The 288,358-nt window shown below is 44.6% G+C and overlaps 1 long non-coding RNA gene across 1 annotated transcript; it reads left to right on the top strand.

Annotated features, from left to right (window-relative positions):
- The first annotated feature begins 41,314 nt into the window (after positions 1-41,314).
- Positions 41,315-241,213, top strand: LOC142195077 (uncharacterized). The gene is made up of 3 exons (XR_012715062.1): positions 41,315-41,444; positions 138,985-139,083; positions 241,170-241,213. It is a non-coding gene; the product is annotated as an uncharacterized LOC142195077 (long non-coding RNA).
- The last annotated feature ends 47,145 nt before the right edge of the window (positions 241,214-288,358 follow it).

The raw sequence follows: 288,358 nt of genomic DNA on the forward strand, positions 1-288,358 counted from the left end.
TCCAATAACAGCGCAGGGTAGGTGGGACAGGAACTACGACACCGGTGACGTTGAAAAAAGTAGGCAAAACCCATTGGCTGCCGAAAACATGTGACCTCTAATTTAAAAGAACAGCGACGCCCAGCTTCGCGTCATTCTGAGCTTGCAATTCACCGGGGACGGAGGTTTCCGTCCAGTTAGCTAGGGGTTAGATTTTGGGTAGGCAGGGACAGGCTAGGATAGGAAGGAGAAGACAACCAACAGCTCTTATAAGAGCTAAATTCCAGGGAGAAGCTTGTCAGTGTAACGTGGCACTGACGGGCTCAATCGCCGCAACCCAGCTTTCCCAGGATCCTGATTGGAATACACTGTCAGTGTATTCCCGTATACCCGATATATACCCCCGATACCCGTTCCAACGGTGTGCCCCCCCACCTTCACCCCAGAAATACCCTGCAAGTCCCCTAGCAATAGAATTTGGGCTATATACACCCACTATTTTTGCTACTGCCATATAGTGCCATTGTCTCACTGGGAATTCAAAGAATATATTGGGCTTACATATAACTTCAATTCCAGGGAGAAGCTTGTCAGTGTAACGTGGCACTGACGGGCTCAATCGCCGCAACCCAGCTTTCCCAGGATCCTGAATGGAACACACTGACAGTGTATTCCCGTATACCCCATATATACACCCCAAATCCCCGTTCCAACGGTGTGCCCCCCCACCTTCACCTCAGAAATACCCTGCAAGTCCCCTAGCAATAGAATTGGGGCTATATACACCCACAATTTTTGCTACTGGTATATAGTGCCATTGTCTGACTGGGAATTCAAAGAATATATTGGGGTTACGTGCACCCACAATTTTTGCTACTGCTATACAGTGCCATTGTCTCACTGGGAATTCAAAGAATATATTGGGGTTATGTGCTCCCACAATTTTTACTACTGGTATACAGTGCCATTGTCTGACTGGGAATTCAAAGAATATATGGGGGTTACGTGCACCCACAATTTTTGCTACTGCTATACAGTGCCATTGTCTCACTGGGAATTCAAAGAATATATTGGGGTTATGTGCACCCCCAATTTTTACTACTGGTATATAGTGCCATTGTCTGACTGGGAATTCAAAGAATATATGGGGGTTACGTGCACCCACAATTTTTGCTACTGCTATACAGTGCCATTGTCTCACTGCGAATTCAAAGAATATATTGGGGTTATGTGCACCCACAATTTTTACTACTGGTATACAGTGCCATTGTCTGACTGGGAATTCAAAGAATATATGGGGGTTACGTGCACCCACAATTTTTGCTACTGCTATACAGTGCCATTGTCTCACTGGGAATTCAAAGATTATATTGGGGTTACGTGCACCCACAATTTTTGCTACTGCTATATAGTGCCAGTTTCTGACTGGTAATTCAAAGAATATATTGGGGTTACGTGCACCCACAATTTTTGCTACTGGTATATAGTGCCATTGTCTGACTGGGAATTCAAAGAATATATGGGGGTTACGTGCACCCACAATTTTTGCTACTGCTATACAGTGCCATTGTCTCACTGGGAATTCAAAGAATATATTGGGGTTATGTGTACCCACAATTTTTACTACTGGTATACAGTGCCATTGTCTGACTGGGAATTCAAAGAATATATGGGGGTTACGTGCACCCACAATTTTTGCTACTGCTATACAGTGCCATTGTCTCACTGGGAATTCAAAGAATATATTGGGGTTATGTGCACCCACAATTTTTACTACTGGTATACAGTGCCATTGTCTGACTGGGAATTCAAAGAATATATGGGGGTTACGTGCACCCACAATTTTTGCTACTGCTATACAGTGCCATTGTCTCACTGGGAATTCAAAGAATATATTGGGGTTATGTGCACCCACAATTTTTACTACTGGTATACAGTGCCATTGTCTGACTGGGAATTCAAAGACTATATGGGGGTTACATGCACCCACAATTTTTGCTACTGCTATACAGTGCCATTGTCTCACTGGGAATTCAAAGATTATATTGGGGTTATGTGCACCCACAATTTTTGCTACTGGTATATAGTGCCATTGTCTGACTGGGAATTCAAAGAATATATGGGGGTTACGTGCACCCACAATTTTTGCTACTGCTATACAGTGCCATTGTCTGACTGGGAATTCAAAGAATATATTGGGGTTATGTGCACCCACAATTTTTACTACTGGTATACAGTGCCATTGTCTGACTGGGAATTCAAAGACTATATGGGGGTTACATGCACCCACAATTTTTGCTACTGCTATACAGTGCCATTGTCTCACTGGGAATTCAAAGATTATATTGGGGTTATGTGCACCCACAATTTTTGCTACTGGTATATAGTGCCATTGTCTGACTGGGAATTCAAAGAATATATGGGGTTACGTGCACCCACAATTTTTGCTACTGCTATACAGTGCCATTGTCTGACTGGTAATTCAAAGAATATATTGGGGTTACGTGCACCCACAATTTTTGCTACTGGTATATAGTGCCATTGTCTGACTGGGAATTCAAAGAATATATGGGGGTTACGTGCACCCACAATTTTTGCTACTGCTATACAGTGCCATTGTCTGACTGGGAATTCAAAGAATATATTGGGGTTACAAATACCCTCATTTCTTGCTACTGCCATATAGTGCCAGTTTCTGACTGGTAATTCAAAGAATATATTGGGGTTACGTGCACCCACAATTTTTGCTACTGGTAGATAGTGCCATTGTCTCACTGGGAATTCCACAAATAATTTGGGGATTCATTCACCCTACATCTCAGGCTCTTGCCATATTCACCCAGGTTGTCAGTGCTGCACCAGCTCGTTCCCAGACAGCTCGGCCCGAAAAACACGTTACCTATATAGAGGATTTGGACAATGAAGACAACATGTTCTAAATCTAATGTCTGCACCTTCTCCAGAATTAAAATAAAGGCAGCGTTTAACTTTCAAATAGCACTGCACAAAGGAAGAGCTTATCAGCTTGTCTCATGACATGCTACTGAAAAGTGTCATTTGTGTATCTTAATGTAAATATAGTTGTATAAGCTTTTTGGGTTTTAGGCACTGCCAAGTTATTTATTACCACCCGCTCCCTTATAATGATGATGACGCCAAAGTCACTGTGGGTGTTCAGAGCTCACAGCTTTGGTTGACATTTGTCTTGCTCTCTGTCGGTACCAGCTGTCTTTTTGGATACCGTAAAGTTATGTTGACTTTATTAACAGCTATAGAAGCTTTAGCCAGGTTGTGACGGTGTGTAACCCTAACAACACTAAGTGGGATACACATTAATAGTCAGTCTATGTACGCTAAACGTATCACTGAAGTAATTTTTTTTCCCTCTCCCCTAATATAAGAAAGGAACAGACATTAGACCTAGATCGGGGTTCGAGGCTTGTAAAAATCCAGTATTATTTGTTCTTCATGATGTGAAATATGTTTTGAAAAGCAACCCAAGATGAAGTCAGCCATGTGTGCCAGTGTGTTACTTGGCATGCCTTTGCTGGCCCCAACTGTAAGGGTCACTCTCCATTTCCTCCATTTTCCACTCCCCTTCACACCATTTGTGGTGAAGCAATGGGATGCACTGAAGTGCACCCTCTAGCCTCGTGTGGGACAGGGACATCAGATGCCACTCCAACCCCCTCGTCTTCCTCCGCCAGCCAACGGTGCGAAGATGAGAGGAGTGTGCTCTGAATGTTTTCTGCCTAGCAGAGGCTAGTTCTCACTTACGAAAATGGCCCCACTTTGACCTGTATATCAGGCACAATGGTGTAGGTTTCAAAGAAACATGGCACCAACAAGTTGGAAAACGTGGGCCATGCGTGGACCGTGTTTGAGTCTGGCAAGCGCCAGATCTGCTACCAGGTTCCAGCCATTATCACAGGCGCAAAAATGCCAGGCCCCAGGTGTAGCAGGGAAAAAAAATGCCATCTCAGCCAGGATGGCATCCCTGACCTCGGAGGCACTGTGCTGTCTGTCCCCCAAGCTGATCAGTTTCAGCACGGCCTGCTGACATCTCCCCATGCCAGTGTTACAGTGTTTTCCGCTAGTAGCTGGGGTGGAGGTTGCAGCTTCGTAGGGTTTCAGTCTACTCCTGCCATGAATTTTGGCCTGGGAGAGGAGATAGGCCACCCCAGTTTGCACCCAGGGAACAGACTCCACCACATTCACCCTGCCTGTCATTAAAGATAAGCACTGCAGCATCCCTGACCACAGGCGCTTGTCCATGTGTCGGTGGTCAAGTGGACCTTGCAGCAAAGCGCAGAGCTCTGGGCCCGACTGATGTTATGGGACACATGCAGGCGCAAGGCAGGGACAGCACACCAAGAGAAGTAGTAACGGCTAGGCCCAGCATAGGGAGGTGCCCCAGCTGCCATCTGCTGACGGAAGGCCTGGGTCTCCAGAAGCATAAACAAACACCAACATCTCCAGGGCCAGCAGTTTATCGATGAGGCTGTTAAAGGCTTGGGCATGGGGGTGGGTTGTGTTGTACTTCTGCCTGCAATGAAAAGCTTGGGAAATGTGGAGTGGCTGGGAAGAGGCGCATGATGGTGCAGGCCAAAAGGGCGCATGAGGGTGAACTCCCCAATGTGTCAGAGATAGGTGTGTAGGTGTCCTTGCATCATATACTTGCACCATATTTGGCTTTGGAAGTTAATTTTGTGCCAAAAAGTGGTTAAGACAGCGATCCCTCAGCTACTCCCGTTACACTGTCTATTGAAGTTACCATCTGTGGAAGTGGACCACCATTTCTAAGATCCCAAAGGAAGCAGGCAAGAGATGTGCAGTTCAGAAAAAAAGATGAGAAAATAAGTGTAGGCTGTAGAGCACAGAGGGATCGGAGAGGACAGAGCTGGTGTCGGCCAGGTATTCCCACAACATGCGCCTATACTTGTCCCTCCTGGTGACACTAGGCCCCTGAGTGGCAGTAATTTGTCCAGGGGGGCCATTAACGTGTTCCAGACCTAGAAATAAGTCTTCCAACAGGGTAGAGTTTTGCATGCCTTTGCTTCTACCCACTGTTTTTGCTGCTTAGCTTCCCTCCACATCTACACTGCTTTCACCCCTAAACATCACCCCAGTTTATGCCTTTGTTTCTACCCTGTTTTTTTTGTTGAATTAGCTTCCCTCCACATCTACACTGCTTTAGCCCCTAAACATCACCCCAGTTTATGCCTTTGCTTCTACCCTGTTTTTTTTGTTGAATTAGCTTCCCTCCACATCTACACTGCTTTAGCCCCTAAACATCACCCCAGTTTATGCCTTTGCTTCTACCCAGGTTTTTTGTTAATTTAGCTTCCCTCTACATCTACACTGCTTTAGCCCCTAGACATCACCCCTGTCCATGTGGGGTCGGTGGCCTCGTCATCCACCAACTCCTCTTCCAATTGCGCACTGCCCCCTTACTGCAAACCGCACATGACCACAGCTTGCCTTGATGGCAACTGTGTCTCATGATCCCCACTTAGGTCCAGACAAGTCGGTGGCGGGTCCAAAACCCCAAAATTGGAAGGAAATGGCAGATGCTGCAGTATTTCTAACACCTGTTCCTGGTGCTCGGGCCTGGTCTGTGTTGTACCCTGCACCCTGCTTAACGCAGCTGCCATATCCGAAGTTGTGCTGAGCGCATGCTAATGTTTCGTGTCCAGTGCAATGGATGGGATGGGATTTCACATAAGTCTGCCACCCATGGCCACTCATGGTTGAGCAACTGAGGGAGTTGACTTTGACGAACCCGAGGGTTTTGGAGTTGGAACTACATCAAAGGTCTGTGCTGCTCACACACTCTGCTCAACACATGATATGTTTAGTGCCAGCAGTGTGGAGACGTCGCACAACAGCCGTTGTTCCAGCAGGTACAGGCGTTGTAGGAGTGCATAGAGGCTAGCAGCGGCAACTATAGACTTTAAAAACTATCCGCACAAGCGCCACACTTTCACCAGTAGCTCAGGAACAATGGAGTACCTTTTTCAAAAGATTAACAGCAATGAGTTAAAAACGTGGCCCAGGCATGGAATATGTTGCAGGCTGCCAAGCTACAGAGCCAATCCCAGGTTACGGCCATTATCACACATGACAACATGCCTGGGCCCAGGTGCAGTGGCAAAAACCACATTGCCGTCTCATCTAGGATGGCATGACTCACTTTGTAGGCAGTGTGCTGTCTGGCCCCCAAGCTGATGAGCTTCAGCACGGCCCGCTGACGTCTCCCCACACCAGTGTTGCAGCGTTTCCAGCTCGTAGCTGGGGTCAATTTAACAGCGGAGGTGGGTTGTGTTTCAGCCCTCCTCCCAGGAATGTTGTGTGGGGAGACAAGTCAGGCCACCACATTTTGCGACCCGGTCCACGCCTCAACTACATTCAACCACTGTGCCCAAATTGAAAGGTAGCGTCCCTGTCCGCATGCACTTGTCCATTCGTAACTGGTCACATGGAACTTTAGGGCTAAGCGCTGAATTTAGGGACCGCCTCATGTTTGGGGGAAAGTGCTGGTGTGGACGGCACAGTGCGGTGGCGCAGTAGACACTCTGCCCAAAAAGGGCAGAGTGTCCCCCAGCCGGGATTCCAACATCTCCTGGGCCAGATTTCTTGAGATGAGGCCGTTGAAGCCTTGGGCATGTGGGTGGGTTGCGCTGTAATTTAGCATGAAATGAAAGGCTTGGGAGATGGGGAGTTGCTGGGAAGAGGCGCATGATGGTGCGGGCAAAAGGAGAAATGGCAGGAAAAGGTGAGGATAAGGGTGAACTCCCCAAAGTGTCAGAGGCAGATGTGGAGGTGTCCTGGCTGCTGGTCTGGACTGCAGCGCCAGCCCTGTCAACAGTGGGAGAGGCAGTGGCCGCCAGGCCAAACGACGATTATCCTGCGCTTGCTCTCACCCACTGAGCCCAGGGCTTGCCTTCCAAATGATGGAACCCGCAAGAGGTGGTGAGATTCCTCTCCGCAGATCTCCAAACCATCTTGGACTTGCAAATTGCACTAAATTTGTCATGTAACTGACATGTATATGATGAGTCTATCCATTGTCTGTTCATTTTGGTGAAAGTCAGCCTGTCAGCTGACAGACAGCTGTGCTTGTCAGTGATGATGCCACCGGCTGCTTGTACCCCCAGTTTTTGCTGCTTAGCTTGCCTCCACATCCACACTGCTTTTGCCCCTACACATCACCCCTATCCATGCCTGTGCCTCTAGCCATAAGTCTGCCACCCATGGAAACTCATGGTGCAGAAAGTGAGGGAGCTGACTCTGACGAACCCTTGGGTTTTGTAGCTGGTACTCCATCAAAGGTCTCTGCTGCTCACACACCCTGCTGAACATACGGTATCTAGGGTTAGAGCGTGTGGTGACCTCGCACAACAGTAGGTGCTTCAGGCAGATGTAGGCCTTGCTGGAGTGTATTGCGGCTAGCTCCAGGTACTGTAGACTTGGGAAAGTGGGTGTCCAAGTGCCGCACTTTCACCCTTAGCTCAGCTAATTTGGGGTATGTTTTTAAAAATCATTGCACCACTACATTGAACACGTGGGCCAGGCATGGAACGTGTTGGAGGCTGGCAAGCTCCAGAGCCCTCCAACAAGGCAAAAAAGCCTGGCCCCAGGGGCAGCAGGGATAAACAAATTGCCATCTCATCCAGGATGGCATCCCTGACCTCAGAGGCAGTGTGCTGTCCGTCTCCCAAGCTGATGAGCTTCAGCCCAGCCTGCTGACGTCTCCCCACACCAGTGTTGCAGCGTTTTCAGCTCGTAGCTGGGGTCAATCTAACAGCGGAGGAGGAGGAGGGTGGTGTTTCAGCCCTCCTCCCAGGAATGTTTTGTGGGGAGACAAGTCAGGAAAATTCTTGAAACGGGAGAGTTTTGCATCTTTGCCCTTGCTGCCTATGGACATCCCTTTGCCTCTAGCCACCATTTTCCCTGCTTTGCTTGCCTCCACATCCACACTGCTTTTGCCCCTAGACATCACCCCAGTCCATGCCTTAGCTTGTACCCCCAGTTTTTCCTGCTTAGCTTGCCTCCACGTCCACACTGCTTTTGCCCCTAGACATCACCCCAGTCCATGCCTTAGCTTGTACCCCCAGTTTTTCCTGCTTAGCTTGCCTCCACATCCACACTGCTTTTGCCCCTAGACATCACCCCAGTCCATGCCTTAGCTTGTACCCCCAGTTTTTCCTGCTTAGCTTGCCTCCACATCCACACTGCTTTTGCCCCTAGACATCACCCCAGTCAATGCCTTAGCTTGTACCCCCAGTTTTTCCTGCTTAGCTTGCCTCCACATCCACACTGCTTTTGCCCCTAGACATCACCCCAGTCCATGCCTTAGCTTGTACCCCCAGTTTTTCCTGCTTAGCTTGCCTCCACATCCACACTGCTTTTGCCCCTAGACATCACCCCAGTCCATGCCTTAGCTTGTACCCCCAGTTTTTCCTGCTTAGCTTGCCTCCACATCCACACTGCTTTTGCCCCTAGACATCATCCCTATCCATGCCTCTGCCCCTAGCCATAACTCTGCCACCCCTGGAAACTCATGGTGCAGAAACTTTGGGAGCTGACTTTGAGGAACCCTTGGGTTTTGTAGATGGAACTCCATCAAAGGTCTGTGCAGCTCACACACCCTGCTCAAGATATGGTATTGTAGGGTTTCAGCGTGTGTGAATGACGGACAACAGCCTGTGTTTGGACAGATGTAGGCCTTGCTAGAGTGTTTTTAGGCTAGCAGCGACTCCTGTTCACTTGCAAAAGTGGGCGCACAAGCGCCGCATTTTCAACAGTAGCTTCGGTACATTTGGGTATGTTTTTAAAAAACTTTGCACCACTAGGTTAGACGTGGGCCAAACATGGAACGTGTTGGAGGCTGGCAAGCTCCAGAGCCGCTACCAGGTTCCAGCCATTATCACAGGCGTAAAAATGCCAGGCCCCAGGTGTAGCAGGGGAAAAAAAATGCCATCTCAGCCAGGATGGCATCCCTGACCTCGGAGGCACTGTGCTGTCTGTCCCCCAAGCTGATGAGCTTCAGCACCGCCTGCTGACGTCTCCCCACACCAGTGTTTTAGCGTTTGCCGCTAGTAGCTGTGGTGGAGGTTGCAGCGTCGTAGGGTTTCAGTCTACTCCTGCCATGAATTTTGGCCTGGGAGAGGAGATAGGCCACCCCAGTTTGCACCCGGGGAACAGACTCCGCCACATTCACCCTGCCTGTCATTAAAGATAAGCACTGCAGCATCCCTGACCACAGGCGCTTGTCCAAGTGTCGGTGGTCAAGTGGACCTTGCAGCAAAGCGCGGAACTAAGGGCCCACCTGATGTTGAGTGACACGTGCTGGTGCAAGGCGAGGACGCCACACCGGGAGAAGTTGAGACGGCTAGGGACGGCATAGTGAGGTGCCACAGTTGCCATCAGGTCCGGGAAGGCGGGAGTTTCAACAAGCCGGAACGCCAACCTCTCCTGGGCCAGCAGTTTAGCGATGTTGGCGTTCTAGGCTTGCGTGGGTGGGTGGTTAGCGGTGTATTTCTGCCGGCGCTCCAATGTCTGAGAGATGGTGGGTTGTTGTAAAGAAGCGCCTGATGGTGCCTTTGATGGTGCAGGAGAAGGAGATAAGACAGAAACAGGGGAGGATGAGGGAGAAGTCAACAAAGTGGCGGAGGCAGATGAAGTGATGTCCTGGCTCGTCCTCTGGAGTGCATCGCCAGCACTGTGAGAAGAGGCAGTGGCATGAACGGCGGGCGACGTTTGTCCTGCCGTTGCTGCCTGCCACTGATTCCATTGCTTGGATTCCAAATGACGGTGCATTGAAGTGGTGGACAGGTTGCTCTTCTCAGGGCCCCTACTCGATTTCGAGAGGCAAATTGTGTAGACGACACTATATCTGTCCTCGGCGCATTCCTTGAAAAAACTCTACACCTTCAAGAAACGTGCCCTCGATGGGGGAGTTTTTCCGGGCTGGGTACAAAAGGGAACATCTTCGGACATTCCGGGTCTGGCCTGGCTTCGGCAAAGCAGCTGACCTCTGCCTCTGGACATGTCTCTGCCTCTAGCTACCCTTTTTGGTGCTGCACCTGCCTCAACATCCACACTACTTTCCCAGCTTGACATCTGCCTTGTCCAGGTGGGGTCGGTGTCCTCGTTGTCCACCACCTCCTCTTCCAACTCCTGTCTCGCCTCCTCCTCCTGCACAATGCGCATGTCAACTGGCTGCCCTGACAGCAACTGCGTCTCATCGTCGTCGATGAGGGTGGGTTGCTGGTCATCCGCCACCAAATCGACCGGAGATGGAATGGAGGAGACTCTAGTGTTTGAGCATCTGGACACAGATACTCGTCTGTTAGGTCCGTGGAATCGCGAAATGGAGGGGCAGGTTGCGGTACAGTCAAAGAAGGGAGAACAGCTCTGGGGAGCAGGGACAGTTGGGGTTATTGTTCTGGGAAGATTGGGAATTTTGGGTGGAAGGAGGACAAGACTGTTGGGTAAGAGGAGGTAGAGGCTGCCTGGCTGGTGGACAATGTGCTTTAAGCGTTATCCGACAGCCATTGCAAGACCTGTTCCTGGTTCTCGGGCCTACTAATCTTTGTACCATTCAGCCTAGTTAATGTGGAACTTTTGTGCAAAGCGCAGAACTTAGGGCCCGCCTGATGTTAAGGGACACACGCTGGTACAAGGCTCAACTCACCCTAAGTGCCAAAAACACTGCTGGTGCAAGGCTCTACTCATGCCAAGGGCCTCAATCTCTGCTGGTAGCTCAGCTTAAGGTCCTGTAACTTTGTTTGGAAGGGCTCATGTTAAGGGCTAGAAAAGTGAATTTTGGAAGGTCTTACCACATCACACACACACACACACACACACACACACACACACACACACACACACACACTCAAAATGACAGTTAAGGGTGAGGGCTTTTGGAATTCCCATTGCCTATTCCATTTGTGGTTGTCATGGGGAACGTGATTTAAAGGGGTGGTTGTTAGTTTGTTGAGCTTAAATTGGGGTTTGTGTCCATCCATTTGGGGAGTAAAGAAGGTTTCCAGGTATTTTCCCACTTTGATAGAGGTTTTTTTGAATGTGGAAAGTGTGTAGTTGTTAGGCAGTGATGTTGGGGTAATAGAGGGTCTTTGGTGTGTTAGATGCCCCCAGACATGCTTCCCCTGCTGTCCCAGTGTCATTCCAGAGGTGTTGGCATCATTTCCTGGGGTGTCATAGTGGACATGGTGACCCTCCAGACACGGATTTGGGTTTCCCCCTTAACGAGTATCTGTTTCCCATAGATTATAATGGGGTTCGAAACCCGTTCGAACACACGAACATTGAGCGGCTGTTCGAATCGAATTTCGAACCTCGAACATTTTAGTGTTCGCTCATCTCTAATAAACACTAGAGATGAGCGAACACTAAAATGTTCGAGGTTCGAAATTCGATTCGAACAGCCGCTCAATGTTCGTGTGTTCAAACGGGTTTCGAACCCCATTATAGTCTATGGGGAACAGATACTCGTTAAGGGGGAAACCCAAATCCGTGTCTGGAGGGTCACCAAGTCCACTATGACACCCCAGGAAATGATGCCAACACCTCTGGAATGACACTGGGACAGCAGGGGAAGCATGTCTGGGGGCATCTAACACACCAAAGACCCTCTATTACCCCAACATCACAGCCTAACAACTACACACTTTACACACTCAATACCACCTCTCTGACAGTAGGAAAACACCTTGAAACATGTGTATTTGGCACTTGCAGTGAGGAGAGCTTGTCACCAGCAGTGAATTTGGCCCTTGTAGTAAGTTGAGGTTGGCACCAACATTTGTTTTGAAAATCAGGGTGGATTGAGCCTCTAACCAGCAGAGTTTGGGCAAATTCATGGTGGAGGGAGCCTCTAAACAGCCCAGTTTGGACCAATTCATGGTGGAGGGAGCCTCTAAAAAACCCAGTTTGGACCAATTCATGGTGGAGGGAGCCTCTAAACAGCCCAGTTTGGGCAAATTCATGGTGGAGGGAGCCTCTAACCAGCCCAGTTTGGACCAATTAATGGTGGAGGGAGCCTCTAAAAAACCCAGTTTGGACCAATTAATGGTGGAGGGAGCCTCTAACCAGCCCAGTTTGGACCAATTCATGGTGGAGGGAGCCTCTAACCAGCCCAGTTTGGGCAAATTCATGGTTGAGGGAGCCTCTAAAAAACCCAGTTTGGACCAATTCATGGTGGAGGGAGCCTCTAACCAGCCCAGTTTGGGCAAATTCATGGTGGAGGGAGCCTCTAAAAAACCCAGTTTGGACCAATTCATGGTGGAGGGAGCCTCTAACCAGCCCAGTTTGGGCAAATTCATGGTGGAGGGAGCCTCTAAACAGCCCAGTTTGGGCAAATTCATGGTGGAGGGAGCCTCTAAACAGCCCAGTTTGGACCAATTCATGGTGGAGGGAGCCTCTAAAAAACCCAGTTTGGACCAATTCATGGTGGAGGGAGCCTCTAAACAGCCCAGTTTGGGCAAATTCATGGTGGAGGGAGCCTCTAACCAGCCCAGTTTGGACCAATTAATGGTGGAGGGAGCCTCTAAACAGCCAAGTTTTGGGAAATTCATGGTGGAGGGAGCCCCTAAAAACCCCAGTTTGGACCAATTCATGGTGGAGGGAGCCTCTAAACAGCCCAGTTTGGGCAAATTCATGGTGGAGGGAGCCTCTAACCAGCCCAGTTTGGACCAATTAATGGTGGAGGGAGCCTCTAAACAGCCAAGTTTTGGGAAATTCATGGTGGAGGGAGCCTCTAACCAGCCCAGTTTGGACCAATTCATGGTGGAGGGAGCCTCTAACCAGCCCAGTTTGGACCAATTCATGGTGGAGGGAGCCTCTAAAAAACCCAGTTTGGACCAATTCATGGTGGAGGGAGCCTCTAACCAGCCCAGTTTGGGCAAATTCATGGTGGAGGGAGCCTCTAAACAGCCCAGTTTGGGCAAATTCATGGTGGAGGGAGCCTCTAAACAGCCCAGTGTGGACCAATTCATGGTGGAGGGAGCCTCTAAACAGCCCAGTTTGGACCAATTAATGGTGGAGGGAGCCTCTAAACAGCCAAGTTTTGGGAAATTCATGGTGAAGGGAGCCTCTAAACAGCCCAGTTTGGGCAAATTCATGGTGGAGGGAGCCTCTAACCAGCCCAGTTTGGACCAATTAATGGTGGAGGGAGCCTCTAAACAGCCAAGTTTTGGGAAATTCATGGTGGAGGGAGCCTCTAACCAGCCCAGTTTGGACCAATTCATGGTGGAGGGAGCCTCTAAAAAACCCAGTTTGGACCAATTCATGGTGGAGGGAGCCTCTAAACAGCCCAGTTTGGGCAAATTCATGGTGGAGGGAGCCTCTAACCAGCCCAGTTTGGACCAATTAATGGTGGAGGGAGCCTCTAAACAGCCAAGTTTTGGGAAATTCATGGTGGAGGGAGCCCCTAAAAACCCCAGTTTGGACCAATTCATGGTGGAGGGAGCCTCTAAACAGCCCAGTTTGGGCAAATTCATGGTGGAGGGAGCCTCTAACCAGCCCAGTTTGGACCAATTAATGGTGGAGGGAGCCTCTAAACAGCCAAGTTTTGGGAAATTCATGGTGGAGGGAGCCCCTAAAAACCCCAGTTTGGACCAATTCATGGTGGAGGGAGCCTCTAAACAGCCCAGTTTGGGCAAATTCATGGTGGAGGGAGCCTCTAACCAGCCCAGTTTGGACCAATTAATGGTGGAGGGAGCCTCTAAACAGCCAAGTTTTGGGAAATTCATGGTGGAGGGAGCCTCTAACCAGCCCAGTTTGGACCAATTCATGGTGGAGGGAGCCTCTAACCAGCCCAGTTTGGGCAAATTCATGGTGGAGGGAGCCTCTAAAAAACCCAGTTTGGACCAATTCATGGTGGAGGGAGCCTCTAACCAGCCCAGTTTGGACCAATTAATGGTGGAGGGAGCCTCTAAACAGCCAAGTTTGGACCAATTCATGGTGGAGGGAGCCTCTAAAAAACCCAGTTTGGACCAATTCATGGTGGAGGGAGCCTCTAACCAGCCCAGTTTGGGCAAATTCATGGTGGAGGGAGCCTCTAAACAGCCCAGTTTGGGCAAATTCATGGTGGAGGGTGCCTCTAACCAGCCCAGTTTGGACCAATTAATGGTGGAGGGAGCCTCTAAACAGCCAAGTTTGGGGAAACTCAAGGTGGAGGGAGCCTCTAACCAGCCCAGTTTGGACCAATTAATGGTGGAGGGAGCCTCTAACCAGCCCAGTTTGGGCAACTTCATGGTGGAGGGAGCCTCTAAAAAACCCAGTTTGGACCAATTCATGGTGGAGGGAGCCTCTAACCAGCCCAGTTTGGACCAATTAATGGTGGAGGGAGCCTCTAAACAGCCAAGTTTGGACCAATTCATGGTGGAGGGAGCCTCTAAAAAACCCAGTTTGGGCAAATTCATGGTGGAGGGAGCCTCTAACCAGCCCAGTTTGGACCAATTAATGGTGGAGGGAGCCTCTAAACAGCCAAGTTTTGGGAAATTCATGGTGGAGGGAGCCTCTAAACAGCCCAGTTTGGACCAATTCATGGTGGAGGGAGCCTCTAACCAGCCCAGTTTGGACCAATTCATGGTGGAGGGAGCCTCTAAAAAACCCAGTTTGGACCAATTCATGGTGGAGGGAGCCTCTAACCAGCCCAGTTTGGGCAAATTCATGGTGGAGGGAGCCTCTAAACAGCCCAGTTTGGGCAAATTCATGGTGGAGGGAGCCTCTAAACAGCCCAGTGTGGACCAATTCATGGTGGAGGGAGCCTCTAAACAGCCCAGTTTGGACCAATTAATGGTGGAGGGAGCCTCTAAACAGCCAAGTTTTGGGAAATTCATGGTGGAGGGAGCCTCTAAACAGCCCAGTTTGGGCAAATTCATGGTGGAGGGAGCCTCTAACCAGCCCAGTTTGGACCAATTAATGGTGGAGGGAGCCTCTAAACAGCCAAGTTTTGGGAAATTCATGGTGGAGGGAGCCTCTAACCAGCCCAGTTTGGACCAATTCATGGTGGAGGGAGCCTCTAAAAAACCCAGTTTGGACCAATTCATGGTGGAGGGAGCCTCTAAACAGCCCAGTTTGGGCAAATTCATGGTGGAGGGAGCCTCTAACCAGCCCAGTTTGGACCAATTAATGGTGGAGGGAGCCTCTAAACAGCCAAGTTTTGGGAAATTCATGGTGGAGGGAGCCCCTAAAAACCCCAGTTTGGACCAATTCATGGTGGAGGGAGCCTCTAAACAGCCCAGTTTGGGCAAATTCATGGTGGAGGGAGCCTCTAACCAGCCCAGTTTGGACCAATTAATGGTGGAGGGAGCCTCTAAACAGCCAAGTTTTGGGAAATTCATGGTGGAGGGAGCCCCTAAAAACCCCAGTTTGGACCAATTCATGGTGGAGGGAGCCTCTAAACAGCCCAGTTTGGGCAAATTCATGGTGGAGGGAGCCTCTAACCAGCCCAGTTTGGACCAATTAATGGTGGAGGGAGCCTCTAAACAGCCAAGTTTTGGGAAATTCATGGTGGAGGGAGACTCTAACCAGCCCAGTTTGGACCAATTCATGGTGGAGGGAGCCTCTAACCAGCCCAGTTTGGGCAAATTCATGGTGGAGGGAGCCTCTAAAAAACCCAGTTTGGACCAATTCATGGTGGAGGGAGCCTCTAACCAGCCCAGTTTGGACCAATTAATGGTGGAGGGAGCCTCTAAACAGCCAAGTTTGGACCAATTCATGGTGGAGGGAGCCTCTAAAAAACCCAGTTTGGACCAATTCATGGTGGAGGGAGCCTCTAACCAGCCCAGTTTGGGCAAATTCATGGTGGAGGGAGCCTCTAAACAGCCCAGTTTGGGCAAATTCATGGTGGAGGGTGCCTCTAACCAGCCCAGTTTGGACCAATTAATGGTGGAGGGAGCCTCTAAACAGCCAAGTTTTGGGAAACTCAAGGTGGAGGGAGCCTCTAACCAGCCCAGTTTGGACCAATTAATGGTGGAGGGAGCCTCTAACCAGCCCAGTTTGGGCAAATTCATGGTGGAGGGAGCCTCTAAAAAACCCAGTTTGGACCAATTCATGGTGGAGGGAGCCTCTAACCAGCCCAGTTTGGACCAATTAATGGTGGAGGGAGCCTCTAAACAGCCAAGTTTGGACCAATTCATGGTGGAGGGAGCCTCTAAAAAACCCAGTTTGGACCAATTCATGGTGGAGGGAGCCTCTAACCAACCCAGTTTGGGCAAATTCATGGTGGAGGGAGCCTCTAACCAGCCCAGTTTGGACCAATTAATGGTGGAGGGAGCCTCTAAACAGCCAAGTTTTGGGAAATTCATGGTGGAGGGAGCCCCTAAAAACCCCAGTTTGGACCAATTCATGGTGGAGGGAGCCTCTAAACAGCCCAGTTTGGGCAAATTCATGGTGGAGGGAGCCTCTAACCAGCCCAGTTTGGACCAATTAATGGTGGAGGGAGCCTCTAAACAGCCAAGTTTTGGGAAATTCATGGTGGAGGGAGCCTCTAACCAGCCCAGTTTGGACCAATTAATGGTGGAGGGAGCCTCTAAACAGCCAAGTTTGGACCAATTCATGGTGGAGGGAGCCTCTAAAAAACCCAGTTTGGACCAATTCATGGTGGAGGGAGCCTCTAACCAGCCCAGTTTGGGCAAATTCATGGTGGAGGGAGCCTCTAAACAGCCCAGTTTGGGCAAATTCATGGTGGAGGGAGCCTCTAACCAGCCCAGTTTGGACCAATTAATGGTGGAGGGAGCCTCTAACCAGCCCAGTTTGGGCAAATTCATGGTGGAGGGAGCCTCTAAAAAACCCAGTTTGGACCAATTCATGGTGGAGGGAGCCTCTAACCAGCCCAGTTTGAACCAATTAATGGTGGAGGGAGCCTCTAAACAGCCAAGTTTGGACCAATTCATGGTGGAGGGAGCCTCTAAAAAACCCAGTTTGGACCAATTCATGGTGGAGGGAGCCTCTAACCAGCCCAGTTTGGGCAAATTCATGGTGGAGGGAGCCTCTAAACAGCCCAGTTTGGGCAAATTCATGGTGGAGGGAGCCTCTAACCAGCCCAGTTTGGACCAATTAATGGTGGAGGGAGCCTCTAAACAGCCAAGTTTTGGGAAATTCATGGTGGAGGGAGCCCCTAAAAACCCCAGTTTGGACCAATTCATGGTGGAGGGAGCCTCTAAACAGCCCAGTTTGGGCAAATTCATGGTGAAGGGAGCCTCTAACCAGCCCAGTTTGGACCAATTAATGGTGGAGGGAGCCTCTAACCAGCCCAGTTTGGACCAATTAATGGTGGAGGGAGCCTCTAAACAGCCAAGTTTTGGGAAATTCATGGTGGAGGGAGCCTCTAACCAGCCCAGTTTGGACCAATTCATGGTGGAGGGAGCCTCTAAAAAACCCAGTTTGGACCAATTCATGGTGGAGGGAGCCTCTAAACAGCCCAGTTTGGGCAAATTCATGGTGGAGGGAGCCTCTAACCAGCCCAGTTTGGACCAATTAATGGTGGAGGGAGCCTCTAAACAGCCAAGTTTTGGGAAATTCATGGTGGAGGGAGCCCCTAAAAACCCCAGTTTGGACCAATTCATGGTGGAGGGAGCCTCTAAACAGCCCAGTTTGGGCAAATTCATGGTGGAGGGAGCCTCTAAAAACCCCCAGTTTGGACCAATTCATAGTGGAGGGAGCCTCTAAAAACCCCAGTTTGGACCAATTCATGGTGGAGGGAGCCTCTAAAAACCCCAGTTTGGACCAATTCATGGTGGAGGGAGCCGCTAAACAGCCCAGTTTGGACCAATTCATGGTGGAGGGAGCCTCTAACCAGCAGAGTTGGTGGAAATCAGGGTGGAGGGAGCCTCTAACCAGCAGAGTTGGGGGAAATCAGGGTGGAGGGAGCCTAGTATTAGCAGAATTGTGCAACGCTTATGGTGGATGAGTATGAGGATGCGGAGGAATTGGAGAGGTTGAGTACAGACATGGAGTTTCATGTTGGGGTGCTTTACACAGGTGGGCACAAAAATGACGGCTCTACCCAGTGGTGGTTCATTTTTATCAAAGTGAGCCGGTCGGCACTCTCAGCTGACAGACGGGTGCGCTTGTCAGTGATGATGCCACCGGCTGCACTGAACACCCTCTCAGATAGGACGCTGGCGGCAGGACAGGACAGCACCTCCAAGGCATATAGGGCAAGTTCAAGCCACAGGTCCAACTTCGACACCCAATACGTGTAGGGCGCAGAGGGGTCGGAGAGGACAGGGCTGTGGTCGGAAAGGTATTCCCGCAACATGCGCCTATACTTCTCACGCCTGGTGACACTAGGACCCTCCGTGGCGGCACTTTGGCGAGGGGGTGCCATCAAGGTGTCCCAGACCTTAGACAGTGTGCCCCTCGTTTGTGTGGACCGGTGAGAACTTGGTTGCCTACTGGAGGAACTGCCCTCCCTGCCGCCAAAGTCACATGCTGGAAACATCTCCATCATATTCTGCACCAATTGCCTGTGGCAAGCATTGATGCGATTGGCCCTCCCCTCTACCGGAATAAAAGACGAGATGTTGTTTTTATACCGGGGGTCAAGGATAGCAAAGATCCAGTACTGGTTGTCCTCCATGATTTTGACAATACGCTTGTCGGTTGTAAAGCACCCCAACATGAACTCAGCCATGTCTGCCACAGTGTTAGTTGGCATGACTCCTCTGGCCCCACCGGAAAGTTCAATCTCCATTTCCTCCTCATCCTCCATGTCTACCCATCCGCGCTGCAACAATGGGACGATTCGAAGTTGCCCGGAAGCCTCCTGTATCACCATCACATCATCGGACAACTCTTCTTCCTCCTCCTCCTCCTCCTCCTCCTCCTCCATTAAACGCAGTGAAGCGGACAGATGTGTGGACCTACTCTCCAGCTGTGACGGATCGGATGCTATCCCTAACTCCTCTGTGTGATCTGAGTTATCCCTGATGTCAATCAGGGATTCTCTCAGAACACACAAGAGCGGGATTGTAAGGCTCACCATCGCATCCTCAGAGCTCACCCTCCTTGTGGACTCCTCAAAGACCCGTAGGATGTCACAAAGGTCTCTCATCCATGGCCACTCATGGATGTGAAACTGAGGCAGCTGACTTTGTGGCACCCTAGGGTTTTGTAGCTGGTATTCCATCAAAGGTCTCTGCTGCTCAACCACTCTATTCAACATCTGAAACGTTGAGTTCCAGCGTGTGGGGACGTCGCACAAAAGCCGGTGTTGTGGCACATGCAGGCGTTGCTGGAGAGATTTTAAGCTAGCAGCGGGGCTACTGTCGACTTGCGAAAGTGGGCGCACATGCGCCGCACTTTCACCAGTAGCTCTGGAACATTGGGGTAGCTCTTTAGGAAACGTTGCACCACTAGGTTGAAGACGTGGGCCAGGCATGGAACATGTTGGAGTCCGGCAAGCTCCAGAGCTGCTACCAGGTTCCAGCCGTTATCACAAACGACCATGCCTGGGCCCAGGTGCAGCGGCTCAAACCATATTGCCGTCTCATCGAGGAGGGCATCCCTCACCTCGGAGGCAGTGTGCTGTCTGTCCCCCAAGCTGATCAGCTTCAGCACAGCCTGCTGACGTCTACCAACGCCAGTGCTGCAACGTTTCCAACTCGTAGCTGGGGTCAATCTAACAGCGGAGGAGGAGGCGGTGGCGGAGGAGGAGGCGGTGGCGGAGGAGGAGGCGGTAGAGGAGGAGGAGGAGGGGGGTGTTCTTCTCGTGTCCCTGCCAGGAATGTTAGGCGGGGAGACGAGGTACTCCGGGCCAGTTTGGGAAGCAGTCCCAGCCTCAACTACATTCACCCAGTGTGCCATCAGTGAAATGTAGCGTCCCTGTCCGCATGCACTTGTCCACGCGTCGGTGGTCAAGTGGACCTTTGTGCAAAGCGCGGAACTAAGGGCCCGCCTGATGTTGAGTGACACGTGCTGGTGCAAGGCGGGGACGGCACACCGGGAGAAGTAGTGACGGCTAGGGACGGCATAGCGAGGTGCCGCAGTTGCCATCAGGTCCAGGAAGGCGGGAGTTTCAACAAGCCGGAACGCCAACATCTCCTGGGCCAGCAGTTTAGCGATGTTGGCGTTCAAGGCTTGCGCGTGTGGGTGGTTAGCAGTGTATTTCTGCCGCCGCTCCAATGTCTGAGAGATGGTGGGTTGTTGTAAAGAAGCACCTGATGGTGCCTTTGATGGTGCAGGAGAAGGAGATAAGACAGGAACAGGGGAGGATGAGGGAGAAGTCAACAAAGTGGCGGAGGCAGATGAAGTGGTGTCCTGGCTCGTCCTCTGGAGTGCATCGCCAGCACAGTCAGCAGTGGCAGTGGCAGAGGCAGTGGCAGAGGCAGTGGCAGTGGCGTGAACGGCAGGCGGCCTTTGTCCTGCCGTTGCTGCCTGCCACTGATTCCAGTGCTTGGATTCCAAATGACGGCGCATTGAAGTGGTGGACAGGTTGCTCTTCTCAGAGCCCCTAATCAATTTCGAGAGGCAAATTGTGCAGACAACACTATATCTGTCCTCGGCGCATTCCTTGAAAAAACTCCACACCTTCGAGAAACGTGCCCTCGAGGTGGGAGTTTTTCGGGGCTGGGTACGAACTGGAACATCTTGGGAGATTCCGGGTGTGGCCTGGCTTCGCCTAAGCTGCTGACCTCTGCCTCTGCCTCTAGCTACCCTTTTTGGTGCTGCACCTGCCTCAACATCCACACTACTTTCCCCGCTTGACATCCCCCCTGTCCAGGTCGGGTCAGTGTCCTCATCATCCACCACTTCCTCTTCCAACTCCTGTCTCATCTCCTCCTCCCGCACAATGCGCCGGTCAACTGGATGCCCTGACGGCAACTGCGTCACATCATCGTCGATGAGGGTGGGTTGCTGGTCATCCACCACCAAATCGAACGGAGATGGAGGAGACTCTAGTGTTTGAGCATCTGGACACAGATGCTCCTCTGTTAGGTTCGTGGAATCGTGACGTGGAGAGGCAGGTTGAGGGACAATGAAAGGAGCGGAGAACAGCTCTGGGGAGCAGGGACAGTTTGGGTTATTGTTCTGTAAAGCTTCGGAATTTTGGGAGGAAGGAAGACAAGACTGTTGGGTAATAGGAGGAGAGGAGGCAGAGTCTGACTGGCTGCTGGACAATGTGCTGTAAGCGTTCTCTGACAGCCATTGCAAGACCTGTTCCAGGTTCTCGGGCCTACTAAGGTTTGTACCCTGCAGTTTAGTTAATGTGGCAAGCAACCCTGGCACTGTGGAGTGGCGCAATGCTTGCTGCCCCACAGGAGTAGGCACGGGACGCCCTGTGGCTTCACTGCTACCTTGCTCCCCAGAACCATTCCCCCGACCTCGCCCACGGCCTCGTCCACGTCCCTTTCCGGGAGCCTTGCGCATTTTGAATTCCTAGTTAGAAATTGGCACTGTATACCAGTAGTAAAAATTGTGGGTGCACGTAACCCCAATATATTCTTTGAATTACCAGTCAGAAACTGGCACTATATGGCAGTAGCAAGAAATGAGGGTATTTGTATTCCCAATATATTCTTTGAATTCCCAGTCAGACAATGGCACTGTATACCAGTAGTAAAAATTGTGGGTGCACGTAACCCCAATATATTCTTTGAATTACCAGTCAGAAACTGGCACTATATGGCAGTAGCAAGAAATGAGGGTATTTATAACCCCAATATATTCTTTGAATTCCCAGTCAGACAATGGCACTGTATACCAGTAGTAAAAATTGTGGGTGCACGTAACCCCAATATATTCTTTGAATTCCCAGTCAGACAATGGCACTATATACCAGTAGCAAGAAATGAGGGTATTTATAACCCCAATATATTCTTTGAATTCCCAGTCAGACAATGGCACTGTATACCAGTAGTAAAAATTGTGGGTGCACGTAACCCCAATATATTCTTTGAATTCCCAGTCAGACAATGGCACTATATACCAGTAGCAAGAAATGAGGGTATTTATAACCCCAATATATTCTTTGAATTCCCAGTCAGACAATGGCACTGTATACCAGTAGTAAAAATTGTGGGTGCACGTAACCCCAATATATTCTTTGAATTACCAGTCAGAAACTGGCACTATATGGCAGTAGCAAGAAATGAGGGTATTTATAACCCCAATATATTCTTTGAATTCCCAGTCAGACAATGGCACTGTATACCAGTAGTAAAAATTGTGGGTGCACGTAACCCCAATATATTCTTTGAATTCCCAGTCAGACAATGGCACTATATACCAGTAGCAAGAAATGAGGGTATTTATAACCCCAATATATTCTTTGAATTCCCAGTCAGACAATGGCACTGTATACCAGTAGTAAAAATTGTGGGTGCACGTAACCCCAATATATTCTTTGAATTACCAGTCAGAAACTGGCACTATATGGCAGTAGCAAGAAATGAGGGTATTTATAACCCCAATATATTCTTTGAATTCCCAGTCAGACAATGGCACTGTATACCAGTAGTAAAAATTGTGGGTGCATGTAACCCCAATATATTCTTTGAATTCCCAGTCAGACAATGGCACTATATACCAGTAGCAAGAAATGAGGGTATTTATAACCCCAATATATTCTTTGAATTCCCAGTCAGACAATGGCACTGTATACCAGTAGTAAAAATTGTGGGTGCACGTAACCCCAATATATTCTTTGAATTACCAGTCAGAAACTGGCACTATATGGCAGTAGCAAGAAATGAGGGTATTTATAACCCCAATATATTCTTTGAATTCCCAGTCAGACAATGGCACTGTATACCAGTAGTAAAAATTGTGGGTGCTCGTAACCCCAATATATTCTTTGAATTACCAGTCAGAAACTGGCACTATATGGCAGTAGCAAGAAATGAGGGTATTTGTATTCCCAATATATTCTTTGAATTCCCAGTCAGACAATGGCACTGTATACCAGTAGTAAAAATTGTGGGTGCACGTAACCCCAATATATTCTTTGAATTACCAGTCAGAAACTGGCACTATATGGCAGTAGCAAGAAATGAGGGTATTTGTATTCCCAATATATTCTTTGAATTCCCAGTCAGACAATGGCACTGTATACCAGTAGTAAAAATTGTGGGTGCACGTAACCCCAATATATTCTTTGAATTACCAGTCAGAAACTGGCACTATATGGCAGTAGCAAGAAATGAGGGTATTTGTATTCCCAATATATTCTTTGAATTCCCAGTCAGACAATGGCACTGTATACCAGTAGTAAAAATTGTGGGTGCACGTAACCCCAATATATTCTTTGAATTACCAGTCAGAAACTGGCACTATATGGCAGTAGCAAGAAATGAGGGTATTTGTATTCCCAATATATTCTTTGAATTCCCAGTCAGACAATGGCACTGTATACCAGTAGTAAAAATTGTGGGTGCACGTAACCCCAATATATTCTTTGAATTACCAGTCAGAAACTGGCACTATATGGCAGTAGCAAGAATTGAGGGTATTTATAACCCCAATATATTCTTTGAATTCCCAGTCAGACAATGGCACTGTATACCAGTAGTAAAAATTGTGGGTGCACGTAACCCCAATATATTCTTTGAATTACCAGTCAGAAACTGGCACTATATGGCAGTAGCAAGAAATGAGGGTATTTGTATTCCCAATATATTCTTTGAATTCCCAGTCAGACAATGGCACTGTATACCAGTAGTAAAAATTGTGGGTGCACGTAACCCCAATATATTCTTTGAATTACCAGTCAGAAACTGGCACTATATGGCAGTAGCAAGAAATGAGGGTATTTATAACCCCAATATATTCTTTGAATTCCCAGTTAGACAATGGCACTGTATACCAGTAGTAAAAATTGTGGGTGCACGTAACCCCAATATATTCTTTGAATTACCAGTCAGAAACTGGCACTATATGGCAGTAGCAAGAAATGAGGGTATTTGTATTCCCAATATATTCTTTGAATTCCCAGTCAGACAATGGCACTGTATACCAGTAGTAAAAATTGTGGGTGCACGTAACCCCAATATATTCTTTGAATTACCAGTCAGAAACTGGCACTATATGGCAGTAGTAAGAAATGAGGGTATTTATAACCCCAATATATTCTTTGAATTCCCAGTCAGACAATGGCACTGTATACCAGTAGTAAAAATTGTGGGTGCACGTAACCCCAATATATTCTTTGAATTACCAGTCAGAAACTGGCACTATATGGCAGAAGCAAGAAATGAGGGTATTTGTATTCCCAATATATTCTTTGAATTCCCAGTCAGACAATGGCACTGTATACCAGTAGTAAAAATTGTGGGTGCACGTAACCCCAATATATTCTTTGAATTACCAGTCAGAAACTGGCACTATATGGCAGTAGCAAGAAATGAGGGTATTTATAACCCCAATATATTCTTTGAATTCCCAGTCAGACAATGGCACTGTATACCAGTAGTAAAAATTGTGGGTGCACGTAACCCCAATATATTCTTTGAATTACCAGTCAGAAACTGGCACTATATGGCAGTAGCAAGAAATGAGGGTATTTATAACCCCAATATATTCTTTGAATTCCCAGTCAGACAATGGCACTGTATACCAGTAGTAAAAATTGTGGGTGCACGTAACCCCAATATATTCTTTGAATTACCAGTCAGAAACTGGCACTATATGGCAGTAGCAAGAAATGAGGGTATTTGTATTCCCAATATATTCTTTGAATTCCCAGTCAGACAATGGCACTGTATACCAGTAGTAAAAATTGTGGGTGCACGTAACCCCAATATATTCTTTGAATTACCAGTCAGAAACTGGCACTATATGGCAGTAGCAAGAAATGAGGGTATTTGTATTCCCAATATATTCTTTGAATTCCCAGTCAGACAATGGCACTGTATACCAGTAGTAAAAATTGTGGGTGCACGTAACCCCAATATATTCTTTGAATTCCCAGTCAGACAATGGCACTATATGGCAGTAGCAAGAAATGAGGGTATTTATAACCCCAATATATTCTTTGAATTCCCAGTCAGACAATGGCACTGTATACCAGTAGTAAAAATTGTGGGTGCACGTAACCCCAATATATTCTTTGAATTACCAGTCAGAAACTGGCACTATATGACAGTAGCAAGAAATGAGGGTATTTATAACCCCAATATATTCTTTGAATTCCCAGTCAGACAATGGCACTGTATACCAGTAGTAAAAATTGTGGGTGCACGTAACCCCAATATATTCTTTGAATTACCAGTCAGAAACTGGCACTATATGGCAGTAGCAAGAAATGAGGGTATTTGTATTCCCAATATATTCTTTGAATTCCCAGTCAGACAATGGCACTGTATACCAGTAGTAAAAATTGTGGGTGCACGTAACCCCAATATATTCTTTGAATTACCAGTCAGAAACTGGCACTATATGGCAGTAGTAAGAAATGAGGGTATTTATAACCCCAATATATTCTTTGAATTCCCAGTCAGACAATGGCACTGTATACCAGTAGTAAAAATTGTGGGTGCACGTAACCCCAATATATTCTTTGAATTACCAGTCAGAAACTGGCACTATATGGCAGAAGCAAGAAATGAGGGTATTTGTATTCCCAATATATTCTTTGAATTCCCAGTCAGACAATGGCACTGTATACCAGTAGTAAAAATTGTGGGTGCACGTAACCCCAATATATTCTTTGAATTACCAGTCAGAAACTGGCACTATATGGCAGTAGCAAGAAATGAGGGTATTTATAACCCCAATATATTCTTTGAATTCCCAGTCAGACAATGGCACTGTATACCAGTAGTAAAAATTGTGGGTGCACGTAACCCCAATATATTCTTTGAATTACCAGTCAGAAACTGGCACTATATGGCAGTAGCAAGAAATGACGGTATTTATAACCCCAATATATTCTTTGAATTCCCAGTCAGACAATGGCACTGTATACCAGTAGTAAAAATTGTGGGTGCACGTAACCCCAATATATTCTTTGAATTACCAGTCAGAAACTGGCACTATATGGCAGTAGCAAGAAATGAGGGTATTTGTATTCCCAATATATTCTTTGAATTCCCAGTCAGACAATGGCACTGTATACCAGTAGTAAAAATTGTGGGTGCACGTAACCCCAATATATTCTTTGAATTACCAGTCAGAAACTGGCACTATATGGCAGTAGCAAGAAATGAGGGTATTTGTATTCCCAATATATTCTTTGAATTCCCAGTCAGACAATGGCACTGTATACCAGTAGTAAAAATTGTGGGTGCACGTAACCCCAATATATTCTTTGAATTCCCAGTCAGACAATGGCACTATATACCAGTAGCAAGAAATGAGGGTATTTATAACCCCAATATATTCTTTGAATTACCAGTCAGAAACTGGCACTATATGGCAGTAGCAAAAATAGTGGGTGTATATAGCCCCAATTCTATTGCTAGGGGACTTGCAGGGTATTTCTGGGGTGAAGGTGGGGGGGCACACCGTTGGAACGGGTATCGGGGGTATATATCGGGTATACGGGAATACACTGACAGTGTATTCCATTCAGGATCCTGGGAAAGCTGGGTTGCGGCGATTGAGCCCGTCAGTGCCACGTTACACTGACAAGCTTCTCCCTGGAATTTAGCTCTTACAAGAGCTGTTGTGGTTGTCTTCTCCTTCCTATCCTAGCCTGTCCCTGCCTACCCAGAATCTAAGCCCTAGCTAGCTGGACGGAAACCTCCGTCCTCGGTGAATTGCAAGCTCAGAATGACGCGAACCTGGGCGGCGCTGTTCTTTTAAATTAGAGGTCACATGTTTTCGGCAGCCAATGGGTTTTGCCTACTTTTTTCAACGTCACCGGTGTCGTAGTTCCTGTCCCACCTACCCTGCGCTGTTATTGGAGCAAAAAAGGCGCCAGGGAAGGTGGGAGGGGAATCGAGTAATGGCGCACTTTACCAAGCGGTGTTCGATTCGATTCGAACATGCCGAACAGCCTAATATCCGATCGAACATGAGTTCGATAGAACACTGTTCGCTCATCTCTAATAAACACCTATTGGTTTTGAATTGCTTCACCAAATGCAAAATGCAGTCACGATGAGAAACACATTTGCCATTTTTTTTCCCTGAAAGTTTCACTGTACTATCAAAACAGAACCTGTTCTTGAAAATTCGATGAGAAAAGAGCTTTTTCTTGCATTAATGTCATTTCCAATGTATATCTCATGTTCAATGCAGAGAAACAAGGAATAAAAGAATTCGGTGTGTTGAAAGAAAAATGTTCTTGAGATCTTCAGATCAATGCTTCTTCCAGAATATTTGAGCACACCATCCCTTGTCCGTCTTTGGTTATATTATGTAATTGAGGAGTGAAAGACAAATATAGCCTAAGAAGATATACTAAAGAAAAAGCTAAAACAAGTACTGAGATATAAGCCATGAATAATCTATACATTCTCTTCATCGCCAAAGTGTACATCAAATATTCTGTTCTGTAAAGGCTTTTGAATGCAATTACAGGAAGTCTTGAAACATAGCAAATGCAGAATAAAAAGCCTTGAAAGTGTTGGTGATTCAGTATAAACCTATTATGTCATATGATAAGACACTATAGATTTTCATGAGTTTATTCTATAAAACTCACAAGTTCATTATAAAACTTATATTTACCAGTGCATTTGTGATATTTAGTAGTTAATGTTTGGTTTGTAGTTATTTTAATGATGTAAAATGCCTAAAAATGTATGTGGATTTTACAAGGCAAAATCTGCAACGTTTTCAATACATTACTTTGGTGACCTCCATAAGGCTAATTATAGTAAGCATGATTTATTATAGGTACAATAAAATTAATCAGACATTTGATGATTGATGATAGCATGGGCTTGTATGCTCAACTTTAGCATTATGTACCCAAAGGGAATCGTTCACTCCAGAAGCCCTTCCCCTTCCAACATACTGTAATAGCTGAATTGGTGAAACGGTTCTGATTCTGAATATGCAGTTTTTTTAGTCTGATACTCAGAGGCATTCTCCTGTAGTGAGCATACACTATTCAATAATGTATACTTGGACTCCTAAGCAGGACTGCAGGCTGACCGAATCGGTGAAGCGACATAAATTCTAAATTTGTCAATTATAATAATAATAGATTTTATTTATATACCATCAACATATTCCAAGTACAATTACAGACAAAAAAGATACATTACAAAAGAAATAGTCATGTCACACAATGGGACTGAGGGCCCTGCACGCAATGGCTTACAATCTATGAGGTAGAGGGGGTGAAACAAGAGATAGCAGGGGCGGCATCGGAGGTAGCGTGGCTTATACAATGGTCAGAAAATTTTGTAAGTGCACTTTGGTTAATCTGCACTTTGGTTAAGATGGATGCTGCATGAGAAAATTCCCCCCTGCAATTGTATTTTGGTACTCATTGACGTTCCTCTGCAGTCATTCAGGTTATTGTGAGGTTAAACCACAGTGGTAGATGCCTTTAACCCATTAGTGACTGACATGTAGTTGCACATCACTATTGAACCGTTTTCCAATTAAATTGACTTTCTATATCAATTGCATCAGAGCTCTATGGAATCTCTCTGTGTGAAGTGGTTGCCAAGCTGTGTACACAAAGTGAGGCACCTGCTCTAGCCAATCCTGGGTATTTAACTCTTTCTGGGGTAACCGGCAGAATAATATAGATTCTTTTATGGCTTCCTAGTACCGTTCTCATGGTCATTAAAATCCTTTCTATTTCAGAAGTTATTCTAGCTATTCTTCATACCTCCTGTGATGAATCGGACCCCAATCATGATTCTCAGCTATATATTTCATTATCCATGTATTGGATCAGTGTGAGGAATGGCCAAAACTAATTATCTGTGGCCAGTTGCCAAGATCAAAAGCCATTGTCTCACCCTAGGCATGTCATTAACATATCTGTGCTAACTTCCTTAATTCTTAGCAGGGGGCCATCCTGGGTCCATGCTCTGGAAGTTATACTAACATCTCTCCACAGACAGCCTGACTCCACCGGTAACTTCAAAGAGTTATAAGTTTTTGATAATAATCTCTCCGAGGGAAGATGCTACCATTATGACAATTATATCTTCCGGTGCGTAGTAGTGAAACGCACGTTTTTAACCGAAGAACTTTAAGCCTACGGGCCTGGGAAGAGCCCAGGCCCAGTTCTCGTTCCTCAAAGGGTATTGGGTTATCATGTTTGGTGTCAATGTATTGGAGAACTCGCGGTGAGCAAAGACATGCCACTTGTTTGACTGTATGATCATGTGATGAGGAATTATGACCATTTATAGTTATTTGATTTCTAAGATAGAGGGTGGTCCGAAAGCCCTGATGATGTCATTTCAGGGTGGAGCCAAGGGTCAATATAAGATTGACCTGGGGCGGAGCTTCTGGTCTTCTTCTTGTTCTTCTCCTCTGACACATCTGGACACATGTGAGCAAGTTGGCTCTGTGTGTGGCTCCCTCCCCCCTTGCTGGGGGGAAGGGCGGGGCAGAAGTGGCCATGTGCTGAGAGACAAAGAATGCCATGCGGCTGAGGGACTTTGAAAGAGAGCCATGTACTACTTTAACGCTAATGGACTTATGAGGAATATGATGTAACTCCCATCTGATCATGGATTTATGGACTATGGACTTTTTACATTGGTATGGAAAAACTCTCTTTATTGCTAAATGCTATGGGGGGGGGGGGGTGCTGCGGGTGCCCCCACCAGAGTCTTTAATGGACTGTATCTCCTGCCTTGTGGGTACAATGCGTTGGCTGCGGAATCACCGGGTGCCTAAGGACTGTTTCTGTTTCTAATCTCTTTAATCTGTTTTATCTCACTGCACTGTAACCTACCTTCTCTGTAACTATATACAGTTAGGGCCAGAAATATTTGGACAGTGACATAATTTTCGCGAGTTGGGCTCTGCATGCCACCACATTGGTTTTGAAATGAAATCTCTACAACAGAATTCAAGTGCAGATTGTAACGTTTAATTTGAAGGGTTGAACAAAAATATCTGATAGAAAATGTAGGAATTGTACACATTTCTTTACAAACACTCCACATTTTAGGAGCTCAAAAGTAATTGGACAAATAAACATAACCCAAACAAAATATTTTTATTTTCAATATTTTGTTGCGAATCCTTTGGAGGCAATCACTGCCTTAAGTCTGGAACCCATGGACATCACCAAACGCTGGGTTTCCTCCTTCTTAATGCTTTGCCAGGCCTTTACAGCCGCAGCCTTCAGGTCTTGCTTGTTTGTGGGTCTTTCCGCCTTAAGTCTGGATTTGAGCAAGTGAAATGCATGCTCAATTGGGTTAAGATCTGGTGATTGACTTGGCCATTGCAGAATGTTCCACTTTTTTGCACTCATGAACTCCTGGGTAGCTTTGGCTGTATGCTTGGGGTCATTGTCCATCTGTACTATGAAGCGCCGTCCGATCAACTTGGCAGCATTTGGCTGAATCTGGGCTGAAAGTATATCCTGGTACACTTCAGAATTCATCCGGCTACTCTTGTCTGCTGTTATGTCATCAATAAACACAAGTGACCCAGTGCCATTGAAAGCCATGCATGCCCATGCCATCACGTTGCCTCCACCATGTTTTACAGAGGATGTGGTGTGCCTTGGATCATGTGCCGTTCCCTTTCTTCTCCAAACTTTTTTCTTCCCATCATTCTGGTACAGGTTGATCTTTGTCTCATCTGTCCATAGAATACTTTTCCAGAACTGAGCTGGCTTCTTAAGGTGTTTTTCAGCAAATTTAACTCTGGCCTGTCTATTTTTGGAATTGATGAATGGTTTGCATCTAGATGTGAACCCTTTGTATTTACTTTCATGGAGTCTTCTCTTTACTGTTGACTTAGAGACAGATACACCTACTTCACTGAGAATGTTCTGGACTTCAGTTGATGTTGTGAACGGGTTCTTCTTGACCAAAGAAAGTATGCGGCGATCATCCACCACTGTTGTCATCCGTGGACGCCCAGGCCTTTTTGAGTTCCCAAGCTCACCAGTCAATTCCTTTTTTCTTAGAATGTACCCGACTGTTGATTTTGCTACTCCAAGCATGTCTGCTATCTCTCTGATGGATTTTTTCTTTTTTTTCAGCCTCAGGATGTTCTGCTTCACCTCAATTGAGGGTTCCTTTGACCGCATGTTGTCTGGTCACAGCAACAGCTTCCAAATGCAAAACCACACACCTGGAATCAACCCCAGACCTTTTAACTACTTCATTGATTACAGGTTTACGAGGGAGACGCCTTCAGAGTTAATTGCAGCCCTTAGAGTCCATTGTCCAATTACTTTTGGTCCCTTGAAAAAGAGGAGGCTATGCATTACAGAGCTATGATTCCTAAACCCTTTCTCCGATTTGGATGTGGAAACTCTCATATTGCAGCTGTATTTCTGAACATGTTTTAGTAAACAGCTAAAATAACAAAACTTGTGTCACTGTCCAAATATTTCTGGCCCTAACTGTAAGCTTGTGACCGCCAGGGTATATCTTTACATATATTTCTGGTTGACCTAGTATCGACCATCTTGGGTTAATAAAAAGTTAAAACTTTAGAAGGCTCTTCTTGTATTATCCTATAAGGCCCGGTCCTCTCTCTGGGTTTGTGGGAGCGGACAGTATAGTTAAGAAAGCGATCGCGGGTTCTGCCTGCGGCAAAGGCCGGGTGGGCCAGCGGCTGCAGCCGGGTGGCTGAGGTGGAGGCCGGAGTCCTCGCACCTTGGGGGCCAGAGGCCGGGCCGGAACGGCACGATACGTCACACCTCCACTGACTGAAAACGTTTTTGACTCGAGTCTCCTTTCGTCCCAGCCTTCTGCAATTGATGTGATTCACAATATTTTGTTGGCTTCTCAGAGAATTACCAACTCACAGTGTTTTCCGCATACTTCCTCCTTGGTAGATAACGCTGATAACTTCCAGGCACTGGACCTGATATTACAAATAGTTTTTTTGATGAATCCAAACAATTAGGGATTCGTTTTGGACAAAATAAAATTTCTGCCATAAAAATTGTTGGCAGTGGGTAAAAAATGTGAAAATCATAGCAGAGCTGAATCCGCTTTTGCTTTTTGTAGCCCCACAATGAATAGACTTAGAAAAGCACCTGCTCTGGTGCCAAATTCAAATCGGCCAATCACAGGAGAACCAGGTTTCTCTAGTAGCCATGAGAGTGCTCTACACTGTATTTTAAGCCAATTTAAGGTGTGATTCGTAACAAACTAGTAAGGCCGCAGCGCGCGGCGCAGCAGTCAGCGGAGGCCGCCATGACAGGGCCGGAGGACAAGGCTGCCGTTGCTAAGGGGCGGAGCCTAGCCAGTGCGAGTTGTCAGGGGAGGTGTTATTAGGCCAGGCGATGCCTCCCCGTGCTCAGTCGCCGCAGGGAAGGATCGCAGCCTGATTCCCCTCCATCTTCAGCGGACGTGGTTCCGGGGACCCCGCCTGGCGATGCTCCGGTCGGGGGGGTCCCTCTTCGCCAGGAGATAGACTCTTCTTCCTTGCCTGGTCCTGCACGCCGGCTTCAGAGTGTGGTCGGGCGTATGGTGGCGCCTGGCGGCCCCCAAGCTGATGCGGGTGGAAGATCATCTGACCGGTCCTCGTCTGGCATGTTCCATGCTCCTGGTCACGGCTGCCCCTCCTGTTCTGGGGGGCGCCCTGCTTCGCCATCGGTGGATTTCCTGCTCCATGGAGAAGACGTCCGTGTGGGTTCCCCGCGTCTGGACTCTGGATTGGCGGCTGGCGGAGACACAGCATCTGCGCAGCCAGGTGAGTGTTTGTCTTTGTCTCACTCTTTACCTGCCATTTTTCGTACCCAGGCGTCGGTTTCAGAGGAGGTTGTAGCGGGGCCTAGTGGGGTTAGGGACGGGGATGGAGAGAGGGGTTTAGGTCTTGAGTTGCGGGAGGTGTTAGGTAGTTTGCGTGATGTGTTGGCGCGAGTAGGTGGTCCCCCAGGGTCCGGCGGGTCTCCAGTTTCTGCTTGGGTTGGTTCCCCTCCCCCGCTGATCGTACTGCCGTCAGATAGTTTGGTACGTAAGGAGGCAGGAGTGGCGGTTTCTGTGCAGACCGACACTGAGGGTGGGGATGGTATTCGGTTGGACGACGGGGCGCGTAGAGAGGTTTATTTGTGTTATGAGTGTCCTTTGGGCGCTCACCTTAAGAAAGAGGTTAAAGAAAAGATCTGGCGTGATGAATACGTCGAGATTTTTTCTTTGCTTCCCCTCGCCAAATTTAATTTGGATAAGGGGAAGCGTGACGATAGCAAGAAGGAGGAGGAAGAAAAGCGTAGGTGGCGTCTCATTCCTCAGACATTTACTAATTAGTTGCAGGCTTTTTCAATTATGGCCAGTGTCATTGGTGAAAAGTCCCCGGAGCATTGCTCCGGGTTGTTTTGCTACCAAGACGCAATAGGTGAGGCCTATCGGGTGTATGGAGGGCAATCGTGGCTGCGGTATGACGAGCTTTTTCGTCAGTGCAGGGCGCTTCGCCCCTCTATTCGATGGGACCAGAAGGACATTGGACTCTGGTTGAGGGTGATGGCTCCTTCTCGTCTCTCCCAGTCCTTTCAGGGCGCAGCCGGCTCGTCCGGCTCCTTTGGTCAGGTCTCTTCAGGTCCCTCTGCCCATGAAAAATCCGGAGTCTGTTGGCGATACAATGATGGCCAATGTAAATTCGGCTCCTCTTGCAAGTTTAAGCACACCTGTACCATATGCGGTGGTGCGACCCACGGCGCCTCCCGCTGTTTTAGGAAAGGAAAGGGGAAACAGTCGGTGGGATCAGCTGGCCTTGGGTCGGACGCCGGTGAATCTTCTAGAGATGGTCCCCTATCTAAATAGATACCCGGATAGGGACGGGGCTCTTCTGTTAGAAAAGGGGTTTTCTGAAGGTTTTCGTATCCCGTCGTCGAGGGTGGGGGCGTCGTCGCGAGTTCAGAATTTGTTGTCGACCCGGCAGTATCCTGCCGTGGTGTCCGAAAAATTGGATAAGGAAGTATCTTTGGGGCGTATGGCGGGCCCCTTTCGCTCTCCGCCTGTTGCGGACTTAGTTGTTTCCCCGTTAGGTGTAATTCCCAAAAAGGAACCCAACAAATTTCGTTTAATACATCATTTGTCGTACCCTAAAGGGGGGTCGGTTAATGAGGGCATCCCCTCTGACCTCAGTTCGGTAGTTTATACTTCTTTTGATGCTGCGTTGGGTTGGGTTCGGAAGTATGGTCGGGGCACGCTTATGGCAAAAACTGATGTGGAGTCGGCTTTTCGCCTCCTTCCTGTACACCCCGAGAGCCAGCGGCTGTTGGGTTGTTCGTGGAATGGGGCTTTTTACGTTGATCGGTGCCTCCCGATGGGTTGCTCGATCTCTTGTGCATATTTTGAGGCCTTCAGCTCGTTCTTGGAGTGGGTGGTGCGAGATCTGACTGGAGTTAGATCCGTCATCCACTACTTGGACGATTTCCTGTTTTTGGGACCGGCCGACTCCCCTCTTTGTCTCAGTTTGCTGCGTACTTTTGAATGGATGGCTTCCCGTTTTGGGGTTCCGTTGGCGCAGGGTAAGACAGAGGGCCCTTCGCCCTGTATCAGATTTTTGGGTATCACCATTGATACCGAGCGCATGGAGTGTTGCTTGCCGGAGGATAAATTGGTGTCGCTCTGTCAGGAGGTCGGCAGGGCTCGCAAATTGCGTAAGATCACTCTTAGGGACCTGCAGTCGTTGTTGGGGAAGCTCAACTTCGCCTGCAGGATTATGCCCATGGGGCGAGTCTTCTGCCGGCGCCTGGCTGGGGCGACTGCCGGGGCGTCTTCTCCGCGTCACTTCATTCGCTTAACTAGTGAGCATCGGGATGACTTGGAGGTGTGGGCCAGTTTTCTTGAGCGCTACAACGGCCGCTCCTTGGTTATGTCATCTGCGGTTGAGAATGTGGATTGGGACTTGTTTACGGATGCGTCGGGTTCGGTGGGTTTTGGGGCTTATTTTGGGGGGGAATGGTGTGCGGAGTGGTGGCCGGCTGAATGGGTTGAGTTGGGTTGGGTGCGGAATCTTTGTTTGCTGGAACTTTTTCCCATTGTGGTGGCGGTCGAGGTTTGGGGGGAGCGTTTCCGGGACAAGAAAGTCCGCTTCCATTGTGACAATCAGTCTGTGGTGTCTGCTATTAATGCTCTGTCTGCTTCTTCTCCGCCTGTTGTTTGTTTGCTTTGGTACTTAGTTTTGCGGTGTTTGTCCTTGAATGCTTGGGTGGTGGCGGTTCATGTCCCCGGGGTTGCTAACGTTATTGCTGACTCTCTGTCTCGGTTTCAGTGGGAGCGATTTCAGTTGGTGGCCCCGGACGCGGACGTGGAGGGTCGGCCTTGCCCGAGTCATCTGTGGGACGTAGTCTTGAGGTGGCGTGCGTCTTGATTAGGCCCTCATTGGCTGAAGGTACTCGCTCAGCTTAGGAGTCCTCTTGGAGGGATTTTCTGAGGGTCTTGGGAGAATTAGGTGGGGGTTGGTCTGAAGAGGTTTGTAGAACGGCAGTGTTGGTGTTGGTAGGGCAGGGATCTTTGTGTGGGTGGTCGGCTTCGAAACTTTCCAAACTGTTGGCGGGTTTGGCGTTCGGTTTTCGGGCACGGGGTCTTCGGGATGTTATGAAGGATTTTTTGGTGGTGCAGGCGTTGAGGGGTTTCCGGAGGGGCGGATCCCGCCCTGATGGACGCAGGCCGGTGTCTTACCGGTTGTTGGTTAGTTTGGGGTCCATGTTGGAGGTCGTATGTTCTTCGTCTTTTGAATGTGCGTTGTTTCGGTTGGCTTTTTCTTGGGCCTTTTTTGGGGCGCTCCGGGTTGGGGAACTTGTGTCTCCGTGCGTAGATCGGGCTGGAGGGGTGTTGTGGGAAGATGTAGTGTCTTTCGATGGGGCAGTGGAGTTTACGATTCGTCGCTCTAAGACGGATCAGTCGGGTAGGGGGAGATTGGTGCAGCTCGGGCCCGTTGCCGGGTCTAACATGTATTCAGTTGTTTGTTGTGAAAACTTTAGGGGTTTGTGTGTATATGATTCTGGTCCGATGTTGCGTCACTGTGACGGGTCCTTTTTATCTCGTTACCAATTTACTGCGGTTTTCAGGCGGTGTTTGGAGCGTTTGGGGTTGGATGCTAGCCTTTTTGCCTCTCACTCTTTTCACATTGGTGCCGCAACTGAGGCGACCATCAGGGGATTGGGCGATGACGTGGTGCGTCGGATAGGGCGGTGGGAGTCGCGTCGTTACCTGTCTTATGTGCGCCCCCATTTGCTGTAAGGGGGGTTAGTCTGTTCTTGCGTGACAGTTATTTTCTGTGTGTTGGTGCCGTCGTTGTTTTTCTTGTGTAGGGCATTTTTTCTCTGTTTTTGTTTTTGCAGGTGCGGTTCCGCGGCTCGTATGGATCTTAGGGCACTCCTATGTGTACTGGGGGCCTGCGCGGGCTGATATGCGCCTGGACGGTCGCCTGCTCGGGTTCCAGAGAACGGAGGTGCTTGTGCGGTGGTTAGGATGTCGGGGTATGTTGTGGGGACGCATGCTGCATGAGTTTACGAGGTATGTGCATTTGGATCGTCCCCCGGAGGTGTTGGTGCTGCATTTGGGGGGGAATGATCTGGTTGCTCGGCCTTCCCGGGAGTTAATCCGGGATGTCAAACACGACTTGCTTCGCCTATGGGTAGCTTACCCGTCGGTGGTAGTGGTCTGGTCGGACATCGTCCCCAGGCTGGTATGGTGTGGCGCCCGCTCTGTGCCTCGGATCAACAAGGCCAGGTCCAAGGTCAATCGGGTGATTAGTGCTTTTGTTGTTCGTAATGGGGGGGTTTGCGTTCGGCATGCTGAATTGGAAGATGTAGGGGGAGGGTATTGGCTTGCTGACGGGGTCCACTTGAATGCTCTGGGTTTGAAGGGGGGTATTGAGTGTGCCATTAGTTTGGTGGGGGGTGAGCATACTTGAGGTCTTCAAGTGATGCTCACTGTGGCGGGGTTGGGGGTCCTTGGAGTTGCTGAAAAAATTGATGGGGGGGGTAAAAATTAGCTGGGGGGCAAGTTTCATTAGTTGAATTACTCGGTTAGTCTGGCGGTTTTTTGTAGACTCCTGCTGGGCTGGTGTCCCGAGGAGTCGTTTGTGTTATTAACTGCCATTCTGGGTTATATGGTGCCCCTGGGCCTGTCTCGCGGCTGGGGGTAAAAAAGCCTTGCTTGATTAGGGTAAACAGAATGGCGGCCAGACTGGTTGGAGCTCCAAGGGCCTCCCCCTCATTTGCTATTAAAATGATGGTTTAGGGTTGAAAAAGGTGTTAATTGGTTAATTTATACATTTCGTATTTATGTATTTTATTAAGGATAAATATTGGTTTATCGTTATGCCTTTTGTTTTGTATGTAATAAAATGGCTGCTGTGGCCAATTTAATCCAACCCTCTTTGTTCATGTCTTTATTTAATGGGTTGGGGGGTGTGAGGGAGGAGAGGGTGAGTTCTTTAGTTTAGAAAGGGGGGTCCAGCAGTTAGGTTGTCATTATGGTACGCGCCTCAGTTCCTCACGTGCCATTGTCATGTTTGTCCCAAAACGAATCAAGGACCCAAACCATCTGAACCCGAAACAAAACGAATCTTGAGGGGTTCACCAATCTCTAGTTACAGGAATTCGGGTTGGATCACATGATCATAGAATAAACTTAATTGCAGATGACGTTATTCTTACAGTGACAGAGCTGCCTTCATATTGTTTCCAAATGTGGCTGTATCTTATTCTATAAAATGAGTCCAAATCCCAAATATAGGTTTGACTAGGAACACCATTTATAGGAGTGGTGCCACAGACCTAGGAGTCTGAATTTTAGAGTCATTTACACTTATAAAACAAGGCAAGTGTAACGTCTCTGCCTGTTCGGGTCAATGCGACACCCTCTGCTCGCAGGAGGCATGTGCAGTTTGCTTCCTAGCTTAGAGTTTTTGGTTGCACTGTGTGAACACAGCTCTAGTTCTGTAACTGAATTTGCACCACACCGGTTTTCTGCCCTTGTTTGCCTCTGTTCATTAAGTGGTTAATTCTAGTCTTGCCGTGTGATTGACAGCCTGTCTACTAGGGCGGGTTCTTCCTCCCTATTTATTCTTGGCTCACATTCACATTGGTACCTGTTATTGTCTTGTATGTGCTGGCTTTTCTCTTGCTGTTTATTCTTGTATTCTGACTCTTGACCTCTGGCTTTCCCTATAGACTACTCTTTTGGATATCGATTTTGACACTGCATTGCTCAACTGTTACTGACCCCTGGCTAGCTGACCGCCCTTGTTGTCTTGTCCGTGTTTTGTGTCACGTATTTAGGAAGGGTTTTGTCGTTCAACTGTCGCCTATTACCTAGGATAGGACCGGCAAGCAGGAAGGGACAGTGGGGGGTTTCAGACCAGGGCTCACTGTCTCTTGTGCCCCTCGAGGTTCGAAATCCGATTCGAACAGCCACTCACTGTTCGACTGTTCGAACGGGTTTCGAACCCCATTATAGTCTATGGGGAACATATACTCGTTAAGGGGGAAACCCAAATCCGTCTCAGGAGGGTCACCAAGTCCACTATGACACCACAGCAAATGATGCCAACACCTCTGGAATAAAATTGGGACAGCAGGGGAAGCATGTCTGGGGGCATCTAACACACCCAAGTCCCTGTACTACCCCACTATCACAGCCTAACAACTACACCCTTTATACACTCAATACCACCTTTCAGACAGTGGAAAAACACCTTTAAACATTCTTTCTGTCTGGAAGTGAGTACAGCCAGTCACCCAGCAGTGTATTTGGCCATTGGGAGTGAGGAGAGCCTTGCACTAGCATTGTATTTGGTCCTTGGAGTGAGTAGAGCCTTGCACCAGCATTGTATTGGGCCCTTGGAGTGAGGAGAGCCTGTCACCAGCATTGTATTTGGGCCTTGGAGTGAGTAGAGCCTTGCACCAGCATTGTATTGGGCCCTTGGAGTGAGGAGAGCCTGTCACCAGCATTGTATTTGGGCCTTGGAGTCAGTAGAGCCTTGCACCAGCATTGTATTGGGCCTTAGGAGTGAGGACAGCCTTGCAGCAGCATTGTATTTGGCCGTTGGAGTGAGGAGAGCCTTGCAGCAGCAGTGTACTGGGCCCTTGCACTGAATAGAGCCTTGCACCAGCATTTTATTGGGCCCTTGGAGTAAGGAGAGCCTTGCACTAGCATTGTAAAAATGCACAAGTCACAGTATCAACCCACTAGTACAGCCTATCAACTACACACTTTACACACTCAACACCACCTCTATGGAAAGTGGAAAAATACCTGGAAACCTTCTTTCCTCCCCAATTGTATGGACAGAAACCCCAATTTTATGCTAAACAAAGATTAGCATGTGCTCCTCACAATTCCTGATAGGACAGAGGCATTAAGCAGGGTACAACGCAGACCAGGCCCTAGCACCAGGAACAGGTGTTACAATGGATGGTGGATAATGCTTCCACCACATTCTCCACCAGCCTGTCAGCCTCTACCTCAACTCCTCCTCCTACCCAACAGTCTGGTCCTCCTTCCTCCCAACATGCCCAATCTTCCCAGGAGAGTCATCCCACATTTCCCCCCTCCCAGGAGATGTTTTCAGGTCCTTTAACTGTCCCTCACTCTGTCCAACCACTTCACCAATCCCAGGAGCTACCAGACGACTTTGTGTGTCTTGATGGCCAAACACTGGAGCATTCGCCATTTCTGTTCAATTTTGTGGTTGTGCCCCCCTAACCAGCGTTTCTCTGCCTCAGTGTTGAGGATGAGACACAGTTGCCATCAGGGCAGGCTGTGGTTCTGTGTGGTTTGTAGTAAGAGGAGAGTGAGCAATTGGAAGAGGAGGTGGTGGCCGACGAGGCCACCAACCAGACATGGACAGGGGTGATGTCTAGCGGGGAAAACAGCGTTGATGTGGAGGCAAGCTAAGCAAGGAAAAAGGTGGCTAGAGGCAGAGGCATGTCCAGAGTCACAGGACAGCTGCTTGACAGAAGCTAGGCCTGAGCCAGCAAGGCCCAAGATGCTCTCTATTATAGCCTCCTTAGAAAAATTCCCCCATCGAGGCCATGTTCCTCGATGGGGGAGATAATTTGTAAATGTATAGGTGGAGGACAAACTGAGTGTGGGTTGCACACTTTGCAATGCTAAACTGAGTAGGGGCTTTAAAAAGAGCAACCTTACTACCTCTGTCATGTGCCGTCATTTGTAAAGCAAGCACTGGCTTCAGTGGCAGACAGCAAGCGCAGGATAATCGTCGTCTGGCGTTGTTGCCACTGCCTTTCCCACTGTTGACAGTGCTGGCGCTGCAGTCCAGACCACCATCCAGATCACCTCCAAATCTTCCTCTGACACTTGTGGGAGTTCACCCTCATCCTCCACTTTTCCTGCCACTGCTCCTTTTGCCTGTGCCATCATGCGCCTCTTCCCAGCAACTCCCCATCTCCCAGGACTTTCATTTCAGGCTAAAGTACAGCACAACCCACCCACATGCCAAAGGCTTCAACGGCCTCATCTTAAAACTTCTGGCCCAGGAGATGTTGGCGTCCTGACTTGTGGACACTCTGCCCTGTTTGGGCCTGCTGGCTACTGCGCCACCTCACTGTACCGTCCACACCTTTCACCAGCACTTTTCCTCAAACATGATGCGGTCCCTAAGTTCAGCGCTTTGCACAAAGTTCCACTTGACCACCTACGCATGGACAAGTGCATGCGGACAGGGACGCTACCTTTCAATCTTGCACACTGGTTGAATGTACTTGAGGCGGGGACCGGGTCGCAAACTGTGGTGGACTGACTTGTCTCCCCGCACAACATTCCTGGGAGGAGGGCTGAAACACCACCCTCCTCCTCTGCTGTTAAGTGGACCCCAGCTATGAGCTGGAAACGTTGCAACACTGGCGTGGGGAAATGTCAGCAGGCCCTGCTGAAGCTCATCAGCTTTGGTGCCAGACAGCATACTGCCTAGGAGGTGAGGCATGCCATCCTCGATGACACGGCAATGTGGTTTTTGCCACTGCACCTGGGCCCAGGCATGTTTTCGTGTGTGAATGGCCGGAACCTGGGATTGGCTCTGTAGCTTGGCAGCCTGCAACATGTTCCATGCCTGGGCCACGTTTTTAACTCAGTGCTGCAACGATTTTTAAAAAGTACCCCAATGTTGACGATCTAGTCGTGAAAGTGTGGAGCTTGGGGGACCACTTTCGCAAGTCTACATTAGCCGCTCCTAGCCTCAATTTACTCCTGCAACGCCTATATCTGTGTGAAGCTCTCAGGATGTTTTTTCAAGGTCACCACACGCTGAAACCCTATATAAAATGTGTTGAGCAGGGTGTGTGAGCAGCAGAGACCTTTGATGGAGTTACAACTCCAAATCATAGGTTTTGTCAAAGTCAGTCATGAGGGCAAGCAATGGTTATGTGCGGTTTGCAGAAAGAAGAGAGTGAGCAATTGGAATTGGTGGACGACGAGGCCAACGACTCGATATGGACAGGGGTGATGTCTAGGGGGGAAGCAGTGCAGATGTGGAGGGAAGTGCATCACCAAAGAGGGTGGCTAGAGGCAGAGGCATGTCCATAGGCACAGGACAGGTGAATCCCAGAAGCAAGGCCAGAGGCAGCAAGGCCCTAGATGTTCACTCTTTTAGCCACCCCAGAGAAACCATCAGCCTGGACACCTCAACATCTGCCTATGACACTTTGGGGAGTTCCCCCTCATCCTCCACTTTTCCTGTCACGGCTCCTTTTGCCTGGGCCATGATGCGCCTCTTCCGAGGAACTCCACATCTCCCAGGCCTTTAATCACAGGCAGAAGAACAGCGCAACCCACCCACATGCCCAAGGTTTCAACCACCTCATCTTAAAAGTGCTGGCCCAGGAGATTTAGCCGTCCAGGCTTGTGGAGACTCAGGCCTCCTGTGACCTGCTGGCGGGTTAAGCACCTCGCTATGATGGCCCTAGCCGACACTACCTCTGTTGGTGTGCCATCCCCGCCTTGCGCCACCACGTGTCCCCTAACATAAGTGGGGCCCTGAGTTCCGCACGTTACTGTAAGCTCAACTTGACCACAGACGCATGGTCAAGCGCCTGTGGTCAGGGACACTGCCTCTCAGCAATGACAGGCTGGAAGAATGGAGTTGTGGATGGGCCCAGGCTGCAAACTGGGGTGGCCTATCTCCTCTACCAGCCCAAAATTCATGGCAGGGGTTGACTGGAAAGCCTACTGTGCTGCAACCTTGACCACACCTGCGACCTGAACGTGCTTCAGCACTGGGGTGTGGAGACCACAGCAGGTCGTGCTAAAGCAACTCAGCTTGGCCGACAGAAAACACACTTCCCCCGAGGTTAGGGATGCCATCCTCGATGCGACGGCAATCTGGTTTCCGCCGCCGCACCTGGGCCCAGGCATTTTTGTTTTGTGATAATGGCAGGAACCTGGTATAAGATGTGTAGTTTTCCAGACTCAAACACGGTCCAGACATGGCCCACGTTTTAAAATAGTTGGTGCAATGGTTCTTTGAAACCTACACCATTGTGGCTGATATACTGGTGAAAGTGCGGCCTTTATCAAAAGTGAAAAGTAGGGTATGCTACGCTGAAAACATTCATAGCACACTCCTGTCATCTTCGCACCGTTGGCTAGCAGAGGAAGACGAGGGGGATGAAGTGGCATTTGATGATGGTTTGAAGGGGAGTGGGAAGTGGAGGAAATGGAGAGTGACCCTTCCAGTTGGGGCAGGAAAGTCATTCCAAGTAACACTCTGGAACACATGGCTGACTTGATGTCTTGATGTCTAATGTTATATTAGGGGAGAGGAAAAAAAAAATTGCAAAAATAATTGACACAAGCAACTGGTGCAGAATATGATGGTTTCCGTAAACCCTCTTGGGCGTCAGACAGGATATTTCCTCCATGAGGCTCACAATTTCCATCCTCTGCACAACCACCAGGGGAACACTTACAAGGTCTGGTACACGTTAATGTTCCCACCCCCCCTCCCTGCCCAAACTACTGCCAGTTAGGGGCCTAGTGTCATCATGAGAGAAAAGTATAGGCGCATGTTGCGTGAGTACCTGGCCAACCACAGACCTGTCCTCTCCGATCCCTCTACGAATTACACTAATTGGGTGTATAATTTGGACCTGTATCCCTTGGGTTGAGCGTACATAGCCTGACAATTGGTGTGTATCCCACTTAGGTTTTGTGTGGACACACCGTGGAATGCTGGGTTTAGCGTACATAGTCTGACAATTAATGTGTATCCCACTTAGTATTGGTGGGGTTACACACCGTCACAACCTGGCTAAAGCTTCTATAGCCTGACAATTAGAATGTATGTATGCCAAGGTTTTGGGGGGTTACACACTGTCACAACCTTAGTGAAGCTTCATTAGCCTGAGAATTAAAATGTATGTATCCCCAATTAATTTGGGGAATGAACACTGACAATCCAGGTGAATATGCCAATATCCTGAGATATAGGGTGCATGTATTCACAAATAATTTGGGGAATGAACACTGACAACCCAGGTGAATATGTAAATACCCAGAAATTTAGGGTGTATGTATCCCCAAATAATTTTGGGAATTAACACTGACAACCCAGCTGAATAAGCCAATACCCAGAAATTTTAAATGTATCCCCAAATAATTTGGGGAATTAACACTGACAACCCAGGTGAATATGCCAATAGCCAGAGATGTAGGGTGTATGTATCCCCAAATAATTTGGGGAATTAGCACTGACAACCCAGCTGAATATGCCAATAGCCAGAAATTTTAAATGTATGTATCCCCAAATAATTTGGGGAATTAACACTGAAAACCCAGATGAATATGTCAATACCCAGAAATTTTAAATGTATGTATCCCCAAATAATTTGGGGAATTAACACTGACAACCCAGGTGAATATGCCAATACCCAGAAATTTAGGGTGTATGTATCCCCAAATAATTTAGGGAATTAACACTGACAACCCAGGTGAATATGCCAATACTCAGAAATTTAGGGTGTATGTATCCCCAAATAATTTAGGGAATTAACACTGACAACCCAGGTGAATATGCCAATACCCATAAATTTAGAGTGTATGTATCCCCAAATAATTTGGGGAATTAACACTGACAACCCAGGTGAATATGTCAATACCCAGAAATTTAGAGTGTATGTATCCCCAAATAATTTGGGGAATTAACACTGACAACCCAGGTGAATATGCCAATACCCAGAAATTTAGGGTGTATGTATCCCCAACTAATTTAGGGAATTAACACAGACAACCCAGGTGAATATGCCAATACCCAGAAATTTAGAGTGTATGTATCCCCAAATAATTTGGGGAATTAACACTGACAACCCAGGTGGATATGCCAATACCCAGAAATTTAAGGGTGTATGTATCTCCAAATAATTTGGGGAATTAACACTGACAACCCAGGTGAATATGCCAATAGCCAGAGATGTAGGGTGTATGTATCCCCAAATAATTTAGGGAATTAACACTGACAACCCAGGTGAATATGCCAATACCCAGAAATTTAAGGGTGTATGTATCCCCAAATAATTTGGGGAATTAACACTGACAACCCAGGTGAATATGCCAATACCCAGAAATTTAGGGTGTATGTATCCCCAAATAATTTAGGGAATTAACACTGACAACCCAGGTGAATATGCCAATACCCAGAAATTTAGAGTGTATGTATCCCCAAATAATTTGGGGAATTAACACTGACAACCCAGGTGGATATGCCAATACCCAGAAATTTAAGGGTGTATGTATCTCCAAATAATTTAGGGAATTAACACTGACAACCCAGGTGAATATGCCAATAGCCAGAGATGTAGGGTGTATGTATCCCCAAATAATTTAGGGAATTAACACTGACAACCCAGGTGAATATGCCAATACCCAGAAATTTAGGGTGTATGTATCCCCAAATAATTTAGGGAATTAACACTGACAACCCAGGTGAATATGCCAATACCCAGAAATTTAGAGTGTATATATCCCCAAATAATTTGGGGAATTAACACTGACAACCCAGGTGAATATGTCAATACCCAGAAATTTAGAGTGTATGTATCCCCAAATAATTTGGGGAATTAACACTGACAACCCAGGTGAATATGCCAATACCCAGAAATTTAGGGTGTATGTATCCCCAAATAATTTAGGGAATTAACACTGACAACCCAGGTGAATATGCCAATACCCAGAAATTTAGAGTGTATGTATCCCCAAATAATTTGGGGAATTAACACTGACAACCCAGGTGGATATGCCAATACCCAGAAATTTAAGGGTGTATGTATCTCCAAATAATTTAGGGAATTAACACTGACAACCCAGGTGAATATGCCAATAGCCAGAGATGTAGGGTGTATGTATCCCCAAATAATTTAGGGAATTAACACTGACAACCCAGGTGAATATGCCAATACCCAGAAATTTAGGGTGTATGTATCCCCAAATAATTTAGGGAATTAACACTGACAACCCAGGTGAATATGCCAATACCCAGAAATTTAGAGTGTATATATCCCCAAATAATTTGGGGAATTAACACTGACAACCCAGGTGAATATGTCAATACCCAGAAATTTAGAGTGTATGTATCCCCAAATAATTTGGGGAATTAACACTGACAACCCAGGTGAATATGCCAATACCCAGAAATTTAGGGTGTATGTATCCCCAAATAATTTAGGGAATTAACACTGACAACCCAGGTGAATATGCCAATACCCAGAAATTTAGAGTGTATGTATCCCCAAATAATTTGGGGAATTAACACTGACAACCCAGGTGGATATGCCAATACCCAGAAATTTAAGGGTGTATGTATCTCCAAATAATTTGGGGAATTAACACTGACAACCCAGGTGAATATGCCAATAGCCAGAGATGTAGGGTGTATGTATCCCCAAATAATTTGGGGAATTAACACTGACAACCCAGGTGAATATGCCAATACCCAGAAATTTAAGGGTGTATGTATCCCCAAATAATTTGGGGAATTAACACTGACAACCCAGGTGAATATGCCAATACCCAGAAATTTAGGGTGTATGTATCCCCAAATAATTTAGGGAATTAACACTGACAACCCAGGTGAATATGCCAATACCCAGAAATTTAGAGTGTATGTATCCCCAAATAATTTGGGGAATTAACACTGACAACCCAGGTGGATATGCCAATACCCAGAAATTTAAGGGTGTATGTATCTCCAAATAATTTGGGGAATTAACACTGACAACCCAGGTGAATATGCCAATAGCCAGAGATGTAGGGTGTATGTATCCCCAAATAATTTAGGGAATTAACACTGACAACCCAGGTGAATATGCCAATACCCAGAAATTTAAGGGTGTATGTATCCCCAAATAATTTGGGGAATTAACACTGACAACCCAGGTGAATATGCCAATACCCAGAAATTTAGGGTGTATGTATCCCCAAATAATTTAGGGAATTAACACTGACAACCCAGGTGAATATGCCAATACCCAGAAATTTAGAGTGTATGTATCCCCAAATAATTTGGGGAATTAACACTGACAACCCAGGTGAATATGCCAATACTCAGAAATTTAGGGTGTATGTATCCCCAAATAATTTAGGGAATTAACACTGACAACCCAGGTGAATATGCCAATACCCATAAATTTAGAGTGTATGTATCCCCAAATAATTTGGGGAATTAACACTGACAACCCAGGTGAATATGTCAATACCCAGAAATTTAGAGTGTATATATCCCCAAATAATTTGGGGAATTAACACTGACAACCCAGGTGAATATGTCAATACCCAGAAATTTAGAGTGTATGTATCCCCAAATAATTTGGGGAATTAACACTGACAACCCAGGTGAATATGCCAATACCCAGAAATTTAGGGTGTATGTATCCCCAAATAATTTAGGGAATTAACACTGACAACCCAGGTGAATATGCCAATACCCAGAAATTTAGAGTGTATGTATCCCCAAATAATTTGGGGAATTAACACTGACAACCCAGGTGGATATGCCAATACCCAGAAATTTAAGGGTGTATGTATCCCCAAATAATTTGGGGAATTAACACTGACAACCCAGGTGAATATGCCAATAGCCAGAGATGTAGGGTGTATGTATCCCCAAATAATTTAGGGAATTAACACTGACAACCCAGGTGAATATGCCAATACCCAGAAATTTAAGGGTGTATGTATCCCCAAATAATTTGGGGAATTAACACTGACAACCCAGGTGAATATGCCAATACCCAGAAATTTAGGGTGTATGTATCCCCAAATAATTTAGGGAATTAACACTGACAACCCAGGTGAATATGCCAATACCCAGAAATTTAGAGTGTATGTATCCCCAAATAATTTGGGGAATTAACACTGACAACCCAGGTGGATATGCCAATACCCAGAAATTTAAGGGTGTATGTATCTCCAAATAATTTGGGGAATTAACACTGACAACCCAGGTGAATATGCCAATAGCCAGAGATGTAGGGTGTATGTATCCCCAAATAATTTAGGGAATTAACACTGACAACCCAGGTGAATATGCCAATACCCAGAAATTTAAGGGTGTATGTATCCCCAAATAATTTGGGGAATTAACACTGACAACCCAGGTGAATATGCCAATACCCAGAAATTTAGGGTGTATGTATCCCCAAATAATTTAGGGAATTAACACTGACAACCCAGGTGAATATGCCAATACCCAGAAATTTTGAGTGTATGTATCCCCAAATAATTTGGGGAATTAACACTGACAACCCAGGTGAATATGCCAATACTCAGAAATTTAGGGTGTATGTATCCCCAAATAATTTAGGGAATTAACACTGACAACCCAGGTGAATATGCCAATACCCATAAATTTAGAGTGTATGTATCCCCAAATAATTTGGGGAATTAACACTGACAACCCAGGTGAATATGTCAATACCCAGAAATTTAGAGTGTATGTATCCCCAAATAATTTGGGGAATTAACACTGACAACCCAGGTGAATATGCCAATACCCAGAAATTTAGGGTGTATGTATCCCCAAATAATTTAGGGAATTAACACTGACAACCCAGGTGAATATGCCAATACCCAGAAATTTAGAGTGTATGTATCCCCAAATAATTTGGGGAATTAACACTGACAACCCAGGTGGGTATGCCAATACCCAGAAATTTAAGGGTGTATGTATCTCCAAATAATTTGGGGAATTAACACTGACAACCCAGGTGAATATGCCAATAGCCAGAGATGTAGGGTGTATGTATCCCCAAATAATTTAGGGAATTAACACTGACAACCCAGGTGAATATGCCAATACCCAGAAATTTAAGGGTGTATGTATCCCCAAATAATTTGGGGAATTAACACTGACAACCCAGGTGAATATGCCAATACCCAGAAATTTAGGGTGTATGTATCCCCAAATAATTTAGAGAATTAACACTGACAACCCAGGTGAATATGCCAATATCCAGAAATTTAGGGTGTATGTATCCCCAAATAATTTAGGGAATTAACACTGACAACCCAGGTGAATATGCCAATACCCAGAAATTTAGAGTGTATATATCCCCAAATAATTTGGGGAATTAACACTGACAACCCAGGTGAATATGCCAATAGCCAGAGATGTGGGGTGTATGTATCCCCAAATAATTTAGGGAATTAACACTGACAACCCAGGTGAATATGCCAATACCCAGAAATTTAAGGGTGTATGTATCCCCAAATAATTTGGGGAATTAACACTGACAACCCAGGTGAATATGCCAATACCCAGAAATTTAGGGTGTATGTATCCCCAAATAATTTAGGGAATTAACACTGACAACCCAGGTGAATATGCCAATACCCAGAAATTTAGAGTGTATGTATCCCCAAATAATTTGGGGAAATAACACTGACAACCCAGGTGGATATGCCAATACCCAGAAATTTAAGGGTGTATGTATCTCCAAATAATTTGGGGAATTAACACTGACAACCCAGGTGAATATGCCAATAGCCAGAGATGTAGGGTGTATGTATCCCCAAATAATTTAGGGAATTAACACTGACAACCCAGGTGAATATGCCAATACCCAGAAATTTAAGGGTGTATGTATCCCCAAATAATTTGGGGAATTAACACTGACAACCCAGGTGAATATGCCAATAGCCAGAAATTTAGGGTGTATGTATCCCCAAATAATTTAGGGAATTAACACTGACAACCCAGGTGAATATGCCAATACCCAGAAATTTAGAGTGTATGTATCCCCAAATAATTTGGGGAATTAACACTGACAACCCAGGTGAATATGTCAATACCCTGAAATTTAGGGTGTATGTATCCCCAAATAATTTGGGGAATTAACACTGACAACCCAGGTGAATATGCCAATACCCAGAAATTTAGGGTGTATGTATCCCCAAATAATTTAGGGAATTAACACTGACAACCCAGGTGAATATGCCAATACCCAGAAATTTAGAGTGTATGTATCCCCAAATAATTTGGGGAATTAACACTGACAACCCAGGTGGATATGCCAATACCCAGAAATTTAAGGGTGTATGTATCCCAAAATAATTTGGGGAATTAACACTGACAACCCAGGTGAATATGCCAATAGCCAGAGATGTAGGGTGTATGTATCCCCAAATAATTTGGGGAATTAGAACTGACAACCCAGCTGAATATGCCAATAGCCAGAAATTTGAAATGTATGTATCCCCTAATAATTTGGGGAATGTACACTGACAACCTGGGTGTCTATGCCAATAGCAAGAAATTAAGGTGGTATGCAGGCCCCAATTTTTTGGGGGAATTAACACTCAGAACCTGGGTGAATATGGAAAGAGCCTGAGATGTAGGGTGTATGTATCCCCAAATAATTTGGGGAATTAACACTGACAACCCAGGTGAATATGCCAATACCCAGAAATTTTAAATGTATGTATTCCCAAATAATTTGGGGAATTAACACTGACTACCCAGGTGAATATGGCAATAGGCTAAGATTTCAGGTGTATGCATCCCCCCAAAATTTTGGGAATGAAAACAGTCACAGACCTGGGTGAAGCTTCATTATCCTGGGATTTTGAATGTATGTAGAGGAAATCTGCTTTAAGGGGATTACACAACGTGACAACCGTGATGCTGCATATACGCTCTGAATATTCCAGTGTATACAAGTTAGGTATGGGTATATGGGCTGAGCATTTCAGTGTATGCCAGTTAGTTCCGGGGGGTACACTGTTAGAACGTGGATTAAGGGTATATAGGGTATGTGGGAATACACTTTCTATGCTGTTACAGCAAGGGTATTGCTGAAGTAATGATTCTTGTTCATATTGTATCATTCATGCTTGATTGTTTGACTTTCATACAGTATTTTCATATCTTGTGCAATGCTAGTTCATAGACATTGATATTGTGTGCAGGGCTCTTTAAGTAGTTTTCTCCCATAACTCTCTGTTTCTGTTACTCCTCCCTTCTTGTTGCATCATCTTCCTGGTTAGTGTTATTCTGTCTGTAACCACTGAGCAACCATCTTGTATAGCTGAGAAAAGAATTGTGTTTTGACCGTATGGCATATCATCTCTCAAGGTAAAGACAAATAAACTACCTGAAGCAACTCCATTGCATCTCTCCACATGCAGCCTGGGAACGCTGGGAATGAAATGTCAGCGCGTTCTGCTATCTGCCATTAGCTTACACATGGGAATTACAATCTCACATCTTCAGAGATTTCTCTAACGTGCAACTGTGACAGAATAGTCAAAACACAGCTTTCTAGTTAAAACAAGCTATATCTGCAGCTCCTGCAGGATCTACAGACAGCCTGCAAGCAATCACAGTCAGAATACAGCATAATCTGCAGGACGCCACACAGCCTGCAGACGAGCTCAAAGCTGTCCTCCATCTTGAGCACATGTTCTCCTCACCACAGTGAAATAAGGGGCAGTGCCATCTTTATTGACATTTTCCACGCAAAGGCACCATGTCCACAAGGAGCTAAGTGGATTCCCCTGTCACTGCATCTGGGACAGTGCATCCTGCTATCAGGGACTCAGATGTGCAGGAAACAGACTCCATGTTTCAGGATGTACAAATTGAGCGATTAAAACGTGTCAGTAAACCCACGCAAAAGATTAGAGAGAACTTTGAAATAACTAAAGAAGAGTTCTGTGATAATCTTGATGAATTATGGCGAAGAACTGAACACTATATAGAAGCGCTCTCACGCCATGATAGTGACGCAGCAAAATTGATCACTGCACTAAACCGCTTATCTGCCGCCTATGAACGCTATCAGCTACTGTCTGCAAAATACGTCACATTTCTGAGTAACGCTGATTTTGATGATGCTATAGCAGAGCTAACTGAGAGGGAGAACCTATTCCAAATGAAAGATGCCGCAGTGAAAAACGCCAGAGATAAGGCAGAACTCCGCATCGCACACCTACAAGAAGTAAGGTCCCATCAGTCTACTTCAACCAAACATACGCTGTCATCCTCCAGATCCTCTCGTTCCAGAAGGTCAGCATTACATGACAAGCTTATTGAGATCCGTGCTGATGCAGAGGAGGCCAGTGTCAGACGGTCCTTTGCTGAGAAGGAAGCAGAAATGGCGCAAAGGCAAGCAGAGGCAAAAGCTGAAATGGCGAAGAAGGAAGCAGAGACAAGCTCAACTAAAAATTCTCCAAATGGAAAGGGAGGAAGCAGCTGCCTTAGCCAAGCTAAAGGTTCTTGAACAAGCATTAGATCAAGACGCCGACCTAGACTGCTCCATTCCTGCAGAAGTGGAAGACCCAGCTGACCGCACTGCCAATTATGTGCTGAAGCAATCATCTCCTGCACCGCCTACTAAGTTACATGCTGACCGCACTGCCAATTATGTGCTGAAGCAATCATCTCCTGCACGCTTACTAAGTTACATGCACCAGCACCACTCCAAATCGACTACATGGCTGTACTTGTCAAGCATCAGATGATGCCACCTATCCAGAGCAAGGTAATTTCCAGCATCACACATGCAGGTCCTCCAGAAACTAAACCACAGCTTAACCCTTATGCTACATCATTTCACCCCGATTCATCTCGGCCCCATATGCCAGAGAATTTATACGCCCCTGGGATATCACAAGGTAATCTGGTGACACGAGGTGGGAGATCAGACATGTCGGACTTTGCCAGATATATGATACGCAGGGAGCTGATAAACATTAGTCTCTCAAAGTTCGATGACCATGCTGAGAATTATAGAGCCTGGAAATCCACCTTTGAAGCAGTGATCAGTGATCTTAACCTCACTGCCAAAGAAGAACTTGACTTGCTCAGAACTCACATACCACGTTGCTAAATTCCAGCATCTCTCACCACAAGCCAGAGAAGGGAAGTCCACATATTCTCGGATGCATTGACTGAGGCCATCGCAGCTGTTGCCTACTTGAAGGTAATCGACAACCGCACTAAAGCTCACGTTGGATTTCTGTTTGGGAAAGCTAAACTAGCCCCTAAACCTGAACATACGATCCCGAGGCTTGAACTTTGTGGCGCTGTACTGGCTGTAGAGATCGCAGATTTTATACAGTATGAGCTAGACATTCATGTGGACGATGTTCAATTCTACACAGACAGCAAGGTTGTCCTGGGTTACATAAACAACCAGACAAAACGCTTCTACGTCTATGTTAGTAACCGCATTGAAAGGATTAGGAAATCCTCTAAACCTGAGCAGTGGCACTATGTTCCATCTCATCTCAACCCTGCAGATTGTGCCACCAGACCATCATCGGTCAGTGCCTTTGCTGAATCCTCTTGGTTAACAGGTCCAGAATTCTTGCTGAACGAAGGAAAAGAAACATCTGGTCAAGACGTCTTCAATCTTCAAGATCCTGACAACGATCCTGAGATTTGTCCTGAAGTGAGTACCCTCATCACCAGGTCTGTAAGGAGGTCCGGCCTGGACTTTCACCGCTTTGAACGATTTTCTAGATGGCTGAAGCTTGTACGCACCATCGCAAGGTTAGTTCACATTGCACAGTGTTTTCACACCAAGAACGATAACTCTGAATGTCATGGTTGGCACATCTGTCACAAGCCCCTCTCTGCAGAAGATATTACACTAAGTGAGAAGTTAGTGATGCGTAATGTACAGCAGAGTGCCTTTCACATGGAACTGAAATGTCTCCGTGACAAACTGGACATTCCTAAAAGCAGCCCTATTGTCAACTTGAAGCCAGTGATTGACGAACATGGTATGCTAAGGGTAGGTGGTCGCCTGAACAAGGCCGAGTTAGAGACATTTGAAAAGAATCCTCTCATTATTCCTGCCCACCACCATGTTACTACATTGCTCATACGGCATTATCATGAGAAAGTCAAGCATCAGGGCAGACATTTCACTGAGGGAGCTTTAAGAGCTGCAGGCCTGTGGATAGTAGGTGCAAAAAGGCAGATTGCTTGATTAATTCACTACTGTGTGCCATGTCGCAAGTCAAGAGGAAAATTGCAGCAACAGCAAATGTCTGACTTGCCAGCTGACAGGACCAGCACTGAGCCACCGTTTACCTACGTTGGTCTGGATGTTTTTGGGCCATGGACAGTCTTTGCTCATAGAACCAGAGGTGGTCATGCTGAAAGCAAACAATGGGCAGTGTTATTTACATGCATGAGTGTACGCACCATACACATTGAAGTTATAGAATCCATGGACACTTCGAGTTTTATCAATGCTTTAAGACGTTTTCTTGCCATCAGAGGACCAGTAAAGCAATTGAGATCCGACTGTGGAACCAACTTCACAGGAGCCTGCAGAGAACTGCAAATCAACTCTGAGCCAGTTCAGAACTACTTGGCCGACAACAGTTGTACATGGATCTTTAACCCTCCTCATGCATCTCATATGGGCGGATCATGGGAAAGGATGATAGGCATCACCCGTAAAATACTGGACTGTATGCTTATGGACTCAAACTTCTCTAGGCTCACCCATGAGACTTTAACTACCTTCCTAACCGAGGTCTCCGCTATTGTCAATTCTAGACCTCTTGTTCCCGTATCTGTGGACCCGGATTCTCCTGCTATTCTTACTCCAGCAACTCTCCTCACTCAGAAGCTCGGATCTGTCCCTAGTCCACCTGAAGAACTTTCATCTGGAAACATATATCGGAAACAGTGGAGACACGTTCAGCATCTGGCCAATTGCTTATGGAGCAGATGGAAAAAGGAGTATTTGGCTCTTCTTCAAGGACGAAAAAAGTGGCAGCAGGTTAAACCTAACTTACAGGTGGGAGATGTCGTTCTGATGAAGGACCAGAAAGTGGAAAGAAATGCATGGCCTATGGGACTCATCTCAAAAATCTTTCCCAGCGAGGATGGTAAAGTCCGTAAGGTGGAAGTAACCATCACACGACAAGGTGACTCCAAGACATTCATCAGACCTGTATCTGAGACTGTCCTCCTGTTACCAGTCGAGGAATGAGTCAAGCAAAGAATATTGCAAGTACATTGACTCAGTTGACTCGTCCACTTAGCATTGTTGAATTTACATAGAAAACTTTCTATCATCTACTTGCACATAGATGATCGCTAAGCACCTGATGGTCCAAAATGTCCGACAAAAACGCAGAAAATCCTATGCCGTTTTCCTCTGACATCAGATCAAACTTTTGGACCAAGAAAAGAAAAAGCATCACGCATTTTAATTCTCTGGGCTGAGGAGATGATGCCAGTGAAAAGACGTAAGACACCAAATGCAGAAACACAAGGCTGTGTGCTGCATCAGTGTATAAAATCATCACCACTGTGTTGGACGACAAATCATCACCACTGTGTTGGACGACAGGGGTGGAACAACTGCAAACTGGAGGTGACACGAGACGGAAACTGTATAAACTTTTGTAGGCCTCGATCTTGCTGGGTATGGGCCACTCATAAAGCATCTTACTTTAAAAGAAGTCCGGTATGCCCATCCCTACCTACTGTATGTCGACCCAGATTCCAACAGCTGAAGCGCACAACCCTCCTTCTTACCCATAGGAGGTACTTTCTTCTTGTAGAAAATAAATACACCATTTGACTTCTCCCTGACACAAAAATGTCCTTTCCTTTCCCAAAATGAGGGCAAGAACCTGTAACTTTAACGCTACAGCCAATCACAAGAAAGAAGTCCGACACTTCGACGCACAACAAAAGAGTCAATATTCTGAAACGTCAGGCACTTAATTGAATTTAACAACATGGATGCAGGATTTAGGGCCTGCAACCTTGGTGTTAAAAATGCAGCCACCTCCAACCCGAAAACGCTGCCCTATCCATCTCCAGAATTGTTGAATTTACATAGAAAACTTTCTATAAACTTTCTATCATCTACTTGCACATAGATGATCGCTAAGCACCTGATGGTCCAAAACGTCCGACAATCAAAAACGCAGAAAATCCTATGCCGTTTTCCTCTGACATCAGATCATCCTCTTGTACCAAGAAAAGAAAAAGCATCACGCATTTTAATTCTCTGGGCTGAGGAGATGATGCCAGTGAAAAGACAAAAGACGCTAAATACAGAAACACAAGGTTGTGTGCTGCATCAGTGTATAGAATCATCACCACTGTGTTGGACGACAGGGGTGAAACAACTGCAAACTGGAGGTGACACGAGACGGAAACTGTATAAACTTTTGTAGGCCTCGATCTTGCTGGGTATGGGCCACTCATAAAGCATCTTACTTTAAAAGAAGTCCGGTACGCCCATCCCTACCTACTGTATGTCGACCCAGATTCCAACAGCTGAAGCGCACAACCCTCCTTCTTACCCATAGGAGGTACTTTATTCTAGTAGAAAATAAATACACCATTTGACTTCTCCCTGACACAAAAAAGTCCTTTCCTTTCCCAAAATGAGGGCAAGAACCTGTAACTCAACGCTACAGCCAATCACAAGAAAGAAGTCCGACACTTCGACGCACAACAAAAGAGTCAATATTCTGAACCGTCAGGCACTTAATTGAATTTAACAACATGGATGCAGGATTTAGGGCCTGCAACCTTGGTGTTAAAAATGCAGCCACCTCCAACCCGAAAACGCTGCCCTATCCATCTCCAGAATTGTTGAATTTACATAGAAAACTTTCTATAAACTTTCTATCATCTACTTGCACATAGATGATCGCTAAGCATCTGATGGTCCAAAACGTCCGACAATCAAAAACGCAGAAAATCCTATGCCGTTTTCCTCTGACATCAGATCATCCTCTTGGACCAAGAAAAGAAAAAGCATCACGCATTTTAATTCTCTGGGCTTAGGAGATGATGCCAGTGAAAAGACATAAGACGCTAAATGCAGAAACACAAGGTTGTGTGCTGCATCAGTGTATAGAATCATCACCACTGTGTTGGACGACAGGGGTGGAACAACTGCAAATTGGAGGTGACACAAGACGGAAACTGTATAAACTTTTGTAGGCCTCAATTTTACTGGGTATGGGCCACTCATAAAGCATCTTACTTTAAAAGAAGTCCAGTACACCCATCCCTACCTACTGTATGTCGCCCCAGATTCCAACAGCTGAAGCGCACAACCCTCCTTCTTACCCATAGGAGGTACTTTCTTCTTGTAGAAATTAAATATACCATTTGACTTCTTCCTGACACAAAAAAGTCCTTTCCTTTCCCAAAATGAGGGCAAGAACCTGTAACTCAACGCTACAGCCAATCATAAGAAAGAAGTCCGACACTTCGACACACAACAAAAGATTCAATATTCTGAACCGTCAGGCACTTAATTGAATTTAACAACATGGATGCAGGATTTAGGGCCTGCAACCTTGGTGTTAAAAATGCAGCCACCTCCAACCCCAAAACGCTGCCCTATCCATCTCCAGAATTGATGAATTTACATAGAAAACTTTCTATTATCTATTTGCACATAGATGATCGCTAAGCACCTGATGGTCCAAAACGTCCGACAATCAAAAACGCAAAAAATCCTATGCCTTTTTTCTCTGACATCAGATCATCCTCTTGAACCAAGAAAAGAAAAAACATCACGCATTTTAATTCTCTGGGCTGAGGAGATGATGCCAGTGAAAAGACATAAGATGCTGAATGCAGAAAAACAAGGCTGTGTGCTGCATCAGTGTATAGAATCATCACCACTGTGTTGGACGACAGGGGTGGAACAACTGCAAATTGGAGGTGACACGAGACGGAAACTGTATAAACTTTTGTAGGCCTCGATCTTGCTGGGTATGGGCCACTCATAAAGCATCTTACTTTAAAAGAAGTCCGATACGCCCATCCCTACCTACTGTATGTCGACCCAGATTCCAACAGCTGAAGCGCACAACCCTCCTTCTTACCCATAGGAGGTACTTTATTCTAGTAGAAAATAAATACACCATTTGACTTCTCCCTGACACAAAAAAGTCCTTTCCTTTCCCAAAATGAGGGCAAGAACCTGTAACTCAACGCTACAGCCAATCACAAGAAAGAAGTCCGACACTTCGACGCACAACAAAAGAGTCAATATTCTGAACCGTCAGGCACTTAATTGAATTTAACAACATGGATGCAGGATTTAGGGCCTGCAACCTTGGTGTTAAAAATGCAGCCACCTCCAACCCCAAAACGCTGCCCTATCCATCTCCAGAATTGTTGAATTTACATAGAAAACTTTCTATCTACTTGCACATAGATGATCGCTAAGCACCTGATGGTCCAAAACGTCCGACAATCAAAAACGCAGAAAATCCTATGCCGTTTTCCTCTGACATCAGGTCATCCTCTTGGACCAAGAAAAGAAAAAGCATCACACATTTTAATTCTCTGGGCTGAGGAGATGATGCCAGTGAAAAGACGTAAGACACCAAATGCAGAAACACAAGGCTGTGTGCTGCATCAGTGTATAAAATCATCACCACTGTGTTTTACGACAGGGGTGGAACAACTGCAAACTGGAGGTGACACGAGACGGAAACTGTATAAACTTTTGTAGGCCTCGATCTTGCTGGGTATGGGCCACTCATAAAGCATCTTACTTTAAAAGAAGTCCGGTACGCCCATCCCTACCTACTGTATGTCGACCCAGATTCCAACAGCTGAAGCGCACAACCCTCCTTCTTACCCATAGGAGGTACTTTCTTCTTGTAGAAATTAAATACACCATTTGACTTCTTCCTGACAAAACAAAGTCCTTTCCTTTCCCAAAATGAGGGCAAGAACCTGTAACTCAACGATACAGCGAATCACAAGAAAGAAGTCCGACACTTCGACGCACAACAAAAGAGTCAATATTCTGAACCGTCAGGCACTTAATTGAATTTAACAACATGGATGCAGGATTTAGGGCCTGCAACCTTGGTGTTTAAAATGCAGCCACCTCCAACCCCAAAACGCTGCCCTATCCATCTCCAGAATTTTTTGAATTTACATAGAAAACTTTCTATCTACTTGCACATAGATGATCGCTAAGCACCTGATGGTCCAAAACGTCCGACAATCAAAAACGCAGAAAATCCTATGCCGTTTTCCTCTGACATCAGATCATCCTCTTGGACCAAGAAAAGAAAAAGCATCAAGCATCTTAATTCTCTGGGCTGAGTAGATGATGCCAGTGAAAAGATGTAAGACACCAAATACAGAAACACAAGGCTGTGTGCTGCATCAGTGTATAAAATCATCACCACTGTGTTGGACGACAGAGGTGGAACAACTGCAAACTGGAGGTGACACGAGACGGAAACTGTATAAACTTTCGTAGGCCTCGATCTTGCTGGGTATGGTCCACTCATAAAGCATCTTACTTTAAAAGAAGTCCGGTACGCCCATCCCTACCTACGGTATGTCGACCCAGATTCCAACAGCTGAAGCGCACAACCCTCCTTTTTACCCATAGGAGGTACTTTCTTCTAGTAGAAAATAAATACACCATTTGACTTCTCCCTGACACAAAAATGTCCTTTCCTTTCCCAAAATGAGGGCAAGAACCTGTAACTCAACGCTACAGCCAATCACAAGAAAGAAGTCCGACACTTCGACGCACAACAAAAGAGTCAATATTCTGAACCGTCAGGCACTTAATTGAATTTAACAACATGGATGCAGGATTTAGGGCCTGCAACCTTGGTGTTAAAAATGCAGCCACCTCCAACCCCAAAACGCTGCCCTATCCATCTCCAGAATTGTTGAATTTACATAGAAAACTTTCTATAAACTTTCTATCATCTACTTGCACATAGATGATCGCTAAGCACCTGATGGTCCAAAACGTCCGACAATCAAAAACGCAGAAAATCCTATGCCGTTTTCCTCTGACATCAGATCATCCTCTTGGACCAAGAAAAGAAAAAGCATCACGCATTTTAATTCTCTGGGCTGAGGAGATGATGCCAGTGAAAAGACGTAAGACACCAAATGCAGAAACACAAGGCTGTGTGCAGCATCAGTGTATAAAATCAAAACCACTGTGTTGGACGACAGGGGTGGAACAACTGCAAACTGGAGGTGACACGAGACGGAAACTGTATAAACTTTTGTAGGCCTCGATCTTGCTGGGTATGGGCCACTCATAAAGCATCTTACTTTAAAAGAAGCCCAGTACGCCCATCCCTACCTACTGTATGTCGACCCAGATTCCAACAGCTGAAGCGCACAACCCTCCTTCTTACCCACAGGAGGTACTTTTTTCTAGTAGAAAATAAATACACCATTTGACTTCTCCCTGACACAAAAATGTCCTTTCCTTTCCCAAAATGAGGGCAAGAACCTGTAACTCAACGCTACAGCCAATCACAAGAAAGAAGTCCGACACTTCAACGCACAACAAAAGAGTCAATATTCTGAACCATCAGGCACTTAATTGAATTTAACAACATGGATGCAGGATTTAGGGCCTGCAACCTTGGTGTTAAGAATGCAGCCACCTCCAACCTCAAAACGCTGCCCTATTCATCTCCAGAATTTTTTGAATTTACATAGAAAACTTTCTATCTACTTGCACATAGATGATCGCTAAGCACCTGATGGTCCAAAACGTCCGACAATCAAAAACGCAGAAAATCCTATGCCGTTTTCCTCTGACATCAGGTCATCCTCTTGGACCAAGAAAAGAAAAAGCATCACGCATTTTAATTCTCTGGGCTGAGGAGATGATGCCAGTGAAAAGACGTAAGACACCAAATGCAGAAACACAAGACTGTGTGCTGCATCAGTGTATAAAATCATCACCACTGTGTTTTACGACAGGGGTGGAACAACTGCAAACTGGAGGTGACATGAGACGGAAACTGTATAAACTTTTGTAGGCCTCGATCTTGCTGGGTATGGGCCACTCATAAAGCATCTTACTTTAAAAGAAGTCCGGTACGCCCATCCCTACCTACTGTATGTCGACCCAGATTCCAACAGCTGAAGCGCACAACCCTCCTTCTTACCCATAGGAGGTACTTTCTTCTTGTAGAAATTAAATACACCATTTGACTTCTTCCTGACACAACAAAGTCCTTTCCTTTCCCAAAATGAGGGCAAGAACCTGTAACTCAACGATACAGCGAATCACAAGAAAGAAGTCCGACACTTCGACGCACAACAAAAGAGTCAATATTTTGAACCGTCAGGCACTTAATTGAATTTAACAACATGGATGCAGGATTTAGGGCCTGCAACCTTGGTGTTAAAAATGCAGCCACCTCCAACCCCAAAACGCTGCCCTATCCATCTCCAGAATTGTTGAATTTACATAGAAAACTTTCTATAAACTTTCTATCATCTACTTGCACATAGATGATCGCTAAGCACCTGATGGTCCAAAACGTCCGACAATCAAAAACGCAGAAAATCCTATGCCGTTTTCCTCTGACATCAGATCATCCTCTTGGACCAAGAAAAGAAAAAGCATCACGCATTTTAATTCTCTGGGCTGAGGAGATGATGCCAGTGAAAAGACGTAAGACACCAAATGCAGAAACACAAGGCTGTGTGCAGCATCAGTGTATAAAATCAAAACCACTGTGTTGGACGACAGGGGTGGAACAACTGCAAACTGGAGGTGACACGAGACGGAAACTGTATAAACTTTTGTAGGCCTCGATCTTGCTGGGTATGGGCCACTCATAAAGCATCTTACTTTAAAAGAAGTCCGGTACGCCCATCCCTACCTACTGTATGTCGACCCAGATTCCAACAGCTGAAGCGCACAACCCTCCTTCTTACCCATAGGAGGTACTTTATTCTAGTAGAAAATAAATACACCATTTGACTTCTCCCTGACACAAAAAAGTCCTTTCCTTTCCCAAAATGAGGGCAAGAACCTGTAACTCAACGCTACAGCCAATCACAAGAAAGAAGTCCGACACTTCGACGCACAACAAAAGAGTCAATATTCTGAACCATCAGGCACTTAATTGAATTTAACAACATGGATGCAGAATTTAGGGCCTGCAACCTTGGTGTTAAGAATGCAGCCACCTCCAACATCAAAACGCTGCCCTATTCATCTCCAGAATTTTTTGAATTTACATAGAAAACTTTCTATCTACTTGCACATAGATGATCGCTAAGCACCTGATGGTCCAAAACGTCCGACAATCAAAAACGCAGAAAATCCTATGCCGTTTTCCTCTGACATCAGGTCATCCTCTTGGACCAAGAAAAGAAAAAGCATCACGCATTTTAATTCTCTGGGCTGAGGAGATGATGCTAGTGAAAAGACGTAAGACACCAAATGCAGAAACACAAGGCTGTGTGCTGCATCAGTGTATAAAATCATCACCACTGTGTTGGACGACAGGGGTGGAACAACTGCAAACTGGAGGTGACACGAGACGGAAACTGTATAAACTTTCGTAGGCCTCGATCTTGCTGGGTATGGGCCACTCATAAAGCATCTTACTTTAAAAGAAGTCCGATACGCCCATCCCTACCTACTGTATGTCGACCAAGATTCCAACAGCTGAAGCGCACAACCCTCCTTCTTACCCATAGGAGGTACTTTCTTCTAGTAGAATTTAAATATACCATTTGACTTCTTCCTGACACAACAAAGTCCTTTCCTTTCCCAAAATTAGGGCAAGAACCTGTAACTCAACGCTACAGCCAGTCACAAGAAAGAAGTCCGACACTTTGTCGCACAACAAAAGAGTCAATATTCTGAACCGTCAGGCACTTAATTTAATTTAACAACATGGATGCAGGATTAAGGGCCTGCAACCTTGGTGTTAAAAATGCAGCCACCTCCAACCCCAAAACGCTGCCCTATCCATCTCCAGAATTTTTTGAATTTACATAGAAAACTTTCTATCTACTTGCACATAGATGATCGCTAAGCACCTGATGGTCCAAAACGTCCGACAATCAAAAACGCAGAAAATCCTATGCCGTTTTCCTCTGACATCAGATCATCCTCTTGGACCAAGAAAAGAAAAAGCGTCACGCATTTTAATTCTCTGGGCTGAGGAGATGATGCCAGTGAAAAAACGTAAGACACCAAATGCAGAAACACAAGGCTGTGTGCTGCATTAGTGTATAAAATCATCACCACTGTGTTGGACGACAGGGGTGGAACAACTGCAAACTGGAGGTGACACGAGACGGAAACTGTATAAACTTTTGTAGGCCTCGATCTTGCTGGGTATGGGCCACTCATAAAGCATCTTACTTTAAAAGAAGTCCGGTACGCCCATCCCTACCTACTGTATGTCGACCCAGATTCCAACAGCTGAAGCGCACAACCCTCCTTCTTACCCATAGGAGGTACTTTCTTCTAGTAGAAAATAAATACAGCATTTGACTTCTTCCTGACACAAAAATGTCCTTTCCTTTCCCAAAATGAGGGCAAGAACCTGTAACTCAACGCTACAGCCAATCACAAGAAAGAAGTCCGACACTTCGACGCACAACAAAAGAGTCAATATTCTGAACCATCAGGCACTTAATTGAATTTAACAACATGGATGCAGGATTTAGGGCCTGCAACCTTGGTGTTAAAAATGCAGCCACCTGCAACCCCAAAACGCTGCCCTATCCATCTCTAGAATTGTTGAATTTACATAGAAAACTTTCTATAAACTTTCTATCATCTACTTGCACATAGATGATCGCTAAGCACCTGATGGTCCAAAACGTCCGACAATCAAAAACGCAGAAAATCCTATGCCGTTTTCCTCTGACATCAGATCATCCTCTTGGACCAAGAAAAGAAAAAGCATCACGCATTTTAATTCTCTGGGCTGAGGAGATGATGCCAGTGAAAAGACATAAAACACTAAATGCAGAAACACAAGGCTGTGTGCTGCATCAGTGTATAAAATCATCACCACTGTTTTGAACGACAGGGGTGGAAAAACTGCAAACTGGAGGTGACACGAGACGGAAACTGTATAAACTTTTGTAGGCCTCGATCTTACTGGGTATGGGCCACTCATAAAGCATCTTACTTTAAAAGAAGTCCGGTACGCCCATCCCTACCTACTGTATGTCGACCCAGATTCCAACAGCTGAAGCGCACAACCCTCCTTCTTACCCATAGGAGGTACTTTCTTCTAGTAGAAAATAAATACACCATTTGACTTCTCCCTGACACAAAAATGTCCTTTCCTTTCCCAAAATGAGGGCAAGAACCTGTAACTCAACGCTACAGCCAATCACAAGAAAGAAGTCCGACACTTTGACGCACAACAAAAGAGTCAATATTTTGAACCGTCAGGCACTTAATTGAATTTAACAACATGGATGCAGGATTTAGGGCCTGCAACCTTGGTGTTAAAAATGCAGCCACCTCCAACCCCAAAACGCTGCCCTATCCATCTCCAGAATTGTTGAATTCACATAGAAAACTTTCTATAAACTTTCTATCATCTACTTGCACATAGATGATCGCTAAGAACCTGATGGTCCAAAACGTCCGACAATTAAAAAACGCAGAAAATCCTATGCCGTTTTCCTCTGACATCAGATCATCCTCTTGGACCAAGAAAAGAAAAAGCATCACGCATTTTAATTCTCTGGGCTGAGGAGATGATGCCAGTGAAAAGACGTAAGACACCAAATGCAGAAACACAAGGCTGTGTGCGGCATCAGTGTATAAAATCATCACCACTGTGTTGGACGACAGGGGTGGAACAACTGCAAACTGGAGGTGACACGAGACGGAAACTGTATAAACTTTTGTAGGCCTCGATCTTACTGGGTATGGGCCACTCATAAAGCATCTTACTTTAAAAGAAGTCCGGTACGCCCATCCCTACCTACTGTATGTCGACCCAGATTCCAACAGCTGAAGCGCACAACCCTCCTTCTTACCCATAGGAGGTACTTTCTTCTAGTAGAAAATAAATACACCATTTGACTTCTCCCTGACACAAAAATGTCCTTTCCTTTCCCAAAATGAGGGCAAGAACCTGTAACTCAACGCTACAGCCAATCACAAGAAAGAAGTCCGACACTTCGACGCACAACAAAAGAGTCAATATTCTGAACCATCAGGCACTTAATTGAATTTAACAACATGGATGCAGGATTTAGGGCCTGCAACCTTGGTGTTAAAAATGCAGCCATCTCCAACGCCAAAACGCTGCCCTATCCATCTCCAGAATTGTTGAATTTACATAGAAAACTTTCTATAAACTTTCTATCTACTTGCACATAGATGATCGCTAAGCACCTGATGGTCCAAAACGTCCGACAATCAAAAACGCAGAAAATCCTATGCCGTTTTCCTCTGACATCAGATCATCCTCTTGGACCAAGAAAAGAAAAAGCATCACGCATTTTAATTCTCTGGGCTGAGGAGATGATGCCAGTGAAAAGACATAAGACATCAAATGCAGAAACACAAAGCTGTGTGCTGCATTAGTGTATAAAATCATCACCACTGTGTTGGACGACAGGGGTGGAACAACTGCAAACTGGAGGTGACACGAGACGGAAACTGTATAAACTTTTGTAGGCCTCGATCTTGCTGGGTATGGGCCACTCATAAAGCATCTTACTTTAAAAGAAGTCCGGTACGCCCATCCCTACCTACTGTATGTCGACCCAGATTCCAACAGCTGAAGCGCACAACCCTCCTTCTTACCCATAGGAGGTACTTTCTTCTAGTAGAAAATAAATACACCATTTGACTTCTCCCTGACACAAAAATGTCCTTTCCTTTCCCAAAATGAGGGCAAGAACCTGTAACTCAACGCTACAGCCAATCACAAGAAAGAAGTCCGACACTTCGACGCACAACAAAAGAGTCAATATTCTGAACCATCAGGCACTTAATTGAATTTAACAACATGGATGCAGAATTTAGGGCCTGCAACCTTGGTGTTAAGAATGCAGCCACCTCCAACCTCAAAACGCTGCCCTATTCATCTCCAGAATTTTTTGAATTTACATAGAAAACTTTCTATCTACTTGCACATAGATGATCGCTAAGCACCTGATGGTCCAAAACGTCCGACAATCAAAAACGCAGAAAATCCTATGCCGTTTTCCTCTGACATCAGGTCATCCTCTTGGACCAAGAAAAGAAAAAGCATCACGCATTTTAATTCTCTGGGCTGAGGAGATGATGCTAGTGAAAAGACGTAAGACACCAAATGCAGAAACACAAGGCTGTGTGCTGCATCAGTGTATAAAATCATCACCACTGTGTTGGACGACAGGGGTGGAACAACTGCAAACTGGAGGTGACACGAGACGGAAACTGTATAAACTTTCGTAGGCCTCGATCTTGCTGGGTATGGGCCACTCATAAAGCATCTTACTTTAAAAGAAGTCCGATACGCCCATCCCTACCTACTGTATGTCGACCAAGTTTCCAACAGCTGAAGCGCACAACCCTCCTTCTTACCCATAGGAGGTACTTTCTTCTAGTAGAATTTAAATATACCATTTGACTTCTTCCTGACACAACAAAGTCCTTTCCTTTCCCAAAATTAGGGCAAGAACCTGTAACTCAACGCTACAGCCAGTCACAAGAAAGAAGTCCGACACTTTGTCGCACAACAAAAGAGTCAATATTCTGAACCGTCAGGCACTTAATTTAATTTAACAACATGGATGCAGGATTAAGGGCCTGCAACCTTGGTGTTAAAAATGCAGCCACCTCCAACCCCAAAACGCTGCCCTATCCATCTCCAGAATTTTTTGAATTTACATAGAAAACTTTCTATCTACTTGCACATAGATGATCGCTAAGCACCTGATGGTTCAAAACGTCCGACAATCAAAAACGCAGAAAATCCTATGCCGTTTTCCTCTGACATCAGATCATCCTCTTGGACCAAGAAAAGAAAAAGCATCACGCATTTTAATTCTCTGGGCTGAGGAGATGATGCCAGTGAAAAGACGTAAGACACCAAATGCAGAAACACAAGGCTGTGTGCGGCATCAGTGTATAAAATCATCACCACTGTGTTGGACGACAGGGGTGGAACAACTGCAAACTGGAGGTGACACGAGACGGAAACTGTATAAACTTTTGTAGGCCTCGATCTTACTGGGTATGGGCCACTCATAAAGCATCTTACTTTAAAAGAAGTCCGGTACGCCCATCCCTACCTACTGTATGTCGACCCAGATTCCAACAGCTGAAGCGCACAACCCTCCTTCTTACCCATAGGAGGTACTTTCTTCTAGTAGAAAATAAATACACCATTTGACTTCTCCCTGACACAAAAATGTCCTTTCCTTTCCCAAAATGAGGGCAAGAACCTGTAACTCAACGCTACAGCCAATCACAAGAAAGAAGTCCGACACTTCGACGCACAACAAAAGAGTCAATATTCTGAACCATCAGGCACTTAATTGAATTTAACAACATGGATGCAGGATTTAGGGCCTGCAACCTTGGTGTTAAAAATGCAGCCATCTCCAACGCCAAAACGCTGCCCTATCCATCTCCAGAATTGTTGAATTTACATAGAAAACTTTCTATAAACTTTCTATCTACTTGCACATAGATGATCGCTAAGCACCTGATGGTCCAAAACGTCCGACAATCAAAAACGCAGAAAATCCTATGCCGTTTTCCTCTGACATCAGATCATCCTCTTGGACCAAGAAAAGAAAAAGCATCACGCATTTTAATTCTCTGGGCTGAGGAGATGATGCCAGTGAAAAGACATAAGACATCAAATGCAGAAACACAAAGCTGTGTGCTGCATTAGTGTATAAAATCATCACCACTGTGTTGGACGACAGGGGTGGAACAACTGCAAACTGGAGGTGACACGAGACGGAAACTGTATAAACTTTTGTAGGCCTCGATCTTGCTGGGTATGGGCCACTCATAAAGCATCTTACTTTAAAAGAAGTCCGGTACGCCCATCCCTACCTACTGTATGTCGACCCAGATTCCAACAGCTGAAGCGCACAACCCTCCTTCTTACCCATAGGAGGTACTTTCTTCTAGTAGAAAATAAATACACCATTTGACTTCTCCCTGACACAAAAATGTCCTTTCCTTTCCCAAAATGAGGGCAAGAACCTGTAACTCAACGCTACAGCCAATCACAAGAAAGAAGTCCGACACTTCGACGCACAACAAAAGAGTCAATATTCTGAACCATCAGGCACTTAATTGAATTTAACAACATGGATGCAGAATTTAGGGCCTGCAACCTTGGTGTTAAGAATGCAGCCACCTCCAACCTCAAAACGCTGCCCTATTCATCTCCAGAATTTTTTGAATTTACATAGAAAACTTTCTATCTACTTGCACATAGATGATCGCTAAGCACCTGATGGTCCAAAACGTCCGACAATCAAAAACGCAGAAAATCCTATGCCGTTTTCCTCTGACATCAGGTCATCCTCTTGGACCAAGAAAAGAAAAAGCATCACGCATTTTAATTCTCTGGGCTGAGGAGATGATGCTAGTGAAAAGACGTAAGACACCAAATGCAGAAACACAAGGCTGTGTGCTGCATCAGTGTATAAAATCATCACCACTGTGTTGGACGACAGGGGTGGAACAACTGCAAACTGGAGGTGACACGAGACGGAAACTGTATAAACTTTCGTAGGCCTCGATCTTGCTGGGTATGGGCCACTCATAAAGCATCTTACTTTAAAAGAAGTCCGATACGCCCATCCCTACCTACTGTATGTCGACCAAGTTTCCAACAGCTGAAGCGCACAACCCTCCTTCTTACCCATAGGAGGTACTTTCTTCTAGTAGAATTTAAATATACCATTTGACTTCTTCCTGACACAACAAAGTCCTTTCCTTTCCCAAAATTAGGGCAAGAACCTGTAACTCAACGCTACAGCCAGTCACAAGAAAGAAGTCCGACACTTTGTCGCACAACAAAAGAGTCAATATTCTGAACCGTCAGGCACTTAATTTAATTTAACAACATGGATGCAGGATTAAGGGCCTGCAACCTTGGTGTTAAAAATGCAGCCACCTCCAACCCCAAAACGCTGCCCTATCCATCTCCAGAATTTTTTGAATTTACATAGAAAACTTTCTATCTACTTGCACATAGATGATCGCTAAGCACCTGATGGTCCAAAACGTCCGACAATCAAAAACGCAGAAAATCCTATGCCGTTTTCCTCTGACATCAGATCATCCTCTTGGACCAAGAAAAGAAAAAGCGTCACGCATTTTAATTCTCTGGGCTGAGGAGATGATGCCAGTGAAAAAACGTAAGACACCAAATGCAGAAACACAAGGCTGTGTGCGGCATTAGTGTATAAAATCATCACCACTGTGTTGGACGACAGGGGTGGAACAACTGCAAACTGGAGGTGACACGAGACGGAAACTGTATAAACTTTTGTAGGCCTCGATCTTGCTGGGAATGGGCCACTCATAAAGCATCTTACTTTAAAAGAAGTCCGGTACGCGCATCCCTACCTACTGTATGTCGACCCAGATTCCAACAGCTGAAGCGCACAACCCTCCTTCTTACCCATAGGAGGTACTTTCTTCTAGTAGAAAATAAATACACCATTTGACTTCTTCCTGACACAAAAATGTCCTTTCCTTTCCCAAAATGAGGGCAAGAACCTGTAACTCAACGCTACAGCCAATCACAAGAAAGAAGTCCGACACTTCGACGCACAACAAAAGAGTCAATATTCTGAACCATCAGGCACTTAATTGAATTTAACAACATGGATGCAGGATTTAGGGCCTGCAACCTTGGTGTTAAAAATGCAGCCACCTGCAACCCCAAAACGCTGCCCTATCCATCTCTAGAATTGTTGAATTTACATAGAAAACTTTCTATAAACTTTCTATCATCTACTTGCACATAGATGATCGCTAAACACCTGATGGTCCAAAACGTCCGACAATCAAAAACGCAGAAAATCCTATGCCGTTTTCCTCTGACATCAGATCATCCTCTTGGACCAAGAAAAGAAAAAGCATCACGCATTTTAATTCTCTGGGCTGAGGAGATAATGCCAGTAAAAAGACGTAAGACACCAAATGCAGAAACACAAGGCTGTGTGCGGCATCAGTGTATAAAATCATCACCACTGTGTTGGACGACAGGGGTGGAACAACTGCAAACTGGAGGTGACACGAGACGGAAACTGTATAAACTTTTGTAGGCCTCGATCTTGCTGGGTATGGGCCACTCATAAAGCATCTTACTTTAAAAGAAGTCCGGTACGCCCATCCCTACCTACTGTATGTCGACCCAGATTCCAACAGCTGAAGCGCACAACCCTCCTTCTTACCCATAGGAGGTACTTTCTTCTAGTAGAAAATAAATACACCATTTGACTTCTCCCTGACACAAAAATGTCCTTTCCTTTCCCAAAATGAGGGCAAGAACCTTTAACTCAACGCTACAGCCAATCACAAGAAAGAAGTCCGACACTTCGACGCACAACAAAAGAGTCAATATTCTGAACCATCAGGCACTTAACTGAATTTAACAACATGGATGCAGGATTTAGGGCCTGCAACCTTGGTGTTAAAAATGCAGCCACCTCCAACGCCAAAACGCTGCCCTATCCATCTCCAGAATTGTTGAATTTACATAGAAAACTTTCTATAAACTTTCTATCATCTACTTGCACATAGATGATCGCTAAGCACCTGATGGTCCAAAACGTCCGACAATCAAAAACGCAGAAAATCCTATGCCGTTTTCCTCTGACATCAGATCATCCTCTTGGACCAAGAAAAGAAAAAGCATCACGCATTTTAATTCTCTGGGCTGAGGAGATGATGCCAGTAAAAAGACGTAAGACACCAAATGCAGAAACACAAGGCTGTGTGCGGCATCAGTGTATAAAATCATCACCACTGTGTTGGACGACAGGGGTGGAACAACTGCAAACTGGAGGTGACACGAGACGGAAACTGTATAAACTTTTGTAGGCCTCGATCTTGCTGGGTATGGGCCACTCATAAAGCATCTTACTTTAAAAGAAGTCCGGTACGCCCATCCCTACCTACTGTATGTCGACCCAGATTCCAACAGCTGAAGCGCACAACCCTCCTTCTTACCCATAGGAGGTACTTTATTCTAGTAGAAAATAAATACACCATTTGACTTCTCCCTGACACAAAAATGTCCTTTCCTTTCCCAAAATGAGGGCAAGAACCTGTAACTCAACGCTACAGCCAATCACAAGAAAGAAGTCCGACACTTCGACGCACAACAAAAGAGTCAATATTCTGAACCATCAGGCACTTAATTGAATTTAACAACATGGATGCAGGATTTAGGGCCTGCAACCTTGGTGTTAAAAATGCAGCCATCTCCAACGCCAAAACGCTGCCCTATCCATCTCCAGAATTGTTGAATTTACATAGAAAACTTTCTATAAACTTTCTATCTACTTGCACATAGATGATCGCTAAGCACCTGATGGTCCAAAACGTCCGACAATCAAAAACGCAGAAAATCCTATGCCGTTTTCCTCTGACATCAGATCATCCTCTTGGACCAAGAAAAGAAAAAGCATCACGCATTTTAATTCTCTGGGCTGAGGAGATGATGCCAGTGAAAAGACGTAAGACACCAAATGCAGAAACACAAAGCTGTGTGCTGCATTAGTGTATAAAATCATCACCACTGTGTTGGACGACAGGGGTGGAACAACTGCAAACTGGAGGTGACACGAGACGGAAACTGTATAAACTTTTGTAGGCCTCGATCTTGCTGGGTATGGGCCACTCATAAAGCATCTTACTTTAAAAGAAGTCCGGTACGCCCATCCCTACCTACTGTATGTCGACCCAGATTCCAACAGCTGAAGCGCACAACCCTCCTTCTTACCCATAGGAGGTACTTTCTTCTAGTAGAAAATAAATGCACCATTTGACTTCTCCCTGACACAAAAATGTCCTTTCCTTTCCCAAAATGAGGGCAAGAACCTGTAACTCAACGCTACAGCCAATCACAAGAAAGAAGTCCGACACTTCGACGCACAACAAAAGAGTCAATATTCTGAACCATCAGGCACTTAATTGAATTTAACAACATGGATGCAGGATTTAGGGCCTGCAACCTTGGTGTTAAAAATGCAGCCATCTCCAACGCCAAAACGCTGCCCTATCCATCTCCAGAATTGTTGAATTTACATAGAAAACTTTCTATAAACTTTCTATCTACTTGCACATAGATGATCGCTAAGCACCTGATGGTCCAAAACGTCCGACAATCAAAAACGCAGAAAATCCTATGCCGTTTTCCTCTGACATCAGATCATCCTCTTGGACCAAGAAAAGAAAAAGCATCACGCATTTTAATTCTCTGGGCTGAGGAGATGATGCCAGTGAAAAGACGTAAGACACCAAATGCAGAAACACAAAGCTGTGTGCTGCATTAGTGTATAAAATCATCACCACTGTGTTGGACGACAGGGGTGGAACAACTGCAAACTGGAGGTGACACGAGACGGAAACTGTATAAACTTTTGTAGGCCTCGATCTTGCTGGGTATGGGCCACTCATAAAGCATCTTACTTTAAAAGAAGTCCGGTACGCCCATCCCTACCTACTGTATGTCGACCCAGATTCCAACAGCTGAAGCGCACAACCCTCCTTCTTACCCATAGGAGGTACTTTCTTCTAGTAGAAAATAAATGCACCATTTGACTTCTCCCTGACACAAAAATGTCCTTTCCTTTCCCAAAATGAGGGCAAGAACCTGTAACTCAACGCTACAGCCAATCACAAGAAAGAAGTCCGACACTTCGACGCACAACAAAAGAGTCAATATTCTGAACCATCAGGCACTTAATTGAATTTAACAACATGGATGCAGGATTTAGGGCCTGCAACCTTGGTGTTAAAAATGCAGCCACCTCCAACCCCAAAACGCTGCCCTATCCATCTCCAGAATTGTTGAATTTACATAGAAAACTTTCTATAAACTTTCTATCATCTACTTGCACATAGATGATCGCTAAGCACCTGATGGTCCAAAACGTCCGACAATCAAAAACGCAGAAAATCCTATGCCGTTTTCCTCTGACATCAGATCATCCTCTTGGACCAAGAAAAGAAAAAGCATCACGCATTTTAATTCTCTGGGCTGAGGAGATGATGCCAGTAAAAAGACGTAAGACACCAAATGCAGAAACACAAGGCTGTGTGCGGCACCAGTGTATAAAATCATCACCACTGTGTTGGACGACAGGGGTGGAACAACTGCAAACTGGAGGTGACACGAGACGGAAACTGTATAAACTTTTGTAGGCCTCGATCTTGCTGGGTATGGACCACTCATAAAGCATCTTACTTTAAAAGAAGTCCGGTACGCCCATCCCTACCTACTGTATGTCGACCCAGATTCCAACAGCTGAAGCGCACAACCCTCCTTCTTACCCATAGGAGGTACTTTCTTCTAGTAGAAAATAAATACACCATTTGACTTCTCCCTGACACAAAAATGTCCTTTCCTTTCCCAAAATGAGGGCAAGAACCTGTAACTCAACGCTACAGCCAATCACAAGAAAGAAGTCCGACACTTCGACGCACAACAAAAGAGTCAATATTTTGAACCGTCAGGCACTTAATTGAATTTAACAACATGGATGCAGGATTTAGGGCCTGCAACCTTGGTGTTAAAAATGCAGCCACCTCCAACGCCAAAACGCTACCCTATCCATCTCCAGAATTGTTGAATTTACATAGAAAACTTTCTATAAACTTTCTATCTACTTGCACATAGATGATCGCTAAGCACCTGATGGTCCAAAACGTCCGTCAATCAAAAACGCAGAAAATCCTATGCCGTTTTCCTCTGACATCAGATCATCCTCTTGGACCAAGAAAAGAAAAAGCATCACGCATTTTAATTCTCTGGGCTGAGGAGATGATGCCAGTGAAAAGACGTAAGACACCAAATGCAGAAACACAAAGCTGTGTGCTGCATTAGTGTATAAAATCATCACCACTGTGTTGGACGACAGGGGTGGAACAACTGCAAACTGGAGGTGACACGAGACGGAAACTGTATAAACTTTTGTAGGCCTCGATCTTGCTGGGTATGGGCCACTCATAAAGCATCTTACTTTAAAAGAAGTCCGGTACGCCCATCCCTACCTACTGTATGTCGACCCAGATTCCAACAGCTGAAGCGCACAACCCTCCTTCTTACCCATAGGAGGTACTTTCTTCTAGTAGAAAATAAATACACCATTTGACTTCTCCCTGACACAAAAATGTCCTTTCCTTTCCCAAAATGAGGGCAAGAACCTGTAACTCAACGCTACAGCCAATCACAAGAAAGAAGTCCGACACTTCGACGCACAACAAAAGAGTCAATATTCTGAACCATCAGGCACTTAATTGAATTTAACAACATGGATGCAGGATTTAGGGCCTGCAACCTTGGTGTTAAAAATGCAGCCACGTCCAACCCCAAAACGCTGCCCTATCCATCTCCAGAATTGTTGAATTTACATAGAAAACTTTCTATAAACTTTCTATCATCTACTTGCACATAGATGATCGCTAAGCACCTGATGGTCCAAAACGTCCGACAATCAAAAACGCAGAAAATCCTATGCCGTTTTCCTCTGACATCAAATCATCCTCTTGGACCAAGAAAAGAAAAAGCATCACGCATTTTAATTCCCTGGGCTGAGGAGATGATGCCAGTGAAAAGACATACGACACCAAATGCAGAAACACAAGGCTGTGTGCGGCATCAGTGTATAAAATCATCACCACTGTGTTGGACGACAGGGGTGGAACAACTGCAAACTGGAGGTGACACGAGACGGAAACTGTATAAACTTTTGTAGGCCTCGATCTTGCTGGGTATGGGCCACTCATAAAGCATCTTACTTTAAAAGAAGTCCGGTACGCCCATCCCTACCTACTGTATGTCGACCCAGATTCCAACAGCTGAAGCGCACAACCCTCCTTCTTACCCATAGGAGGTACTTTCTTCTAGTAGAAAATAAATACACCATTTGACTTCTCCCTGACACAAAAATGTCCTTTCCTTTCCCAAAATGAGGGCAAGAACCTGTAACTCAACGCTACAGCCAATCACAAGAAAGAAGTCCGACACTTCGACGCACAACAAAAGAGTCAATATTTTGAACCGTCAGGCACTTAATTGCATTTAACAACATGGATGCAGGATTTAGGGCCTGCAACCTTGGTGTTAAAAATGCAGCCACCTCCAACCCCAAAACGCTGCCCTATCCATCTCCAGAATTGTTGAATTTACATAGAAAACTTTCTATAAACTTTCTATCATCTACTTGCACATAGATGATCGCTAAGCACCTGATGGTCCAAAACGTCCGACAATCAAAAACGCAGAAAATCCTATGCCGTTTTCCTCTGACATCAGATCATCCTCTTGGACCAAGAAAAGAAAAAGCATCACGCATTTTAATTCTCTGGGCTGAGGAGATGATGCCAGTGAAAAGACATAAGACACCAAATGCAGAAACACAAGGCTGTGTGCGGCATCAGTGTATAAAATCATCACCACTGTGTTGGACGACAGGGGTGGAACAACTGCAAACTGGAGGTGACACGAGACGGAAACTGTATAAACTTTTGTAGGCCTCGATCTTGCTGGGTATGGGCCACTCATAAAGCATCTTACTTTAAAAGAAGTCCGGTACGCCCATCCCTACCTACTGTATGTCGACCCAGATTCCAACAGCTGAAGCGCACAACCCTCCTTCTTACCCATAGGAGGTACTTTCTTCTAGTAGAAAATAAATACACCATTTGACTTCTCCCTGACACAAAAATGTCCTTTCCTTTCCCAAAATGAGGGCAAGAACCTGTAACTCAATGCTACAGCCAATCACAAGAAAGAAGTCCGACACTTCGACGCACAACAAAAGAGTCAATATTTTGAACCGTCAGGCACTTAATTGAATTTAACAACATGGATGCAGGATTTAGGGCCTGCAACCTTGGTGTTAAAAATGCAGCCACCTCCAACCCCAAAACGCTGCCCTATCCATCTCCAGAATTGTTGAATTTACATAGAAAACTTTCTATAAACTTTCTATCATCTACTTGCACATAGATGATCGCTAAGCACCTGATGGTCCAAAACGTCCGACAATCAAAAACGCAGAAAATCCTATGCCGTTTTCCTCTGACATCAGATCATCCTCTTGGACCAAGAAAAGAAAAAGCATCACGCATTTTAATTCTCTGGGCTGAGGAGATGATGCCAGTGAAAAGACATAAGATGCTAAATGCAGAAACACAAGGTTGTGTGCTGCATCAGTGTATAAAATCATCACCACTGTTTTGAACGACAGGGGTGGAAAAACTGCAAACTGGAGGTGACACGAGACGGAAACTGTATAAACTTTTGTAGGCCTCGATCTTACTGGGTATGGGCCACTCATAAAGCATCTTACTTTAAAAGAAGTCCGGTACGCCCATCCCTACCTACTGTATGTCGACCCAGATTCCAACAGCTGAAGCGCACAACCCTCCTTCTTACCCATAGGAGGTACTTTCTTCTAGTAGAAAATAAATACACCATTTGACTTCTCCCTGACACAAAAATGTCCTTTCCTTTCCCAAAATGAGGGCAAGAACCTGTAACTCAACGCTACAGCCAATCACAAGAAAGAAGTCCGACACTTCGACGCACAACAAAAGAGTCAATATTCTGAACCATCAGGCACTTAATTGAATTTAACAACATGGATGCAGGATTTAGGGCCTGCAACCTTGGTGTTAAAAATGCAGTCACCTCCAACCCCAAAACGCTGCCCTATCCATCTCCAGAATTGTTGAATTTACATAGAAAACTTTCTATAAACTTTCTATCATCTACTTGCACATAGATGATCGCTAAGCACCTGATGGTCCAAAACGTCCGACAATCAAAAACGCAGAAAATCCTATGCCGTTTTCCTCTGACATCAGATCATCCTCTTGGACCAAGAAAAGAAAAAGCATCACGCATTTTAATTCTCTGGGCTGAGGAGATGATGCCAGTGAAAAGACATAAAACACTAAATGCAGAAACACAAGGCTGTTTGCTGCATCAGTGTATAAAATCATCACCAATGTTTTGAACGACAGGGGTGGAACAACTGCAAACTGGAGGTGACACGAGACGGAAACTGTATAAACTTTTGTAGGCCTCGATCTTGCTGGGTATGGGCCACTCATAAAGCATCTTACTTTAAAAGAAGTCCGGTACGCCCATCCCTACCTACTGTATGTCGACCCAGATTCCAACAGCTAAAGCGCACAACCCTCCTTCTTACCCATAGGAGGTACTTTCTTCTAGTAGAAAATAAATACACCATTTGACTTCTCCCTGACACAAAAATGTCCTTTCCTTTCCCAAAATGAGGGCAAGAACCTGTAACTCAACGCTACAGCCAATCACAAGAAAGAAGTCCGACACTTCGACGCACAACAAAAGAGTCAATATTCTGAACCATCAGGCACTTAATTGAATTTAACAACATGGATGCAGGATTTAGGGCCTGCAACCTTGGTGTTAAAAATGCAGCCACCTCCAACCCCAAAACGCTGCCCTATCCATCTCCAGAATTGTTGAATTTACATAGAAAACTTTCTATAAACTTTCTATCATCTACTTGCACATAGATCATCGCTAAGCACCTGATGGTCCAAAACGTCCGACAATCAAAAACGCAGAAAATCCTATGCCGTTTTCCTCTGACATCAGATCATCCTCTTGGACCAAGAAAAGAAAAAGCATCACGCATTTTAATTCTCTGGGCTGAGGAGATGATGCCAGTGAAAAGACGTAAGACGCCAAATGCAGAAACACAAGGCTGTGTGCTGCATCAGTGTATAAAATCATCACCACTGTGTTGGACGACAGGGGTGGAACAACTGCAAACTGGAGGTGACACGAGACGGAAACTGTATAAACTTTTGTAGGCCTCGATCTTGCTGGGTATGGGCCACTCATAAAGCATCTTACTTTAAAAGAAGTCCGGTACGCCCATCCCTACCTACTGTATGTCGACCCAGATTCCAACAGCTGAAGCGCACAACCCTCCTTCTTACCCATAGGAGGTACTTTCTTCTAGTAGAAAATAAATACACCATTTGACTTCTCCCTGACACAAAAATGTCCTTTCCTTTCCCAAAATGAGGGCAAGAACCTGTAACTCAACGCTACAGCCAATCACAAGAAAGAAGTCCGACACTTCGACGAACAACAAAAGAGTCAATATTCTGAACCGTCAGGCACTTAATTGAATTTAACAACATGGATGCAGGATTTAGGGCCTGCAACCTTGGTGTTAAAAATGCAGCCACCTCCAACCCCAAAACGCTGCCCTATCCATCTCCAGAATTGTTGAATTTACATAGAAAACTTTCTATAAACTTTCTATCATCTACTTGCACATAGATGATCGCTAAGCACCTGATGGTCCAAAACGTCCGACAATCAAAAACGCAAAAAATCCTATGCCGTTTTCCTCTGACATCAGATCATCCTCTTGGACCAAGAAAAGAAAAAGCATCACGCATTTTAATTCTCTGGGCTGAGGAGATGATGCCAGTGAAAAGACGTAAGACACCAAATGCAGAAACACAAGGCTGTGTGCGGCATCAGTGTATAAAATCATCACCACTGTGTTGGACGACAGGGGTGGAACAACTGCAAACTGGAGGTGACACGAGACGGAAACTGTATAAACTTTTGTAGGCCTCGATCTTAATGGGTATGGGCCACTCATAAAGCATCTTACTTTAAAAGAAGTCCGGTACGCCCATCCCTACCTACTGTATGTCGACCCAGATTCCAACTGCTGAAGCGCACAACCCTCCTTCTTACCCATAGGAGGTACTTTCTTCTAGTAGAAAATAAATACACCATTTGACTTCTCCCTGACACAAAAATGTCCTTTCCTTTCCCAAAATGAGGGCAAGAACCTGTAACTCAACGCTACAGCCAATCACAAGAAAGAAGTCCGACACTTCGACGCACAACAAAAGAGTCAATATTTTGAACCGTCAGGCACTTAATTGAATTTAACAACATGGATGCAGGATTTAGGGCCTGCAACCTTGGTGTTAAAAATGCAGCCACCTCCAACCCCAAAACGCTGCCCTATCCATCTCCAGAATTGTTGAATTTACATAGAAAACTTTCTATAAACTTTCTATCTACTTGCACATAGATGATCGCTAAGCACCTGATGGTCCAAAACGTCCGATAATCAAAAACGCAGAAAATCCTATGCCGTTTTCCTCTGACATCAGATCATCCTCTTGGACCAAGAAAAGAAAAAGCATCACGCATTTTAATTCTCTGGGCTGAGGAGATGATGCCAGTGAAAAGACGTAAGACACCAAATGCAGAAACACAAGGCTGTGTGCTGCATTAGTGTATAAAATCATCACCACTGTGTTGGACGACAGGGGTGGAACAACTGCAAACTGGAGGTGACACGAGACGGAAACTGTATAAACTTTTGTAGGTCTCGATCTTGCTGGGTATGGGCCACTCATAAAGCATCTTACTTTAAAAGAAGTCCGGTACGCCCATCCCTACCTACTGTATGTCGACCCAGATTCCAACAGCTGAAGCGCACAACCCTCCTTCTTACCCATAGGAGGTACTTTCTTCTAGTAGAAAATAAATACACCATTTGACTTCTCCCTGACACAAAAATGTCCTTTCCTTTCCCAAAATGAGGGCAAGAACCTGTAACTCAACGCTACAGCCAATCACAAGAAAGAAGTCTGACACTTTGACGCACAACAAAAGAGTCAATATTCTGAACCATCAGGCACTTAATTGAATTTAACAACATGGATGCAGGATTTAGGGCCTGCAACCTTGGTGTTAAAAATGCAGCCACCTCCAACCCCAAAACGCTGCCCTATCCATCTCCAGAATTGTTGAATTTACATAGAAAACTTTCTATAAACTTTCTATCTACTTGCACATAGATGATCGCTAAGCACCTGATGGTCCAAAACGTCCGATAATCAAAAACGCAGAAAATCCTATGCCGTTTTCCTCTGACATCAGATCATCCTCTTGGACCAAGAAAAGAAAAAGCATCACGCATTTTAATTCTCTGGGCTGAGGAGATGATGCCAGTGAAAAGACGTAAGACACCAAATGCAGAAACACAAGGCTGTGTGCTGCATTAGTGTATAAAATCATCACCACTGTGTTGGACGACAGGGGTGGAACAACTGCAAACTGGAGGTGACACGAGACGGAAACTGTATAAACTTTTGTAGGCCTCGATCTTACTGGGTATGGGCCACTCATAAAGCATCTTACTTTAAAAGAAGTCCGGTACGCCCATCCCTACCTACTGTATGTCGACCCAGATTCCAACAGCTGAAGCGCACAACCCTCCTTCTTACCCATAGGAGGTACTTTCTTCTAGTAGAAAATAAATACACCATTTGACTTCTCCCTGACACAAAAATGTCCTTTCCTTTCCCAAAATGAGGGCAAGAACCTGTAACTCAACGCTACAGCCAATCACAAGAAAGAAGTCCGACACTTCAACGCACAACAAAAGAGTCAATATTTTGAACCGTCAGGCACTTAATTGAATTTAACAACATGGATGCAGGATTTAGGGCCTGCAACCTTGGTGTTAAAAATGCAGCCACCTCCAACCCCAAAACGCTGCCCTATCCATCTCCAGAATTGTTGAATTTACATAGAAAACTTTCTATAAACTTTCTATCTACTTGCACATAGATGATCGCTAAGCACCTGATGGTCCAAAACGTCCGACAATCAAAAACGCAGAAAATCCTATGCCGTTTTCCTCTGACATCAGATCATCCTCTTGGACCAAGAAAAGAAAAAGCATCACGCATTTTAATTCTCTGGGCTGAGGAGATGATGCCAGTGAAAAGACATAAAACACTAAATGCAGAAACACAAGGCTGTGTGCTGCATCAGTGTATAAAATCATCACCACTGTTTTGAACGACAGGGGTGGAAAAACTGCAAACTGGAGGTGACACGAGACGGAAACTGTATAAACTTTTGTAGGCCTCGATCTTACTGGGTATGGGCCACTCATAAAGCATCTTACTTTAAAAGAAGTCCGGTACGCCCATCCCTACCTACTGTATGTCGACCCAGATTCCAACAGCTGAAGCGCACAACCCTCCTTCTTACCCATAGGAGGTACTTTCTTCTAGTAGAAAATAAATACACCATTTGACTTCTCCCTGACACAAAAATGTCCTTTCCTTTCCCAAAATGAGGGCAAGAACCTGTAACTCAACGCTACAGCCAATCACAAGAAAGAAGTCCGACACTTCGACGCACAACAAAAGAGTCAATATTCTGAACCATCAGGCACTTAATTGAATTTAACAACATGGATGCAGGATTTAGGGCCTGCAACCTTGGTGTTAAAAATGCAGCCACCTCCAACCCCAAAACGCTGCCCTATCCATCTCCAGAATTGTTGAATTTACATAGAAAACTTTCTATAAACTTTCTATCATCTACTTGCACATAGATCATCGCTAAGCACCTGATGGTCCAAAACGTCCGACAATCAAAAACGCAGAAAATCCTATGCCGTTTTCCTCTGACATCAGATCATCCTCTTGGACCAAGAAAAGAAAAAGCATCACGCATTTTAATTCTCTGGGCTGAGGAGATGATGCCAGTGAAAAGACGTAAGACGCCAAATGCAGAAACACAAGGCTGTGTGCGGCATCAGTGTATAAAATCATCACCACTGTGTTGGACGACAGGGGTGGAACAACTGCAAACTGGAGGTGACACGAGACGGAAACTGTATAAACTTTTGTAGGCCTCGATCTTGCTGGGTATGGGCCACTTATAAAGCATCTTACTTTAAAAGAAGTCCGGTACGCCCATCCCTACCTACTGTATGTCGACCCAGATTCCAACAGCTGAAGCGCACAACCCTCCTGCTTACCCATAGGAGGTACTTTCTTCTAGTAGAAAATAAATACACCATTTGACTTTTCCCTGACACAAAAATGTCCTTTCCTTTCCCAAAATGAGGGCAAGAACCTGTAACTCAACGCTACAGCCAATCACAAGAAAGAAGTCCGACACTTCGACGAACAACAAAAGAGTCAATATTCTGAACCGTCAGGCACTTAATTGAATTTAACAACATGGATGCAGGATTTAGGGCCTGCAACCTTGGTGTTAAAAATGCAGCCACCTCCAACCCCAAAACGCTGCCCTATCCATCTCCAGAATTGTTGAATTTACATAGAAAACTTTCTATAAACTTTCTATCATCTACTTGCACATAGATGATCGCTAAGCACCTGATGGTCCAAAACGTCCGACAATCAAAAACGCAAAAAATCCTATGCCGTTTTCCTCTGACATCAGATCATCCTCTTGGACCAAGAAAAGAAAAAGCATCACGCATTTTAATTCTCTGGGCTGAGGAGATGATGCCAGTGAAAAGACGTAAGACACCAAATGCAGAAACACAAGGCTGTGTGCGGCATCAGTGTATAAAATCATCACCACTGTGTTGGACGACAGGGGTGGAACAACTGCAAACTGGAGGTGACACGAGACGGAAACTGTATAAACTTTTGTAGGCCTCGATCTTAATGGGTGTGGGCCACTCATAAAGCATCTTACTTTAAAAGAAGTCCGGTACGCCCATCCCTACCTACTGTATGTCGACCCAGATTCCAACTGCTGAAGCGCACAACCCTCCTTCTTACCCATAGGAGGTACTTTCTTCTAGTAGAAAATAAATACACCATTTGACTTCTCCCTGACACAAAAATGTCCTTTCCTTTCCCAAAATGAGGGCAAGAACCTGTAACTCAACGCTACAGCCAATCACAAGAAAGAAGTCCGACACTTCGACGCACAACAAAAGAGTCAATATTTTGAACCGTCAGGCACTTAATTGAATTTAACAACATGGATGCAGGATTTAGGGCCTGCAACCTTGGTGTTAAAAATGCAGCCACCTCCAACCCCAAAACGCTGCCCTATCCATCTCCAGAATTGTTGAATTTACATAGAAAACTTTCTATAAACTTTCTATCTACTTGCACATCCAGAATTGTTGAATTTACATAGAAAACTTTCTATAAACTTTCTATCTACTTGCACATAGATGATCGCTAAGCACCTGATGGTCCAAAACGTCCGATAATCAAAAACGCAGAAAATCCTATGCCGTTTTCCTCTGACATCAGATCATCCTCTTGGACCAAGAAAAGAAAAAGCATCACGCATTTTAATTCTCTGGGCTGAGGAGATGATGCCAGTGAAAAGACGTAAGACACCAAATGCAGAAACACAAGGCTGTGTGCTGCATTAGTGTATAAAATCATCACCACTGTGTTGGACGACAGGGGTGGAACAACTGCAAACTGGAGGTGACACGAGACGGAAACTGTATAAACTTTTGTAGGCCTCGATCTTGCTGGGTATGGGCTACTCATAAAGCATCTTACTTTAAAAGAAGTCCGGTACGCCCATCCCTACCTACTGTATGTCGACCCAGATTCCAACAGCTGAAGCGCACAACCCTCCTTCTTACCCATAGGAGGTACTTTCTTCTAGTAGAAAATAAATACACCATTTGACTTCTCCCTGACACAAAAATGTCCTTTCCTTTCCCAAAATGAGGGCAAGAACCTGTAACTCAACGCTACAGCCAATCACAAGAAAGAAGTCCGACACTTTGACGCACAACAAAAGAGTCAATATTCTGAACCATCAGGCACTTAATTGAATTTAACAACATGGATGCAGGATTTAGGGCCTGCAACCTTGGTGTTAAAAATGCAGCCACCTCCAACCCCAAAACGCTGCCCTATCCATCTCCAGAATTGTTGAATTTACATAGAAAACTTTCTATAAACTTTCTATCTACTTGCACATAGATGATCGCTAAGCACCTGATGGTCCAAAACGTCCGATAATCAAAAACGCAGAAAATCCTATGCCGTTTTCCTCTGACATCAGATCATCCTCTTGGACCAAGAAAAGAAAAAGCATCACGCATTTTAATTCTCTGGGCTGAGGAGATGATGCCAGTGAAAAGACGTAAGACACCAAATGCAGAAACACAAGGCTGTGTGCTGCATTAGTGTATAAAATCATCACCACTGTGTTGGACGACAGGGGTGGAACAACTGCAAACTGGAGGTGACACGAGACGGAAACTGTATAAACTTTTGTAGGCCTCGATCTTGCTGGGTATGGGCCACTCATAAAGCATCTTACTTTAAAAGAAGTCCGGTACGCCCATCCCTACCTACTGTATGTCGACCCAGATTCCAACAGCTGAAGCGCACAACCCTCCTTCTTACCCATAGGAGGTACTTTCTTCTAGTAGAAAATAAATACACCATTTGACTTCTCCCTGACACAAAAATGTCCTTTCCTTTCCCAAAATGAGGGCAAGAACCTGTAACTCAACGCTACAGCCAATCACAAGAAAGAAGTCCGACACTTCGACGCACAACAAAAGAGTCAATATTCTGAACCATCAGGCACTTAATTTAATTTAACAACATGGATGCAGGATTTAGGGCCTGCAACCTTGGTGTTAAAAATGCAGTCACCTCCAACCCCAAAACGCTGCCCTATCCATCTCCAGAATTGTTGAATTTACATAGAAAACTTTCTATAAACTTTCTATCATCTACTTGCACATAGATGATCGCTAAGCACCTGATGGTCCAAAACGTCCGACAATCAAAAACGCAGAAAATCCTATGCCGTTTTCCTCTGACATCAGATCATCCTCTTGGACCAAGAAAAGAAAAAGCATCACGCATTTTAATTCTCTGGGCTGAGGAGATGATGCCAGTGAAAAGACGTAAGACGCCAAATGCAGAAACACAAGGCTGTGTGCGGCATCAGTGTATAAAATCATCACCACTGTGTTGGACGACAGGGGTGGAACAACTGCAAACTGGAGGTGACACGAGACGGAAACTGTATAAACTTTTGTAGGCCTCGATCTTGCTGGGTATGGGCCACTCATAAAGCATCTTACTTTAAAAGAAGTCCGGTACGCCCATCCCTACCTACTGTATGTCGACCCAGATTCCAACAGCTGAAGCGCACAACCCTCCTTCTTACCCATAGGAGGTACTTTCTTCTAGTAGAAAATAAATACACCATTTGACTTCTCCCTGACACAAAAATGTCCTTTCCTTTCCCAAAATGAGGGCAAGAACCTGTAACTCAACGCTACAGCCAATCACAAGAAAGAAGTCCGACACTTCGACGCACAACAAAAGAGTCAATATTTTGAACCGTCAGGCACTTAATTGAATTTAACAACATGGATGCAGGATTTAGGGCCTGCAACCTTGGTGTTAAAAATGCAGCCACCTCCAACCCCAAAACGCTGCCCTATCCATCTCCAGAATTGTTGAATTTACATAGAAAACTTTCTATAAACTTTCTATCTACTTGCACATAGATGATCGCTAAGCACCTGATGGTCCAAAACGTCCGATAATCAAAAACGCAGAAAATCCTATGCCGTTTTCCTCTGACATCAGATCATCCTCTTGGACCAAGAAAAGAAAAAGCATCACGCATTTTAATTCTCTGGGCTGAGGAGATGATGCCAGTGAAAAGACGTAAGACACCAAAAGCAGAAACACAAGGCTGTGTGTTGCATTAGTGTATAAAATCATCACCACTGTGTTGGACGACAGGGGTGGAACAACTGCAAACTGGAGGTGACACGAGACGGAAACTGTATAAACTTTTGTAGGCCTCGATCTTGCTGGGTATGGGCCACTTATAAAGCATCTTACTTTAAAAGAAGTCCGGTACGCCCATCCCTACCTACTGTATGTCGACCCAGATTCCAACAGCTGAAGCGCACAACCCTCCTGCTTACCCATAGGAGGTACTTTCTTCTAGTAGAAAATAAATACACCATTTGACTTTTCCCTGACACAAAAATGTCCTTTCCTTTCCCAAAATGAGGGCAAGAACCTGTAACTCAACGCTACAGCCAATCACAAGAAAGAAGTCCGACACTTCGACGAACAACAAAAGAGTCAATATTCTGAACCGTCAGGCACTTAATTGAATTTAACAACATGGATGCAGGATTTAGGGCCTGCAACCTTGGTGTTAAAAATGCAGCCACCTCCAACCCCAAAACGCTGCCCTATCCATCTCCAGAATTGTTGAATTTACATAGAAAACTTTCTATAAACTTTCTATCATCTACTTGCACATAGATGATCGCTAAGCACCTGATGGTCCAAAACGTCCGACAATCAAAAACGCAAAAAATCCTATGCCGTTTTCCTCTGACATCAGATCATCCTCTTGGACCAAGAAAAGAAAAAGCATCACGCATTTTAATTCTCTGGGCTGAGGAGATGATGCCAGTGAAAAGACGTAAGACACCAAATGCAGAAACACAAGGCTGTGTGCGGCATCAGTGTATAAAATCATCACCACTGTGTTGGACGACAGGGGTGGAACAACTGCAAACTGGAGGTGACACGAGACGGAAACTGTATAAACTTTTGTAGGCCTCGATCTTAATGGGTGTGGGCCACTCATAAAGCATCTTACTTTAAAAGAAGTCCGGTACGCCCATCCCTACCTACTGTATGTCGACCCAGATTCCAACTGCTGAAGCGCACAACCCTCCTTCTTACCCATAGGAGGTACTTTCTTCTAGTAGAAAATAAATACACCATTTGACTTCTCCCTGACACAAAAATGTCCTTTCCGTTCCCAAAATGAGGGCAAGAACCTGTAACTCAACGCTACAGCCAATCACAAGAAAGAAGTCCGACACTTCGACGCACAACAAAAGAGTCAATATTTTGAACCGTCAGGCACTTAATTGAATTTAACAACATGGATGCAGGATTTAGGGCCTGCAACCTTGGTGTTAAAAATGCAGCCACCTCCAACCCCAAAACGCTGCCCTATCCATCTCCAGAATTGTTGAATTTACATAGAAAACTTTCTATATACTTTCTATCTACTTGCACATCCAGAATTGTTGAATTTACATAGAAAACTTTCTATAAACTTTCTATCTACTTGCACATAGATGATCGCTAAGCACCTGATGGTCCAAAACGTCCGATAATCAAAAACGCAGAAAATCCTATGCCGTTTTCCTCTGACATCAGATCATCCTCTTGGACCAAGAAAAGAAAAAGCATCACGCATTTTAATTCTCTGGGCTGAGGAGATGATGCCAGTGAAAAGACGTAAGACACCAAATGCAGAAACACAAGGCTGTGTGCTGCATTAGTGTATAAAATCATCACCACTGTGTTGGACGACAGGGGTGGAACAACTGCAAACTGGAGGTGACACGAGACGGAAACTGTATAAACTTTTGTAGGCCTCGATCTTGCTGGGTATGGGCCACTCATAAAGCATCTTACTTTAAAAGAAGTCCGGTACGCCCATCCCTACCTACTGTATGTCGACCCAGATTCCAACAGCTGAAGCGCACAACCCTCCTTCTTACCCATAGGAGGTACTTTCTTCTAGTAGAAAATAAATACACCATTTGACTTCTCCCTGACACAAAAATGTCCTTTCCTTTCCCAAAATGAGGGCAAGAACCTGTAACTCAACGCTACAGCCAATCACAAGAAAGAAGTCCGACACTTTGACGCACAACAAAAGAGTCAATATTCTGAACCATCAGGCACTTAATTGAATTTAACAACATGGATGCAGGATTTAGGGCCTGCAACCTTGGTGTTAAAAATGCAGCCACCTCCAACCCCAAAACGCTGCCCTATCCATCTCCAGAATTGTTGAATTTACATAGAAAACTTTCTATAAACTTTCTATCTACTTGCACATAGATGATCGCTAAGCACCTGATGGTCCAAAACGTCCGATAATCAAAAATGCAGAAAATCCTATGCCGTTTTCCTCTGACATCAGATCATCCTCTTGGACCAAGAAAAGAAAAAGCATCACGCATTTTAATTCTCTGGGCTGAGGAGATGATGCCAGTGAAAAGACGTAAGACACCAAATGCAGAAACACAAGGCTGTGTGCTGCATTAGTGTATAAAATCATCACCACTGTGTTGGACGACAGGGGTGGAACAACTGCAAACTGGAGGTGACACGAGACGGAAACTGTATAAACTTTTGTAGGCCTCGATCTTGCTGGGTATGGGCCACTCATAAAGCATCTTACTTTAAAAGAAGTCCGGTACGCCCATCCCTACCTACTGTATGTCGACCCAGATTCCAACAGCTGAAGCGCACAACCCTCCTTCTTACCCATAGGAGGTACTTTCTTCTAGTAGAAAATAAATACACCATTTGACTTCTCCCTGACACAAAAATGTCCTTTCCTTTCCCAAAATGAGGGCAAGAACCTGTAACTCAACGCTACAGCCAATCACAAGAAAGAAGTCCGACACTTCGACGCACAACAAAAGAGTCAATATTCTGAACCATCAGGCACTTAATTTAATTTAACAACATGGATGCAGGATTTAGGGCCTGCAACCTTGGTGTTAAAAATGCAGTCACCTCCAACCCCAAAACGCTGCCCTATCCATCTCCAGAATTGTTGAATTTACATAGAAAACTTTCTATAAACTTTCTATCATCTACTTGCACATAGATGATCGCTAAGCACCTGATGGTCCAAAACGTCCGACAATCAAAAACGCAGAAAATCCTATGCCGTTTTCCTCTGACATCAGATCATCCTCTTGGACCAAGAAAAGAAAAAGCATCACGCATTTTAATTCTCTGGGCTGAGGAGATGATGCCAGTGAAAAGACATAAAACACTAAATGCAGAAACACAAGGCTGTTTGCTGCATCAGTGTATAAAATCATCACCAATGTTTTGAACGACAGGGGTGGAAAACTGCAAACTGGAGGTGACACGAGACGGAAACTGTATAAACTTTTGTAGGCCTCGATCTTGCTGGGTATGGGCCACTCATAAAGCATCTTACTTTAAAAGAAGTCCGGTACGCCCATCCCTACCTACTGTATGTCGACCCAGATTCCAACAGCTGAAGCGCACAACCCTCCTTCTTACCCATAGGAGGTACTTTCTTCTAGTAGAAAATAAATACACCATTTGACTTCTCCCTGACACAAAAATGTCCTTTCCTTTCCCAAAATGAGGGCAAGAACCTGTAACTCAACGCTACAGCCAATCACAAGAAAGAAGTCCGACACTTCGACGCACAACAAAAGAGTCAATATTCTGAACCGTCAGGCACTTAATTGAATTTAACAACATGGATGCAGGATTTAGGGCCTGCAACCTTGGTGTTAAAAATGCAGCCACCTCCAACCCCAAAACGCTGCCCTATCCATCTCCAGAATTGTTGAATTTACATAGAAAACTTTCTATAAACTTTCTATCATCTACTTGCACATAGATGATCGCTAAGCACCTGATGGTCCAAAACGTCCGACAATCAAAAACGCAGAAAATCCTATGCCGTTTTCCTCTGACATCAGATCATCCTCTTGGACCAAGAAAAGAAAAAGCATCACGCATTTTAATTCTCTGGGCTGAGGAGATGATGCCAGTGAAAAGACGTAAGACACCAAATGCAGAAACACAAGGCTGTGTGCGGCATCAGTGTATAAAATCATCACCACTGTGTTGGACGACAGGGGTGGAACAACTGCAAACTGGAGGTGACACGAGACGGAAACTGTATAAACTTTTGTAGGCCTCGATCTTAATGGGTATGGGCCACTCATAAAGCATCTTACTTTAAAAGAAGTCCGGTACGCCCATCCCTACCTACTGTATGTCGACCTAGATTCCAACTGCTGAAGCGCACAACCCTCCTTCTTACCCATAGGAGGTACTTTCTTCTAGTAGAAAATAAATACACCATTTGACTTCTCCCTGACACAAAAATGTTCTTTCCTTTCCCAAAATGAGGGCAAGAACCTGTAACTCAACGCTACAGCCAATCACAAGAAAGAAGTCCGTCACTTCGACGCACAACAAAAGAGTCAATATTTTGAACCGTCAGGCACTTAATTGAATTTAACAACATGGATGCAGGATATAGGGCCTGCAACCTTGGTGTTAAAAATGCAGCCACCTCCAACCCCAAAACGCTGCCCTATCCATCTCCAGAATTGTTGAATTTACATAGAAAACTTTCTATAAACTTTCTATCTACTTGCACATAGATGATCGCTAAGCACCTGATGGTCCAAAACGTCCGATAATCAAAAACGCAGAAAATCCTATGCCGTTTTCCTCTGACATCAGATCATCCTCTTGGACCAAGAAAAGAAAAAGCATCACGCATTTTAATTCTCTGGGCTGAGGAGATGATGCCAGTGAAAAGACGTAAGACACCAAATGCAGAAACACAAGGCTGTGTGCTGCATTAGTGTATAAAATCATCACCACTGTGTTGGACGACAGGGGTGGAACAACTGCAAACTGGAGGTGACACGAGACGGAAACTGTATAAACTTTTGTAGGCCTCGATCTTGCTGGGTATGGGCCACTCATAAAGCATCTTACTTTAAAAGAAGTCCGGTACGCCCATCCCTACCTACTGTATGTCGACCCAGATTCCAACAGCTGAAGCGCACAACCCTCCTTCTTACCCATAGGAGGTACTTTCTTCTAGTAGAAAATAAATACACCATTTGACTTCTCCCTGACACAAAAATGTCCTTTCCTTTCCCAAAATGAGGGCAAGAACCTGTAACTCAACGCTACAGCCAATCACAAGAAAGAAGTCCGACACTTTGACGCACAACAAAAGAGTCAATATTCTGAACCATCAGGCACTTAATTGAATTTAACAACATGGATGCAGGATTTAGGGCCTGCAACCTTGGTGTTAAAAATGCAGCCACCTCCAACCCCAAAACGCTGCCCTATCCATCTCCAGAATTGTTGAATTTACATAGAAAACTTTCTATAAACTTTCTATCTACTTGCACATAGATGATCGCTAAGCACCTGATGGTCCAAAACGTCCGATAATCAAAAACGCAGAAAATCCTATGCCGTTTTCCTCTGACATCAGATCATCCTCTTGGACCAAGAAAAGAAAAAGCATCACGCATTTTAATTCTCTGGGCTGAGGAGATGATGCCAGTGAAAAGACGTAAGACACCAAATGCAGAAACACAAGGCTGTGTGCTGCATTAGTGTATAAAATCATCACCACTGTGTTGGACGACAGGGGTGGAACAACTGCAAACTGGAGGTGACACGAGACGGAAACTGTATAAACTTTTGTAGGCCTCGATCTTGCTGGGTATGGGCCACTCATAAAGCATCTTACTTTAAAAGAAGTCCGGTACGCCCATCCCTACCTACTGTATGTCGACCCAGATTCCAACAGCTGAAGCGCACAACCCTCCTTCTTACCCATAGGAGGTACTTTCTTCTAGTAGAAAATAAATACACCATTTGACTTCTCCCTGACACAAAAATGTCCTTTCCTTTCCCAAAATGAGGGCAAGAACCTGTAACTCAACGCTACAGCCAATCACAAGAAAGAAGTCCGACACTTTGACGCACAACAAAAGAGTCAATATTCTGAACCATCAGGCACTTAATTGAATTTAACAACATGGATGCAGGATTTAGGGCCTGCAACCTTGGTGTTAAAAATGCAGCCACCTCCAACCCCAAAACGCTGCCCTATCCATCTCCAGAATTGTTGAATTTACATAGAAAACTTTCTATAAACTTTCTATCATCTACTTGCACATAGATGATCGCTAAGCACCTGATGGTCCAAAACGTCCGACAATCAAAAACGCAGAAAATCCTATGCCGTTTTCCTCTGACATCAGATCATCCTCTTGGACCAAGAAAAGAAAAAGCATCACGCATTTTAATTCTCTGGGCTGAGGAGATGATGCCAGTGAAAAGACGTAAGACACCAAATGCAGAAACACAAGGCTGTGTGCGGCATCAGTGTATAAAATCATCACCACTGTGTTGGACGACAGGGGTGGAACAACTGCAAACTGGAGGTGACACGAGACGGAAACTGTATAAACTTTTGTAGGCCTCGATCTTGCTGGGTATGGGCCACTCATAAAGCATCTTACTTTAAAAGAAGTCCGGTACGCCCATCCCTACCTACTGTATGTCGACCCAGATTCCAACAGCTGAAGCGCACAACCCTCCTTCTTACCCATAGGAGGTACTTTCTTCTAGTAGAAAATAAATACACCATTTGACTTCTCCCTGACACAAAAATGTCCTTTCCTTTCCCAAAATGAGGGCAAGAACCTGTAACTCAACGCTACAGCCAATCACAAGAAAGAAGTCCGACACTTTGACGCACAACAAAAGAGTCAATATTCTGAACCATCAGGCACTTAATTGAATTTAACAACATGGATGCAGGATTTAGGGCCTGCAACCTTGGTGTTAAAAATGCAGCCACCTCCAACCCCAAAACGCTGCCCTATCCATCTCCAGAATTGTTGAATTTACATAGAAAACTTTCTATAAACTTTCTATCTACTTGCACATAGATGATCGCTAAGCACCTGATGGTCCAAAACGTCCGATAATCAAAAACGCAGAAAATCCTATGCCGTTTTCCTCTGACATCAGATCATCCTCTTGGACCAAGAAAAGAAAAAGCATCACGCATTTTAATTCTCTGGGCTGAGGAGATGATGCCAGTGAAAAGACGTAAGACACCAAATGCAGAAACACAAGGCTGTGTGCTGCATTAGTGTATAAAATCATCACCACTGTGTTGGACGACAGGGGTGGAACAACTGCAAACTGGAGGTGACACGAGACGGAAACTGTATAAACTTTTGTAGGCCTCGATCTTGCTGGGTATGGGCCACTCATAAAGCATCTTACTTTAAAAGAAGTCCGGTACGCCCATCCCTACCTACTGTATGTCGACCCAGATTCCAACAGCTGAAGCGCACAACCCTCCTTCTTACCCATAGGAGGTACTTTCTTCTAGTAGAAAATAAATACACCATTTGACTTCTCCCTGACACAAAAATGTCCTTTCCTTTCCCAAAATGAGGGCAAGAACCTGTAACTCAACGCTACAGCCAATCACAAGAAAGAAGTCCGACACTTTGACGCACAACAAAAGAGTCAATATTCTGAACCATCAGGCACTTAATTGAATTTAACAACATGGATGCAGGATTTAGGGCCTGCAACCTTGGTGTTAAAAATGCAGCCACCTCCAACCCCAAAACGCTGCCCTATCCATCTCCAGAATTGTTGAATTTACATAGAAAACTTTCTATAAACTTTCTATCATCTACTTGCACATAGATGATCGCTAAGCACCTGATGGTCCAAAACGTCCGACAATCAAAAACGCAGAAAATCCTATGCCGTTTTCCTCTGACATCAGATCATCCTCTTGGACCAAGAAAAGAAAAAGCATCACGCATTTTAATTCTCTGGGCTGAGGAGATGATGCCAGTGAAAAGACGTAAGACACCAAATGCAGAAACACAAGGCTGTGTGCGGCATCAGTGTATAAAATCATCACCACTGTGTTGGACGACAGGGGTGGAACAACTGCAAACTGGAGGTGACACGAGACGGAAACTGTATAAACTTTTGTAGGCCTCGATCTTGCTGGGTATGGGCCACTCATAAAGCATCTTACTTTAAAAGAAGTCCGGTACGCCCATCCCTACCTACTGTATGTCGACCCAGATTCCAACAGCTGAAGCGCACAACCCTCCTTCTTACCCATAGGAGGTACTTTCTTCTAGTAGAAAATAAATACACCATTTGACTTCTCCCTGACACAAAAATGTCCTTTCCTTTCCCAAAATGAGGGCAAGAACCTGTAACTCAACGCTACAGCCAATCACAAGAAAGAAGTCCGACACTTCGACGCACAACAAAAGAGTCAATATTTTGAACCGTCAGGCACTTAATTGAATTTAACAACATGGATGCAGGATTTAGGGCCTGCAACCTTGGTGTTAAAAATGCAGCCACCTCCAACCCCAAAACGCTGCCCTATCCATCTCCAGAATTGTTGAATTTACATAGAAAACTTTCTATAAACTTTCTATCTACTTGCACATAGATGATCGCTAAGCACCTGATGGTCCAAAACGTCCGATAATCAAAAACGCAGAAAATCCTATGCCGTTTTCCTCTGACATCAGATCATCCTCTTGGACCAAGAAAAGAAAAAGCATCACGCATTTTAATTCTCTGGGCTGAGGAGATGATGCCAGTGAAAAGACGTAAGACACCAAAAGCAGAAACACAAGGCTGTGTGCTGCATTAGTGTATAAAATCATCACCACTGTGTTGGACGACAGGGGTGGAACAACTGCAAACTGGAGGTGACACGAGACGGAAACTGTATAAACTTTTGTAGGCCTCGATCTTGCTGGGTATGGGCCACTCATAAAGCATCTTACTTTAAAAGAAGTCCGGTACGCCCATCCCTACCTACTGTATGTCGACCCAGATTCCAACAGCTGAAGCGCACAACCCTCCTTCTTACCCATAGAAGGTACTTTCTTCTAGTAGAAAATAAATACACCATTTGACTTCTCCCTGACACAAAAATGTCCTTTCCTTTCCCAAAATGAGGGCAAGAACCTGTAACTCAACGCTACAGCCAATCACAAGAAAGAAGTCCGACACTTTGACGCACAACAAAAGAGTCAATATTCTGAACCATCAGGCACTTAATTGAATTTAACAACATGGATGCAGGATTTAGGGCCTGCAACCTTGGTGTTAAAAATGCAGCCACCTCCAACCCCAAAACGCTGCCCTATCCATCTCCAGAATTGTTGAATTTACATAGAAAACTTTCTATAAACTTTCTATCATCTACTTGCACATAGATGATCGCTAAGCACCTGATGGTCCAAAACGTCCGACAATCAAAAACGCAGAAAATCCTATGCCGTTTTCCTCTGACATCAGATCATCCTCTTGGACCAAGAAAAGAAAAAGCATCACGCATTTTAATTCTCTGGGCTGAGGAGATGATGCCAGTGAAAAGACGTAAGACACCAAATGCAGAAACACAAGGCTGTGTGCGGCATCAGTGTATAAAATCATCACCACTGTGTTGGACGACAGGGGTGGAACAACTGCAAACTGGAGGTGACACGAGACGGAAACTGTATAAACTTTTGTAGGCCTCGATCTTGCTGGGTATGGGCCACTCATAAAGCATCTTACTTTAAAAGAAGTCCGGTACGCCCATCCCTACCTACTGTATGTCGACACAGATTCCAACAGCTGAAGCGCACAACCCTCCTTCTTACCCATAGGAGGTACTTTCTTCTAGTAGAAAATAAATACACCATTTGACTTCTCCCTGACACAAAAATGTCCTTTCCTTTCCCAAAATGAGGGCAAGAACCTGTAACTCAACGCTACAGCCAATCACAAGAAAGAAGTCCGACACTTCGACGTACAACAAAAGAGTCAATATTCTGAACCATCAGGCACTTAATTGAATTTAACAACATGGATGCAGGATTTAGGGCCTGCAACCTTGGTGTTAAAAATGCAGCCACCTCCAACCCCAAAACGCTGCCCTATCCATCTCCAGAATTGTTGAATTTACATAGAAAACTTTCTATAAACTTTCTATCTACTTGCACATAGATGATCGCTAAGCACCTGATGGTCCAAAACGTCCGATAATCAAAAACGCAGAAAATCCTATGCCGTTTTCCTCTGACATCAGATCATCCTCTTGGACCAAGAAAAGAAAAAGCATCACGCATTTTAATTCTCTGGGCTGAGGAGATGATGCCAGTGAAAAGACGTAAGACACCAAAAGCAGAAACACAAGGCTGTGTGCTGCATCAGTGTATAAAATCATCACCACTGTGTTGGACGACAGGGGTGGAATAACTGCAAACTGGAGGTGACACGAGACGGAAACTGTATAAACTTTTGTAGGCCTCGATCTTGCTGGGTATGGGCCACTCATAAAGCATCTTACTTTAAAAGAAGTCCGGTACGCCCATCCCTACCTACTGTATGTCGACCCAGATTCCAACAGCTGAAGCGCACAACCCTCCTTCTTACCCATAGGAGGTACTTTCTTCTAGTAGAAAATAAATACACCATTTGACTTCTCCCTGACACAAAAATGTCCTTTCCTTTCCCAAAATGAGGGCAAGAACCTGTAACTCAACGCTACAGCCAATCACAAGAAAGAAGTCCGACACTTTGACGCACAACAAAAGAGTCAATATTCTGAACCATCAGGCACTTAATTGAATTTAACAACATGGATGCAGGATTTAGGGCCTGCAACCTTGGTGTTAAAAATGCAGCCACCTCCAACCCCAAAACGCTGCCCTATCCATCTCCAGAATTGTTGAATTTACATAGAAAACTTTCTATAAACTTTCTATCATCTACTTGCACATAGATGATCGCTAAGCACCTGATGGTCCAAAACGTCCGACAATCAAAAACGCAGAAAATCCTATGCCGTTTTCCTCTGACATCAGATCATCCTCTTGGACCAAGAAAAGAAAAAGCATCACGCATTTTAATTCTCTGGGCTGAGGAGATGATGCCAGTGAAAAGACGTAAGACACCAAATGCAGAAACACAAGGCTGTGTGCTGCATTAGTGTATAAAATCATCACCACTGTGTTGGACGACAGGGGTGGAACAACTGCAAACTGGAGGTGACACGAGACGGAAACTGTATAAACTTTTGTAGGCCTCGATCTTGCTGGGTATGGGCCACTCATAAAGCATCTTACTTTAAAAGAAGTCCGGTACGCCCATCCCTACCTACTGTATGTCGACCCAGATTCCAACAGCTGAAGCGCACAACCCTCCTTCTTACCCATAGGAGGTACTTTCTTCTAGTAGAAAATAAATACACCATTTGACTTCTCCCTGACACAAAAATGTCCTTTCCTTTCCCAAAATGAGAGCAAGAACCTGTAACTCAACGCTACAGCCAATCACAAGAAAGAAGTCCGACACTTCGACGCACAACAAAAGAGTCAATATTCTGAACCATCAGGCACTTAATTGAATTTAACAACATGGATGCAGGATTTAGGGCCTGCAACCTTGGTGTTAAAAATGCAGCCACCTCCAACCCCAAAACGCTGCCCTATCCATCTCCAGAATTGTTGAATTTACATAGAAAACTTTCTATGAACTTTCTATCATCTACTTGCACATAGATGATCGCTAAGCACCTGATGGTCCAAAACGTCCAACAATCAAAAACGCAGAAAATCCTATGCCGTTTTCCTCTGACATCAGATCATCCTCTTGGACCAAGAAAAGAAAAAGCATCACGCATTTTAGTTCAAAATGAGGGCAAGAACCTGTAACTCAACGCTACAGCCAATCACAAGAAAGAAGTCCGACACTTCGACGCACAACAAAAGAGTCAATATTCTGAACCGTCAGGCACTTAATTGAATTTAACAACATGGATGCAGGATTTAGGGCCTGCAACCTTGGTGTTAAAAATGCAGCCACCTCCAACCCCAAAACGCTGCCCTATCCATCTCCAGAATTTTTTGAATTTACATAGAAAACTTTCTATCTACTTGCACATAGATGATCGCTAAGCACCTGATGGTCCAAAACATCCAACAATCAAAAACGCAGAAAATCCTATGCCATTTTCCTTTGAAATCAGATCATCCTCTTGGACCAAGAAAAGAAAAAGCATCACGCATTTTAATTCTCTGGGCTGAGGAGATGATGCCAGTGAAAAGACGTAAGACACCAAATGCAGAAACACAAGGCTGTGTGCTGCATTAGTGTATAAAATCATCACCACTGTGTTGGACGACAGGGGTGGAACAACTGCAAACTGGAGGTGACACGAGACGGAAACTGTATAAACTTTTGTAGGCCTCGATCTTGCTGGGTATGGGCCACTCATAAAGCATCTTACTTTAAAAGAAGTCCGGTACGCCCATCCCTACCTACTGTATGTCGACCCAGATTCCAACAGCTGAAGCGCACAACCCTCCTTCTTACCCATAGGAGGTACTTTCTTCTAGTAGAAAATAAATACACCATTTGACTTCTCCCTGACACAAAAATGTCCTTTCCTTTCCCAAAATGAGGGCAAGAACCTGTAACTCAACGCTACAGCCAATCACAAGAAAGAAGTCCGACACTTTGACGCACAACAAAAGAGTCAATATTCTGAACCATCAGGCACTTAATTGAATTTAACAACATGGATGCAGGATTTAGGGCCTGCAACCTTGGTGTTAAAAATGCAGCCACCTCCAACCCCAAAACGCTGCCCTATCCATCTCCAGAATTGTTGAATTTACATAGAAAACTTTCTATAATCTTTCTATCTACTTGCACATAGATGATCGCTAAGCACCTGATGGTCCAAAACGTCCGATAATCAAAAACGCAGAAAATCCTATGCCGTTTTCCTCTGACATCAGATCATCCTCTTGGACCAAGAAAAGAAAAAGCATCACGCATTTTAATTCTCTGGGCTGAGGAGATGATGCCAGTGAAAAGACGTAAGACACCAAATGCAGAAACACAAGGCTGTGTGCTGCATTAGTGTATAAAATCATCACCACTGTGTTGGACGACAGGGGTGGAACAACTGCAAACTGGAGGTGACACGAGACGGAAACTGTATAAACTTTTGTAGGCCTCGATCTTGCTGGGTATGGGCCACTCATAAAGCATCTTACTTTAAAAGAAGTCCGGTACGCCCATCCCTACCTACTGTATGTCGACCCAGATTCCAACAGCTGAAGCGCACAACCCTCCTTCTTACCCATAGGAGGTACTTTCTTCTAGTAGAAAATAAATACACCATTTGACTTCTCCCTGACACAAAAATGTCCTTTCCTTTCCCAAAATGAGGGCAAGAACCTGTAACTCAACGCTACAGCCAATGACAAGAAAGAAGTCCGACACTTCGACGAACAACAAAAGAGTCAATATTCTGAACCGTCAGGCACTTAATTGAATTTAACAACATGGATGCAGGATTTAGGGCCTGCAACCTTGGTGTTAAAAATGCAGCCACCTCCAACCCCAAAACGCTGCCCTATCCATCTCCAGAATTGTTGAATTTACATAGAAAACTTTCTATAAACTTTCTATCATCTACTTGCACATAGATGATCGCTAAGCACCTGATGGTCCAAAACGTCCGACAATCAAAAACGCAAAAAATCCTATGCCGTTTTCCTCTGACATCAGATCATCCTCTTGGACCAAGAAAAGAAAAAGCATCACGCATTTTAATTCTCTGGGCTGAGGAGATGATGCCAGTGAAAAGACGTAAGACACCAAATGCAGAAACACAAGGCTGTGTGCGGCATCAGTGTATAAAATCATCACCACTGTGTTGGACGACAGGGGTGGAACAACTGCAAACTGGAGGTGACACGAGACGGAAACTGTATAAACTTTTGTAGGCCTCGATCTTAATGGGTATGGGCCACTCATAAAGCATCTTACTTTAAAAGAAGTCCGGTACGCCCATCCCTACCTACTGTAAGTCGACCCAGATTCCAACTGCTGAAGCGCACAACCCTCCTTCTTACCCATAGGAGGTACTTTCTTCTAGTAGAAAATAAATACACCATTTGACTTCTCCCTGACACAAAAATGTCCTTTCCTTTCCCAAAATGAGGGCAAGAACCTGTAACTCAACGCTACAGCCAATCACAAGAAAGAAGTCCGACACTTCGACGCACAACAAAAGAGTCAATATTTTGAACCGTCAGGCACTTAATTGAATTTAACAACATGGATGCAGGATTTAGGGCCTGCAACCTTGGTGTTAAAAATGCAGCCACCTCCAACCCCAAAACGCTGCCCTATCCATCTCCAGAATTGTTGAATTTACATAGAAAACTTTCTATAAACTTTCTATCATCTACTTGCACATAGATGATCGCTAAGCACCTGATGGTCCAAAACGTCCGACAATCAAAAACGCAGAAAATCCTATGCCGTTTTCCTCTGACATCAGATCATCCTCTTGGACCAAGAAAAGAAAAAGCATCACGCATTTTAATTCTCTGGGCTGAGGAGATGATGCCAGTGAAAAGACATAAAACACTAAATGCAGAAACACAAGGCTGTTTGCTGCATCAGTGTATAAAATCATCACCAATGTTTTGAACGACAGGGGTGGAACAACTGCAAACTGGAGGTGACACGAGACGGAAACTGTATACACTTTTGTAGACCTCGATCTTGCTGGGTATGGGCCACTCATAAAGCATCTTACTTTAAAAGAAGTCCGGTACGCCCATCCCTACCTACTGTATGTCGACCCAGATTCCAACTGCTGAAGCGCACAACCCTCCTTCTTACCCATAGGAGGTACTTTCTTCTAGTAGAAAATAAATACACCATTTGACTTCTCCCTGACACAAAAATGTCCTTTCCTTTCCCAAAATGAGGGCAAGAACCTGTAACTCAACGCTACAGCCAATCACAAGAAAGAAGTCCGACACTTCGACGCACAACAAAAGAGTCAATATTCTGAACCATCAGGCACTTAATTGAATTTAACAACATGGATGCAGGATTTAGGGCCTGCAACCTTGGTGTTAAAAATGCAGCCACCTCCAACCCCAAAACGCTGCCCTATCCATCTCCAGAATTGTTGAATTTACATAGAAAACTTTCTATAAACTTTCTATCATCTACTTGCACATAGATGATCGCTAAGCACCTGATGGTCCAAAACGTCCGACAATCAAAAACGCAGAAAATCCTATGCCGTTTTCCTCTGACATCAGATCATCCTCTTGGACCAAGAAAAGAAAAAGCATCACGCATTTTAATTCTCTGGGCTGAGGAGATGATGCCAGTGAAAAGACATAAAACACTAAATGCAGAAACACAAGGCTGTTTGCTGCATCAGTGTATAAAATCATCACCAATGTTTTGAACGACAGGGGTGGAACAACTGCAAACTGGAGGTGACACGAGACGGAAACTGTATAAACTTTTGTAGGCCTCGATCTTGCTGGGTATGGGCCACTCATAAAGCATCTTACTTTAAAAGAAGTCCGGTACGCCCATCCCTACCTACTGTATGTCGACCCAGATTCCAACAGCTGAAGCGCACAACCCTCCTTCTTACCCATAGGAGGTACTTTCTTCTAGTAGAAAATAAATACACCATTTGACTTCTCCCTGACACAAAAATGTCCTTTCCTTTCCCAAAATGAGGGCAAGAACCTGTAACTCAACGCTACAGCCAATCACAAGAAAGAAGTCCGACACTTCGACGCACAACAAAAGAGTCAATATTCTGAACCGTCAGGCACTTAATTGAATTTAACAACATGGATGCAGGATTTAGGGCCTGCAACCTTGGTGTTAAAAATGCAGCCACCTCCAACCCCAAAACGCTGCCCTATCCATCTCCAGAATTGTTGAATTTACATAGAAAACTTTCTATAAACTTTCTATCATCTACTTGCACATAGATGATCGCTAAGCACCTGATGGTCCAAAACGTCCGACAATCAAAAACGCAGAAAATCCTATGCCGTTTTCCTCTGACATCAGATCATCCTCTTGGACCAAGAAAAGAAAAAGCATCACGCATTTTAATTCTCTGGGCTGAGGAGATGATGCCAGTGAAAAGACGTAAGACACCAAATGCAGAAACACAAGGCTGTGTGCGGCATCAGTGTATAAAATCATCAACACTGTGTTGGACGACAGGGGTGGAACAACTGCAAACTGGAGGTGACACGAGACGGAAACTGTATAAACTTTTGTAGGCCTCGATCTTAATGGGTATGGGCCACTCATAAAGCATCTTACTTTAAAAGAAGTCCGGTACGCCCATTCCTACCTACTGTATGTCGACCCAGATTCCAACTGCTGAAGCGCACAACCCTCCTTCTTACCCATAGGAGGTACTTTCTTCTAGTAGAAAATAAATACACCATTTGACTTCTCCCTGACACAAAAATGTCCTTTCCTTTCCCAAAATGAGGGCAAGAACCTGTAACTCAACGCTACAGCCAATCACAAGAAAGAAGTCCGACACTTTGACGCACAACAAAAGAGTCAATATTCTGAACCATCAGGCACTTAATTGAATTTAACAACATGGATGCAGGATTTAGGGCCTGCAACCTTGGTGTTAAAAATGCAGCCACCTCCAACCCCAAAACGCTGCCCTATCCATCTCCAGAATTGTTGAATTTACATAGAAAACTTTCTATAAACTTTCTATCATCTACTTGCACATAGATGATCGCTAAGCACCTGATGGTCCAAAACGTCCGACAATCAAAAACGCAGAAAATCCTATGCCGTTTTCCTCTGACATCAGATCATCCTCTTGGACCAAGAAAAGAAAAAGCATCACGCATTTTAATTCTCTGGGCTGAGGAGATGATGCCAGTGAAAAGACGTAAGACACCAAATGCAGAAACACAAGGCTGTGTGCGGCATCAGTGTATAAAATCATCACCACTGTGTTGGACGACAGGGGTGGAACAACTGCAAACTGGAGGTGACACGAGACGGAAACTGTATAAACTTTTGTAGGCCTCGATCTTAATGGGTATGGGCCACTCATAAAGCATCTTACTTTAAAAGAAGTCCGGTACGCCCATCCCTACCTACTGTATGTCGACCCAGATTCCAACTGCTGAAGCGCACAACCCTCCTTCTTACCCATAGGAGGTACTTTCTTCTAGTAGAAAATAAATACACCATTTGACTTCTCCCTGACACAAAAATGTCCTTTCCTTTCCCAAAATGAGGGCAAGAACCTGTAACTCAACGCTACAGCCAATCACAAGAAAGAAGTCCGACACTTCGACGCACAACAAAAGAGTCAATATTTTGAACCGTCAGGCACTTAATTAAATTTAACAACATGGATGCAGGATTTAGGGCCTGCAACCTTGGTGTTAAAAATGCAGCCACCTCCAACCCCAAAACACTGCCCTATCCATCTCCAGAATTGTTGAATTTACATAGAAAACTTTCTATAAACTTTCTATCTACTTGCACATAGATGATCGCTAAGCACCTGATGGTCCAAAACGTCCGATAATCAAAAACGCAGAAAATCCTATGCCGTTTTCCTCTGACATCAGATCATCCTCTTGGACCAAGAAAAGAAAAAGCATCACGCATTTTAATTCTCTGGGCTGAGGAGATGATGCCAGTGAAAAGACGTAAGACACCAAATGCAGAAACACAAGGCTGTGTGCTGCATTAGTGTATAAAATCATCACCACTGTGTTGGACGACAGGGGTGGAACAACTGCAAACTGGAGGTGACACGAGACGGAAACTGTATAAACTTTTGTAGGCCTCGATCTTGCTGGGTATGGGCCACTCATAAAGCATCTTACTTTAAAAGAAGTCCGGTACGCCCATCCCTACCTACTGTATGTCGACCCAGATTCCAACAGCTGAAGCGCACAACCCTCCTTCTTACCCATAGGAGGTACTTTCTTCTAGTAGAAAATAAATACACCATTTGACTTCTCCCTGACACAAAAATGTCCTTTCCTTTCCCAAAATGAGGGCAAGAACCTGTAACTCAACGCTACAGCCAATCACAAGAAAGAAGTCCGACACTTCGACGCACAACAAAAGAGTCAATATTCTGAACCGTCAGGCACTTAATTGAATTTAACAACATGGATGCAGGATTTAGGGCCTGCAACCTTGGTGTTAAAAATGCAGCCACCTCCAACCCCAAAACGCTGCCCTATCCATCTCCAGAATTGTTTAATTTACATAGAAAACTTTCTATAAACTTTCTATCATCTACTTGCACATAGATGATCGCTAAGCACCTGATGGTCCAAAACGTCCGACAATCAAAAACGCAGAAAATCCTATGCCGTTTTCCTCTGACATCAGATCATCCTCTTGGACCAAGAAAAGAAAAAGCATCACGCATTTTAATTCCCTGGGCTGAGGAGATGATGCCAGTGAAAAGACGTAAGACACCAAATGCAGAAACACAAGGCTGTGTGCGCCATCAGTGTATAAAATCATCACCACTGTGTTGGACGACAGGGGTGGAACAACTGCAAACTGGAGGTGACACGAGACGGAAACTGTATAAACTTTTGTAGGCCTCGATCTTAATGGGTATGGGCCACTCATAAAGCATCTTACTTTAAAAGAAGTCCGGTACGCCCATCCCTACCTACTGTATGTCGACCCAGATTCCAACTGCTGAAGCGCACAACCCTCCTTCTTACCCATAGGAGGTACTTTCTTCTAGTAGAAAATAAATACACCATTTGACTTCTCCCTGACACAAAAATGTCCTTTCCTTTCCCAAAATGAGGGCAAGAACCTGTAACTCAACGCTACAGCCAATCACAAGAAAGAAGTCCGACACTTCGACGCACAACAAAAGAGTCAATATTTTGAACCGTCAGGCACTTAATTGAATTTAACAACATGGATGCAGGATTTAGGGCCTGCAACCTTGGTGTTAAAAATGCAGCCACCTCCAACCCCAAAACACTGCCCTATCCATCTCCAGAATTGTTGAATTTACATAGAAAACTTTCTATAAACTTTCTATCTACTTGCACATAGATGATCGCTAAGCACCTGATGGTCCAAAACGTCCGATAATCAAAAACGCAGAAAATCCTATGCCGTTTTCCTCTGACATCAGATCATCCTCTTGGACCAAGAAAAGAAAAAGCATCACGCATTTTAATTCTCTGGGCTGAGGAGATGATGCCAGTGAAAAGACGTAAGACACCAAATGCAGAAACACAAGGCTGTGTGCTGCATTAGTGTATAAAATCATCACCACTGTGTTGGACGACAGGGGTGGAACAACTGCAAACTGTAGGTGACACGAAACGGAAACTGTATAAACTTTTGTAGGCCTCGATCTTGCTGGGTATGGGCCACTCATAAAGCATCTTACTTTAAAAGAAGTCCGGTACGCCCATCCCTACCTACTGTATGTCGACCCAGATTCCAACAGCTGAAGCGCACAACCCTCCTTCTTACCCATAGGAGGTACTTTCTTCTAGTAGAAAATAAATACACCATTTGACTTCTCCCTGACACAAAAATGTCCTTTCCTTTCCCAAAATGAGGGCAAGAACCTGTAACTCAACGCTACAGCCAATCACAAGAAAGAAGTCCGACACTTTGACGCACAACAAAAGAGTCAATATTCTGAACCATCAGGCACTTAATTGAATTTAACAACATGGATGCAGGATTTAGGGCCTGCAACCTTGGTGTTAAAAATGCAGCCACCTCCAACCCCAAAACGCTGCCCTATCCATCTCCAGAATTGTTGAATTTACATAGAAAACTTTCTATAAACTTTCTATCATCTACTTGCACATAGATGATCGCTAAGCACCTGATGGTCCAAAACGTCCGACAATCAAAAACGCAGAAAATCCTATGCCGTTTTCCTCTGACATCAGATCATCCTCTTGGACCAAGAAAAGAAAAAGCATCACGCATTTTAATTCTCTGGGCTGAGGAGATGATGCCAGTGAAAAGACGTAAGACACCAAATGCAGAAACACAAGGCTGTGTGCGGCATCAGTGTATAAAATCATCACCACTGTGTTGGACGACAGGGGTGGAACAACTGCAAACTGGAGGTGACACGAGACGGAAACTGTATAAACTTTTGTAGGCCTCGATCTTGCTGGGTATGGGCCACTCATAAAGCATCTTACTTTAAAAGAAGTCCGGTACGCCCATCCCTACCTACTGTATGTCGACCCAGATTCCAACAGCTGAAGCGCACAACCCTCCTTCTTACCCATAGGAGGTACTTTCTTCTAGTAGAAAATAAATACACCATTTGACTTCTCCCTGACACAAAAATGTCCTTTCCTTTCCCAAAATGAGGGCAAGAACCTGTAACTCAACGCTACAGCCAATCACAAGAAAGAAGTCCGACACTTTGACGCACAACAAAAGAGTCAATATTCTGAACCATCAGGCACTTAATTGAATTTAACAACATGGATGCAGGATTTAGGGCCTGCAACCTTGGTGTTAAAAATGCAGCCACCTCCAACCCCAAAACGCTGCCCTATCCATATCCAGAATTGTTGAATTTACATAGAAAACTTTCTATAAACTTTCTATCATCTACTTGCACATAGATGATCGCTAAGCACCTGATGGTCCAAAACGTCCGACAATCAAAAACGCAGAAAATCCTATGCCGTTTTCCTCTGACATCAGATCATCCTCTTGGACCAAGAAAAGAAAAAGCATCACGCATTTTAATTCTCTGGGCTGAGGAGATGATGCCAGTGAAAAGACGTAAGACACCAAATGCAGAAACACAAGGCTGTGTGCGGCATCAGTGTATAAAATCATCACCACATCATCACAACTGCAAACTGGAGGTGACACGAGACGGAAACTGTATAAACTTTTGTAGGCCTCGATCTTGCTGGGTATGGGCCACTCATAAAGCATCTTACTTTAAAAGAAGTCCGGTACGCCCATCCCTACCTACTGTATGTCGACCCAGATTCCAACAGCTGAAGCGCACAACCCTCCTTCTTACCCATAGGAGGTACTTTCTTCTAGTAGAAAATAAATACACCATTTGACTTCTCCCTGACACAAAAATGTCCTTTCCTTTCCCAAAATGAGGGCAAGAACCTGTAACTCAACGCTACAGCCAATCACAAGAAAGAAGTCCGACACTTCGACGCACAACAAAAGAGTCAATATTCTGAACCGTCAGGCACTTAATTGAATTTAACAACATGGATGCAGGATTTAGGGCCTGCAACCTTGGTGTTAAAAATGCAGCCACCTCCAACCCCAAAACGCTGCCCTATCCATCTCCAGAATTGTTGAATTTACATAGAAAACTTTCTATAAACTTTCTATCATCTACTTGCACATAGATGATCGCTAAGCACCTGATGGTCCAAAACGTCCGACAATCAAAAACGCAGAAAATCCTATGCCGTTTTCCTCTGACATCAGATCATCCTCTTGGACCAAGAAAAGAAAAAGCATCACGCATTTTAATTCTCTGGGCTGAGGAGATGATGCCAGTGAAAAGACGTAAGACACCAAATGCAGAAACACAAGGCTGTGTGCGGCATCAGTGTATAAAATCATCACCACTGTGTTGGACGACAGGGGTGGAACAACTGCAAACTGGAGGTGACACGAGACGGAAACTGTATAAACTTTTGTAGGCCTCGATCTTGCTGGGTATGGGCCACTCATAAAGCATCTTACTTTAAAAGAAGTCCGGTACGCCCATCCCTACCTACTGTATGTCGACCCAGATTCCAACAGCTGAAGCGCACAACCCTCCTTCTTACCCATAGGAGGTACTTTCTTCTAGTAGAAAATAAATACACCATTTGACTTCTCCCTGACACAAAAATGTCCTTTCCTTTCCCAAAATGAGGGCAAGAACCTGTAACTCAACGCTACAGCCAATCACAAGAAAGAAGTCCGACACTTCGACGCACAACAAAAGAGTCAATATTCTGAACCATCAGGCACTTAATTGAATTTAACAACATGGATGCAGGATTTAGGGCCTGCAACCTTGGTGTTAAAAATGCAGCCACCTCCAACCCCAAAACGCTGCCCTATCCATCTCCAGAATTGTTGAATTTACATAGAAAACTTTCTATAAACTTTCTATCTACTTGCACATAGATGATCGCTAAGCACCTGATGGTCCAAAACGTCCGACAATCAAAAACGCAGAAAATCCTATGCCGTTTTCCTCTGACATCAGATCATCCTCTTGGACCAAGAAAAGAAAAAGCATCACGCATTTTAATTCTCTGGGCTGAGGAGATGATGCCAGTGAAAAGACGTAAGACACCAAATGCAGAAACACAAGGCTGTGTGCTGCATTAGTGTATAAAATCATCACCACTGTGTTGGACGACAGGGGTGGAACAACTGCAAACTGGAGGTGACACGAGACGGAAACTGTATAAACGTTTGTAGGCCTCGATCTTGCTGGGTATGGGCCACTCATAAAGCATCTTACTTTAAAAGAAGTCCGGTACGCCCATCCCTACCTACTGTATGTCGACCCAGATTCCAACAGCTGAAGCGCACAACCCTCCTTCTTACCCATAGGAGGTACTTTCTTCTAGTAGAAAATAAATACACCATTTGACTTCTCCCTGACACAAAAATGTCCTTTCCTTTCCCAAAATGAGAGCAAGAACCTGTAACTCAACGCTACAGCCAATCACAAGAAAGAAGTCCGACACTTCGACGCACAACAAAAGAGTCAATATTCTGAACCATCAGGCACTTAATTGAATTTAACAACATGGATGCAGGATTTAGGGCCTGCAACCTTGGTGTTAAAAATGCAGCCACCTCCAACCCCAAAACGCTGCCCTATCCATCTCCAGAATTGTTGAATTTACATAGAAAACTTTCTATGAACTTTCTATCATCTACTTGCACATAGATGATCGCTAAGCACCTGATGGTCCAAAACGTCCAACAATCAAAAACGCAGAAAATCCTATGCCGTTTTCCTCTGACAACAGATCATCCTCTTGGACCAAGAAAAGAAAAAGCATCACGCATTTTAGTTCAAAATGAGGGCAAGAACCTGTAACTCAACGCTACAGCCAATCACAAGAAAGAAGTCCGACACTTCGACGCACAACAAAAGAGTCAATATTCTGAACCGTCAGGCACTTAATTGAATTTAACAACATGGATGCAGGATTTAGGGCCTGCAACCTTGGTGTTAAAAATGCAGCCACCTCCAACCCCAAAACGCTGCCCTATCCATCTCCAGAATTTTTTGAATTTACATAGAAAACTTTCTATCTACTTGCACATAGATGATCGCTAAGCACCTGATGGTCCAAAACATCCGACAATCAAAAACGCAGAAAATCCTATGCCATTTTCCTCTGAAATCAGATCATCCTCTTGGACCAAGAAAAGAAAAAGCATCACGCATTTTAATTCTCTGGGCTGAGGAGATGATGCCAGTGAAAAGACGTAAGACACCAAATGCAGAAACACAAGGCTGTGTGCTGCATTAGTGTATAAAATCATCACCACTGTGTTGGACGACAGGGGTGGAACAACTGCAAACTGGAGGTGACACGAGACGGAAACTGTATAAACTTTTGTAGGCCTCGATCTTGCTGGGTATGGGCCACTCATAAAGCATCTTACTTTAAAAGAAGTCCGGTACGCCCATCCCTACCTACTGTATGTCGACCCAGATTCCAACAGCTGAAGCGCACAACCCTCCTTCTTACCCATAGGAGGTACTTTCTTCTAGTAGAAAATAAATGCACCATTTGACTTCTCCCTGACACAAAAATGTCCTTTCCTTTCCCAAAATGAGGGCAAGAACCTGTAACTCAACGCCAATCACAAGAAAGAAGTCCGACACTTCGACGCACAACAAAAGAGTCAATATTCTGAACCTTCAGGCACTTAATTGAATTTAACAACATGGATGCAGGATTTAGGGCCTGCAACCTTGGTGTTAAAAATGCAGCCACCTCCAACCCCAAAACGCTGCCCTATCCATCTCCAGAATTGTTGAATTTACATAGAAAACTTTCTATAAACTTTCTATCATCTACTTGCACATAGATGATCGCTAAGCACCTGATGGTCCAAAACGTCCGACAATCAAAAACGCAGAAAATCCTATGCCGTTTTCCTCTGACATCAAATCATCCTCTTGGACCAAGAAAAGAAAAAGCATCACGCATTTTAATTCTCTGGGCTGAGGAGATGATGCCAGTGAAAAGACATAAAACACTAAATACAGAAACACAAGGCTGTGTGCTGCATCAGTGTGTAAAATCATCACTATTGTGTTGGACGACAGGGGTGGAACAACTGCAAACTGGAGGTGACACGAGACGGAAACTGTATAAACTTTTGTAGGCCTCAATCTTGCTGGGTATGGGCCACTCATAAAGCATCTTACTTTAAAAGAAGTCCGGTACGCCCATCCCTACCTACTGTATGTCGACCCAGATTCCAACAGCTGAAGCGCACAACCCTCCTTCTTACCCATAGGAGGTACTTTCTTCTAGTAGAAAATAAATACACCATTTGACTTCTCCCTGACACAAAAATGTCCTTTCCTTTCCCAAAATGAGGGCAAGAACCTGTAACTCAACGCTACAGCCAATCACAAGAAAGAAGTCCGACACTTCGAAGCACAACAAAAGAGTCAATATTCTGAACCATCAGGTACTTAATTGAATTTAACAACATGGATGCAGGATTTAGGGCCTGCAACCTTGGTGTTAAAAATGCAGCCACCTCCAACCCCAAAACGCTGCCCTATAAATCTCCAGAATTGTTGAATTTACATAGAAAACTTTCTATAAACTTTCTATCATCTACTTGCACATAGATGATCGCTAAGCACCTGATGGTCCAAAACGTCCGACAATCAAAAACGCAGAAAATCCTATGCCGTTTTCCTCTGACATCAGATCATCCTCTTGGACCAAGAAAAGAAAAAGCATCACGCATTTTAATTCTCTGGGCTGAGGAGATGATGCTAGTGAAAAGACGTAAGACACCAAATGCAGAAACACAAGGCTGTGTGCTGCATCAGTGTATAAAATCATCACCACTGTGTTGGACGACAGGGGTGGAACAACTGCAAACTGGAGGTGACACGAGACGGAAACTGTATAAACTTTTGTAGGCCTCGATCTTGCTGGGTATGGGCCACTCATAAAGCATCTTACTTTAAAAGAAGTCCGGTACGCCCATCCCTACCTACTGTATGTCGACCCAGATTCCAACAGCTGAAGCGCACAACCCTCCTTCTTACCCATAGGAGGTACTTTCTTCTAGTAGAAAATAAATACACCATTTGACTTCTCCCTGACACAAAAATGTCCTTTCCTTTCCCAAAATGAGGGCAAGAACCTGTAACTCAACGCTACAGCCAATCACAAGAAAGAAGTCCGACACTTCGAAGCACAACAAAAGAGTCAATATTCTGAACCATCAGGTACTTAATTGAATTTAACAACATGGATGCAGGATTTAGGGCCTGCAACCTTGGTGTTAAAAATGCAGCCACCTCCAACCCCAAAACGCTGCCCTATAAATCTCCAGAATTGTTGAATTTACATAGAAAACTTTCTATAAACTTTCTATCATCTACTTGCACATAGATGATCGCTAAGCACCTGATGGTCCAAAACGTCCGACAATCAAAAACGCAGAAAATCCTATGCCGTTTTCCTCTGACATCAGATCATCCTCTTGGACCAAGAAAAGAAAAAGCATCACGCATTTTAATTCTCTGGGCTGAGGAGATGATGCCAGTGAAAAGACGTAAGACACCAAATGCAGAAACACAAGGCTGTGTGCGGCATCAGTGTATAAAATCATCACCACTGTGTTGGACGACAGGGGTGGAACAACTGCAAACTGGAGGTGACACGAGACGGAAACTGTATAAACTTTTGTAGGCCTCGATCTTACTGGGTATGGGCCACTCATAAAGCATCTTACTTTAAAAGAAGTCCGGTACGCCCATCCCTACCTACTGTATGTCGACCCAGATTCCAACAGCTGAAGCGCACAACCCTCCTTCCTACCCATAGGAGGTACTTTCTTCTAGTAGAAAATAAATACACCATTTGACTTCTCCCTGACACAAAAATGTCCTTTCCTTTCCCAAAATGAGGGCAAGAACCTGTAACTCAACGCTACAGCCAATCACAAGAAAGAAGTCCGACACTTCGACGCACAACAAAAGAGTCAATATTTTGAACCGTCAGGCACTTAATTGAATTTAACAACATGGATGCAGGATTTAGGGCCTGCAACCTTGGTGTTAAAAATGCAGCCACCTCCAACCCCAAAACGCTGCCCTATCCATCTCCAGAATTGTTGAATTTACATAGAAAACTTTCTATAAACTTTCTATCATCTACTTGCACATAGATGATCGCTAAGCACCTGATGGTCCAAAACGTCCGACAATCAAAAACGCAGAAAATCCTATGCCGTTTTCCTCTGACATCAGATCATCCTCTTGGACCAAGAAAAGAAAAAGCATCACGCATTTTAATTCTCTGGGCTGAGGAGATGATGCCAGTGAAAAGACGTAAGACACCAAATGCAGAAAAACAAGGCTGTGTGCTGCATCAGTGTATAAAATCATCACCACTGTGTTGGACGACAGGGGTGGAACAACTGCAAACTGGAGGTGACACGAGACGGAAACTGTATAAACTTTTGTAGGCCTCGATCTTGCTGGGTATGGGCCACTCATAAAGCATCTTACTTTAAAAGAAGTCCGGTACGCCCATCCCTACCTACTGTATGTCGACCCAGATTCCAACAGCTGAAGCGCACAACCCTCCTTCTTACCCATAGGAGGTACTTTCTTCTAGTAGAAAATAAATACACCATTTGACTTCTCCCTGACACAAAAATGTCCTTTCCTTTCCCAAAATGAGGGCAAGAACCTGTAACTCAACGCTACAGCCAATCACAAGAAAGAAGTCCGACACTTCGACACACAACAAAAGAGTCAATATTCTGAACCATCAGGCACTTAATTGAATTTAACAACATGGATGCAGGATTTAGGGCCTGCAACCTTGGTGTTAAAAATGCAGCCACCTCCAACCCCAAAACGCTGCCCTATCCATCTCCAGAATTGTTGAATTTACATAGAAAACTTTCTATAAACTTTCTATCATCTACTTGCACATAGATGATCGCTAAGCACCTGATGGTCCAAAACGTCCGACAATCAAAAACGCAGAAAATCCTATGCCGTTTTCCTCTGACATCAGATCATCCTCTTGGACCAAGAAAAGAAAAAGCATCACGCATTTTAATTCTCTGGGCTGAGGAGATGATGCCAGTGAAAAGACGTAAGACAACAAATGCAGAAACACAAGGCTGTGTGCTGCATCAGTGTATAAAATCATCACCACTGTGTTGGACGACAGGGGTGGAACAACTGCAAACTGGAGGTGACACGAGACGGAAACTGTATAAACTTTTGTAGGCCTCGATCTTGCTGGGTATGGGCCACTCATAAAGCATCTTACTTTAAAAGAAGTCCGGTACGCCCATCCCTACCTACTGTATGTCGCCCCAGATTCCAACAGCTGAAGCGCACAACCCTCCTTCTTACCCATAGGAGGTAATTTCTTCTAGTAGAAAATAAATACACCATTTGACTTCTCCCTGACACAAAAATGTCCTTTCCTTTCCCAAAATGAGGGCAAGAACCTGTAACTCAACGCTACAGCCAATCACAAGAAAGAAGTCCGACACTTCGAAGCACAACAAAAGAGTCAATATTCTGAACCATCAGGTACTTAATTGAATTTAACAACATGGATGCAGGATTTAGGGCCTGCAACCTTGGTGTTAAAAATGCAGCCACCTCCAACCCCAAAACGCTGCCCTATCCATCTCCAGAATTGTTGAATTTACATAGAAAACTTTCTATAAACTTTCTATCATCTACTTGCACATAGATGATCGCTAAGCACCTGATGGTCCAAATTGTCCGACAATCAAAAACGCAGAAAATCCTATGCCGTTTTCCTCTGACATCAGATCATCCTCTTGGACCAAGAAAAGAAAAAGCATCACGCATTTTAATTCTCTGGGCTGAGGAGATGATGCCAGTGAAAAGACGTAAGACACCAAATGCAGAAACACAAGGCTGTGTGCTGCATTAGTGTATAAAATCATCACCACTGTGTTGGACGACAGGGGTGGAACAACTGCAAACTGGAGGTGACACGAGACGGAAACTGTATAAACTTTTGTAGGCCTCGATCTTACTGGGTCTGGGCCACTCATAAAGCATCTTACTTTAAAAGAAGTCCGGTACGCCCATCCCTACCTACTGTATGTCGCCCCAGATTCCAACAGCTGAAACGCACAACCCTCCTTCTTACCCATAGGAGGTACTTTCTTCTAGTAGAAAATAAATACACCATTTGACTTCTCCCTGACACAAAAATGTCCTTTCCTTTCCCAAAATGAGGGCAAGAACCTGTAACTCAACGCTACAGCCAATCACAAGAAAGAAGTCCGACACTTCGACGCACAACAAAAGAGTCAATATTTTGAACCGTCAGGCACTTAATTGAATTTAACAACATGGATGCAGGATTTAGGGCCTGCAACCTTGGTGTTAAAAATGCAGCCACCTCCAACCCCAAAACGCTGCCCTATCCATCTCCAGAATTGTTGAATTTACATAGAAAACTTTCTATAAACTTTCTATCATCTACTTGCACATAGATGATCGCTAAGCACCTGATGGTCCAAAACGTCCGACAATCAAAAACGCAGAAAATCCTATGCCGTTTTCCTCTGACATCAGATCATCCTCTTGGACCAAGAAAAGAAAAAGCATCACGCATTTTAATTCTCTGGGCTGAGGAGATTATGCCAGTGAAAAGACGTAAGACACCAAATGCAGAAACACAAGGCTGTGTGCGGCATCAGTGTATAAAATCATCACCACTGTGTTGGACGACAGGGGTGGAACAACTGCAAACTGGAGGTGACACCAGACGGAAACTGTATAAACTTTTGTAGGCCTCGATCTTGCTGGGTATGGGCCACTCATAAAGCATCTTACTTTAAAAGAAGTCCGGTACGCCCATCCCTACCTACTGTATGTCGACCCAGATTCCAACAGCTGAAGCGCACAACCCTCCTTCTTACCCATAGGAGGTACTTTCTTCTAGTAGAAAATAAATACACCATTTGACTTCTCCCTGACACAAAAATGTCCTTTCCTTTCCCAAAATGAGGGCAAGAACCTGTAACTCAACGCTACAGCCAATCACAAGAAAGAAGTCCGACACTTCGACGCACAACAAAAGAGTCAATATTCTGAACCTTCAGGCACTTAATTGAATTTAACAACATGGATGCAGGATTTAGGGCCTGCAACCTTGGTGTTAAAAATGCAGCCACCTCCAACCCCAAAACGCTGCCCTATCCATCTCCAGAATTGTTGAATTTACCTAGAGAAAACTTTCTATAAACTTTCTATCATCTACTTGCACATAGATGATCGCTAAACACCTGATGGTCCAAAACGTCCGACAATCAAAAACGCAGAAAATCCTATGCCGTTTTCCTCTGACATCAGATCATCCTCTTGGACCAAGAAAAGAAAAAGCATCACGCATTTTAATTCTCTGGGCTGAGGAGATGATGCCAGTGAAAAGACGTAAGACACCAAATGCAGAAACACAAGGCTGTGTGCGGCATCATTGTATAAAATCATCACCACTGTGTTGGACGACAGGGGTGGAACAACTGCAAACTGGAGGTGACACGAGACGGAAACTGTATAAACTTTTGTAGGCCTCGATCTTGCTGGGTATGGGCCACTCATAAAGCATCTTACTTTAAAAGAAGTCCGGTACGCCCATCCCTACCTACTGTATGTCGACCCAGATTCCAACAGCTGAAGCGCACAACCCTCCTTCTTACCCATAGGAGGTACTTTCTTCTAGTAGAAAATAAATACACCATTTGACTTCTCCCTGACACAAAAATGTCCTTTCCTTTCCCAAAATGAGGGCAAGAACCTGTAACTCAACGCTACAGCCAATCACAAGAAAGAAGTCCAACACTTCGACGCACAACAAAAGAGTCAATATTCTGAACCATCAGGCACTTAATTGAATTTAACAACATGGATGCAGGATTTAGGGCCTGCAACCTTGGTGTTAAAAATACAGCCACCTCCAACCCCAAAACGCTGCCCTATCCATCTCCAGAATTGTTGAATTTACATAGAAAACTTTCTATAAACTTTCTATCATCTACTTGCACATAGATGATCGCTAAGCACCTGATGGTCCAAAACGTCCGACAATCAAAAACGCAGAAAATCCTATGCCGTTTTCCTCTGACATCAGATCATCCTCTTGGACCAAGAAAAGAAAAAGCATCACGCATTTTAATTCTCTGGGCTGAGGAGATGATGCCAGTGAAAAGACGTAAGACACCAAATGCAGAAACACAAGGCTGTGTGCGGCATCAGTGTATAAAATCATCACCACTGTGTTGGACGACAGGGGTGGAACAACTGCAAACTGGAGGTGACACGAGACGGAAACTGTATAAACTTTTGTAGGCCTCGATCTTGCTGGGTATGGGCCACTCATAAAGCATCTTACTTTAAAAGAAGTCCGGTACGCCCATCCTTACCTACTGTATGTCGACCCAGATTCCAACAGCTGAAGCGCACAACCCTCCTTCTTACCCATAGGAGGTACTTTCTTCTAGTAGAAAATAAATACACCATTTGACTTCTCCCTGACACAAAAATGTCCTTTCCTTTCCCAAAATGAGGGCAAGAACCTGTAACTCAACGCTACAGCCAATCACAAGAAAGAAGTCCGACACTTCGACGCACAACAAAAGAGTCAATATTCCGAACCATCAGGCACTTAATTGAATTTAACAACATGGATGCAGGATTTAGGGCCTGCAACCTTGGTGTTAAAAATGCAGCCACCTCCAACCCCAAAACGCTGCCCTATCCATCTCCAGAATTGTTGAATTTACATAGAAAACTTTCTATAAACTTTCTATCATCTACTTGCACATAGATGATCGCTAAGCACCTGATGGTCCAAAACGTCCGACAATCAAAAACGCAGAAAATCCTATGCCGTTTTCCTCTGACATCAGATCATCCTCTTGGACCAAGAAAAGAAAAAGCATCACGCATTTTAATTCTCTGGGCTGAGGAGATTATGCCAGTGAAAAGACGTAAGACACCAAATGCAGAAACACAAGGCTGTGTGCGGCATCAGTGTATAAAATCATCACCACTGTGTTGGACGACAGGGGTGGAACAACTGCAAACTGGAGGTGACACCAGACGGAAACTGTATAAACTTTTGTAGGCCTCGATCTTGCTGGGTATGGGCCACTCATAAAGCATCTTACTTTAAAAGAAGTCCGGTACGCCCATCCCTACCTACTGTATGTCGACCCAGATTCCAACAGCTGAAGCGCACAACCCTCCTTCTTACCCATAGGAGGTACTTTCTTCTAGTAGAAAATAAATACACCATTTGACTTCTCCCTGACACAAAAATGTCCTTTCCTTTCCCAAAATGAGGGCAAGAACCTGTAACTCAACGCTACAGCCAATCACAAGAAAGAAGTCCGACACTTCGACGCACAACAAAAGAGTCAATATTCTGAACCTTCAGGCACTTAATTGAATTTAACAACATGGATGCAGGATTTAGGGCCTGCAACCTTGGTGTTAAAAATGCAGCCACCTCCAACCCCAAAATGCTGCCCTATCCATCTCCAGAATTGTTGAATTTACCTAGAGAAAACTTTCTATAAACTTTCTATCATCTACTTGCACATAGATGATCGCTAAACACCTGATGGTCCAAAACGTCCGACAATCAAAAACGCAGAAAATCCTATGCCGTTTTCCTCTGACATCAGATCATCCTCTTGGACCAAGAAAAGAAAAAGCATCACGCATTTTAATTCTCTGGGCTGAGGAGATGATGCCAGTGAAAAGACGTAAGACACCAAATGCAGAAACACAAGGCTGTGTGCGGCATCATTGTATAAAATCATCACCACTGTGTTGGACGACAGGGGTGGAACAACTGCAAACTGGAGGTGACACGAGACGGAAACTGTATAAACTTTTGTAGGCCTCGATCTTGCTGGGTATGGGCCACTCATAAAGCATCTTACTTTAAAAGAAGTCCGGTACGCCCATCCCTACCTACTGTATGTCGACCCAGATTCCAACAGCTGAAGCGCACAACCCTCCTTCTTACCCATAGGAGGTACTTTCTTCTAGTAGAAAATAAATACACCATTTGACTTCTCCCTGACACAAAAATGTCCTTTCCTTTCCCAAAATGAGGGCAAGAACCTGTAACTCAACGCTACAGCCAATCACAAAAAAGAAGTCCAACACTTCGACGCACAACAAAAGAGTCAATATTCTGAACCATCAGGCACTTAATTGAATTTAACAACATGGATGCAGGATTTAGGGCCTGCAACCTTGGTGTTAAAAATACAGCCACCTCCAACCCCAAAACGCTGCCCTATCCATCTCCAGAATTGTTGAATTTACATAGAAAACTTTCTATAAACTTTCTATCATCTACTTGCACATAGATGATCGCTAAGCACCTGATGGTCCAAAACGTCCGACAATCAAAAACGCAGAAAATCCTATGCCGTTTTCCTCTGACATCAGATCATCCTCTTGGACCAAGAAAAGAAAAAGCATCACGCATTTTAATTCTCTGGGCTGAGGAGATGATGCCAGTGAAAAGACGTAAGACACCAAATGCAGAAACACAAGGCTGTGTGCGGCATCAGTGTATAAAATCATCACCACTGTGTTGGACGACAGGGGTGGAACAACTGCAAACTGGAGGTGACACGAGACGGAAACTGTATAAACTTTTGTAGGCCTCGATCTTGCTGGGTATGGGCCACTCATAAAGCATCTTACTTTAAAAGAAGTCCGGTACGCCCATCCTTACCTACTGTATGTCGACCCAGATTCCAACAGCTGAAGCGCACAACCCTCCTTCTTACCCATAGGAGGTACTTTCTTCTAGTAGAAAATAAATACACCATTTGACTTCTCCCTGACACAAAAATGTCCTTTCCTTTCCCAAAATGAGGGCAAGAACCTGTAACTCAACGCTACAGCCAATCACAAGAAAGAAGTCCGACACTTCGACGCACAACAAAAGAGTCAATATTCCGAACCATCAGGCACTTAATTGAATTTAACAACATGGATGCAGGATTTAGGGCCTGCAACCTTGGTGTTAAAAATGCAGCCACCTCCAACCCCAAAACGCTGCCCTATCCATCTCCAGAATTGTTAAATTTACATAGAAAACTTTCTATAAACTTTCTATCATCTACTTGCACATAGATGATCGCTAAGCACCTGATGGTCCAAAACGTCCGACAATCAAAAACGCAAAAAATCCTATGCCGTTTTCCTCTGACATCAGATCATCCTCTTGGACCAAGAAAAGAAAAAGCATCACGCATTTTAATTCTCTGGGCTGAGGAGATGATGCCAGTGAAAAGACATAAAACACTAAATACAGAAACACAAGGCTGTGTGCGGCATCAGTGTGTAAAATCATCACTATTGTGTTGGACGACAGGGGTGGAACAACTGCAAACTGGAGGTGACACGAGACGGAAACTGTATAAACTTTTGTAGGCCTCGATCTTGCTGGGTATGGGCCACTCATAAAGCATCTTACTTTAAAAGAAGTCCGGTACGCCCATCCCTACCTACTGTATGTCGACCCAGATTCCAACAGCTGAAGCGCACAACCCTCCTTCTTACCCATAGGAGGTACTTTCTTCTAGTAGAAAATAAATACACCATTTGACTTCTCCCTGACACAAAAATGTCCTTTCCTTTCCCAAAATGAGGGCAAGAACCTGTAACTCAACGCTACAGCCAATCACAAGAAAGAAGTCCGACACTTCGAAGCACAACAAAAGAGTCAATATTCTGAACCATCAGGTACTTAATTGAATTTAACAACATGGATGCAGGATTTAGGGCCTGCAACCTTGGTGTTAAAAATGCAGCCACCTCCAACCCCAAAACGCTGCCCTATAAATCTCCAGAATTGTTGAATTTACATAGAAAACTTTCTATAAACTTTCTATCTACTTGCACATAGATGATCGCTAAGCACCTGATGGTCCAAAACGTCCGACAATCAAAAACGCAGAAAATCCTATGCCGTTTTCCTCTGACATCAGATCATCCTCTTGGACCAAGAAAAGAAAAAGCATCACGCATTTTAATTCTCTGGGCTGAGGAGATGATGCCAGTGAAAAGACGTAAGACACCAAATGCAGAAACACAAGGCTGTGTGCGGCATCAGTGTATAAAATCATCACCACTGTGTTGGACGACAGGGGTGGAACAACTGCAAACTGGAGGTGACACGAGACGGAAACTGTATAAACTTTTGTAGGCCTCGATCTTGCTGGGTATGGGCCACTCATAAAGCATCTTACTTTAAAAGAAGTCCGGTACGCCCATCCCTACCTACTGTATGTCGACCCAGATTCCAACAGCTGAAGCGCACAACCCTCCTTCTTACCCATAGGAGGTACTTTCTTCTAGTAGAAAATAAATACACCATTTGACTTCTCCCTGACACAAAAATGTCCTTTCCTTTCCCAAAATGAGGGCAAGAACCTGTAACTCAACGCTACAGCCAATCACAAGAAAGAAGTCCGACACTTCGAAGCACAACAAAAGAATCAATATTCTGAACCATCAGGTACTTAATTGAATTTAACAACATGGATGCAGGATTTAGGGCCTGCAACCTTGGTGTTAAAAATGCAGCCACCTCCAACCCCAAAACGCTGCCCTATCCATCTCCAGAATTGTTGAATTTACATAGAAAACTTTCTATAAACTTTCTATCATCTACTTGCACATAGATGATCGCTAAGCACCTGATGGTCCAAAACGTCCGACACTCAAAAACGCAGAAAATCCTATGCCGTTTTCCTCTGACATCAGATCATCCTCTTGGACCAAGAAAAGAAAAAGCATCACGCATTTTAATTCCCTGGGCTGAGGAGATGATGCCAGTGAAAAGACATAAAACACTAAATACAGAAACACAAGGCTGTGTGCTGCATTAGTGTATAAAATCATCACCACTGTGTTGGACGACAGGGGTAGAACAACTGCAAACTGGAGGTGACACGAGACGGAAACTGTATAAACTCTTGTAGGCAGGGGCCACACGGTGGCTCAGTGGTTAGCACTGTAGCTTTGCAGCGCTGGAGTCCTGGTGTTCAAATCCCGCCAAGGGCATAAAACCATCTGCAAGCATTTTGTATGTTCTCCCCGTGTTTGCATGGATTTCCATCCCATATTCCAAAAAAGACATACTGATAGGGAAAAATGCACATTGAGATCTCTATGTGGGGCTCACAATCTACATTTAAAAAAGAAAAAAAAAAAAAACTTTTGTAGGCCTCAATCTTGCTGGGTATGGGCCACTCATAAAGCATCTTACTTTAAAAGAAGTCCGGTACGCCCATCCCTACCTACTGTATGTCGACCCAGATTCCAACAGCTGAAGCGCACAACCCTCCTTCTAACCCATAGGAGCTACTTTCTTCTAGTAGAAATTAAATATACCATTTGACTTGTTCTTGACACAAAAAAGTCCTTTCCTTTCCCAAAATGAGGGCAAGAACCTGTAACTCAACGCTACAGCCAATCACAAGAAAGAAGTCTGACACTTCGACGCACAACAAAAGAGTCAATATTCTGAACCGTCAGGCGCTCAATTGAATTTAACAACATGGATGCAGGATTTAGGGCCTGCAACCTTGGTGTTAAAAATGCAGCCACCTCCAACCCCAAAACGCTGCCCTATCCATCTCCAGAATTGTTGAATTTACATAGAAAACTTTCTATAAACTTTCTATCATCTACTTGCACATAGATGATCGCTAAGCACCTGATGGTCCAAAACGTCCGACAATCAAAAACGCAGAAAATCCTATGCCGTTTTCCTCTGACATCAGATCATCCTCTTGGACCAAGAAAAGAAAAAGCATCACGCATTTTAATTCTCTGGGCTGAGGAGATGATGCCAGTGAAAAGACGTAAGACACCAAATGCAGAAACACAAGGCTGTGTGCGGCATCAGTGTATAAAATCATCACCACTGTGTTGGACGACAGGGGTGGAACAACTGCAAACTGGAGGTGACACGAGACGGAAACTGTATAAACTTTTGTAGGCCTCGATCTTGCTGGGTATGGGCCACTCATAAAGCATCTTACTTTAAAAGAAGTCCGGTACGCCCATCCCTACCTACTGTATGTCGACCCAGATTCCAACAGCTGAAGCGCACAACCCTCCTTCTTACCCATAGGAGGTACTTTCTTCTAGTAGAAAATAAATACACCATTTGACTTCTCCCTGACACAAAAATGTCCTTTCCTTTCCCAAAATGAGGGCAAGAACCTGTAACTCAACGCTACAGCCAATCACAAGAAAGAAGTCCGACACTTCGAAGCACAACAAAAGAATCAATATTCTGAACCATCAGGTACTTAATTGAATTTAACAACATGGATGCAGGATTTAGGGCCTGCAACCTTGGTGTTAAAAATGCAGCCACCTCCAACCCCAAAACGCTGCCCTATCCATCTCCAGAATTGTTGAATTTACATAGAAAACTTTCTATAAACTTTCTATCATCTACTTGCACATAGATGATCGCTAAGCACCTGATGGTCCAAAACGTCCGACACTCAAAAACGCAGAAAATCCTATGCCGTTTTCCTCTGACATCAGATCATCCTCTTGGACCAAGAAAAGAAAAAGCATCACGCATTTTAATTCCCTGGGCTGAGGAGATGATGCCAGTGAAAAGACATAAAACACTAAATACAGAAACACAAGGCTGTGTGCTGCATTAGTGTATAAAATCATCACCACTGTGTTGGACGACAGGGGTAGAACAACTGCAAACTGGAGGTGACACGAGACGGAAACTGTATAAACTCTTGTAGGCAGGGGCCACACGGTGGCTCAGTGGTTAGCACTGTAGCTTTGCAGCGCTGGAGTCCTGGTGTTCAAATCCCGCCAAGGGCATAAAACCATCTGCAAGCATTTTGTATGTTCTCCCCGTGTTTGCATGGATTTCCATCCCATATTCCAAAAAAGACATACTGATAGGGAAAAATGCACATTGAGATCTCTATGTGGGGCTCACAATCTACATTTAAAAAAGAAAAAAAAAAAAAACTTTTGTAGGCCTCAATCTTGCTGGGTATGGGCCACTCATAAAGCATCTTACTTTAAAAGAAGTCCGGTACGCCCATCCCTACCTACTGTATGTCGACCCAGATTCCAACAGCTGAAGCGCACAACCCTCCTTCTAACCCATAGGAGCTACTTTCTTCTAGTAGAAAATAAATACACCATTTGACTTGTTCTTGACACAAAAAAGTCCTTTCCTTTCCCAAAATGAGGGCAAGAACCTGTAACTCAACGCTACAGCCAATCACAAGAAAGAAGTCTGACACTTCGACGCACAACAAAAGAGTCAATATTCTGAACCGTCAGGCGCTCAATTGAATTTAACAACATGGATGCAGGATTTAGGGCCTGCAACCTTGGTGTTAAAAATGCAGCCACCTCCAACCCCAAAACGCTGCCCTATCCATCTCCAGAATTGTTGAATTTACATAGAAAACTTTCTATAAACTTTCTATCATCTACTTGCACATAGATGATCGCTAAGCACCTGATGGTCCAAAACGTCCGACAATCAAAAACGCAGAAAATCCTATGCCGTTTTCCTCTGACATCAGATCATCCTCTTGGACCAAGAAAAGAAAAAGCATCACGCATTTTAATTCTCTGGGCTGAGGAGATGATGCCAGTGAAAAGACGTAAGACACCAAATGCAGAAACACAAGGCTGTGTGCGGCATCAGTGTATAAAATCATCACCACTGTGTTGGACGACAGGGGTGGAACAACTGCAAACTGGAGGTGACACGAGACGGAAACTGTATAAACTTTTGTAGGCCTCGATCTTGCTGGGTATGGGCCACTCATAAAGCATCTTACTTTAAAAGAAGTCCGGTACGCCCATCCCTACCTACTGTATGTCGACCCAGATTCCAACAGCTGAAGCGCACAACCCTCCTTCTTACCCATAGGAGGTACTTTCTTCTAGTAGAAAATAAATACACCATTTGACTTCTCCCTGACACAAAAATGTCCTTTCCTTTCCCAAAATGAGGGCAAGAACCTGTAACTCAACGCTACAGCCAATCACAAGAAAGAAGTCCGACACTTCGAAGCACAACAAAAGAATCAATATTCTGAACCATCAGGTACTTAATTGAATTTAACAACATGGATGCAGGATTTAGGGCCTGCAACCTTGGTGTTAAAAATGCAGCCACCTCCAACCCCAAAACGCTGCCCTATCCATCTCCAGAATTGTTGAATTTACATAGAAAACTTTCTATAAACTTTCTATCATCTACTTGCACATAGATGATCGCTAAGCACCTGATGGTCCAAAACGTCCGACACTCAAAAACGCAGAAAATCCTATGCCGTTTTCCTCTGACATCAGATCATCCTCTTGGACCAAGAAAAGAAAAAGCATCACGCATTTTAATTCCCTGGGCTGAGGAGATGATGCCAGTGAAAAGACATAAAACACTAAATACAGAAACACAAGGCTGTGTGCTGCATTAGTGTATAAAATCATCACCACTGTGTTGGACGACAGGGGTAGAACAACTGCAAACTGGAGGTGACACGAGACGGAAACTGTATAAACTCTTGTAGGCAGGGGCCACACGGTGGCTCAGTGGTTAGCACTGTAGCTTTGCAGCGCTGGAGTCCTGGTGTTCAAATCCCGCCAAGGGCATAAAACCATCTGCAAGCATTTTGTATGTTCTCCCCGTGTTTGCATGGATTTCCATCCCATATTCCAAAAAAGACATACTGATAGGGAAAAATGCACATTGAGATCTCTATGTGGGGCTCACAATCTACATTTAAAAAAGAAAAAAAAAAAAAACTTTTGTAGGCCTCAATCTTGCTGGGTATGGGCCACTCATAAAGCATCTTACTTTAAAAGAAGTCCGGTACGCCCATCCCTACCTACTGTATGTCGACCCAGATTCCAACAGCTGAAGCGCACAACCCTCCTTCTAACCCATAGGAGCTACTTTCTTCTAGTAGAAATTAAATATACCATTTGACTTGTTCTTGACACAAAAAAGTCCTTTCCTTTCCCAAAATGAGGGCAAGAACCTGTAACTCAACGCTACAGCCAATCACAAGAAAGAAGTCTGACACTTCGACGCACAACAAAAGAGTCAATATTCTGAACCGTCAGGCGCTCAATTGAATTTAACAACATGGATGCAGGATTTAGGGCCTGCAACCTTGGTGTTAAAAATGCAGCCACCTCCAACCCCAAAACGCTGCCCTATCCATCTCCAGAATTGTTGAATTTACATAGAAAACTTTCTATAAACTTTCTATCATCTACTTGCACATAGATGATCGCTAAGCACCTGATGGTCCAAAACGTCCGACAATCAAAAATGCAGAAAATCCAATGCCGTTTTCCTCTGACATCAGATCATCCTCTTGGACCAAGAAAAGAAAAAGCATCACGCATTTTAATTCTCTGGGCTGAACCGTCAGGCGCTCAATTGAATTTAACAACATGGATGCAGGATTTAGGGCCTGCAACCTTGGTGTTAAAAATGCAGCCACCTCCAACCCCAAAACGCTGCCCTATCCATCTCCAGAATTGTTGAATTTACATAGAAAACTTTCTATAAACTTTCTATCATCTACTTGCACATAGATGATCGCTAAGCACCTGATGGTCCAAAACGTCCGACAATCAAAAATGCAGAAAATCCAATGCCGTTTTCCTCTGACATCAGATCATCCTCTTGGACCAAGAAAAGAAAAAGCATCACGCATTTTAATTCTCTGGGCTGAGGAGATGATGCCAGTGAAAAGACGTAAGACACCAAATGCAGAAACACAAGGCTGTGTGCTGCATCAGTGTATAAAATCATCACCACTGTGTTGGACGACAGGGGTGGAACAACTGCAAACTGGAGGTGACACGAGACGGAAACTGTATAAACTTTTGTAGGCCTCGATCTTGCTGGGTATGGGCCACTCATAAAGCATCTTACTTTAAAAGAAGTCCGGTACGCCCATCCCTACCTACTGTATGTCGACCCAGATTCCAACAGCTGAAGCGCACAACCCTCCTTCTTACCCATAGGAGGTACTTTCTTCTAGTAGAAAATAAATACACCATTTGACTTCTCCCTGACACAAAAATGTCCTTTCCTTTCCCAAAATGAGGGCAAGAACCTGTAACTCAACGCTACAGCCAATCACAAGAAAGAAGTCCGACACTTCGACGCACAACAAAAGAGTCAATATTCTGAACCATCAGGCACTTAATTGAATTTAACAACATGGATGCAGGATTTAGGGCCTGCAACCTGGGTGTTAAAAATGCAGCCACCTCCAACCCCAAAACGCTGCCCTATCCATCTCCAGAATTGTTGAATTTACATAGAAAACTTTCTATAAACTTTCTATCATCTACTTGCACATAGATGATCGCTAAGCACCTGATGGTCCAAAACGTCCGACAATCAAAAACGCAGAAAATCCTATGCCGTTTTCCTCTGACATCAGATCATCCTCTTGGACCAAGAAAAGAAAAAGCATCACGCATTTTAATTCTCTGGGCTGAGGAGATGATGCCAGTGAAAAGACATAAAACACTAAATACAGAAACACAAGGCAGTGTGCGGCATCAGTGTATAAAATCATCACTACTGTGTTGGACGACAGGGGTGGAACAACTGCAAACTGGAGATGACACGAGACGGAAACTGTATAAACTCTTGTAGGCAGGGGCCACACGGTGGCTCAGTGGTTAGCACTGTAGCTTTGCAGCGCTGGAGTCCTGGTGTTCAAATCCTGCCAAGGGCATAAAACCATCTGCAAGGATTTTGTATGTTCTCCCCGTGTTTGCATGGATTTCCATCCCATATTCCAAAAAAGACATACTGATAGGGAAAAATGCACATTGAGATCTCTATGTGGGGCTCACAATCTACATTTAAAAAAGAAAAAAAAAAAAACTTTTGTAGGCCTCAATCTTGCTGGGTATGGGCCACTCATAAAGCATCTTACTTTAAAAGAAGTCCGGTACGCCCATCCCTATCTACTGTATGTCGACCCAGATTCCAACAGCTGAAGCGCACAACCCTCCTTCTTACCCATAGGAGCTACTTTCTTCTAGTAGAAATTAAATATACCATTTGACTTCTTCCTGACACAAAAAAGTCCTTTCCTTTCCCAAAATGAGGGCAAGAACCTGTAACTCAACGCTACAGCCAATCACAAGAAAGAAGTCCGACACTTCGACGCACAACAAAAGAGTCAATATTCTGAACCGTCAGGCACTTAATTGAATTTAACAACATGGATGCAGGATTTAGGGCCTGCAACCTTGGGTGTTAAAAATGCAGCCACCTCCAACCCCAAAACGCTGCCCTATCCATCTCCAGAATTTTTTGAATTTACATAGAAAACTTTCTATCTACTTGCACATAGATGATCGCTAAGCACCTGATGGTCCAAAACGTCCGACAATCAAAAACGCAGAAAATCCTATGCCGTTTTCCTCTGACATCAGATCATCCTCTTGGACCAAGAAAAGAAAAAGCATCACGCATTTTAATTCTCTGGGCTGAGGAGATGATGCCAGTGAAAAGACGTAAGACACCAAATGCAGAAACACAAGGCTGTGTGCTGCATTAGTGTATAAAATCATCACCAATGTGTTGGGCGACAGGGGTGGAACAACTGCAAACTGGAGGTGACACGAGACGGAAACTGTATAAACTTTTGTAGGCCTCGATCTTGCTGGGTATGGGCCACTCATAAAGCATCTTACTTTAAAAGAAGTCCGGTACGCCCATCCCTACCTACTGTATGTCGACCCAGATTCTAACAGCTGAAGCGCACAACCCTCCTTCTTACCCATAGGAGGTACTTTCTTCTAGTAGAAAATAAATACACCATTTGACTTCTCTCCCTGACACAAAAATGTCCTTTCCTTTCCCAAAATGAGGGCAAGAACCTGTAACTCAACGCTACAGCCAATCACAAGAAAGAAGTCCGACACTTCGACGCACAACAAAAGAGTCAATATTCTGAACCGTCAGGCACTTAATTAAATTTAACAACATGGATGCAGGATTTAGGGCCTGCAACCTTGGTGTTAAAAATGCAGCCACCTCCAACCCCAAAACGCTGCCCTATCCATCTCCAGAATTGTTGAATTTACCTAGAGAAAACTTTCTATAAACTTTCTATCATCTACTTGCACATAGATGATCGCTAAGCACCTGATGGTCCAAAACGTCCGACAATCAAAAACGCAGAAAATCCTATACCGTTTTCCTCTGACATCAGATCATCCTCTTGGACCAAGAAAAGAAAAAGCATCACGCATTTTAATTCTCTGGGCTGAGGAGATGATGCCAGTGAAAAGACGTAAGACACCAAATGCAGAAACACAAGGCTGTGTGCGGCATCAGTGTATAAAATCATCACCACTGTGTTGGACGACAGGGGTGGAACAACTGCAAACTGGAGGTGACACGAGACGGAAACTGTATAAACTTTCGTAGGCCTCGATCTTACTGGGTATGGGCCACTCATAAAGCATCTTACTTTAAAAGAAGTCCGGTACGCCCATCCCTACCTACTGTATGTCGACCCAGATTCCAACAGCTGAAGCGCACAACCCTCCTTCTTACACATAGGAGGTACTTTCTTCTAGTAGAAAATGAATACACCATGTGCATTCTCCCTGTCACAAAAAAGTCCATTCCTTGCCCACAATACGGGCAAGAACCTGTAACTCAACGCTTCTATTTTTTAAATCTTTTTTTACATTTTTTTATGTATATGTTATTTTGAAACAATAAATATTTCTTTTTCTCTATTTTAATGAGTAAGGGGCACATCACTATACATTCTCTATCTGTGACATTTTGTATATAGCCTTCTTTCAATAGTTTCTTGCTATATTTTGATATGACTCCTAAACTAGACATTGATTTGAATATATGCACCTTAAACTTGGGTCTCCCTTTTTCTAAGTTTCATTTTAGTAGTCCCCTAGGCTGGAGGAATATGTGTAGATTTCTGGTACCTGACCCTACGTGTGACCTGTTTCCAAATACCATATAGGTCCACATATGGCCTGGTCGACTCTAATTTAATGGATTCCATCTCTTGGCCATTTATATAGTGTTCAGAGCTATGTTTCCTAATTTATTTGATATATGGGATACACGCCCTTTTGTGGAGTATTTTAGGATTATCCCTTTAAGTGGCAAAAATGTAGTGAAAAAATGTCGAAAAAATACTAATATGTTTCCTGGGAGCCATTTAGCTAATTGTGATTTATGTTGGTTTACATTCACTTTAAGAGCAGTTTACATTTCTTTAAATAATATTCTATGGTGTGGCTATGCCTATATAAGTTTTTCTGAGAATTACGGAATGTCCCCATATTAAATATAGAAGTTACTACATTGTCTTTCCCTGGAAATTTTCTAAATAAAAAAGGAAGTTCTGGCTATCCTTAGTACCCTGTTTCCCCGAAAATAAGACACCCCCCTTCACCCCATGACTGCCGATTGACCATGCTCCAGCCGCTGCATAAGACATCCCCCGTAAAGAAGACAGGTCATATATTTCGGAAGAGAATTTAGTATAAGACACTGTCTTATTTTCGGGGGAACAGGGTAACAGTGGCATAACTAACAAAGACTGGGCCCCACAGCAAAGTTTTGTTTTGTCCACCCCATACACACACACTTAGCATAGCACCCCCGTTCCTGCCCTCACACAGTATAACACCCCATTTACACACGCTATAAAGTCCCAAAGTGGCCTTCAGACAGTATAATGTCCCATGATGGCCCCTGTATACACAGTACTATGCCCCATAGAGGCCTCTGCACACAGTATTATGTCCTATAGTGGCCCCTACACACGATATTATTCCCCATAATAGCCCCTGCACACAGTATTATTCCCCATAGTGGCCCCTACACACAGTATTATTCCCCATAGTGGTCCCTGCACACAGTATTATGCACCATAGAGTCCCCTGCACACAGTATTTTGTCCTATAGTGGCCCCTACACACAGTATTATGCCCAGGAGTCGCACCGCTCACTTGCCATACAGAGTGTAATAGTGGGTTTTAGGTAGTGCAGTGGTGCACATTGTATGGCAGGTGAGCAGTATGGCATTGTTATTCTATGTAGCTGCGTTCTCGGTACTGTTTATCTGCAGGGGTCCTGGTGATGGACTCCTAGAAGGGATTCTACTGATGGGCCATAGACATCCCAGGTGTAAAGCTGACATGATGTCCAGGAATGTCAAGGACAGGAATAATATGGAAAGTAATGATGTACAGAAGTCATAATGTACACAGAAAAATGGCCACATCTAATAGAACACACCCTCCTATATCTGTATGAGGGGAAATGGGCCCCATAGAAAAATATAGACTACATATAAAATGTCTAATATAATATGTGTTGGTATTTAATATATAAACTATATACAAAAATAGTCTATACAATTATAATGGGGTCTATAAAGATGCGCCATATGATAGATCCATCCCCCACTTACTTTGTATTTTTCTGTTTCTATAACAGGTGTGAACTCACCCTAAATGATAAATGACATATAACCGTGTATCTAGTGTATCTGGATTCCTGGTTTATGTGGTTCTACTTGTACAGTCAGCATGCAGGATTTACAAAACATTGTAGCAAAACTGTTGGTAATAACATGGTTACATTGCCCCCTATACATTTGTGCTGACAGATTAGAATACTCCATTCCTTCAACCTTAACATTACTTGGTAACTGGTTCACAAAGCTGTCATACTACAGAGCAGCCACTAGATGGCTGCCTAAATTTACTCTCTCCATACCTGCAATACCAGATCCTCCTACTGGCTGAGGGTTCTCCTATCTGCGGCGCTCTCCTCCTGGGTGTAGCTCCTCCTCCTGTTGGGCACTCTCCTCCTGGATATGGCTCCTCCTCCTGTTGGGCGCTCTCCTCCTGGATATGGCTCCTCATCCTGTTGGACGCTCTCCTCCTGGATATGACTCCTCCTCCTATTGGGCGCTCTCCTCCTTTTGGATGATCTTCCTCCTGGATATGGCTCCTCCTCCTGTTGGGCACTCTCCTCCTGGATATGGTTCCTCCTCCTATTGGGCGCTCTCCTCCTGTTGGACGCTCTTCTTCCTGGATATGGCTCCTCCACCTGTTGAATGCTCTCCCTCTGGCTGCTGCTCCTTCTTCTTCAGAGTAGACTGCTGTGTCCCGCATTTATAGTTGGTAAACATTCTACAGCTCAATTGTGACATCACAAACATTCTACAGCTCGATTTGTGGCCCCTAGACACAGTATTATTCCCCATAATAGCCCCTGCACACAGTATTATTCCCCATAGTGGCCCCTGCACACAGTATTATCCCCCATAGTGGCCCCTGCACACAGTATTATTCCCCATAGTGGCCCCTGCACACAGTATTATTCCCCATAGTGGCCCCTACACACAGTATTATTCCCCATAGTGGCCCCTGCACACAGTATTATTCCCCATAGTGGCCCCTGCACACAGTATTATGCACCATAGAGTCCCCTGCACACAGTATTTTGTCCTATAGTGGCCCCTACACACACAGTATTATGCCCAGGAGTCGCACCGCTCACTTGCCATACAGAGTGTAATAGTGGGTTTTAGGTCGTGCAGTGGTGCACATAGTATGGCGGGTGAGCAGTATGGCATTGTTATTCTATGTAGCTGCGTTCTCGGTACTGTTGATCTGCAGGGGTCCTGGTGATGGACTCCTAGAAGCGATTCTACTGATGGGCCATAGACATCCCAGGTATAAAGCTGACATGATGTCCAAGAATGTCAAGGACAGGAATAATATGGAAAGTAATGCTGTACAGAAGTCATAATGTACACAGAAAAATGGCCACATCTAATAGAACACACCCTCCTATATCTGTATGAGGGGAAATGGGCCCCATAGAAAAATATAGACTATATATAAAATGTCTAATATAATATATACAAAAATAGTCTATACAATTATAATGGGGTCTATAGAGATGCGCCTTATGATAGATCCATCCCCCGCTTACTTTGTATTTTTCTGTTTCTATAACAGGTGTGAACTCACCCTAAATGATAAATGACATATAACCGTGTATCTAGTGTATCTGGATTCCTGGTTTATGTGGTTCTACTTGTACAGTCAGCATGCAGGATTTACAAAACATTGTAGCAAAACTGTTGGTAATAACATGGTTACATTGCCCCCTATACATTTGTGCTGACAGATTAGAATACTCCATTCCTTCAACCTTAACATTACTTGGTAACTGGTTCACAAAGCTGTCATACTACAGAGCAGCCACTAGATGGCTGCCTAAATTTACTCTCTCCATACCTGCAATACCAGATCCTCCTACTGGCTGAGGGTTCTCCTATCTGCGGCGCTCTCCTCCTGGGTGTAGCTCCTCCTCCTGTTGGGCACTCTCCTCCTGGATATGGCTCCTCCTCCTGTTGGGCGCTCTCCTCCTGGATATGGCTCCTCCTCCTGTTGGGCGCTCTCCTCCTGGATATGACTCCTCCTCCTATTGGGCGCTCTCCTCCTTTTGGATGATCTTCCTCCTGGATATGGCTCCTCCTCCTGTTGGGCGCTCTCCTCCTGGATATGGTTCCTCCTCCTATTGGGCGCTCTCCTCCTGTTGGATGCTCTTCTTCCTGGATATGGCTCCTCCACCTGTTGAATGCTCTCCCTCTGGCTGCTGCTCCTTCTTCTTCAGAGTAGACTGCTGTGTCCCGCATTTATAGTTGGTAAACATTCTACAGCTCAATTGTGACATCACAAACATTCTACAGCTCGATTGGTGGCCCCTAGACACAGTATTATTCCCCATAATAGCCCCTGCACACAGTATTATTCCCCATAGTGGCCCCTGCACACAGTATTATTCCCCATAGTGGCCCCTGCACACAGTATTATCCCCCATAGTGGCCCCTGCACACAGTATTATCCCCCATAGTGGCCCCTGCACACAGTATTATTCCCCATAGTGGCCCCTGCACACAGTATTATGCACCACAGAGTCCTCTGCACACAGTATTTTGTCCTATAGTGGCCCCTACACACACAGTATTATGCCCAGGAGTCGCACCGCTCACTTGCCATACAGAGTGTAATAGTGGGTTTTAGGTAGTGCAGTGGTGCACATAGTATGGCGGGTGAGCAGTATGGCATTGTTATTCTATGTAGCTGCGTTCTCGGTACTGTTGATCTGCAGGGGTCCTGGTGATGGACTCCTAGAAGCGATTCTACTGATGGGCCATAGACATCCCAGGTATAAAGCTGACATGATGTCCAGGAATGTCAAGGACAGGAATAATATGGAAAGTAATGCTGTACAGAAGTCATAATGTACACAGAAAAATGGCCACATCTAATAGAACATACCCTCCTATATCTGTATGAGGGGAAATGGGCCCCATAGAAAAATATAGACTATATATAAAATGTCTAATATAATATATACAAAAATAGTCTATACAATTATAATGGGGTCTATAGAGATGCGCCTTATGATAGATCCATCCCCCGCTTACTTTGTATTTTTCTGTTTCTATAACAGGTGTGAACTCACCCTAAATGATAAATGACATATAACCGTGTATCTAGTGTATCTGGATTCCTGGTTTATGTGGTTCTACTTGTACTAAAAGAAGACAGTCAGCATGCAGGATTTACAAAACATTGTAGCAAAACTGTTGGTAATAACATGGTTACATTGCCCCCTATACATTTGTGCTGACAGATTAGAATACTCCATTCCTTCAACCTTAACATTACTTGGTAACTGGTTCACAAAGCTGTCATACTACAGAGCAGCCACTAGATGGCTGCCTAAATTTACTCTCTCCATACCTGCAATACCAGATCCTCCTACTGGCTGAGGGTTCTCCTATCTGCGGCGCTCTCCTCCTGGGTGTAGCTCCTCCTCCTGTTGGGCACTCTCCTCCTGGATATGGCTCCTCCTCCTGTTGGGCGCTCTCCTCCTGGATATGGCTCCTCCTCCTGTTGGGCGCTCTCCTCCTGGATATGACTCCTCCTCCTATTGGGCGCTCTCCTCCTTTTGGATGATCTTCCTCCTGGATATGGCTCCTCCTCCTGTTGGGCGCTCTCCTCCTGGATATGGTTCCTCCTCCTATTGGGCGCTCTCCTCCTGTTGGATGCTCTTCTTCCTGGATATGGCTCCTCCACCTGTTGAATGCTCTCCCTCTGGCTGCTGCTCCTTCTTCTTCAGAGTAGACTGCTGTGTCCCGCATTTATAGTTGGTAAACATTCTACAGCTCAATTGTGACATCACAAACATTCTACAGCTCGATTGGTGGCCCCTAGACACAGTATTATTCCCCATAATAGCCCCTGCACACAGTATTATTCCCCATAGTGGCCCCTGCACACAGTATTATTCCCCATAGTGGCCCCTGCACACAGTATTATCCCCCATAGTGGCCCCTGCACACAGTATTATCCCCCATAGTGGCCCCTGCACACAGTATTATTCCCCATAGTGGCCCCTGCACACAGTATTATGCACCACAGAGTCCTCTGCACACAGTATTTTGTCCTATAGTGGCCCCTACACACACAGTATTATGCCCAGGAGTCGCACCGCTCACTTGCCATACAGAGTGTAATAGTGGGTTTTAGGTAGTGCAGTGGTGCACATAGTATGGCGGGTGAGCAGTATGGCATTGTTATTCTATGTAGCTGCGTTCTCGGTACTGTTGATCTGCAGGGGTCCTGGTGATGGACTCCTAGAAGCGATTCTACTGATGGGCCATAGACATCCCAGGTATAAAGCTGACATGATGTCCAGGAATGTCAAGGACAGGAATAATATGGAAAGTAATGCTGTACAGAAGTCATAATGTACACAGAAAAATGGCCACATCTAATAGAACATACCCTCCTATATCTGTATGAGGGGAAATGGGCCCCATAGAAAAATATAGACTATATATAAAATGTCTAATATAATATATACAAAAATAGTCTATACAATTATAATGGGGTCTATAGAGATGCGCCTTATGATAGATCCATCCCCCGCTTACTTTGTATTTTTCTGTTTCTATAACAGGTGTGAACTCACCCTAAATGATAAATGACATATAACCGTGTATCTAGTGTATCTGGATTCCTGGTTTATGTGGTTCTACTTGTACTAAAAGAAGACAGTCAGCATGCAGGATTTACAAAACATTGTAGCAAAACTGTTGGTAATAACATGGTTACATTGCCCCCTATACATTTGTGCTGACAGATTAGAATACTCCATTCCTTCAACCTTAACATTACTTGGTAACTGGTTCACAAAGCTGTCATACTACAGAGCAGCCACTAGATGGCTGCCTAAATTTACTCTCTCCATACCTGCAATACCAGATCCTCCTACTGGCTGTGGGTTCTCCTATCTGCGGCACTCTCCTCCTGGGTGTAGCTCCTTCCCCCTGTTGGGCACTCTCCTCCTGGATATGGCTACTCCTCTGTTGGGCGCTCTCCTCCTGGATATGGCTCCTCCTGGATATGGCTCCTCCTTCTTCTTCAGAGTAGACTGCCGTATCCCGCATTTATAGCTGGTAAACATTCTACAGCTCAATTGTGACATCACAAACATTCTACAGCTCGATTATCACAGAGCATCGTGTGGGCGGAGAGCTGTCTCTATACACGTGACTGAGTAAAGGGGGCGGAGCCTATAGGCATGACAGCACTGGTCTATGTACTGAGTTGATACTGACACATGTTATGACCTGTATGCGCATCAGTCAGTGATGGTAACTATATGGCAGTATTAACGTGGCACTGTATTGCAGTATTAGAATAGCACTATAGGGCAGCATTAGCATAGTTCTGTAGGGCACCATTAGTATGGCATTTTATGGCATTCTACATCTGGACACCAGATATGTGGACATGTCTGGTACCATAAGTACAAGTAGTATTTATATAGGCATTGTATGACATAACACATTATATGGACAATTTATATGTCACTACTATATGACACTATTCCGATGGCACTGTATAATATTATTTATATGGCTGCTGTGTGACACTATTTCTGACACTGTGCTGTATAACTCATAGTACAGACTATACAAAGTTATTTATATGGACTTTGCGGGACTTTTTATATGGCATACATGTATATAGTGGATTCTATCACCTATATGGACATTATATGACTTTTTATATGACGTATATAGTGGATTCTATCACCTATATGGACATTATATGACTTTTTATATGATGTATATAGTGGATTCTATCACCTACTAGTGCATCTCAATAAATTAGAATATAATCAAAAAGTTATGGACTGTTGCTCAGTGGTCAAAGGTGTTTTCAGATGAAAGTAAATTTTACATTTCTTTAGGAAGGTCCCAGAGTCTGGAGGAAGAGTGGAAAGGCCGCTGTACACAATCCAAGCTGCTTGAGGTCTAGTGTGAAGTTTCCACAATCAGTGAGGGTTTGGGGAGCCATGTCATCTGCTGGTGCAGGTCCACTGAGCTTTATCAAGACCAAAGTCAGTGCAGCCGTCTGCCGCATTGATACCGTCATTCACGCAAAAGGAGCCCCCACCAAGTATTGAGTGCATTGAGTACATACTTTTCATTTGGCCAACATTTCTGTTAAATAACTTTTTTTTTAAAGTCGGTCTTATGTAATATTCTAATTTTCTGAGATAATGACTTTGGGTTTTCCTTGGCTGTAAGCCATAATCATCAACATTAACAGAAATAGACACTTGAAGACATTCACTCTCTTTGTAATGACTCAATATAATATGTGTTTCATTTTTTCAATCAAATTATTAAAAAAAAAATACTTTTTGATGATCTAATTTATTGAGATGCACTTATATATGTATATGGACATTGTATGAGTTTTGTATGGCCTACATGTGTATAGTGGATTCTATCACATATATATATACATTATATGGTGCACATGCATATCGTAGATTCTCTTACCTATATGGACACTATGTAACATTAGTTACGATGGTTGGTTTCCTCGTTTAGCTGGATTTCTTCTTCAGTCTTCTCCAGCAGCCATGATGAGATCTCATGGTGCCTTTTATTCTGTGACTACACCGTGTGTCTGAGTCTAGCTGTCTCCAACATACTGGATAGAACTGGATAGAATTGTAGACTTTATTATGATGTCATCATCACAGACTGTAAGCCCTTGCGGGCTTGGCCCTCTATCCCGCTGTGCCAGTCGGTCATTGTCAGTATTGTATTCATTTGTATATTTTGTGTACTGTATGTAAACCCTCAAATGTAAAGCACCATGGAATTAATGGTGCTATATATATAAATAAATAATATTCATCATCATCATGTGACATCACAACTCTGTATCATCAGAGAGAATCAGTGTGCACTGTGACATCAGCATGCAATTATTTTAACCCCTTAATGGCCTGGAAAGTCATTAGGAACAGCAGTTTTTGGTTTGACATCACTTCTTTATTCTTACCCTAAAACATTTTACCATATGTACAGGGTATTCAGTAAATGTCTGATATATGCATATCCCCTCACGGACGCTCACATAACAGAAAAATCATGTCTGACATCCACTCTCAGATTCCTGGTTGCCATAGTCTCCATAGTGTAGTTTATATAATGTACAGAAATCCAGCGGCCTGTAGCACCACCGCCAGTCATCTGTGCCAATAGGTCAGGTCATCATGTGGAAGCACTATATGGACATTGTATTACTTTCATATGGCACACATGTATAGAGTGGATTCTACCACCTATATGGAAATCAAATGACTTTTTATATGGCGTACATGTATATCGTAGATTCTCTTACTTATACGGACACTATGTAACATCTGGTTGGCTTCCTCAGTTTTATAGAATCCTTCCTCAGTCTTCTCCACAGTCAGCAGTCGTGTCTCATGAGATCTCATGGTGGCTTCTATCTGGATAGAACCGGATAGAATTCTAGTCTTTATTATGATGTCATCATCATGTGACAATACAACTCAGTATCCTCAGAAAGGATCAATGTGCCTTGTGACATCAGCATGCAATTATTTTAACCGCTTAATGGGCTGGGAATTCTTTAGGAACAGAAGTTTTTTGTTTGATGTCACTTCTTTATTCTCACCCTAAACATGTTTCCATATGTACAGACAGATATTCAGTAAATGTCTGATATATGCATATCCCCTCATGATCTTTCACGTAGAAGAATCATATCTGACATTTGTTCTCAGATTCCTGGCTGCCATAGTCTCCATATCGTAGGTAATATAATGTACAGAAATACAGCGGCTTGTTGCACTACCAGTTATCTGTGCCAATAGGTCAGGTCATCATGTGGAGGCACATATCAGCTACTGGCCCTCTGCTACTTCAAACTTCCCTTTAGTCTTCATTACTGAGAAGTACAGAGCCCCCTATATTGTATAGCAAGAATGGGGGGGGGGGGGCACTCACCCAAAGCTGGTTTCTTCTAAAACATAATCCTTTATTGCATGGATATGATAAAAACAACAGGGAAGGAGTGATGCATATACAGTGCCTTGCAAAAGTATTCGGCCCCCTTGAACTTTTCAACCTTTTGTCACATTTCAGGCTTCAAACATAAAGATATGAAATTTTAATTTTTTGGGGGAAGAATCAACAAATGGGACACAATTGTGAAGTGGAACAAAATTTATTGGATATTTTAAACTTTTTTAACAAAGGGAAACCTGAAAAGTTGGGCGTGCAATATTATTTGGCCCCCTTGCGTTAATACTTTGTAGCGCCACCATTTGCTGCGATTACAGCTGCAAGTCGCTTGTGGTATGTCTCTATCAGTTTTGCACATGGAGAGACTGAAATTCTTGCCCATTCTTTCTTGCAAAACAGCTGGAGCTCAATATGGTTGCAAACAGAAGGTGGAGGATGCAAGTGTAGCGCCCCGCAGAGTGGGTCACTACAAATGTCATCTTATGTGATCTATACTGTGTACTTTGAAGGTATAGTGAGATCCAGACAACCTGCCAGCATACACAAAGTTCCACAGCCATTATCCCTTTAAGAAAAGGGGTGGAGCTACAGACTGGAAGAGGGTCTTTCTTTCAGTTCCAGGTCAAGGAGTGCAAGAGAGTGCAGGAGAGAGGAGAGGTGTGTGGAGGTGAAGCCGCATGGTGTGATAGCACAGGAGGCCGGAGACCTGCAGAGGTGAGACAAGACCTTGCAGGGATGGATCTGCAGTCATAGGACCATCAATTCCTAGCTAGTGTGTGAAACACTAAGAACATTGAGAAACTCACTGGACTGAGGCCTAGTGAATGCAAGTTTCCTGGAGGCTCAGTAACATACAGAGTTGGGGTGAGTGTCTGCATCCAGCATCCCAAAGAACTCGCGTTACCTGCTGTCCAGAAGGGGTATCTACCCGGTTGTACTTAACCTCTGAGCTCCTGGAACCCAGGACCAGAGGAAATCTATTAGAGAGTTTGAGCAGCAGAGAAAGGCTGAATCATACTAGTGGTAAAAAGGAAGACTGGCATCTCACTATACTGGAGCAAGGTGAATCCTCCTGTAACATCTGTTATCCTTTAACTGTCCCTCACTCTGTCCAACCACTTCACCAATCCCAGGAGCTACCAGACGACTTTGTGTGTCTTGATGGCCAAACACTGGAGCATTTGCCATTTCTGTTTAATTTTGTGGGTGTGCCCCACCAACCAGCGTTTCTCTGCCTCAGTGTTGAGGACAAGACACAGTTGCAATCAGGGCAGGCTGTGGTTATGTGCGGTTTGTAGTAAAAGGAGAGTGAGCAATTGGAAGAGGAGGTGGTGGCCGACGAGGCCACCGACCAGACATGCACAGGGGTGATGTCTAGCGGGGAAAACAGCGTTGATGTGGAGGCAAGCTAAGCAGGGAAAAAGGTGGCTAGAGGCAGAGGCGTGTCCAGAGTCACAGGACAGCTGATTGACAGAAGCTAGGCCTGAGCCAGCCAGCCAGGCCTGAGCCAGCAAGGCCCAAGATGCTCTCTATTCTACCCTCCTTAGAAAAATTCCCCCATCGAGGCCATGTTCCTCGATGGGGGAGATAATTTGTAAATGTATAGGTGGAGGACAAACTGAGTGTGGGTTGCACACTTTGCAATGCTAAACTGAGTAGGGCCTTTAAAAAGAGCAACCTTACCACCTCTGTCATGTGCTGTCATTTGTAAAGCAAGCACTGGGCTCAGTGGGAGACAGCAAGCGCAGGATAATCGTCGTCTGGCGTTGCGGCCACTGCCTCTCCCACTGTTGACAGTGCTGGCGCTGCAGTCCAGACCACCATCCAGGTCACCTCCAAATCTAACTCTGACACTTTGGGGAGTTCACCCTCATCCTCCACTTTTCCTGCCACTGCTCCTTTCGCCTGCACCATCATGCGCCTCTTTCCAGCAACTCCCCATCTCCCAGGCCTTTCATTTCAGGCTAATGTACAGCGCAACCCACATGCCCAAGGCTTCAACGGCCTCATCTTAAAACTTCTGGCCCAGGAGATGTTGGCATCCCAGCTTGTGGACACTCTGCCCTTTTTAGGCCTGCTGGCTACTGCGCCACCTCACTGTGCCGTCCACACCTTTCAACAGCACTTTTCCCCAAACATGATGCAGTCCCTAAGTTCAGCGCTTTGCACAAAGTTCCACTTGACCACCTACGCATGGACAAGTGCATGCTGACAGGGACGCTACCTTTCAATCTTGGCACACTAGTTGAATGTAGTTGAGGCGGGGACCGGGTCGCAAATTGTGTTGGACTGCCTTGTCTCCTCACCCAACATTCCTGGCAGGAGCGCTGAAACACCACCCTCCTCTTCTTCCTCTGCCGTTAAGTGGACCCCAGCTACGAACTGGAAACGTTGCAACACTGGTGTGGGGAGACGTCAGCAGGCCCTGCAGAAGCTCATCAGCTTTGGTGCCAGACAGCACACTGCCTAGGAGGTGAGGCATGCCATCCTCGATGACACGGCAATGTGGTTTTTGCCACTGCACCTGGGCCCAGGCATGTTTTCGTGTGTGATAATGGCCGGAACCTGGGATCGGCTCTGTAGCTTGGCAGCCTGCAACATGTTCCATGCCTGGGCCACGTTTTTGACTCAGTGCTGCAACGGTTTTTAAAAAGTACCCCAATGTTGACGATCTAGTCGTGAAACTGTGGAGCTTGGGGGGCCACTTTCACAAGTCTACATTAGCTGCAGCTAGTGTCAATTCACTCCTGCAACTCCTATATCTGCGTGAAGCTCAGGATGTTTTTTCGAGGTCACCACACGCTGAAACCCTATATAACATGTGTTGAGCGGGGTGTGTGAGCAGCAGAGACCTTTGATGGAGTTACAACTCCAAAACCATAGGCTTCGTCAAAGTCAGTCATGAGGGCAAGCAATGGTTATGTGCGGTTTGCAGAAAGAAGAGAGTGAGCAATTGGAATTGGTGGACGACGAGGCCAACGACCCGACATGGACAGGGGTGATGTCTAGGGGGGAAAGCAGTGTAGATGTGGAGGGAAGTGCAGCACCAAAGAGGGTGGCTAGAGGCAGAGGCATGTCCATAGGCACAGGACAGGTGAATCCCTGAAGCAAGGCCAGAGGAAGCAAGGCCCTAGATGTTCACTCTTTTAGCCACCCCAGAGAAACCACCAGCCTGGACACCTTAACATCTGCCTATGACACTTTGGGGAGTTCCCCCTCATCCTGCCACTGCTCCTTTTGCCTGGGCCGTCATGCACCTCTTCCCATGAACTCCCCATCTCCCAGGCCTTTTATCGCAGACAGAAGAACAGGGCAACCTACCCACATGCCCAAGGTTTCAACCACCTCATCTTAAAAGTGCTGGCCCAGGAGATTTAGCCGTCCAGGCTTGTGGAGACTCAGGCCTCCTGTGACCTGCTGGCAGGTGCGGCACCTCGCTATGATGGCCCTAGCCGACACTACCTCTGTTGGTGTACCGTCCCCGCCTTTTGCCACCACGTGTCCCCTAACATAAGTGGGGCCCTGAATTCCGCACTTTACTGTAAGCTCAACTTGACCACAGATGCACGGTCAAGCGCCTGTGGTCAGGGACACTGCCTCTCAGTAATGACAGGCCGGCTGAATGGAGTTGTGGATGGGCCCAGGCTGCAAACTGGGGTGGCCTATCTCCTCTACCAGCCCAAAATTCATGGCAGGGGTTGACTGAAAGCCTACTGTGCTTCAACCTCGACCACACCTGCGACCTGAACGTGCTTCAGCACTGGGGTGTGGAGACCACAGCAGGTCGTGCTAAAGCAACTCAGCTTGGCCGACAGAAAACACTCTTCCCCCGAGGTTAGGGATGCCATCCTCGATGCGACAGCAATGTGGTTTCCGCTGCCGCACCTGGGCCCAGGCATTTTTTGTTTTGTGATAATGGCAGGAACCTGGTATAAGATATGTAGTTTTCCAGACTCAAACACGGTCCAGACATGGCCCACGTTTTAAAATAGTTGGTGCAATGGTTCTTTGAAACCTACACCATTGTGGCTGATATACTGGTGAAAGTGTGGCCTTTATCAAAAGTGAAAAGTAGGCTATGCTACGCTGAAAACATTCATAGCACACTCCTGTCATCTTCGCACTGTTGGCTGGCGGAGGAAGACGAGGGGGATGAAGTGGCATTTGATGATGGTTTGAAGGGGAGTGGGAAGTGGAGGAAATGGAGAGTGACTCTTCCAGTTGGGGGCAGGAAAGTCATGCCAAGTAACACTATGGCACACATGGCTGACTTGATGTCTGGTTGCTTTTCACGAGACAAACGCATACTTCACATCATGGAGAGAAAATAATGCTGGATTTTTGCAAGCCTCGACCCCCGGTATAGGTCAAATGTCTGTTCCTTTGTTATATTAGGGGAGAGGAAAAAAAATTGCAAAGATAATTGGCACAAGCAACTGGTGCAGAATATGATGGAAGTGTTTCCGTAAACCCTCTTGGGCGTCACAGAGGATATTTCCTCCATGAGGCTCACAACTTCCATCTGCTGCACAACCACCAGGGGAACACTGTACAAGATCTGGTACACGTTAATGTCCCCCCCCCCTCCCTGCCCAAACTACTGCCAGTTAGGGGCCTAGCGTCATCATGAGAGAAAAGTATAGGTGCATGTTGCGTGAGTACCTGGCGAACCACAGACCTGTCCTCTCCAATCCCTCTACGAATTACACTAATTGGGTGTATAATTTGGACCTGTATCCCTTGGGTTGAGCGTACATAGCCTGATAATTGGTGTGTATCCCACTTAGGTTTTGTGGGGACACACCGTTGAATGCTGGGTTTAGCGTACATAGTCTGACAATTAATGTGTATCCCAATTAGTGTTGGAGGGGTTACACACCATCACAACCTGGCTAAAGCTTCTATAGCCTGACAATTAGAATGTATGTATGCCAAGGTTTTGGGGGGTTACACACTGTCACAACCTTAGTGAAGCTTCATTAGCCTGAGAATTAAAATGTATGTATCCCCAAATAATTTGGGGAATGAACACTGACAATCCAGGTGAATATGCCAATATCCTGAGATATCGGGTGCATGTATCTCCAAATAATTTAGGGAATGAACACTGACAACCTGGTTGAATATGGCAATAGCCTGAGATTTATGGTGCATGTATCCTCAAATAATTTGGAGAATTAACACTCAAAACCTGGTTGAATATGGCAATAGCCTGAGATTAATGGTGCATGTATCCCAAAATAATTTGGGGAATTAACACTGACAACCCAGGTGAATATGCCAATACCCAGAAATTTAGGGTGTATGTATCCCCAAATAATTTGGGGAATTAACACTGACAACCCAGGTGAATATGCCAATACCCAGAAATTTAGGGTCCGTATTTTCCGGACTATAAGGCGCACATAAAAACCTACGATTTCCTCAGAAATCGTAAGTGCGGCTTATAGTCCAGTGCGCCTTATATATGGATGGAAGCGGCGGCAAAGTCTGCGTGCCGCTTCCATACATACATAAAAGGCACCGTAAGGGTGCATTCACACTACGGAACGCCGGCGTGTATCACAGCCGTACACGCCGGCGTTACAGCAGGGCTGCCGGACACTTCCTATTCATTTCTATGGGAGCCGGCATGCGAGCGCTCCCCATAGAAATGAATGGACAGACACTTCCCATTCATTTCTATGGGAGCCGGCATGCGAGCGCTCCCCATAGAAATGAATGGGAAGTGTCTGTCCATTCATTTCTATGGGGAGCGCTCGCATGCCAGCTCCCATAGAAATGAATAGGAAGTGTCCGGCAGCCCTGCTGTCACACCGGCCTGAAACAGAACATGAAACTTACCGAGCGGTGCAGGGCGGGCGGGCGGGCATTCAGGCCTCCTCTTCCTCCAATGTCCTGACCACTTCCTCCGGCGCTCGCTAACTGATAAAGGCCTGGGCGCATGCGCAATATCATACTACTGCGCATGCGCCCAGGCCATTATCAGTTAGCGAGCGCCGGAGGAGGAGGACGGAACATCGGAGGAAGAGGAGGCCTGAATGCCCGCCCGCCCTGCACCGCTCGGTAAGTTTCACATTCTGTTTCAGGCTTTTATTTTAAAACGGGGGGTAGTTTAATCTAACTTTTACGGTTGGGCTCTATCAGCATGATTTTGCTGATAGAGCCCCTCCTCGCCTGCCGAGCGCTTCCAATAGATGCAGCTGGCACGCGGGGGGTTAAGCGGCCGCTGGCAAAGTCTGCCTGCGCCGCTTCAATAACATATAATGCGCACCGGACTGCAGCTTATAGTCCGGTGCGCCTTATATATGAACCGAGACGGACTATAAGGCGCTCATGGGCAATGCGCCTTATAGTCCAGTGCGCCTTATAGTCCATAAAATACGGTATGTATCCCCAAGTAATTTGGGGAATTAACACTAACAACCCAGGTGAATATGCCAATACCCAGAAATTTTAAATGTATGTATCCCCAAATAATTTGGGGAATTAACACTGACAACCCAGGTGAATATGCCAATAGCCAGAGATGTAGGGTGTATGTATCCCCAAATAATTCGGGGAATTAACACTGACAACCCAGCTGAATATGCCAATAGCCAGAAATTTGAAATGTGTCTATCCCCTAATAATTTGGGGAATGTACACTGACAATCTGGGTGTATATGCCAATAGCAAGAAATTAAGGTGGTATGCAGGCCCCAATTTATTTGGGGAATTAACACTCAGAACCTGGTTGTATATGCCAATAGCAAGAAATTAAGGGTGTATGTATCCCCAATTTATTTGGGGAATTAACACTCAGAACCTGGGTGAATATGGCAAGATTCTGAGATGTAGGGTGTATGTATCCCCAAATTATTTGGGGAATTAACACTCAGAACCTGGGTGTCTATGCCAATAGCAAGAAATTAAGGTGGTATGCAGGCCCCAATTTATTTGGGGAATTAACACTCAGAACCTGGGTGAATATGGAAAGAGCCTGAGATGTAGGGTGTGTGTATCCCAAAATAATTTGGGGAATTAACACTGACAACCCAGGTGAATATGCCAATACCCAGAAATTTAGGGTGTATGTATCCCCAAATAATTTGGGGAATTAACACTGACAACCCAGGTGAATATGCCAATACCCAGAAATTTTAAATGTATGTATCCCCAAATAATTTGGGGAATTAACACTGACAACCCAGGTGAATATGGCAATAGGCTAAGATTTCAGGTGTATGCATCCCCAAAACATTTGGGGAATGAAAACAGTCACTACCTGGGTGAAGCTTCATTATCCTGGGATTTTGAATGTATGTAGAGGAAATCTGCTTTAAGGGGATTACACACCGTGACAACCGTGATGCCGCATATATGCTCTGAATATTCCAGTGTATACAAGTTAGGCGCGGGGGGTGTGTGTGGGACAACACTGTCATACCCTATATACCCTTAATCCAGCCCATCTGATATAGCAGAGCCGAGTGTGCACACTCGGCTCTGCTACATCAGATGTAGCAGAGCCGAGTGTGCACACTCGGCTCTGCTATATCAGATGGGCTGACCGGCACACGGTGTAGTTGAGCAGAACTGGCTCAGCACTGCTACCAATAGGAATGCATTGGCCAGCCTTCGGCCAATCAGCGCTGGCTCTGCCGGAGGAGGCGGAGTCTAAGGTCGGACCTGAATGGAGACTGGTGTGGAGCGATCTTAGACTCCGCCTCCTCCAGCAGAGCCAGCGCTGATTGGTCGAATTCCGTACTCTGGTCAATCAGCGCTGGCCAATGCATACCTATGGGAAAAAGTTTATGTCACAAAAATCACAATTACACACCCGATAGAGCCCCAAAAAGTTATTTTTAATAACATTCCTACCTAAATAAAGGTTATCCCTAGCTATCCCTGCCTGTACAGCTATCCCTGTCTCTTAGTCACAAAGTTCACATTCTCATATGACCCGGATTTGAAATCCACTATTCGTCTAAAATGGAGGTCACCTGATTTCGGCAGCCAATGACTTTTTCCGATTTTTTTCGACGCCTCCGGTGTCGTAGTTCCTGTCCCACCTCCCCTGCGCTGTTATTGGTGCAAAAAAGCGCCAGGGAAGGTGGGAGGGGAATCAAATTTTTTGGGAGTTTGCCACGTGATGTTCGATTCGAATCGAACACATCGAACAGCCTGATATCCGATCGAACATGTGTTCGATAGAACACTGTTCGCTCATCTCTACAAATGATACTTTCTTATACCAGGAAATCCTTATCCTTACACATTGGAAGTCTCCAGAGGGCCATAGATGATCTTATTTCTCCTTATAAATTTTTTGAAACATTTCTCAATATGGATAATATCTTTCAGTTTTAATATCCAAATTAGTGCCAGTAATTGATATAATAAATGTGTAAAGCTAACCATTTTATAAGCTGTACTCTCACAAATAATGTAATAGGATATTTATTTTTTGAATATTCTATGACGTTTCCTATGTATGCAAATTTATAACTGTTTCTTACTGTTTGTGACTGTTATTTCCAGATCTCAAAGCCAGTATCTAACCCTTGCTGTTCTCTAAAAAGAAAAATCTTACCTTTTGCTCTGCTGATCTTCTGGACTGAACAGGTACTGAAATCTTTGAATATACACTCACCGGCCACTTTATTAGGTACACCATGCTAGTAACGGGTTGGACCCCCTTTTGCCTTCAGAACTGCCTCAATTCTTCGTGGCATAGATTCAACAAGGTGCTGGAAGCATTCCTCAGAGATTTTGGTCCATATTGACATGATGGCATCACACAGTTGCCGCAGATTTGTCGGCTGCACATCCATGATGCGAATCTCCCGTTCCACCACATCCCAAAGATGCTCTATTGGATTGAGATCTGGTGACTGTGGAGGCCATTGGAGTACAGTGAACTCATTGTCATGTTCAAGAAACCAGTCTGAGATGATTCCAGCTTTATGACATGGCGCATTATCCTGCTGAAAGTAGCCATCAGATGTTGGGTACATTGTGGTCATAAAGGGATGGACATGGTCAGCAACAATACTCAGGTAGGCTTTGGCGTTGCAACGATGCTCAATTGGTACCAAGGGGCCCAAAGAGTGCCAAGAAAATATTCCCACACCATGACACCACCACCACCAGCCTGAACCGTTGATACAAGGCAGGATGGATCCATGCTTTCATGTTGTTGACGCCAAATTCTGACCCTACCATCCGAATGTCGCAGCAGAAATCGAGACTCATCAGACCAGGCAACGTTTTTCCAATCTTCAATTGTCCAATTTCGATGAGCTTGTGCAAATTGTAGCCTCAGTTTCCTGTTCTTAGCTGAAAGGAGTGGCACCCGGTGTGGTCTTCTGCTGCTGTAGCCCATCTGCCTCAAAGTTCGACGTACTGTGCGTTCAGAGATGCTCTTCTGGCTACCTTGGTTGTAACGGGTGGCTATTTGAGTCACTGTTGCCTTTCTATCAGCTCGAACCAGTCTGGCCATTCTCCTCTGACCTCTGGCATCAACAACGCATTTCCGCCCACAGAACTGCCGCTCACTGGATGTTTTTTCTTTTTCGGACCATTCTCTGTAAACCCTAGAGATGGTTGTGCGTGAAAATCCCAGTAGATCAGCAGTTTCTGAAATACTCAGACCAGCCCTTCTGGCACCAACAACCATGCCACGTTCAAAGGCACTCAAATCACCTTTCTTCCCCATACTGATGCTCGGTTTGAACTGAAGGAGATTGTCTTGACCATGTCTACATGCCTAAATGCACTGAGTTGCCGCCATGTGATTGGCTGATTAGAAATTAAGTGTTAACGAGCAGTTGGACAGGTGTACCTAATAAAGTGGCCGGTGAGTGTATACTAAATGTGTCTCAGTGAAAGACCTGTAACTTTGCTTAGCTGCATTAATAAAAATATTACACATGAAGTTATATGATAAGGGGAACCCAACAGAGCTTGAACATTTATTTACCCTGTGCCACTTATAATATTCATAAGATTGATTGATCTCACCTTATGTATCAGTGAGGCTTTAGACTGCCCTTGCTAAGAGTGTAGGGTGCAGAGTATTGACACCCTATTTTCTCAAATCCTCACAAGGCCAGACTTCAAACCATTATATTTAGGGTTGAGCCGATCTTGACTTTTCAGGATCGATTTTAAAATCCAATTTCCGATCATTTTTCATTCGAACCCGATCTCGATCCCAATTCCGATCCCAATGCAAGTCAATGGGATTTTTTTATTAATCAGAGATCGGATTTTAAAAACAATCCTATTCACTATACAGCATGGAATCTAACAATTGTTAGAATCCACACTGTGTAGTGAATCACTAAAGTAGCCAGAGGATTTTTTTTTAATCCTCTGGCTACTTAGTCCCCCCTGGTGTCCACTTACCTGCAGAGATGGCTGGTCCGGTGCTCGGTGTGTTCTCCTTCTTCCTCTCGCTGCTCCACGCTGTTCTTCTTGCTTCGCTGCCCCCTCCCTGCCAGGTTAGGAGAGTGTGGGCGGGTACTGGGAGGGGAGACGTCACGTCTCCCCGCCCCGTACCCGCCCACACTCTCCTAAGCCACAAGCCCCGCCTTCCTAGCTCTTTAAACACTAAGGAGGCGGGGCAGCGAGAAGACCAGCGTGGAGCGGCAGCATGAGGCAGAAGTAGAGCACACCGGGCACTGGACTAGCCATCTCTGGAGGTAAGTAGCTACTACAGATGTTTAGTTTAGTCTCCCATTAGAATGAATGGAGGCAGCTGGCATGCAGGGGGTTAAGGCTGTGTGTCGGCTGCTTCCATTCATTCCTATGGACTTGCAGCGGAGCCTTCACACTGAGTATACAGCGTATACTCAGTGTGAAGGCTAAGCAAAGCATTGTGGGAAAAGATCACCGATCTCGATCCCACCTCAAAAGATTGTGTTCGGAATTCCGATCACGATCGAGAAATTTTCTCGATCGCCGATCGGAATCCGATCTTTTCCAAACACTATCGCTCAACCCTAATTATATCGCATCTATTTTAAGCTGACTACACTAAACTATGGAGTAAAACTAAAAAATTGGCTAATGTTTCTACATATAGATTTCTGAGCATATATAGGCAAAAGAGGCTAAAAGCAATTTAATACCATCTCATTGTCACGAATGAGATTTTAAAGAAGAAACATTAAAGCTCCTCAATGTCTTTTATTACTGCTTTTCCACTTTATTCTGCTTATTTTACAGTTCACTGCATTTGTATTCACAATTTACCCGCACTGAGAAACTCAGTTGTATTTTAAGCTAACCCATTACAGAGCAATTGCATTTAGTTGTAAAGACTTGAAAAATTAATTTATTTCTTGGACTTAAGTGTGAGACTTATATAAATCAAATCTCATTAAAAATAATAAAATAGTGTATGTGTAATTCCGATTTTTGCCGACAGTGTATATTTGTGCTTATCATCCATTATGCAGGCAAAACGGATTACTTGCTCAATTATTGCTTCAAGTTAACTTGTTTTCATAAGCGATTTACACTTTATATGCTTTATGTGCTCTCAGATGTCACACCAGATACATTTGCCCCAGCACTAGATGCAATCTGAAAATTTGCCTTCCTAATATAGCTATGATGCAAAAGCACCAAGTTTAGAATTAACACGCAATTCATAACATCTAGGAAATTCCCTTTTTCAATATGGTGCGGGACTATTCTGTGCACCCCTAGTATCACCTGAGTGCTTGGGGATCAAATGAGAGGGACAAGTGATGAGTTTACCTGTTGTCTATGTCTATTGTAGTGAGAAATTTTCTGTCGTATGCAGTATGTGTTATGGGACATCGAAACCTCAGTCCTATGGGATATATTTTTGTTATAAGAGAATGAGTTAGGTCTGTGGTTTATTATGCCCTTTAAGGCTAAGGCTGGTTATGAAATGCAGCTAAAAACGCTACGGAAAAAAGCACAGTGGAAACACATTAGTTTTAATTATTTATGCTACGTTTTTGCAGCTTTTCTGCAGTGTTTTTTCCCCACAATGTGTGCATGGGATTAGCCACAAACTTTTTCACTTTGCTGGTCCTGTAAAACATTGTTTTTTTCTGCTCCGCTTCTACAAAAATGTGATAAAAATGCTGGTGCAAAAAAAAAAAAACATGATGCTGCTGTGTTTTTTTTCTTGTGTGTTTTAGCTGCAGTTCACTATGGGAGGTACCACATTGCAAAAAAAAGCTTTTTTTTGTTGCAGATTTTGCTGCATTTTTTGATCCAAAACCAGAAGTGGATTGAAAACAAGGAAGAAGAAGAGGAGCTTCTTAGATATTTCCTATTCCCTTTGTAGCCATTCTTGGTTCAATAAAATGCTGAAAAATCTGTACTGCAGTTTTTACACCATGTTTTATACCATTTTTACGATTCATAGATGATATAGATATTATAATGTATTTATGACTGTGGTATTATGCAATTTTTTAAATAGATTTAAAACGAATGAGATGTAATACATTTAATTGTACCAATTATTATGATATGGCTATTCTGTAAGTGACTCATAATATTTGCAAATGCCTTCAATGAAAAGGTGAAATATTGCGGCTGTCAACATTGGGTGAATAAATCTTTGTTTTTCTTTTGGAGTGTTGTTTCCTTGTCTGAATTTCTGTGAGGCCTGGTTCACAACTGTGTTCAGTATTCCTCTCGGGGTTTGCAGTTAGGACCCCCCAAGTGGAATACTGAACACATATAACGCATATGGACCTCATAGACTATAATGGGGTCCGTGTGTTTTCTGCATGAATCATGTGGAGAGAAAAGTGCTGCTTGAAGTGCGGACACCATGCGGACACCACGCAGAAAACACACCGACCTCAGTATAGTCTATGGGGTCCTTGTGCTTTCATTGTTCACCACTTTTTAATGCGTTCAGTATTCTGTTCGGGTGGGTCCCTAAGCAGACTTCCTAAACAGAATACCGAATGCAGATGTGGACTGGGCCTGAAATATGGTGAGGTGGTCCTTTACCTTGAAGCTGGGTGCCAACTTGACAAGCTTTTAAAGGGGCTCTATCAGCAAAATCATGCTGCTAGAGCCCCACATATGCGTGAATAGCCTTTAAAAAGGCTATTCAGGCACCGTAAATGTTATATTAAACTACCCCCCCGTTTTAAAATAAAACCCTAAAAAAGAATGTTATCTACTTACGCATCGTGCACGCTGGGCGGGCATTCAGGGTGCACCGTCTTCTTCATCCCCGCCTCTTCTTCCTCCGATGTCCTCCGGTCCCGTCCTCCTCCGGCGCTCGCGAGCGGACACTGATATAAAAAAATGGCCTGGGCGCCTGCGCAGTAGCCGTAGTAGAAGCCGCATGCTACTGCGCAGGCGCCCAGGCCATTTTTTTATATCAGTGTCTGCTCGCGAGCGCCGGAGGAAGACGGGACCGGAGGACATTGGAGGAAGAAGAGGCGGGGATGAAGAAGAATACACACCCTGAATGCCCGCCCACAGTGCACGATCCGTAAGTAGATAACATTCTTTTTTGGGGTATTATTTTAAAATGGGGGGGGGGCAGTTTAATATAACATTTACAGTGCCTGAATAGCCTTTTTAAAGACTATTCACGCATATCTGGGGCTCTATCAGCATGATTTTGCTGATAGAGCCCCTTTAATTATAATGCAGCCCTATGATATTGTTGTTCTAATAAAGTGGTAGAAATTTTTAGTGCAAATCGAGACAGAATTCTGGTATGGTTGGGGCAACACGGTGGCTCAGTGGTTAGCTCTGAAGTCCTGGGTTCGAATCCCGCCAGGAACAACTTCTGCAAGGAGTTTGTATGTTCTCCTCATATTTGCGTGGATTTCCTCCCATTCTACAAAAACATACTAATAGGACAAACAAAAAAAATGTACATTGTGGTCCCTATATGGGGTTCACAATCTACATTTAAAAAAAAAAAAAAAAAAGAATTCTGGTACGTTTGACATAGTACACCCTTGTTTTGACAATCATAACAATTTCATGTTAGAGATCATTTCATCATGAATGTAATGGATATGCCAGTAGTGGATAACAGCAAAAATGAATTACTGCCATGTGTATATTGTCAGTTCCTGAAATAAAGGCTATTAATAATAACTGATTCTCTAATATCAGACCATCTTTCACAGAATATTAGTTTGAACTGTTGGGTCTCATTGATCTTTCATACATTAGTAAGATCTAACAGATGAATTCTTAATAAGGTGGCCAGCTGACGTACAGAAGGGATCATTTACATGAGAAGAACTAGCAGATGTTCATTTCTGGACTTTTTACTAATGTCTTTGAATATATCCTTCAGAATATGTCATTATACAGATAGCCTTACAGACGTCCCGTTAATTAGAATGGTGAATCTTTGATCCAGCCAGCCTGTAATGATTAGAGTTAAGAGGAACATACAACATAGGGGCCCAATATACAGAATTAGCTGCAGAGAGAACCTATGGCCCTGAATTAACTGTCATTTGTAACCTGTTTCCATAACACTGACCCAGATGGCTGATACAGGCTTTCCTAGCATGCTACACAGATTTTTATGACATAGAATTAGTCTTATTGGAAAATTGTGGAAGCTGCATAAATTATCTATTACTTTTCCTTTGGCATCAGGAGCGATGCTTTGTTACATGCCAAATGCTGATTAATATAGTAATTAAATCGCTTTTAACACTAGAATGAAATGGAATGACTTTTATGAAAGCTTGAAAATATTGCTCAGTATTAAATGATGCAACTTAATTCACGCAAATCCATCTTCCAATTACTTGTTTATATCATACATATTGGTTTGCTTTGATGTCATGCTTTGCCTTACAGCTCTCGGTTCCATGCAATATCACAGCTAAATTGTCACTCATCTTCTCACTGCAACAATCACATTTGGGGATTTCAAGAGGCATTGAGAAAATGAAGAGCTGCATTTCTTCTGGCTTCTGGAAAACTGACTTCTTAAAGAAGCTATCTGACCTCAATCCGATATTTCATGGTCCATGGTCAGATGAGTGAGAATGAGTGTCCATATCACAGCACAACTTATAATGTTTTGTATATCTTCAAAAGCTATATAGCAAAACTTTTTTTAATGGTTTTGTTGTCCAAGTGCAATGGAGAAATGATTGTATGTGTTCTTATATGCTATGTGGTCTTATAGGTCTTATATTTATTTATTTATATTTATTCTAATAAGGCTCAAGCACTGTAAACTGTAGTTTTTGGGCTATAAGACGTCTCTAACTTTAAGATGCATTCCAAGTTTAAGTAAACAATAGTAGGAAAATTATTTCATACTGTTTAAGCCTTCCTTGGTGAGCAAAGCGAAGGAAGAGATCAGTGTCACTTACTTTGGTATCTAGGGTGTAGAAATTAGGTTATTAGCTAACAGTCTGCCTCAATTCCACATACAGCAGACATACTGTATACAAACAGCTCTGATGCATACACCCTACACATGCATACACGGTTCTGCTGCACACCCATTATATGTACACACAAAGTTCTGCTGAACACATACAGTGGTAGCAGAAATAATAGCAAAAAAAGGGGGAAGTCCACAGCCAACAGCAAATTGATAATATATTGTAGAATTTCCTGATGCACGGATAGAGGACAAAGACACAATGCGAAAAGGTAGGTATATCCAGCAACCAAGGAAAGTCCAGTAGTAAAATAAAACTTAACTTTTATTGATACATAGTACAGTCCATAAAAATCATTAGGAGATACTGTGTGTGGATATTTTTTTTTTTTTTTTTATAATCCACACACAGTATCTCATAATGTTTTTTATGGACTGTACTATGTATCAATAAAAGTTAAGTTTTATTTTTCTACTGGACTTTGGAAAGGTAGCAGAATTAACCCATCTTTCTGCAGTTGTATAAATTGCCAGGGGACGTCCAGTTCATGATTTTATTGCTTACTAGTGCTGCTACCAGGGATATAAACATAAAAGCACTCATCTGTCCTCAGGCCTCATCTGTTGGTTTGTATACAGGTCCCATTCTATTTTTATGAGGGGACCATTACAGCCAATAACAGGTTTGAGGTAACATCAGCCAAGTAACTTGTATACAATATAGAGTAATGTATGGAAGAAGTTCTGGTTTATTGTGTTTATCTTATCAATAGCAGCACTATTAAATCACATATTAACTGGGCAACCTCTTTCATTTCATTATTGATTGTACATCTCTGCATAGTTTAGATGATAATTTGCTGCTAAAATATCTTTACCTGGTCACATGCTGATCACAACATGAAAGGTCCATCAGATTATGCTCTTTCACTGCTGACTAAGCTGCTGAGTTTTTAGGACTTGCAAGATACAGAGGGCTGTGTCAAACAATTCTTTCCTTGTCAAAAACGATCATTCAGCCTTCTCACCTCTACTGATCTGACAGATAGGTGTTGGACAAGGAGACAGAGAAATGTCAGCTGAACATCTGTATCTGTGATCAAACAAAGCACTTTGTCAGTGCTTCTCCCAATTGTTAAAAAAATGCAGTTGGGTTCTAGCACTGCTGGAAGTAAGCACATTGTATGCAAGATTTTTTTCTTGCTAAAAAGTGCATTTTATTGCAGAGACAATATAGCAAATGAAAAGTTTTATATCTTTCTAATATTACATATGTATAAAGAACTCTATCGAGAGGGGTGGGAAGGAATGAGCAGTAGCTGAAAGAGAAAAAAGGAGAGGCAGAGGCTTAAACTTTATTCACAGGTCAGTTCTTCCCTATATATGTTGTCCATGATCCTCAGGATACTTCTGTGTGTGAGAGAGACAGTTGCAGTCTCTACTCACTAGTAGAGATGAGCGAACACTAAAATGTTCGAGGTTCGAAATTCGATTCGAACAGCCGCTCACTGTTCGAGTGTTCGAATGGGTTTCGAACCCCATTATAGTCTATGGGGAACATAAACTCGTTAAGGGGGAAACCCAAATTCGTGTCTGGAGGGTCACCAAGTCCACTATGACACCCCAGGAAATGATACCAACACCCTGGAATGACACTGGGACAGCAGGGGAAGCATGTCTGGGGGCATAAAAGTCACTTTATTTCATGGAAATCCCTGTCAGTTTGCGATTTTCGCAAGCTAACTTTTCCCCATAGAAATGCATTGGCCAGTGCTGATTGGCCAGAGTACGGAACTCGACCAATCAGCGCTGGCTCTGCTGGAGGAGGCGGAGTCTAAGATAGCTCCACACCAGTCTCCATTCAGGTCCGACCTTAGACTCCGCCTCCTCCGGCAGAGCCAGCGCTGATTGGCCGAAGGCTGGCCAATGCATTCCTATGCGAATGCAGACTTAGCAGTGCTGAGTCAGTTTTGCTCAACTACACATCTGATGCACACTCGGCACTGCTACATCAGATGTAGCAATCTGATGTAGCAGAGCCGAGGGTGCACTAGAACCCCTGTGCAAACTCAGTTCACGCTAATAGAATGCATTGGCCAGCGCTGATTGGCCAATGCATTCTATTAGCCCGATGAAGTAGAGCTGAATGTGTGTGCTAAGCACACACATTCAGCACTGCTTCATCAAGCCAATACAATGCATTAGCCAGTGCTGATTGGCCAGAGTACGGAATTCGGCCAATCAGCGCTGGCCAATGCATTCTATTAGCCCGATGAAGTAGAGCTGAATGTGTGTGCTAAGCACACACATTCAGCACTGCTTCATCAAGCCAATACAATGCATTAGCCAGTGCTGATTGGCCAGAGTACAGAATTCGGCCAATCAGCGCTGGCTCTGCTGGAGGAGGCGGAGTCTAAGATCGCTCCACACCAGTCTCCATTCAGGTCCGACCTTAGACTCCGCCTCCTCCGGCAGAGCCAGCGCTGATTGGCCGAAGGCTGGCCAATGCATTCCTATGCGAATGCAGACTTAGCAGTGCTGAGTCAGTTTTGCTCAACTACACATCTGATGCACACTCGGCACTGCTACATCAGATGTAGCAATCTGATGTAGCAGAGCCGAGGGTGCACTAGAACCCCTGTGCAAACTCAGTTCACGCTAATAGAATGCATTGGCCAGCGCTGATTGGCCAATGCATTCTATTAGCCCGATGAAGTAGAGCTGAATGTGTGTGCTAAGCACACACATTCAGCACTGCTTCATCAAGCCAATACAATGCATTAGCCAGTGCTGATTGGCCAGAGTACGGAATTCGGCCAATCAGCGCTGGCCAATGCATTCTATTAGCCCGATGAAGTAGAGCTGAATGTGTGTGCTAAGCACACACATTCAGCACTGCTTCATCAAGCCAATACAATGCATTAGCCAGTGCTGATTGGCCAGAGTACGGAATTCGGCCAATCAGCGCTGGCTCTGCTGGAGGAGGCGGAGTCTAAGATCGCTCCACACCAGTCTCCATTCAGGTCCGACCTTAGACTCCGCCTCCTCCGGCAGAGCCAGCGCTGATTGGCCGAAGGCTGGCCAATGCATTCCTATGCGAATGCAGACTTAGCAGTGCTGAGTCAGTTTTGCTCAACTACACATCTGATGCACACTCGGCACTGCTACATCAGATGTAGCAATCTGATGTAGCAGAGCCGAGGGTGCACTAGAACCCCTGTGCAAACTCAGTTCACGCTAATAGAATGCATTGGCCAGCGCTGATTGGCCAATGCATTCTATTAGCCCGATGAAGTAGAGCTGAATGTGTGTGCTAAGCACACACATTCAGCACTGCTTCATCAAGCCAATACAATGCATTAGCCAGTGCTGATTGGCCAGAGTACGGAATTCGGCCAATCAGCGCTGGCCAATGCATTCTATTAGCCCGATGAAGTAGAGCTGAATGTGTGTGCTAAGCACACACATTCAGCACTGCTTCATCAAGCCAATACAATGCATTAGCCAGTGCTGATTGGCCAGAGTACGGAATTCGGCCAATCAGCGCTGGCTCTGCTGGAGGAGGCGGAGTCTAAGATCGCTCCACACCAGTCTCCATTCAGGTCCGACCTTAGACTCCGCCTCCTCCGGCAGAGCCAGCGCTGATTGGCCGAAGGCTGGCCAATGCATTCCTATGCGAATGCAGACTTAGCAGTGCTGAGTCAGTTTTGCTCAACTACACATCTGATGCACACTCGGCACTGCTACATCAGATGTAGCAATCTGATGTAGCAGAGCCGAGGGTGCACTAGAACCCCTGTGCAAACTCAGTTCACGCTAATAGAATGCATTGGCCAGCGCTGATTGGCCAATGCATTCTATTAGCCCGATGAAGTAGAGCTGAATGTGTGTGCTAAGCACACACATTCAGCACTGCTTCATCAAGCCAATACAATGCATTAGCCAGTGCTGATTGGCCAGAGTACGGAATTCGGCCAATCAGCGCTGGCCAATGCATTCTATTAGCCCGATGAAGTAGAGCTGAATGTGTGTGCTAAGCACACACATTCAGCACTGCTTCATCAAGCCAATACAATGCATTAGCCAGTGCTGATTGGCCAGAGTACGGAATTCGGCCAATCAGCGCTGGCCAATGCATTCTATTAGCCCGATGAAGTAGAGCTGAATGTGTGTGCTAAGCATACACATTCAGCACTGCTTCATCAAGCCAATACAATGCATTAGCCAGTGCTGATTGGCCAGAGTACGGAATTCGGCCAATCAGCGCTGGCTCTGCCGGAGGAGGCGGAGTCTAAGGTCGGACCTGAATGGAGACTGGTGTGGAGCGATCTTAGACTCCGCCTCCTCCAGCAGAGCCAGCGCTGATTGGTCGAGTTCCGTACTCTGGCCAATCAGCGCTGGCCAATGCATTCTATTAGCCCGATGAAGTAGAGCTGAATGTGTGTGCTTAGCACACACATTCAGCTCTACTTCATCAGGCTAATAGAATACATTGGCCAATCAGCGCTGGCCAATGCATTCTATTAGCTTGATGAAGCAGAGTGTGCACAAGGGTTCAAGCGCACCCTCGGCTCTGATGTAGCAGAGCTGAGGGTGCACAAGGGTTCAAGTGCACCCTCGGCTCTCCTACATCAGAGCCGAGGGTGCGCTTGAACCCTTGTGCAGCCTCGGCTCTGCTACATCAGAGCCGAGGGTGCGCTTGAACCCTTGTGCACACTCTGCTTCATCAAGCTAATAGAATGCATTGGCCAGCACTGATTGGCCAGAGTACGGAATTCGGCCAATCAGCGCTGGCCAATGCATCCCTATGGGAAAAAGTTTATCTCACAAAAATCACAATTACACACCCGATAGAGCCCCAAAAAGTTATTTTTAATAACATTCCCCCCTAAATAAAGGTTATCCCTAGCTATCCCTGCCTGTACAGCTATCCCTGTCTCATAGTCACAAAGTTCACATTCTCATATGACCCGGATTTGAAATCCACTATTCGTCTAAAATGGAGGTCACCTGATTTCGGCAGCCAATGACTTTTTCCAATTTTTTTCAATGCCCCCAGTGTCGTAGTTCCTGTCCCACCTCCCCTGCGCTGTTATTGGTGCAAAAAAGGCGCCAGGGAAGGTGGGAGGGGAATCGAATTTTGGCGCACTTTACCACGTGGTGTTCAATTCGATTCGAACATGGCGAACACCCTGATATCCGATCGAACATGTGTTCGATAGAACACTGTTCGCTCATCTCTACTCACTAGCTCAGGGAGAAATGCAGTCTCTAGATAGAACCTACAGAGGGGTACACGACTAAATAATCCATCATGTAAATCATATAATGTCCGGAAATTACTGATACTGAGCAGCTTTTCCTGAAAAGTCACCTAAAACAACAAGTATGCCTTATCAAATTTGAGTTAAGGTAAGGATGGAAATATCTGTTATTTTAACACATTACCTGCTGTGGGGAAGGCAGCTCAGTAGTAGCAATGGTGTGGACCCAACCAGTCAGAGACAGGGACACAAAATCTTTAGCAAACAGGTTTATTTAGAAAAAAAACAGCAAAATAAATAAACATTCACTTCAGGCACAGGATAAGCAAAATAAAATACAATCTTAACTTCAGGCAAAACAAAACCCTGCTTGTCTGAGTTCTAACTAAACAGTACGTATTACTGTACGGGTGGCTTACTACCACCCACACTAATCAACAAAAAGAGAACAATAACATCCCACTAGACTCACAGTGTCAGGACAGACCCAGGCACCTCCTCTTGCTCCCAGGATCTGCCCTGAAGTTCAGGCTCTACGGCCCTCTATGGGCCAGTATGGATCTTCAGGACCCACACCTGGGCTGCAGCTTATTCAAGATCCACCTTGGATCACACATATGTAAGGAATCTGGGGTAGATATACCGGCACTTCAGCACCCTGCCTGTCACCTTCTCACACTGCCTTGACCCAATTTATCACATAAACAGTTTAGACAATCCCTTTAATATCTGAACATATTTTATGAATTAAAGGGGTTGTCCAAAATAAACTAAAAATTAACCCGTAAACTAAACTCCCTCCCCCACCTAACTTCTAATTTACCTCAATTAAAAAAATCTATAATTACTAGAGATGAGCGAACAGTTTTCTATCGAACACATGTTCGATCGGATATCAGGCTGTTCGATGTGTTCGATTCGAATCGAACATCACGTGGCAAACTCCAAAAAAATTCGATTCCCCTCCCACCTTCCCTGGCGCTTTTTTTGCACCAATAACAGCGCAGGGGAGGTGGGACAGGAACTACGACACCGGAGGCATCGAAAAAAATCGGAAAAAGTCATTGGCTGCCGAAATCAGGTGACCTCCATTTTAGACGAATAGTGGATTTCAAATCCGGGTCATATGAGAATGTGAACTTTGTGACTATGAGACAGGGATAGCTGTACAGGCAGGGATAGCTAGGGATAACCTTTATTTAGGTAGGAATGTTATTAAAAATAACTTTTTGGGGCTCTATCGGGTGTGTAATTGTGATTTTTGTGACATAAACATTTTCCCATAGGAATGCATTGGACAGCGCTGATTGGCCAGAGTACGGAATTCGACCAATCAGCGCTGGCTCTGCTGGAGGAGGCGGAGTCTAAGATCGCTCCACACCAGTCTCCATTCATGTCCGACCTTAGACTCCGCCTCCTCCGGCAGAGCCAGCGCTGATTGGCTGAAGGCTGGCCAATGCATTCCTATGGGAATGCAGAGACTTAGCAGTGCTGAGCCAGTTCTGCTCAACTACACCGTGTGCCGAGTGTGCACACTCGGCTCTGCTACATCTGATGTAGCAGAGCCTAGTGTGCACACTCGGCTCTGCTACATCTGATGTAGCAGAGCCTGCTACTGCAGAGACTTAGCAGTGCTGAGCCAGTTCTCCTCAACTACACCGTGTGCCGGTCAGCCCATCTGATATCAGCCCATCTGATATGTGCACACTCGGCTCTGCTACATCTGATGTAGCAGAGCCTGCTACTGCAGAGACTTAGCAGTGCTGAGCCACTTCTGCTCAACTACACTGTGTGCCGGTCAGCCCATCTGATATAGCAGAGCCGAGTGTGCATAAGGGGTCTAGTGCACCCTCGGCTCTGCTACATCTGATGTAGCAGAGCCGAGTGTGCACACTCGGCACACGGTGTAGTTGAGCAGAACTGGCTCAGCACTGCTAAGTCTCTGTATTCCCATAGGAATGCATTGGCCAGCCTTCGGCCATTCAGCGCTGGCTCTGCCGGAGGAGGCGGAGTCTAAGGTCGGACCTGAATGGAGACTGGTGTGGAGCGATCTTAGACTCCGCCTCCTCCAGTAGAGCCAGCGCTGATTGGTTGAATTCCGTACTCTGGCCAATCAGCGCTGTCCAATGCATTCCTATGGGGAAAAGTTAGCTTGCGAAAATCACAAGCTGACAGGGATTTCCATGAAATAAAGTGACTTTTATGCCCCCAGACATGCTTCCCCTGCTGTCCCAGTGTCATTCCAGGGTGTTGGTATCATTTCCTGGGGTGTCATAGTGGACTTGGTGACCCTCCAGACACGGATTTGGGTTTCCCCATTAATGAGTATATGTTCCCCATAGACTATAATGGGGTTCGAAACCCGTTCGAACACTCGAACAGTGAGCGGCTGTTCGAATTGAATTTCGAACCTCGAACATTTTAGTGTTCGCTCATCTCTAATAATTACCCATATCCCTGGAGTGGTCAAGTACCACTCCAAGGACACTTAATAATAATCTAGTAACAGAACATCACAATTATTCTTCCCCCTCCCCTATCCCCATCAATACTTAGCAAGCCTTCCGGTGTCCAGGGACAGCTCCTCCCCTCTTCTTGTCTTCTAGCAGTGGGTGGAATAAGTTAGCTAGGGAGAAGAGGGAGGGGCTAGTAATGGGCGGCATTGCTAGGCTTAGTGAAACAGTGGGTGGGAGGGGCTAGTAATGGGCTAGGATAGAGATACAGCAGCCATTATTAGCCCCTCCCACTCTCCCCATCTCTCTCTAATTCTGTCACATGCAGCGCTGCTCTCATATGTAGTACATTTGAGTGATATGAGGCATAGTTACAGTAGTTTGATGCATAGGCTTCATTTTACTTCTATGTTTTAAGTAGTGTTTCATTGGTTTGTGATAAAAGGGATGAGAATAGGTTTGGACATCAAACTTCTTCCTATAGAGCTGCTCAATAACAACTGTAAATTATTAGCTAGGTTAGTGAAACAGGGAGGGGGAGTGCAACGGAGTGAGAGAGGAGGAGGGAGCTAAATGAGAGGGAACTAGTGTAGAAGCTGCACAGCAGGAAGATAACAACAAGTAAATAAATGCAGAGGATGCCAGCAGCTGCCAGAGACACTCATAAATCACTCCAAACACTGCTAAAGGTATATGGGTGTACTTATTAACCCATCACTAGCACTAACACCTTTCTAAAAAAAAAAAAAAAAAAAAAAGCTTTTCTTCCTGGAAAAGTCCTTTATACCCACATATTATGTTCTTAAGTAAGTTCTCCTGGTTCCAAAATTGTCATGCATATGGGTGTACAGCAGGATGTAGATGTGAAGAAGCGCTGTGTGGCTTTTGAAGCATAGGTTTATATTGTTTGTCTGGTTTTTGGATGACATGCATAGACCATATAATGACCCCTGCAAAATGGAGTCACTTCTAAGTGAATTCCAACTTACTTTCAATTCTGGGACTCTGCAAACACAATATGGCATCCAGACATCAGTCCCTCTAAATCTTTACTCCAAGGGAAAACCCACTTTATATCAGCCCTTGGCTTGTCACGTCATGTATGGAAAGATTTTCAATGTACTACTGTGGGGTAGCTAAGTAGAATTATCAAGTGTTAAGTGGGGCTTCAATATTTTAGATATCAAGCGTGTGTACGATTCATCCAAGTTGTAAATTTCTCAAATCTAGGTTTCTGCTTAACTTTATTTCTTCACTGAGAGATGGTAGAAGGTGTAATTTGGGGCCAAAAGAGTGGAATCATGTGAGTATAAAACCAGCCAGGGGTCTTAAAGCCGAGCACAGGTAGAAAAACAATGTAAGTGGGACAACATCACTTTAAGTTTCTGATCGCTCAGGGAAATTTGGAACTTTTTCTCCCAGCTGGTGATGAAAAAGGGCTTCGTTGGGGACGTAGAATGAATGTGGCTGCGAAGTAGGTAAGAAGTTTGTCTTGTCAAGGCTGTTTTAGCTGCAATAAGTCTTTCACATTCTGTGTATGTTTATTCTATTGATATCTAGAAGAAAAGCTTAGTCTGCATTTATCATATTGAGCTACCTGTAGATACTTCAGTCCGGACAGTAGCACAATTTCCTGACAAAGCTGGTGTGCGGTGAAACAAGTGTTGGGTGTGATTTTGACATCCTCTTCATCTGAGTGTCCACTGAATTAACATTCCTTTGATCTACTGGTAACCATGATTACAGGTGTTACTTTTTTTTACTATCATATCTCATACTTGGTAGACCTTTGGTTCAGCTGAAGAACGAACCCTGTGGATTCCATTGTTGAAAAAGAAATACCAGGAGCGAATTCAATATGTGTTGGTTCATACTATAGAATGCATTCTCCCAAAAAATAATGCATGAGCCAATGCATTATATTCATAAATGAGTGCTAAATATTTGACATCTGCTCCAGTTATATTAGTTATACCTAACCTGATACCATCCTGGTGACTACAAAATATACTAGGTAATGGTATTAAATCTATCCACACGTGATGTAAGTATTGTAGGTCACCAATTGATAACACCAGTATGTTACTAGACTAAAATTGTGTGATAACTAGGTAAAAAGGCAACCCTTTAATCCTGTTGATAACTAAAGATAAAAAAAAATGGCCACACTAAACTTAGGACATAGTCTCTGGATATTAATAATAGAGTGACTGTTCCTCCTTGCTTCTTTGTCGGCTGGAGACAGAAGTACGGCATAAATCTAAGGTTCATTGACTGAGATCTTGTTTATATATGTAATTTGTCTAGCTGATACATCCCCCCCTCACTATATACAGAGAGGTTCATCAGAGGAAGTAAAGTGCATTAACCATTCACTCTGTTGAAGTAAACCTCTCCTCCTTGATAGTGAATAATGTGCCGCTACTAAAACAGCTGACAATGGAGGAGGTAAAGTCTAAAAATGCAGCAAAATTTGCAACCAAAAGAAGCTGTGTTTCCCCAACATGGGGGTCTTAGCTTTATTCTAGCGGCACACGACTAAGCTTCACCCATGAAACTCGGTCCATGAGTTAGCCAGATTTACTGGCTTGAACTTCATGTTGGAAGCGGGTCTTAGCAGTATAGTCATCCATGATGCTAGGAGTTCCTACCTCTGAGCAACATACTGTACCTACTGTAATTGGTATGGGACAGTATGTTGCTAAGAGGTAGGGACTTCTACCATCAAACATAACTAGGATGCTAGGAGTCCGCTCCCAGGTTGAAGTTCAAGCTGGTAAAGCTGGCTAGCACACGAACCAAGTTTCATGGGTGAAACTCGGTTATATGCTCTTAGCCTTAGGCTGAGGCAACACATTGTGGAAAAATGTGGCTTTTTTTCTTGTAGATTTTCTTGAATTTTTTGACCCAAAGTCAGGAATCAATTTAGGAGAAACAAGTATAAGAGCTTCCTTTACATTTTATAGTCACCTAAAAGACTATATATTTCATTTATCTTCACTTGACACAAAAAAATGCTGCAAAAACTGCGACAGTGTTCACAATCTGTAGCTTTATTCTTATGACCAGAGGTGCAACTTGACGGAGGCAGAGGGTGTAGTCACACCGGGGCCCAGGAGCCAAGGAGACCCGCAGATTACCCTAACCACACTAAGGTGATTAAACTCCTTAGCACCCTTAACCATCACTATGAAGAATTCACTGTAGGGATGAAGTAGAGGGCCCCGGACAAAAGATTGCATTGGGGCCCAAAAAAGATATAGTTATGCCACTGCATATGACAGTAACATTTTTGATGGATTTAACAGATGGATGCTGTTAAATCCATCAAAATCCAAAAATCAAGTGTGTTAGTCCAGCAACCAGTCTGGCCAGGCATAAATAAACTTAGCTTTTAATTTACGAGTATATCAGAGTTAAAAGAATATGGAGATAAATCAACTAAACTATGATTAGTTTTACATAGGAGGTTAGTAAAAATATGACGAGTCTGTCCTAAAGTTCATGTTCGCAGGATTCAGAGTCTAACATCTTCTCCTCTACGCATGCGTTGCTAGTCAAAAAAACCTACATGTGAAAGGACTCATTGAAATCGATGTAACAACGGCCATCACATGGCTGTTTTTCACTTTCATATGAATAAGCTGTTACTCTAATAAGTGCTGATCATATTACTGTATGGGTATATATTACAGCAGTTACCAGTGTAATTCATGCATGCACTTTTCCTTTCTGGGTATGTTTGCATGTGCAGATATATGTGCAAAATAAAACTTAGATGTGAGACAGCAAGTGACAATTTGTGAAACCTGATGCTTATAGGAGACATCACACATCTCTAAGGTATGATATTTCAATGATGCCATGACACAGTGTCAATACTTGTTAAAAGAGTATATATATACAGAATATTTCATAGTGAATGGAATCATTCTTCTGCTTCATTTCCCACTTGAAATGATTTCTTCCCCAACATCCACATAAGAGCCATCTGCTACTGCACGTATTTATATTATTTGCATATTTTGAGTACTACAGTTCTTTGAAGTGTTATAGTAGCTAAAAATATATTACTGTAGCAAATGTCTGGAGATGACTATTCCCAGCTACATTATTTAACCAAATTTACAAGGTTTCAACTAATGTCAAGAAAAACTATCTGGGGGTCGTGGCGTGGCGCTGACTGAGATGGAACTACGGAACACCGCAATAGTCAGCAGCTCACTGCTACGTTCATTCACCGCATCCGCCGACATCCTGCAAGTGGAGGATCGCCAGAGGCCACAAGTATGACGAAGAGGGGGAAGAAAGACCCTCCAAAGAGGCTAACAGACTTTTTCATGGCGCCGGCCTCTTCGCAAGATGAATCTGGCAAGGCCTACACATCACAGCGTCTGCAGCACATAGCAGGCAACGCCAGTGCTGGGACTGTTAATAATCCAGGAGAGGGATTCCAGCAGCCTTCCCCTATATATCAGGGGTCTCAAGGGGACAGTGATAGCTCTCTAGAGAGGCAGCAACAGTCTATGGCTCTCACCATCAACAAACCCTCTCAGACACCTAATAAAACCCCCACACAAAGCCCTGTAAAACAACGGATGTTGACACAGGTGTAACAGAGCTGTGCCCTCAACTCTGCTACATCTGAGATCGGACCACAATGGAGACTGCTGTGGACCGATCTTAGACTGCACCTCCTCCAGCAGAACCAGCGTTGATTGGCTGAATGCTGTACATTGTATTGCATTCGGCCAATCAACGCTGGTCAATAGAGATGAGCGAACACTGTTCGGATCAGCCGATCCGAACAGCATGCTCCCATAGAAATGAATGGAAGCACCTGTGACGCCGGACGCCGGCAAAGTCAGCGTCACAGGTGCTTCCATTCATTTCTATGGGTGCGTGCTGTGTTCGCTCATCTCTACTGGTCAATGCATTCCTATGAGAAAAAGTCAGATCCCGCATATCGCAAGGTGACAGGGATCCCGACTAGCGTACAATGGGTGGCCATGAGATAGAGCCCCAAAGAGCTGTTTGAGTAACATTCCTACCTAAATGAAGCTAATTCCTAGCTAACCCTGCCAGTACATCTATCCCTGTCTCACAGTCACATAGTTCACAGTCTCATATGAACCGAATCTGAAATCCACCATTCATATAAAGTGGATGTCACCTGATTTAGCCAGCCAATTACTTTTTCCGATTTTTTTTCGATGCCTACGTTGTCGTAGTTCCTGTCCCACTTCCCCTGCACAGTTATTGGTGCAAAAAAAGTTCCAAGGAAGGTGGGAGGGGATACGAATTTTTAGTGCGTTTGCCGCGCGGTATTCGATTGGAATTGGATACCTCGAACAGCCTGATATTTGATCGAATACCAATTCGATCGAATGCCATTCACTCATCTCTAATAAACGCCCTTGAGGACTAAATCCCCTAAGCTGAATCCTTTGTGGCAACCGCTACCTCTGCCAAGTGATTTGCACTTAAAGGACACATTGCGAGTTCCTTGTAGTGTGTTATACCCTTTCTGCTCTATGGCAAACTTCCCCCCAAGGTTGTGCAGTATCTCACTGCTCAGTCTTGTGACACTATAATGTTCTCCTGTCACTATTACACTATTATATGTTTTCCCTTGTTATTTACATGTTGCTTCCCTCTAGGCCTACCAGCATTACCTTTGGCATCACTTTCGGCCATAAGTCTACTTGCTGCTATCATGTATTATTGATCTTTTGTTATTCTTATTTATGGGTATCAAAATTATGTCTCTTAAAGTAAGGGGCCTAAATAGCGCTCATTGTTGTGGAAGGAGGCCATCAGATCTGCGGCAGATATGCTCTGCATACAAGAAACGCACTTCTGTGACCCCCGTCCACCGAAATTCTCTCATAGACTCTTTGCACATGTTTTTTGCTCAAATGCTTCAAAGAAGTTTGTCGGTGTTCTTATCGCAGTTAAATACACAGTGTCTTTACAGATGACTAAAGTTATCATAGACCCAAAAGGTTACTATAGTGAATGTATATTGTTCCAACAAATTTCAAATTTCGTTCTTAAAGTCAGTGATGAAGAAAATTAGAAAGAACGCACAGGGCTGGATGCTTTTGTGAGGCGATTTTAACCTTGTGCATGATGTTAACATTGATTCTACCTATGGCAAACATGTGTCACAGCAGTTGGACTCTTGGCTCAAGCAGGAGGAGCTGCACGATGTCTGGAGGTGTAATTAAAAATGGCACTTTTGTTTATTTTATTTGGGGTCTTATTATTATAATAGGGGTCTGAATATATGTACCATATATACTCGAGTATAAGCCGACTTTTTCAGCACAGTTTTTATGCTGAAAAAGCCCCCCTCAGTTTATACTGGAGTCACGCAGCACAGGACTGCAAGGACCTGCATAAATTAAGTGAAGGGAGAATGTCCTTCAGTGGTTGCTACAGTAATGATATAGGACACTCCCCCCTTCACTAGAAAGAGAGAAAGGCCAAGAGGCGGCAGGCCCCTGCCTCTACATCGATGAGAGCTCATACAGTAAAGTGAAAGTAAAATGCACAGGTACATACTTGGATTATAATTCCTATTAATGTCAGGCATTTGGAGTTATTAATTTAGTTTTAGTAACTCCATGTGCCTCACATTAATAACAGTTAACCCCATCATGTCCCCATATAAGGATTACTAATATGTGAGACATATGGAGGTAATAATAAAGTGTCTTAATAATGTTTAATGTAATAATTATTACCTCCATGTCTGTCACATATCAGAAACCCACTCAGTTAATGTAATTTTATTGGTATCTATTCAGTAGCGTAACTAGGAATGGCGGGGCCCCGTTTTCAGACCCCAGAGTATAATAATCGGAGACCCGGTGGGGGGGGGGGATACAAACATAAAAAAACAACAGTTACTTACCTATCTCCGGCTCCACTGCACTCTCCGCCGCTGTCGGCCATCTTCAATGACGGCTGGGACGACGCATAAGGAAGCAGGCCCGGTCATGTGACATCACGCAAGTAGGCCCCAAGCATACTCGGAGCGCGGAGAGGTAAGTAACACAGTTTTTTATGTTCTGTTAACTCTCCTGGGCTTCCGATCATTATGCTCGAGGGTCCGAAAAGACCCCTGAGTATAATAGTGCTTGCGGGGCCCGCGGTGTCACTTACCGATCCCGGCCCCTGCCAGGATCGGAAAGTAAATAGGGCCCGTTACCAGCTGGAGTAACTTCAGCCTATTAAAAAAAAACGCAGCGGTGCTACCGTGGTAGTTACGCCACTGTATTTTAATTTTTGAAATTTTTCAGCAGCTGCTGCATTTCCTCCCCTAGGCTTATACTCGAGTCAATAAGTTTTACCAGGTTTTTTGTGGTAAAATTAGGAGCCTTGGCTTATATTCGGATAGGTTTATACTCGAGTATATACAGTAACTAGCAACTTGAAAAGGCCACTTCCACTTTTTCCATAATCTGCCGTTAGCAAACCACCGTGTGAAGGGCTGTCCTAGGTTAACATCTCTGAAAATAGAAGGATATTCATTATGGTCTTTGTCTTTCACCTAAATATGATGCCCTATGCATATTATAAGAAAAGGCCCATTCTTATGCTTTCATACTAGACAAATGGTGCAATACTTTTTGTGCAGTTTTGGTAAATAGGAAAGGGCTGCATATTTAGAGTGGGAGATACACAAACTTTTAATAAGAGATGCTGACTACATATAACTATCTTCATATGAAAACTAAGGTAATGGCATTTCGATTAAGTTTTATTTTTTTATAAAAAGAATAATAAATACATCTGTGTTGTTTTAAAGAAACTTTAAATCGGTTATTTTAAGTTTGATAGTTTCTGATCACTTATAATTTGACAGTATAATGGATTTTAGCAGTTGAATAGTTTTACTATGTGGGAGTAAAATGTTTTATTATAGTGTCCTCATGCGATTATGGGTTTATATCAGAGATTATTAATTCACTGCGCATTGTACCCACTGTTACCTTAGTATGATGTGAATGATTTGTGGGGGGTTATTATTTACTTGGCATTAAAGTTAGGAAAAAATGATTTTAGCATAGAATACATTGTTCATTCCTGCAAAGACAATATTTTAGATGTAAAACTAGAATATTATTTGTCTTGTTAATTGATACTGTGTCTTTTTAGTCAGTTTCAGACTATTTGCCAGGAAAAAGCTGGAAGACATTTTGAAACATTTTTTCTCCTATTTCATTACTCGATCTGTGTGGATCAATTCTTACCTTCACATTTAGCGACTTTGCAAAAATCACAAATTGGTTGTGTGCGCTGAATAACAAGTATACACAATTTGCCATGATTTTTCTTTCTGTATACTAAAAGATTATCTAAAGGTCATTCTAAACAGAGTACAATAAATGGAGACACAGAAATATAGAAGAAAAATAAACGCAGTCCTTTCCTTCATCACTCTTAGGCTACCTCGTGATATCCACCACTCATTGGTGTCTTATATCCTCTTCCTTCCTCTTCTTTGTCCTGGGGCACCACATGTGACTGCTGAGGCCCAATCACAGGCCCCAGCAATCCCCCATGGCCGATGATCACCCAGGAAGCCAGAAAAGCCTAAAAAAGTACAGACTATACCCACAAAGTTGTGAATGCCATGAGAGAGCCCAGATAGGTGAGTATTGTACTGTATTTACACACCGTCTGGGCTTCCGCTTATTATACTCTGAGGTTGTTACAGTTGTTACTGTTTTCCATCAATGAAAATTTTAAAAAAAAGATTAAAATCATTTTAGTAGCCCATCAATTAAAAGGTTACGGTCATCTGCTAAAAATATTTCATTAAGGCCTTTTCAGGCCAGGTCATTAAGTGGTTAAAGAAAACCTGTCACCAAGTACAAAATGCTAAGTAACATACTATACCTGATTTGATTATTGCTGTTCCCCTGAACAATTTGGTGTTTTTTTTTCAAAATCCATCCACCCTTGGTAGCTTACCTTTGTAAAAAAAAATAAGGTTTCCATCCACTTGGAGAACACAAGATAATGTACATATAACCTACCAGGGGCCATATCTTTTTAAGGGGTGGACAGATTAGAAAAAATATAAATATATCACCAATTAGTTCATAGAGCACAGCAGCAATCAAATGATATATGTTTTTTAGCATTTTGTATTATTATACCTATAAAGAAAATGCCAGTATTTCCATAGGTATAATTAATAGAGATGAGCGAACACTTAAATGTCCGAGGTTCGAAATCCGATTCGAACAGCCGCACACTGTTTGACTGTTCGAATGGATTTCGAACCCCATTTTAGTCTATGGGGGGAAATGCTCGTTTCAGGGGTACGCTAAATTCGATAAAATTATACTTACCAAGTCCACGAGCGTAACCGCGTCTTCTTCCAGCTGGAATTCACTCTGCCTAGGCATCGGGGCCTAGGAAGAGCCGACTGCGCATGCGCGGTCGGCTCTGCCCAGCCCGACGCCTGAGCAGAGCTGACTGCGCATGCGAGGGCATGCCCGCACATGCGCAGTCGGCCCTGCCTAGGCCAAATGCCTAGGCAGAGTGAATTCCAGCCAGAAGACTCCACGGGGACGCTGCATGGAGAAGACTTCTAAAGGTAAGAGAAGAACCAGCGTTGATTGGCAGAATGTATAGCATTCTGCCAATCGACGCTGGTTCTGCACCGAACCTTAAACTTCGAACAGCTAGTAGTGTTCGATCGAGTACGAGTATTTCGAATACCGTAGTATTCGATCGAACACCTACTCGATCGAACACTACTCGCTTATCTCTAATAATTAACATACTTCCACAAATAGGCAAAAAGGATTTTTCCGGAAACTCTCCGTATTAAAATATAACTATATAGCCATATCTGTTTCCTAAATGTTATAATTAACATGCTGCAATTTACAAAAATGCAAGTGTAAGGAAAGGGCGGATTCTGGAGATAATTTTGAGGTGGACATGACATGCGAGTGTGAGTGACTGGATATGGAAGGGTGAAGCAAAAAGTCAAACCCAACCCCGAGGCAACGGGCAAACTGTCTTAGAGTTAGGGGTTAAGTCTGTTAGATGGTGGAAAACAGAAGTAGTCTTTGGTAGATTCAGTTTCAGATAAAGACATGCTATTTGGCACAGTAGAGAGACAGTGTTCTGTATTAGTGCAGGGGTGATGTCACGGGATGAGGTATATAGTTGGGAGTCATCAATATAATGATGGTACTGGAAGCTAAATCTGATGTTGTTTTGCCCAATGGGGCTGTGTAGAGAGAGACAGAGAGGAACAGGGGGGCCTAGAACCGAGCTCTGAGTAAACCCAAAGGCAAGGGGAAGAGACAGAACCCACAAATGATACATTGAAAGTGCGGTCTGAGAGATAGGAAGAGAACCGGGAGAGCGCAGTATCGTTGATGTCGACTGAGTGGAGCATAGTGAGGAGTTGTTGCAATTTTGGTAGTGATAGGCTATTTGAGAAACTATCAACATTCAGTAATAATTTGAAGTTTCAAATCCAAAGGAAATCAAATATTAACTATAACTAGGTGACATTTCAGAGCATGGTTGCTCTATTTTAAAAAATTGGCAGTGGAGTATCATCAGTCAGTACTGGGTGCCAACTGATATTTTGGGACTTGAGGCAAGTATTAATATGTATATTTACAAAAAAAAAAAACATATCTACTAACAATGCAGATAAAATAGTTTTACCATAACATACCGTATTTTTCGGACTATAAGACGCACTTTTTTCCCCCCAAATTTGGGGGGAAAAGAAGGGTGCGTCTTATAGTCCGAATGTGGCGCCTGGCACCCGCTGTACTAGAGAGGCGGAAGCCGGCAAGGGATAGACGCCGGGGCCTGAGACATCGCTGTGCTCCTCTGCCCTGCATGAAGCCAGCAGCGGGAGGAGTGATGCTATTCTGCTCCTCCGTCCCCCCACCGCTGGCTTCATGCAGGGCAGAGGAGCGCAGCGATGTCTCAGGCCCGGCACCTGTGCCAGCGTCTATCCCTCCCCGGCATCCACCTCTCTAGTACAGCGGATGCCGAGTCAGTATCGGTGGCCCCTTCTCCCCCGGGGCCGGTCCCCACCGGCCCCGTACCTGTAGAGTTGCAGGCCGGCTCCTGCGCGGCGATATCGCAGGAGCCGACCTGTTCGGGTGACAGCCGGGAGCCTAATGAGGCTCCCAGGCCTGTCACTGCTGTATTAGTATTGCGGCTGGTCTCTATGACCAGCCGTAATACTAATAGACAGAATGTCCCATAGACGGCAATACAGTTGTATTGCCGTCTATGGGACTTGCAATCAAGTGACCGCAGGTTCAAGCCCCCAGGGGGGAATAAAATAGTAAAAAAAAAAAAAAAAGCTTTAAAATTATAAATAAAAGTTCTAAATCACCTCCTGTCCCTAGAAAAAAAAAAATAATATATATATATATATATATATATATATATATATCATAAACCACCGGGGTTTTTTTCAATACAAGGTGATCTAAGCAATAGATGTTCCCCAAAATGGTATAACAAAAAAGTACAGCTGGCCCCACAAAAAAAAAACACTCTATGCATCCCTGTACAGCTGCAGGGTCACCTGTCAATGTGGCCTTGCAGCTGTTGCAAAACTACAATTCCCATATATTAAATATTTTACCATTTTTTGCTTCAAATTTTTTTTCCCCTATTTTCCTCCTCTAAAACCTAGGTGCGTCTTATAGTCCAAAAAATACGGTTTATATCACATCTCAATAGTTGTTTTTCATTTTACATAACAGTGAAATAAAACAAGATACATAAAATATAGATCCCAAAGTAATACAGCCTCAGGCACATAACTCATTTGGCTTTATGGTATATTAAAAGGAATTCTCAATTCTGTTAAAATATGGATAACATAGAAGAGATTGTCCAGAATTAGAAAAATATGACTAATTTCTTCCAATTATAATATCATGCCTGGTAGTGCAGCTCAGTCCCATTCACTTCAGTGCAGTTAATCTGCAATGCCACACAATGCATGGATAGTTTAATGCCATATTTAGTATTACGAAGGCCCGTTATTCTAATTCTGGGCAACAAATTAAATTAATACAGTATGCAAGAAAACAGAAATTTGAGTAGAATTTTTATTCCACTGATACTTGCCAATAATATTCTTATTTATCTGTTTGTGGTATTTTAATTAAACAGAATTATGCAAATTACACCAATTACATTTATTTATGCAATCTACTGTATAAGTCGTCAATTATCTGTGATTGCAGTCACAAATTGAGGTCACACAAAGACGAAAATGTGTGGTTAATTAATTTTACAGAGAAAAAACCTGAGATATCTGCCTCTGTTAAATGAAACAAAATTTTCTGAAATTCTGCACAAGCAGCTACATGTAAGAATACTGAACATTGCAGGCATAGAAAATGATACACGGTGTCAGAATGTAACCTATTGCTGCTAAAGCCAAAAATAAATCCACTTTTCTCAGCTTTTCTGTGACATGGAAGAGCGGAGTTTCAAAGAAAAGCAGGACACTTTCATTTTGCTGCTGAATGGATTGGGGTTAGAATAATGTGGGAAGATTTCACAGTACAGAGGTTTAGTTAATCGTGTTCCAATCTTAGGCAAAAATATCAGCTCAAATGTTCGACAACTTTAGAACTTTAGCACTTGTTAAAATGGTTATATCATATAATTTGATTTAATTTTTGAAAATGTGATTATTTCATGATTTTACTATATTTGTTTCATAAATTCAATAACAAGCTATGGATGACCCACTGATCTTATGAAGAGTGGCTGTAGTTCACTCAATATTCAATTCAGAAAGACGGCAAAAGTGAACATATTAAAACTTAACTTTTACTTAGAACCAATAATGTCTTAAACCAAATACATAATAAATATATACCGTATTTTTTGGACTAAAAGACGCACTTTTTTTCCCCTAAATCTTGGGGGGAAATGAGGGTGCTTCTTATAGTCCGAATGTGGAGCATCGCCATGTTCCTGCCGCTGCAGGCTTCCTGCAGTAACAGGAGCGTGCTGGCCCCGGCGTTTACAACCCTTCCCGGCATCCGCCGTTCTATTGCTGGGGAGGGAATTGATGCCGGGTCTGTAAGAATAATGGCGGCCGCTCTGCTGCAGAGTGGTCGCCATAGCAACTGAAGGCTCCCAGGCCTGTCATAGCTATATTACTATTGCGGTTGGTCTATGACCAGCCGTAATAGTAATGTAGAGAATCTCCCATAGATGGCAATACACTTGTATTGCCGTCTATGGTACTTGCAATCAAATGATTGCAGGTTCAAGCCACTTAGGGGGAAGGGGCAATAAAATAGTGAAAAAAAAAAGCTTTAAAAAAATAAAATAAATAAAACTTCTAAATCACTTCCTTTCCCTAGAATACATATAAAAGTAGAAAACTACTATGAAACACATTAGGAATCCCTGAGTCCGAAAATGCCGAGTCTACTGATATTTTTCAAACCGCCATGTTTTTTTTTTCACTGTTTCGCCTCTGATTTAAATAAAAGGTGATCTAAGCAATAGACATTCCCCGAAATGGTATAAACATATGGCCCCGCAAAAAAAAACGCTCTATGTATCTCCGTACAGCTGCAGGGTCACCTGTCAATTTGGCCTTGCAGCTGTTGCAAAACTACAACTCCCATATATTAAATATTTTACCACTTTTTTGCTTCAAATTTTTTTTTCCTATTTTCCTCCTCTAAAACCTAGGTGCGACTTATAGTACAGTGCGTCTTATAGTCCGAAATATACGGTATATTGGACCTGAAATTGAATTCACCATATGGTAAAGAGGAACCTGCCTCCTCAATGAATGCTATATAATGTGGTACACATACTGTCCTAATATTAACACATACATGATGCAGACAGTTCTCATTTTTGTGTTTTAGTTTTTTGCTTACTGCATTCCAAAAGCAATGACTTTCTAATTTTTCTGTTTGTGTGGTCATGTGAAAGCTTTATTTTTTGTGTGACAAGTTGTACTTCAAAATGGTACCATTTATTATTCTGTACAATGTACTGGGAGGCAGGAAAAAAATCTGATTGTGATGGAATTGGAAAAAAAAATGCATTACTGCCATTTTCTTATGGGTTCTCCTCTCCTCCCTCTTCCTCTTCCCCTTTTCCTTTCCCTTTCTTCCACTTCCTTTCTCCTTTCCCCTTTTCACAGATGTGGAATCCTGTGAAAAAACCCATGCAATTTGGTATGGTAATTCAAACAAAACAACCCCCCAAGGTTGCAAACCAGTATATTACATAATGCCTCAGAGCTTGGCAAAAAAAATCCTGTGGCAAATTGAGTGGGATATATGCTAATTCATGGTGTAAATGTAGTAGCACGTCAAGCTATACACAAAAAAACACACTTATGTTGATGAAACCCTCTACAAAAAAGAATGAGAAGATATCTCTTCATTCTAACTGAAAGGCTTCAGTGTCTTAAACCATCGTGATTCTCTTTGGAAAATTTTCTTGTCAAAATTTCCTCCCCTTGGGGATGGAGCCACTACCTCCAACACTTGGAATTTGACATTCATCGGGTTTCCTTGATGTACAAGATTGACATGATTAGCTACTGAAGTGTCTTCTTTTCTATTAATATCCCCTACATGCTTGAGGATCCGTCGTCTCAGCTCTCTGATGGTTTTTCCTATATATTGTTTGCCACACATACAGGATAAAAGATAAATAACCCCTTTTATGCGGCAGTTAGCTTTACATCTAAGGGTATGTGTGATACTCGTATAATTGTTAACATACGTTTTGCTGGTATCTATAAAATCACATGCCCTGCAGCCGCCACATCTCATAGTACCAATAATGTGCAAAGATCCCAGGTAAGCTCACTAGCCAATGAACTGTAATGGCTGTGCACCAGCTGGTCCCTCAAATTAAGTCCCCTCCTGAATTTAATACTGGGACGATCACCTATTAATGAACCAATACCTGGATTTGCCTGTAAGATCCCCCAATACATGCTGAATATATCTCTATACTAGCTTTTACCCGCGACTTCGTCTGCGGTGATTGGAGAATTGGGCGGACACAGACGTGTGAAACTGTAAAAGTGCTTTAAAAAGTTTGGTGGGCTAGCAAATGTGATGTGATGTGTTATATTGTGTATGTCGTGATACAGCCAATGTGATGCATTGTATTGTGTATGTCGTGATACAGCCAATGTGATGCGTTGTATTGTGTATGTCGTGATACAGACAATGTGATGCGTTGTATTGTGTATGTCGTGATACAGACAATGTGATGCGTTGTATTGTGTATGCCGTGATACAGACAATGTGATGCGTTGTATTGTGTATGTCGTGATACAGACAATGTGATGCGTTGTATTGTGTATGTCGTGATACAGACAATGTGATGCGTTGTATTGCGTATGTCGTGATACAGACAATGTGATGCGTTGTATTGTGTATGTCGTGATACAGACAATGTGATGCGTTGTATTGTGCATGTCGTGATACAGACAATGTGATGCGTTGTATTGTGTATGTCGTGATACAGACAATGTGATGCGTTGTATTGTGTATGTCGTGATACAGACAATGTGATGCGTTGTATTGTGTATGTCGTGATACAGACAATGTGATGCGTTGTATTGTGTATGTCGTGATACAGACAATGTGATGCGTTGTATTGTGTATGTCGTGATACAGACAATGTGATGTGTTGTATTGTGGCAGACAATGTGATGTGTTGTATTGTGTCAGACAATGTGATGTGTTGTATTGTGGCAGACAATGTGATGTGTTGTATTGTGTATGTCGTGATACAGACAATGTGATGTGTTATATTGTGTCAGACAATGTGATGTGTTGTATTGTGTCAGACAATGTGATGTGTTGTATTGTGTATGTCGTGATACAATGTGATGTGTTATATAGTGGAAAGCTATATGTAAATGTGAGTGAGTAGAGTGAGGGCTACTCCTGAGGTGACAGTAAGGAGTGTGCAGGCAGGTTGAGGCAGGAAATGCCAGGCAGTGTGTGTTAGTGTGTATGTAGTGATACAGACAATGTGATGTGTTATGTGAGTGAGTAGAGTGAGGGCTACTCCTCAGGTGACAGTAAGGAGTGTGCAGGCAGGTTGAGGCAGGAAATGCCAGGCAGTGTGTGTGAGTCTATAGCTGGGGCTAGGAGTCCTGCTTTTGTGAGTCTCCTGCTAGGAAGCCATGTTGTTTAGTGGCACCAAAAGTAGCCTGTGACTCAATCCTAAGGGAAAACTATGTTTGTGGAAAATTGCACGCAAATCCGTCCAGGCGTTTTAGCGTGATTGAGGAACAAACATCCAAACTCACAAACATCCAAACATCCAAACACACAAACTTTCACACTTATAATATTAGTAGGATCTCTAATTTCTTTGTTAGCACAGTCATAGGTGCCAATAATGCAACACTCAGATGATTCTTCTTTTTTTTTTTTTTTAAGAATCATCTGAGTGCCGCAGTATTGGCACATCTGTAGGGACACATATTATGTTTGGGTTATAATACCCTTAACATTCTTCAACTGTGTTTCATTTGGGGGTTGTGTCAATATCTAATAGTAATGATACGGTATGCATCACATGCATCATAGAACATTTGTTATTATGTTCGTATTTGATAAGAGACCTCACCACTAGAGATGAGCGAACACTAAAATGTTCGAGGTTCGAAATTCGATTCGAACAGCCGCTCAATGTTCGTGTGTTCGAACGGGTTTCGAACCCCATTATAGTCTATGGGGAACAGATACTCGTTAAGGGGGAAACCCAAATCCGTGTCTGGAGGGTCACCAAGTCCACTATGACACCCCAGGAAATGATGCCAACACCTCTGGAATGACACTGGGACAGCAGGGGAAGCATGTCTGGGGGCATCTAACACACCAAAGACCCTCTATTACCCCAACATCACAGCCTAACAACTACACACTTTACACACTCAATACCACCTCTCTGACAGTAGGAAAACACCTTGAAACATGTGTATTTGGCACTTGCAGTGAGGAGAGCTTGTCACCAGCAGTGAATTTGGCCCTTGTAGTAAGTTGAGGTTGGCACCAACATTTGTTTTGAAAATCAGGGTGGATTGAGCCTCTAACCAGCAGAGTTTGGGCAAATTCATGGTGGAGGGAGCCTCTAAAAACCCCAGTTTGGACCAATTCATGGTGGAGGGAGCCTCTAACCAGCCCAGTTTGGGCAAATTCATGGTGGAGGGAGCCTCTAAAAAACCCAGTTTGGACCAATTCATGGTGGAGGGAGCCTCTAACCAGCCCAGTTTGGGCAAATTCATGGTGGAGGGAGCCTCTAACCAGCCCAGTTTGGACCAATTAATGGTGGAGGGAGCCTCTAACCAGCCCAGTTTGGACCAATTAATGGTGGAGGGAGCCTCTAACCACCCCAGTTTGGACCAATTCATGGTGGAGGGAGCCTCTAAACAGCCCAGTTTGGGCAAATTCATGGTGGAGGGAGCCTCTAAAAAACCCAGTTTGGACCAATTCATGGTGGAGGGAGCCTCTAACCAGCCCAGTTTGGACCAATTAATGGTGGAGGGAGCCTCTAAACAGCCAAGTTTGGACCAATTCATGGTGGAGGGAGCCTCTAAAAACCCCAGTTTGGACCAATTCATGGTGGAGGGAGCCTCTAACCAGCCCAGTTTGGGCAAATTCATGGTGGAGGGAGCCTCTAAACAGCCCAGTTTGGGCAAATTCATGGTGGAGGGAGCCTCTAACCAGCCCAGTTTGGACCAATTAATGGTGGAGGGAGCCTCTAACCAGCCCAGTTTGGACCAATTAATGGTGGAGGGAGCCTCTAACCACCCCAGTTTGGACCAATTCATGGTGGAGGGAGCCTCTAACCAGCCCAGTTTGGACCAATTCATGGTGGAGGGAGCCTCTAAAAAACCCAGTTTGGACCAATTCATGGTGGAGGGAGCCTCTAAACAGCCCAGTTTGGGCAAATTCATGGTGGAGGGAGCCTCTAAAAACCCCAGTTTGGACCAATTCATGGTGGAGGGAGCCTCTAACCAGCCCAGTTTGGGCAAATTCATGGTGGAGGGAGCCTCTAAAAAACCCAGTTTGGACCAATTCATGGTGGAGGGAGCCTCTAACCAGCCCAGTTTGGGCAAATTCATGGTGGAGGGAGCCTCTAACCAGCCCAGTTTGGACCAATTAATGGTGGAGGGAGCCTCTAACCAGCCCAGTTTGGACCAATTAATGGTGGAGGGAGCCTCTAACCACCCCAGTTTGGACCAATTCATGGTGGAGGGAGCCTCTAAACAGCCCAGTTTGGGCAAATTCATGGTGGAGGGAGCCTCTAAAAAACCCAGTTTGGACCAATTCATGGTGGAGGGAGCCTCTAACCAGCCCAGTTTGGACCAATTAATGGTGGAGGGAGCCTCTAAACAGCCAAGTTTGGACCAATTCATGGTGGAGGGAGCCTCTAAAAACCCCAGTTTGGACCAATTCATGGTGGAGGGAGCCTCTAACCAGCCCAGTTTGGGCAAATTCATGGTGGAGGGAGCCTCTAAACAGCCCAGTTTGGGCAAATTCATGGTGGAGGGAGCCTCTAACCAGCCCAGTTTGGACCAATTAATGGTGGAGGGAGCCTCTAACCAGCCCAGTTTGGACCAATTAATGGTGGAGGGAGCCTCTAACCAGCCCAGTTTGGACCAATTAATGGTGGAGGGAGCCTCTAACCACCCCAGTTTGGATCAATTCATGGTGGAGGGAGCCTCTAACCAGCCCAGTTTGGACCAATTCATGGTGGAGGGAGCCTCTAAAAAACCCAGTTTGGACCAATTCATGGTGGAGGGAGCCTCTAAACAGCCCAGTTTGGGCAAATTCATGGTGGAGGGAGCCTCTAAACAGCCCAGTTTGGGCAAATTCATGGTGGAGGGAGCCTCTAACCAGCCCAGTTTGGACCAATTAATGGTGGAGGGAGCCTCTAACCAGCCCAGTTTGGACCAATTCATGGTGGAGGGAGCCTCTAAACAGCCCAGTTTTGGCAAATTCATGGTGGAAGGAGCCTCTAACCAGCAGAGTTGTGGGAAAGCAGGGTGGAGGGAGCCTCTAACCAGCAGAGTTGGTGGAAATCAGGGTGGAGGGAGCCTCTAACCAGCAGAGTTGGGGGAAATCATGTTGGAGGGAGCCTAGTATTAGCAGAATTGTGCAACGCTTATGGTGGATGAGTATGAGGATGCGGAGGAATTGGAGAGGTTGAGTACAGACATGGAGTTTCATGTTGGGGTGCTTTACACAGGTGGGCACAAAAATGAAGGCTCTATCCAGTGGTGGTTCATTTTTATCAAAGTGAGCCGGTCGGCACTCTCAGCTGACAGACGGGTGCGCTTGTCAGTGATGATGCCACCGGCTGCACTGAACACCCTCTCAGATAGGACGCTGGCGGCAGGACAGGACAGCACCTCCAAGGCATATAGGGCAAGTTCAAGCCACAGGTCCAACTTCGACACCCAATACGTGTAGGGCGCAGAGGGGTCGGAGAGGACAGGGCTGTGGTCGGAAAGGTATTCCCGCAACATGCGCCTATACTTCTCACGCCTGGTGACACTAGGACCCTCCGTGGCGGCACTTTGGCGAGGGGGTGCCATCAAGGTGTCCCAGACCTTAGACAGTGTGCCCCTCGTTTGTGTGGACCGGTGAGAACTTGGTTGCCTACTGGAGGAACTGCCCTCCCTGCCGCCAACGTCACATGCTGGAAACATCTCCATCATATTCTGCACCAATTGCCTGTGGCAAGCATTGATGCGATTGGCCCTCCCCTCTACCGGAATAAAAGACGAGATGTTGTTTTTATACCGGGGGTCAAGGATAGCAAAGATCCAGTACTGGTTGTCCTCCATGATTTTGACAATACGCTTGTCGGTTGTAAAGCACCCCAACATGAACTCAGCCATGTCTGCCACAGTGTTAGTTGGCATGACTCCTCTGGCCCCACCGGAAAGTTCAATCTCCATTTCCTCCTCATCCTCCATGTCTACCCATCCGCGCTGCAACAATGGGACGATTCGAAGTTGCCCGGAAGCCTCCTGTATCACCATCACATCATCGGACAACTCTTCTTCCTCCTCCTCCTCCTCCTCCTCCTCCATTAAACGCAGTGAAGCGGACAGATGTGTGGACCTACTCTCCAGCTGTGACGGATCGGATGCTATCCCTAACTCCTCTGTGTGATCTGAGTTATCCCTGATGTCAATCAGGGATTCTCTCAGAACACACAAGAGCGGGATTGTAAGGCTCACCATCGCATCCTCAGAGCTCACCCTCCTTGTGGACTCCTCAAAGACCCGTAGGATGTCACAAAGGTCTCTCATCCATGGCCACTCATGGATGTGAAACTGAGGCAGCTGACTTTGTGGCACCCTAGGGTTTTGTAGCTGGTATTCCATCAAAGGTCTCTGCTGCTCAACCACTCTATTCAACATCTGAAACGTTGAGTTCCAGCGTGTGGGGACGTCGCACAAAAGCCGGTGTTGTGGCACATGCAGGCGTTGCTGGAGAGATTTTAAGCTAGCAGCGGCTACTGTCGACTTGCGAAAGTGGGCGCACATGCGCTGCACTTTCACCAGTAGCTCTGGAACATTGGGGTAGCTCTTTAGGAAACGTTGCACCACTAGGTTGAAGACGTGGGCCAGGCATGGAACATGTTGGAGTCCGGCAAGCTCCAGAGCTGCTACCAGGTTCCGGCCGTTATCACAAACGACCATGCCTGGGCCCAGGTGCAGCGGCTCAAACCATATTGCCGTCTCATCGAGGAGGGCATCCCTCACCTCGGAGGCAGTGTGCTGTCTGTCCCCCAAGCTGATCAGCTTCAGCACAGCCTGCTGACGTCTACCAACGCCAGTGCTGCAACGTTTCCAACTCGTAGCTGGGGTCAATCTAACAGCGGAGGAGGAGGCGGTGGCGGAGGAGGAGGCGGTGGCGGAGGAGGAGGCGGTAGAGGAGGAGGAGGAGGGGGGTGTTCTTCTCGTGTCCCTGCCAGGAATGTTAGGCGGGGAGACGAGGTACACCGGGCCAGTTTGGGAAGCAGTCCCAGCCTCAACTACATTCACCCAGTGTGCCGTCAGTGAAATGTAGCGTCCCTGTCCGCATGCACTTGTCCACGCGTCGGTGGTCAAGTGGACCTTTGTGCAAAGCGCGGAACTAAGGGCCCGCCTGATGTTGAGTGACACGTGCTGGTGCAAGGCGGGGACGGCACACCGGGAGAAGTAGTGACGGCTAGGGACGGCATAGCGAGGTGCCGCAGTTGCCATCAGGTCCAGGAAGGCGGGAGTTTCAACAAGCCGGAACGCCAACATCTCCTGGGCCAGCAGTTTAGCGATGTTGGCGTTCAAGGCTTGCGCGTGTGGGTGGTTAGCAGTGTATTTCTGCCGCCGCTCCAATGTCTGAGAGATGGTGGGTTGTTGTAAAGAAACGCCTGATGGTGCCTTTGATGGTGCAGGAGAAGGAGATAAGACAGGACCAGGGGAGGATGAGGTAGAAGTCAACAAAGTGGCGGAGGCAGATGAAGTGGTGTCCTGGCTCGTCCTCTGGAGTGCATCGCCAGCACAGTCAGCAGTGGCAGTGGCAGAGGCAGAGGCAGTGGCAGAGGCAGTGGCAGTGGCGTGAACGGCAGGCGGCCTTTGTCCTGCCGTTGCTGCCTGCCACTGATTCCAGTGCTTGGATTCCAAATGACGGCGCATTGAAGTGGTGGACAGGTTGCTCTTCTCAGAGCCCCTAATCAATTTCGAGAGGCAAATTGTGCAGACAACACTATATCTGTCCTCGGCGCATTCCTTGAAAAAACTCCACACCTTCGAGAAACGTGCCCTCGAGGTGGGAGTTTTTCGGGGCTGGGTACGAACTGGAACATCTTGGGAGATTCCGGGTGTGGCCTGGCTTCACCTAAGCTGCTGACCTCTGCCTCTGCCTCTAGCTACCCTTTTTGGTGCTGCACCTGCCTCAACATCCACACTACTTTCCCCGCTTGACATCCCCCCTGTCCAGGTCGGGTCAGTGTCCTCATCATCCACCACTTCCTCTTCCAACTCCTGTCTCATCTCCTCCTCCCGCACAATGCGCCGGTCAACTGGATGCCCTGACGGCAACTGCGTCACATCATCGTCGATGAGGGTGGGTTGCTGGTCATCCACCACCAAATCGAACGGAGATGGAGGAGACTCTAGTGTTTGAGCATCTGGACACAGATGCTCCTCTGTTAGGTTCGTGGAATCGTGACGTGGAGAGGCAGGTTGAGGGACAATGAAAGGAGCGGAGAACAGCTCTGGGGAGCAGGGACAGTTTGGGTTATTGTTCTGTAAAGCTTCGGAATTTTGGGAGGAAGGAAGACAAGACTGTTGGGTAATAGGAGGAGAGGAGGCAGAGTCTGACTGGCTGCTGGACAATGTGCTGTAAGTGTTCTCTGACAGCCATTGCAAGACCTGTTCCTGGTTCTCGGGCCTACTAAGGTTTGTACCCTGCAGTTTAGTTAATGTGGCAAGCAACCCTGGCACTGTGGAGTGGCGCAATGCTTGCTGCCCCACAGGAGTAGGCACGGGACGCCCTGTGGCTTCACTGCTACCTTGCTCCCCAGAACCATTCCCCCGACCTCGCCCACGGCCTCGTCCACGTCCCTTTCCGGGAGCCTTGCGCATTTTGAATTCCTAGTTAGAAATTGGCACTGTATACCAGTAGTAAAAATTGTGGGTGCACGTAACCCCAATATATTCTTTGAATTCCCAATCAGACACTGGCACTATATGGCAGTAGCAAGAAATGAGGGTATTTGTATTCCCAATATACTCTTTAAATTCCCAGTCAGACAATGGCACTGTATACCAGTAGTAAAAATTGTGGGTGCACGTAACCCCAATATATTCTTTGAATTCCCAGTCAGAAACTGGCACTATATGGCAGTAGCAAGAAATGAGGGTATTTGTATTCCCAATATACTCTTTGAATTCCCAGTCAGACAATGGCACTGTATACCAGTAGTAAAAATTGTGGGTGCACGTAACCCCAATATATTCTTTGAATTACCAGTCAGAAACTGGCACTATATGGCAGTAGCAAGAAATGAGGGTATTTATAACCCCAATATATTCTTTGAATTCCCAGTCAGACAATGGCACTGTATACCAGTAGTAAAAATTGTGGGTGCACGTAACCCCAATATATTCTTTGAATTCCCAGTCAGAAACTGGCACTATATGGCAGTAGCAAGAAATGAGGGTATTTATAACCCCAATATATTCTTTGAATTCCCAGTCAGACAATGGCACTGTATACCAGTAGTAAAAATTGTGGGTGCACGTAACCCCAATATATTCTTTGAATTCCCAGTCAGAAACTGGCACTATATGGCAGTAGCAAGAAATGAGGGTATTTGTATTCCCAATATACTCTTTGAATTCCCAGTCAGACAATGGCACTGTATACCAGTAGTAAAAATTGTGGGTGCACGTAACCCCAATATATTCTTTGAATTACCAGTCAGAAACTGGCACTATATGGCAGTAGCAAGAAATGAGGGTATTTATAACCCCAATATATTCTTTGAATTCCCAGTCAGACAATGGCACTGTATACCAGTAGTAAAAATTGTGGGTGCACGTAACCCCAATATATTCTTTGAATTCCCAGTCAGAAACTGGCACTATATGGCAGTAGCAAGAAATGAGGGTATTTGTATTCCCAATATACTCTTTGAATTCCCAGTCAGACAATGGCACTGTATACCAGTAGTAAAAATTGTGGGTGCACGTAACCCCAATATATTCTTTGAATTACCAGTCAGAAACTGGCACTATATGGCAGTAGCAAGAAATGAGGGTATTTATAACCCCAATATATTCTTTGAATTCCCAGTCAGACAATGGCACTGTATACCAGTAGTAAAAATTGTGGGTGCACGTAACCCCAATATATTCTTTGAATTCCCAGTCAGAAACTGGCACTATATGGCAGTAGCAAGAAATGAGGGTATTTGTATTCCCAATATACTCTTTGAATTCCCAGTCAGACAATGGCACTGTATACCAGTAGTAAAAATTGTGGGTGCACGTAACCCCAATATATTCTTTGAATTACCAGTCAGAAACTGGCACTATATGGCAGTAGCAAGAAATGAGGGTATTTATAACCCCAATATATTCTTTGAATTCCCAGTCAGACAATGGCACTGTATACCAGTAGTAAAAATTGTGGGTGCACGTAACCCCAATATATTCTTTGAATTCCCAGTCAGAAACTGGCACTATATGGCAGTAGCAAGAAATGAGGGTATTTGTATTCCCAATATACTCTTTGAATTCCCAGTCAGACAATGGCACTGTATACCAGTAGTAAAAATTGTGGGTGCACGTAACCCCAATATATTCTTTGAATTACCAGTCAGAAACTGGCACTATATGGCAGTAGCAAGAAATGAGGGTATTTATAACCCCAATATATTCTTTGAATTCCCAGTCAGACAATGGCACTGTATACCAGTAGTAAAAATTGTGGGTGCACGTAACCCCAATATATTCTTTGAATTCCCAGTCAGACACTGGCACTATATGGCAGTAGCAAGAAATGAGGGTATTTGTATTCCCAATATACTCTTTGAATTCCCAGTCAGACAATGGCACTGTATACCAGTAGTAAAAATTGTGGGTGCACGTAACCCCAATATATTCTTTGAATTACCAGTCAGAAACTGGCACTATATGGCAGTAGCAAGAAATGAGGGTATTTATAACCCCAATATATTCTTTGAATTCCCAGTCAGACAATGGCACTGTATACCAGTAGTAAAAATTGTGGGTGCACGTAACCCCAATATATTCTTTGAATTCCCAGTCAGAAACTGGCACTATATGGCAGTAGCAAGAAATGAGGGTATTTGTATTCCCAATATACTCTTTGAATTCCCAGTCAGACAATGGCACTGTATACCAGTAGTAAAAATTGTGGGTGCACGTAACCCCAATATATTCTTTGAATTACCAGTCAGAAACTGGCACTATATGGCAGTAGCAAGAAATGAGGGTATTTATAACCCCAATATATTCTTTGAATTCCCAGTCAGACAATGGCACTGTATACCAGTAGTAAAAATTGTGGGTGCACGTAACCCCAATATATTCTTTGAATTCCCAGTCAGAAACTGGCACTATATGGCAGTAGCAAGAAATGAGGGTATTTGTATTCCCAATATACTCTTTGAATTCCCAGTCAGACAATGGCACTGTATACCAGTAGTAAAAATTGTGGGTGCACGTAACCCCAATATATTCTTTGAATTACCAGTCAGAAACTGGCACTATATGGCAGTAGCAAGAAATGAGGGTATTTGTATTCCCAATATACTCTTTGAATTCCCAGTCAAACAATGGCACTGTATACCAGTAGTAAAAATTGTGGGTGCACGTAACCCCAATATATTCTTTGAATTACCAGTCAGAAACTGGCACTATATGGCAGTAGCAAGAAATGAGGGTATTTATAACCCCAATATATTCTTTGAATTCCCAGTCAGACAATGGCACTGTATACCAGTAGTAAAAATTGTGGGTGCACGTAACCCCAATATATTCTTTGAATTACCAGTCAGAAACTGGCACTATATGGCAGTAGCAAGAAATGAGGGTATTTGTATTCCCAATATACTCTTTGAATTCCCAGTCAGACAATGGCACTGTATACCAGTAGTAAAAATTGTGGGTGCACGTAACCCCAATATATTCTTTGAATTACCAGTCAGAAACTGGCACTATATGGCAGTAGCAAGAAATGAGGGTATTTATAACCCCAATATATTCTTTGAATTCCCAGTCAGACAATGGCACTGTATACCAGTAGTAAAAATTGTGGGTGCACGTAACCCCAATATATTCTTTGAATTCCCAGTCAGACACTGGCACTATATGGCAGTAGCAAGAAATGAGGGTATTTGTATTCCCAATATATTCTTTGAATTCCCAGTCAGACAATGGCACTGTATACCAGTAGTAAAAATTGTGGGTGCACGTAACCCCAATATATTCTTTGAATTCCCAGTCAGACACTGGCACTATATGGCAGTAGCAAGAAATGAGGGTATTTGTATTCCCAATATATTCTTTGAATTCCCAGTCAGACAATGGCACTGTATACCAGTAGTAAAAATTGTGGGTGCACGTAACCCCAATATATTCTTTGAATTACCAGTCAGAAACTGGCACTATATGGCAGTAGCAAGAAATGAGGGTATTTGTATTCCCAATATATTCTTTGAATTCCCAGTCAGACAATGGCACTGTATACCAGTAGTAAAAATTGTGGGTGCACGTAACCCCAATATATTCTTTGAATTCCCAGTCAGACACTGGCACTATATGGCAGTAGCAAGAAATGAGGGTATTTGTATTCCCAATATATTCTTTAAATTCCCAGTCAGACAATGGCACTGTATACCAGTAGTAAAAATTGTGGGTGTATATAGCCCCAATTCTATTGCTAGGGGACTTGCAGGGTATTTCTGGGGTGAAGGTGGGGGGGCACACCGTTGGAACGGGTATCGGGGTATATATCGGGTATACGGGAATACACTGACAGTGTATTCCATTCAGGATCCTGGGAAAGCTGGGTTGCAGCGATTGAGCCCGTCAGTGCCACGTTACACTGACAAGCTTCTCCCTGGAATTTAGCTCTTACAAGAGCTGTTGGTTGTCTTCTCCTTCCTATCCTAGCCTGTCCCTGCCTACCCAGAATCTAAGCCCTAGCTAGCTGGACGGAAACCTCCGTCCTCGGTGAATTGCAAGCTCAGAATGACGCGAACCTGGGCGGCGCTGTTCTTTTAAATTAGAGGTCACATGTATTCGGCAGCCAATGGGTTTTGCCTACTTTTTTCAACGTCACCGGTGTCGTAGTTCCTGTCCCACCTACCCTGCGCTGTTATTGGAGCAAAAAAGGCGCCAGGGAAGGTGGGAGGGGAATCGAGTAATGGCGCACTTTTCCACGCGGTGTTCGATTCGATTCGAACATGCCGAACAGCCTAATATCCGATCGAACATGAGTTCGATAGAACACTGTTCGCTCATCTCTACTCACCACCATTGACCCCTATTTCCCCACCACCACCACACAGAGTAGCATGCGATAATTTTTACTCAACTACTCCATGTTACTGTCAGGCCGACCTCCCTTCGACCTCAAGGGTGTAGCCTAATGGCTGCCTTATGGAAGGTGCACCGTTTGTATGCCACTGTTCTAGAGGTTCACTGTGTGGTGCCAGGGGGCGCAGGTCTGGGTGGTCTAAGTATGTTGGTATCTCATCTAATGTAACTGGTGGGTAGTGTCACCTATTTTTGTGGATGCTGGGGTAACTTTCCTACTTAGTAGCCTTGTGTGAAAGTATGAAAATGAAGCAGAGTCCCCTTATTAAGGTCACATTCATGGTCACATGTACTTGTTTGGCTGTGGGCTTGTTCGGCCCCCTGACACTATTCATATCACACTTTCCCTGGCCTGACATGTATTGCAAGCATTCTGGTATCATCAGGAATATAGGCTTGTGACCCTGCTTTTGCATTAATAGGTTCCCTAATGTGAACAAAGCCTGATAGCAACCACCATTTACAAAAATCCTGTAAGTCTAATATGTCTTTTTCAAAATAAGAGGACTTTAATACCGTACCTGTCAAAAGTTTCAGTCAGTCAAAGAATACTTTTTGTTAAAAACAGCCTGCGTGTGGGCAGAATATGAATCATGAAACATTCTTGGTCGTATCTTGAACATTTAAGATAAAGTAATTCCTTTCGTTGTGGAAACAGATCACAAAGATAACAATTGCTATTGTATTCTGCACCCAAGTAATAGCTTCTCAGAGCTTCAGAACTCCTGTCTTTTTCGTTAAAAGTGTTTTTTTTTAACATCCAGTGGATATATGATTAATATTGTCTGACAAGAGATGATGCCTTTGTCATGCTTTAGTGATCATGATACCTATTATAGCAGTCTTATGATGTCACTTCTGTGAAAAAAGAAGATGTTTTGTCCTTTTTTGGTATGGAATAATGTCCTTTCTTAATACACACAATCAAAAATCATTCTAACTTCCATTGTCTTGTAACTTACTGTCAAGTAGTAAACAGAACAGTAAAGCTGTGGTTAGTCTGAACTATAGGAATGACCACAGGAAACGCTATCCTAATAATATCCCTTCTCAAACCACATAATGTTTGTAATGTCCAGCAGGTTTTTACTCTTATTTGTTAATCTACTTTAGAGAAGACTGAAAATCATGAATCATCGCAGCAATATCCCTTAAGAGGATTTCTGTCTGCATATATGAAAAAGCTTAAACCATTTAGAAACATCATTTGAAAGTCAACTTTGCATCTAATATATTCAGACTGATTTTGTATTTTCTGTATTCTGTGAAATGTGATGTAGTTTGGTTGGTGGTAACATAAAGGGTGTCAGGGTCTGGGGTTGCTAGGTGGGGTGGCATGGACACAAAAGTCCAGATTCTTTAGTCCAAAAACAAAGGTAGAGTTTATTTCCACTCAAAAAAAAGGTAGTGCAGGAACAAAAGGAAACAATACAGCTGCACGAGATCGTGTAGCTGCTGATACTAGGAGCCGGAGCTCGCAAAGAGAAGGCAGGAAAGGTTTATTACCTTCCCTGCCTTCTCAATTGCTGTGTATACAGCTCTCAATGTGTATACACAGCTATGTGCGCCGCCATGATGCGGCTGCCGTCTGGTCACATGATCCGTCGATGTCAGCATCTTACAAGAGCTGCTGGGTCCTACAGGACCCAGATCAGCTCTGTAAGTCTAAAGAACAGCATGCAGGAGACTGTATTCCTCCTGCAACTGGGGCTAAATGTAGCAGCCCAAGTTGCAGGGGAAATCAGCCTCCCTAACAAAGAAAAAAGTGATCAGATGTCCCCAAAGGGCTCTTATGACCTTATGTGGACACAATCTGAAAAAAAAAGAAGTAAAAAGAATTAATGAAAAAGTTTAAAAAAAAATGTAAATAAAACATTTTAAAAAATAAATAAAATAATACATCAATAAAACTCTGTTATTAAAGGTTATAGCCCCACCCCCAACAACACTATACAAAATAAAAATTACTGTAACAGAGAGGAAAAACTATTTTATAAAGTTTTTCAGTAGCACTTTGTGTTATTAAATAAAAAAAAAAGAAAAGTGAAAACCAGACAGAATTTCCTTCCTATTTTGTTTATATTATCCCAGATATAAAAAAAAATTAAAACACATTTTAAAATAAAAACAACTTAAAAATAAAGCACTATGTGTCCTCGAAAAAAGAGGCAAAAATTAGTTGAATGAGACATACGAGAAAAATGTTACAGCCCTCAAAACTGTACATACAAAAAAAACCTAAAATGTTTCTGGTCCTGGACCACAAATTGGCCTGGTTAATGTCCCAATAAGTTTAAATAGGGTGAATTGCATTTACCCCTCTGCTAGAGTGTTCTAACTATACTGAATTCTTGGAATTGCTATGTAAGATCCAATATTTATCAGTTCGAGGAGTATTAACTATGTGACTAAGTCAATTATTCATTGTCTCTGCTTAGCTATAAATTCTTCCATTTCTTTGAACATATTGGCATAAGCTCGCATTTCCTCTCATTTCTTTAAAAAACTCAATAAGCAGCATTGCAGTCAAGGCATATGTATCTGTCCTACTTACCTCTTTTCGATCTCCTTCGGCTACAAACAGGGATTTCAGGGTCCCATTACTGTACCTTATGATTTTCCCTGCCTACCCGTACTATGTCACTAAATGGGGCCTCCTCTGAATCAGCTGGAGGGGTGTGTCCGAATGACATAGATGGTTGGGATACCAATGAAGTCCAACCTACTTACACTGGCAGCTACATGGCAATTGGCGTCAGGACATCTGAGTATCACAGCTCACCATAAGGACCCCGGGAACTGCAAATCATCACAGCTATTTTTTATGTATCAGCCTGTAATGATTGGGCCGTTCTCCTGATGAACCCCTGAAGTGATTAGGAGTGAAACGTGTAGAGAAGGAATCAAGCGAGGGCTCTGGCTGTGTGACTGGGATTCATTATCCCACCTAACACCAAACTGTTAGAGGGAATATGTACTTGTAGTAATGAGTAATCAATGTAGACTCATCTATTGTTACAATCTGAATTCACAATATACATGAATTTAGTGCTAGAAATCAATAAAATAGGATCACAGGTCTGAGGGCATAGCAGTGCTGTTTCTGCGGTTACATTCCTGCTTTAAATATAGGGACACACACAAACAGTAGAGTTAACAATTTCATTTCTGATAATCTAATGTTTTCTGCCTGTTGTGCAATAGAGCAGCTTCATCTATGTACTCAGTCTTTAAACATATTTCTGACTGACAAGACAATCCTTTTAGTGAAAAATGGTTTGTTAAGGGCAAGAGTATACTTTTTTTTAAATTAAATACACACTTCTGGTCTAAAAACACAGTGCTGAGTCCATCCATCTGCACAAATCTAAAAAAAAAAAAAAAAAAAAGCTCTGTTGTTTATAAAGCAAAACCCCCCCCCCCCAAAAAAAAAAAAAAAAAAGGTCGCACAGTGTCTACTACATTCCACTATACCACACTTTCAGAGCCACAGTGTTTTGGATAAACAAAAACTAAGCAATTTTGATTTCACATCCGCTCCCATCACAGGATGGTTTTTGGTGCCTTTTTTTAAAAAGCCAATTTGTCTCCAAATAATGCACCTGCAGCACTTACAAACCATCAAAACAGGGAAGTTTGTCTACAAAACCATTGCTTTTTGTAATAAAACTGCCACCTGTGTCTAAAAACTACAGCAAGTATCTTTTTTAGAGATGAGCGAACACTAAAATGTTCGAGGTTCGAAATTCGATTCGAACAGCCGCTCAATGTTCGTGTGTTCGAACGGGTTTCGAACCCCATTATAGTCTATGGGGAACAGATACTCGTTAAGGGGGAAACCCAAATCCGTGTCTGGAGGGTCACCAAGTCCACTATGACACCCCAGGAAATGATGCCAACACCTCTGGAATGACACTGGGACAGCAGGGGAAGCATGTCTGGGGGCATCTAACACACCAAAGACCCTCTATTACCCCAACATCACAGCCTAACAACTACACACTTTACACACTCAATACCACCTCTCTGACAGTAGGAAAACACCTTGAAACATGTGTATTTGGCACTTGCAGTGAGGAGAGCTTGTCACCAGCAGTGAATTTGGCCCTTGTAGTAAGTTGAGGTTGGCACCAACATTTGTTTTGAAAATCAGGGTGGATTGAGCCTCTAACCAGCAGAGTTTGGGCAAATTCATGGTGGAGGGAGCCTCTAAAAACCCCAGTTTGGACCAATTCATGGTGGAGGGAGCCTCTAAAAACCCCAGTTTGGACCAATTCATGGTGGAGGGAGCCTCTAAAAACCCCAGTTTGGACCAATTCATGATGGAGGGAGCCTCTAAACAGCCCAGTTTGGGCAAATTCATGGTGGAGGGAGCCTCTAAAAACCCCAGTTTGGACCAATTCATGGTGGAGGGAGCCTCTAAAAACCCCAGTTTGGACTAATTCATGGTGGAGGGAGCCTCTAAACAGCCCAGTTTGGGCAAATTCATGGTGGAGGGAGCCTCTAAACAGCCCAGTTTGGGCAAATTCATGGTGGAGGGAGCCTCTAAAAACCCCCAGTTTGGACCAATTCATGGTGGAGGGAGCCTCTAAAAACCCCAGTTTGGACCAATTCATGGTGGAGGGAGCCTCTAAACAGCTCAGTTTGGGCAAATTCATGGTGGAGGGAGCCTCTAAACAGCCCAGTTTGGGCAAATTCATGGTGGAGGGAGCCTCTAAAAACCCCAGTTTGGACCAATTCATGGTGGAGGGAGCCTCTAAAAACCCCCAGTTTGGACCAATTCATGGTGGAGGGAGCCTCTAAAAACCCCAGTTTGGACCAATTCATGGTGGAGGGAGCCTCTAAAAACCCCAGTTTGGACCAATTCATGGTGGAGGGAGCCTCTAAACAGCCCAGTTTGGACCAATTCATGTTGGAGGGAGCCTCTAAAAACCCCAGTTTGGACCAATTCATGGTGGAGGGAGCCTCTAAACAGCCCAGTTTGGACCAATTCATGGTGGAGGGAGCCTCTAAAAACCCCAGTTTGGACCAATTCATGGTGGAGGGAGCCTCTAAACAGCCCAGTTTGGACCAATTCATGGTGGAGGGAGCCTCTAAACAGCCCAGTTTGGACCAATTCATGGTGGAGGGAGCCTCTAACCAGCAGAGTTGGTGGAAATCAGGGTGGAGGGAGCCTCTAACCAGCAGAGTTGGGGAAAATCAGGGTGGAGGGAGCCTAGTATTAGCAGAATTGTGCAACGCTTATGGTGGATGAGTATGAGGATGCGGAGGAATTGGAGAGGTTGAGTACAGACATGGAGTTTCATGTTGGGGTGCTTTACACAGGTGGGCACAAAAATGAAGGCTCTATCCAGTGGTGGTTCATTTTTATCAAAGTGAGCCGGTCGGCACTCTCAGCTGACAGACGGGTGCGCTTGTCAGTGATGATGCCACCGGCTGCACTGAACACCCTCTCAGATAGGACGCTGGCGGCAGGACAGGACAGCACCTCCAAGGCATATAGGGCAAGTTCAAGCCACAGGTCCAACTTCGACACCCAATACGTGTAGGGCGCAGAGGGGTCGGAGAGGACAGGGCTGTGGTCGGAAAGGTATTCCCGCAACATGCGCCTATACTTCTCACGCCTGGTGACACTAGGACCCTCCGTGGCGGCACTTTGGCGAGGGGGTGCCATCAAGGTGTCCCAGACCTTAGACAGTGTGCCCCTCGTTTGTGTGGACCGGTGAGAACTTGGTTGCCTACTGGAGGAACTGCCCTCCCTGCCGCCAACGTCACATGCTGGAAACATCTCCATCATATTCTGCACCAATTGCCTGTGGCAAGCATTGATGCGATTGGCCCTCCCCTCTACCGGAATAAAAGACGAGATGTTGTTTTTATACCGGGGGTCAAGGATAGCAAAGATCCAGTACTGGTTGTCCTCCATGATTTTGACAATACGCTTGTCGGTTGTAAAGCACCCCAACATGAACTCAGCCATGTCTGCCACAGTGTTGGCATGACTCCTCTGGCCCCACCGGAAAGTTCAATCTCCATTTCCTCCTCATCCTCCATGTCTACCCATCCGCGCTGCAACAATGGGACGATTCGAAGTTGCCCGGAAGCCTCCTGTATCACCATCACATCATCGGACAACTCTTCTTCCTCCTCCTCCTCCATTAAACGCAGTGAAGCAGACAGATGTGTGGACCTACTCTCCAGCTGTGACGGATCGGATGCTATCCCTAACTCCTCTGTGTGATCTGAGTTATCCCTGATGTCAATCAGGGATTCTCTCAGAACACACAAGAGAGGGATTGTAAGGCTCACCATCGCATCCTCAGAGCTCACCCTCCTTGTGGACTCCTCAAAGACCCGTAGGATGTCACAAAGGTCTCTCATCCATGGCCACTCATGGATGTGAAACTGAGGCAGCTGACTTTGTGGCACCCTAGGGTTTTGTAGCTGGTATTCCATCAAAGGTCTCTGCTGCTCAACCACTCTATTCAACATCTGAAATGTTGAGTTCCAGCGTGTGGGGACGTCGCACAAAAGCCGGTGTTGTGGCACATGCAGGCGTTGCTGGAGAGATTTTAAGCTAGCAGCGGCTACTGTCGACTTGCGAAAGTGGGCGCACATGCACCGCACTTTCACCAGTAGCTCTGGAACATTGGGGTAGCTCTTTAGGAAACGTTGCACCACTAGGTTGAAGACGTGGGCCAGGCATGGAACATGTTGGAGTCCGGCAAGCTCCAGAGCTGCTACCAGGTTCCGGCCGTTATCACAAACGACCATACCTGGGCCCAGGTGCAGCGGCTCAAACCATATTGCCGTCTCATCGAGGAGGGCATCCCTCACCTCGGAGGCAGTCTGCTGTCTGTCCCCCAAGCTGATCAGCTTCAGCACAGCCTGCTGACGTCTACCAACGCCAGTGCTGCAACGTTTCCAACTCGTAGCTGGGGTCAATCTAACAGCGGAGGAGGAGGCGGTGGCGGAGGAGGAGGCGGTGGCGGAGGAGGAGGCGGTAGAGGAGGAGGAGGAGGGGGGTGTTCTTCTCGTGTCCCTGCCAGGAATGTTAGGCGGGGAGACGAGGTACACCGGGCCAGTTTGGGAAGCAGTCCCAGCCTCAACTACATTCACCCAGTGTGCCGTCAGTGAAATGTAGCGTCCCTGTCCGCATGCACTTGTCCACGCGTCGGTGGTCAAGTGGACCTTTGTGCAAAGCGCGGAACTAAGGGCCCGCCTGATGTTGAGTGACACGTGCTGGTGCAAGGCGGGGACGGCACACCAGGAGAAGTAGTGACGGCTAGGGACGGCATAGCAAGGTGCCGCAGTTGCCATCAGGTCCAGGAAGGCGGGAGTTTCAACAAGCCGGAACGCCAACATCTCCTGGGCCAGCAGTTTAGCGATGTTGGCGTTCAAGGCTTGCGCGTGTGGGTGGTTAGCAGTGTATTTCTGCCGCCGCTCCAATGTCTGAGAGATGGTGGGTTGTTGTAAAGAAGCGCCTGATGGTGCCTTTGATGGTGCAGGAGAAGGAGATAAGACAGGAACAGGGGAGGATGAGGGAGAAGTCAACAAAGTGGCGGAGGCAGATGAAGTGGTGTCCTGGCTCGTCCTCTGGAGTGCATCGCCAGCACAGTCAGCAGTGGCAGAGGCAGTGGCAGAGGCAGTGGCAGTGGCGTGAACGGCAGGCGGCCTTTGTCCTGCCGTTGCTGCCTGCCACTGATTCCAGTGCTTGGATTCCAAATGACGGCTCATTGAAGTGGTGGACAGGTTGCTCTTCTCAGAGCCCCTAATCAATTTCGAGAGGCAAATTGTGCAGACAACACTATATCTGTCCTCGGCGCATTCCTTGAAAAAACTCCACACCTTCGAGAAACGTGCCCTCGAGGTGGGAGTTTTTCGGGGCTGGGTACGAACTGGAACATCTTGGGAGATTCCGGGTGTGGCCTGGCTTCGCCTAAGCTGCTGACCTCTGCCTCTAGCTACCCTTTTTGGTGCTGCACCTGCCTCAACATCCACACTACTTTCCCCGCTTGACATCCCCCCTGTCCAGGTCGGGTCAGTGTCCTCATCATCCACCACTTCCTCTTCCAACTCCTGTCTCATCTCCTCCTCCCGCACAATGCGCCAGTCAACTGGATGCCCTGACGGCAACTGCGTCACATCATCGTCGATGAGGGTGGGTTGCTGGTCATCCACCACCAAATCGAACGGAGATGGAGGAGACTCTAGTGTTTGAGCATCTGGACACAGATGCTCCTCTGTTAGGTTCGTGGAATCGTGACGTGGAGAGGCAGGTTGAGGGACAATGAAAGGAGCGGAGAACAGCTCTGGGGAGCAGGGACAGTTGGGGTTATTGTTCTGTGAAGCTTGGGAATTTTGGGAGGAAGGAGGACAAGACTGTTGGGTAATAGGAGGAGAGGAGGCAGAGTCTGACTGGCTGCTGGACAATGTGCTGTAAGCGTTCTCTGACAGCCATTGCAAGACCTGTTCCTGGTTCTCGGGCCTACTAAAGTTTGTACACTGCAGTTTAGTTAATGTGGCAAGCAACCCTGGCACTGTGGAGTGGCGCAATGCTTGCTGCCCCACAGGAGTAGGCACGGGACGCCCTGTGGCTTCACTGCTACCTTGCTCCCCAGAACCATTCCCCCGACCTCGCCCACGGCCTCGTCCACGTCCCTTTCCGGGAGCCTTGCGCATTTTGAATTCCCAGTTAGAAATTGGCACTATATACCAGTAGCAAAAATTGTGGGTGCACGTAACCCCAATATATTCTTTGAATTCCCAGTCAGACAATGGCACTATATACCAGTAGCAAGAAATGAGGGTATTTATAACCCCAATATATTCTTTGAATTACCAGTCAGAAACTGGCACTATATGGCAGTAGCAAGAAATGAGGGTATTTGTAACCCCAATATATTCTTTGAATTCCCAGTCAGACAATGGCACTATATTCCAGTAGCAAAAATTGTGGGTGCACGTAACCCCAATATATTCTTTGAATTACCAGTCAGAAACTGGCACTATATACCAGTAGCAAGAAATGAGGGTATTTATAACCCCAATATATTCTTTGAATTCCCAGTCAGACAATGGCACTATATACCAGTAGCAAGAAATGAGGGTATTTATAACCCCAATATATTCTTTGAATTACCAGTCAGAAACTGGCACTATATGGCAGTAGCAAGAAATGAGGGTATTTGTAACCCCAATATATTCTTTGAATTCCCATTCAGACAATGGCACTATATACCAGTAGCAAAAATTGTGGGTGCACGTAACCCCAATATATTCTTTGAATTACCAGTCAGAAACTGGCACTATATGGCAGTAGCAAGAAATGAGGGTATTTGTAACCCCAATATATTCTTTGAATTCCCAGTCAGACAATGGCACTATATACCAGTAGCAAGAAATGAGGGTATTTATAACCCCAATATATTCTTTGAATTCCCAGTCAGACAATGGCACTATATACCAGTAGCAAGAAATGAGGGTATTTATAACCCCAATATATTCTTTGAATTACCAGTCAGAAACTGGCACTATATGGCAGTAGCAAGAAATGAGGGTATTTGTAACCCCAATATATTCTTTGAATTCCCAGTCAGACAATGGCACTATATACCAGTAGCAAAAATTGTGGGTGCATGTAACCCCAATATATTCTTTGAATTACCAGTCAGAAACTGGCACTATATGGCAGTAGCAAGAAATGAGGGTATTTGTAACCCCAATATATTCTTTGAATTCCCAGTCAGACAATGGCACTATATACCAGTAGCAAGAAATGAGGGTATTTGTAACCCCAATATATTCTTTGAATTCCCAGTCAGACAATGGCACTATATACCAGTAGCAAAAATTGTGGGTGCACGTAACCCCAATATATTCTTTGAATTCCCAGTCAGACAATGGCACTATATACCAGTAGCAAAAATTGTGGGTGCACGTAACCCCAATATATTCTTTGAATTCCCAGTGAGACAATGGCACTATATACCAGTAGCAAAAATTGTGGGTGCACGTAACCCCAATATATTCTTTGAATTCCCAGTCAGACAATGGCACTATATACCAGTAGCAAAAATTGTGGGTGTATATAGCCCCAATTCTATTGCTAGGGGACTTGCAGGGTTTTTCTGAGGTGAAGGTGGGGGGGAACACCGTTGGAACGGGGATTTGGGGTGTATATATGGGGTATACGGGAATACACTGTCAGTGTGTTCCATTCAGGATCCTGGGAAAGCTGGGTTGCGGCGATTGAGCCCGCCAGTGCCACGTTACACTGACAAGCTTCTCCCTGGAATTGAAGTTATATGTAAGCCCAATATATTCTTTGAATTCCCAGTCAGACAATGGCACTATATGGCAGTAGCAAAAATAGTGGGTGTATATAGCCCCAATTCTATTGCTAGGGGACTTGCAGGGTATTTCTGGGGTGAAGGTGGGGGGGCACACCGTTGGAACGGGTATCGGGGGTATATATCGGGTATACGGTAATACACTGTCAGAGTATTCCATTCAGGATCCGCGGAAAGCTGGGTTGCGGCGATTGAGCCCGTCAGTGCCACGTTACACTGACAAGCTTCTCCCTGGAATTTAGCTCTTATAAGAGCTGTTGTGGTTGTCTTCTCCTTCCTATCCTAGCCTGTCCCTGCCTACCCAGAATCTAACCCCTAGCTAACTGGACGGAAACCTCCGTCCCCGGTGAATTGCAAGCTCAGAATGACGCGAACCTGGGCGGCGCTGTTCTTTTAAATTAGAGGTCACATGTTTTCGGCAGCCAATGGGTTTTGCCTACTTTTTTCAACGTCACCGGTGTCGTAGTTCCTGTCCCACCTACCCTGCGCTGTTATTGGAGCAAAAAAGGCGCCAGGGAAGGTGGGAGGGGAATCGAGTAATGGCGCACTTTACCACGCGGTGTTCGATTCGATTCGAACATGCCGAACAGCCTAATATCCGATCGAACATGAGTTCGATAGAACACTGTTCGCTCATCTCTAATCTTTTTCCCAAAAGAATAGTAATTTTTGGAGCTTTTTAAATGTTAAAATACATAGAGGTGAGTAATACAACAGTTTATGGTTAAACTTGGAGTTTGGATCCACTACTTACTATTTTTTTTTCATAGACATACATGCAGGACCAGTTTTAGACAAAGAGGGACCCTGGGAAAGTTTACAAGTACTTGGAAGTTGTCAGGTGAACCTTGGAAGAACTGTCTCGCAAAGGTTTGCCTGGCTGCTTTGCTCCATTATACATCTTTCCTGACCCCAGAGTATAATGTTCAGAAGTATGGGAATATAAAAAAAAAAAAAAAAAAACTTGATAGTCTTTAGTAGTTGATACCTTTTTAATGGCTAACTCATAATGATGACAAATTACTGACGTTTCCGAACCTCTTGGGTCCTTTATCAAAGTAAATTTAAAACATTTCTGAAGGATGCATATTTATATACAGAGAAGGCACAAAGGGTGTTAGAATTCCAGGAGGAAGGGGGGGGAGTTGTTAGTAATTGGCAGAGACAATGTAAACACTTACAGGTTCTTATCAGTTCACACGTTCCTGTAAAGAGACATGAAACTCTGTGTCAAATTCAATCCACACTCCAGTGTCTGAAGCAGTGTCATGAATTTACACTCATGAATGCGTCGTTCTCTCTTTGATCTGAAATTCCCTCTCAAAAACAAAATTTTCATGTGATCAGTGATAGTATGATCCTCATTGCAGAAATGTTTTGATACGGGAAGGTCCATTCTTCGTTCTTTAATTGTATGGCGATGTGAGTTCATCCGCATTCTAAGTTGCTGTCCGGTCTCTCCAACATGCAGATTATCAGTGGATCATTTGGTGCATATTATTAAATACACTATATTGGGTGTGCTGCAGGTGAACGTACCTGGGATTTTATATTCCTTGTTCGAGTTTGGTATCTTTATCCTGTCAGTCGTTAGTATGTGCGGGCAGGTTTTGCAACGTTGCTGACCGCATGGAAATTATCCTGTGTTAGTTGGGGGTGAAAGTGAGCTACTGACCACCATATTCCTGAGGTTTGTTGGCTGTCTGTAGCACAGGAGAGGGGGATCTGGAAATATGGATGTTAGACGGTTGTCTTTTTTCAGTAGTGGATGTATTTTGCGTGTGATACCTCTTAGTGTCTCCAGGTGTGGGTTATATGTGACAACCAGGGGCACCCGATTGTTTTCCTTTTTGGTATTGTATCTTAATAACTCCGATCTTGGTATTCTGGTGGCTCTGGTGATTTGGATATCAATTGTTCTTGGATGGTAACCCTGCCTCAAGAATGTGTTTCTGAGGCCTCCAAGGTGTTCGTCTCTATCTGCAGGGTTAGAACATATGCGATGGTATCTGATGGCCTGGCTGTATACAATAGAGTTCTTTATATGTTTCGGATGAAAGCTATCCCATCCTAGGTAGGTTGGTTGGTCAATCGGCTTCCGATACAGTGATGTCTCAATTTTGTTGTCTTGTATCTTGATGACTGCGTCCAGGAAGTTTATATCCGAGAAGGAGTGATTGAGCGTCAGTTTGATGGTGGGATGAAACTGGTTGAATTGTTCATGGAAGGTTATCAGCTGTTGTTCAGACCCAGTCCAAATGATTAGGATATCGTCAATGAAACGGTAGTAGGCCAGAGGCCTGGTGGTGCAGGTGGAGAGGAAGTCACTCTCCAGCTTGGTCATGAAGAGATTAGCGTACTGTGGCGCCATTCTGCTCCCCATTGCTGTGCCAGTTTGCTGTAGATAGATGCAATCACCAAAAGAAAAGTAATTGTGGGTGAGGATGAATTTCGTGAGTTTCACAACTGATTCAGCGTTCATACCTCGTTCACCTGCAGCACACCCAATGTAGTGTATTTAATAATATGCACCAAATGTTCTACTGATAATCTGTATGTTAGAGAGACCGGACTACTGAAGACTATCAAGTTTTTTTGTTTTTTTATATTTCCAACCCACTGGCTAACACGGTACAAGAACGAACATTTTCCTTATACAGAAGTATGGGGTAAGCGATACCATAGGGAATCTGTATTGCTACATTTACACACACACACAGCACGTACACACACAGACACAAGATGTACACACAGATACAGACACAAGACAGAATATGTACTCACAGACACAAGCCAGATCATGTACTCATTAGAGATGAGCGAACAGTGTTCTATCGAACTCATGTTCGATCGGATATTAGGCTGTTCGGCATGTTCGAATCGAATCGAACACCGCGTGGTAAAGTGCGCCATTACTCGATTCCCCTCCCACCTTCCCTGGCGCCTTTTTTGCTCCAATAACAGCGCTGGGTAGGTGGGACAGGAACTACGACACCGGTGACGTTGAAAAAAGTAGGCAAAACCCATTGGCTGCCGAAAACATGTGACCTCTAATTTAAAAGAACAGCGACGCCCAGCTTCGCGTCATTCTGAGCTTGCAATTCACCGAGGACGGAGGTTTCCGTCCAGCTAGCTAGGGCTTAGATTCTGGGTAGGCAGGGACAGGCTAGGATAGGAAGGAGAAGACAACCAACAGCTCTTGTAAGAGCTAAATTCCAGGGAGAAGCTTGTCAGTGTAACGTGGCACTGACGGGCTCAATCGCCGCAACCCAGCTTTCCCAGGATCCTGAATGGAATACACTGTCAGTGTATTCCCGTATACCCGATATATACCCCGATACCCGTTCCAACGGTGTGCCCCCCCACCTTCACCCCAGAAATACCCTGCAAGTCCCCTAGCAATAGAATTGGGGCTATATACACCCACAATTTTTACTACTGGTATACAGTGCCATTGTCTGACTGGGAATTCAAAGAATATATTGGGAATACAAATACCCTCATTTCTTGCTACTGCCATATAGTGCCAGTTTCTGACTGGTAATTCAAAGAATATATTGGGGTTACGTGCACCCACAATTTTTACTACTGGTATACAGTGCCATTGTCTGACTGGGAATTCAAAGAATATATTGGGAATACAAATACCCTCATTTCTTGCTACTGCCATATAGTGCCAGTGTCTGACTGGGAATTCAAAGAATATATTGGGGTTACGTGCACCCACAATTTTTACTACTGGTATACAGTGCCATTGTCTGACTGGGAATTCAAAGAGTATATTGGGAATACAAATACCCTCATTTCTTGCTACTGCCATATAGTGCCAGTTTCTGACTGGGAATTCAAAGAATATATTGGGGTTACGTGCACCCACAATTTTTACTACTGGTATAGAGTGCCATTGTCTGACTGGGAATTCAAAGAATATATTGGGAATACAAATACCCTCATTTCTTGCTACTGCCATATAGTGCCAGTTTCTGACTGGTAATTCAAAGAATATATTGGGGTTACGTGCACCCACAATTTTTACTACTGGTATACAGTGCCATTGTCTGACTGGGAATTCAAAGAGTATATTGGGAATACAAATACCCTCATTTCTTGCTACTGCCATATAGTGCCAGTTTCTGACTGGGAATTCAAAGAATATATTGGGGTTACGTGCACCCACAATTTTTACTACTGGTATACAGTGCCATTGTCTGACTGGGAATTCAAAGAATATATTGGGGTTATAAATACCCTCATTTCTTGCTACTGCCATATAGTGCCAGTTTCTGACTGGGAATTCAAAGAATATATTGGGGTTACGTGCACCCACAATTTTTACTACTGGTATACAGTGCCATTGTCTGACTGGGAATTCAAAGAATATATTGGGAATACAAATACCCTCATTTCTTGCTACTGCCATATAGTGCCAGTTTCTGACTGGGAATTCAAAGAATATATTGGGGTTACGTGCACCCACAATTTTTACTACTGGTATACAGTGCCATTGTCTGACTGGGAATTCAAAGAATATATTGGGGTTATAAATACCCTCATTTCTTGCTACTGCCATATAGTGCCAGTTTCTGACTGGTAATTCAAAGAATATATTGGGGTTACGTGCACCCACAATTTTTACTACTGGTATACAGTGCCATTGTCTGACTGGGAATTCAAAGAGTATATTGGGAATACAAATACCCTCATTTCTTGCTACTGCCATATAGTGCCAGTTTCTGACTGGGAATTCAAAAAATATATTGGGGTTACGTGCACCCACAATTTTTACTACTGGTATACAGTGCCATTGTCTGACTGGGAATTCAAAGAATATATTGGGAATACAAATACCCTCATTTCTTGCTACTGCCATATAGTGCCAGTTTCTGACTGGTAATTCAAAGAATATATTGGGGTTACGTGCACCCACAATTTTTACTACTGGTATACAGTGCCATTGTCTGACTGGGAATTCAAAGAGTATATTGGGAATACAAATACCCTCATTTCTTGCTACTGCCATATAGTGCCAGTTTCTGACTGGGAATTCAAAGAATATATTGGGGTTACGTGCACCCACAATTTTTACTACTGGTATACAGTGCCATTGTCTGACTGGGAATTCAAAGAATATATTGGGGTTATAAATACCCTCATTTCTTGCTACTGCCATATAGTGCCAGTTTCTGACTGGTAATTCAAAGAATATATTGGGGTTACGTGCACCCACAATTTTTACTACTGGTATACAGTGCCATTGTCTGACTGGGAATTCAAAGAGTATATTGGGAATACAAATACCCTCATTTCTTGCTACTGCCATATAGTGCCAGTTTCTGACTGGGAATTCAAAGAATATATTGGGGTTACGTGCACCCACAATTTTTACTACTGGTATACAGTGCCATTGTCTGACTGGGAATTCAAAGAATATATTGGGGTTATAAATACCCTCATTTCTTGCTACTGCCATATAGTGCCAGTTTCTGACTGGTAATTCAAAGAATATATTGGGGTTACGTGCACCCACAATTTTTACTACTGGTATACAGTGCCATTGTCTGACTGGGAATTCAAAGAGTATATTGGGAATACAAATACCCTCATTTCTTGCTACTGCCATATAGTGCCAGTTTCTGACTGGGAATTCAAAGAATATATTGGGGTTACGTGCACCCACAATTTTTACTACTGGTATACAGTGCCATTGTCTGACTGGGAATTCAAAGAATATATTGGGGTTATAAATACCCTCATTTCTTGCTACTGCCATATAGTGCCAGTTTCTGACTGGTAATTCAAAGAATATATTGGGGTTACGTGCACCCACAATTTTTACTACTGGTATACAGTGCCATTGTCTGACTGGGAATTCAAAGAGTATATTGGGAATACAAATACCCTCATTTCTTGCTACTGCCATATAGTGCCAGTTTCTGACTGGGAATTCAAAGAATATATTGGGGTTACGTGCACCCACAATTTTTACTACTGGTATACAGTGCCATTGTCTGACTGGGAATTCAAAGAATATATTGGGAATACAAATACCCTCATTTCTTGCTACTGCCATATAGTGCCAGTTTCTGACTGGTAATTCAAAGAATATATTGGGGTTACGTGCACCCACAATTTTTACTACTGGTATACAGTGCCATTGTCTGACTGGGAATTCAAAGAGTATATTGGGAATACAAATACCCTCATTTCTTGCTACTGCCATATAGTGCCAGTTTCTGACTGGGAATTCAAAGAATATATTGGGGTTACGTGCACCCACAATTTTTACTACTGGTATACAGTGCCATTGTCTGACTGGGAATTCAAAGAATATATTGGGAATACAAATACCCTCATTTCTTGCTACTGCCATATAGTGCCAGTTTCTGACTGGTAATTCAAAGAATATATTGGGGTTACGTGCACCCACAATTTTTACTACTGGTATACAGTACCATTGTCTGACTGGGAATTCAAAGAGTATATTGGGAATACAAATACCCTCATTTCTTGCTACTGCCATATAGTGCCAGTTTCTGACTGGGAATTCAAAGAATATATTGGGGTTACGTGCACCCACAATTTTTACTACTGGTATACAGTGCCAATTTCTAACTAGGAATTCAAAATGCGCAAGGCTCCCGGAAAGGGACGTGGACGAGGCCGTGGGCGAGGTCGGGGGAATGGTTCTGGGGAGCAAGGTAGCAGTGAAGCCACAGGGCGTCCCGTGCCTACTCCTGTGGGGCAGCAAGCATTGCGCCACTCCACAGTGCCAGGGTTGCTTGCCACATTAACTAAACTGCAGGGTACAAACCTTAGTAGGCCCGAGAACCAGGAACAGGTCTTGCAATGGCTGTCAGAGAACGCTTACAGCACATTGTCCAGCAGCCAGTCAGACTCTGCCTCCTCTCCTCCTATTACCCAACAGTCTTGTCTTCCTTCCTCCCAAAATTCCGAAGCTTTACAGAACAATAACCCAAACTGTCCCTGCTCCCCAGAGCTGTTCTCCGCTCCTTTCATTGTCCCTCAACCTGCCTCTCCACGTCACGATTCCACGAACCTAACAGAGGAGCATCTGTGTCCAGATGCTCAAACACTAGAGTCTCCTCCATCTCCGTTCGATTTGGTGGTGGATGACCAGCAACCCACCCTCATCGACGATGATGTGACGCAGTTGCCGTCAGGGCATCCAGTTGACCGGCGCATTGTGCGGGAGGAGGAGATGAGACAGGAGTTGGAAGAGGAAGTGGTGGATGATGAGGACACTGACCCGACCTGGACAGGGGGGATGTCAAGCGGGGAAAGTAGTGTGGATGTTGAGGCAGGTGCAGCACCAAAAAGGGTAGCTAGAGGCAGAGGCAGAGGTCAGCAGCTTAGGCGAAGCCAGGCCACACCCGGAATCTCCCAAGATGTTCCAGTTCGTACCCAGCCCCGAAAAACTCCCACCTCGAGGGCACGTTTCTCGAAGGTGTGGAGTTTTTTCAAGGAATGCGCCGAGGACAGATATAGTGTTGTCTGCACAATTTGCCTCTCGAAATTGATTAGGGGCTCTGAGAAGAGCAACCTGTCCACCACTTCAATGCGCCGTCATTTGGAATCCAAGCACTGGAATCAGTGGCAGGCAGCAACGGCAGGACAAAGGCCGCCTGCCGTTCACGCCACTGCCACTGCCTCTGCCTCTGCCTCTGCCACTGCCACTGCTGACTGTGCTGGCGATGCACTCCAGAGGACGAGCCAGGACACCACTTCATCTGCCTCCGCCACTTTGTTGACTTCTACCTCATCCTCCCCTGGTCCTGTCTTATCTCCTTCTCCTGCACCATCAAAGGCACCATCAGGCGTTTCTTTACAACAACCCACCATCTCTCAGACATTGGAGCGGCGGCAGAAATACACTGCTAACCACCCACACGCGCAAGCCTTGAACGCCAACATCGCTAAACTGCTGGCCCAGGAGATGTTGGCGTTCCGGCTTGTTGAAACTCCCGCCTTCCTGGACCTGATGGCAACTGCGGCACCTCGCTATGCCGTCCCTAGCCGTCACTACTTCTCCCGGTGTGCCGTCCCCGCCTTGCACCAGCACGTGTCACTCAACATCAGGCGGGCCCTTAGTTCCGCGCTTTGCACAAAGGTCCACTTGACCACCGACGCGTGGACAAGTGCATGCGGACAGGGACGCTACATTTCACTGACGGCACACTGGGTGAATGTAGTTGAGGCTGGGACTGCTTCCCAAACTGGCCCGGTGTACCTCGTCTCCCCGCCTAACATTCCTGGCAGGGACACGAGAAGAACACCCCCCTCCTCCTCCTCCTCTACCGCCTCCTCCTCCGCCACCGCCTCCTCCTCCGCCACCGCCTCCTCCTCCGCTGTTAGATTGACCCCAGCTACGAGTTGGAAACGTTGCAGCACTGGCGTTGGTAGACGTCAGCAGGCTGTGCTGAAGCTGATCAGCTTGGGGGACAGACAGCACACTGCCTCCGAGGTGAGGGATGCCCTCCTCGATGAGACGGCAATATGGTTTGAGCCGCTGCACCTGGGCCCAGGCATGGTCGTTTGTGATAACGGCCGGAACCTGGTAGCAGCTCTGGAGCTTGCCGGACTCCAACATGTTCCATGCCTGGCCCACGTCTTCAACCTAGTGGTGCAACGTTTCCTAAAGAGCTACCCCAATGTTCCAGAGCTACTGGTGAAAGTGCGGCGCATGTGCGCCCACTTTCGCAAGTCGACAGTAGCCGCTGCTAGCTTAAAATCTCTCCAGCAACGCCTGCATGTGCCACAACACCGGCTTTTGTGCGACGTCCCCACACGCTGGAACTCAACGTTTCAGATGTTGAATAGAGTGGTTGAGCAGCAGAGACCTTTGATGGAATACCAGCTACAAAACCCTAGGGTGCCACAAAGTCAGCTGCCTCAGTTTCACATCCATGAGTGGCCATGGATGAGAGACCTTTGTGACATCCTACGGGTCTTTGAGGAGTCCACAAGGAGGGTGAGCTCTGAGGATGCGATGGTGAGCCTTACAATCCCGCTCTTGTGTGTTCTGAGAGAATCCCTGATTGACATCAGGGATAACTCAGATCACACAGAGGAGTTAGGGATAGCATCCGATCCGTCACAGCTGGAGAGTAGGTCCACACATCTGTCCGCTTCACTGCGTTTAATGGAGGAGGAGGAGGAGGAGGAGGAGGAGGAAGAAGAGTTGTCCGATGATGTGATGGTGATACAGGAGGCTTCCGGGCAACTTCGAATCGTCCCATTGTTGCAGCGCGGATGGGTAGACATGGAGGATGAGGAGGAAATGGAGATTGAACTTTCCGGTGGGGCCAGAGGAGTCATGCCAACTAACACTGTGGCAGACATGGCTGAGTTCATGTTGGGGTGCTTTACAACCGACAAGCGTATTGTCAAAATCATGGAGGACAACCAGTACTGGATCTTTGCTATCCTTGACCCCCGGTATAAAAACAACATCTCGTCTTTTATTCCGGTAGAGGGGAGGGCCAATCGCATCAATGCTTGCCACAGGCAATTGGTGCAGAATATGATGGAGATGTTTCCAGCATGTGACGTTGGCGGCAGGGAGGGCAGTTCCTCCAGTAGGCAACCAAGTTCTCACCGGTCCACACAAACGAGGGGCACACTGTCTAAGGTCTGGGACACCTTGATGGCACCCCCTCGCCAAAGTGCCGCCACGGAGGGTCCTAGTGTCACCAGGCGTGAGAAGTATAGGCGCATGTTGCGGGAATACCTTTCCGACCACAGCCCTGTCCTCTCCGACCCCTCTGCGCCCTACACGTATTGGGTGTCGAAGTTGGACCTGTGGCTTGAACTTGCCCTATATGCCTTGGAGGTGCTGTCCTGTCCTGCCGCCAGCGTCCTATCTGAGAGGGTGTTCAGTGCAGCCGGTGGCATCATCACTGACAAGCGCACCCGTCTGTCAGCTGAGAGTGCCGACCGGCTCACTTTGATAAAAATGAACCACCACTGGGTAGAGCCGTCATTTTTGTGCCCACCTGTGTAAAGCACCCCAACATGAAACTCCATGTCTGTACTCAACCTCTCCAATTCCTCCGCATCCTCATACTCATCCACCATAAGCGTTGCACAATTCTGCTAATACTAGGCTCCCTCCACCCTGATTTCCCCCAACTCTGCTGGTTAGAGGCTCCCTCCACCCTGATTTCCACCAACTCTGCTGGTTAGAGGCTCCCTCCACCATGAATTTGCCCAAACTGGGCTGTTTAGAGGCTCCCTCCACCATGAATTGGTCCAAACTGGGGTTTTTAGAGGCTCCCTCCACCATGAATTGGTCCAAACTGGGCTGGTTAGAGGCTCCCTCCACCATGAATTTCCCAAAACTTGGCTGTTTAGAGGCTCCCTCCACCATTAATTGGTCCAAACTGGGCTGGTTAGAGGCTCCCTCCACCATGAATTTGCCCAAACTGGGGTGGTTAGAGGCTCCCTCCACCATTAATTGGTCCAAACTGGGCTGGTTAGAGGCTCCCTCCACAATTAATTGGTCCAAACTGGGCTAATTAGAGGCTCCCTCCACCATGAATTGGTCCAAACTGGGCTGGTTAGAGGCTCCCTCCACCATGAATTGGTCCAAACTGGGGTGGTTAGAGGCTCCCTCCATTAATTGGTCCAAACTGGGCAGGTTAGAGGCTCCCTCCACCATTAATTGGTCCAAACTGGGGTGGTTAGAGGCTCCCTCCACCATTAATTGGTCCAAACTGGGCTGGTTAGAGGCTCCCTCCACAATTAATTGGTCCAAACTGGGCTAATTAGAGGCTCCCTCCACCATGAATTGGTCCAAACTGGGTTTTTTAGAGGCTCCCTCCACCATGAATTTGCCCAAACTGGGCTGGTTAGAGGCTCCCTCCACCATGAATTGGTCCAAACTGGGGTTTTTAGAGGCTCCCTCCACCATGAATTGGTCCAAACTTGGCTGTTTAGAGGCTCCCTCCACCATGAATTGGTCCAAACTGGGGTGGTTAGAGGCTCCCTCCACCATTAATTGGTCCAAACTGGGCTGGTTAGAGGCTCCCTCCACCATGAATTTCCCAAAACTTGGCTGTTTAGAGGCTCCCTCCACCATTAATTGGTCCAAACTGGGCTGGTTAGAGGCTCCCTCCACCATGAATTTGCCCAAACTGGGCTGTTTAGAGGCTCCCTCCACCATGAATTTGCCCAAACTGGGCTGTTTAGAGGCTCCCTCCACCATGAATTGGTCCAAACTGGGCTGGTTAGAGGCTCCCTCCACCATGAATTTCCCAAAACTTGGCTGTTTAGAGGCTCCCTCCACCATTAATTGGTCCAAACTGGGCTGGTTAGAGGCTCCCTCCACCATGAATTTGCCCAAACTGGGGTGGTTAGAGGCTCCCTCCACCATTAATTGGTCCAAACTGGGGTGGTTAGAGGCTCCCTCCACCATTAATTGGTCCAAACTGGGCTGGTTAGAGGCTCCCTCCACAATTAATTGGTCCAAACTGGGCTAATTAGAGGCTCCCTCCACCATGAATTGGTCCAAACTGGGTTTTTTAGAGGCTCCCTCCACCATGAATTTGCCCAAACTGGGCTGTTTAGAGGCTCCCTCCACCATGAATTGGTCCAAACTGGGCTGGTTAGAGGCTCCCTCCACCATGAATTGGTCCAAACTGGGCTGGTTAGAGGCTCCCTCCACCATGAATTGGTCCAAACTGGGCTGGTTAGAGGCTCCCTCCACCATGAATTGGTCCAAACTGGGCTGGTTAGAGGCTCCCTCCACCATGAATTTGCCCAAACTGGGCTGTTTAGAGGCTCCCTCCACCATGAATTTGCCCAAACTGGGCTGGTTAGAGGCTCCCTCCACCATGAATTGGTCCAAACGGGTTTTTAGAGGCTCCCTTCACCATGAATTGGTCCAAACTTGGCTGTTTAGAGGCTCCCTCCACCATGAATTGGTCCAAACTGGGGTGGTTAGAGGCTCCCTCCACCATGAATTTGCCCAAACTGGGCTGTTTAGAGGCTCCCTCCACCATGAATTGGTCCAAACTGGGTTTTTTAGAGGCTCCCTCCACCATGAATTGGTCCAAACTGGGCTGGTTAGAGGCTCCCTCCACCATGAATTGGTCCAAACTGGGGTGGTTAGAGGCTCCCTCCACCATTAATTGGTCCAAACTGGGGTGGTTAGAGGCTCCCTCCACCATTAATTGGTCCAAACTGGGCTGGTTAGAGGCTCCCTCCACAATTAATTGGTCCAAACTGGGCTAATTAGAGGCTCCCTCCACCATGAATTGGTCCAAACTGGGTTTTTTAGAGGCTCCCTCCACCATGAATTTGCCCAAACTGGGCTGTTTAGAGGCTCCCTCCACCATGAATTGGTCCAAACTGGGCTGGTTAGAGGCTCCCTCCACCATGAATTGGTCCAAACTGGGCTGGTTAGAGGCTCCCTCCACCATGAATTGGTCCAAACTGGGCTGGTTAGAGGCTCCCTCCACCATGAATTGGTCCAAACTGGGCTGGTTAGAGGCTCCCTCCACCATGAATTTGCCCAAACTGGGCTGTTTAGAGGCTCCCTCCACCATGAATTTGCCCAAACTGGGCTGGTTAGAGGCTCCCTCCACCATGAATTTGCCCACACTGGGCTGGTTAGAGGCTCCCTCCACCATGAATTTCCCAAAACTTGGCTGTTTAGAGGCTCCCTCCACCATTAATTGGTCCAAATTGGGCTGGTTAGAGGCTCCCTCCACCATGAATTGGTCCAAACTTGGCTGTTTAGAGGCTCCCTCCACCATTAATTGGTCCAAACTGGGCTGGTTAGAGGCTCCCTCCACCATGAATTTCCCAAAACTTGGCTGTTTAGAGGCTCCCTCCACCATTAATTGGTCCAAACTGGGCTGGTTAGAGGCTCCCTCCACCATGAATTTGCCCAAACTGGGCTGTTTAGAGGCTCCCTCCACCATGAATTTGCCCAAACTGGGCTGGTTAGAGGCTCCCTCCACCATGAATTGGTCCAAACTGGGCTGGTTAGAGGCTCCCTCCACCATGAATTTGCCCAAACTGGGCTGTTTAGAGGCTCCCTCCACCATGAATTTGCCCAAACTGGGCTGGTTAGAGGCTCCCTCCACCATGAATTGGTCCAAACGGGTTTTTAGAGGCTCCCTTCACCATGAATTGGTCCAAACTTGGCTGTTTAGAGGCTCCCTCCACCATGAATTGGTCCAAACTGGGGTGGTTAGAGGCTCCCTCCACCATGAATTTGCCCAAACTGGGCTGTTTAGAGGCTCCCTCCACCATGAATTGGTCCAAACTGGGTTTTTTAGAGGCTCCCTCCACCATGAATTGGTCCAAACTGGGCTGGTTAGAGGCTCCCTCCACCATGAATTGGTCCAAACTGGGGTGGTTAGAGGCTCCCTCCACCATTAATTGGTCCAAACTGGGCTGGTTAGAGGCTCCCTCCACCATTAATTGGTCCAAACTGGGCTGGTTAGAGGCTCCCTCCACCATGAATTTGCCCAAACTGGGCTGGTTAGAGGCTCCCTCCACCATGAATTGGTCCAAACTGGGGTTTTTAGAGGCTCCCTCCACCATGAATTGGTCCAAACTGGGGTTTTTAGAGTCTCCCTCCACCATGAATTGGTCCAAACTGGGGTTTTTAGAGGCTCCCTCCACCATGAATTTGCCCAAACTCTGCTGGTTAGAGGCTCAATCCACCCTGATTTTCAAAACAAATGTTGGTGCCAACCTCAACTTACTACAAGGGCCAAATTCACTGCTGGTGACAAGCTCTCCTCACTGCAAGTGCCAAATACACATGTTTCAAGGTGTTTTCCTACTGTCAGAGAGGTGGTATTGAGTGTGTAAAGTGTGTAGTTGTTAGGCTGTGATGTTGGGGTAATAGAGGGTCTTTGGTGTGTTAGATGCCCCCAGACATGCTTCCCCTGCTGTCCCAGTGTCATTCCAGAGGTGTTGGCATCATTTCCTGGGGTGTCATAGTGGACTTGGTGACCCTCCAGACACGGATTTGGGTTTCCCCCTTAACGAGTATCTGTTCCCCATAGACTATAATGGGGTTCGAAACCCGTTCGAACACACGAACATTGAGCGGCTGTTCGAATCGAATTTCGAACCTCGAACATTTTAGTGTTCGCTCATCTCTAGTACTCATGCATGGACACAAGGAAGAACATGTACACACAAAGACATAAGATGCACACAGACATAAGAATATATACACACACAGACACAAGACAGAACATGTATACACACAGACACAAGACAAAACAAAACCTGTTGTGTATACAAATATACGCACACATAGACATACTGTATATAGAACATGTAAACATACACACAACACAGTACATACAGCACATACAGCCCAATGTAATCAATCACCCCCTGAAGTGCAAGACTTCGGTAGGAGGAGGAGGGAGCTAGAGAGGTAGTCAGCACCTGGCAGCCCAGTGGTCCCCCTCAGGAGCTTGGGGCCTGGAGTGCTGATTAAAAGCAAATGGAAGTCAGGGGGCCCCTTAAGTTTTAGGGGCCATGGGCGATTGGGCGATCTACTCCAGGCCGGTCCTTTGGATATTGTAGTGGCACATCTGGTGGAATTCTTAGTTTTGCAGCTGCCACCTCTTTCTTCCTCTGTATTGTTACACTGTCACACTGACTCAGTTGCCAGGTTTTATCTATCATTGACTCATCATTAGACTCTATCATGTCATCACCTTCCCCACTTTTTTATGACTTTTCATGGCAATGGCATTCCTGTATGGCCTCACAATTCCTTACACATTTAATCCTACTGTCCCTACCTGCCTTACTATCAGTAGCCTACCCCTGCATCTATTACCTTGATAGTCTTGGGGAATATCTCTGTTAGCAGATACCATTTGACTACTCAAGAATGGAATCTGTATCAGTGAAGAAGACAGGATGGTAAATTGCAAGTTACAAGTGAGAGGAAACTCAAGTAGCCATAGGATGAACGCATTGTGGGCCTGGAGAAGACAGCCTCTTGACTCAATAAAGGAATTAACTGCCACCACCCCTTGATGATGAGCAATAGAGGAGTAAAGGACTTCCATATTCTATACATGCTAGAACAAAGTTGTCACCCATATGGATTTCCTTCAATATTTTGAGGAGATCCATAGTTTCAAGTATAAAGGACGGTAGTGATTATACAAATGGGGCCAGAATTTTATCTAAATAGATGCCAATGTTCTGGCAGAGGGACCCTACCCTAGACACAATGGGTTGTATGCTTAGGTTCCCTTATGAATTTTAGATCCTCTGACAACCCATACAATAGGTACAAAACATCTGCTAGCATTTCAGCGCTTTCACATTTTTTTAACTTTTGCTTTTTTTATACAAAAAAATATTTTTTAAAAATGCTGTAACTGCATTTGGAAGAAATGTTTGTGCCAATGATGTTTTCAGATAAACAAGTAGCTTTAACCCAATTAAATAGGTTACATATATTGGTCAGCCCAGAAAGACCTTTCTTAAATAATGAAATCTGTGAATCTGTTAGTGGTCTGTTGGAAAGATACTCAACTGGAACCTCTATGGGTGCTGTTTCCTTGCATTCCGGTTGCGACAAGGGTAAGGAACCCCTCCAGCTAAAAATTCTCGGTCAATTTGGGATAAGAGGGATACATAAAGCATGTGTAACAATGCCCTGCTTGATGTAGTTTTCGTGGCTATGAACATGCTACCATGCACTAATCTGTTCCTTGTATAATGATGTCAGCTTCCTAAAGGCATCTAAAGTTCATTCAGCCAATGGCCAGTGTCAAGGCCAGTTTTAAGAAAACCCACCGTACCCCATGTGGCTAGATACAAATCCAATATTACTACATGTAAGCCAATGGCTAGTTAGATAATGGAGGGGGTGTACATCTCACCCAGACTACTAAGGTGGGTAAGATGATAAAACTCCAGAAAGAGCATTTCTCAGCAGATAACTATTGTCTGCTGAGGGTTATTTCAAAGTTCCAGTTACTGGGCTGGATTTTTAGGAATGACAGGTAGGATTGGTAGTGGGACCTGTCATTCCACCCCCCTCCAGTCCACACTTTGGGGATGTTTCGGCAGCGACTCAGCTATTGAGAGTCTCCTCATCAAGGAGGCTTAAGAAGCCAGCTCCAGCAGCAGACTTTTGGCAGAGCTTGGCTGGAGAGCTGATAGAGAGGTCATATTTTTGGAGCTGTGTCCTGAATGATTCCACTGGCTTTTTGGATTTCTGTTATTCTAGGTGCGGTAACCTATTCTATGTTTAGTTAGAGCCTAGCCGGGCAGGTATTTATTTTTGTATTGTTTCCTTTTGTTGCTGCACTACATTTTTTAGTGAAAATAAACTCTACCTTTGTTTTGGACTAAAAGAATCTGGACTTGTGTGTCTATGCCACCCCACCTAGCAACCCCAGACCCTGACATACAATACATGATAGAAAATCAAACTGCCAGTATCATGGTGATGTACTGAAAGATAATCCTTGTGCTTTGAGTAATTTTATAATCAGGAACGTTAATTCTTTTGGGCGCACGTTTACACGATTTAATGATCATATTTTATGGTTATGACTATTAAAAGTTAAGTTTTACAATTTGGATCATCTTTTGGAAATAGATAGGTTGGTGATTTTATTTATTTTCTATTTTATATTGTAATACTATTAGATTTGTGCACTCTCCTAGACAATATATCATTTAAATAAACACATTGAGATCTTTCCTATCATTAAAGGGGTAGTCTGGGATAACTGGAAATCAGATGCTGCCAATAAACCCGGCATTTGACAAATAATAATTAGAGATGAGCAAACACTAAAATGTTCGAGGTTCGAAATTCGATTCGAACAGCCGCTCACTGTTCGAGTGTTCGAACGGGTTTCGAACCCCATTATAGTCTATGGGGAACATATACTCGTTAAGGGGGAAACCCAAATCCATGTTTGGAGGGTCACCAAGTCCACTATGACACCCCAGGGAATGCAGAGACTTAGCAGTGCTGAGCCAGTTCTCCTCAACTACACCGTGTGCCGAGTGTGCACACTCGGCTCTGCTACATGCCAGTGTAGTTGAGCAGAACTGGCTCAGCACTGCTAAGTCTCTGCAGTAGCAGGCTCTGCTACATCAGATGTAGCAGAGCCGAGTGTGCACACTCGGCACACGGTGTAGTTAAGCAGAACTGGCTCAGCACTGCTAAGTCTCTGCATTCCCATAGGAATGCATTGGCCAGCCTTCGGCCAATCAGCGCTGGCTCTGCCGGAGGAGGCGGAGTCTAAGGTCGGACCTGAATGGAGACTGGTGTGGAGCGATCTTAGACTCCGCCTCCTCCAGCAGAGCCAGCGCTGATTGGTCGAATTCCGTACTCTGGCCAATCAGCGCTGTCCAATGCATTCCTATGGGAAAAAGTTTATGTCACAAAAATCACAATTACACACCCGATAGAGCCCCAAAAAGTTATTTTTAATAACATTCCTACCTAAATAAAGGTTATCCCTAGCTATCCCTGCCTGTACAGCTATCCCTGTCTCTTAGTCACAAAGTTCACATTCTCATATGACCCGGATTTGAAATCCACTATTCGTCTAAAATGGAGGTCACCTGATTTCGGCAGCCAATGACTTTTTCCGATTTTTTTCGATGCCTCCGGTGTCGTAGTTCCTGTCCCACCTCCCCTGCGCTGTTATTGGTGCAAAAAAAGCGCCAGGGAAGGTGGGAGGGGAATCAAATTTTTTTGGAGTTTGCCACGTGATGTTCGATTTGAATCGAACACATCAAACAGCCTGATATCCGATCGAACATGTGTTTGATAGAACACTTCGCTCATCTCTAATAATAATAATTTTTATAATCCTAATTAACCTAAAACAGGAAAGGTTTATTCTGATTTCATGTCAGATAGGGAGAAAAAGATGCGTATGTGTCTTTTTATATAGTGTATGTAAACTTCTGGTTTCAACTGTACTTACAACAAATAAAAACATTCAGATCAATTGTAATGGTGACACAATACAAAAACAAATAGTATGATGAAATAAAATGCAAACACTGAATAATTGCAATGGATCCGGGAATATGCACGTACAAACTGCAAAGACATGTCAGATGCGTTTACCACCACCAAATCCAAGGAGATAAATCTACAGAAAGAACAATAGAAATATAACTGAGTCAAATATGATTTATTTCCTTATATAACACAAATGTCATGAAAGCAAAGGAAGTACTCCGCACAGACCCTAACCACTTGAAAGATAGATGAACTCCTCATATGGATCATTCAGCAGCTGTTTATAAGGAGGTTTGTCAACACATCTCCTGTGATTACCATATTAGTGATTCCAGCATCTGCTCTGATTTTGCTTGTTGATTAATTACTTCTTATTTATATTCATCATGATTAAACATGAGCAATACTTCTGCCAGCTCAGTTTCAGGTTTAATACAAGATGATGGAAAACGAAAAGGCTTGATCTTCATTTTACACCTTAAATGGCTGTTTAAGAATTGTTAATCATTATTAAAAAATGCTACATGTTATGTAAATTGATTCAATTGTATAAAAATCGTACTCTGCCATTGATACAAAATTTACAATTGGTTAGCAATATGTAGAAAAACATCATTCTGGATTTGACTAGGTAATAGAATCCTATGCTGTTCTGCAACAAAAATATAGCTACAGTCATGGTCGTAATTCTTGGCACCCCTGAAATTTTTCCAGAAACTTATTGGAATTACACACGATTTGTAATATACATGTTTATTTCATTTGTGTATATTGGAAGAACACAAAAGAAAGAGAAAAAAAAAGTAAAAAATTATATAATTTCACGCAAAACTCCAAAAATGGGCCAGACAAAATTACTATTAATTATTAATATTTGGTTGTACACCCTTTGGAAAAAAATAGCTGAAATCAATCGCTTCCTATAACCATCAACAAGCTTCTGACACCTCTCAAATGACATTTTTGACCACTCTTCTTTAGTAAACTGGACCAGGTCTGTCGCTGACTTAATAGACCCGCTGACGTTGGTGCTCAGGCCCTTTGAGTATTTTGTGTCAGAACTACATCTACCCGCCACTGAATGGTTGCATTACCAGCAAATTGTCCATTTTGTTTTTACCCAGTACGGCTCTCTGAAGGTGTCCCCACCAACTGTCTTTTGAAAAACTGTGTTGTGCGGGCCCCTCTACTGCAGGCCTTATCTCTGGCATTTATGGTCTCCTCTCCTCCTCTGGACAGCAGGGTCCCATATCGCATAAATATATGGAGAGGTGGTCTGGGGCCTTGAACAGGCAGATCTCCCCGAACCAATGGCAAATTATCTGGTCCCGTGCAGCTAAATCCTAAACCTGTGTTACGTTCAGGGAGACTCAGTACAAGCTACTTATGCCTTGCTCCACTCCCTTAATCCTAACATTTCTTCCCAGTGTTGGCATTGCCGGGCAGGAGTGGGTACCCTCTATCATATTTTTTGGGACTGTCCAGGGATCCGTCCGTTCTGGCTGGAGGTCAAGTCCCTTACAGACGCTCTATTTATTCAAGGTGTCCCTTTAGATCCCCTCATCTATCTCCTCAATCTCCTCCCTGCTCATCTGGGTAAACAGACCTCTAAATTGTTTCTTTATCTCTGTACCGCAGCCAAAACTCTCATCGCTCTCTGATGGAAGAGTGCCTCTCCTCCCACTGGCTCTGATCTTGTAGCCCGAGTTAAGGATGTCCGTAGCATGGAGAACTTGACAGCCACACTTAACCATACTGTTGAGGCGTTCCAGGGTATATGGTCATCTTGGGACACATACTGTATTTTGAATGGTCTCTGACTCCTTCCGCTTCCCTTCCTCCCCCACCCCCTCATTTCTACTCTCCATACTGTTGAGGCGTTCCAGGGTATATGGTCATCTTGGGACACATACTGTATTTTGAATGGTCTCTGACTCCTTCCGCTTCCCTTCCTCCCCCACCCCCTCATTTCTACTCTCAGGTTTTTGTGATGTGTATACATTTCCAGTCTATTTGACAGTATATGCATTGCTTCATGTTCATGTTTTTTAGGTTTTCAACTCTTGTGTTGTGTTGTGTTGTATTGTATTTTACAAAAATTCTTTCAATAAAAATTACAGTTTAAAAAAAAAAACTGGTCCAGGTCTCTCATGTTTGAAGGCTGCCTTCACCCAACAGAAATTTTAAGATCTCTCCACAGGTGCTCAATGGGATTAGATCCGTACACATTGCTGGCCACTTCAGAACTCTATCGCTTTGTTTTTATCCATTTCTGGGTGCTTTTTGAAGTATGTTTGGAATCATTGTCCTGCTCGAAGATCCATGACCTAGGATGCAAACTCAGCTTTCTGACACTGGGCCCTACATTGCGACCCAAAATCCTTTGGCAATCTTCAGATTTCATGATGCCTTAGATAAATTCAAGACACCCAGTTGCAGGGACAGCAAAAGAACCTGAAAACATCTTTGAACCTTCACCATATTTTACTGTTGATACTGTATTCTTTTCTTTGTAGGCATCATCCCGTTTTCAGTAAGCAGTAGAAGGATGTGCTTTACTAAATGGGGACAGTGACTAACAATATCTGTAAAGTGCTGCGGAATATGATGGAGCTATATAAGTAAGCATAATAAATAATAATAATATGTTCCCTGTATCCTGTGGGTCAGTACAATTACTGCTATATAAATTCTAAAAACCCAAAATTTACTTTTAGTTTATACCATTTTGTGGAATGTCTATTGCCTGTTTTGATTGATTTTCATCCAAATATTTATGGAAGCCATAAAAAGTTTTAAAAAATGGCAGTTCAGCTGTTTTGTTTTTTTTCCCCGTTACAGCATTCACCACATGGTAAAAATATTTTTTTATGTTTGTAGACCAGGTGTTTCTGGAAACAGGAATATCCAATGTGCATGTGTTTCTCTGCACTTTTATTACTTTAATATGTTCTAGGGAAAGGGGGTAAGTTTAACTTTTAATCCTAAATTTTTTCATTTTTATCATTAAAGATTTTTAGTGATTTCTCAAACAGAGCAGTTAAAATGGCGTCCGTAACAATGGCAGGGTTAACATCGGAGGCAAGGGGAGGGGGGGAATAAGGGGAATGTGAGACGGGAAGTAAGTGCTTTGGCAGAGGGGGAGAAGTATATGGGAGACAGGAGCTTTGGCAAAGAAAAGCGGTATATAACATTAAACTTGATGGATAATAAATTCAAAACAAGCAAGAGGATAACAATAAAAAGTGGGTGAGGGATATAGCCCTGCTCAGGTTGAGAGGGGGGGATATAGATAAGGTCTGGAAGTGGCGGAGGCTAGGGGAGGGGTAGCTGGAGGCAGATCCAGGGGATGGGAGAAACTAAGTTAGGTCAATGAGCTATGGAAGGATATTTGAAAGGAGGTTAGTAGAAGGTATTCCACGAAAGTCAGACTTTTTAGGTGGGAGTTGTTGTCCGACTTCAGTTCTGTGCACAGGTCCTCTATGCATTGCTTATGCACGATCTCTTGGAGCCAATCTGAAAGGAATGATTCCTGCCTGTATTAGGGGAATAGAGGTTAGCAATGGTGTATGTGACCCCAAAGATTTTTCATATTAAGAAATTATATTGAGCATCAGTATCTAAGAGAGAATCAAGTATTTGAGAGGGAGGTTTTTGTGTTACTCCTTTGTTCTTTCCCTGGGAGCTACTACTATGGGACCAGACTGGGTAGTATCGGTTTTTGATCTTTGGGGTATGGGAGGTAAGTGGGTCTCCTGTAGACATATGTGAACCCTGCATTTATGGACATCATAGAGGACATGAGAATGTTTCTCTGGGGTGAAAAGGGGTAAGAGCTGGAAGAACAAGGAGGGAAGGAGAGGGATCAGTAGATAAAATCGGTAAAAGAGGAGAAGGCAAAGAGAGAAGTATTGAGTAATTAAAAGGAGTGCAGGGTATCTGCCCTTGGTATTAACTATAGCATGTGAGCTCAAGTTTCGGGTTAAACCTCAGTCCTAGGTTACCAAACTCTTTGGGGTTGTGATAGTCATGGAGGAGGACATGAAAAGAAGGTGTAAGAAATTGTAAACTAGCTCAATTCCAGCCCTTAGAAAGCAAAGAGGGAACTACAGAGTGAAGAGAGGTGTGAGGTAATGTCAAATAACTTAAGGGCAATGAACTACAAAACCAGAAAAACAATGGAACCAATAATGGACAGTCCAGTATATGGAGGTCATGTGGTGGTAGACATCACAGATAGGATAGTTATGGATCAGTATAGAGTGATACTTTGAGCATATGTCTTGTTATCGCCCAGAAGTAGTTGCCAGTCAGGAAGAAGGAGTGGAGTAAGGTCCAGAGACTGTAGGAAGACAGGTAGATCTTCTAGAGATGAGAGAATTAGTAGTTTAGTAGTTTGTCTTTTACTCTGAATTGGAGGGAGAAAGGGAAGCCCCGTTGATATGGGATCCCCCAATCCTGGAGGAAGGATAGTAGCAGTTTTAAAGCAATGTATTGTCTCAGGGTGTGACTAGACAGGTCCCAGAAGAGGGACAGGGATGCCCTGTTAAAGCCAATGGTGTTACAATCTCTGGCTTTAAGCATTATTTCTTCTTTGATGGCATAGTAGTGTGCACTGCAGATGAAATTGCAGGACTTCATTGGATCTGAGCTACTGGCCTGGGTGCACAATTTCAATTTTGATGTGGGTTGTTGTGGGGCGACCAAGCAACATGTCGAAGATGCCGGTGAGTGTGGGAATCAGGTCGGAGGAAGGAGTGAACTTGGAGAGACCATGTATCCTTCAGCGGTTGTAGTGTGAGGGCTACTACTTTTTATTTTCTCTTGTAACTCTGGGTTATGTTGGTATGTCCTGTCTTCTATGTTCTGTGTACATACTGTTTTTGAGCTTTTCCCATTATTTTCTCTGTAGTCTCCCCTTGTATTTAAAACCTCATCCCTTGGTACAACCCTGGCCTATCACATGCCAATGGACAGGGTCTGGGAGACACAGGTCTCCTGAATGAACTGTTAAAGTCTAGTTTAGAGTGTGGCAGTTGACAGTGAACAGTATGGCCGGACCGCGACACAGCCTCAGCAGAGGCCGCCACGATAGGGCCTGATGTTAGGTCAGTATGTTGCTAAGAGAGAGGGTTGGGGGTCTCGGCAGAAGTTGCTAGGTAGAGAGTATATAAAGCCCTATGTTCCCTCCTTCGGTTACTCACCGCTGGGAAGGAGAAGCTGTTCTGCCCGTCCGCCCTTGTATTGAGTCCTTTAGTTCAGGGTGTTTTTGTTTTAGTTGTCGCAGCAGTGCATGGGGTGTGGGGTCCTTGGAGTTGGTTGTAATCCGGGAGTGGGGGGAACATGGTGGATAGTTTCCCCCACAATTAACTACTGTTTTGGTTGGTCTGGCTGCCTTTGGGCTCCTGCTGGGTTTTGTTATACTTGTGGGAGACTTCTATCTGGTTTTACGGTGCCCCTTGAGCCTGTGGTTTTGTGGCTGGGGGTGACTTGGTGTGGTGGACAGTCTGGTGAACAGATCTATATAGCTCCAAGGACCTCCATCTCAAGGAAATATATAATTCTGGAAAGTTGTAAAATTAGTTATTTACTTATTCACTGGGGATTATGGGAAAGTTATTTATTTAGGTAGATGAGGTTCGATACAGTTTATATGGAGATTTTGATATTTTTGTACTGTTTTATGTAATAAAACGGCTGCTGTGGCCAATTTATCCAATCTCTCTTGTGTTTGTTTTCATTTCTCAGGTACAATGAGGGTATGGGGGGTTGGGGGAGGAAGGTGAGGCCACAGAATGGTAAGTAAGGGGTCACTAGTAGAGATGAGCGAACAGTGTTCTATCGAACTCATGTTCGATCGGATATTAGGCTGTTCGGCATGTTCGAATCGAATCGAACACCGCGTGGTAAAGTGCGCCATTACTCGATTCCCCTCCCACCTTCCCTGGCGCCTTTTTTGCTCCAATAACAGCGCAGGGTAGGTGGGACAGGAACTACGACACCGGTGACGTTGAAAAAAGTAGGCAAAACCCATTGGCTGCCGAAAACATGTGACCTCTAATTTAAAAGAACAGCGCCGCCCAGCTTCGCGTCATTCTGAGCTTGCAATTCACCGGGGACGGAGGTTTCCGTCCAGCTAGCTAGGGGTTAGATTCTGGGTAGGCAGGGACAGGCTAGATAGGAAGGAGAAGACAACCACAACAGCTCTTGTAAGAGCTAAATTCCAGGGAGAAGCTTGTCAGTGTAACGTGGCACTGACGGGCTCAATCGCCGCAACCCAGCTTTCCCAGGATCCTGAATGGAATACACTGTCAGTGTATTCCCGTATACCCGATATATACCCCCGATACCCGTTCCAACGGTGTGCCCCCCCACCTTCACCCCAGAAATACCCTGCAAGTCCCCTAGCAATAGGATTGGGGCTATATACACCCACTATTTTTGCTACTGCCATATGGTGCCATTGTCTCACTGGGAATTCAAAGAATATATTGGGCTTACATATAACTTCAATTCCAGGGAGAAGCTTGTCAGTGTAACGTGGCACTGACGGGCTCAATCGCCGCAACCCAGCTTTCCCAGGATCCTGAATGGAAGACACTGACAGTGTATTCCCGTATACCCCATATATACACCCCAAATCCCCGTTCCAACGGTGTGCCCCCCCACCTTCACCTCAGAAATACCCTGCAAGTCCCCTAGCAATAGAATTGGGGCTATATACACCCACAATTTTTGCTACTGGTATATAGTGCCATTGTCTGACTGGGAATTCAAAGAATATATTGGGGTGACGTGCACCCACAATTTTTGCTACTGCTATACAGTGCCATTGTCTCACTGGGAATTCAAAGAATATATTGGGGTTATGTGCACCCACAATTTTTACTACTGGTATACAGTGCCATTGTCTGACTGGGAATTCAAAGAATATATGGGGGTTACGTGCACCCACAATTTTTGCTACTGCTATACAGTTCCATTGTCTCACTGGGAATTCAAAGAATATATGGAGGTTATGTGCACCCACAATTTTTAATACTGGTATACAGTGCCATTGTCTGACTGGGAATTCAAAGAATATATGGGGGTTATGTGCACCCACAATTTTTACTACTGGTATATAGTGCCATTGTCTGACTGGGAATTCAAAGAATATATGGGGGTTACGTGCACCCACAATTTTTGCTACTGCTATACAGTTCCATTGTCTCACTGGGAATTCAAAGAATATATTGGGGTTATGTGCACCCACAATTTTTAATACTGGTATACAGTGCCATTGTCTGACTGGGAATTCAAAGAATATATGGGGGTTATGTGCACCCACAATTTTTAATACTGGTATACAGTGCCATTGTCTCACTGGGAATTCAAAGAATATATTGGGGTTATGTGCACCCACAATTTTTACTACTGGTATACAGTGCCATTGTCTGACTGGGAATTCAAAGAATATATGGGGGTTATGTGCACCCACAATTTTTAATACTGGTATACAGTGCCATTGTCTCACTGGGAATTCAAAGAATATATTGGGGTTATGTGCACCCACAATTTTTACTACTGGTATACAGTGCCATTGTCTGACTGGGAATTCAAAGAATATATGGGGGTTATGTGCACCCACAATTTTAATACTGGTATACAGTGCCATTGTCTCACTGGGAATTCAAAGAATATATTGGGGTTATGTGCACCCACAATTTTTACTACTGGTATACAGTGCCATTGTCTGACTGGGAATTCAAAGAATATATGGGGGTTATGTGCACCCACAATTTTTAATACTGGTATACAGTGCCATTGTCTGACTGGGAATTCAAAGAATATATTGGGGTTATGTGCACCCACAATTTTTACTACTGGTATACAGTGCCATTGTCTGACTGGGAATTCAAAGAATATATGGGGGTTACGTGCACCCACAATTTTTGCTACTGCTATACAGTTCCATTGTCTCACTGGGAATTCAAAGAATATATGGGGGTTATGTGCACCCACAATTTTTAATACTGGTATACAGTGCCATTGTCTGACTGGGAATTCAAAGAATATATGGGGGTTATGTGCACCCACAATTTTTAATACTGGTATACAGTGCCATTGTCTGACTGGGAATTCAAAGAATATATTGGGGTTATGTGCACCCACAATTTTTACTACTGGTATACAGTGCCATTGTCTGACTGGGAATTCAAAGAATATATGGGGGTTATGTGCACCCACAATTTTTAATACTGGTATACAGTGCCATTGTCTGACTGGGAATTCAAAGAATATATTGGGGTTATGTGCACCCACAATTTTTACTACTGGTATACAGTGCCATTGTCTGACTGGGAATTCAAAGAATATATGGGGGTTATGTGCACCCACAATTTTTAATACTGGTATACAGTGCCATTGTCTCACTGGGAATTCAAAGAATATATTGGGGTTATGTGCACCCACAATTTTTACTACTGGTATACAGTGCCATTGTCTGACTGGGAATTCAAAGAATATATTGGGGTTATGTGCACCCACAATTTTTACTACTGGTATACAGTGCCATTGTCTGACTGGGAATTCAAAGAATATATGGGGGTTATGTGCACCCACAATTTTTAATACTGGTATACAGTGCCATTGTCTCACTGGGAATTCCACAAATAATTTGGGGATTCATTCACCCTACATCTCAGGCTCTTGCCATATTCACCCAGGTTGTCAGTGCTGCACCAGCTCGTTCCCAGACAGCTCGTCCCGAAAAACACGTTACCTATATAGAGGATTTGGACAATGAAGACAACATGTTCTAAATCTAATGTCTGCACCTTCTCCAGAATTAAAATAAAGGCAGCGTTTAACTTTCAAATAGCACTGCACAAAGGAAGAGCTTATCAGCTTGTCTCATGACATGCTACTGAAAAGTTTCATTTGTGTATCTTAATGTAAATATAGTTGTATAAGCTTTTTGGGTTTTAGGCACTGCCAAGTTATTTATTACCACCCGCTCCCTTATAATGATGATGACGCCAAAGTCACTGTGGGTGTTCAGAGCTCACAGCTTTGGGTGACATTTGTCTTGCTCTCTGTCGGTACCAGCTGTCTTTTTGGATACCGTAAAGTTATGTTGACTTTATTAACAGCTATAGAAGCTTTAGCCAGGTTGTGACGGTGTGTAACCCTAACAACACTAAGTGGGATACACATTAATAGTCAGTCTATGTACGCTAAACGTATCACTGAAGTAATTTTTTTTCCCTCTCCCCTAATATAAGAAAGGAACAGACATTAGACCTAGACCGGGGTTCGAGGCTTGAAAAAATCCAGTATTATTTGTTCTTCATGATGTGAAATATGTGTTGAAAAGCAACCCAAGATGAAGTCAGCCATGTGTGCCAGTGTGTTACTTGGCATGCCTTTGCTGGCCCCAACTGTAAGGGTCACTCTCCATTTCCTCCATTTTCCACTCCCCTTCACACCATTTGTGGTGAAGCAATGGGATGCACTGAAGTGCACCCTCTGGCCTCGTGTGGGACAGGGACATCAGATGCCACTCCAACCCCCTCGTCTTCCTCCGCCAGCCAACGGTGCGAAGATGACAGGAGTGTGCTCTGAATGTTTTCTGCCTAGCAGAGGCTAGTTCTCACTTACGAAAATGGCCCCACTTTGACCTGTATATCAGGCACAATGGTGTAGGTTTCAAAGAAACATGGCACCAACAAGTTGGAAAACGTGGGCCATGCGTGGACCGTGTTTGAGTCTGGCAAGCTCCAGATCTGCTACCAGGTTCCAGCCATTATCACAGGCGCAAAAATGCCAGGCCCCAGGTGTAGCAGGGAAAAAAAATGCCATCTCAGCCAGGATGGCATCCCTGACCTCGGAGGCACTGTGCTGTCTGTCCCCCAAGCTGATCAGTTTCAGCACGGCCTGCTGACATCTCCCCATGCCAGTGTTACAGTGTTTTCCGCTAGTAGCTGGGGTGGAGGTTGCAGCTTCGTAGGGTTTGTCTACTCCTGCCATGAATTTTGGCCTGGGAGAGGAGATAGGCCACCCCAGTTTGCACCCGGGGAACAGACTCCACCACATTCACCCTGCCTGTCATTAAAGATAAGCACTGCAGCATCCCTGACCACAGGCGCTTGTCCATGTGTCGGTGGTCAAGTGGACCTTGCAGCAAAGCGCAGAGCTCTGGGCCCGACTGATGTTATGGGACACATGCAGGCGCAAGGCAGAGACAGCACACCAAGAGAAGTAGTAACGGCTAGGCCCAGCATAGGGAGGTGCCCCAGCTGCCATCTGCTGACGGAAGGCCTGGGTCTCCAGAAGCATAAACAAACACCAACATCTCCAGGGCCAGCAGTTTATCGATGAGGCTGTTACAGGCTTGGGCATGGGGGTGGGTTGTATTGTACTTCTGCCTGCAATGAAAAGCTTGGGAAATGTGGAGTGGCTGGGAAGAGGCGCATGATGGTGCAGGCCAAAAGGGTGCATGAGGGTGAACTCCCCAATGTGTCAGAGATAGGTGTGTAGGTGTCCTTGCATCATATACTTGCACCATATTTGGCTTTGGAAGTTAATTTTGTGCCAAAAAGTGGTTAAGACAGCGATCCCTCAGCTACTCCCGTTATACTGTCTATTGAAGTTACCATCTGTGGAAGTGGACCACCATTTCTAAGATCCCAAAGGAAGCAGGCAAGAGATGTGCAGTTCAGAAAAAAAGATGAGAAAATAAGTTTAGGCTGTAGAGCACAGAGGGATCGGAGAGGACAGAGCTGGTGTCGGCCAGGTATTCCCACAACATGCGCCTATACTTGTCCCTCCTGGTGACACTAGGCCCCTGAGTGGCAGTAATTTGTCCAGGGGGGCCATTAACGTGTTCCAGACCTAGGAATAAGTCTTCCAACAGGGTAGAGTTTTGCATGCCTTTGCTTCTACCCACTGTTTTTGCTGCTTAGCTTCCCTCCACATCTACTCTGCTTTCACCCCTAAACATCACCCCAGTTTATGCCTTTGCTTCTACCCAGGTTTTTTGTTGATTTAGCTTCCCTCTACATCTACACTGCTTTAGCCCCTAGACATCACCCCTGTCCATGTGGGGTCGGTGGCCTCGTCATCCACCAACTCCTCTTCCAATTGCGCACTGCCCCCTTACTGCAAACCGCACATGACCACAGCTTGCCTTGATGGCAACTGTGTCTCATGATCCCCACTTAGGTCCAGACAAGTCGGTGGCGGGTCCAAAACCCCAAAATTGGAAGGAAATGGCAGATGCTGCAGTATTTCTAACACCTGTTCCTGGTGCTCGGGCCTGGTCTGTGTTGTACCCTGCACCCTGCTTAACGCATCTGCCATATCCGAAGTTGTGCTGAGCGCATGCTAATGTTTCGTGTCCAGTGCAATGGATGGGATGGGATTTCACATAAGTCTGCCACCCATGGCCACTCATGGTTGAGCAACTGAGGGAGTTGACTTTGACGAACCCGAGGGTTTTGGAGTTGGAACTACATCAAAGGTCTGTGCTGCTCACACACTCTGCTCAACACATGATATGTTTAGTGCCAGCAGTGTGGAGACGTCGCACAACAGCTGTTGTTCCAGCAGGTACAGGTGTTGTAGGAGTGCATAGAGGCTAGCAGCGGCAACTATACACTTTAAAAACTATCCGCACAAGCGCCACACTTTCACCAGTAGCTCAGGAACATTGGGGTACCTTTTTCAAAAGATTAGCAGCAATGAGTTAAAAACGTGGCCCAGGCATGGAATATGTTGCAGGCTGCCAAGCTACAGAGCCAATCCCAGGTTACGGCCATTATCACACATGACAACATGCCTGGGCCCAGGTGCAGTGGCAAAAACCACATTGCCGTCTCATCGAGGATGGCATGACTCACTTTGTAGGCAGTGTGCTGTCTGGCCCCCAAGCTGATGAGCTTCAGCACGGCCCGCTGACGTCTCCCCACACCAGTGTTGCAGCGTTTCCAGCTCGTAGCTGGGGTCAATTTAACAGCGGAGGAGGGTGGTGTTTCAGCCCTCCTCCCAGGAATGTTGTGTGGGGAGACAAGTCAGGCCACCACATTTTGCGACCCGGTCCACGCCTCAACTACATTCAACCACTGTGCCCAAATTGAAAGGTAGCGTCCCTGTCCGCATGCACTTGTCCATTCGTAACTGGTCACATGGAACTTTAGGGCTAAGCGCTGAATTTAGGGACCGCCTCATGTTTGGGGGAAAGTGCTGGTGTGGACGGCACAGTGCGGTGGCGCAGTAGACACTCTGCCCAAAAAGGGCAGAGTGTCCCCCAGCCGGGATTCCAACATCTCCTGGGCCAGATTTCTTGAGATGAGGCCGTTGAAGCCTTGGGCATGTGGGTGGGTTGCGCTGTACTTTAGCATGAAATGAAAGGCTTGGGAGATGGGGAGTTGCTGGGAAGAGGCGCATGATGGCGCGGGCAAAAGGAGAAATGGCAGGAAAAGGTGAGGATAAGGGTGAACTCCCCAAAGTGTCAGAGGCAGATGTGGAGGTGTCCTGGCTCCTGGTCTGGACTGCAGCGCCAGCCCTGTCAACAGTGGAAGAGGCAGTGGCCGCCAGGCCAAACGACGATTATCCTGCGCTTGCTCTCACCCACTGAGCCCAGGGCTTGCCTTCCAAATGATGGCACCCGCAAGAGGTGGTGAGATTCCTCTCCGCAGATCTCCAAACCATCTTGGACTTGCAAATTGCACTAAATTTGTCATGTAACTGACATGTATATGATGAGTCTATCCATTGTCTGTTCATTTTGGTGAAAGTCAGCCTGTCAGCTGACAGACAGCTGTGCTTGTCAGTGATGATGTCACCGGCTGCTTGTACCCCCAGTTTTTGCTGCTTAGCTTGCCTCCACATCCACACTGCTTTTGCCCCTACACATCACCCCTATCCATGCCTGTGCCTCTAGCCATAAGTCTGCCACCCATGGAAACTCATGGTGCAGAAAGTGAGGGAGCTGACTCTGAGGAACCCTTGGGTTTTGTAGCTGGTACTCCATCAAAGGTCTCTGCTGCTCACACACCCTGCTGAACATACGGTATCTAGGGTTAGAGCGTGTGGTGACCTCGCACAACAGTAGGTGCTTCAGGCAGATGTAGGCCTTGCTGGAGTGTATTGCGGCTAGCTCCAGGTACTGTAGACTTGGGAAAGTGGGTGTCCAAGTGCCGCACTTTCACCCTTAGCTCAGCTAATTTGGGGTATGTTTTTAAAAATCATTGCACCACTACATTGAACACGTGGGCCAGGCATGGAACGTGTTGGAGGCTGGCAAGCTCCAGAGCCCTCCAACAAGACAAAAAACCTGGCCCCAGGGGCAGCGGGGATAAACAAATTGCCATCTCATCCAGGATGGCATCCCTGACCTCAGAGGCAGTGTGCTGTCCGTCTCCCAAGCTGATGAGCTTCAGCCCAGCCTGCTGACGTCTCCCCACACCAGTGTTGCAGCGTTTTCAGCTCGTAGCTGGGGTCAATCTAACAGCGGAGGAGGAGGAGGGTGGTGTTTCAGCCCTCCTCCCAGGAATGTTTTGTGGGGAAACAAGTCAGGAAAATTCTTGAAACGGGAGAGTTTTGCATCTTTGCCCTTGCTGCCTATGGACATCCCTTTGCCTCTAGCCACCATTTTCCCTGCTTTGCTTGCCTCCACATCCACACTGCTTTTGCCCCTAGACATCACCCCAGTCCATGCCTTAGCTTGTACCCCCAGTTTTTCCTGCTTAGCTTGCCTCCACATCCACACTGCTTTTGCCCCTAGACATCACCCCAGTCCATGCCTTAGCTTGTACCCCCAGTTTTTCCTGCTTAGCTTGCCTCCACATCCACACTGCTTTTTCCCCTAGACATCACCCCAGTCCATGCCTTAGCTTGTACCCCCAGTTTTTCCTGCTTAGCTTGCCTCCACATCCACACTGCTTTTGCCCCTAGACATCATCCCTATCCATGCCTCTTCCCCTAGCCATAACTCTGCCACCCCTGGAAACTCATGGTGCAGAAACTTTGGTTGCTGACTTTGAGGAACCCTTGGGTTTTGTAGATGGAACTCCATCAAAGGTCTGTGCAGCTCACACACCCTGCTCAAGATATGGTATTGTAGGGTTTCAGCGTGTGTGAATGACGGACAACAGCCTGTGTTTGGACAGATGTAGGCCTTGCTAGAGTGTTTTTAGGCTAGCAGCGACTCCTGTGCACTTGCAAAAGTGGGCGCACAAGCGCCGCATTTTCAACAGTAGCTTCGGTACATTTGGGTATGTTTTTAAAAAACTTTGCACCACTAGGTTAGACGTGGGCCAAACATGGAACGTGTTGGAGGCTGGCAAGCTCCAGAGCCGCTACCAGGTTCCAGCCATTATCACAGGCGCAAAAATGCCAGGCCCCAGGTGTAGCAGGGAAAAAAAAATGCCATCTCAGCCAGGATGGCATCCCTGACCTCGGAGGCACTGTGCTGTCTGTCCCCCAAGCTGATGAGCTTCAGCACCGCCTGCTGACGTCTCCCCACACCAGTGTTTTAGCGTTTGCCGCTAGTAGCTGTGTTGGAGGTTGCAGCGTCGTAGGGTTTCAGTCTACTCCTGCCATGAATTTTGGCCTGGGAGAGGAGATAGGCCACCCCAGTTTGCACCCGGGGAACAGACTCCACCACATTCACCCTGCCTGTCATTAAAGATAAGCACTGCAGCATCCCTGACCACAGGCGCTTGTCCAAGTGTCGGTGGTCAAGTGGACCTTGCAGCAAAGCGCGGAACTAAGGGCCCACCTGATGTTGAGTGACACGTGCTGGTGCAAGGCGGGGACGCCACACCGGGAGAAGTTGAGATGGCTAGGGACGGCATAGTGAGGTGCCACAGTTGTTCTGGGAAGATTGGGAATTTTGGGTGGAAGGAGGACAAGACTGTTGGGTAAGAGGAGGTAGAGGCTGCCTGGCTGGTGGACAATGTGCTTTAAGCGTTATCCGACAGCCATTGCAAGACCTGTTCCTGGTTCTCGGGCCTACTAATCTTTGTACCATTCAGCCTAGTTAATGTGGAACTTTTGTGCAAAGCGCAGAACTTAGGGCCCGCCTGATGTTAAGGGACACATGCTGGTACAAGGCTCAACTCACCCTAAGTGCCAAAAACACTGCTGGTGCAAGGCTCTACTCATGCCAAGGGCCTCAATCTCTGCTGGTAGCTCAGCTTAAGGTCATGTAACTTTGTTTGGAAGGGCTCATGTTAAGGGCTAGAAAAGTGAATTTTGGAAGGTCTTACCACATCACACACACACACACACACACACACACACACACACTCAAAATGACAGTTAAGGGTGAGGGCTTTTGGAATTCCCATTGCCTATTCCATTTGTGGTTGTCATGGGGAACGTGATTTAAAGGGGTGGTTGTTACTGTTTGTTGAGCTTAAATTGGGGTTTGTGTCCATCCATTTGGGGAGTAAAGAAGGTTTCCAGGTATTTTCCCACTTTGATTGAGGTTTTTTTGAATGTGGAAAGTGTGTAGTTGTTAGGCAGTAATGTTGGGGTAATAGAGGGTCTTTGGTGTGTTAGATGCCCCCAGACATGCTTCCCCTGCTGTCCCAGTGTCATTCCAGAGGTGTTGGCATCATTTCCTGGGGTGTCATAGTGGACTTGGTGACCCTCCAGACACGGATTTGGGTTTCCCCCTTAACGAGTATCTGTTCCCCATAGACTATAATGGGGTTCGAAACCCATTCGAACACACGAACATTGAGCGGCTGTTCGAATCGAATTTCGAACCTCGAACATTTTAGTGTTCGCTCATCTCTAGTCACTAGCAAGGCCAACATCATCAGTGCCAATGTCAAGTGCATACCAACACTGACAACTGAGGCCTGACTGTTTCATGACATGTATCCAAAACGGAATTAATCTTGAAAAGTTTGTCTATCTCTCTTTCTGGAACAAGTTCCAGAAGAAAATGATGTAGGATGTGACCTGCTGCAGGGTCCTGATAAGGAGCCTGAAATTTTTGGAATTCTTTCCGATAGTGGTAGCAGCTGGGCTCTTAGGACAAAAAATGGCTAACAAGCATCAGATGTTTTTTTTTTATTAGACGACATGTTGGCAGTACAAGTTATTAGACGGGTATTCCCATCTTAAGAGTCATATTCAGACTTATAGCTTAAGATAACTGCAGTGCTTTACTAAAATCATTGCTTTTTCTATTTTGTTCCATTTCACAGATATTGTGCAGTTTTCAACAATCACAAGCATGATGTCAGACTGACCTGAAAACTCAGGAAAAGGAGGAGAGGAAACAGGAGAGTAGCTGAAATCTTGAGAGGTAAAACTACTTTCACAGACAGTTGTCTTCCAAGTTGCTGATTCTGGAACTGATGAAACATTTAGCACATGATTGTTTTCCTTTAAACACATTTAAAGCTAAACACTTTATGTGTTGCCCAAATTTGCTTTCTGATGTCTTACCCTGTTCATAGGTCTAACTGTTTCGGGACCTACATCAAACAGTGGATATGGAGGGAACGTCTTGCTTGGAGCACTTATGGATGCTGGCAGAAGAGTCCTTGTGAAGCCTATGTCATGGGCCTTTATCAGAAGCTACTTGGAAGAGTAATTTACAAGTATAGTCAGAGAGGCCACAGTCACATGTGAATGGGGCAGATTTGGTGAAGAAAGGTAATGCAGGTTACATTGCATTTCCATGTGTGACTCGGGGAAAATGGAGCATTGGCATGTTTAGCCCAAAAAGATGTAGTGTTTATCCTATAGCTTCATAGCTTTGGCAACACAATAAAGCACTTTATGATCAAATTCTGTAAGATTGGAAGAATGAAAGTGTAGAGGAAGACATATGAATCCATTTAATGCATTTGATGGACATTTTAAGGGTTCATTCACAAGGAGGAAAATGGTGAGGAATTAGGTGTGGAATTTTCCACGCTGAAAAAAAAAATCAATGGAAGGCTTTTTTTTTCAGCGTGGAAAATTCCACACCAAATTCCTCACCATTTTCCTCCTTGTGAATGGACCCTAAAAGTAGACTTCATGGATCTTCATAAGGTAGTTCTGTTTCAGATTAGTCTTCATGTTCTCTTCATTAAGAGATCTAAGACTGACCAGCTTGGCTGAGGGCAATTAATATGTATTTGAATGGATATGGGGTTCAATTTACACTCATGCATTTTCAGTTTGGTGCAATTTTTAGTGCATGCATTCGGTAACTTGACTACATCTGGAAGAATTCAGAATGCATTTTTTTCTGGATAGGAGCAGTGGCTATTGTAAATGCTTGAGGGCTAGATGAAGAAGAAGTTAAGATGCTATTGTCACTGGCAGTCATATTGTTTTTGTACTTATATTAAAGGAGTTGTCCTGCATAAACTAAAAATTTAACAGTAAGCTAAAAATCCTTCCTCTGCCTAACTTTTAATTTGCTCCCTTTTTTAAAAAAATGTATATTTACCAATATATCTTGGGCAGTCATTTCTCAGTGATGTTCCTTTTTATCATTTCTGGAAATGAAGTGGCACCAATACTCCTATTTCTTCCTCCCCCCTTTCCTGTCTCCATCATACTCACCAATCTTACTGTTCTCTTCTTCTGCTGGGCATCACTTCCTTCACAAGGGAGCCGAGGCTGGCATCTGCGCAAGAGAACTCTGGTAGAAGCAAATCAAAGCAGCGGGCCTCCCACGCATACACAATAAAACTGCTCTATTGTGCAGATGTGGGCAGAAGAGGAGACAGTGGCACCAATGAAAGTAATCTCCAGGACAAGTAGATAGGTAAGTATAATGGGGTGGGAAGGGGGTTGGGGGACTGAGTTAGTTAGGTAGGCAGGGCTAGTAGTCCACGTGCTAGTTAGGGAAACAGGGGGGGTTGTGAGAGAGTTAGTGAAAGGGGGGATCTGAGTGAACAGCAATGCATCATGGTAGTTGTAGGCTAAGACAGCAGGAAGCTACCCATGTAAGCAAATGCAGATGATACCAGGAGCTCCCAGAGAAACCCAGAAATCATTCAAAACACTCCTAAAGTTATTTGAGTGCATTTATTAACCCATTAATAGCATTAACACACCTTTTTTAAAAATATTTTTTTGCCTGGAAAAGTCCTTTAAGCCCAACCTTGTGAAGCATTGTCATTTTCCTGTTTTTTTTGTGTTATTGTTAGCTTGTACCAAATTTGGATTTTGGGACATTTGTTTGTGTCTTGGGTCAAACAAAGGGTGAAGGTGCATCTTAGTGTTTTTCCCTTATAATATTCAGAAAGTGGAGGTACTATGGTATTCAGAAGTTGGGACAGATGGGGATTTTGCCAGTAGTAATGTTCATTAGTTAGTATTGTTCTAGTAAGTTGCCTGATACAATGATTTAGAAAAGTTAATTTTGGTGAGCTGATTTTTCTTATTAAAAAGGATTTTGTCAGTTTTAATAAGTTGGTTGTTAGGGTTGTCCTAGTTTTGTACAGATAGTGTGACACAGTGTGGGTTTATGTAGACATTTGCTACATGTACTGCTATCTAAATATATTACGTGCACAACCCCCACTGATCTCTCTTTTTCTTTTCTTTTTTTTTTTTTTTACAAAGAGTAGCAAATCAGAGCAAAACAAACTTAGGACGCAAATCGCACTTGGACTAGAACATACAGCAATGAGACAGCAAAAACAAATAGAAGTAACTGATCCTTGAAACAAAATAACAAACAGATCATATCAGAATGACCAAAACAATAAATAAACCTTAGGCTCATAGTAGGGGAATGCCAGGAAGGGGGGGGGGGGGGGGTAAACTGCCAGAGGGAGATCAGACTAGGAGAAGAGAAAGAGGGGTGGAGCAACTACAAGGGGAGGGTGGGAAGATAGGGAGGAAAAATAAGGAGGATAGAGGTCTTCTCAGCCAAACAACCAATGTCTCTCAAAGTCCCATAAGTTCTCGGTGCTCCGATCCAGGAAGCTCAGGCAGACATAAAGGAGTCATTTACAAAGTTCTTCAGATAAGACATATGATAGATTCTAACTTAGAGGGGACACAGTACCAATGTGTTAAGAATGTATAACCCACTTCCTGATATTTGCTGCCAATAGAAGATTTATGTGTAAATTCCAGGATACTAGTATATTGGAAAACTGAGAAGGATATTCTTAGGTCTTTGCACCATTTACATAGAAAAGGTGGATTGTAGTCATTGGTTGGAAATATTAGAATGGCATAAGATTCCAAAAGAGCATGCCAGTAAGGGCCCCTTCCAGCACATGCCTGTTCCAAGGGAGTCAATGACCTGTCATAACCTTCTGGAGAGATGATGGAAGAAAGATAATGCATCAATTGTATAAACCTCCAAGGGTCCCAGGGCGTAAGTTCCTGAGACTCCAGCAAGTTTGTATAAGGAGCCCAGGATTGTTCCAAACTGAAGTTTTTTGCACAAAATATGCTACTACCGACTCAGAGTGAGAAGGCCCCAAATCTATTCTGGGGGCAAAGTCAGGGTTACTCAGGATTAAGAACATGAATAATGGGTTAGGAGAAAGTGATTCTCTTTGGAAGAGTGAGGAGAAAACCGTTAGTGTAGGACCTATAGTTGGATGTGTTCTCAGGTTAGTTGAAGGTGAGAGCTAAATCAAGGGATTAAAGAAGCAGGGAACTCCGTTGCAATTTGCTCCAGGGAGACCTATTGCTTTATTTCCCTGGATCTTTTATTCCACGGCATAGTCCAAAGGTATGGCAGCATTGGAATAAATGGAAAGTAGTAGTTGGAAAAACCATTTTGTGTGTGGCATATTGCTAAGATGAAGGGGACAGATCTGTATGTGGCGATGTCCAACATTTTGGAACCAAGTAGATATTTTTCAAATGGGTAGGGGTGCACGTGACATATATATCTGATGAAGAATCCAAATCTGTGACATAACTTTATGTCTGCTAAAGCTATTATCAATTTTTTCATTGTTACATACACAGAAATGACTGCAAGATTAACATGCAAGGAGAGAACAGAGATTGTACTTATCTCAGTACCAAGTTATTGCAGCAGATTTCAACGCTCAGAACCCTAACAAACCACTCATCCACCATGGCACAGTGGTCAAATTACTTGTAATATTAGGAAAAATGAAAAGAGAGGAAGAAGCAGGCACAGAGGGCCAAAAAAGAAAAAAAAACCCCATAAAACTTAAACATAAACAGTTTATTGTGCCATTAAAACAATGTAAAAAAAGAGTAGGCAAATATTGATCTTTACTTAGACCCCTATTATCCAGTGAACATTAATAGTGTATGCTTAAGCACTTGTTTAATGTATCATAACAATTGTAATGAGAAGGGATGTAAAGCTTTTAAAGAGAGACATAAAAGCACAGCGTTATGCTCCCAATTCTCAATGCATTATTGTTTAGCCAGAAGCAGCTGATATATACCACAAATAGAGTATGCCACAATATGTAATGTATAGTATGAAAATGAAAGTCTGCACACCAGAGGGTTCCCTGTAATTACACAAATGTCTCTCATGTATGTAGCTAAGGGGTTACATATATATTAAAGGGACCTTCATAAACAAATTGATATTGTATACACTGTAATACTGATGTATTGCAACAGAGAAATCTCTGACGGCTGATAGATATGTTCGGTGAAGGGCTGCCCAGTGCACCTAGTTAATGCAGCTGAAGCAGCCCATAGGAAAGAGGTAGTATTCTAGTATCAGCTGCTTAGCATGTTGTAGCGCACCATAAGAGCTGGCCAGAATAACATGGCTATGCCTGGATCTATAATGGAAATGTTAAGCGATAGACTATCTGTAGCTGCTGATGTTGAATGCTATTTATCCAGGCAGTAGTGATCTGCACAATGTGGCAAAAAGAGGCAAGTTCATTGTAACGTCACAGTTTATGTCCCTAGGTGCACCTAGGGACCTATATTGTGACGTTATTTAAAAAGAGGGTGTTCCCCTTGACCGTCTGTGAATGCAAAGTTAATAGTAATTGTATGGTTGGAACAGCTAAATATCCCTCATTATTCTCTACTACATTACCTGACAGTCCACCCAGTGTACAATTTCCCATGCTAAGACTGCAGTCATTAATAGTGGATACGTGCATGTCCAATTTTATAGATGTAATATATGTAGGACACAATAGTGTACCACATATGCAATAATCTCACAGGTTGTATCTTATTATGGGGATATTGCCACTCCTTAGGAAGAGACCACCATGTAGGTGTGTGGAGTCTTACAAAGCCCTTTTCGCTCCACACAGTCGCTAGACTGTGCTGATGAGATACAATCGGATCGAAACGGCGCCGTCCACAGTTGGGATGATACTGACTTAGCAAAACCCTGCATCACTGCAATAAAGGCTTGTTGGAAAGTCTGGCATGAAGTTCAGAGAGCTTCCCATAGAGAGCAGTTTACAGAGGCAGTGTTTCCCTATGTACATCCTGGGAAACATATTTGCATATTCTTCCCAGGTTGTATCTTATTCATATTTTTATTCTTAGGTCTCAGCAATATGCTCCTGTCTCAGTCCTGGAGGATTTGTTAGAGGAGAATATATCCAGTCCCATAGGGATAAAAAAAAAATATCTTATCTGCACTAGAGGTTGAGACAGGGAATAAATATACTGATCCTAAGGCAGTATGAAAGCCTAAATCTTATACCGTGCCTTAGAATTTATGTCCTAATGTAAAGATCGTTGTTGATTCAGTGTCAGGTGACATCCATCCTTTACAGAAGTCAGATAGTACTTCCAATTTAACTGAATAAGATGGAGTGGCTTCCAGAGAATTGAAATGGTGGAATGATGTATTATTAAACAATCTGACAAGTGGGGAAACATAGTAATTTTGCCAACAGATTTGTATATTAAACATCAAACAGCAATTGCATAAGACATTCTGCAGAATAATCCCACTGACCAATTTTTACAGGATTATTTCCATTTTCCTCAAGAAGGCCATGAAGAAAGAGCTATAACACCAAATGAATTTGAGCTTTCACATCACAGTACAGTAATATTTTATCTGCTTCCTAAAGTGCATAAGAACCTAATATGTCCTCCTGTCAAACCAGTAGTGTAAGGCTTAGGATACTTGACTATACAATGTAATGAATAGAGATGAGCGAACACTAAAATGTTCGAGGTTCAAAATTCGATTCGAACAGCCGCTCAATGTTCGTGTGTTCGAACGGGTTTCGAACCCCATTATAGTCTATGGGGAATAGATACTCGTTAAGGGGGAAACCCAAATCCGTGTCTGGAGGGTCACCAAGTCCACTATGACACCCCAGGAAATGATGCCAACACCTCTGGAATGACACTGGGACAGCAGGGGAAGCATGTCTGGGGGCATCTAACACACCAAAGACCCTCTATTACCCCAACATCACAGCCTAACAACTACACACTTTACACATTCAAAAAAACCTCTATCAAAGTGGGAAAATACCTGGAAACCTTCTTTACTCCCCAAATGGATGGACACAAACCCCAATTTAAGCTCAACAAACAGTAACAACCACCCCTTTAAATCACATTCCCCATGACAACCACAAATGGAATAGGCAATGGGAATTCCAAAAGCCCTCACCCTTAACTGTCATTTTGAGTGTGTGTGTGTGTGTGTGTGATGTGGTAAGACCTTCCAAAATTCACTTTTCTAGCCCTTAACATGAGCCCTTCCAAACAAAGTTACAGGGCCTTAAGCTGAGCTACCAGCAGAGATTGAGGCCCTTGGCATGAGTAGAGCCTTGCACCAGCAGTGTTTTTGGCACTTAGGGTGAGTTGAGCCTTGTACCAGCATGTGTCCCTTAACATCAGGCGGGCCCTAAGTTCTGCGCTTTGCACAAAAGTTCCACATTAACTAGGCTGAATGGTACAAAGATTAGTAGGCCCGAGAACCAGGAACAGGTCTTGCAATGGCTGTCGGATAACGCTTAAAGCACATTGTCCACCAGCCAGGCAGCCTCTACCTCCTCTTACCCAACAGTCTTGTCCTCCTTCCACCCAAAATTCCCAATCTTCCCAGAACAATAACCCCAACTGTCCCTGCTCCCCAGAGCTGTTCTCCCTTCCTTTGACTGTACCGCAACCTGCCCCTCCATTTCGCGATTCCACGGACCTAACAGACGAGTATCTGTGTCCAGATGATCAAACACTAGAGTCTCCTCCACTCCATCTCCGGTCGATTTGGTGGCGGATGACCAGCAACCCACCCTCATCGACGACGATGAGACGCAGTTGCTGTCAGGGCAGCCAGTTGACATGCGCATTGTGCAGGAGGAGGAGGCGAGACAGGAGTTGGAAGAGGAGGTGGTGGACGACGAGGACACCGACCCCACCTGGACAAGGCGGATGTCAAGCTGGGAAAGTAGTGTGGATGTTGAGGCAGGTGCAGCACCAAAAAGGGTAGCTAGAGGCAGAGACATGTCCAGAGGCAGAGGTCAGCTGCTTTGCCGAAGCCAGGCCAGACCCGGAATGTCCGAAGATGTTCCCTTTTGTACCCAGCCCAGAAAAACTCCCCCATCGAGGGCACGTTTCTTGAAGGTGTAGAGTTTTTTCAAGGAATGCGCCGAGGACAGATATAGTGTCGTCTACACAATTTGCCTCTCGAAATCGAGTAGGGGCCCTGAGAAGAGCAACCTGTCCACCACTTCAATGCACCTTCATTTGGAATCCAAGCAATGGAATCAGTGGAAGGCAGCAACGGCAGGACAAACGTCGCCCGCCGTTCATGCCACTGCCTCTGCTCACAGTGCTGGCGATGCACTCCAGAGGACGAGCCAGGACATCACTTCATCTGCCTCCGCCACTTTGTTGACTTCTCCCTCATCCTCCCCTGTTTCTGTCTTATCTCCTTCTCCTGCACCATCAAAGGCACCATCAGGCGCTTCTTTACAACAACCCACCATCTCTCAGACATTGGAGCGCCGGCAGAAATACACCGCTAACCACCCACCCACGCAAGCCTAGAACGTCAACATCGCTAAACTGCTGGCCCAGGAGAGGTTGGCGTTCCGGCTTGTTGAAACTCCCGCCTTCCCGGACCTGATGGCAACTGTGGCACCTCACGTCTCAACTTCTCCCGGTGTGGCGTCCCCGCCTTGCACCAGCACGTGTCACTCAACATCAGGTGGGCCCTTAGTTCCGCGCTTTGCTGCAAGGTCCACTTGACCACCGACACTTGGACAAGCGCCTGTGGTCAGGGATGCTGCAGTGCTTATCTTTAATGACAGGCAGGGTGAATGTGGTGGAGTCTGTTCCCCGGGTGCAAACTGGGGTGGCCTATCTCCTCTCCCAGGCCAAAATTCATGGCAGGAGTAGACTGAAACCCTACGACGCTGCAACCTCCACCACAGCTACTAGCGGCAAACGCTAAAACACTGGTGTGGGGAGACGTCAGCAGGCGGTGCTGAAGCTCATCAGCTTGGGGGACAGACAGCACAGTGCCTCCGAGGTCAGGGATGCCATCCTGGCTGAGATGGCATTTTTTTTTCCCTGCTACACCTGGGGCCTGGCATTTTTACGCCTGTGATAATGGCTGGAACCTGGTAGCGGCTCTGGAGCTTGCCAGCCTCCAACACGTTCCATGTTTGGCCCACGTCTAACCTAGTGGTGCAAAGTTTTTTAAAAACATACCCAAATGTACCGAAGCTACTGTTGAAAATGCGGCGCTTGTGCGCCCACTTTTGCAAGTGCACAGGAGTCGCTGCTAGCCTAAAAACACTCTAGCAAGGCCTACATCTGTCCAAACACAGGCTGTTGTCCGTCATTCACTCACGCTGAAACCCTACAATACCATATCTTGAGCAGGGTGTGTGAGCTGCACAGACCTTTGATGGAGTTCCATCTACAAAACCCAAGGGTTCCTCAAAGTCAGCTCCCAAAGTTTCTGCACCATGAGTTTCCAGGGGTGGCAGAGTTATGGCTAGGGGCAGAGGCATGGATAGGGATGATGTCTAGGGGCAAAAGCAGTGTGGATGTGGAGGCAAGCTAAGCAGGAAAAACTGGGGGTACAAGCTAAGGCATGGACTGGGGTGATGTCTAGGGGCAAAAGCAGTGTGGATGTGGAGGCAAGCTAAGCAGGAAAAACTGGGGGTACAAGCTAAGGCATGGACTGGGGTGATGTCTAGGGGCAAAAGCAGTGTGGATGTGGAGGCAAGCTAAGCAGGAAAAACTGGGGGTACAAGCTAAGGCATGGACTGCGGTGATGTCTAGGGGCAAAAGCAGTGTGGATGTGGAGGCAAGCTAAGCAGGAAAAACTGGGGGTACAAGCTAAGGCATGGACTGGGGTGATGTCTAGGGGAAAAAGCAGTGTGGATGTGGAGGCAAGCTAAGCAGGAAAAACTGGGGGTACAAGCTAAGGCATGGACTGGGGTGATGTCTAGGGGCAAAAGCAGTGTGGATGTGGAGGCAAGCTAAGCAGGAAAAACTGGGGGTACAAGCTAAGGCATGGACTGGGGTGATGTCTAGGGGCAAAAGCAGTGTGGATGTGGAGGCAAGCAAAGCAGGGAAAATGGTGGCTAGAGGCAAAGGGATGTCCATAGGCAGCAAGGGCAAAGATGCAAAACTCTCCCGTTTCAAGAATTTTCCTGACTTGTCTCCCCACAAAACATTCCTGGGAGGAGGGCTGAAACACCACCCTCCTCCTCCTCCGCTGTTAGATTGACCCCAGCTACGAGCTGAAAACGCTGCAACACTGGTGTGGGGAGACGTCAGCAGGCTGGGCTGAAGCTCATCAGCTTGGGAGACGGACAGCACACTGCCTCTGAGGTCAGGGATGCCATCCTGGATGAGATGGCAATTTGTTTATCCCCGCTGCCCCTGGGGCCAGGCTTTTTTGTCTTGTTGGAGGGCTCTGGAGCTTGCCAGCCTCCAACACGTTCCATGCCTGGCCCACGTGTTCAATGTAGTGGTGCAATGATTTTTAAAAACATACCCCAAATTAGCTGAGCTAAGGGTGAAAGTGCGGCACTTGGACACCCACTTTCCCAAGTCTACAGTACCTGGAGCTAGCCGCAATACACTCCAGCAAGGCCTACATCTGCCTGAAGCACCTACTGTTGTGCGAGGTCACCACACGCTCTAACCCTAGATACCGTATGTTCAGCAGGGTGTGTGAGCAGCAGAGACCTTTGATGGAGTACCAGCTACAAAACCCAAGGGTTCCTCAGAGTCAGCTCCCTCACTTTCTGCACCATGAGTTTCCATGGGTGGCAGACTTATGGCTAGAGGCACAGGCATGGATAGGGGTGATGTGTAGGGGCAAAAGCAGTGTGGATGTGGAGGCAAGCTAAGCAGCAAAATCTGGGGGTACAAGCAGCCGGTGGCATCATCACTAACAAGCACAGCTGTCTGTCAGCTGACAGGCTGACTTTCACCAAAATGAACAGACAATGGATAGACTCATCATATACATGTCAGTTACATGACAAATTTAGTGCAATTTGCAAGTCCAAGATGGTTTGGAGATCTGCGGAGAGGAATCTCACCACCTCTTGCGGGTGCCATCATTTGGAAGGCAAGCCCTGGGCTCAGTGGGTGAGAGCAAGCGCAGGATAATCGTCGTTTGGCCTGGCGGCCACTGCCTCTCCTACTGTTGACAGGGCTGGCGCTGCAGTCCAGACCAGCAGCCAGGACACCTCCACATCTGCCTCTGACACTTTGGGGAGTTCACCCTTATCCTCACCTTTTCCTGCCATTTCTCCTTTTGCCCGCGCCATCATGCGCCTCTTCCCAGCAACTCCCCATCTCCCAAGCCTTTCATTTCATGCTAAAGTACAGCGCAACCCACCCACATGCCCAAGGCTTCAACGGCCTCATCTCAAGAAATCTGGCCCAGGAGATGTTGGAATCCCGGCTGGGGGACACTCTGCCCTTTTTGGGCAGAGTGTCTACTGCCCCACCGCACTGTGCCGTCCACACCAGCACTTTCCCCCAAACATGAGGCGGTCCCTAAATTCAGCGCTTAGCCCTAAAGTTCCATGTGACCAGTTACGAATGGACAAGTGCATGCGGACAGGGACGCTACCTTTCAATTTGGGCACAGTGGTTGAATGTAGTTGAGGCGTGGACCGGGTCGCAAAATGTGGTGGCCTGACTTGTCTCCCCACACAACATTCCTGGGAGGAGGGCTGAAACACCACCCTCCTCCGCTGTTAAATTGACCCCAGCTACGAGCTGGAAACGCTGCAACACTGGTGTGGGGAGACGTCAGCGGGCCGTGCTGAAGCTCATCAGCTTGGGGGCCAGACAGCACACTGCCTACAAAGTGAGTCATGCCATCCTCGATGAGACGGCAATGTGGTTTTTGCCACTGCACCTGGGCCCAGGCATGTTGTCATGTGTGATAATGGCCGTAACCTGGGATTGGCTCTGTAGCTTGGCAGCCTGCAACATATTCCATGCCTGGGCCACGTTTTTAACTCATTGCTGCTAATCTTTTGAAAAAGGTACCCCAATGTTCCTGAGCTACTGGTGAAAGTGTGGCGCTTGTGCGGATAGTTTTTAAAGTCTATAGTTGCCGCTGCTAGCCTCTATGCACTCCTACAACGCCTGTACCTGCTGGAACAACGGCTGTTGTGCGACGTCTCCACACTGCTGGCACTAAACATATCATGTGTTGAGCAGAGTGTGTGAGCAGCACAGACCTTTGATGTAGTTCCAACTCCAAAACCCTCGGGTTCGTCAAAGTCAACTCCCTCAGTTGCTCAACCATGAGTGGCCATGGGTGGCAGACTTATGTGAAATCCCATCCCATCCATTGCACTGGACACGAAACATTAGCATGCGCTCAGCACAACTTCGGATATGGCAGCTGCGTTAAGCTGGGTGCAGGGTACAACACAGACCAGGCCCGAGCACCAGGAACAGGTGTTAGAAATACTGCAGCATCTGCCATTTCCTTCCAATTTTGGGGTTTTGGACCCGCCACCGACTTGTCTGGACCTAAGTGGGGATCATGAGACACAGTTGCCATCAAGGCAAGCTGTGGTCATGTGCGGTTTGCAGTAAGGGGGCAGTGTGCAATTGGAAGAGGAGTTGGTGGATGACGAGGCCACCGACCCCACATGGACAGGGGTGATGTCTAGGGGCTAAAGCAGTGTAGATGTAGAGGGAAGCTAAATCAACAAAAAACCTGGGTAGAAGCAAAGGCATAAACTGGGGTGATGTTTAGGGGCTAAAGCAGTGTAGATGTGGAGGGAAGCTAATTCAACAAAAAAAACAGGGTAGAAACAAAGGCATAAACTGGGGTGATGTTTAGGGGTGAAAGCAGTGTAGATGTGGAGGGAAGCTAATTCAACAAAAAAAAACAGGGTAGAAACAAAGGCATAAACTGGGGTGATGTTTAGGGGTGAAAGCAGTGTAGATGTGGAGGGAAGCTAAGCAGCAAAAACAGTGGGTAGAAGCAAAGGCATGCAAAACTCTACCCTGTTGGAAGACTTAATCCTAGGTCTGGAACACGTTAATGGCCCCCCTGGACAAATTACTGCCACTCAGGGGCCTAGTGTCACCAGGAGGGACAAGTATAGGCGCATGTTGTGGGAATACCTGGCCGACACCAGCTCTGTCCTCTCCGATCCCTCTGTGCTCTACAGCCTACACTTATTTTCTCATCTTTTTTTCTGAACTGCACATCTCTTGCCTGCTTCCTTTGGGATCTTAGAAATGGTGGTCCACTTCCACAGATGGTAACTTCAATAGACAGTGTAACGGGAGTAGCTGAGGGATCGCTGTCTTAACCACTTTTTGGCACAAAATTAACTTCCAAAGCCAAATATGGTGCAAGTATATGATGCAAGGACACCTACACACCTATCTCTGACACATTGGGGAATTCACCCTCATGCGCCCTTTTGGCCTGCACCATCATGCGCCTCTTCCCAGCCACTCCACATCTCCCAAGCTTTTCATTGCAGGCAGAAGTACAACACAACCCACCCCCATGCCCAAGCCTTTAACAGCCTCATCGATAAACTGCTGGCCCTGGAGATGTTGGTGTTTGTTTATGCTTCTGGATACCCAGGCCTTCCGTCAGCAGATGGCAGCTGGGGCACCTCCCTATGCTGGACCTAGCCGTTACTACTTCTCTTGGTGTGCTGTCCCTGCCTTGCGCCTGCATGTGTCCCATAACATCAGTCGGGCCCAGAGCTCTGCGCTTTGCTGCAAGGTCCACTTGACCACCGACACATGGACAAGCGCCTGTGGTCAGGGATGCTGCAGTGCTTATCTTTAATGACAGGCAGGGTGAATGTGGTGGAGTCTGGTCCCCGGGTGCAAACTGGGGTGGCCTATCTCCTCTCCCAGGCCAAAATTCATGGCAGGAGTAGACTGAAACCCTACGATGCTGCAACCTCCACCCCAGCTACTAGCGGCAAACACTGTAACACTGGCGTGGGGAGATGTCAGCAGGCCGTGCTGAAACTGATCAGCTTGGGGGACAGACAGCACAGTGCCTCCGAGGTCAGGGATGCCATCCTGGCTGAGATGGCATTTTTTTTCCCTGCTACACCTGGGGCCTGGCATTTTTGCGCCTGTGATAATGGCTGGAACCTGGTAGCAGATCTGGAGCTTGCCAGACTCAAACACGGTCCACGCATGGCCCACGTTTTTCAACTTGTTGGTGCCATGTTTCTTTGAAACCTACACCATTGTGCCTGATATACAGGTCAAAGTGGGGCCATTTTCGTAAGTGAGAACTAGCCTCTGCTAGGCAGAAAACATTCAGAGCACACTCCTGTCATCTTCGCACCGTTGGCTGGCGGAGGAAGACGAGGGGGTTGGAGTGGCATCTGATGTCCCTGTCCCACACGAGGCTAGAGGGTGCACTTCAGTGCATCCCATTGCTTCACCACAAATGGTGTGAAGGGGAGTGGAAAATTGAGGAAATGGAGAGTGACCCTTACAGTTGGGGCCAGCAAAGGCATGCCAAGTAACACACTGGCACACATGGCTGACTTCATCTTGGGTTGCTTTTCAACACATATGTCACATCATGAAGAACAAATAATACTGGATTTTTACAAGCCTCGAACCCCGGTCTAGGTCTAATATCTGTTCCTTTCTTATATTAGGGGAGAGGGAAAAAAAATTACTTCAGTGATACGTTTCGCGTACATAGACTGACTATTAATGTGTATCCCACTTAGTGTTGTTAGGGTTACACACCGTCACAACCTGGCTAAAGCTTCTATAGCTGTTAATAAAGTCAACATAACTTTACGGTATCCAAAAAGACAGCTAGTACCGACAGAGAGCAAGACAAATGTCAACCTAAGCTGTGAGCTCTGAACACCCACAGTGACTTTGGCGTCATCATCATTATAAGGGAGCGGGTGGTAATAAATAACTTGGCAGTGCCTAAAACCCAAAAAGCTTTTACAACTATATTTACATTAAGATACACAAATGACACTTTTTAGTAGCATGTCATGAGACAAGCTGATAAGATCTTCCTTTGTGCAGTGCTATTTCAAAGTTAAACGCTGCCTTTATTTTAATTCTGGAGAAGGTGCAGACATTAGATTTAGAACATGTTGTCTTCATTGTCCAAATCCTCTATATAGGTAATGTGTTTTTCAGGCCGAGCTGTCTGGGAACGAGCTGGTGCAGCACTGACAACCTGGGTGAATATGGCAAGAGCCTGAGATGTAGGGTGAATGAATCCCCAAATTATTTGTGGAATTCCCAGTGAGACAATGGCACTATCTACCAGTAGCAAAAATTGTGGGTGCACGTAACCCCCATATATTCTTTGAATTCCCAGTCAGACAATGGCACTATATACCAGTAGCAAAAATTGTGGGTGCACGTAACCCCCATATATTCTTTGAATTCCCAGTCAGACAATGGCACTGTATACCAGTAGTAAAAATTGTGGGTGCACATAACCCCAATATATTCTTTGAATTCCCAGTGAGACAATGGCACTGTATAGCAGTAGCAAAAATTGTGGGTGCACGTAACCCCCATATATTCTTTGAATTCCCAGTCAGACAATGGCACTATATACCAGTAGCAAAAATTGTGGGTGCACGTAACCCCCATATATTCTTTGAATTCCCAGTCAGACAATGGCACTGTATACCAGTAGTAAAAATTGTGGGTGCACATAACCCCAATATATTCTTTGAATTCCCAGTGAGACAATGGCACTGTATAGCAGTAGCAAAAATTGTGGGTGCACGTAACCCCCATATATTCTTTGAATTCCCAGTCAGACAATGGCACTGTATACCAGTACTAAAAATTGTAGGTGCACATAACCCCAATATATTCTTTGAATTCCCAGTGAGACAATGGCACTGTATAGCAGTAGCAAAAATTGTGGGTGCACGTAACCCCCATATATTCTTTGAATTCCCAGTCAGACAATGGCACTATATACCAGTAGCAAAAATTGTGGGTGCACGTAACCCCCATATATTCTTTGAATTCCCAGTCAGACAATGGCACTGTATACCAGTAGTAAAAATTGTGGGTGCACATAACCCCAATATATTCTTTGAATTCCCAGTGAGACAATGGCACTGTATACCAGTAGTAAAAATTGTGAGTGCACATAACCCCAATATATTCTTTGAATTCCCAGTGAGACAATGGCACTGTATAGCAGTAGCAAAAATTGTGGGTGCACGTAACCCCCATATATTCTTTGAATTCCCAGTCAGACAATGGCACTATATACCAGTAGTAAAAATTGTGGGTGCACATAACCCCAATATATTCTTTGAATTCCCAGTGAGACAATGGCACTGTATAGCAGTAGCAAAAATTGTGGGTGCACGTAACCCCCATATATTCTTTGAATTCCCAGTCAGACAATGGCACTATATACCAGTAGTAAAAATTGTGTGTGCACATAACCCCAATATATTCTTTGAATTCCCAGTGAGACAATGGCACTGTATAGCAGTAGCAAAAATTGTGGGTGCACGTAACCCCCATATATTCTTTGAATTCCCAGTCAGACAATGGCACTGTATACCAGTAGTAAAAATTGTGGGTGCACATAACCCCAATATAATCTTTGAATTCCCAGTGAGACAATGGCACTATATACCAGTAGTAAAAATTGTGGGTGCACATAACCCCAATATATTCTTTGAATTCCCAGTGAGACAATGGCACTGTATAGCAGTAGCAAAAATTGTGGGTGCACGTAACCCCCATATATTCTTTGAATTCCCAGTCAGACAATGGCACTGTATACCAGTAGTAAAAATTGGGGGTGCACATAACCCCAATATAATCTTTGAATTCCCAGTGAGACAATGGCACTGTATAGCAGTAGCAAAAATTGTGGGTGCACGTAACCCCCATATATTATTTGAATTCCCAGTGAGACAATGGCACTGTATAGCAGTAGCAAAAATTGTGGGTGCACATAACCCCCATATATTCTTTGAATTCCCAGTGAGACAATGGCACTGTATACCAGTAGCAAAAATTGTGGGTGCACGTAACCCCCATATATTCTTTGAATTCCCAGTCAGACAATGGCACTGTATACCAGTAGTAAAAATTGTGGGTGCACATAACCCCAATATATTCTTTGAATTCCCAGTGAGACAATGGCACTGTATAGCAGTAGCAAAAATTGTGGGTGCACGTAACCCCCATATATTCTTTGAATTCCCAGTCAGACAATGGCACTGTATACCAGTAGTAAAAATTGTGGGTGCACATAACCCCAATATATTCTTTGAATTCCCAGTGAGACAATGGCACTGTATAGCAGTAGCAAAAATTGTGGGTGCACGTAACCCCCATATATTCTTTGAATTCCCAGTCAGACAATGGCACTATATACCAGTAGTAAAAATTGTGGGTGCACATAACCCCAATATAATCTTTGAATTCCCAGTGAGACAATGGCACTGTATAGCAGTAGCAAAAATTGTGGGTGCACGTAACCCCCATATATTCTTTGAATTCCCAGTCAGACAATGGCACTATATACCAGTAGTAAAAATTGTGGGTGCACATAACCCCAATATATTCTTTGAATTCCCAGTGAGACAATGGCACTGTATAGCAGTAGCAAAAATTGTGGGTGCACGTAACCCCCATATATTCTTTGAATTCCCAGTCAGACAATGGCACTGTATACCAGTAGTAAAAATTGTGGGTGCACATAACCCCAATATAATCTTTGAATTCCCAGTGAGACAATGGCACTGTATAGCAGTAGCAAAAATTGTGGGTGCACGTAACCCCCATATATTCTTTGAATTCCCAGTGAGACAATGGCACTGTATAGCAGTAGCAAAAATTGTGTGTGCACGTAACCCCCATATATTCTTTGAATTCCCAGTCAGACAATGGCACTATATACCAGTAGTAAAAATTGTGGGTGCACATAACCCCAATATATTCTTTGAATTCCCAGTGAGACAATGGCACTGTATAGCAGTAGCAAAAATTGTGGGTGCACATAACCCCCATATATTCTTTGAATTCCCAGTGAGACAATGGCACTGTATACCAGTAGCAAAAATTGTGGGTGCACGTAACCCCCATATATTCTTTGAATTCCCAGTCAGACAATGGCACTGTATACCAGTAGTAAAAATTGTGGGTGCACATAACCCCAATATATTCTTTGAATTCCCAGTGAGACAATGGCACTGTATAGCAGTAGCAAAAATTGTGGGTGCACGTAACCCCCATATATTCTTTGAATTCCCAGTCAGACATTGGCACTGTACACCAGTAGTAAAAATTGTGGGTGCACATAACCCCAATATATTCTTTGAATTCCCAGTGAGACAATGGCACTGTATAGCAGTAGCAAAAATTGTGGGTGCACGTAACCCCCATATATTCTTTGAATTCCCAGTCAGACAATGGCACTATATACCAGTAGTAAAAATTGTGGGTGCACATAACCCCAATATAATCTTTGAATTCCCAGTGAGACAATGGCACTGTATAGCAGTAGCAAAAATTGTGGGTGCACGTAACCCCCATATATTCTTTGAATTCCCAGTCAGACAATGGCACTGTATACCAGTAGTAAAAATTGTGGGTGCACATAACCCCAATATAATCTTTGAATTCCCAGTGAGACAATGGCACTGTATAGCAGTAGCAAAAATTGTGGGTGCACGTAACCCCCATATATTCTTTGAATTCCCAGTGAGACAATGGCACTGTATAGCAGTAGCAAAAATTGTGGGTGCACGTAACCCCCATATATTCTTTGAATTCCCAGTCAGACAATGGCACTATATACCAGTAGTAAAAATTGTGGGTGCACATAACCCCAATATATTCTTTGAATTCCCAGTGAGACAATGGCACTGTATAGCAGTAGCAAAAATTGTGGGTGCACGTAACCCCCATATATTCTTTGAATTCCCAGTCAGACAATGGCACTGTATACCAGTAGTAAAAATTGTGGGTGCACATAACCCCAATTTATTCTTTGAATTCCCAGTGAGACAATGGCACTGTATACCAGTAGCAAAAATAGTGGGTGTATATAGCCCCAATTCTATTGCTAGGGGACTTGCAGGGTATTTCTGAGGTGAAGGTGGGGGGGCACACCGTTGGAACGGGGATTTGGGGTGTATATATGGGGTATACGGGAATACACTGTCAGTGTGTTCCATTCAGGATCCTGGGAAAGCTGGGTTGCGGCGATTGAGCCCGTCAGTGCCACGTTACACTGACAAGCTTCTCCCTGGAATTGAAGTTATATGTAAGCCCAATATATTCTTTGAATTCCCAGTGAGACAATGGCACTATATGGCAGTAGCAAAAATAGTGGGTGTATATAGCCCCAATTCTATTGCTAGGGGACTTGCAGGGTATTTCTGGGGTGAAGGTGGGGGGGCACACCGTTGGAACGGGTATCGGGGGTATATATTGGGTATACGGGAATACACTGACAGTGTATTCCATTCAGGATCCTGGGAAAGCTGGGTTGCGGCGATTGAGCCCGTCAGTGCCACGTTACACTGACAAGCTTCTCCCTGGAATTTAGCTCTTATAAGAGCTGTTGGTTGTCTTCTCCTTCCTATCCTAGCCTGTCCCTGCCTACCCAGAATCTAAGCCCTAGCTAACTGGACGGAAACCTCCGTCCCCGGTGATTTGCAAGCTCAGAATGACGCGAACCTGGGCGGCGCTGTTCTTTTAAATTAGAGGTCACATGTTTTCGGCAGCCAATGGGTTTTGCCTACTTTTCTCAACGTCACCGGTGTCGTAGTTCCTGTCCCACCTACCCTGCGCTGTTATTGGAGCAAAAAAGGCGCCAGGGAAGGTGGGAGGGGAATCGAGTAATGGCGCACTTTACCACGCGGTGTTCGATTCGATTCGAACATGCCGAACAGCCTAATATCCGATCGAACATGAGTTCGATAGAACACTGTTCGCTCATCTCTAGTAATGAATGGTTGGATCACAAATTAGAAATGATGTGATGCACTATATCAAAAACGTAACAATATGGAAAAGGTATATAGATGACATAATGTTCAACCGGAAGGGGTCTAAAGTCTGAATACTATTGATGTTACTACGGCATTAACTATCGAATATAGTCATACTGACATAACATTTAGTTTGAAAGTCAAGGTGGATTAATAATATTCAAGTCAATCTCTTCAGAAAGCCACCGCGACCCATAGCTTTGTGGATGCCAAGGAGTGCCCATCTGTACAATTCATACTATACCAAAAGGAGACTTTCTACACCTGCGTAGAAATATGTTTTAATTTTGAAGATTTCAAAGCCAGATCTTTTGAACCAAAAGGGCACCTTTGGGAACATAACTAATCTAAAAGGATAGTAAAAAGATCTTAAACTCAAGCTCTCAGAACATATAGGAACATTTTACTGAGACCTAAGATTGAAAATATGAATAAAAAACAACCTGTGAGATTTATAATTACATTACATAACAATTGAAATGAGATTATTACTATCATTAATCGCCAATGGCATATTTTATTGGCAGATCCTGATTTATCACAACATTTGGACTCTAGAGCCTCGGTGGGATATTGTAAAACCAACAGTATTTAAAATCATATTGTTCACAGTCATTTTTCTGGATTAAATCCATAAATTATCAATTGTAAACATAAATATGAAGACTTTTATACATGCGGCAAGTGTACAGCATGCAAAATATTAAAGAATCAAAAATTCACTTCACTTCACTGATGACCATAATAATAATAATAATAATAAATTTTATTTACATAGCGCCAACATATTCCACAGCGCTGTACAATTTGTAGGGTTCAAAGACAGACATTACAAAGAAAGTCATTTCACACAATGGGACTGAGGGCCCTGCTCGCAAGAGCTTACAATCTATGAGGTAGAGGGGGTGACACAAGAGGTAGCAGGGGCGGCATTGCTTATGCAAAGGTCAGACATTTTTGTAATAGAGGTGACTGTCATTACACAAACATAAAACTTTATGAGTGGTCAACAGTCGAGTCCTTTAACATGTGGAAGGAGCTTGGACCTATAAAGTTAGCCTGAAATGGCATGTGGGGAAATGTGGGAGCAGGGACAGGGGAGGTTTAAGGGTTTACGTTAGAAATTGCATGACACACTTGCATGACTTCAGGTGTTATATATTTTTTGAAATGCATTTGTAACTTATACTATGTAGGTAAAATGTATTGTGTATTAAGTACAAGAATCAGAGAAGATATATTAAGCATAAAAAATTACAAAAATTGGGCTGAGGCCCAAAGCAATGATAAACTTTCCAACTGCCACCTATGGCTCATCATTTATTTTAGAAACATCATTCGAGTTTGGATGACTTATCAGGTTGGAGAGTACAACATATAAAATTAGATCTAAGAGGCAGAAATTTTGATATTAAACTCCTTTGGGACGAAAGTTGGTAGATATATAGAATACAATCTGTAATTCCTGGGGTTTAAATGAATCTTTCAATTTGCTAGCTTTTTATAGAATATTATTATTTGTTTGCGGATTTTTTTTTTTGAAAAATGTAAAAACAAATTTAATTTTTTTTCCTTTTCTTTTGAGATATAGATTCTCTGCTTTCTAGATACCAATAATTAATAGTTCATTAATGAATTATATTGTATATTGCATAAATTGTGTACTAAATAGGTTGTTTGTTACATCTTGTATTACATCATGGTTACAAATGTAATGGGAAATATATAGGAAGTTTTACCTTCTGCCCTGTCCTGGATTTGGCTGAAAAAAATGCAGCAAAGTCTTTAACACAAAATGCTGAGTTTCTGCAACATGGAGCTTCAGCCTAAGGGTCCATTCACATGGAGTAAACGGCCGCTTATTTTGGCAAAATACATGTGTAAAAAATACATGTGTAAAAATAAGACTTTTATTTTTTACACGTGTATTTTGCCAAAATGAGCGTGTGTTTACTCCATATAAATGGACCCTAAGGCTGTCTGGTCAGACAGTCCCCACCCCTAGAAGAAGCTGAGCTAGTCTGTGAAATGCATGGTGAATTGGTCTTTTAGTTATGTTAGATTATGACAACATATATGTAATCAATGGTTATATCCCTATGCAAGGATTGTGCATAAACAGAAAAAGTTGTAACTCTGCTAGCACCACAAGGGTTACTCTAATTTCTACTGTATTTAAAATGAGTTTCTTGGTAACATGTTGATCAAATTATATAAGCCCATCAGCCACTGACTATCCACTAAGGGGTATGGCAGTGACCATACCACCAGCAAATTGGCCAGGTGCAAGTTAAGTTGCAGAGATGCTGGATGACTGGCTACATATTTCTTTGACTCATTCCTTTATGAATGTCTCATATTGGAATGGAGAGGCAGGAGAAGCAGAAGGTATACGATTATGAAAACTACAACCATGTAGTTGTGGATGTGCTTGCCCATTTGGCACTAAAAGGTTGACCTCGCCAGTTAAAATTACATAGTAATTCACTGCGTCACAGTCAGATTGGAGTCAGTGAGTGAGTGATAACAGTTTTTATTTTTTTGTACAAAAAATCTAGTTCATAAAATGCTTAACAAAAAGACATTTGTCACTGTAAGGATGATCTGGCCGGTGAAAATGATATAGTAAGTTTAGGAGATGAGATTTGGCACTGAAAGAATGACCTGTTCTGTAAAACTACTTAGCATTATTGTATCACTATCAGATTGGATTGAGTGAGTTAGTGATGGTGGCAGTTTTTGTTTTTTTAAAAAAATCTATTGCAAAAAAAAAGCTTAACAAAATGAAATTTGTAACTCAAAGGGTGACTTTGAAATTCTGTGGACAGTTACACACTATAGTGCAATACTGATGGCAGATCTGTTACTGCATTTTTTAAAATAAAAATAACTCTGTTACAAAGAAATGCTCAACAAAATGAGATTTGGTATTTAACCACTTCCGGACCGCCCATAGACTATAAACGTCCGGGAAGTGGTTGCCTAGTTCTGACAGGATGTACCGGTACGTCCAGTCAGAACACAGTAGCTGCACGGAGATCGTGCACTTACTGAAGCTGGGAGCCGGCTGTAACTTCAGCTGGAGCTCCCAGAGAGAAGACAGGGAAGATTTATTACCTCCCTTGCCATCTCCATCACTGTGTATACAGTGCTCAATGAGCACACAGTTATGGACGCTGCCATAATTCAGCTGCCCTCTGACCCGGCGGACACGTGATCCACTGGGAGCAGAGTCTTGCAAAAGCTGCTGGGTCCTACAGGACCCAGATCAGCTCAGTAAGCTGTATATCAGCTCAGTAAGCTGTATATACAGTGTGCAGGAGGCTGTATTTCTCCTGCAACTGAGGCTAAATGTAACAGCCCCAGTTATAGAGGAAATCAGCCTCTGTAACAAAAAAAAAGTGATCAGATGTCCCCAAAGGTCTCTTATCACCTTATGGGGACACAATCTGAAAAACTGAATAAAATAAAAATATAATAAAAAAGTTTTTTAAAAAAATGTAAATAAAATAATAATTAAAAAAATTAATAATATGCTAATAAAACACCGTTATTAAAGGTTATAGCCCCACCCCCGATGACACCATACAAAATAAAAATGACGCTAGGTTCACACCTGCGTTCTGGTCTCCGTTCTGTGTTTCCATCTTCTACATGTCAGAAGATGGAAACCACAGACCGGGTCGGGCCGTGAGCGGCGGTGAGCGTTTTATGCTCTCCGCCGCGAAACCGTTTTTTTAAAAAATCCGGACACAGAGTACTGCATGTCCAACTCTGTGTCCGGATTAAAAAAACAGGTTTCACGGCGGAGAGCATAAAACGTTCACCGCTGCTCACGGCGGAAAAAATCCTGCAGGTTTCCGTCTCCTGCTCTGTTTTATGCAGGAAACGGAAACCTGCATAACGGAGTGCCAGGTGCAGATGTGAACGAGCCCTGACCGTAACGGAGAGGAAAAACTATATTATAAAGTTTTTCAGTGACACTTTGTGTTATTAAATAAATAAATAAAATGAAAAACAGACACAATTTCCCTCCTATTTTGTTTATATTTTCCCGGATATAAAAAAATTAAAACACATTTGAAAAGAAAAACAACATAAAAATAAAGCCCTATGTGTCCCCGAAAAAAGACGCAAAAATTAGTTAACTGAGACATACGAGAAAAATGTTACAGACCTCAAAACCGCACATACAAAATAAACCTAAAATGTGTCTGGTCCTGGACCACAAATTGGCCCGATACTGAAGTGGTTAAAGGATGATCTGGACAGTGTATGTGTAACACAGTAGACACTACAGTCACAGTATAGTGCAGCAGAGTTATCCCCCACTCATAGCGACATAAAATTGCAATCACAAATCACAATTTAGACTTGCCATCATGCATTGCTACAATAATAATATTTTTATACTGTATATATTAGAGAAAAAATTATATTGAATATCACCTCATGCATCTTTTCTGGTACTGGTTGAATGCAATATGCGTGTAGTGGGCCTGGCTTGTTTATTTCAGTTTCTGCAGAAAATCAGAAAGCAAATGATAAACTTTTGGAAAATCAGGGCCAAAATCAGAAAATGGGAATTAAAATATAGCTCTGTACACTATGTACAACTCATTTTACTGTACATCATCTTAATAATATTAAGCATAGAAGCCAATAGAAAAGATTTCTCAGATTGTAGCTTAGGTAAGGGGCACAAAGGGTAAATTCTCAGTTTTGGAGACAATAATTATTTAAAGGTATGCATGAGCACACAGCTGGATCAAGGTAGATAGAAATGTAGTTTACAACAAATGTAATTACACAATCAGTTCGGCAGCATCTTCTCGGAATCACATCAGGCTGATTTTCAGATGCCGAACATTTCCACTAAATGCATTTGATGCCGTTTTCTTTCCTTAATACATGTTTACAGATGAAGCTGAAAGGATTGTGAGTTCACAGAATGGTAAAGTAGAGACAGTTGCTAAAACGAATTTGTGCTTTGAGCGTAGGTGTACTTAAAACACGATTTAAAGCATATGCTGCAGATGCACCTACAGCAAATAAGATTTATTTATGTATGGTGCTTACAAATGCTGAGAATGCACTTGGTATGTATCACAGAACAGCTGTATGCTGTAAATGCCCGCTATAATTCCAAAGAACAAAGTCAAAATTAAAACTTGCTGATACCATTTTGTTCAGAAATACTGTACAACACCCACACTCGTATAGCAGCCAGTTTAGTATAAAGAGTCTCGCTAGAGAGAGTACTAAGTATTCCCTTGATAGAGATTTGAGAAAACATTTTCAATGGCTCATTTGACAGAGCTTTTCTGTTAATGTATATAAGGGTTCAGCTCTTAATAGCTTTCAATATGAAATATTCCATAAATGCTTTACAATATACACTTTGAAATCTTTTGCTTGGTCTTTTCAATGTATTCCTAAACTGGACAATAGTTCAAGTATTTCTTCATTAATACTGTATAATAGAGATGAGCAAGTAGTGTTCGATCGAGTAGGTGTTCGATCGAATACTACGGTATTCGAAATACTCGCACTCGATCGAACACTACAAGCTGTTCGAAGTTTAAGGTTCGATGCAGAACCAGCGTTGATTGGCAGAATGCTATACATTCTGCCAATCAACACTGGTTCTTCTCTTACCTTTAGAAGTCTTCTCCGTGCAGCGTCCCCGTGGCATCTTCTAATCTAATCCTTTGGCATGTGGTACTGTGTGCAGACGAGCGTATCTAATTCTACGGCATGTGTAACTGTGTGCAGATGCATGTATCTAGTCCTTTGGCATGTGGAACTGTGTGCAGAGGCGAATATTTAATCCTCTGGCGTGTGGAACTGTGTGAAGACACGCATATCTAATCCTCTGGCATGTGATACTCTGTGCTGACCTGTGTATCTAATTCTCCGGCATGTGTAACTGTGTGCAGATGCGTGTATCTAGTCCTTTGGCATGTGGAACTGTGTACAGAGGTGAATATTTAATCCTCTGGCGTGTGGAACTGTGTGCAGACATGCATATCTAATCCTCTGGCATGTGGAACTGTGTGCAGATGTACAAATCTAATCCTTCGGCTTGTGGAACTTCATGCATATGCACGTATTTAATCCTCTGGCGTGTGATACTGCATGTTGACCTGTGTTTCTAACCCTCTGATGCGTGTATCTCAGTTTGGTTATCAGTTTTAGATTGCACATGAGGAGTGGCTGTGTTTATGGCAGTTGGAATATGAGTGAAGACTTGCAGATTTGTATTGGCTAATGGGGGGGGGGGGTTAAGGTTTTGGGAAAGTTGTATCTCCAGAACGGTATGTATGAGCAAATTGAGGACTCCTGAAGTATCTGTGTGCCAATTTGGTGAAAATCAGTCCAGTCGTTTGGTCATGTATAAAGAACAGACAGACAGAAACTCATTTTTATAATATAGAGAGATTACAAATTTACACTGTCACCCACTGTGTGGTGCAGCACATCATTATAAGCATCCTCCTGAATTTCTAAAAATATGAGCTTACAAATCCATAAATCCGGTTTTACTTGTTTGATTTTTTTTATTACATAGTACTGCAGATTTTGTTTAATAAATCTTAAACTTTACATAATATAAATCATTTAATGCTCCTTTAAAGTCTCTCATAAGAAAGATAATTCAAATGTCTGCTGTATTCAAGTCTCTATTTGAAGTCCTGAACTAAAATATATTGAATATTCATTAAATAATGCAATTACCTAAGCACTTTAATAAAGCAGTATCAGTTCTTTAGAGGATGTTAAAACTCTTTCTTCTTAGCCCCTTCAAGACTGAGCCTAAAAGTTCCTTCATGATCATGTCTCATTTTTCAAATCTGACATGTGTCATTTATATAGCAATAACTTTGAGACCTCCATACCTTACACAAGTGATTTTGAGATAGTTTTTTTTGTGAAACATTGTACTTCATGTTAGTGGTAAATATTGATCAATATTTTTATATTTATTAATAAAAAAAATTGGAAATTTCATGGCTGACTTCCTGCATCTCAGCAAGATCAACCAGGTATTTGGGGGCTACTACCAACCTGGAGTCACTGGCCAGGCCCACATGATGTCTGTGCCAACACTGAGGAGGGCCAAAAGCAGAGCCCAGGAGAGGTAAATAACACAGTTTTTTCTGTTTTTTAACCTCCCCTGGATCTCTGATCATTATACTTCAAGGTCTGAAAAGTCCCCAAAATATAATAATAGGTCGAGGGTGGTCTAATATAGGGCATATTAGTATGTGAAGGGGCCTTTATGGGACATAATACAGTGTGGAGGGGCCACTGTGTGACATAATAATTAGAGATGAGCAAACACCCAAATGTTCGAAGTTCGAAATCCGATTCAAACAGCCGCTCACTGTTCGACTGTTCGAACAGGTTTCGAACCTCATTATAGTGTATGGGGAACATATACTCGTTAAGGGGGAAACCCAAATCCGTCTCAGGAGGGTCACCAAGTCCACTATGACACCCCAGGAAATGATGCCAACACCCTGGAATGACACTGGGACAGCCAGGGGTGAACCTACCCCTTTCTCCGCCCGAGGCAAACTACAGAAAGCCGCCCTCCCCGCCCCCGGGAGGAGGGGGCGTGGCGGAGCGAGGGGGTGGGGCTTAGCACCGTTCGCAGGCAGAGAGCAGGCACGGAGAGGACCTGCTCTCTGCCTGAGCGTGAGGGGAGGCTGCTGGAGCAACGCTGCTTCAGTGGCCTCCCCAAACCACCGCTTGGTGCTAAGCCAGTCCAGGACAGCTTGTTCTAGACTGGTTTAGGTAAGCAAAAATGCCACCCTCCCTGGGGCCCTGGCATAGTGCCGCCTGAAGCGGTCGCTTCAGGTCGCCTCGTGGGAGGTGCGGCACTGGGGACAGCAGGGGAAGCATGTCTGGGGGCATATAAGTCACTTTATTACATGGAAATCCCTGTCAGCTTGCGATTTTCGCAAGCTACCTTTTTCCCATAGGAATGCATTAGCCAGCGTTGATTGGCCAGTCTCCAGAATTCAGCCAATCAGCGCTGGCTCTGCCTCCTCCGGCAGAGCCAGCGCTGATTGGCCGAATTCTGGAAACTGGCCAATCAACGCTGGCCAATGCATTCCTATGGGTATGCAGTGATGCAGCAGAGCTGCCGGAGGACCCGATGGGATAAGCACAAGAGTTCTTAAAATGTGTGGAGACGGCATGTGTGGTGTTATTACGCACATGTATAATATGAGTCTAAAGCTGGGAGTGTTACCACAACTGTGGAAAACATCTTGTGTGGTACCAGTCCCAAAAAAAACCAACCCGATGGACTTCAACAGCTACAGACCTGTAGCACTGACATCCCACATGATGAAAGTCCTAGAGAGACTCATGCCCCTTTTGGTCCCACCTAATATTTTCTCCCCAAAATGAATAGTGCCCTTTCTTGTGTAATACTCAGTGCATTGGCACTGAATAATGCAACACAGTGGTGATTGGTATTTCACCGAAACAATGGGACTTGAAAGGCCCAATACCCACATAATTGTCCACTTATTGTGATGAAATAGAGTGTTTTGCATGCCACGTAGTTGTAAATATGCAGGAAATAGCAACCTATCGAGCATGTGAATAGCAGAGCTAGTAACAGCAAAACTATTAGGTAAGAGTCATCAGTAAAGTATTCATCTCAATGCAATCCTAACAGAGGGAGCAATCTGTTTGATATATACCACTATAATTTAAAGCAATCACTCTGTTGAATGCTCACTAAATAAATGCAAGTACGCAGGATACTCAAACACTCAAGATAAATAAGCCTCACAATGATTACTGATGGTTAAACGTCAAGGAAGGTTCCTCGTACATGCTTCACAAATCAATAGCCAGGCAGGTCATATTGAGTCTAGGAAAAATAATGTTCCTATGCGTTTCCCCCTCAATAGCTTGATGCATTTCCCCCTTGATAGGTTTATCAGGAGACCATTAAAACGTAAAATGTTGTGATGAAAACCGTGGTTCCCAGACCCTTGAATTAACTACGGGTGCATCTCTTACTCGGCTGGGAGAACGGGGTGGGGGGTGGGGGGTCGGTAAGCGTACAGTGCAATGAAACGATGACGGGAAGCTTCAGAAGCTAGTCCTAAAAGCAGCCAATAGATCAAGAATAATCACATGATATTACTAAATGTAGCTTTTAAGGAGATACTAATGTAAAAAATTGCCAGATTGATTGTATGCTCTCTGAATATATTGTGCATTTCATAGGGATGACAAAGCAATCCTTAATGTACAAAGGGGCCGAGTCGTCCATGCTAGGGTTTATATATAAAGTTATTTTATCAGAACATCAGCAATAAATAATTAAGTAAGGGGTGTAATCCCCAAAGTAGACAAAAGAGCATACACATCGCAACTATACAATTATTATTTATTATTATAGTCATATGATGCACCAGTCATAAAAACGACATTAGATCAAGGCAACATAAAAGATATTATCAGTCATGGGGTGGACTGGTGGATCAGGGTGCTGATAGCTTTCTGAGTAACCATTGTGTTCAGATTGAAGTAGAAAAAAGAATTGGTGGATGGCACTGCTTGTTGTCAAAAAATGTATCAGAAGCTTCTTAGACATAGAGAACACAAACCATAATGGGGATGCTTTTACATTAGTTCTGCTACAGTGTTGGTGCTGCTCAACATTCCAAAATGTAAACAAGATATCTCAATGAAATAAGCGAAAAGGAAGGGCACTCACCAAACAGCACGTTTCTTCTAAAACATTGTCCTTTATTAGGTATGCTTTAAAAACAACTCCTGGGAGGGAGAGATGACATTATAGGCGAAAAGGCAAGTTTTTAAAGCATACCTAATAAAGGACGATGTTTTCGAAGAAACGTTTGGTGAGTGCCCTTCCTTTTCGCTCTTTTCATTGAGATATTGTGTTCAAATTTATTTGCATCCTGAGGACACAGAGTTGAAACGTGGACAACGCCACCTAGGATCTTTACCATCTCTTCCAGGAGACTGGATAGTTCTCCCATTTTTCTGCAGCCACACAGAAAATGAGAATTGACAAGTAGAGATGAGCGAACACTGTTCGGAACAGCCGTTCCGAACAGCACGCTCACAGCACGCTCCCATAGAAATGAATGGAAGTGGCCAACACGCGGGGGGTTAAGCGGCCGGCCACCAGCAAAGTCTGCCTGCCAGTTGCTTCCATTCATTGGATCGGCTGATCCGAACAGGGTTTGCTCATCTCTATTGACAAGTATTGTATATACAACATATACAGACATGTGAGTACATATAAAATATGTTTGTTTTGACAATGAATTGTAGAGTAGGACTGCCTGGGTTTCTATCTCTCTGGGCACATCAGCCTTTAGTTAACCCATATTTCTGCAGTCTAATATCTTATCACAGGAGACAAACATAGTGAAAAGTTAATAAAAAGTTTTTTTTCAATAATGTTTCATTGGTGTTGTCCGTGTCCTGCTCACTGCACAGCAAGATCCTCTAAAGGGACTTCATAATAGATACATAGAGGATTCATGGTTGCTCCATGTTGTGGTTTCTTCCAGCACTATTATATGACTGGAAGAAGGTCTAGGACACTTTGTCATCGATGTCTTACCATAGTATGGAGCAGCGGTGAATCTTCCTCCTGTGGGCTTATTTGGGGCTTCTAGCTTAGAGGCAACTAGTGAACGTCAGAAAATACCATCATCAACGAAAATATGCCGCCTGACAGAGGTTGTCCGCTGTCCACACGCAATTAGGAAGCCACAAGCATCATTATTGCTGTGGATCATCAAATGGGCAGTTAGGTTTGTGTAGTCATGAGCCAAAAAGGAGTCTGGGGCCAGAAGCAGCCTTCCATATGATAATCCACCAAAACTGGGTCAAATATACTCCCACCAAAATCTCTTCTAAACCATTTTTATGTTGTTACAAGATGGCTAGCCCTCAGTGCACTCCTTCGAGAAAGGTTGGACTTTTACAAATATACAATATCGAACTGCACTCCAAACTGTGGTTATGCTTCAAAAATCAATCCTTCATTAGTATAGTACAACATTTCAGGTGAAACCCTTCATCAGGCTATAAAAAAATAGAGAGACATACAGTATGTCAGTATCAGTCATAACACATAATTACAAAAATAATTACAAAAAAGGCCTTTGTTGGGTCTTGCATTCGATGTTGGATCCACTTTTTAGGCCAGGCTGACATATTTACTGGCCCTGATGCGTTCCAGCGTGGAACGCATCGCTTATTTCACTCAGAATAGACACTGGCATGCTTCTCTGGCATGCTGACGTCATTAGTTGTATATGAAGGCGCCAATCTTAATGTGGCCTTGTACCTGCACCTTCTAGTGTGGAACGCATCACTTATTTCACTCAGATTATACGCTGGAACGCTTCTCTGGCATGCTGACATCATTAGTTGTATATGAAGGCACCAATCACAATGTGTCCTTGTACCTGTGCCTTCTAGGAATGTAATGGAGATGGTAAGTCGAGCTGGTTTCTAATAAGGGCCCTTCCTCCTTTTTTTCCTCCTTTCCCATAGTATCTCAGGGGATTTTTTCAGTGTTTACTAATTGATACACTTATATGCTTTCCATAACCTCCCCCTTCCTTCCTCCTCTCACCGCTTAACCACAGTTTGGAGTGCGGTTCTATATTGTATATTTGTGAATGCTCCTACTACTGGGATGTGGTCAGGCCTCTCAGAACCAGCACCCATCAAATCTATCTGACACATGTGTGCTGCCTCCACATGTTTTTGTAAAGGTTGAACTTTGACTCAAAAAAGGCATGCTCACTATGCCACTAACCAACCCTGCACACCATCACTATAATAGTAGTTCTAAAATTATTTTGGTGGTGTTAAAGGAGCAATCCACTTCATCATCTGCCAGGATCATCTTGAATATTCCAAATTGCTTGGTTTTTAATCAAATTGAATAAATGGCGATTCGTCTGGGATAGACAAAAATGCTGCAGCTACCTGAAAATGGCTGCTGTCAACTCTTTGGCCGGGTAATACAGAGGAGACACTTGTGTATAACTCAGACACTGTCTGTGATGTTTTAGCACCACCTGACAGCCTTTAGCCAATAGACAGTGGCAGGTGTAGCTTAAAGTACTCATGTCATATGGACTATAAAAGGTTATGAAAAGGTGTAAAGACATCTATTATCCAATTTGTTGCATCTTACGGAGCACAGTTCTCAAAAAGCAATAGGAATTCAAGCAATAGTTAAGGGACTAGGAGAACTTAGAGAATCAAATTACACAGGCAGGTAGAATAATGCTAGAAACCAATAAACATAGGAGAAAATCATAGAAGTGAGGCCTGCTTGCACAGACACAAATCTAATTTTGTCTATCTATTGTTCAATAAAGCAGTTTCATCTACTGAGAGGACAAGTTTTGCAAATCAAAAAGTTTTTGTTAATGAATTTTGGGCAAGAGTTTAAAAAAATTTCTTTAAATACACTTTCTGTTCTAATAGCAGTGTTTATTTAGAGCTGTTTTTACATTATATATATACTCACTAAATATACAGTCTATCTTGCACTGATCTGAGCAATCTGAAAAAAAAAATCACTTCTTTTTTTTAAGCTGTGTTCATGAAACACACAGTGTGACAGAGCATTGTTAATCTGAAAAAAATATTAATGACTTAAGCATATTATTTGCTGTGTAAGTACACATATATACACAATAGTGCTGCCTTTGCTAATTAAAAAAAAAAAAAAAAATATCTCCTTTAGTTAACCATTTCAGTAATGGACCTAATTCTGGTTCAGGACTAGCCACATTTTTTCTGTATGTGCGGTTCTGAGGTCTATATTTTTATCATTTTTGTTAATCTTTTTTTCAGCGACACATAGGGCTTTATTTTTATGTTGTTTTTATTTTTGCATGTTTTTAAATTTTCTATTATATCTGGGAAAATATAAACAAAAGAGGAGAGAAACAGTGTGTCAATAAGTCTGTTTTTCACTTTTCATTTTTTTATTTAACAGCACAAAGTGCTACTAAAAACTTTATAAAGTAATTTGTTCTTTTAGAGTAGTGTTTTCTCATTACAGTAAATTTTATTTTATATTCAATCATCGGAGGTGGGGCTAGAACCTATAATAAGGGCGTGTTATTGGCTTATTGGGACATCTGAACACTGTATTTTTTGTGGAGGGTGGGCGATGATTTCCTGTGTAACTGGGGCTGATACATATAGCTCCAGTTGCAGGAGGAATAAAGCCTGCTGCCTGTTACTATAGAGTTATTCTGGGTCCTGTAGGATACAGCTGCCCTGACAGTCTCTTATCCTGGTGGAAAACGTGACCGCCGGGTCACAGGGGAGCAGCATCATGGCGGTCCCATAGATGTGTATTCAGCACTCATTTAGCACTGTGTACACATCAAGAAGGCAGTGACAATAATAAACCTTCCCTGCCTTCTTTAAGGGAGCTCTGGCTATAGTTAAAGCCAGCTCCCCATTTCTGAAAACCGCAAGGATGTACCGGTACGTCCTTGCAGGACAAGAGAGCCATTTTAGGACATAAATACTCTATGGGTGGTCTGGAAGTGGTTAATTGCGTGTGTGTGTGTGTGTGTGTGTGTGTGTGTGTGTGTGTGTGTGTGTGTGTGTGTGTGTTAGACCTGCACTAAAAATCTGGAAAGACTTTTCTTGAAATACTTGTTTATGTAAAAAAAGCAGTACTGTCTTTGGTTTTGATCACTGGATTGTTGTACATCCTGAGACTGAAGATGAAGTTTTTGATTATTTAGCTGGCTCATCTTGGTCACAGGAGGATTTTACATCCGAGAGTTATGTGGTCTTGAGTCAGGCTTCTGTGAATTCCTCCATAACATAATCTACCCCAGGGACTTTCTGAACTGTCAACTGTGTAGTGATGTAGCGCTTGCTGAGCAATCCAGTCTTCCTCCTTTTTTTAATTAGCTAGCTGAAAACAGCATTTTGTGCAAGGAGAAAAAGAAGACATGTCAGTTGGTGGTGGAGGTAGTAGAGGCAGGTTACATAGTTACATAGTAGATGAGGTTGGATGAAGACATCAGTCCATCAAGTCCAACCTATAACCCTACAGTCTCCTACAGTGTTGATCAAGAGGAAGGCAAAAAAAAAACAAAACCATGAGGCTCATGTCAATTGCCCCATTGCAGGGGGAAAAAAATCCTTCCCAACTCCAATCTGGCAGTCAGTATATAAAAACCTTGGATCAACGTGTCCTTAAAATCTAGGATCAATAACCTGTAATATTGTTCTTTTCAAGAAAGGCATCCAGGCCCTCTTTGAACTTGTTCAATGAAATCCACCATCACCACTTCCTGGCGCAGAAAGTTCCAGAGCCTCGCTGTTTTTACTGTAAAGAATCCCCTTCTATGTTGCTGGTAAAACTTTCTCTCCTCCAGACATAGATGATGTCCCCTTTTCACTGTCACTGGCTTAGGTGTAAAAAGGTGGTGTAGTTCTACTACTGATAGTCATTCTGGGAGGTGAGTGAGGGAGGATATATGGAGGTGGAAATTCTAAGGCTGTGTATGGGCATGATGTGTTGGAGAAAATCAGGGAAGATGATGATAACATTGCAGTTGACAATGATTATATTTTGGATGGGACCAGGTAATTGGGTCAGGGTGTGCAATGATTCCGACTATAGTACAGGCCCAACATCTAAAAGCATGACTTGGACAGACCTAGAAGAAGTTCACAGGGTAGTAGTGGTGTCACTGGTGGTGGTGGTGTAAGACATGGTCATCTCCCATGTGGAAATTTTTTTGTACATTACCAAACAATAAATCCATGCGGATGTGCAGACAGAAACATAGCTGTGACTGTACAGGAACAAATGTAGGAATGACATCTCTAAGTACTCACATGAAAAGGCATCACTATCTTATTTGGCAAAGTAGACTTGGCAGTCGCACTTGCACTGGCAGGAGAAGCAAGCAAGACTGTTCTACTACTTCTCCCTGTCATCTTTCTTGTAAGCAGACCACATCTACACCTAGCACATGGGCATTATCATCATCATCATCGCCAACTGTTTCCCCTACTCAACTTTTTCCAAGTCAACAACAGTCATCCATAAGGGAATGTTGTTTCCTTGATGTGTACCAATAAAAAATAATTTGCCGCTTGCACTGCCAACTGCAGCTGCAATAGGCAACTGACACCCAATCAGCCAGACATGTCCTGTGACCTGGTCCTGGTCCATTATATTAAATCCTGCCGTCATATGTTGCCACAGCTGCCACGACTCAGACACACATGCCCTGCAGCATGGACCATCATATTACCCACTGCTGTACTGCCACAGCTACCACCACAGCCATCGCTCAGTCAAATAAGTCCACAGGCCTGGTTCTTCACATTCATCTAAACCACACTGTTGGTGCCACCGTGTTGGTATGGAAAAAAAAATGATTTCATATCTGCTTTCTTCAAGGGATAATTTTTTTTTTTTTTGAAAAGCCAATTCTTCCTCACTTTTCAAGTGGCTCTTAGCTACAAATTTGTCTCCCAGACAACAATAAACTCCTGAAGCACTTACAAGCCATCAAAATAGGCTATTTTTAGGTTTCTACAAAACCATTTCTTTTTGCATTAAGTAATCGTCATGTGCATCTAAGAAAGCATATTTTTCCTTAATAAAAGGGTAATTTATGAGCGTTTTAAATTTTAAATTTGTAAAATTTAGTTACTGCATAGTGCATGGTTAAACTCAGACTATGTATCATCTGCTTACCGTTTGCATAGACAAACATGTAACTTTCGCTTCAACATAACTTTGACTGTGTTTGCCTTTGAGAGCTAGACAATGGATAAATAGGTTCCTAGGACTGCTAAGGCTAAGGCCCTATGTTAGAGATTTTGCTGCATTTTTTTAGCCAAAGCCAGGAATTTAGCAGAAAGTAAAAGCATGAGAACTTCCTAGATATTTCCCATTCCTGTTAAAGCTACTCTTGGCTTTGACTCAAAAAATCTGCAACAACAAAAAATCAACTTTTCTGCAACATAGGGCCTTAGCCTACGAGCAGTGGCGGATCCAGGCTTTGCAGGGCCTTGGGCAATTGACTTTGGTGGGACCCTACTTACCGGAGGGTCTGGAGGGGGGGTATACCCCCCAGGTGAATGGGGGGTCTGCCCCCCCCCAGGATTTTTTTAAAACAAATTAGCCCTAAAAATGCATTTTTCAAACACGGTTCATATTCTCTGCCATTACATTCTGACATTAAAAGTGGCCTCTGCAGCCTATATTATGCCCCACAGTGGCACAATAAACTATGGGGCATAATAGAGGTTGCAGGGGGGCCGCTGTGGGGTATAATAGAGGTTACAGGGGCCACAGTGAACCCTTCAAGCTCTATTATTATACTCAGGGGTCTTTTCAGACCCCCAAGTATAATAATCGGAGCCCATGGGGAGATGAGAGAACATAATAAACACTGTTACTCACCTCTCCAGGATCCGATGTTAAAGAGGACATTTCATGGGTTTGGGCAAAGGCTGGGTGCGGGGCCACGGGCGGTTGCCCGGCTCGCCCGGCCCTGGATCCGCCCCTGCCTACGAGTGCTCTATGCTAAGCCAATTTAAAGTGTGGTTCATACTGAACTTGTTTGACCCAAAAGGAATCTTGGTCCTGAGCCAGGCAAACATTATCTTGAGACGTTCACCCATCTCTAGTGGTAGACTTTCTTTAAAGTGAAACAGGAAAGAGACTTTCTATAATGAGGAAGAATTTATGTAGGCAAAATAGATCATTTTTTTCTTTTTCAAAAGAATTTAAAAGATTTTTTTTCTTTTTCTACTAGCAGAAAAAGGAACCCATTGAAGTCAATGGGAAGTTTTTTTTCAGCGTTGAAATTCCACACCAAATTCCTAACCATTTTCCTCCATGTGAATGGACCCTTATCCTCTGCAAAAATGACTTACATAAATCAACTGTTGCTCTGTCTCTAGTTCAACCATGGGGAGATTTGCCACACACTGCACTACCTCCTGTAGGATCTGGCGGTCTTTATTTGTGGCTTCTATTATTGTGCTCAGCTTTGCTTCTTGGTGATTTACATTTGTTTGCTGTTGTTCTCTGGTTTCAGCCTAATGGACTGCAGTAGATTGCAGCAAGGCCTTTACTACCTCATTCAATACTCCAGGCACCTTAACGTGTTGGCAGTATCCTCTACCAAGTTGTGAGAGTATACAATATATCACCTTTGCTGTGATCAAAGAACATGTTTATTTCATCAAAACCAGGCAAGCAGATAGGACCCCCTATAAATCGCTGATTTATATTGGGATATCCCTGATTGATATATACAGGGTTACAAAGGCAGGAGAGGTGTGAATAGTGCCTCAATCAGAGAACTATCAAGTTGATGAGATTCCACCTAACAAGTTATATTTTCTATGTTTTTTCCCCCAGGACCATATACTGTGTATAATATTTCATTAGGGGGTGCCCTACTACTGTCTGTGATAGTAAGATTAAGTACAATTTTATTTGCCTTTCACTTTTCAGAATTCATTCCAATTGCTGAAACAAAGCGTGCTTAAAATTCAACCTTGGCCAAATATGACGCACAACATGCACAAAGAGAATATATCAATGGCTGTATTATGCAAACTCTGGCAATTATTGAAAGAGTTTTATATCTAAACAGATTGGAATTGTTGAAGGACGTGGAAACAGCTAGAAGTTCTGTTGGCTGATATTTCTGCAGCTTGAGGGACATTATATTACAGTTAATAAGCTTTGAAGACCTCTCACAATAGGATCATGTATAATGGTTTATAAGGTTTCCAAAGCCAATCGGGAAATAGAATGTGAGCTGCTATATTCTGAAAAACAAACAGGTACATGTTAATAATTCCACTATTGTAAAACTCCTTCATTGTAAGGAGTTTCTGCTGGTTTCTAAAAAATGGACCTGTTTGCTTTCAGTAAAGGATTTGTTTTGATCCAGAGGCCTAAAGCTGGTACAGCCTTGGATAGACTTGTTTAAGCCCGACATAGTAATAGTACCCCACCCTTTGTGCCCCTAAAAATCCTGTACAATAAGTGCCACTTTAAACTCCTCAAAGTAAGTGCAATTTCTAGTGTCCCCATATAGTAATAGTCCTTCTGGGCTCTTCAGTTTTGACTCCACTCAATATTAATGCCTCCCCTAATAATGCCAACAATAATGTCTAGTAATAATGCCCCCATTGTGCCCTCTCAGGAATATTGATCGCTTATGTGCACTACTCACTAATAATGTCCCCTCATAATTCCCAGCTCATAATGCCCCAATATACCCTCACTTATTAAAAGTGCCCACAAAAGTGTCCACATTCTTTAATGGTGCCCCTTCTCTCTAATAATGCTCTCATATACCCCTTCTCTATTGTTCCTGTGAGCCAAACTTATTTGGCATTCTTAAAAAACCTAATAAGTGGTAAATAGTTATCTTATTAAACATATAAATGGTCATGGATTTTATTATAATGCTAGTTATTTCCCTATGTCTATATCTTAAGTTAGCCTTTAAATTCAATATTTCTCTTTTTGATACAGTGTTGAAAATGAGTGTGAATTATTTGTAACACAACCACTTTTTGTCATAGTAAATTTGATACAAAAATGTTTTCTGAATTTTGCATTTACAGTATGACATTTATGTCATGTAAGTTAAGGAGATACAGTATACTCCTGTACCGCTGCATTCAGAATAGATTGTAGAGGGGAGAGTTTCGTAAGGGGAAGACCGATTAGTAAGGAGTTACAGTAGTCAAGGCGAAAATGAATCAGAGAGACAATAAGTGTCTTTAATGTATCTCTGGTAAGGAAAGGACGTATTCTGGAGATGTTTTTGAGGTGGAGGTGACATGAACATGCGAGTGATTCAATAAGGGGAGTGAAGGAAAGGTCTGCATCAAACATGACCCCGAGGCAGTGGGCATACTGCCTAGGAGTTATAGTAAGGCCTGAGACTGCAATGGATAGATCAGGGACAGATCTATTAAATGGTGGAAACAGTAGTAGTTCAGTCTTAGAGAGATTTAGTTTCAGATAGAGCGAAGACATGATATTTGAGACAGCAGAAAGACAGGCGTTGGTGTTCTGTATTAGTGCAGGGGTGATGTCACGGGAATATGTGTATATAATCAGCATAAAGATGGTAACAGAAGCCAAATCTAGTGATGGTTTGTCCAATGGGGGCTGTGTAGAGAGAGAAGAGCAGGGGGCCTAGGATCGAGCCCTGAGGAACCCCAACAGCAAGGGAAAGATACACTGAAAGTGCAGTCCGAGAGATAAGAGGAGAACCAGGAGACCGCAGTGTCTTTGAGGCCGACTGAGTGGAGCAAAGTGAGGAGGAGATGATGGTCAACAGTGTCAAAAGCTGCAGAAAGGTCCAGAAGAATAGGAAGAGAGAAGTCACCATTGGATTTAACCATTAGGAGATCATTGGAGACTTTTGTGAGGGCCGTTTCAGTAGAGTGCAGAGCACGGAAACCAGATTGTAAGGGGTCAAGCAGAAAGTTAGCAGAGAGATAGCGGTTTAAACGAGAATAGACCATGGCATCATACCGACCAATAGAATACAGGTGACATGTCACAGTGAATGCACTTCAGAAAGTTTCACGAATGCAGTTTTTCTCCAGTTCCACCACATTCTGCATTTCTTTTACAACTTTCAATACATCATATAGAATAGTGGTACTATTATGATTTGTCCCACAATTTGTCCCACAAAAACACTAAGCCCTCATGGTTCTCTGAACAAAAAAATAACAATGTTATGGAGGTTGGAAGGGTGAGAGTCAAAAACAAAAATCGAAATATGCCTGCAACAGGAAAGGGTTAAACAAAGTATATTTTGTTCAGACTACCAACAGAGCTCCATCAGACTGTGTATGGTCAATCATGAAAGCAGAAAAAAAAAACATGAAATTACAAAATGTTATTTTAAGATTAGCAAAGGCTAGACTATATATTGGTTGAAAAAGAAACTGTTTCAACATAACAGTTATTTAAGATTTTTGCAGATAAAATCAGAACTTTGCTGTTAAAACAGAAATATGTTTTTAATTTTAAAAAAAGTAAACTATTGCCCAAAAAAGTTCTTAACAAAACATTTTTCATGAACAGCATTGTCTTATTAGTAAAAAAAAGTATGTTTAAAGAATATATATTAGTGATGAAATTGCTCTCTTGCCAGACAAAATTAGATTATTGGAGATGAAAGAGTTAACTGTTTATGTAAATCAACAGCACAGATTCCTCTATTCTCTATTGAATTCTAGCACATATCTGCAGGTGTAATTGCTTGATTCTCTAAGTTACCCTCTAACTATTGCTCAAATTCCTATTACCTTTTCTGAACTGCACTAGCTAAGCCAATAGCCCATGATGCAGTGAGAAGCATCACCAATCTATTTACATATGCACTATTTACAGCAACTAAAGGCTGACAATGATTGCACAAGCTTTTTATATTAAATATGATGTGGGCACTGTAAGGTCCACCTACCACTGTCTATTGGCTGAGAGATTGTCAGATGTTGCTAAAATCAGAAATGCATTAAATGACGGTGGCACCCCCATTTGGGAGCATGAGCTAGAGGTGTGTGAAAACTCTCACTGATCCATGTCTGATTCATTTTGAATCTGTTGCAGAATACGGATAAATAATCCAGGAATAGAGCAGATTTCCACAACAATATATTACTAGTTGTCTGTCAGTATTTGTAAGGAACAAACGTTGATCACTAAATAGCAGTATACCCCAAGCATCAACTGCATCATGTATAATAGTATATTATTTGCCCATGTGTAGACATTTTGGTCACAAATCAGATAATGGGCCTGTGATACCAACTTGTGTCACCTCCACATATTTACTTTGACAAATTGGGATGGAGACCCCCACAAGCACCTCTTGTCTATAGATGGAGTGTTTGGTGTATATCTATAGTATTTGTTAAATAACTCTGGACAACAAAAAAAAAAACTTTCCGTGGATATCTTGGCATATAATAATCGATCTTACTTAATTTGAACATGCTGATTTTGAATATGCAACCCGTTTTTCTCTATCACCCTCCATTCTTGAAATATTCACGATCTTAAATTTTATATTTCAATTAATTACTTCAGAACATAAGAAATGTAATTTTTGCACAAATACTTGTATTTTAAAAGTTATTGCTCCATGAATTTTAAACATAAACATGAAGGTGGCTTTAGCTACTGAAATTATATATAACATACATAATTATTAGAGATGAGCGAACAGTGTTCTATCGAACTCATGTTCGATCGGATATTAGGCTGTTCGGCATGTTCGAATCGAATCGAACACCGCGTGGTAAAGTGCGCCATTACTCGATTCCCCTCCCACCTTCCCTGGCGCCTTTTTTGCTCCAATAACAGCGCAGGGTAGGTGGGACAGGAACTACGACACCGGTGACGTTGAGAAAAGTAGGCAAAACCCATTGGCTGCCGAAAACATGTGACCTCTAATTTAAAAGAACAGCGCCGCCCAGGTTCGCGTCATTCTGAGCTTGCAATTCACCGAGGACGGAGGTTTCCGTCCAGCTAGCTAGGGCTTAGATTCTGGGTAGGCAGGGACAGGCTAGGATAGGAAGGAGAAGACAACCAACAGCTCTTGTAAGAGCTAAATTCCAGGGAGAAGCTTGTCAGTGTAACGTGGCACTGACGGGCTCAATCGCCGCAACCCAGCTTTCCCAGGATCCTGAATGGAATACACTGTCAGTGTATTCCCGTATACCCGATATATACCCCGATACCCGTTCCAACGGTGTGCCCCCCCACCTTCACCCCAGAAATACCCTGCAAGTCCCCTAGCAATAGAATTGGGGCTATATACACCCACAATTTTTACTACTGGTACACAGTGCCATTGTCTGACTGGGAATTCAAAGAATATATTGGGAATACAAATACCCTCATTTCTTGCTACTGCCATATAGTGCCAGTGTCTGACTGGTAATTCAAAGAATATATTGGGGTTACGTGCACCCACAATTTTTACTACTGGTATACAGTGCCATTGTCTGACTGGGAATTCAAAGAATATATTGGGAATACAAATACCCTCATTTCTTGCTACTGCCATATAGTGCCAGTGTCTGACTGGGAATTCAAAGAATATATTGGGGTTACGTGCACCCACAATTTTTACTACTGGTATACAGTGCCATTGTCTGACTGGGAATTCAAAGAATATATTGGGAATACAAATACCCTCATTTCTTGCTACTGCCATATAGTGCCAGTGTCTGACTGGGAATTCAAAGAATATATTGGGGTTACGTGCACCCACAATTTTTACTACTGGTATACAGTGCCATTGTCTGACTGGGAATTCAAAGAATATATTGGGAATACAAATACCCTCATTTCTTGCTACTGCCATATAGTGCCAGTGTCTGACTGGTAATTCAATGAATATATTGGGGTTACGTGCACCCACAATTTTTACTACTGGTATACAGTGCCATTGTCTGACTGGGAATTCAAAGAATATATTGGGAATACAAATACCCTCATTTCTTGCTACTGCCATATAGTGCCAGTGTCTGACTGGGAATTCAAAGAATATATTGGGGTTACGTGCACCCACAATTTTTACTACTGGTATACAGTGCCATTGTCTGACTGGGAATTCAAAGAATATATTGGGAATACAAATACCCTCATTTCTTGCTACTGCCATATAGTGCCAGTGTCTGACTGGGAATTCAAAGAATATATTGGGGTTACGTGCACCCACAATTTTTACTACTGGTATACAGTGCCATTGTCTGACTGGGAATTCAAAGAATATATTGGGAATACAAATACCCTCATTTCTTGCTACTGCCATATAGTGCCAGTGTCTGACTGGGAATTCAAAGAATATATTGGGGTTACGTGCACCCACAATTTTTACTACTGGTATACAGTGCCATTGTCTGACTGGGAATTCAAAGAATATATTGGGGTTATAAATACCCTCATTTCTTGCTACTGCCATATAGTGCCAGTTTCTGACTGGTAATTCAAAGAATATATTGGGGTTACGTGCACCCACAATTTTTACTACTGGTATACAGTGCCATTGTCTGACTGGGAATTCAAAGAATATATTGGGAATACAAATACCCTCATTTCTTGCTACTGCCATATAGTGCCAGTGTCTGACTGGGAATTCAAAGAATATATTGGGGTTACGTGCACCCACAATTTTTACTACTGGTATACAGTGCCATTGTCTGACTGGGAATTCAAAGAATATATTGGGAATACAAATACCCTCATTTCTTGCTACTGCCATATAGTGCCAGTATCTGACTGGGAATTCAAAGAATATATTGGGGTTACGTGCACCCACAATTTTTACTACTGGTATACAGTGCCATTGTCTGACTGGGAATTCAAAGAATATATTGGGAATACAAATACCCTCATTTCTTGCTACTGCCATATAGTGCCAGTGTCTGACTGGGAATTCAAAGAATATATTGGGGTTACGTGCACCCACAATTTTTACTACTGGTATACAGTGCCATTGTCTGACTGGGAATTCAAAGAATATATTGGGGTTATAAATACCCTCATTTCTTACTACTGCCATATAGTGCCAGTTTCTGACTGGTAATTCAAAGAATATATTGGGGTTACGTGCACCCACAATTTTTACTACTGGTATACAGTGCCATTGTCTGACTGGGAATTCAAAGAATATATTGAGAATACAAATACCCTCATTTCTTGCTACTGCCATATAGTGCCAGTGTCTGACTGGGAATTCAAAGAATATATTGGGAATACAAATACCCTCATTTCTTGCTACTGCCATATAGTGCCAGTGTCTGACTGGTAATTCAAAGAATATATTGGGGTTACGTGCACCCACAATTTTTACTACTGGTATACAGTGCCATTGTCTGACTGGGAATTCAAAGAATATATTGGGAATACAAATACCCTCATTTCTTGCTACTGCCATATAGTGCCAGTGTCTGACTGGGAATTCAAAGAATATATTGGGGTTACGTGCACCCACAATTTTTACTACTGGTATACAGTGCCATTGTCTGACTGGGAATTCAAAGAATATATTGGGAATACAAATACCCTCATTTCTTGCTACTGCCATATAGTGCCAGTGTCTGACTGGTAATTCAAAGAATATATTGGGGTTACGTGCACCCACAATTTTTACTACTGGTATACAGTGCCATTGTCTGACTGGGAATTCAAAGAATATATTGGGGTTATAAATACCCTCATTTCTTGCTACTGCCATATAGTGCCAGTTTCTGACTGGTAATTCAAAGAATATATTGGGGTTACGTGCACCCACAATTTGTACTACTGGTATACAGTGCCATTGTCTGACTGGGAATTCAAAGAATATATTGGGAATACAAATACCCTCATTTCTTGCTACTGCCATATAGTGCCAGTGTCTGACTGGGAATTCAAAGAATATATTGGGGTTACGTGCACCCACAATTTTTACTACTGGTATACAGTGCCAATTTCTAACTAGGAATTCAAAATGCGCAAGGCTCCCGGAAAGGGACGTGGACGAGGCCGTGGGCGAGGTCGGGGGAATGGTTCTGGGGAGCAAGGTAGCAGTGAAGCCACAGGGCGTCCCGTGCCTACTCCTGTGGGGCAGCAAGCATTGCGCCACTCCACAGTGCCAGGGTTGCTTGCCACATTAACTAAACTGCAGGGTACAAACCTTAGTAGGCCCGAGAACCAGGAACAGGTCTTGCAATGGCTGTCAGAGAACGCTTACAGCACATTGTCCAGCAGCCAGTCAGACTCTGCCTCCTCTCCTCCTATTACCCAACAGTCTTGTCTTCCTTCCTCCCAAAATTCCGAAGCTTTACAGAACAATAACCCAAACTGTCCCTGCTCCCCAGAGCTGTTCTCCGCTCCTTTCATTGTCCCTCAACCTGCCTCTCCACGTCACGATTCCACGAACCTAACAGAGGAGCATCTGTGTCCAGATGCTCAAACACTAGAGTCTCCTCCATCTCCGTTCGATTTGGTGGTGGATGACCAGCAACCCACCCTCATCGACGATGATGTGACGCAGTTGCCGTCAGGGCATCCAGTTGACCGGCGCATTGTGCGGGAGGAGGAGATGAGACAGGAGTTGGAAGAGGAAGTGGTGGATGATGAGGACACTGACCCGACCTGGACAGGGGGGATGTCAAGCGGGGAAAGTAGTGTGGATGTTGAGGCAGGTGCAGCACCAAAAAGGGTAGCTAGAGGCAGAGGCAGAGGTCAGCAGCTTAGGCGAAGCCAGGCCACACCCGGAATCTCCCAAGATGTTCCAGTTCGTACCCAGCCCCGAAAAACTCCCACCTCGAGGGCACGTTTCTCGAAGGTGTGGAGTTTTTTCAAGGAATGCGCCGAGGACAGATATAGTGTTGTCTGCACAATTTGCCTCTCGAAATTGATTAGGGGCTCTGAGAAGAGCAACCTGTCCACCACTTCAATGCGCCGTCATTTGGAATCCAAGCACTGGAATCAGTGGCAGGCAGCAACGGCAGGACAAAGGCCGCCTGCCGTTCACGCCACTGCCACTGCCTCTGCCACTGCCTCTGCCTCTGCCACTGCCACTGCTGACTGTGCTGGCGATGCACTCCAGAGGACGAGCCAGGACACCACTTCATCTGCCTCCGCCACTTTGTTGACTTCTACCTCATCCTCCCCTGGTCCTGTCTTATCTCCTTCTCCTGCACCATCAAAGGCACCATCAGGCGTTTCTTTACAACAACCCACCATCTCTCAGACATTGGAGCGGCGGCAGAAATACACTGCTAACCACCCACACGCGCAAGCCTTGAACGCCAACATCGCTAAACTGCTGGCCCAGGAGATGTTGGCGTTCCGGCTTGTTGAAACTCCCGCCTTCCTGGACCTGATGGCAACTGCGGCACCTCGCTATGCCGTCCCTAGCCGTCACTACTTCTCCCGGTGTGCCGTCCCCGCCTTGCACCAGCACGTGTCACTCAACATCAGGCGGGCCCTTAGTTCCGCGCTTTGCACAAAGGTCCACTTGACCACCGACGCGTGGACAAGTGCATGCGGACAGGGACGCTACATTTCACTGACGGCACACTGGGTGAATGTAGTTGAGGCTGGGACTGCTTCCCAAACTGGCCCGGTGTACCTCGTCTCCCCGCCTAACATTCCTGGCAGGGACACGAGAAGAACACCCCCCTCCTCCTCCTCCTCTACCGCCTCCTCCTCCGCCACCGCCTCCTCCTCCGCTGTTAGATTGACCCCAGCTACGAGTTGGAAACGTTGCAGCACTGGCGTTGGTAGACGTCAGCAGGCTGTGCTGAAGCTGATCAGCTTGGGGGACAGACAGCACACTGCCTCCGAGGTGAGGGATGCCCTCCTCGATGAGACGGCAATATGGTTTGAGCCGCTGCACCTGGGCCCAGGCATGGTCGTTTGTGATAACGGCCGGAACCTGGTAGCAGCTCTGGAGCTTGCCGGACTCCAACATGTTCCATGCCTGGCCCACGTCTTCAACCTAGTGGTGCAACGTTTCCTAAAGAGCTACCCCAATGTTCCAGAGCTACTGGTGAAAGTGCGGCGCATGTGCGCCCACTTTCGCAAGTCGACAGTAGCCGCTGCTAGCTTAAAATCTCTCCAGCAACGCCTGCATGTGCCACAACACCGGCTTTTGTGCGACGTCCCCACACGCTGGAACTCAACGTTTCAGATGTTGAATAGAGTGGTTGAGCAGCAGAGACCTTTGATGGAATACCAGCTACAAAACCCTAGGGTGCCACAAAGTCAGCTGCCTCAGTTTCACATCCATGAGTGGCCATGGATGAGAGACCTTTGTGACATCCTACGGGTCTTTGAGGAGTCCACAAGGAGGGTGAGCTCTGAGGATGCGATGGTGAGCCTTACAATCCCGCTCTTGTGTGTTCTGAGAGAATCCCTGATTGACATCAGGGATAACTCAGATCACACAGAGGAGTTAGGGATAGCATCCGATCCGTCACAGCTGGAGAGTAGGTCCACACATCTGTCCGCTTCACTGCGTTTAATGGAGGAGGAGGAGGAGGAGGAAGAAGAGTTGTCCGATGATGTGATGGTGATACAGGAGGCTTCCGGGCAACTTCGAATCGTCCCATTGTTGCAGCGCGGATGGGTAGACATGGAGGATGAGGAGGAAATGGAGATTGAACTTTCCGGTGGGGCCAGAGGAGTCATGCCAACTAACACTGTGGCAGACATGGCTGAGTTCATGTTGGGGTGCTTTACAACCGACAAGCGTATTGTCAAAATCATGGAGGACAACCAGTACTGGATCTTTGCTATCCTTGACCCCCGGTATAAAAACAACATCTCGTCTTTTATTCCGGTAGAGGGGAGGGCCAATCGCATCAATGCTTGCCACAGGCAATTGGTGCAGAATATGATGGAGATGTTTCCAGCATGTGACGTTGGCGGCAGGGAGGGCAGTTCCTCCAGTAGGCAACCAAGTTCTCACCGGTCCACACAAACGAGGGGCACACTGTCTAAGGTCTGGGACACCTTGATGGCACCCCCTCGCCAAAGTGCCGCCACGGAGGGTCCTAGTGTCACCAGGCGTGAGAAGTATAGGCGCATGTTGCGGGAATACCTTTCCGACCACAGCCCTGTCCTCTCCGACCCCTCTGCGCCCTACACGTATTGGGTGTCGAAGTTGGACCTGTGGCTTGAACTTGCCCTATATGCCTTGGAGGTGCTGTCCTGTCCTGCCGCCAGCGTCCTATCTGAGAGGGTGTTCAGTGCAGCCGGTGGCATCATCACTGACAAGCGCACCCGTCTGTCAGCTGAGAGTGCCGACCGGCTCACTTTGATAAAAATGAACCACCACTGGATAGAGCCTTCATTTTTGTGCCCACCTGTGTAAAGCACCCCAACATGAAACTCCATGTCTGTACTCAACCTCTCCAATTCCTCCGCATCCTCATACTCATCCACCATAAGCGTTGCACAATTCTGCTAATACTAGGCTCCCTCCAACATGATTTCCCCCAACTCTGCTGGTTAGAGGCTCCCTCCACCCTGATTTCCACCAACTCTGCTGGTTAGAGGCTCCCTCCACCCTGCTTTCCCACAACTCTGCTGGTTAGAGGCTCCCTCCACCATGAATTTGCCCAAACTGGGCTGTTTAGAGGCTCCCTCCACCATGAATTGGTCCAAACTGGGTTTTTTAGAGGCTCCCTCCACCATGAATTTGCCCAAACTGGGCTGTTTAGCGGCTCCCTCCACCATTAATTGGTCCAAACTGGGCTGGTTAGAGGCTCCCTCCACCATGAATTTGCCCAAACTGGGCTGTTTAGAGGCTCCCTCCACCATGAATTTGCCCAAACTGGGCTGGTTAGAGGCTCCCTCCACCATGAATTGGTCCAAACTGGGTTTTTTAGAGGCTCCCTCCACCATGAATTTGCCCAAACTGGGCTGTTTAGAGGCTCCCTCCACCATGAATTGGTCCAAACTGGGCTGTTTAGAGGCTCCCTCCACCATTAATTGGTCCAAACTGGGCTGTTTAGAGGCTCCCTCCACCATGAATTGGTCCAAACTGGGCTGTTTAGAGGCTCCCTCCACCATGAATTGGTCCAAACTGGGTTTTTTAGAGGCTCCCTCCACCATGAATTGGTCCAAACTGGGCTGTTTAGAGGCTCCCTCCACCATGAATTTGCCCAAACTGGGCTGTTTAGCGGCTCCTTCCACCATTAATTGGTCCAAACTGGGCTGGTTAGAGGCTCCCTCCACCATGAATTTGCCCAAACTGGGCTGTTTAGAGGCTCCCTCCACCATGAATTTGCCCAAACTGGGCTGGTTAGAGGCTCCCTCCACCATGAATTGGTCCAAACTGGGTTTTTTAGAGGCTCCCTCCACCATGAATTTGCCCAAACTGGGCTGTTTAGAAGCTCCCTCCACCATGAATTGGTCCAAACTGGGCTGTTTAGAGGCTACCTCCACCATTAATTGGTCCAAACTGGGCTGGTTAGAGGCTCCCTCCACCATGAATTTCCCAAAACTTGGCTGTTTAGAGGCTCCCTCCACCATTAATTGGTCCAAACTGGGCTGGTTAGAGGCTCCCTCCACCATGAATTTGCCCAAACTGGGCTGTTTAGAGGCTCCCTCCACCATGAATTGGTCCAAACTGGGTTTTTTAGAGGCTCCCTCCACCATGAATTGGTCCAAACTGGGCTGTTTAGAGGCTCCCTCCACCATGAATTTGCCCAAACTGGGCTGTTTAGCGGCTCCCTCCACCATTAATTGGTCCAAACTGGGCTGGTTAGAGGCTCCCTCCACCATGAATTTGCCCAAACTGGGCTGTTTAGAGGCTCCCTCCACCATGAATTTGCCCAAACTGGGCTGGTTAGAGGCTCCCTCCACCATGAATTGGTCCAAACTGGGGTTTTTAGAGGCTCCCTCCACCATGAATTGGTCCAAACTTGGCTGTTTAGAGGCTCCCTCCACCATGAATTGGTCCAAACTGGGGTGGTTAGAGGCTCCCTCCACCATTAATTGGTCAAACTGGGCTGGTTAGAGGCTCCCTCCACCATTAATTGGTCCAAACTGGGCTGGTTAGAGGCTCCCTCCACCATGAATTGGTCCAAACTGGGGTTTTTAGAGGCTCCCTCCACCATGAATTGGTCCAAACTTGGCTGTTTAGAGGCTCCCTCCACCATGAATTGGTCCAAACTGGGCTGGTTAGAGGCTCCCTCCACCATGAATTGGTCCAAACTGGGTTTTTTAGAGGCTCCCTCCACCATGAATTGGTCCAAACTGGGGTTTTTAGAGGCTCCCTCCACCATGAATTGGTCCAAACTGGGCTGTTTAGCGGCTCCCTCCACCATTAATTGGTCCAAACTGGGCTGGTTAGAGGCTCCCTCCACCATGAATTTGCCCAAACTGGGCTGTTTAGAGGCTCCCTCCACCATGAATTTGCCCAAACTGGGCTGGTTAGAGGCTCCCTCCACCATGAATTGGTCCAAACTGGGGTTTTTAGAGGCTCCCTCCACCATGAATTGGTCCAAACTTGGCTGTTTAGAGGCTCCCTCCACCATTAATTGGTCCAAACTGGGCTGGTTAGAGGCTCCCTCCACCATGAATTGGTCCAAACTGGGTTTTTTAGAGGCTCCCTCCACCATGAATTTGCCCAAACTGGGCTGTTTAGAGGCTCCCTCCACCATGAATTGGTCCAAACTGGGCTGGTTAGAGGCTCCCTCCACCATGAATTTCCCAAAACTTGGCTGTTTAGAGGCTCCCTCCACCATTAATTGGTCCAAACTGGGCTGGTTAGATGCTCCCTCCACCATGAATTTCCCAAAACTTGGCTGTTTAGAGGCTCCCTCCACCATTAATTGGTCCAAACTGGGCTGGTTAGAGGCTCCCTCCACCATGAATTTGCCCAAACTGGGCTGTTTAGAGGCTCCCTCCACCATGAATTGGTCCAAACTGGGGTTTTTAGGGGCTCCCTCCACCATGAATTTCCCAAAACTTGGCTGTTTAGAGGCTCCCTCCACCATTAATTGGTCCAAACTGGGCTGGTTAGAGGCTCCCTCCACCATGAATTTGCCCAAACTGGGCTGTTTAGAGGCTCCCTCCACCATGAATTTGCCCAAACTGGGCTGGTTAGAGGCTCCCTCCACCATGAATTGGTCCAAACTGGGGTTTTTAGAGGCTCCCTCCACCATTAATTGGTCCAAACTGGGCTGTTTAGAGGCTCCCTCCACCATTAATTGGTCCAAACTGGGCTGGTTAGAGGCTCCCTCCACCATTAATTGGTCCAAACTGGGCTGGTTAGAGGCTCCCTCCACCATGAATTTGCCCAAACTGGGCTGTTTAGAGGCTCCCTCCACCATGAATTGGTCCAAACTTGGCTGTTTAGAGGCTCCCTCCACCATGAATTGGTCCAAACTGGGGTGGTTAGAGGCTCCCTCCACCATTAATTGGTCCAAACTGGGCTGGTTAGAGGCTCCCTCCACCATTAATTGGTCCAAACTGGGCTGGTTAGAGGCTCCCTCCACCATTAATTGGTCCAAACTGGGCTGGTTAGAGGCTCCCTCCACCATTAATTGGTCCAAACTGGGCTGTTAGAGGCTCCCTCCACCATGAATTTGCCCAAACTGGGCTGGTTAGAGGCTCCCTCCACCATGAATTGGTCCAAACTGGGGTTTTTAGAGGCTCCCTCCACCATGAATTTGCCCAAACTGGGGTGTTTAGAGGCTCCCTCCACCATGAATTTGCCCAAGCTCTGCTGGTTAGAGGCTCAATCCACCCTGATTTTCAAAACAAATGTTGGTGCCAACCTCAACTTACTACAAGGGCCAAATTCACTGCTGGTGACAAGCTCTCCTCACTGCAAGTGCCAAATACACATGTTTCAAGGTGTTTTCCTACTGTCAGAGAGGTGGTATTGAGTGTGTAAAGTGTGTAGTTGTTAGGCTGTGATGTTGGGGTAATAGAGGGTCTTTGGTGTGTTAGATGCCCCCAGACATGCTTCCCCTGCTGTCCCAGTGTTATTCCAGAGGTGTTGGCATCATTTCCTGGGGTGTCATAGTGGACTTGGTGACCCTCCAGACACGGATTTGGGTTTCCCCCTTAACGAGTATCTGTTCCCCATAGACTATAATGGGGTTCGAAACCCGTTCGAACACACGAACATTGAGCGGCTGTTCGAATCGAATTTCGAACCTCGAACATTTTAGTGTTCGCTCATCTCTAATAATTATATGATAAACAAAAATTCAGTTTGAAGTTAATATTTGTAAAATGTGGGCAAAAATTCATTAAACATGTTCATGGTTTAAATTTCTTGGCTGTGGACTTCCACTTATACTAATGAGTTGACAAATCACGCTGAAGCCTCCAACAGTAGTCTGTGAACATCTCTGCGCTCCATCGACTCTGATGCGTGATTCCATCATTGTCATCAAATGTCCTGGTGGAAGCGCTCACCATGTTCATCGCTGACTGCGCCTAGGTTTTTTGGGAAGAACTCCAGATGTGAGTCGAGTAAATGAATTTTCAGGGACATATTGCAGCCAAGATGTTTGTACGCACTAATGCATTTTTGTACAACATTCACGTAGTGAGCACTTTTCTTATTTCTAAGGAAATTGATTACGACTGACTTCAAAGTCACCCAGCAGCACTTAGAATGTCTTGAAAGTGTTCATCAACCATGATTTCTTTTATTTGTGGACCTATGAATACACCTTCTTTTACCTTTGCATAACTCAACCCTGGGAACTTGTTGCGCAGGTACCGAAATGCATCTGTGTTACTGTCTAATTTCTTGTCAAAATGTTTCAGAAGTTCCAACTTTATATGAAGTAGTGGCATGAAAATCTTTTTTTTTTTTTTTGTAGATTGTGAGCCCCACATAGAGCTCACAATGTACATTTTTTCCCTATCAGTAAGTCTTTGGCATATGGGATGGAAATCCATGCAAACACGGGGAGAACATACAAACTCCTTGCAGATGGTTTTCTGCCCTGGGCGGGATTTGAACACCAGGACTCCAGTGCTGCAAGGCTGCAGTGCTAACCACTGAGCCACCGTGTGGCCCCTCCGTAGTGGCATGAGAATCTTGTCATGATCAAGCAACAGTGGATGAAGAACATTTTTATTTCTTGGCTGTATTCTGTCTCCGATTGGCCAATTCCTCTTGATGTAGTGTTGCTTCCTATCTCTGCTATCCCTTTCGCATATAAAGGAGCAGTACTTTGTGTATCCTGTCTGCATTCCTGTTAAAAAAGCTACTACTAAATAAATAGGCACAGTATAACTGGAAGATTCACAATATGAAGCTGATGTAACAGAGCTGGATTTGATAGGTAATGAGAACCCCAAATTTACATGCTACAGGACCAAGAGTCAGCTTGCAATAAACTCCACTTTAGGACTGTGTTTACATACAGAGGTAAGCCCTAAGCCCTTAACAGCAAACAGCCCTTAAAGGGGTATTCCCACGTCCCATATTCACCAGTCTTCACTGCTGTAAAATCTTCTTTCTTCCTGGTTTCTTGCATCATTTGGTGGGCGGGGTTTCACATGCAACCTGCCGTTTAGCTCTGCCCCAAATTAGTGTGTAGCTCCGCCCACCGCATAGCGTGATCCTATGGGGCGACTGAAGGGCCTGTGATGTCATCAAAGGTCCTCAAACAACACTGAATGCACAATATTGGACTATGAAGTACAGGCAAGAGCAACTCCATTCTGTGTTACATACAGAGACTGACTGTCTCTGCCATAATGAACACAATTGAATTAGCTAGCATGATAACTGGGAGAACAGAAGACGAGTTCAGAAATGAAAGCAGCTCCTCTCCCCTATCTGAGAGCTGGAAGCTAGGTCACGTGGTGTAGACACGGGAATAGCTAGAAACACAGGCTCGCTCCCATGCACTTAGCCCCTCCTCCCTCCCCCTTGAGAGCAGGCAGCTACATCATGACTTTTGAGCAGATAAGTTTTGCTGAAGCAGTGTATTTAGGAAAAGTCTTACATTCACATTAACAAGCAGTATAAATAGGATCCTTGTGATGGGACAACCCCTTTAACATATTATATAATTTTGTATACTGTCAGAAGCTTGTAGTCCTATTTAAGCAAAATGAAAACATTTATTCGACAATATCTTAACAATTTGACCTGATAGAGCAAAATGTTTTTCAGATTTGAAATCAGTGTAAAATACTGCTTAAAAACACTTAATGACATTTAAGATACCCCCAGAGTGTTTTCCAGTGGAATGATTGATAGTCTCTGAATATGTAATGTAGCACAAAGCCTCGCAAAGCCAGATTGAACAATCCACACTAACAGTGCAATAATTCATACTGTAATAATCCTCTCAAAGCTTTTGATTATACACTGATCAGCAAATAGTAACAATGCAGTTACATGACAAGAATCTGCATAACTAATTGTAAGCAAAATAGATGCAAGTAAAATGTATAAGATAGCCAAGATGATTGTCTATAAAATGATGGTTGTCTTGTGTTTGATGCTGCAGTGGATGGTGAGATATGGAGCCTGAAAGTTACAAGTTCAGAACATTGTTACCCTTTTGCTTGTGTACATTTATAAGTCCTCAATTTACTCCACAAAAGGCAGGTAGAATTCAAATTGCGCAAGGAGAGCACAAGGAGAGTCATATTTAAAGAGGACCTTTCATGTCTATTGACAAGTTGTTAGGGGATAGCAGATGATAATTCCCCAGAAGCTGCTGGCGAACCCTGGAGGAAGGGGCACAAGGGACAGTGAGCCCTAAGCTGAAGCCCTCAACTGACCCTTCCTATTGCCAGACCCTATCCTAGGTAATAGGCGGCAACCACGAAGACAGTCCCTCCCTGAATACGTAAACACAAAACGCAGACAAGACGAACAACAACAAAGGGAAGTGAGCTAGCCAGGGTTCGGTAACAGTCAAGAGATGCAGTGCCAAATCAGAGTCCAAAAGAATAATCAGTAGGGAAAGCCAGAGGTCAAGGATTAGCATACAAGTAAATAAACAGCAAGGAAAACCAGCAAGCAAGAGGCAATAACCGGCACCAGTGTGACTGTGAGCCAAGACTAAATAGGGGAGGAAGAACCCGCCCTGAACCTGACAGGAAGGCAGGCTGTCAATCACAGGCAAGACAAAATCAAACCACTGAATGGACAGAGGCAACAAGGGCAGAAGACCGGTGTGGTGCAAATACTAGAACTAGAGCCGTGTTCACACAGTGCAACTAAAAACTTCAAGCAAATTATCAAACTGCACCCGCCTCCTGCGCCGCAGCACGCGAGCAGAGGATGGCGCAGAGACAGGAACAGGCAGAGATGTTACAGTACCCCCCCCTTTTATGAGGCGCCACCAGACCCTCACCAGAAAAACTAGTTCTGGAGGGATTCAGAATTTTCCCTGCCTTGTATTTTCGTTCTGCTTGAATCACAGACGCTTGAGAACCAGACAAACATTTTTTATTCACCTTGCGTTTCTGATACCACCAGGTTTTAATACCGGAGGGGCGTTCCCAACTTTTATTAGCTGAGACCTTCTCCTCACTGACACAATCTACAGAATGTAAAGCAATACAGTGGGATGAGCACTGATCTCCCCACTTTACCAACTCCTTTTTACCCCAATCAAAAATAGAGTTATGGAGATTCAACCAAGGGAGCCCCAAAATGACATCAGCAGACAGATGCTCCATAACAAAGAAGCTTATGACCTCTGAATGTGTAGAACCCACTTGTAAGGAGATTAAGGGGGTTTTAAAATGGACTTTACCCCTGGACAGTGGAGTAGAATCTGTTCCAGTAATAGACATAGGCGTGTCAAGTGGCAAAAGCTCAATGCCCAAAGATGCAACAACTGAATATTTAATAAAGTTTGCTGCAGACCCAGAGTCAACTAGGGCCTTGCCAGAAACAGACCTGTCCCCAGAGGACAGAGACACAGATAACATCATCTAATTCCCCCCAAATACCTGGTTGCCTGAGTGGTTCTGATTACCACTCAGGCACTGAAGTTTTTTTGCAGGTGACAAGGGTCTGATAGAGCAGTCTCGGATGACATGACCAGAGGAACCACAGTACAGGCACAGGTTATTTCTGAGACGATGCTCTCGTCGTGTCTTGGCGTCCATAGCTCCCAGTTGCATGGGTTCCTCACCAGAAGTGAGGGGAGGAAAGGTAGGTTTTTCAGAGGAGAGAGGAAGAGACAGAAAACTTGGAGGCAACAGGCCCTACTATCTCTTTTAAATTTTCTCGGATCTTACGGTCAATACGGACCGCCAAAGTCATGGCCTACTCAAGAGTAGGGGAATCTGGGTGACCAACCCAGAGCTCCTTCACATGGTCAGACAAACCTTGTTTAAAGTGAGCTTTTAGCGCTGACTCACACCAACCTGCCGTTACACTGTACTTACGGAACTCAGAGCAATACTCCTCTGCAGAGCGTTTTCCCTGCCGCATGGTGAGGAGATGAGATTCCGCAAGTGCAATGTGGTCTGGCTCAGCATAGATAGAGCCCAGGGACTTAAAAAAAAATTTCCACATCAGACCACTCATTAGCATCAGGAGGGAGTTTAAGGGCCCAAGCTTGTGGATCCCCCTGTAGCAGAGATATAACCACTCCCACCATTTGGGCCTGAGTCACATGTGGATTAATCCAAAAATACAAGCGACAAGACTCCCTGAAAGTCTCAAATTTTTCACGGTCCCCTGAGAAATGATCCAGGAGTAACATCTTGACCCTTATAAGGTGCCAAAACAGCTGGGGATAATGCAGCAGCCTCAGTTAGGGCCTGAACTTGTTTAGCTAGCTCAGCTACCAGGCCTGTCAATCCCTCCAACTTGGCTGCAAGGCACTGAATAGGATCCATGCTATCTGTAGGGAAGCAATGGATGTAGGTTTTTTGGGGCCGGTTATTCTGTTAGGGAATGGCCAGATGATAATTCCCCAGAAGCTGCTGGAGAACCCTGGAGGAAGGGGCACAAGGGACAGTGAGCCCTAAGCTGAAGCCCCCAACTGACCCTTCCTATTGCCAGACCCTATCCTAGGTAATAGGCGGCAACCACGAAGACAGTCCCTCCCTGAATACGTGAAACACAAAACGCAGACA

This window comes from Leptodactylus fuscus, chromosome 2, assembly GCF_031893055.1.
Source record: "Leptodactylus fuscus isolate aLepFus1 chromosome 2, aLepFus1.hap2, whole genome shotgun sequence".
In the NCBI taxonomy this organism is placed as follows: Eukaryota; Metazoa; Chordata; class Amphibia; order Anura; family Leptodactylidae; genus Leptodactylus; species Leptodactylus fuscus.